At 37.2% G+C, this 288,358-nt stretch overlaps 2 long non-coding RNA genes across 2 annotated transcripts; one reads left to right on the forward strand and one right to left on the reverse strand.

The window, feature by feature from the left end:
* Positions 1–64,852: 64,852 nt before the first annotated feature.
* Positions 64,853–65,791, reverse strand: LOC111772590 (uncharacterized). The gene is made up of 2 exons (XR_002806580.2): positions 65,672–65,791; positions 64,853–64,968 (listed from the first exon to the last, which is right to left on the reverse strand). It is a non-coding gene; the product is annotated as an uncharacterized lncRNA (long non-coding RNA).
* Positions 65,792–65,867: 76 nt separating this feature from the next.
* Positions 65,868–189,812, forward strand: LOC106782866 (uncharacterized). The gene is made up of 7 exons (XR_001380219.3): positions 65,868–66,078; positions 94,693–94,778; positions 109,070–109,131; positions 109,371–109,507; positions 124,763–124,903; positions 187,669–187,911; positions 189,584–189,812. It is a non-coding gene; the product is annotated as an uncharacterized lncRNA (long non-coding RNA).
* Positions 189,813–288,358: the final 98,546 nt, after the last annotated feature.

Here is a 288,358-nt window from a genome sequence, read left to right on the forward strand (position 1 = left end):
ATCAGGGAGGCCTTGAGTCTAACCGACTCTTCCAATAATTACTTTGAGACCATAAACATGATCAATCTGACTCTAAATTTCCTCAAGTTTAAAATGGGAAAATGACATTTTCCACTTTATAACGCTGTTAGAGGATCAAATGAATTTACCTAGAGATTGCCCTGAGTTATTACACATGTATATTTTCACTGCATGTTGATTGATAGATTGTTAGGATTTTCTTCAGCTTTATTGAGATGTAATTGTTGTAAGATTTCAAAGTATACATTGTGATGATTTGATAAATGTATGCATTGTGCACCGATTCCCCCATCTAGTTAATTAACACATCACTTCACATTTTTATCTTTGTGTTTTTTTGGTGAGAACATTTAAGTTCTACTCTCTTGGAAAATTTCCATTATACAGTACAGTGATTTCAGCTGTCACTGTCTTATACATTAGATCCTCAGACCTTATTCATCTGATAGCTGAAACTTTGTAGCTTTTACCAACCTCTCCTTATTTCCTCCACTCTCCAGACCTTGGCAACCACTTTTCTACTCTCTGTTTCTATGAGTTTGACTTTTTTTTAGATTCCACATATAAGTGATACCGTGCAGTATCTATCTTTCTCTGTCTGGCTTATTTCACTTAGCGTAATGCCCTCATAATTCCCTCAAAGCCCATCCATGTTGTTGCAAATGGCAGGATTTGCTTCCTTCTCATGGCTGAATAATATTCCATCATATATATGATTGTTAGGATATTTTGGTAAAGGTTAGGCATTGATTTATGTAGTGCTTATAGATTTTTTGGGAAAATATACAAAAATTAGGCTTATTATAGTGCTATTTAACAAATACATTTCTTTAGGACATACTAAAATGACTCATTATGAAGAAATTCAGTTTTCTAAATTCATTTATATTTTGCATTCATCATTTCCTATCTAGTTTCTTAAGAACTACACTTCTAGAAAGGATGGTGTTTGAAACAAACATCTTAACAAACCTTTGGTATTCTTAGTGTTTAGTCATAATTCCAGAGAAGGTTATTACGCTTTCTTGAGTTATTTCAAAGTTTTCAAACGAAATGAAGAAGACATAAGAATAAGCACTAATTAGTAAAGTTTGCATTTTTTTCTAACTTTTCCATATCCTTAAACCAATATTATTTTTAGTTTGCCTGACACCACAGACCCCTGTCCAAAAGAAAAAATTATTACTAAAATGGTCCAGTATGTAAGATTACCCCCATGTTGTCCCCACCCAGGCTAATTGGCATTATTGAAGGTGGGTAGAAGGAATTCTGGCCACAGGGAGTTGCCCATTTTCTGTGATTCATATCTCGGAGCCAGTGGGGTAAAATTTAGGGGGAATCCACTCCTATTTAAATGCCAGGTTCTCACTCCTAGGCAATTATTTTTCGGTACGCAAGTTCTTTTCTTTAAAGATCTGGCCACACCTCTTGGGAGGACAGAAAACATGTCAAGCCTTCACGGATTGCATCTACAGTCTTATTCATTCACAGTTTTGTTAACCGCAGACACAGTGAAGAAATAAGATGTAGTAATTCAACGCGGTTGTTAGCAGGGTTCTTTAGTTTAGCCTCAGCTCTGGGAATTTTGTAAATAAAAATGCATGCAGTTGAGATAAAGATAATTCCTTTCAAAGAAACAATTTGGAATTTCTAGGACTTCATCCTGCCTCCGCCCCTGCTGCCATCTCCATGTGTTGATGCTTTTGGAAGAAGTAATATTCCAAAATTAATGTAATCTGTGAAAGAATCCTTGGTCTCTATAAAGCTTCTAAACTGACCATTCAAAGCGCATAGGCTACTTTAGCTTCTTTGGTGACCAAAAGATGCAGTTATAAGAACAATCATAGTAGGCCAAACTTTCCGCTAGGATCTAATAAATTAAATTCTTGGACAAAGAACTGAAAGCAGTGAGTATAGGGGCAGAAAATAATTAGACTTAAAAGGTGTGGTTTACATAGATTTTAATGCCCATTGGTTGTTATCTTGATAAGGGAACTTCTCTTTTTGTTTCATTTTTCTGAAGACTGCACCTAAGAAAGTCTTTGAATTATTTCTTATTTTTTTCATAAGCCTTGGATTTGAGTGGAATTTGAAATGAAAATTACCTTAAAGACATATATTTGCATTCTTCCTTTAGAGTCAATATTTAAAATATTTAAAGTTTGCTAACGTAAGAATCTTTGAAAAGTAATACTTTCGTTTTCAAAAGTTGTTTTTTTTCCAGTTAATTCTGTCTCAACGGAGTTCATTGACAGGTTGGTGTCACTTTTTGGTTGGTTTGTTTGTTTTTTAATTAGTCTTTGGCTCTCATATTTTTTCCATTAACTTATTTCAAAGTCAGATTTTCAAATGAGGTTCTTTGACTTCGTGAATTTTACTGGAAATAATCATATGTAATAGCCAAAATCCATTAATTCGGTTGAATTTAATAATTTACAAGGAAACGTGATTTACTAGGAAACGTTTTTTATTTAATTGGAATATTCCCTTGTGAATTGTGGCAAGTGAAGCAAGGAAGGAAAAGCAAGAGGCCTCTTTGTCCCACACCATTATCAAACTGTCTCTGTGACTTGGAGTTCCCTTCTTTTGTTCTGCCTCAACTCAAAATTTATAGGTAAATCCTTTCCTTTCCTTTTTTGACAATGAAAGGACTAATTTAGGTCTTTTGAAGGATGGGAAGCTGAAGGAGTGGGGCAATTCAGGAGTGAATGTGGGTTGTGGTGTTAACATGGATAATAAAGGTGATATGTTTCCACGTGGCGTCTGGAGAGAAGGGTGACAGTTTTTTGGGACCAAACAGGGAAAACGAGATTCCAGAGATTACATGAATCCAGGTCCAGGTATACAAATGAATTGGCAAATTTCAGTCACCTCTCAAAGAAGATTTCAAAAATTTGCTTCTATAAGTGACCCACTGCAGAAAAAATATGAACATTGTTGATTGAGGTCACTGTTATTACACAAATTGTCTCATTTTCACGCAGTTCCAAATAAAGTGATAGGCATAAAAGTGATGCTACAACATTTTGTGTTGTGCTGGCTCATTCTCACTTTTCATGATAGGTGTGTTGTCTGCCCCCATTCTGGGTTCCTACTAATTTTTCCTCTCAAATATCTATAATTCAGGGCCTATAGCCAAGGAGAAAATGGGAGGATAACCCCAATATTAAAGGTAGAAAAGATTAAAACGCAAATGAAAGATAGCGATTTTTTTCAGTCTAGGCTGCAAATCTAGATTATATTTCATAAGATGGAGAAAGAGTTGCAGGAAGGTTTTCCCCTGTTGCTGTGACAGGTCACCATTTCTAATCTGAGGGTCACAGCCAAGTTCCCTGTTTAGTAATTGCTTGATTTGACATCTATCTTGACCTTTATTTACTTTGGCCTTTCTGGCTAGAGGTCACAAAAGCAAAAGAAGATAGAAGTCTTATAAATGCATTGATGATGAAAAATGAGAACAGTATCCCTTGGCCCTATGAATGAATATATGTATAATATGTTGAGATCTTTTAACTCTTTGGTGCAATCCACAGTGGAAACATTTGTAATTTTTATCTCATTCTAGAGAGGTATTTTGTAATGACTTTGGGGTGAAGATAATAGATATTAAAAAATGGCAAAATCTTGTTCAATCTAAATCTTGACCATAGGAAGTAGAGGCAGATTGTCCTGGATTAATTATTTTTTTTATCTGATCAGAGTTCGCAAGCACATAATTGTGGTGTCACAAAAAGGAAGTGTTACTTTCCAGATCCTCTAAAACAGGAAGGACTGAGCATTTGATAGGTGCTTTTAATTGAATGCTCATCATGGATAGGACATGCATAGGAAACGTGATATCATGAATAGATGTCAATTTTTTCTTTCATATATTTTTAGATGTAGATCAGGCATAAGTCTCATCCCTTCCCAAGAACAAAATATTATTTTTTCCCTAAAATAATGCTAGTAAATAGAATTCAGATTTTTTCTTCCCGTAATCAGCCCAGGAATATGAATTTGAAGGTTAAGTGCTACATTTTCTTTGCCAAATGTTTTGTCCTAATCAGAGAATTTTACTAATAATCTTCAAGGTAAATATTTAGAAAAACTGAATGCCCTTGCTGAGAATCTATTTTAATATGATTTCATGCCTCTTACATGAGATTTTCTTTACAATGTTGATAACAATGGCCTGAGGAGAAAAATTTTGATTTTCAGTATTATTTGAATTTTTCTCTGTCTATATCTTTATAATGATACAGCAGACAAATGTAATCATACAGTAAATAAGCAAAGTGAGTCACTGTAATTGCCAAGGTGCGTGGACATATTGGGAAAAAATATATCAATATGCAGCTGAGTTTTTCCTAAAAATGGATAAGAAAGAATTTCTTAAAAATGACTATAATTGACTCTATGAAACTGTATATCATTACTTTCTTTAATCCTAAGTGTCTAATAAGATTTATGTTTTATTTTATACTATTTAAGTGATCTACAAGGTGAAACATCAAAGATGTTAAGTATCTTTGATTCTCTATCTTTTCTTCATAGCGTTATTCACCATTTGTGATTATACTTTTATTTCAGGCTTATTTAATTAGTGTTTGTATCTCAACTATAAACTCTAAGAACAGGAACTAAGTCTGTTGTTTGGTCATTACTGAATCTCAGCACCCAGCTTAATTTTTGACACAGAGCAGGCCTTCTGTACATATTCTTGGACACATGTGAAAACAGAGTACTTGTATTGAATGAATTACCCTTTGGGACAACTCACTAAGGCAGACGTGAGGTTAGTGGCAGGAGGAGGAAATGGAAAAGCGAAGACTCTTTACTTCTCTCAGCATAGAGAGATGGGCCTTATTGGCCTGTGGCTCTCTTATTGGTTCAAACCTGGGTTTATGGACACAGGAAGGAAAACGGTGAAATTTTGTGCTGGTAAACGGGCTTTCAGAAAAATGAAGCCCTGATTTGTAACTTTTGCTAATTTCTGTGGCACAAATACTTTCACCATGCAATACGAGGACAATTTCAAGATACCAAAATGATGTCCCTGAACGCAGAGTTGGGAAGAGACGTGCATGATCAGCCCTCTCAAGCAGGACTAGCACATCATTGTGAGAACATGTCTTTGAAAATCTATGTTTTCAACTTCTTTTCCTACCACTCTCGCATGGATATTTACAGTCTAATAACACTGGACACCTACCAGATGTACATCTGTGGTGAACATCGAGATGCTCTGCCTAGACCCCTTTCCGGGAAGGACTTGCTACCCAACTGCCTCCAGCTCTCAGCCTCTTCTCTGATTGCCTCAGCTTCAGAGTGCTGCCTTGCCAGAGGTCGCACCCTTCCAGGCATCCTGCGTCTCCTGACAGAGCCAGGCAAGGATGCAGAGGTCTGGTTCCAGAACTTCCCATGGTGCTGGCAGAGGCTTGGGCTGCCTGCATCACACCTCAGTTTCTGCCTCTGCCCAATCCTGCTTCCGCCTGCTCCCTTCCACAGGTTTGATCTTAATAATATCCTGCACTTAGTGTCTACTTCAGAGAAACCAAATTTTGGCCACACTTCTTTATTTCACTTCATTTTGCTCCATTACCTGGGAGAACCTTTCCACCTTCCCTGCTGACCAGACTCTTATCTGTCTGTCCTGATATTAGCTCAGGTCTACATCTTCCAGGAAATCTGTGAACAATTCTTGGACAGGCCAGGAGGTTTCAGAGCAACCTTCTCTTGGCTTCATAGCACACTGGGCAGAATGCTCTCTCTTCTTACCACATTATGTCAAAATTTGTTTATTTATCTGTCTCTGGATTGTAAGTTCCTTAAAAGTTTTCTTCTCTCTGTTACCCCACGCCTAGAAAAACAATGGCAAAATAGTAAGCACTCAATAAATACGTATTTGTTGAACTGAATTAAATCAAATGATTTGCCTACACTTGTCCGGTTTCCACTGTGAGCTGATTATGTAATAATTGGGAGATTCTGAATCTCTCCGATGCTAAGGTGGGGTTCTGTGGGAAAGCAGTGACCAACCTAGTTCTTGAAGAGTTAGAAATACGGTCACCTGGACCACAGTGCTGGTCATCTTCTCTCAGCATGAAGACAGTAACAGTGACATATTTATAACATAGGACAGAAGTAAAAACTTAAAAGGAAGGGGTATGTCTCTTGAAAAAATACAAAGAGTCAACTTCCAAATGATCTTTGGAAGGGTAATAGGCCTCTTTCCTGATTCATATATTTGTACAGGAAAGACAAATTAACACTCAAATGCTATTTCTGTTTGTAAAGGAGTTAATTTCAATGTCTGATTGTCTGATTAAAATACAAATATCTTCTCTAGAGTATACGTGAGACATAAAATAAGTAGTATTTACTAATTTTCAAAGAAGGTAGAAATCACTGGTAGAGATATATTTAAAAGTTTTCAGAGAACTAATTTCACATTGATAGAATCCAGTTGTATGGTTTTATGACGTGTTAAATCGTAAAATGTGAGTTTGATTGTGTTTTGACATTTAGTATGGCAGTAGTCCATTAACAGACAGCTAAATTTGTGGAAATTAGACGAAGTGTTTATCTTTGAAATCACTACTTGAACTAAAAGAAGCCCTTAAGAATATTTAACATATCTGGGTCACTAATTTTTTGCAAGGCTTATTGTGGGGGCCAAATTTCTTATATGAAATTGTACGTAAGATGAAAGGCCAGAGGATTGTATGAACTGGGGAGTGGAGATGAAGGAAATCTTGTTTGGGAACATTTTTATGCTTTTTCAAAATATCATAGTCTATAGGTGGAAATGAAGTTTTTAAATGTGGTAATTCGATAATGATAAAATAGATGAAAAGAAATAGGTGAAGGCCCTAAAGTTCTGTGTCCAATTATATGAAGCTTAATCATAAGAGAACAGTCTGACCTGGCTCTCGATATAGCTGAGTTTTATGGTATTTTGAACTGTCTATATTTTTATGATTTTGTATTCAGTTCATCCTGTGCATGCAGACATTATCTAATTGTTTGTAATGCTATTTTGCTTATTTTTTCTGGATCAAGTTCTAGCAACTGGAAAATTTAAGTAAAGAGATCTAATTTTTGGCATGTGACTTACTCAACTGGATGATTGAGAAAAACTCTCCTTGAGAACAATTGAAGAGCTAGAATTGCATTCGTTTGCAAGAACTGCTTTAACAAATTGCTGCAAACGGGGCGGCTTAAACGACAGAAATTGATTGCTTCAGTTCTGGAGGCAAGAAGTCTGAGACGGAGGTGTCAGCAGAACCGGCTCCCTCCAAAAACACTAGGAAAGAATCTTTTCCAGGAATCTCTCTTGGCTTCTGCTCATTCCTTGGCTTGGGGAAGCATAATTCCAATATTCACATGGCATTCTCCCTGTGTGTGTCTCCAAATTTCCCATTTTTATAGACATTAGTCATATTGATTAGCAGACATTTGGTTCTGTCCAAAATGTTCATAAGACATTTGGTTCATGCCAAAGAGTCCTTGATATTTGGTCCTTTCCAAAATGTCCATGAGCATATTTGGTCCATGCCATAGTGTCATAGACAATGTGCTTTGTAACACAAAAAATGTTTCCACTGTAATTTATTCTAACACTTCTTTGGTGTCCACATTTCCTAGAACAGTTGTCATCCCCTTAAATAGTTTTACCTGGGCAATAGGAATATTCTTCTAGTGCTCCCAGAGCTAAGCTAGTTTCCTGTTAACAATAGTATGAAACAATGTTTGGAATGTAAGCCTAGGAGCCAGGAGACTCAGGCCCAGCCTTACATCACTTGGTGCCCCGGGATGATCACAATCTTCTCAAGGCTTCAGCTCCCTTTTTTTTCAGGTAAGATTTGGACTGGATTAGAGTTTGTACAACTGTGCTATTCATAGCCTTAGACTCTCTAGCGGCCCAGTGAGAGGAGCATAGAGAAGTAGAAGACCAAGACCTTTGTACCCCGGCAGTTCCCATCCCCTGAACTCAGGCCATAGCTGCAGAGTAAATTGTTTATCGTCCGGGGATCTAAGCATGATTTTGATCTAATGTTAAAGAATAGATCGAAAATCACTAGACTAGATTCTATGATTCCTTCATGTCCTGACATTCTATGACTGTATCATTTGAATAGATATTATTATAAATCAAGGCTGCTTATCACGGCTTAAAAGAGGAAAAAACCCTGTAATTTCATTACGTAGGGTATCTCCAGTTCTTAGAGATTTTCAAGTGTGTATTATAAAATTCGTAAGTACATTAAACCTTATATATTGGCTTTCTTCAGCACTATCATTATCATCTTTCATTTAATCCTATTCAATAAACAAATATCCTATTATTAATAGCAATAAAAACCTATTGTATTCTGACTATATGCCAGATCCAGTTCTGAATATTGGAATTAAAAGATGAAAGCTCTACCTCAAAGAGCTTATAGCCTAGTCATTGAGAAAGACAAGTAACCAGAACATTACTCTATCATGTGGTTATGCATTGAGTGTTATGGAGCTCCAAGGAAAAACATCTAGCCCAAACTGAGTGGGAGTTGGGAAATAATCAGGAGTTTGCTTTTTTTAGAGTTTAATTTCAGTTGGGGTGACATTGGAGGCAATGGGAAAAAGGACATGGGAATATTGTGAAAGAAGAGAGGCAGACCTCCCCTGCACTATGCCTCACCCAAGGAGATGACACTTAGGAGATCAGAAAATAGGCAGAACTGGAGCAACTTCAAAGTCCAGCTTGATAATGACAGCATGTCCCTAGAGTGCTTCAGGTCCAGTGTTGTGTTAAGCAAGAGTTTAATCAGGAGATAATCAGAGGAGGAAATGTAAGAACTGCATGCTGAAGGATGCAAAAATTAGGAGGAGCTGGGGAGAGAGGAGGAAAAAGGGAAGCAATCTGTACCAAGGCATAAAAACAAAAGACAATGAGTCTGGCCCTGTGGTGTAGCAGTTAAGTTTGTGTGCTCCACTTCAGCAGCCTGGGGTTTGCAGGTTTGGATCCCAGGAATGGACCTCCACATGGCTCATCAAGCCATGCTGTGGTGGTGTCCCACATACAAAATAGAAGAAGATTGGCACAGATGTTAGCTCAGGGACAATCTTCCTTGCCAAAAACCAACCAAACAAACAAAAATGCAAGAGACAAGCCAGCATATTTTCATAACTAGATCATTCGGTGGAGCAGGATGTAGACTGTGATGGGGAGAGTAGTGAGAGACTAGATAGGGAGGTAAGCAAGAAAAAATGAAGGGCCTTAAGAGTCCTGAGAAGGTTTCGAAGTTTATCCTGAAGGCTGTAAGGAATTATTGAAGGATTTTAAATTGGGATGATTACATGATAAGATGTGTCCTTTTGAAAGATCATATTAATCATGATGTATTGACTGGATTAGAGAGAATTCATATTGTAGGTACAAATATCAGTTGAGAACTTTTATAATAGTCCAGGAAAGAAATTATGAGGGTCAGGACCAAGATAGTGGAAATGTAGCTGGGGAAAAGCTGGATTTGAAAGAGATAAGTAAAAGAGAAGAAAAGACGTGGTGATTTATTGCACACGAGAAAGGAAGAGTTAAGAATTATCTCTGTTTTCTGGCTTTTGCAGTTGAATGAGGGTTATGGCGCCATCCACAGTAGTAAGAGATGTCATAGGGACATATTTTGGGAGATGGTAGAAAAGATATGCACTTAGTTTTACATGTATTGACTTAAAAATAGGGTGACCATATAAACTATTGTCCAACTGGACACTTTTGTGAATGAAGGGGGGTTACAATTAATAATTAAGCCATGTAAAAGTTATATAGGATGGATGTCTGGTCACCCTAGTTTAAGGTAGAACAGTCTAATGGGGAGTTGGATATATGTAGCAGCCTTGTGTAGTGGTAGAGCCTGAGTTTTAGAGTCATATACATCTGAATTTGAAACCTTGTTGAACAAAAGAGAGATTTGAGTCCTGTTTCTGTTCTTAGAGTCTATGTGTTTTGAGAATATAGTTTAACGTCTATGAGCCTCAAATTCTTTGTCTTTAGTATGAGGGTTATAATATCAATCTTATAGGGTTTCTGAAACATCAAATGAAAAAACTTAGATGAGCACATACTTGGCACTCAATAAATGTTAGTTATTGTATAACGTCTCAAGACAGATGAGGACTGGAAACTCTTGAATTGCCAGTGTGTTTACATAGGTTTGAAAGAAATAGAGTTCTTGTCCACAAAGGAAATGGTGTAGGCAATCTCAAGTATGCTTATCATGTTCGTGTTCTAAATCCTATAGAATCCTTGAAAGCCAGGTGTTTGTTTTCTATTCTTGTTGAAAATATTGTTGGATATATTGGTATAACAATGAGGATTACCCAAAATAGACTATACTGCTGTTCAACTTTGAAGTCAAAATTTCAATCATGGAAATGCTGGCAGATTCAAGGAATGATGCAAAATGTACTTCTTCATAAGTAAATTAAAAAGAACTGATTTTGAATGAAATTCTTTAGCTGTAAAATCTACTTCCAAAATTTAATTTCATGTTTCCCTGAAATTGTGTGCAACTGAGACTTGTTCTCTGAAGAAAGACTTGGCACAGAGAAGGGAAATCTTGAGTGCTGCTTAACCACTTCATGGGGTATTTTTCCATCTTTGCTGTGTCATCTTTTAATTTTACTGTCATATAAAGTTAGGCAATTTTAGTAATAATACTGCCTTTCAGTGAATAAGGCTTTCTTCTTCTTTTCGTTTTTTTTAAATCACATCATATAATTAAGAACCATTAACTACTGTTAGGGGATTTGGTTAAGTCATCTTTAAGTTCATGAAAACAAAATGAATGGCCTTCCATAATCTTAAGAAAGAGTCACGGACATTGGCAGGCAGTGAGAAGCTGCTGTCAACAATTCTCCTTGGGTATCACTGCTTTGTGTGATCTTCATCACAGATGTCTTTAAGAACTTAGCAGAGTTTTTATGTAAACTTACTAAAAGGTTTTGGGTTTACAAAGCAACATTAGCTAGTTATAACAAGCTATTCATTGTTAAAAATCACTTTCTAGAGAGATGCTGTGTTTCTAGTAGTGATGATTTGTACGTTCTAAGAATGGAAGCACTGCTAAATAAGCAGAAATTAAAATCTAAACACAACTTCTAATGACAGTATTTAGAACTATGCTTAGTTTTGCTTTTTTTTTTTTTAGAAAAAGGATAAAAGGGGCTTTGTTCTTTCATGAGGCATGGTAGACGTTTTTCCTGCAGTTACAAAAAATGTTTTCGAAGAAAGTTTTCTACTTGCACAGTATAGCTTCCCTAGCCAGCAGTATCTCCTCGGCTTTCTTAAAGGAGAGAATTTCTTTCTCATTGTATCACAGTGTTGTGATAATACGCTTAATTTTAGGTTGCTGAAGATAGTAATTATTGAAATAATGTATTTTGTTTCAGCATGACTTGGTGGGAAGAAGAATTGGTCAAATGTTGAAACGGGCCCAGGGAATATCTATGATGTCAGACCAGTGGGCAAAATTTTGAGGACACTCGATCATTGCTGTCTCCTCTACTGGTCTTTAAAAGTACAAAACAGTTTAAGTTACTTCATAGGTCACAGGCAAGTCTGATCTTGGTGGGAAGCAAAAGTACTGAGAAAACACATGCTCTCAGTAGGAGGGAGGAATCAGGTGCCAAACCAAGAGGGAAATACAATTATTTGTCACTTAAAAGAGTGAAGGCCCTGACCCAAATGCCTACCTAGTTCAAGGCATTAGAGATTTGTGGCAATTTTCCTAAAGGAGCAAACAAATTCTATACATAAGCATTCAAACAGCTTCAAGGTAACATTTGTAAGAAGGTATTTCATCTTGTAAGAAGATGATTCCATTCAAAGTATCTGTTGGCGGAAAAGAAATGTTTAAACAGAGAACTTTTGGATCCTGAAAAGTTCCATCTTCTCTCCAATAGATGCTTGGATGTCCAATAGTCCCCTTCTAAGTAACAAATCCCAAACCGGTCTCATTGGCTTTCCTCCCATGTTCCTAGACTTGAGTCTCTCCTAGGCAGGCTTGACTTTTCTGTCAAACCTCCACATCCAATAGATATCTGAGCCCTGTCAATTCTACCTCTATCTATTGTTTCAGGCTCTTTCTTCACACCCACTGTTCCTACCCTTGTTGGGACCTTTTAGAAAAACCTTTCTCCCCTGGATTTTAAAAATAGTCTCCTGATATTTTTCCTTCAGCCCAATCTCCTCCAATGCATCCTCCATACCCTGGCTAGAATTATTTTTCCAAAATATCAATTTATTATGTGGCTTCTTTCATTAAGACTCTTCACTGATGCTCTGTTGCCCATGGGATAATCTAAAAACCTTAGCAAGCCACGTGAGGCCCTCCAGACATGGTCCCTGCCCATGCCCTTCGATGACCTCACCTCCCACAGCCATTCTCTAGCAATAGCCATCCCTCTGCAATGTACTAACTGCAGCTCCAAGAATTTTCTGTTGTTTTGAGTCTCTATGCTTTTGGCTATGAGGTTTCTTTTGCCTGGAATGCCTTCTCTCTCTTTTTCCACCTTCTTCCTTTCTTGCTAGCTCCCATTGCTCATCTGGCGAACTCATATCCATTCTTTAAAATTAATTTTCTGAAATTCAAACTTCTTTGGGAAGTTTCCTCTTAATTTCTTCTCCTCTGCTTGTCATTCTATCATCAGCATCTACCACAATACCTAACACATGGAAATGCTCAACAATTGTTTGATAATCATGATGGTCACGTCAAGGAATACACACCATTAGATCACACACGATTCTCACACCTCAGTTTGGTTGGTAGATTTGTCTGTTCATTGAGAAGGTTGTTTTATTCCTACTTGTTGCTTTTGTATCAAAATTAAAAGTTTCCTTTCTGGTCGTGCTCAATGAAAGAAGAGCTCTATGTAAATAGCTTGTATTTAATTGAGCCTCGTGTGATATCCTGAGGTAATCCTAGAGTCTGGGCATTGAGAAACTGTGATCCTTGAAGGTCTTTTATTGATTAATTGAGATGTTGGAATTTACAGAGAGATGCAGGAGGACTCCGGATGTTATTTTAGGATATTATTTTATTAAGTTCCTAAAACACATCCTGTTACCTCGAAATTTTTGTGGATTAATTGTAATTTATATCTTTATTAATATACTACTTAATGGAAAACAATAGCTTTGAGAATCACCATTACCATTGGAAGAGAAGTGGAAAGATAAATAAAATATGCTTAAAATACTTTGGGCTTTTTTAATACAATGTGGTTAATGTTCTTTATTTTGTTTTTGAAGAGATCTGCTTTAAGTAAATTACGTTCCTTGAATTGTAATTGTTTTTCTTTTCTATATTCCTCTTTTTCCATGTAAGTTACTTTATATTAAAAAATTTTTATAATGGTATGTGTTTTGCAAAAACTTAAATACACGACATTTAGTTGTAATGTCTAATAATCACAGTCAGTTGTTTTTAGAACAACCAAAATAGCTTCCACAATGGGTTGCTTGATAAATGTTTGTATAGATAGGTTATAGTCTTTGAGAAATTGTCTTTTTGGTGGGTGGGTTATAATATGGTGATTTTCTAATCATGTTATAGAGAGACACTGTGCTAAGTCAAATAAAATCTTGGAATGTCTTTCTCCAGGATCTATAGAAACATTTTAGACGGTTTTTCCTGGAGGTCATGTATAAATTAAATGATTTCTCTCTTTCTCTCTCTCTGTATATATATATACACTCAAATTAACCAGGATTCAACTACCCAGAAGGCAACTGTATTTTGCATCTATCTGTTGGTAGGCGAGAAAATGTTAGGTTCCTGCACCCTGAAGTGATGCCTATTGACCTAACATTATCAAAAAGCACTTGGCTTGCTGCGGGGTGTGGGCCGAAATGCCTGGGCCCCAGCACACTGCCTTGTCCACACATGGTTCAGTAAAAAAGGCAAATCCTTTCCTCAAACACTCTCCTCTGTTTCCTGCCATTATTTCCTGGCCATCTTCATTGATGATATAGTTCTATGAAATTTTAGAGCTTTTTCTCTGCCTTTGCTCTTTAAGACCTTTAACCCACTGTGAAAAATATCCCGGGTTACTATTCTTTGGTTTATGATGTGGTGATGAGCAGTATGCAAAGCTGGTAGGCTGATATGTTCCAGGGCTTTGCTGCTAGGGATCCTGTCTTGCTACTTGACTTCCAAGTGTGGTTCAGAGCAGTCGTTTCTAAAACTGTGTAAGAAACAAAATGTGTCTTCTGTAAATAGTGGCCAGAACCTTAAGGAAATTGGAGAGCATGACCATTGCGTGGAACCTGAACTTGGACTTGCTATCATCTTTCCAGAGGATGTTGCCATTCCTTATTCTGACCTCCGCTTTCTTTGCTGCACTTGTAGGAGTAGCTCTTTATCTTTGAGCATCCTCCCATCCTCTTCTCAGTTTGAAGACGAGTGTCCACAGTGGGAATTATTCTCAAATATTTCCTGTCCTTGAAGTTTAAAAACTTGACAGGTAAGTATCTGTTTGGGGAAATGCTTCTGAAAGGAATCTGTGGTCTGTATGAGTACTAAGTTGGATTTATAAATTTTTAATATATTTTTTCAGGAGTGTTTTCTTTAAATATTGCATGTTTCCCATTGGATTTCCTACTTTTCACAGGTTGAGGCTCCCTGAGTTTTTCTGTTGGGCCCTTACTTTCTCTAAAATTATAATTTGTTAGTGTATTTTAGCTATGATTTCGGTTTGCTATGCTATGATTTCTTCTGAATTGCTGATTCTTAGTTCTGTTGCACTGTTCTCCTTTTTTTCCCCATCTCCATGCATGTTTCCTCTTCAATCTCAATAGTATTCACAAGTACAAGAAACTTCTTTTGCGTTATTACTCACTGTGAGCTGCTGAGCTTTAGCACCCACTTCCGGCACCTATGTTGAGGACATCATTTATTAGTTCCCTGCTTTTCAGTCATTTGTTATTGGCCAGGCATTCAGGACTGTTAGCCCCATTGTGAAACTTATTCAGATTTTTCCAGGCAGATGGCTGTGGTCTTGAGGTCTTACCCTTTTGAAAGTAAGGGTTTTGCAGGGTCTTATACATTTCAAGGCCTAAGTAGTCATTTGTGCAAAATACTGAATATTCAACATAAACCACCTAAAATAAAATCCATGACATAAATTTGATGATCTTTTCCAAAAAGCAGAACATAAATAACAGAGTTTAAATGATAACATTTACTTTAATTTTAATAAAGCTCTTTATGTCATTAAAAATGGTAAAGATTCAGAAGACTTAAGTAGGGAATTAAAAAAAATATTTACGGGGAATTGGCAATTTCTTCTTGCACTCTAACTTCATCATGCCATTTGCCCAGGTTAAAAAATTAGTTATCTGTGGTTTACCATCCCTTAAGATATTTCAGAGGACACCTTTTGGCTTACATGTCCCAGAGTCATCCTGGATTATTTCTAAATTTTGGCAATATCCTGTGAGGACGCTTTTGTCCTTGAGATCTCTGAGGCTTCCAAGAGCCAATGTGAATTCACTAGCCATTTGGCCTTCAAGCAATTTGTGCCATGAAATAACCTTTTTTTTTTATGGTGTTGTCTAGTAAGAAGCAACTCCTTAAAATTACATAGTTTGTTATGATGATTGTCACTCATGAATTTTGGACAGCTCTTTCCCATGAATACATCTGAAAATGCAATCAGTTATCTAGTTTCATTACTCTGCTTTAAAAATTGGATCTGCTATTTTTCTTCTTAATTGCTTATAAGTACTAATATATTCCAACCCTAACACTAATATATTCAAGCAATATATTAAACATACATCTAATTATTGTCCTCATGGAATTATATAAATCTTCCTGATTAATTTGATTATTCTGGTGCTCAGCACAAATATATTTTCAGTGAAAATATAATCAGCAGAGAAGATTTTATTATCACGAAACCAATTCTGTCCCAATCTAGTGACCCTTAGTTTAAGTAAGAAGTAAGAAATGAAGTTAGAGTAAATGACTATTGATTGATATTGGTCTCTAGTTTCTAGGATTCAAAGTTAAAGAATAGGCTGAAAAAAAATCATTACACACTAACACATTTATCCCAAATGGATTTATAAATTAGTGTCTAAATATTTATGGGAAAATGGTACATAGTAAATGGTTGGGTTGTATGAGTATTGGGCAACAAGTTATGTTCCCTTTCTTTCTATTGCAATTCAGCTTAAAAATCTCTTCACTTAAAAAGTGATTGCCTAGAGACCTTTGAAGCCAGGGAGGATGATGCAGGGGCAAGAGGTTTATTCCCAGGGTCACACTTCATTTGCATAAGCTAGTAACCACAGGGCACTGTGGAATGTCTGTAAATAGATTTCATTACAGAAGTTCAGCTTAAAAGGACTAAAATAAATCCTCAAGCAAACATTTTATATTGCTTCAGGTTCTGCTGTAATAAAAATATTTTAGTAACGCAACATTCTATGAAGGCAGGAAATGAAACAGGAGGGTCTCCATATCTTTCTTTTGGTGCACTGTTATGAAATGTTTTAAAGAAGACAAACACAATATTCTTATTATTTTAACAAAATAGTCTTACAAAAACAGGATTATGTCATTCTATATGGCTTTCACAAGGTAGGAAGACAAATACAAATCTGTCTCCCCAGTCCCCTTCCTCTCTGCTGTCTTTCTATCTTGGCATCTCGACTTTGTCTCTTCTGAACTCTTACTCTTCCATCCTGCCAATATTTCAGGTTCATGGCTGCAAGATCTGTCCAAAAACAGCATGCCTGAAAATACTGAATATTGCATTCTGCTCTCCAAAGGAGTTTTGGCCAGAAAACATAATTTAAAACCCAAATATAAGATTTAAACACTGGCATCTCTGAAAAAGGAATGAAGGTGAAATGCATTGCTTTAATTCTGCCACAGCAAAAAGGGAATGTTCCATTGATAAATCATAATTTAATTTGAACTTGAATGAAAATAGTAGAAGACATCAATATACTCAATACCATATATATAAATATATGTGTAAGACTACATATTCTGGTGCTTTAAAATGTGGGTACCATCAGTTCTTCAAATAGAAATATGCTGCCATAAATGTGATTTTAATGAAATTTATACCATTGGTGTATATTTTCACGATTTTGCATGCTGGCTTTAAGAACTGTGATAGTCAGTACATTTCAAACTTGTGGGTCATGTTCTATACTCTACCAACTCTGATATTTTGTTTGTGTATTCACTCATTGAACAGTGACTGAGCACCCACTAGATGTTAGACAGTGCGCTAGGTGTTGAGCATAGAGAATGCTTGGGTTCAAGTCTCAGAATTGGATATCAGGAATGCGGGAGGCCAGGTTGTACCCTGGACTGGTCATCCACTTTAGAATCCGGTCAATCAGGGTTCAAATACTACTTAAAAAACTGGCTAGTTGGGCAGTTTGGGGTAAGACACTCACATCTGTGAGTCTCAGTTTCCTCATCTGGGAAAAGCGTCAGGAGACCTGTCTTGCAGAATGGTTGCGAGATTTTAGGGAAAATTTAGGTAAAATGATTGATACTCTGTATGGCAGATAGATGCTGAAAAGTCATAGCTAATTTCATTATTATGGTTGGCACTGATTTATTCCACTTTTAAGAAAATCAATAACAATTATTTTAAGTAAGCAATTTAAAATATTCATTTATCAGTGACATGGGAACACATTTTGAATGATTTCAAATTGACTGGAATAGGTCTCAAAAAAGTTGTTTTCGTTTGCATTTACATGAACTCCACACAATGAAAATAGTTGAATGGACTTAGCTGTGGTATCAGAATGTGAGGACTGGTGCACTGGACAATCTTGAGGCTTAATCTGGGCTTATCATTCAGGAAGAACGTCTATCAGAGCCGGGAGGCATTTCTGAGCCAAGAACTGTCACAGCAGGCACTAAACATTGGATGTCATAGTACCTCTTTAAATGCACATGCCCCAAATTTTCATTTCTATTTAAAAGATCCCCACATCCTCCATAAATATTTGATTATGAGGAGGTACAAGTTATGATATAGTCCCATGACGACAAAAAGGAGAGGTAAATATAGAGCACATAGATACTTCATTTTTCTACGGAAATACTAGTCTTTTATAGTAATTTAATTGGATAATTTCAATTTATGTTACTTTGTGTTTCATCATGTTTACTTTTATAATAACTACAATTATTCGCAGACTGACATTACATTTTTCCCCTAGAATAGATGTGCTTAAATTGAAAAAATCCAATTGAATAAGAGCATGTAACGAGAAAATGTAATCCATCATTATTAAAAAAGGCAGCTTACCTTTATCTGGGTGTTAAATAGTACAAATCCATGAGAGCCAGTGAATGTTTTGAAGTCAAAACGAAGGGCATTACCATGGCTGAAATGGATTTGTCACAGAATTATAAGTATTACCTCAGAAATAGGCATTATATCTAGGAAGGGTAAGGGAAAATAAGAAGAAATAAAATGAGAGAAAGGCCATTTTATTTTCATATGTCTTCACCTGGGTGAAATACTTCTGATTTAAATTTTTATGCAAAATTTATTTAAGATAAATAAAATCCAAAGCAGTTTAAAAGAGCTTTATATCTAATTTATTAAATAGGATATGTTTTCTAGAAGGAAACTTCAGATGAATATCTCTAATAAGAGCCTTATAACAGCATTGTAAAGAATACCAGCGTAGAGACCAGGCATTATGGGAGATGGCATCTCTTTTGATGGGGAACCCATACGCTTAGCCCACAGGATTCATGTTGGTTCAGTGCTGTTGGTATGTCTTTAAAGTATTTGTGAATCGTGCCTTTCTTGTTAAAAGAGGTGGCCACTTGTGTAGTTTTAAAAAAAATTTACAGTGGTAGTAACAAAGCCAACATTACTTTAAGCACAGATTTTTAAGTAAAGCATTAAAATGTACTGATTCATATGTGGTTGTAGCACTCTTGAATCTATTTACAATGAAAATAACAAAAAGCAGCAAGAAATAGCATTTCACTGGATAATAGCACTTTAATATTATGATAAGCATAGTGATGGTTTGGGGTAAAAATTACCTGATTAATTGAAAGAATTCCATCATACCATGATTTTACCTATATGGTAGACCTTCCAGAGTGGATTTTATGGACCCACTTACAACACTGTGCCAATGTTTAAATTACATGCTTTACAGAATCAAGTTCAAATGTGTTTCTCTGTGTAACTAGGACTGTTGTGGAAGGGGTAACCACCCATGAAATGCAGTTGTAGGTAAACAGTCTCTCGATAAGAAGTGTATATGCCTTCATATGAAATGATCTGGGGAAAGCTTGACTCATCTTAGGAATTCTTCATACTCATTCTCTATCCTACTATCATTTCTTTTTTTATGCTTACAAGAAAGAGGTTCTGTCACCTCCCTGCTCACTCTTCGGCATGTCTCTCTCCTAGTGTTCAGGATAAAAACAAGACCAGCTCATGATCCAATGTTATTTTGATTATAAGGAAATATTTTGCCATCTTTCAGATTCTGGAACACACTGTATATAATGATACTGCTACTGTAGAGCTTGAGCAATGAAGACTGAGTAATGTCGCCCCTGCAGAAAGGATCTGTCATTATTCCCCTTTGATGGAGGTTGGGGTCCACAGAGTTCCTAAAGAGGAGCTATGATTAAATGCTCAGGAACTTTGGAATAAACAAGTTGCAGGGTCCCTGACCCAGGGAAGGAGTGGCTTAATCAGAGAAATAAAGATAATAATAGTAGCTTTTATTTCTTAAGTCCTAAATAGGAGCCCATCACTTTGCTTCACATGCAATACCCTAACAATAATCCTGGAAGGCAGAGATTATCTGCATAACTTCACAGTTGAAGGAACTGGATTACATAGTATTGAACGAACTTGCTCAGTGCCACACAAATAGTGGCAGAGCCAAGATTCAAATGCAGGTTTGACTGCACGGGACAAACAGAGATGGAGGAATGTACAGGTAGAATGAGGAGGGGCAGAGAAGTGCGTAGAAGAGATACCACAGGATGTGAATGACAAATCCAAATAATAAACAAGTTAACTGTGTAGGTTGAGGGTAGTGGGGTGACCTCAAAGGCTACTGACAGGAAATCAGCCATCTCAAATTTGCTGATGACTCACGACTTGCTGGTGCTTTTTTTTTTTTTTTTTTTTTTGCTGAGGAAGATTTACCCCAAACTAACATCTGTTGCCAGTCTTCCTCATTTTGCTTGAGGAAGATTCGCCCACAGAGTTAACTTTTGTGCCAATCTTCTTCTATTTTGTATGTGTGTTGCCACCACAGTGTGGCCACTGATGAGTGGTGTAGGTCCATGCCTGGGAACTGAACCTGGGCTGCTGAAGTGGAACCCACTGAACTTAACTGTTAGGCCACTGGGCCCACCCCTGCTGGTGCATTTTTGAGGGCAGAGTACAGATGGGCTGTACTGCTACCTGGAAAACCATGGTCCCAGGACTTCAGGGGGCACTACCTGCATGTGAATAGGTCAAACAGATCTGACAATTTCTCTGTTTTTCAAGGATATTCAGAGATATATATGTCTCATGTAAGTAACATATGAGTACAATTTCATTATACTAGTTTAAAAAAAGACTTACATAGAATAAAAAGTGAGTCTTTCTTGTCTGCCCCTCACAGTAATACTAAATCATATATCTAAATCACAGTAATACACAAATCATTTGTGCACGTATGTCATGTATACTTATTGCTTTTCTGTTAACGTTATGAAGGTCGAATTCTAAGCAATGTTTGCAGCTTGATTTTTCATTTGGCAGTATGTCTTTGAGATATTGACAAGGAAATATGTCGCATGGTCTTTTGAACTGCTGAGTATAGACCAAATGGGGCCAGCATTTATTTAAACCATTCCCTTGTTGGTGGATATTTGGCGTGTTTCCACATTTTCTCTACTGCAATAAGAAGAATATTATCATAGAAGTCTTTTTTGCACTAGGGTAAATATTTATCTAGAATATATACCTAGAAGGAGTTGCTGGGTTAAAGCGTATCTGCAGGTAAAATTTTGATGGATATTGCCAAATCGAACATCTAAAATTCTTTACTGTATTACCCTATCACATTAAAGTAAATGAGAGTATTTATTTCCCCACACCCTCATTAACACTGAATTTAACTTTTATTAATGTGATAGTAAAAATTATATACCCATACAATTTAGATGTTGAATATTTAATGAACATTGAGAATTGATCAGCAAATAAACACACCTGTACATGTGTCGATTATTTTGTCCTTAACCTGGCTTTCCATACATTTTAAAAATCAGCTCATGGGTTGCCTCCTTAAGTCTGTCAGTGCTAATCCACTTCAGAGAGTAGCTGCTGAACACAGTTCAGTCATTGGTGCAGGTGCTCAAATTTTAGCTTGCCTAGTAGTAGGGACAAGATGATATAATAGTGTGAGGTTTCCTCTTTAGGATGTATTGTAATTTGTCTGTTAAATGAATATGGTTAAGGAAGGGATAACTGCAGAGTGCACTTGTCAGAAGTAATGTGCATTTCTTTTTTTTTCCCTCCCCAAAGCCCCAGTACAAGGTTGTATATCCTAGTTGTAAGTTCTTCTAGTTCTTCTACGTGAGCCACCACCACAGCATAGCAGCTGACAGACGGGAGGTGTGGTTCCGTGACTGTGAAACGAACCCAGGCCACTGAGTGGAGCGTGCCAAACTTTAACCACTAGGCCATCAGGACTGGCCCAGTAATGTGCATTTCTTATTGTGATAGAATAAAAAATAAATATGTGGTCTTTGACCCTGGTTCCTGGCAGAGAGCTCCTAAAACCCTTGGAATTTACTGTCTTTTGCATGCTAATGAGATTGACTCACAGTAGGGGGTTGGCTAGATATCTTCCTGATGGGGGGTGGTCACCAGAAAAATCGATCAGGTGATTAGAGGGTTAGAACTTTCGGCCCTGCCTCCCAATCTCTGGGGAGCAGAGAGGAGTTAGAGATTGAGCTTAATCACCAATGGCCAATGATTTAATCAATTGTGTGTACATAATGAAACCTCCATAAAAATCTCTAAATAATGGGATTTGGAGAGCTTCCATGTCCTGGGAAAGTAGAGAGAAGAAAAGGTAGGTAAAATTGATGAAAATAAGGAGAATTGGTAAGTTAATAGTAAACTTCATGAAGGAACATATTACCCAATAAATTCTATTTATATCTCACAGGTTAAGAGTAATCTGAATAAGATTTTTAACCTTTGAATGCACTTGCAGCTTTAATCAACTTTCTGACTTTTTAAATTACAAACTGCATAACATAAATGTGCAGGTTTGAACATTATCAACATTAATAATATTATTAACCCTTTCATTTGTAAAGCATTGTACAGCTTACAGAGTGTTTGCCATACTCATTTTCCTTGTATCTTTCTCACAACTCTACCAGGCACAGCAGATACTATAGAAAACTGAGACTTATAGAAGTTATGTGGCTTGGCTAGTGTCAAAAAATGTATTTGGTGACCCTAGGGACAGACTTTATCTTTTCATTCCCAATTTAAGGCCTTTTCCACTTCACATTGAAATGGCTATCTTTGCAAAAACATTGATAAACCTATTATGTGTAAGATAATATCAGGTTCTGAGGATGTTTAAAAGTACAAGTTAGCCCACCTTCATGGTGCAACAGGTTAGTAGTAAACCAGTAGTAGAATGTGATAAACCAAGATTCCGCCTATATCCTAGACTGGGGTCCAAAATGCGGTCATTTTTATTAATAATTGACTTTGTTTCACTGGTTTCTGCTCCTGCCTAATAAGATCACCATAGTCACTAGCCAATCTTCCACCATTGGCTATTGCTGAAAATCCCCAAAGTGTATCCTACATGAACTTCAAACAGCCACCCAGAATGACTCCTTCCTTACAGCTCTGAAGTTCTGTTTCTGGACCATGCTCATGTCTATCTTCTTTTCTTTAGGGTGGACTGTTCTTCCTTTGAGGTCTCTAAGCCTCTTATATTACTGTATTTCTGTTGGGACTGCCTAGACACATACAAATGTGTTTCAATCCAAACTGGTGGAAGAGGAAAAAGGTAATAGTGACTTTCACCTGAGGAAAACAAAAAAGATAAAATGGACCAAAAACTGGGATATGGTAAATGCCAATTTAGTGATTATACCTCTCAGGATTATTTCAGTTTCAAGTGATTGGAGGCCAAATTCCAACTAGTAAAAATGAGATTTATTGACTCACATAATTGAAAAGATCAGGGATAGGACTAGCTCCAAGCATCACTGTGTCCAGGGACTCAGTGTCATCATAACCAGTCTTTCTACATCTTTACATTTCTACATTTGCTTTCTATTGGCTCCATGTTCAGGCAGACTACTTTCTCATCATAGCAAGATGACTTCCAGAAGCTTTAGGCTTAAATGCTCTAGACCCCAAGTCAGTTGCACAGGACTGGAATAATAAGATTGGAGTTTTGAAGGGTCTCAAACACACAGCTGGTCTCTCCTTTAAAATATTTGGCAAAATTTAAAGCTAAGCAAGGTGTGAGGCTAAAGAAATAAGACCTCTGAAGCTGAGACTGCTAAAAAGCAAAGCAGAGGCTACAGCAAACTCTTGGAGGAGACAAAGACATGGTCTCAATTAAAAGACCTGGAAGGCCATGCTCTACAAATAGAGATGAACCAGAAGTATACTGCAGCTCAGACTCAACCCACCTCAGTCTCTGATTGGAGCAGGTGATCAGCTTTCCACGCTGCCTCTCACTGTATTTGCCTAGCCAAGGAAAGACTGAACTCAAAAAGATGGAAGATAACACCGTCAAACATACCTTCACTTTTTATACATAATCCCAGGAATTAACTTAAAAATTACTAGGCATATGAAAAGACAGGATCATATGATCAATAGCTTAAAGAAAATAAGTTAATATTAAAAGGAGACCATAGGTGAATCCAGATATTGAAGTTAGCAGATAAGAACTTTACTATACATATATTCATATATACATATATTCATATATACATATATTCAGGTAGGGAGAAGAAAAGGTAGGCAAAATGGATGAAAATAAGGAGAGTTTAAAAGTAAAATTATAGTTTGTAAACAGAAAACAAATGGACATTCTTGAACTGAAAAACACAATATCTGAAATTAAGAAGACAATGCGTGGGTTTGACACCAGATTAGTCATACCAGAAGACAGGATCAACGAACTACAATACAGGTCAACAAAAACTATCCAAACTAAAACACACACAAAAAAACATAGGCAATATAGAACAAAGTGTAACAAACGTGGTACATCATGAAAAGAGCTAACATATGTATAATAAGAGTGACATAAAGAGAAGAGAGAAAATTGGGAAGAAGCATATTTGAAGGGTTAATGGCTGAGTGTGTTCCAAAACTGATAAAAGAAATAAACTCATAGATATGAAAATCTCAGCAAACCCCAAGAAGGATAGATACAAAACCCAAGCCAACAAAACAACATGCACACACACACCCCCCCCCCATAGTCAAACTGCTGAAAACCAAGGACAAAGAGAAAATTTTCATTTAACTTTTTCTTGAGATTATGATAGTTTACAACCTTGTGAAATTTCAATTGTACATTATTGTTTGTCAGTCACATTGTAGGTGCACCACTTCACCCTTTGTGCCCACTCCCTACCCCTCCTTTCCCTTCGTAACCACTAGTCTGTCAAAGAGAAAAATTTTAGAGAAATAACTTTAAGACTGACAGCTGACTCCTCAATAGAAATGATGAAAGCCAGAAGACAATATTGAAAGAGTTAAAAGAAAATGACTGACATCATAGAATTCTATGCCTGGAGAAAATATCCTTTAAACATGAAGAGTGATATAAAGATATTTTAAACAAATAAAAACTGAAAGAATTTGTTATAAGAAGACCTGCATTGAAATAAATACTAAGGACCACTCTTAAAGAAGAGGTAAATGATCCTAGACAAGATAACACAAATATAGGAAGAAAGACAGGGTACTGGAAAAGGTAATTATGTGTGTAAATGTTGATGATACAAGATAATGTGTTATGGAGTTTAAAATATTTGTAGAATATTTGTAAAATTAAAATGTAAAAATAATTTAAAAGGCAGGAAGAGGTAAATGGTGTTAAGGTACTTCAAAAGTTTAGCATTTTCAGGGAAGTAGTAATAATTTACATGGGAATATAGTAAGTTAAGTGTTCTTGTTGTAATATATAGGATAATGGCTAAAAGAATGTGTATCTAAGAAGCTAATGTCAGGAAACGCAATTAAAAAAGGTTTTATTTGTCTACAAGAAGGCAAAGAAGGATAAAAAGCGAATATAAAACAGATAGATCAAATAGAAAATAATAGTAAGATTCTAGAGAGATATAAAGTTCGTTATATCTGTGCTCAAATTAGTGTAACTGGACTAAATATACCAAGAAAAAGGCCAAAACTGTTAGACTTGGGAAAAAGAAATTATGTGATGCTTAAAAGAGACACATCTCAAACATAAGACAAAGATGAAAAGTAAAAAGATGAAAAAAGATGTATCATGTATACAATAACTGACAAAAAATAATGCCAGAGAAATTACACTCTAAGTCAAGAAGCATTATTGGAGATAAACAGGGACATTTTAAACGGCAAATAGTTTACACCCAGGACGATGTCACAATCTTAAATCTATATACATGCAAATAACATAGTTGTATGACATTAAAAAATATAAAGCACAAATTAACTGAAAGAAAAAGAGAGAGACACATCTATAATCAAAGTGAGTAGCTTGAATAAAACTATCCCAATAGCTGAGAGAAAAAGCAGATGAAAATCTTAGTGGAGCTACAGAAGACATAAATAGTACAATTAACAAATTTGACTAATTGACATATTTAGAACGCTGTACCCAACAAAGACAGAATTCACATTCTTTTCAAATGCACGTAGAATATTTATCAAATATTTATCAAATGTCAAACGCCATAAAAAAGTCTCAATAAATTTCAAAGGATTAAAATAATTCAGAATATGTTTTCCTGAAGTTAATGAAATCAGTAATGAAACATAACAAAAATTCCACAATTGTCTTTAAACAAAATACTAATAAAGGTCTGTAGGTCGAGGAAGAAATCATAATAAGCTTTTTAAAAAGCATTTCAAATTAAACAATAATGAAAATCTGGCAGATCAAAATGCATGGAATGCAGCTAAAGCAGAGCTTCGATGGAAAATTATCGCATTCAATGCACACAAGAGAAAAGAGGAAAAGCTGAAAATCAAGACTCTAATGCTTCATCTCAATAAACTAGAAAAAACTGCAACAAATCTAATCGAATAGAAATGTAAGAAGGAAATAAACAATCAAAACAAATAAAGGAGAGAGTAAATGTAAAATGAGAAAATCGGCAGTCAAAATTTAGTTCTTTGAGAAGATTAATACAATTGAAAAACCCCTTTTAAGACTGATGAAGAAAAGGAAAAGTTACCAATATCAGCAATGAAAAAGGCAATATTATTGCAGATATTAAAGACATTAAAAGGTAAGAAGGGGATATTATGAAACACTTTACACCAATAACTTTGACAATTGGATTCAATGGATAAATTCCTCTAAAAACACAACCAAAACTGACAGAAGAAAACATAAAATATAAAATGCTAAAAGCTAGAAGAGTCAATTACCTTTAGTATCGAATGCTGGGTTACTCTATTTATTATTATTATTTTCTTAGCTCATAGTCTTTTGCTAATCCTCAAGCGTTTATCCCCTTTTCTATTTCTGCTCATTCTTCATTGGTTTAGGCTTTTCATGCTTAGATTATTGCAATCGCTTCCTTATTTTTTTCTGCTTTAGAGCCTCTTCTGACTCCAAATAGTTTCTGAATATTTATGGCCTTATTAATTTTTCCAAAGCACTATTTTCATATTGGACTACTTATGGTCCCTAAACAATTCTTGAACTTCTAAGCCTTAAATATTTGCATAAACCATCTTCTGTTTCTTCTTCTACACCGCAGTTCTCAATTTTTGATTCTCAGATCAGCAGCATCAGCATCTCCTGGAAATTAGCTAAGTCAGCTTCTCAAACCCCATCCCAGACTCCCTGAATCAGAAATCCTGAGAGAACTTCTGAGTGAGATCTTTTTAACAAGGTCCCCAGGAGATTCCACGTGATCCTGATATGTCCTGTAAGTTGAGAAACAGTGCCCTATGTATAGAAAAAATCTACTTTTTAAGACTTCCTTAAATGACTTAGATAGGCGTGCCTTCTTTTTTGGTTCTTGCATGTATTTCTTATTTATCGCATTATTTGCTACTGCTTTGACTTAGTAATCATCCGTTCATTTAGTATCTTACCTTGCTAACCAGGTTGTACGTCATGAAAGATAAAATATTTATTCTAGTACAGTCCTTTGCACGGGGCATCTTCTAAATCAATCAAATCAACCAGAATACTCAGGTGTATTTGTTCTATATTGCTGCTGTAACAAAGTACCACATACTTAGCAGCTTTAAATGACACAAATGCGTTATTTCTGTTTCTGTACATCAGAAGTACAGGTGGACTTGGCTGGGTCCCCACTTAGGGTCTTACAAAACCAAAATCAAAGTTTTGACTGGGCTGCATTTCTTACTGGAGTCTCTGGGGAAAAATCAGCTTCCAACCTCATTGAGGTTATTGGCTGAATTCAGTTCCTGTGGTTGCAGGACTGAGGTCCCCATTTCCTCACCAGCTGTCAGCTGGGGCCAGTGTTTGCTGACACTTGGGGGCCAGGGCCTGCCTGCATTCCTTCTCATGCCTTCCATGAGGCCACCTCTGACAATGGTGAGCTGATTTCCTATTATGTTTCGAATCTCTCTGACTTCTTCTGTAGCATCTCCCTAATGACAGCCAGAGAAAGTTTTCTGCATCTAATGACTCATGAGATTAGATTTGGCCCACCTGGAAAATCCATGATAACCTCCCTATTTTAGGGCTCCTGAGTTTCATTACATCTGCAAAATCCCTTTGCCATGCAAGTTAGCCTAGTCACAGGGACCAGGAATTAGGGCATGGACGTCTTTTGGTGGGGGGGCATTCTGCCTACCACTTCAGGCAATTGATTTAATGTCCATATGCAAAGTACTGTGATTTAACTGAAAATGAAAATTCTGTATTGCATTTGTAACCTAGGCACAGACAAAAACAAAGAAAATTGTGGCACTATGAACTTTCCTAGTAGCCAGAAACATTTGCCTATATAAGCATAATTGGGTGATATTGGTAAAAGACAAAACAATTTCAAGAGCCTTTAACATTTGCAGTAGTGAAAAAAAAGCCTTAGCTTGTCCTCTGGTAAGGTAAGCGGAGACTACATCTATGTATCTCAGTGGACACTGCCTAGTGTAGCTTCACACTCTGTTGGTGGTGTCTGGATAATGATGGCTTCTCGTCTTGAGGGCTCCCTGCCAGTGCCCTCCTCACTGGATGTATTGAGCCATTATTACTTTCTATCTCAAGTCAGGCCATCACAAACATGCATGCCAAATGTGGTGAAAAACCGTCTAACCATTTTCAACTGATGCTGTAAGCGCTAGCAGATGGAAACTTTATTTATATAGATTAGGACATAAATGCTCTGTATGCCAATTATGATGCAACAGTCATGCTTGAAAAGCTTTAAAATCTCTAAAACAAACATAAGGTATTATTATCATCAATAACAACAATTACATTTTATGATTTTCATTGTAAGCACTGTCATTTTATTTATGTCTATAAATAAGGAGGGATAAAATGTGTTATCAAATATCTGTTTAATAGGGCTTAATTATTTATTATGGGACTTTATAGCATATTTAATAAAATTAATGAGATTCTGATTACTTGATCCTGCCACTCTCTTCGGCTGGAAACTCTCTTTGATAAGAAGTAAAGCAAGATTGCCAGTTTTCTTATGAGAATTACAGGGTTTGAGGATTAGTCAACTGAGAATTGGTGAAGTCCTCCTCTAATTAATGTCTTCTCGCTGCTGTTTGCCCTAATCTCCCCTTTTATTACATTTATTACAATGCTTCAGCGGGATGTCTGTGTGGTGAGGAAGATGTATTAAATAAGGTTACCTTTCAGTTAGTGAAATAGCAATAAAGGTCCTAATTCTGTATTTGTTACTTTGTTAATTCCTTTTAATTTAAAAAGTCACCTTGAGGGAACCACACTTTTATAATGGAAAGAACAATTGGATCTCTCCACTTCCAGCCTCAGCTTTGCAATTTTGGGCAGGTCATTGAATCTCTTTGGCCCTCCGTTTCCTAAACAATAACATATAGGGTTGGGATAAGATGGTCTGTAAAATCACTTTAGCCCCCCAATTAAACAATTTGCTGATTTAAAGGAAATATCTTTCAGCAATTGATTAGCAGGAAGACTTTCAGACTTTTATTTACTTCCTGTTTAGATTTTTGCCATTCTCTCTTAACTGGCTTTCCTTCTACCATTATTTTAAGGCAGTATCTATTCTGTGGTCCATTGCCAGATTCAGGTTCTTTAATAAAACACTACTTCATCCCCTGTTCAGAAACCTTCCACATCATGTCTGAATTTTAAGGCTTCTTGAATTTTGATCTGCTCTTAGCTTCCTTTTCCCTTATTCTCTACAAAATTTTTCTTCCCAACCCCATGTTTCAGCCAGTTCGCTTGCTATAATTGAATATGTTTGTATTTCATCCTCCACATCTTTAGGTTATCCTGTCTGCCTGATATCCTTCCTTCCCCAGCTCTACCCCTTGCTCCCCAGCGCCCCAGCACACATTTTTAGCCCTGCCTACTGAAGTTCTAACTCGTTCTTCAAGGTCAACTCAAGGGCTAGTTCCTTTACACTGTCTTCTGGAATTACTCCAACTGGAAGCAATCTCTTCCCTTCTGAAATCCTGCAGGGCTTACTATATTTACAACTCAATAATAAACATTTAGCACGTATTTGTTTAATGTGCATGTATTCTAGGCACTGAGGATAAAATAAAGAGGAAAAATAGACATGATCACCTTCCTAATGAACCTTACAGTCTCAGGGGTGAGACACATATTAATCATAACTATGCAAACTGGGATAAATGGTATGAAACAGAGTCTTCACTTCTATCTACCTCTTTACTGTGAATCTCAGCCCCTAATCAAAACTGTTAAGTTGGAAAAAATAGTTTTTATAAATCTCTGACAATATTTATTCATTTCTAAATAAGTATAGAATAAAAGAAATGCTTGAACCTTTAGATGTGGGGTTATGCATTAAAAATGGTCTCTATGATTGTCCTAGACCAGAGAATAATTGGGCATTTTCCTCTACTTCTTGCTGTTTTCAAAGCCCAGGTGCCTAACAACTGTTGCCAATTTTTTGTTTTTCTGCTTTATCTCCCCAACCCCCCCGTATATAGTTGTATATCTTAGCTGCAGGTCCTTCTAGTTGTGGGATGTGGGACGCCGCCTCAACGTGGCCTGAGAGCGGTGCCATGTCTGCGCCCAGGATCTGAACCCTGGGCCGCCGCAGCGGAGTGCGCGAACTTAACCACTCGGCCACGGAGCCGGCCCTTACCACCCTATCTTTTAAGTTCTTGAGTCTTAAAGCCTTAAATTGTTTTTATTGTCCTATTTTGAGTAAGATGTCCTCTTTATTTCATAAAAAGGTCATCAATTTTCTAATATATATTTACTGAATAACATCTGTGTATATAGGTCTGTGAAATGAGTTATGGATACTACAAAGTAGTATGAGTTAATTCCATAAACATTTGTTGAATGCACTCTGAAATCTCACAGTATAGTGGACTTTGAGTGTGAATCAGACACGATTTGTACCATATGAAAGCAGTAGTTTTAAGGAGAGAGGCAGAAAAAGTCTTGATAATATCAAAATTTTGTATCCAAACATGGTTATTTTGTTTAGTGGATATAAGTTTATATAAATTCCAACAGCAATGTTCTTAAGAAGATAGAATTAAGGGCCACACAATGTGAAGATAATAAAAATTCTAAGGAATGCTGTGGCCAGAGAAATTTGAGTCATCCCATTGTGCCAAGTCTCTGGTTTCTAAGATAATTAATTATTCTTCTTATTTTTGTAGAGGAAATGGAAATACTTTAGTGAAATACTTTGATCTACTGAGAATATTTTCAATTTAACTTTTTGGGGTACAATCCATTGATCACTCTAATCACAGGCCTAAACTTCTGGCCTTGTAGATTGATGACAGGTGTCCCATTATTGAAGGAGAAATGTATCAGAGTGGTTAAGCTCTCAACTCTAGATTCGCTCAGCTCCGCGCTAGTACCAAAATCAAGCCTTCACTGCTTACTAATAGTATGATGCTAGAAAAATAACCACGTCTCTCTAACTCTCCATGTTCTTATCTATAAAGTAGAGGGAATAACAGATCCACCTCATAGTGAGCGCTGAAGAGATGTAGCTAATCTTTATCTTCTTTTCAACTAAAATTTAATTGGAAAATGTAGGACTTTTATTGTATTTGTAAAATACTTTCCATCTGATGCTGAAATAAGGACATCTTGATTTGGTAAAGCAGAGATAGTTAAAGTGGGGCTAAGAGCAGGGGATAGTATTTGGCCCAAAGAAATAAAACTACAGGCACCAGTATGGTATACACACACATGGTTAAGTTACACCCAAATTGCTTGTTACTGCTCAAAGGGGCATGAATTTGAAGGAAGGTGTGGGTTCCTTAATGATTTTTTGTTTGTTTGTTTAATTTTGTTTATAGAATCCTCATGTGATGCTTCTTGAACTAGTATGGTATAGGTCTACGGAGCATCTTTTTAAGAAACAGTGATAAAAGCATCACAGTTCCAAAATTGGGAAGGCAAAAGGAAGCTGTTTAATTTAGTCTTATGGAAAATTAGGAAGCCCATTGGGCAAGAGGAAAATAAAGAGAGGTAGATGAAAGAAAAATAAGATAAGCAGCCTTTAGTGCAATAAACTTTCCTTATTATCTTCCGTTAGGTATGCATTTAGGGAGACATCCTACAACCAAGTAGGAATAACATACTCTTTCCACCACTAATACTTTTTAGAATATTAAAATTATAAATTTTGCTTCCAATAGGTTCAGAAATCTGAAAATTAAGTTTAGATAAATCTCCTTGAGGTGAAGCTACATAAATCATAGAAATAAAATTAATTTTGAATAATCGCTATTTTGGTAAAGCTGAATTTATTCCATTTAGGTTTTTTGTCTTGTTCTGCTGAATGAAGGGCAGAATATAAAGGTATAAAAGTGAATTTATTAAGAAAATAAAAAATAAATATTCTGTTAGTTCGTAACTCTCAATAATTTTACTCACTACCTGGAAATATTACCAATGATGTTCAAAATGTCATCTTATACCCCTAAGTTTTATTGTATCCGTCACCTCAGCTTGTGATGATAAGTGACTGTGGGCAAATTTCAGATGGAAACAAATGCCAAATGAAGGTGGGGGGAGGGGGAGAGAGAGAATAAAGAAAAATTGGGATGGACAGCCCTGATAGACCAATCAGGAGGCAGTGTCAGAGCTACAGTAGAACATCTGCCATTTTGAGAAAACTAGGGGACCTGTGTTTCCTAGATAGGCTAGAAGGGATATCTTAGGACCAGTTTCTTCTGTGGGGGGAACATTATTTCCTTTTAAAATATAAACTTAGGTAAATCTCAAGGTGACTCAGAACAACATGAGAAATAAATTCTGAAATGCTTGCAAGATTTTATTTATATGGAGTCTTCAGAGGCATATTAAAATTCAGTTAAATAATATAAAGTTTTCATTGATAGAAACTATAATAATGGTTAGCGTTGCAGTTATTCACGTGTGGGATAACAAATGCATCAGCATTGATTTGTCTTGATCATTCTTAGTCCAGACTTACTTGAGCTAAGTGTAAATAATGTCCTTTGATTGAATTGTGTGGCTTGATTTAGGGCAATTAATAATAATTCAAGGAAATATAGGATTGAAAAGGCTATGATTTTCATGTGCCATTAGTTTCTCTTCTATTGTAGTTTGTGTTGAAAATGGGAAAGTGGACTTTCTTGTGAAGTTTCCAGGTTTCCGGATTAAGGGACTACAGAATAACTTTTGTCAAAATAGATAGTCACAAAGCAACTTGGTTTTGTAATTGTATTCCCCAGCTTCCTATTTCTGGGATGGCCAAATCTATGAAGAATATATTATTTAATACTTATAACACATTTTGAAAACCTGAATCACATTGTTGCCTCTAGGCAACTGTTGAAAAGTAAGTACCAGATTTATTAGCAGCTATTTTCACAAAGATTCCATTTAATAATGTTGGTGTACCCTCTTTAATTTATTTGATTAATAATATTTGATTTGAACCCAAATGATGACTTCTCACATATATGACAGAACTAATGAACTGTGAAAGAAGAAGCGTTCAGATGGTCACCAATAACCACTGCTTAGTTAATCCTTTAAATAAACTGGAGCTCACAATGTGTCCCTTTGAAGTCATAAATAATGTATATTTTTCTTTTGACTTTTAATAAGCCAGTAGGGTTCATCTCACAGTCTCCAAACACATATATTTTATTATGGGCCTCCGCAGTTTACTTTAATTAGTGTGTCTGAGTGCTTTGGGAGACTTAGCCCTACTGAAAACAAACAGAGTCTTACCATCTATAAAACATTAGCTCCCTTTGGTTTATCCTGACACAGCGGGGGAGGCTCAGTGAGAAACACATGGTGTAAGTAAACACTCATAATTGCATTAGCATTCTCTGGTGGATTGGTAATTCAAGCTCTGTTCCATGATATTGTAAGAGCAGTTAGAACAGGTTTACCAGTCTTGTGGTCTGCTGGGGATTTCATCAAATTCCGTGTGAACAGAACTTTAAGTGACAAATGTACTGGAAGCAGAGTACGAGAGGAGGAGGCACGCTGTGAAGTGGAAGCTTAGTATAGGCAATATAATTTCGCTTTATTTCTGATGTAGCTGTGAGAATTTTCAGTTCTATTTGCTATTTCTTTCCCATGTTATTTAATATCAAACTCAGTTTCAGTCTGTTATTTGGATGTGCCCAGTCCATTGACTACGATTGTACGATACTGTATAAGACAGCTGGTCGATTAAAAGTTTCAGCTTTCAAATGTCTATTTTAACATATTTATTACTCAAGTATACTTGCCAATAAAATAACCATGCTACTGATTGTTGATGGAATGAAGGTGTTATTTTTAAATTAACTTTTAATTTTAAATAATTAATTTGTAGTTAAAATTCCAGGTTTTGTAGAGGTATTTTGTAGTACAAGCCTAGTGTACATTATCATTCTTATGCTTTTGAATTTAATATTCTAGCGATTGCTTAGAATAATATGTGATCAATATACATAAGAGGGTAACAGCAACGTAAAATATTACCTAGGTGGATGAATCTGATTGACTTGGATAAAAACATTGAAGCTTCAGCAATAAGCACAAGTGGTTTGGCTAGCAGAATGTCTTGACCAGTGAAACCAATCCGACTGGATTGTTTTCATTGTTTACTTGACCCATTTTTATATAACTTTCCGTGTTTTCTATTTTTCACTGCTTTTGGATTTACTTCACTTTTATTTTTCTTTTGGCTAATTTTGGTCATGTTAGTCAAAATAGGCAAACTGGTTTGCTTAGGATGTCTCTCAGGCACTTCAGAAAAAAAGAAGTCACATCAAAATTTTGATTCAAGTCGCTGACCCTTTAGTGCTGTGTATGTACGGTCTACACTAGTGTTATGCACTCGCAATACAGTGCAAGAAATTAATTTTACATTTTCTAGTGACCATATAAAAAAGTAAAAAGAAATAGGTGAAATAAATTTTAGTAATATATGTTATTTAACCCAGTATATCAAAAATATCATCATTTCAACATGTAATCAATATAAAGAGTTATTAAGGATATATTTTATATGTTTTTGTACCAAATCTTTGAAATTCAGTGTGTATTTTGCATTTAAAGCACATCTCATTTTGGGTTAGCTACATTAGCAATGGTTGCACATGCGGCCAGTGGCTACCATATTGGACAATACAGGTTACACCTTTTCATACAGAAAAAATAAATGGATGGTTTAAAAAAAGAACTATGTTGAAATGTGTTTTTAAAATCCACAAAATCTATGTTCCTTATTATATATACATTCCCTTAAGCATTACTCTTTCTGTGACTGAAATCCCTGGTCTGATTTGTAAATTCTAATTTTCCTATCTTATTCTACCCTCTTTTCTCAGACTCTGATGTTATTTCATCGTTTTCTCTCATTTCGTATTTTGAAAGCTATTTGGATAATATGCATACTTATGAATGTCATTTTTCACATTGATGTCTACGATGACAATTTGCCATGTTATTGATATGAAACTCATTCACTTAAGCAGTGAAAAGAGTTATGAGGAAAAGACTGTTTCAAGTATAGAAAAGAGATTATGTTTTTCAGACATTTTTTGGATTGGTTTCATTGGTGCCGTCCTCAATTTGGGGGCATGTATTGCCTGCTATTGAAATATTGTGAAAGAGAAAATGTTGAAGCTTTAAAATTTGTTAGCAGAGTAAATAGCAGAGTACTATAAATTATTTTTCCTCTGCCACACCCATGTTTTAGAAGTTAATTTACTTTGTAAATAGGACATATTTTAAAAATTTGTTCCATATATTGCAGGCTCTATACTTTTTATGTAATTCTATTTACTTAAGAAACATTTCCTCAAAGCATCATCTTATATTTAAGGGAAAAAAAATCTAAGATTGAATCCTACTGATAGTCAATAAGTAGCTAAAGAAAAAAAACCTTACAAGCTTCTGATCCATAACTTGCTATACATACAAAGATGTTTCCATCTGGACATGCCCAATCAATCCTATACCTATTCTACCTGTGCCTAGTCTATGAGTTCAGCTTATAGAGCACAAACATTTGAATATTTTCAAGTATTTATATTGCTAATGTAAAAAATCATGCAATAGTTGTCTTCAGATGATTAATTTAAAAAATAAAAAATTATCAAAAATACATTTTAAAAATGTTAAAACATTATATGATGGTTTAAATTATTACATTGTTTAATTTTCTGAACCAATGTTGAGTCAAAATGGATCTTTGCATTACCGGGTTTCTGCTGGTCACATTTCCATACAGCTATAATCGATGCTACATTTTTTATATCTCAGTGTTATTAATTCTTTTCTTTTAATTTGATTATACAATGTAAATTCAAATGTATATTAAAAAATTTCATATATAACCAAACCCTAAATAATATATAAATATATTTTACACACATTATATAGACTCTAAACATGTACATAAAATTAAAGTGTCATTTATAAAGTGAAAATATAGACTATATATTTTACTTATCTTCCAGATAAGTTTAAACTATATGTATATAGTTTTCTTGTCAGCAAAGTATTTTGAATATTTTTTACATCAAATCTGATATGGGATTCACTACTGAGATATTTTATTATGTCATTATGAGTATTTAATTGACAAATTCTCTAATTTTATATCGATTCCTGGAAGTTCTTTTTGAATTATCATATTAAGAAATATATTCATATATAGTCTTATTACACATGATTTAATTTCTTAGATCAAAAAGTTGATAACATAATTAATTCAATAGAATAAGGTAACTTAAGCATCTATACTCTTAGGATAGGACATAATTATGGGATTATTTTCATTGAAATTTTCCCATCTCATGAGGCATACTGAAAGATATGTTGGCATACAAAAGATTTTTAAAAACTAGTAGCACAGCCTTTGTTTTGAAAAGATATTTTTCAGTTAAAGATTTAATTTGTAGAACAAGCTACTTTATGTTTTTCTATAATTTTGCAGGCTCTTTGTTTATATATTATGATTACTAAAATCTCATGAAGGAAATCATCAATGTGTCAAAACTTTCAAGATTTTTCCTTTATTTCTAAATGAACAGCACTGCTTCTTTGAATTACCTCTGTAAGCTCGCTGCCAGTGATCTGCTCTAGGAGTAGACGCCAGGTCTGCTTTGAAATTGCCCAACGTTCGCTTGCTGCCAAAGCCGAGCTGCCCGGTGAGCACACCCGCCGGCTTAAGCAAGGTGCCTGACAGACTAGCGTGGTTGGTGAGGAATCAAAAATATGCTTTAATCCAGTGTTCATTCTCATATCACAAAAGGTGCTACAGAATGATTGCCATTCGCAAAAGAAAAAGGCAAGCACAATTAAAAGCCAGGTTTCTAATCCCCTTTGCCTGGGTTTAGAACCAAAGCCAAAAGAAATAGTGTTTTAACAGGTACACATGCCCTCAGGGGAAAGCACACCCCGACCACCTAGCTGGTGAGCTGAAAAGATGTCAGGATCCAGTTATATCACTGGCCAATAAATTGTGCCCCACTGCCGTGGCTGACAAGAGACCACAGAGCCAGTCGGTGGTCAACAGGAGCTCTATTTTGTGACAGTGAGCAGACAAGTGGCCAATCAAATACCATCTTTCCAGCCTGTAGCTTCTGTCTTAGCTGCCAAGACATATATCATCAGTGTGTGAGAAAACCTTAGAGCAAGTGCCTGACATTTGTGTGGAGAGTATTTCCAAATGATTGAAGGGCAGTCTGAGCTGCTAACCACTAATTAGCCTAATTGACACCAATTGAAAGGGATGACTCAGCTGTTGCAGAAACACTGCCTAATGGTAGTGTTGTGTCTCAGCTGCTTGAATGAGAAATGATTATTAATTGTACCCCGTGGAAAGAGAAACTCCTGCATTATGTTAATATTGGGGAAGTAGAGGATTAAACTTCTTATTAATCTGACTGTAAACCTGCCCCACCCTGCTGGCACTCTTGTCGTCAGGAATAGCTGGCACAAGTCCGCTAAAGTGACTTAAGCTGCACTATTGCTCCATTGGGGATTTTGCAGACAGGTTGAATTGCAAGCCAACCAGTTCTGAGCGCACCAATACTACTAAACAATGTCTAAAATTGAAGCCAAAACCCACAAAACCCAATAGTAGGTGCTGAATAAGTGTTTGCTATTGAAGAACACAAGTTTTTGTGGTTAGTATTATTTTTTGAACACAACAAAACAGCATTTTTTTTAATCAGTAGAATTTCGTCTTACAGATATTAATTTTCAATCCCTGGATATGATAGCTGGTCAGTGTCCACTGAAGGAAGGAAGGAAGGAATCTTGAAGGTACTACAAGTTATGGAATCGTATATGACCCAACGCTTGAAAAGTCATTTGACTTTAGTTGGCTTTGTCTTCTTATATTGAGACACTAATTTCTGGAAGCAATACAAAGAAAGACTTTTAAAATGCAACTCCTATTATTTAGGAAGGCTGTAGTTTTCCCTTCCCCTGTAAATTGTTAAGGATTCCATTGCTTCTTAACAAAAATGAGATGGTTCCCGTGTTCGTAGATGTAGGGTTGGAAGGACCTCTACAGGCTATTTGGGGTTTTGGCAAACTTACTATCATAGCTGACTTCTCAGATATGTTTGGAACTTTTAATTCTGAAGGAAGTTACTGAATTAAAATAAGGCACAGTGATAAAAACAGATCTAATCAAGGCAAAATTTACTTTGGAAAGCTTATCAGAGAAGACAAAATTTGATCTTATTATAATGACTATAAACACAAAGTATATAAAAATTTGATCTGGCAGTTGAGAAAAAGCATTATGTTTTCTGGCCCCTAACAAGATGCGGAGTTGAAGGAAATTATATCAAATATAGTCAATTTCCAAGATGGCCAGAGGACGTATTCTAAGTGAGCATTTTTCAATTAGATTGCATATCAAAGTGCATTTAGATCCAGAATGGTAGTTTTGATCTTATAATATCCATTCGTTCATTTATTCATTAATTCAGTAAAACTCCTTTAGCATGTATTCAGGTATCCTATAAATCTCTGGGCTAAAGGTCAGATTAACTAATCAGAGACCATTAACTTGTAATGTAGATTAAATCAGTATATTTCCAAAGAAAATGGTGGAAAATGATAATTGTAATGCTAGTTACAAAATAAAAAGATAGAATTTGGAATCCTTTTGTGCACTTTTAATAAAACACATGAAATTATACAATTTCCCTTTCCTCAAAAATCTTATTTTTGGGGCCGGCTCCGAGGCCGAGTGGTTAACTTTGCGTGCTCCGCTGCAGCGGCCCAGGGTTCGGATCCTGGGCGCGGACATGCCACCGCTCATCAGGCCACGTTGAGGTGGCGTCCCACATCCCACAACTAGAAGGACCTGCAACTAAGATATACAACTGTGTACAGGGGAGTTTGAGGAGATAAAACAGAAAAAAAAAAAAAAGATTGGCAACAGTTGTTAGCTCAGGTGCCAATCTTTTAAAAAAAAATCTTCTGATTTTCCACATCAGCTCAAGAAAAAACAGATTTACCTGTTTGATAAATTTATCAAAACACATGAAAATATGAGGCTGGTTGTTGCCTGGCTCCCTAGGTGGAGAAAGGTTCCTGGGAGATATTATTTATTTCAGTAGTAATGTGATTATAGTGTCGGTGAGGAGAAAAAAGGCAGGGGAAGTATTGGGAGAGCAGAAAGTAAAGAAAAAAAAGTACTATTGAGAGCACTTCTGAGCCAGGTACTTTCATGGATGACCATTTTTCAGATGATCACCTGGCCTCCTGAAGGACAGTCAGGTTCTTCTCAGTGAACCTAGGCCTGGAAGTTTGGAGGAATAGTGACAGTACTGACAGCAATGATTTGGGACAATTTTAGGAATATAGTATTTTTCCTTAGCTATGGTATAGCAACTTAATTCTTTCACTGCTGAATTCAGAAGTACTTTCATAGTCCTCCTTTCCATCAAGGGCTTTCGTGTTACTCATGTTGTTAAATAGCTGAGGATACATTATGGAGGTGCCTCTGTATTATCGATACTTCTTTCTAAGGGACTGTCCATAAAAGGGTATCACAAGATTGAGAGAGGAGATGAATGTCCATTCACTTATTCAACAAACACATAGCCGTGCCTGTCCTGTTGCAGGCACTTGCCTGTTTGCTTCCCATGTGGAACCATTCATGCTGACCCTCCAGGTGAGGGAGTTGGGAAAGAACTTCGGTAGGAGGCTCTGAAATCAGCACAACCTTGCATGTTGAAACGTACCTTAGGGAATAGTTATAGTTACCTACTTTCCTCTTGACTCTAGTCCAAGTGCTAGGAAATAACAGCAGCCACTGCTCTGGCCTAAAGATCAAGCACGGAAGTTGCCTTTTCCTTTCCTTTTCTTTTTCTTCAGACCATGGTGTTGTTGAGATGTGCAAAGTGGAGAGGGAGGATTTGGGTCTTTAACCTTAGGGGTTCAGGGAAAGAGGTTTGAGATCAAAGGCATAGCTGAGAGTTAGACTCAGTTTTTCAGAGAAGAGAGAGACGTGATGGGAAGAGGAAAAGGAAGGGAGATAACTGGGGTGCCTTTAATTTTCCTGGTGATCGTGAGCGTGGCCATTTGGAGTGAAAAGTTGGGATGTCACTGAATCTCAAAGTGAATATTTTCAAGATTGCTATGAAGTGGTGTGGTGTGGTGGAGGTGGGTTGTAGAGCATCTCAAGAGCTGGTTATATACCTCTCTTCCCAACTCTGAAGTCAGGGACCTGTTTCGGTATCTTGAAATTGGCCATGGTGGAAATATTTACTCCATAGAAATTGGCAAATGCTACAAATCAGGGATGGACTTCTCCCCATCCCAGAGAACTGGTTGTTAACCATTTATGGGCTGTAACCAGCACGGGCTGTAAGAGATTTAGAATCTCAGTGATTCATTCAACCACATACAGCCACAAGACGATGAGTTTCAGCGATTAGCACTTAGCTACCGATCAATATAAATCCAATTTAAATCGCTCAAAGACATTGGGAAACCCAGTTCCTGCCGTTGTCACATCAACGATGCATAGACAAGTAATATGGCAATTGTTAATTTGCGTCACATTCAGGTTTTTTGTATAAACAAAAATAAAACCACAAATAGTTTAGAACTTGGAACATTAGCCAAAACACTTCATTGTTTATAATAGCATGAATATTCAAGGCACTTGCTTCAAATTAGAGTGTTGCTGAGATCTTAAATGAGAGGCATTTTCAGAACAAGAAGCAAAAGAAAAAAATCAGCAAAACGTGTGCTGGAATTGATAATGCGCTTTTGTGAGAAGGTGCAAATAGGAGTATTTCTGGCATTGTTTCTGAAAATTTTATGATATAAGCTTATCTGAGTCCTTAGTAGATAGAGATATTAAATACTATATTGTCCTCAATTTTGGTTTTTCTTTCTTTTTAAATTTTCTGGTTGAGTGAACTCCCTAGTTCTTACTGTGATTGTTTGCACTTGGCAAGGTACTCTAATCTCATTCCCACAAAAATTGCCTAGAAGACTAGAGAGCTATATACTGTGTATACAGTTGCCTACCTTGTATAACTTTTGTACACCTTGGTTTGATGCTAACACAAATTTATTTATTTTGGACCAAAACATGTTTAGTCTCTCTGGTGTTGTGGCTATCTTAGAGTTTCTTGAGTAAGTTTTAAAATACTTGAAAGTTAGAGTATATGTGTATTTAATTACATAATGCATATGCAATTAATTTAATTAATTACATTATATTACATTAATTAATTACATTACATTAATCACATTAATGTAATGTATATGTAATTAAATATATGTTGTAAAAGCATAGAAAACAAAAAGGATATATATCAACATTCGGGGGAAGAGGTAGGGAAGAGTGAGACTGTTTTTTTTCCTGTATACATTCGTGTTGTCTAAGTTTGTTACAATAAATACATGCTAATTAAATACTTTTGTTTCATTTTTGCAGCGCTTCCCTCACTGCACCCCGCATGCCAAAAGAAATGCAATGAAAGGACTTAAAATAAGAAGAGAGTGCAGTATATAAGCGGTTTTGTGTTTTTTGCTTTTATCTGTCGAAAGAAACAAACATAAGATTTTTTTATGCTTTCAAAAATCTAAATCATGATCTATTTTCTGTTGCTGTTTCTATTTTTATACCAATAAAAACAAGCATCATGTCTATTTCCCGAAGAAGATTTTGGCAAAAAGTATTTGTTCTGCTCTGCTAATGTTTTGATGTTTATATGGAAATTTTTATTATTCCAGTTTTGAACTGAAATTTATTATTCTGTTGAAGGTTTCTTGTCTTGAAATCTTAATGGCCAATATGCCTAACTGGAATAGTTTACATAGTCACCTGTTTGTTCTGTCAATCAATTGGTTTGTAAAGCAAGGAAAAATACAACTGAAATGGTTTTATTTATTCTAATTCTGGTGGATTAATGTAGTTTTTATGTTGACACAACTTGAATTGGGGAGTAATATTTTTCCATTATTATTAAAAAATTCGAGTAATTCAAGCAACAGTTGAAAAACACAATGGGGACACATCTAACAAAGGAAGGCTCCAGATCCTTACTACACTTTATGGACCTTTTAACGAGATGAAAGTAGCATTTCAAGTTCACAGGCAGTCAGAAAAACAGTTTGAGGTATGCGGTTACCACGTCAGCTCAGCTTCTTTCAGGCAAGAGCTATTTCAGATCTCTGTGCAGGATGTTTGGCAATACACTTAAAAGATTACTACTTAAGCTGCTAATAATCTGGCTTCAAGCAATTGTCTGTCTGTCCATCCAGCTGCCTATTCTTTCTTTGGTTTTCAAAAACTCCAAAATGAACAGCATGAAACACAACAACAACAAAAAGGGAAGAAACCATAATCCTGCTTGGAGTTTCCCCCAGCTCTCAGACAGCTGTGATGTTACTAGAAGGCTCTGGACTCTCTTTCAACACTCATTTTCAAGACATTTTTGGGGGATGGGGAGCAGTGGAGGTAGGGGATGGGATAATGTAAAATGGAATAATTTTGAAATCTCCATGAGCTTTTTTGTGTTTTAACTGTGTGTCTCTTTCAGTGTTTTAATTTAGACTGGGGGCAAAGTCTCTTTAGTGTTTTGAAGTTTGGTTTTTGATGGGTTAATTTGGTGAAACATTGCTCTCATGAGTCCAGCTAAAGGCAAAACTAATTTGAGCTATCTATGGACAGAGGCAATTTACAAAGTGACAAACATCTTGTTGCCTTTGACTTCCTCACTGCTAAAGTCCACATTTTAAAGTAAACATTAAAAATCACAGTAAAGTAAAAAAAATCACAGGCAGCCAGAAAAACAGTTTGAGGTGTGCCGTTACCACACCACCTTCGATTCTTTCACCCAAGAGCTGTTGCAGGTCTTTATCCATGTTTATCTAGCTCATGTTTCTGAGGACTCAGATATATACATATATATATATATATTTATATTATATATATATATAGTCTAGTTGACATTTATTTAAAAATCATTTGATTTTACAAATAAGTATAACATTTGTTTAAATTGTAAAAAAGTGTGAACAAGTAACAGATTATTTAATTCTATCATATCTGAGTTTTGTTTGTGTAGGCAGTCTTGAAAATATTTATATATATATTTTTTTGGTGAGGAAGATTAGACCTGAGCTAACATCTGTGCCAATCTTCCTCTATTTTGTATGTGGGATGCTGCCACAGCATGACTTGATGAGTGGTGTGTAGGTCTGCACCCAGGATCTGAACCCTCGAACCCTGGGCCACCGAACTGGAGTATGTGAACTTAATCACTACACCGCCAGGCTGGCCCCAAAATATTTTTTACTTTTCCTATTAATACTAATGTTAACAATTGCTGAGTACATCAATGCCCTAGAATTCTCTGATGCATGAAAAAAATTCTTATATTGATATTTAATGAAGTTTTCTCATGTATATTTTTGTAGCATTTTCATTTTGTTGCTCTAAAGTAACTCACTACAGGGGCTGGCCCCGTGGCTGAGTGGTTAAGTTGGCGCGCTCCGCTGCAGGCGGCCCAGTGTTTCGTTGGTTCGAATCCTGGGCGCGGACACGGCACTGCTCATCCAGCCACGCTGAGGCAGCGTCCTACGTGCCACAGCTAGAAGAACCCACAACGAAGAATACACAACTATGTACCGGGGGGCTTTGGGGAGAAAAAGGAAAAAATAAAATCTTAAAAAAAAAAAATAAAGTAACTCACTACACTATATATCCTATATGTACAATACATAATACTAGATATATATGTGTGCACATATATATTACATATATGTGGGGAATACATATATATGTTCTATTTGTGCACACATACATATCTAGTGTTTATGTATATTATTAATGGCCCTAAACATTATGTTTTAACCTTATGTGTTAAACATATGAAGCCAGTTCTTCCTATTTTTTCTCCTTCTCTCAATGTCTTAAGCACAGAAGAGATATTCAGTTACATTTGATTACCTGGTTGATTGAACTTTTGTCTCCAACGAGCTCTGTGGTCTTGCATAAGTCAAGTTTCGTCTTTGTAAAATGAAGCCAGGTCTATAGGATTCCTAAGATTCTCTCTTGTTCTTGGATTCTGTGATCAGCCCTCAATTAAATATTCAAGGTAATCCAACCAGTTTCTTGAAAAGTATATAAATGAAATATTTCACCAGGTAAAGATGAGGTACTTTACGATCTCTGGCACATAACCCAAACAGCGAAGATCTTGGAATAGAGACTGTACCATAGAAAGAGACTGTGCAGTGTAGCATTTGCATTTGGTCACTTCCCTTCTCATGGCCATTGTCCCCTGCTAGGTACTCCCTCCTCAGGTGGCTTCTTTTCTCCTGCTCTTCTCTGACTTATGGGAATCGCTCATTTCGCGGCTTTTCTCAGACCTGCGATCTTCGAGAGCGAGAGCTTCTTTCCCTTTGCCACATACCTGGCCATCCACTGGGCTGTTTCATTGTGGACCGATGCTTTGTCAAGAAGCTGGGGACTCCGTAGGTCCAGGTTTCGTAGGGCTGGAGCTCTATACAGTCTGGGAGGCCCTCTTGTAGAAAAACAATACAAAAGTTGGTACAAAGGGAAACATTTATTTAAAATGAGCAAAAGTCTAACAAATTTCAAAAGTTGACAAATATGGCAAACACTACAAAATTTAGAAAAATAGCATACTTATTTTAATTGACTGTCACACATTTGTATCTTTTCCCTACACATTCGGCAGCATGTATTTTGATTGCCTCTTCATATGATAGAGCAATATTGTAATATCAGTTTCTGTAGAGAAAATGAGAAGATTTTGTTTTTTCTCTGGCATAATGTATCAAATTTCTTATTATTGATAGTTTCCACTTCACATCCTATTATTGGTAATGTTATGTAAATGCTTAAAGTTGTTGTTAAATTTGAGAAAAAACTCTATCAAATTTCTTTCATGAGTAGCAGTAAATTTTCAGATGTGTGAAATTTTCTTGAGCAGTGGCCAATCTGAAGTCTCTTTGAACTGATGACATTCTTTATCCACATTGCTAAGGGCCCTGCCAAGGGTGTTGGGAGAGTCTCATGTGGTTAAGGGGCCTTTAAGACGCTTAAACATCATTTTTCATGGTAACTTTATCTCTGGTTATAATGTTGGCAAAGAAAAGCCTTTGCAGTTGGACAGATCCATGCTCCAACTTCAGCTTCGCTACATTTTTGCTGTATGACTTTAGGAAAATCATCTAGCTTCTCTGAGCTTCAGTTTCCTCATTTCTAAAATGAGAATATTAACAATCAACCTCGTTGGATTGTTTTGAGCATTAAAAGTGTGTTCCCTGAAATGGTTAGTTCCCTCCTTCACCCTCGCATCCACAGTATTCTTTAATCTGAATTTCAATGAGACTTTTTTGAAGCCACGTCTTCATACCAGAATTGGATGAGATTTTTTATCGTCATGTCTAGCTGTTTGTGGAAGATATTTGGGGACAAAATTGGGACATTTGTGAAAATAAAATACATTTGCTTTGAGTGAGTAATACGTGCCAAGGCTTTCTCTTGTTTTCTTTCAGTTCACATGTCTTGGGCTTCCTTGTCTACTCATCACAGCTACACACACATGACTCTATCTCCTTTTCTGATTGCCACCAGGGTCTAATGGTATCTAAACATAGTTAGCAATGAATAAATGAGCAAGTTGCCTCATATAATCCTTCAACAGCTCTGATAGAGAGGCTGATCTTGCTTTTATGTGTAAGGCCTTTTATAGGTAAACCCGCCTACGGCAGCACAACTCATAAGACCCCATCAAACCAAGTCTTTCCAAGTTCCTCCTCTTTCCCTTACACCTTGCATCCTCCACAGATTGTGATGCTCTTCAAGTCACTCCGTGTGGGTAGATACCTATCCATACACTTTGGATTGGCCCTCCTGAAATATTTTTTAATCTTTAACCATCTCCATTTGATACATTCCATTCATTACTAGTCATTTATACCATAATAAAATTATGCATTTGTATAGTAAAGATTTATTGAGGTCTTTTAAAAAATCATCTCTACAACTTTTGTTACTAAGAAGTTTTACTAAAATACCTCTCTACACGTATTACTCTCTGCAGGTTTATTTAAATGAGAATTTTAATTTATCACTTACCTACAATGGCTAAGGAATGGGCATTTTTGTTAAATGAATACCTTGTTAATGTAAGAATTATAATTCTACAGCTCAGGGATTGTTACTTTTCTTAAAAGTATAATGCACATTGCAACTACAGTGAATGTAAATTTGCTTTGATAATTCAGAAGACCTCTTGGGCTCTCTTGTGTTACAGAATACTCATGATGAACATCAAATGCTTTTGTTCTTCAAATGTAGAAGGTATAGGAGATAGAGGTGACAGGAACCAAGACTGAGTTTATGATCCAATCTGAATTAAAAAAAAATCTCTCATGTTAGCTTATTTATTTTTCATTTACCTCCTTATCCATCAGAGAGAAAGAAGTATAATTATATTTTTATATATCCCTTTGGATTTTGGAAAAATTTCAATTACATCATTATTTTGTAATTAATCTTGGTATCTCTGTCAGGTGCTGGAGGAAAGCATTAAGAAACTCTCTTACACAGGGAATATGAGCATCCTTATCTCTTAGTTCCCATCTGTCACACTGGCCACTCCTTCTCTGCATCTTTGAGTGTTTCAACTCACTCCCCAACCTCTAAACATTGGAGTGCCTCTGACGTCTGTAACTCCCAAGGTAATCTCTTCTCATATCAGTTTTGCTGACAAAGCCCAACCTTACATCTTTATCTATGCCCTCTACTCTGAAGTGCAAACTTGATATCAAGCTGCCTACTCTATAAATCAATGCTGACATTTCTTAAGTATTTAAAATTTAAACTTAACTCCTGTTTTCTCACCTTCCCTCCCTGACGATGCTTAATCCTCTAGTGGGTTTTTTCTGTTTCTGTAAATGACAACTCTGTCTTTTCAGTTTGCTCAGGTCCCAAACCATCTTCCAGTCCTTTTTTCCTTTCATAGCCCCAAATCCAGTCTACCACATACCCTGTTCCGCCACTTCTGACCACAGGCACCGTTACTACACTGGTCCTTGTAACCAACTTCTTGTGCTGAGATTATTGCAAGTGTTTCCTTTTAAAATGTACATCAGTTCATGCCGCTCTGCTCAAACCCCTCCCATGAGTCCCTACCACTTCTCTCCATCTCTTGTTGCATCCCGGCAATGCCGGCTCCTTGGACTTCTTTCCTTCTGCCAAGCACACTCCCTATGGCCCTTTGTATTTACTACTTCCTCTGTCTGGAACCGTCCTGCCCCAAATAATAATATGCTGTGCTTCCTCTCTCCAGGCCTCTGTTCAAATGTCACTTCATCAAGGAAGCCTTCCTTAATCACCTTAAATGAAACAGGAACTTTCCCCTCTTCCCCTCTCTGGAACTTTCCGTCCCCCTTCCCTGCTTTAGTGTGCTTTGTGGCACCCATTGGCATCTAACACACAATATGTTCTAACTGCTTACTTGTTTATTGTTTGAATGTAAGCAGCATAAGGACACAGACTTTCCCTGTTTCTTTAGTTAATAAACTCTATCTCAAACAGAACCAGCCATGGAGATGACACTCAGTAAACATTTGCTGAATAATGATGTCTCACTGAATGAATGAATAGTAAGTGGCTTTAAATTGTGCATTTATACTGGCATTTTTATGAGTTTTATGTATATGACTCATAGAGGATTCCTAAATTAAAATTAAAAATTAAAGTACAATTTAATAACGTCAGAACTATAAATGCTACAAACTTACAAAAACCATAATTTAAAAATTTAATTAGGGGCCGGCCCCATGGCCTAGTGCTTAATCTTGGATAGTTCTACTTCAGTGGCCTGGGTTCGTGGGTTCTGGCCCCAGCTATGGACCTATACCGCCTGTCAGCTGCCGTGCTGTGGTGGTGTCCCACATACAAAATAGAGGAAGATTGGCACAGATGTTAGCTGAAGGCAAATCTTTCTCAGCAACAACAAAAAAGGTTTATTTAAATCAAAATTATTACCGTTATTTAAAGAGTTTTCTTTAAATAACTCTCTATACATATTTCTTCCTGCAAAGTTGGTTAAATTAAAATTGTAATTTCCTACTTAGCTACGATGACTGTGGATTGGATATTTTTGTTAATTGAATATCTTGTTAATGTAAGAATCATTTAGTGCACCTCATTTAGTACACAGATTACCAGCTTTTTAAGAGTATAATGCTCCTTACAATTATATTAAGTGTAAATTTACTTTGCTAATTTAGAAAACAACTTGGGTCCTCTTATTCCTCACAATATTCATCATGAGCATCTAATGTTGTTATACCTCAGATACAATAACAGATGGTTGAAGTATTAGCATAAGTAAATAATAGTAAAAAGTAAGTCGTTCATTTTAACTTTTTTGTGCCACAGTTTTTGGTAGAAAAAGTCCTTTTCCCTGGCCTCTTCAGTAACTTGATCTCTCTCCCTAGAGTCTTGTGGGGTCACATCAAAACTGTTGTGTATGTATCTATCCCTCATTCTCTGAATGATGTTAAGGCTAGCTTTACAAATGCAGTCCCTGTAATTTTTTTCTTTTTACAAAATTTGAAAATTGGTTACAGTACTGTAGAGTACAAGACAGTGGTCATGTTAAATATTGATAAGAAATGTCAATGTTTTAAAATTTTAAATAAAGTTTCAAATGTTTTTTCTAAGCATGTAACATTATACTTCTGAAGTTATTAAAGCTTAAAACCATACAAAGACTTTTGGAATGCTTTGTGTACCTAAGTCTTTATCTAGGCATGATACTCAGATTGGGTTAATCAACAAAATTACCTGAAGAGTTTATTAAAAACAGAAATTTCTGGGCTTCCTATGCTCTTCTCCCCATCTCCAGCAGAAATTCTGAGTCTGTCAGCCTGGAGGTAGGCATCAATCTAGATGGCACACACATGGGGTCTATATCTATCTATTTATCTATTCTATCTATCTATCTATCTATCTATCTGTCTGTCTGTCTGTCTGTCTATCTATCTATCTGTCTATCTATTTATCTATACCTGGAGATAGACATATATACCCAGAGATATATCTATCTATCTAGCTATATCTAGATATATCTCCAGGTGAATTTGATGATCAACTGGATATGGTAACATTTGACCTAGAGTAGAATTTCTTGGAAGTGTATATGAAAGAACACTAGTCTCCCAAGGTTCTTGTTGACGAATGGTGTCCATAGTGAGATGAAGTCAGCAATGCTAGGTCCTTCACATCTAGAATATTCAGTGCACACTGGCATAGTGTAGGCTCCGACAAGTCCTGTAGTTTATGAAACATGAAACTTTGTTTAACCCATAGTTCATCAAACTATTTGATCGTGGAATTCCATTTTTCCCCACAGCAGCTGTTAACCCCCCATGAAACATAGGAGCTGGCATGCTGCTTTCCAACATTCCGTCTTTGTTGGACAGCTGAAATTCACCAGGCTATTCTTAAATAATCAGGCAGATTATTCTTTCCGGCAGACAGAAGTTTCAAAATATTTCAATTCCACAATGAGATACTACTCTCTACCTGTTAGAATGTGTAAATGAAAAGACTGACGATACCAAGTGTTAGCAAGGACGAAAAGCAAATGAAACTCTCGTACTTTGTTGGCGGAAGAAAAACACGATGCAACATTTGGAAACCAGTTTGACAGTTTCACATGAAGTTGAATTATCAGGACTCACAATTCCACTCCTATTATTTACTCAAGCAAAAGGAGAATATATGACCACATAAAATTTGTACAGGAATGGTCATAGCAGCTTTATTCATAATGGCCTAAAACTAGAAGCAGACAAAATGTCATAAACAGGAGAATGGGTAAACACATTTTAGTTTATCCGTACAATAGAATATCACCTGGTTCTAAAAACGAACAAACCTACTGATACAAACATATGGATGAATCTCAGAAACGTTATCCTGAGCAAAAGAAGCCAGACACAAAAGAGTACGTGCTGTGTAATTCCATTTATGACAAATTACAAAACAGGCTAATCTATAATGATTAAAGTAGATCACTACTTGCAGGTGGCCAGGGTAATTGGCCACAAAGAGGACAAGAGAACTTTTTGAAGGAAGTGGAAATGTTCATATCTTGACTGTGGTGGTCGTTACACGGGTGTACACATTTGTCAAAACTCATCAAAATGTACACTTAAAATGGGCATATTCTATTGTATGTAAATCATACCTCAATAAAGTTGATTAAAAATTAAATAAAACCCAATGACAAAAGGGAAGCCCTCCCCCAAAAAGCCTTAATTAAGGAGTCATAGGGATTTAGGGCAGTTTCCTAAAGATGTCATAAGATAATGTACAGTAAATTTGTCTGTATTGTGACTAAGCATGTTGTCTTTGAAAAGTGGAATCAATGTCAGTCCGTATATGCCTATTTTGTGTTAGGAAATATTCAAGGCACTGAGTGACTATCATCTCATTTAATGATCAAAATATCCCTGTGAAGTGCATATTATTAGTCTCATTTGAAAGATGGTACATTTCAAGAGGAACAGATATTTTGAGGAGGATTTGTTTAGACATAGGCTATAATTAGAGCACAGAAGGCCTGACATTATATGTCCAAACAATAACTAGTACATTCTCCTATTTTTCCATATAAATAGAAAAAAGATTGATGAAGCAGGTTGAATGGACCATTTATATTATTCAGAAACATCCTTTTTATCTGATGATGAGTAATACTATTGCAAAATATTTAGTGTTTTTATTATAATTTCACTAGTATTTTTTGCAGATAGGAATTTAGTACATTCATTATATTTTATAATTTTTTTCTAGTATCATTTTTAAAAAAATATTTATTTTATTACATTTTTTTTACTTATTTACTTATGATTATTATTTAATTATTGTAAGAACAGTTAACCTGAGATTTACTCTCAGCATATTTGTAAGTGCACAAATGTTATTGTTGACTATCGGTACAATGCTGTACAGCAGATCTCTGAAGCTTATTCATCTTGCTTAACCGAAATTTTAAGCCTGTCGATTAGTAACTCTCCATTTCCCCCTCCCCTTAGCCCCTGGCAACCACTATTACACTCTTTTCGAGTCTATGAATTTGACTATTTTAGATGCTTCATGTAAGTAGAATCATGCAGTATGTTTCTTTCTGGAACCAGCTTATTTTACTTAACATAACGTCCTCAAAGTTCATTCATTTTGTTACATGTTGCAGAATTCCCATTTTTTAAAAGGCAGAATAGTATTTTATTATACGTATATATGACATTTTCTTTATTCATTCATCAGTCTATGGACATTTAGGTTGTTTCCATATCTTGACTATTGTGAATAGTGCTGCAATGAACATGGGAGTGCTAATATCTCTTTTGAGATTCTGATTTCAACTCTTTTAGATAAATATCCAGAAGTGGAATAGCTGGATCATATGGTAGTTCTATTTTTAATTCTTGAGGAACCTCCATACTGTTTTCCACAGCAGCTGCACCATTCTGCATTCCCTCCAACCGTGTGCAAGGATTTCAATTTCTCCACGTCCTCATCATCCTTGTCTTTGTGTTTTGATAATAGCCATTCTGCCGATGTTGAGGTGATGTCTCATTGTGGTTTTGACTTGCATTTCCCTGATGATTAGTGACATTGAGCATTTTTTCACATACCTGAGGGCCATTTTATATCATCTTTGGATAAATGTCTATTAACTCCTTTAGGCCATTTTGTAATAGGGTTATTAGTTCTTTTGCTATTGAGTTGTAGGAGTTCCTTTTATAATTTGAAGATAAGCCTTTTGTCAGATGCATGGTTTGCAAATATTTTTGTGCATTCCATAGTCTGCCTGTTCACTCTGTTGATGGTTTCCTTTGCTGTGCAGCAGCTTTTTAGTTTGATGCAGCCCCCCGATCTAATTTTACTTTTGTTGCCTGTGCCTTTGCTGTTGTATCCATGAAAGCATTGCCAACACCAATGTCATGAAGCTTTTTTTGTATATTTTCTTCTAGAAGTTTTACAGTTTCAGGTCTTACATTCAAGTCTTTAAACCATTTTGAGTTGTTTTTCGTGTATGATATAAGGGTCCAATTTCATTCTTTTGCATGTGGATATGTTGTTTTCCCAACACCATTTGTTGAAGAGACTATCCTTTCCCCATTGTATATTCTTGGCACTCTTGTTGAGATCAATTGATCATATACGCATGGATTTATTTCTGGGCTCTCTATACTATCCATTGATCTATCTGTCTCTCTTTATGCCAGTACCGTACTGTTTTGAATACCATAACTTTGTAATATATTTTGAAATCAGGGAGTGTGATGCCTCCAGCTTGCTCTCTCCACTTAAAATTGATTTAGCTGTTCATGGTCTTTTGTGATTCTGTAAATTGTAGAATTGGTTTTTTCTGTTTCTCTAAAAAATGCCATTGTGATTTTGATAGGGACTGCATTAAATCTGTAGGTTGCTTTGTGCAGTATGGACATTTTAACAATATTAAGTCTTCTCATTCATGAACATGGGATGCATTTCCATTTGTTTGTGTCTTCTTTAATTTCTTTCATCAGAGTTTTGTAATTTTCAGTATATATTTTATAATATTAACTAAAACGGCTAAACATATAAGAAATGGAAGCTCAAGGTTAGAGAAGTAATTTCAAAGTTAACTTAAAACAACTTAAGGATTCCTTGCCTTTTGGAAAAAAGGTAAAATTGTATAAAATTGTTATTGTTTCGTCAGACCCATGAAGGCCTTAAGATCTCTTAGCTCAAAAATATCATCTTCTTGGCACAGATTTGTCTTTGTTCTTGAACATAAGTGAACATATTTTTTTTCACCTTTCCATTTCTCAAGTCCTTGTTACAAATTTATTAAAAAAGAGGTTCACTATAACAAGCATCAAGTCAATAGATAACACAGAAGAGGAATTCTCATAGACCCCAATATCATAATATTTTGAATGCTCTTCCTTATACTTGGGGTTGCTGAAGGTACAGGAAATGTCTTTGATCCAGTTTCCCTTCTGGAGTCTCTGGCATCGTCATGGATTCAGTGTTCCGCTTCTCTGGCTGTATATCTCCTGGTCAGCCCTTTTGGGCATCACTGCTAACTCTCTGTTCCCAGACAACCCTCAGGGTTTTTTGCTTAGCTCTTACATCACTCTAATCTTTATTTGTCAACTTGAAAGAGGGAAAGAGGAAAGTTGATCTTTCTCCAACTTTTGACTTTAATTTTTTTTGTGATCCAATATCTCAACTTCTGTGCCTCTTTACTAGAGAGTGTTGAACTCACCTTCAGTTTATGTACTCTTTAAAATCTCCCCCATCTAGTCACAAATTTCTCTCCTCTTTTTTTAATCCCCATAAACCTATATGATAATAATCAGACTTGGTCCAATGACTTGGCAGCTAAATGAGAGACATAGTTGGAAACAGTTATGTAAAAAGCATTCCTAATTTTAGTTTAAGGTAAATTATTTCTAATCTTTTATTTCTCTTGCCTTTAGGTCTCTATTCGTAACAGCAGCAGAAATGAAAAGGATAAGATAAAAGTGCAATATTTCATGAAATATGAGCTAATTATTTGAGTGCCCTCATACAAAGATGAGCAATGGCCTTTCCGTAGTTTCCAAGAGCCCAGCTCATACATCACTATCACTTACCATTTTATTCTGAGATCACTGCGCCAACTGTTTTACTGGATGGATGGGATGAAAGGACCGCCCTACCATCAGAGCAAATGAAAGATTCAAACAAGGACGTTCTAGAAATGTTTGTTTCTGGCACTGTTTCTTTTTGGAGGATAAGATTCGTTAGAAGGGGAATGTAAATCCCTTATTCGACAGTGTGAACTCTTGCTTATCAATTTGTAGGACCTGAGTGGATAGAATTTGTTTTTCTGAAGGAGCACAGCTTGCAAGAGTTTTTACCAGGTTATCAGACTAAAATAAGAATGCACCTCATAGTTAATTCCTGTTTTGCACACCAGGTGCATCTTAGGGCAAACTGCAGCAAGCTGATTGATGCGTCACTCCTGCAGTAAGCAGCATCTGAACAGCAGAACTCCAGGCATCCTGTGGCTTAGAAAGCCTCCCATTGGATATTCCTTCTCTCTATTCTGATGAACTGATTTTGATGTTTAGTGATCTCCTTTGTGGCTAATAGGACCTATATTTTGGGAGATGGAGCTAAAATCATGCTACAAAAAGCACTTATGTATAGTGTCAGCACCTAACACTTTTTCACCAATAAACACTTTAATGTCTGTTTATAACTTGTAATTTCCAAGTTGAAAATCAAGAAAATAAAATATTTTTCTAAAATTACAAAAAAAATTGATGACCATACTACGTGGGACAAAATATATAATGTTGACTATATTAATACGCATTCATGTGAATCAGCACTGGAAAGTTAAAGACAAAAATGAAAAATATCGTTAGGATGTTGAGATGTTAATAATTAAAAATTCTTTAATTTTATTGTTATATCTTCTTTTCACGGAGGTGGTTACCCCTAAAGCTAGATTTACTAGTTTGATCTCTTTTGTTTTCAGAAATTACAATTTGACTTGATATTTGTTAACCACTAGGAAAGGGGCAAGCAGCTGTTTTTATAACTGTTGGTTGTGTTTAGCCATAAGAACACTAGAGGTCACTGTAGCTAGTATTTGTGTCACCATTTCAATCATTTTTTGGTTAAATTACCAGCTGTTTTCTGTTTACTTAAATTATTGAGTGTTTTAAAAGGAACCTCATCTTCCTGATGTGATAGAATAGTTCACATATTTCTAAATCTTTACGCGTTTTTAGATAGCTACATCTATATTTTTCTGCTTCAGAAAGCAAATAATTTTAAAAAGGGAAATATGTGAGACAGGTGAGAAATGCATATTTTGGTCAAAATAGGTAAGTATATGCAGCTTTTTCTTTGTATGTTCTTTGTCCTACCATCAAGTCCCAATTTCAATTTCTCAAATTATTAGCCTGTGACAAAATAAATTTCAGGTGACAGATGCATATGTCACTTAGACTCCTAATTGGTTGGTTAAGGCCTGATAGAATTGCAAACCCTCAGGAGAAGCTGTTTCGAGATGGTGGAGGGCAGGGATGCTGTTCGCCGGTGCCTCCACGTTATCACCTCAGTCAGGAAGGGAAACTGGTACCCGGAAAACAGGTCCCTCAGCCAGCCTCCTCAGTGGCTTTTGGAGAGTCCAGTCCCACTAAAGTCAAAAGCCGGGTTTGCCACTTTAACCTGTGAAGGCGGTGGGAGCAGAGGGCCTGGCTCTAATTGGTATTTAGTGTTGCCGTTGTTTTGGATTCCAGACCTTTGATGAACCTGTCCCAGTGCAGCAAACCCATGGTTACCTCCACAGCAGTGAGGAAGCTATGGAAGCAGAACTGCAATTAACCTTCACGGGCAAAACAAAACATAAAAAACGACCAGGAAGGCTCGCCTTTGCAGATGTAATGTTTAATGACAGCTGGCAGGTGAACAGAATCTACCTTGAAATGAGAACATCTTTGTGTTCATGCACAATAACCAGGGAAGAGACATTTATCAAAAAAGGGCTAATTATTCATATTGAAGTGAAGAAACAAAAAGGAAGAATGTAAAAGACAAAGTAGTTATAATTAGAAAGTAGATTGTTTCTAATACTGGGATTCAGGTATAAGTGTTGTCAGGTGGCTTTTTATTTAAGTGGCAAAGCTCAAAGGGTATGAAAAACCTAACCCTTTCCTCAAAACTTTTTCCATGTTGTTATGTGTAAGAGGTCATGTTGATAATGGGAAATATTCTGTCTTAAGAAGCTGCAAATTCCAGGTAATTGTCAGTGGGCAAGCCACTTACCTGCTTTAAGCCTGAATTTCAGTATCTGAAAAATTCAAAGAGGCACCTTACCAGCCTGAAGCGAAAGGCTCTGTCACATTCTATTTTGAGACCCTTTGGGGCTCTGCGCTCTATGGCTCTGTGACGCTTGGTCTTACGTAGAGTCTCTTCAGTAATTTATCCCTTAACAGACTGCTTCACATGTTAGTAATCACAGGAGGCTGAGGAACATTCATTAGAAGAACATTAAGGGAAATCAAAGTCAAGAGAGAAGAGTCAAGCTCTGAACCTCAAAAAGAACGGTATTTGACGGTGGGGAAAGTGCCCTGGTAGAGGTGGCTGTCTCAGGAGGAAGAGGCCAGGTAGAGGAGAAAAACAGAGGAAGACAGAAATCAGAAAAGAGACACAGGTAAGGACGGGTTTTATGCACGAATTAGTTAGGGAGACCCATTTAAGAGGTGGAATGTGGTATGAGAATTGAGTCAGGCTGTAGGTAGGAGGGGGTCAGCCGAGCCTCCCTCAGCTCTCACCTGAGCAGTTAGCAATGGTTGTGAATTGTCTGTGCATAGTGCTGTGCATGTGGGCTGCCTGTGCTGGAGAATATCATGGCTTGCACATTTGGAAGGCAGATATATCTTCCTATCTTTGTTCCAAAGCATTTTCCCTTCTCAGAAGCTATGCTTTGAATTTAGAGATTGCTATAAAGGTTGAACCCTCAAGAGAACCAAGGCAATGTTGTCTGTGGGACATAGTTGAAACCTGGGCCAAGGCCCAGAAATTCTGATGCTGTGAAGCTCCGAGTGCCTGCCCAGAACCTCTGGGAGTCGCTGGTATTGAAGACTCTCAGCTGGAATATATTCTGTGCATTAAAAGTTTTTATTGTGTCAGTTTCTATTCCAAATGGCTTGTCAGCTTGGGAATATTCTGGCATTAGCTTTCCCCTTGTGTTACAGTTTTTCTTCTACTTTTCTAAATCTGAAACTGTTAGCGAAAAGCCAGGTGGAGTGAAGCCTTGCTCCTATCTTCTCCCTTGCCATCTCATCTCCCTAAAGTTTAGCCGCTTTTTAAGCTTCAGAAGTTCTTGGAAATTTTATCTTGGTACTTTTGTTACTTTAGATTGATTTTCTGTACAAGAGAAGTCCTCCTGGATTTGACCCCTATCCGTTTTTCATCTAGTCTTTACATGCACACCAGCTGTTACCAGGTGGCGAAGAAGATTGGACAATGGGTCTTTGCTGGCGAGAGTTCAAAGCACCACTCTCCCCGCCTTATCTGAGAACTGTGCTGACATCCTCAGTGGCCGCTGGGAGGAGCCACACACCTGCCGTCTCTCAGCCTTAACAGCATCCCTTTTAGGAAGCTGGGATCATATTTAGCTTATGGCCAACATGAAAAGTAAATTGTTTTAAATGCCTTTGGATAGAAAGTAGCAATTCAAGTTGAGAAATTTATGGGTTTAAATTTGAAGCAAAAATTTTATTTGACTTTCTCCAGAGGATGTGGAAACAATTGGAAAGGGGAATGCATCTTTAAGGAGAAATGCCTACTTTCAAGGCATTGCTCCCTGTCTTCCTTTGGCATATGCTTCAGAGGTTAGTAGCTGTGAGGTGGTTAAAACTCCTAACACGCTCATCTTGTTTAGGTTATAAGCACATGTTGTAGAGATTAATGCTCCCATATTCTCCAGGAAGATTAGACAAATAGCATTAAAGGGCATATTTTTAATTTCTTTTTTTTTGTTTGTTTTGCATCTCTCAACCATCTCCAAATTGAATGTATTTTTAACTCCATCATCTAAAAACAATCTTAAATCACAGAGTCAAGAGATTTCCGACACTATGGGAAGCAGAAGATGAAGAGTGGAAGAGAGATCAGGGCCGTACTCCTACGTCGGGGCAGAACAGTGGTTGTTTTGTGTACTGTTTGAACCCAGCGAGAAAAAAACTGAGAAAGAGTGATGAAATAAAATAAAGAACGGTATTCCACCTCCGGAACTGGGATTTATTTTAAGAGTCTTTTTTTGAGGAATGGGGTTAAATGTATATTGAGAAATATTGGATGTGGGATTTAAGAAGGTTGGAAAGCCAGTGACTTGAGACCTTGATTAATGTGATGCAAACAGAAGGACCGGTGCCTGACACCCTTTTGCTTGGCTTTCATGGGAGGAGGAACTCTCATTTCATTCGACTGTAGTGTACTCTCTTCATTTTCCCTCAATGCACTTTCCCGAGTTCCAAATCTTGTTCCTGTTTCCATTTAATTGTGGTGTAATTAGCTATCTCTTTGAGGAATAAAATTATAAAAATTTTTTTTTAAAGATTTTATTTTTTTCTTTTTTCTCCCCAAAGCCCCCCGGTACATAGTTGTATATTCTTCGTTGTGGGTCCTTCTAGTTGTGGCATGTGGGACGCTGCCTCAGCGTGGTCTGACGAGCAGTGCCATGTCCGCGCCCAGGATTCGAACTAACGAAACACTGGGCCGCCTGCAGCGGAGCGCACGAACTTAACCACTTGGCCACGGGGCCAGCCCCAAAATTATAAAATTTTAATCAGATTAATGCTGTACTAGATTTATGTGGACTATATATACATATATATATTTTTTAGAGCTTCAGGGCATATTTGTGTATCCTAGTTATTAGTTTAGTTGTCTATGAAAGCTGCCGTGACATGATAACTGACAGACCAGTGGTGTGTTTCCACGATGGGGAAACGAACCCCGGGCCGCGGCAGTGAGAGCACCGAATCTTAACCACTAGACCACCAGGGCTCGCGCAGCAGGTGAACTATGTATTAATGCTCATTATATCTGAAGACACAGAATCTTCTTTAGAAAAGAATTAAAATTAAACAGAATTAGGATCCTAAGACCTAAAAGATGATCTAAATCAAACCCTTTTGGTTTTTCTTGATTAAAAAAAAGTCATACCCATGTTCCTGACTTAATTGTGGGAGTCAAATTTAGTTATACATGTGATTGGAAAATTGTTCACCACAATTATTAAGATGCTATTTTTCGTAAAGAAAGATATGGTGTTGGTGGATCATTTTGGGGAAGTAGTTTGGTAAAAAACTAGCATTTGTTGAGAGTTTGCTCTATTCCAAGCATTTTATATGCACTTCTTCATTTACTCTTCCCAATAACACAACGAAAATGATACTGTTTTACAGACTGGGGAACTCAAGTGCGCGTTATATAACGTACACGAGTTTGCACAGTTAGCGTCAAAGACATAGTCCAACAGGTCTCTGTGATACCAACATCTACTCTCTTACTTAAATTTTTTTTCTGTTTTTACTTTGTACCATTTAGTTTAAATTGTTATATATGTAAATTTATGTTGTGTTAATTTTTGAGTGATATGACAAAATAGTCTAAAACAAATCCATATTTTCTACTCGTGTCAACTATGTAAAGAAACTTGTACTCTATTCTCTGAAGGCTGTGATGATTAACTGTTTCACTGGTTCCCTTTTCCCAGAACTCAGACTTTTAGATTTATTAAAATTCTCAGAGTGAAGACGTAAATGTAGGCATCTTCCCCAGTATCTAATGCATACTACCTCACTGAGCTTCACATGTATAGGTAAATTTGATTCTAATGAGCCTCTTTTCCCCTTTTCAGTGTTGAGTACTATCTAACAATTTAGAGGTAGATGAGAGGCACACGTGAATATCAGAGAAAGAATGAGGGGCAAAATATGCTATTTATTTCTTAGGCAGCTCAAATATTCAGTTGAAGCAGATGTTTATTGGACAAGAGTGAGAAAAAGGTCATGGTGGAGAAGTTAGGTAGGACAATAAACTCTGCTTTAATCGCAGGTACTGAAGACCTAGCCGTTGGAAGCCGGAGAACGCCAGCAAGTGAAACGGTCTTCTTTTATTCCCTTTGTTTGTTTCTTGGTCCAGTATCACGTTTTTTAACAAAACACCTTAGTTTAACAAATGATGGCTTAGCAATAAGTAGAGAGTAAGGGATACTTTATTAGAGGAATAAACATTACTATAGTTAAGAAAAATACTTTTCAATGACAGTGGATTTTGTCTCAAATTTTGCTGGACTAATGTCACAGCCGAGGCGATCAAATAGCCAATATGCCAACTATGCGTAATAGATAAATTTTAAATTAAACACAAAAAGAGATTCAAAATGACTTGGATAAAATTTCCCCATGAGCACACATTTGCCATGTCCTCATTTCAGTGTTCTAGGAACCAACTTGTCTTGAATAATTTAATCTGGCTTCCAAAGGTCAATTATTTGCAGCCAGCCGTCTAGCCTCTGAGTTTACGTTACTGATTTTTTAAATTAGAAAAGAAGAACTAGAAAGCATGTTTTCACGTGCTTTGTAAATTTACTTCTAATTTACGTAAGAGTTAAGACAATCCTCATTTCCCCCCAACGTTTTATTTTGAAAATTTCGGAACTCCACAGAGGTATAAGCAACAGCACAATGAACGGTTACGTACCAGTCACCTGGATTCTGCAACTGCTAACATTTTGCCACATTTTATTTCTTTGTCTCTGCCTCTCTCTCACCACACACCCACTTTTTCTTTTCTTTTCTTTCTTTTTAAAGATTTTATTTTTTCCTTTTTCTCCCCAAAGCCCCCCGGTACATAGTTGTATATTCTTCGTTGTGGGTCCTTCTAGTTGTGGTATGTGGGACGCTGCCTCAGCGTGGTTTGATGAGCAGTGTCATGTCCGTGCCCAGGATTTGAACCAACGAAACACTGGGCCGCCTGCAGCGGAGCGCGCGAACTTAACCACTCGGCCACGGGGCCAGCCCCCATTTCTTTTTTTTTTTTTTTTAATTCTCTTTGAAAATAAGTTGCAGACATCATGGCATTTTACCTCTGGATACTTCAGCACGCACCTTCTAAGAATAATGGACTTTCTTATGCATAACCACAAAACTGTTATCACACTTAAGAAAAGTTACAGTAATTCAACCATTTTATTTAGTATCCTGTGCATTTTAAAATTTTCCAATTGTCCTCTGATGAGATTCCCCAATGCTCTTGGAGGTTCTCTTCAGTAGCTTAGCAGAGAGCTTCTCAGCAAGTGTAAGTTAGTTCCAGGGACGAGGAGCCTGACACCAGCCACTGGACCCTGGAGGCTCCATATTTCTCGTGAGACCATTTCCTCAAACTGGGAGCTTCCAGCGTTGGATCATTGCATAGATTATTCCTGCCCAAGCTACATCCTATAAACAGGAAGAGCCTTTTCAGTAGAGGAGGGCTTCTCTCTACTGCACATTGGCCAGGCACTTAGAGGTCGTCAACGCCCGGCCTAAACTGTGAGATTATAAGAGTTATGGGAAATATATGCACTCTACTATTTCTCTGCTTTAAACCTTTCACTCAATAAATGCTATTTTATATCCTCATACTATATGTCTGCAACCTCTTTGGATGGCATCCCCCAGAGACTTCAGCAATTTATTTTTTCCTACACACAATCCAATAAGGATATGCACATTGCATTTGGTTTTGATCTCTCTTTAGTCTTATCTAGAACAGGCCTCCATTCTTTTATTTTTACCCCATGACAGTGACTTTTGAGGAGTCCAGGGTAATCTTCTCTTAGATGTCACACATTCTGGATTTGTCTGATTACTTCCTCATGGCGTCATTTAAGTTGTTTCTCTGTCCCTTTTATTTTCTGTAATTTGGATGTTTGGTCTAAAAGCTTGAATAGAGAAAGTTTAAATATTTATGGCAAGAAGATGTTGTAGACACTGATCTATACTTTGTATTACATTATATCAGGAAGCACATAATATATGGTTGTCCCACTGTTAGCGACTGGCTAAGGAGCTGACTGCCAGAATTAGTATTGAAAAAAGCTTACTTTTTCCTCTTTTTAATTAATATTTAATCGATTAGATGATATTTTGCACTAGCTGACTGTTCTGTTAAATAACTATGTTTCACCAAATGGTTTAGCTCCTTTTAATAATCCTTGCCTGAATCATTTATTACATTGGGGGTTACAAAATGGTGATTTTCTAATTCTCTCATTCCTCCTAAATTTATTGGCTGGCATTCATTTATAAATAAGACTGTACTTCCCCTCCACTTCCCACCTTTTCTTTTTTTAGAGATGGACCAAAATCTTTATTGGATCAAATATATGAATAAACTTTCCATGAAAACTGGGTGAATTATAGAATTTTTAAAGAGAATTTGTGAGTTTTCAAAAGAGAAGTCTAGATTGGGTGAATTATAGAATTTTTAAAGAGAATTTGTGAGTTTTCAAAAGAGAAGTCTAGATTTCCCGTTTAAAATGGCAATCTGAATCCAAACAACACATTTTACTCACTTTGAAATTCTTCTTTTCCCCCAGCTTTTCTAATAGCTTTAGACTCATGTTTTTTTTTAAATTCATTGCATCATAATCAATTATCATAGTTATTTTTATTAATGATCAAATCTTTCTAAATAGCCCATTCAATTGGAGCCCATTCAAGCTTGTTCCTCTGATCTCTGACCTGCTCTGTGTGATAGACAGCCACTGCAATGTCTCCCAATGATCCCTGCTTCTTAATATTCATGCCCTTGTACAATCCTTCCCCTTAAGTGTGGGCTGGACCTAGTGACTCACTTCCAGCAAATAGGATAGGGCAAAAGCAGTGCTGCGCCATGTCAGAGATTAGGTTATGAAAAACCTGTGGCTTCTGTCTTGCTAGTTCTCTCTTACTCTCTTGTTTGCTCACACTAATGAAAGCTAGACACAATGTTGTCAGCTTCCCTATGGGGAAGCCCACATGGCTAAAAATTGAGGGAGCCCTCTGATCAATCACCAGCAAGAAACTTGAGCTTTAAGTGTAACAGCCCACGAGGAAACAAATATTGTCAACAGCCACATGAGTGAGTTTAAAATTGAATCCTCTCCCAGATGAGCCTGAGAGGGTGCAGCCTGGCTAATGACTTTCCTGCAGCCTTGGGAGAGATCCTGAGCCAGAGGCCCAGCTAAGCCACCCTCATATTTCTGACCCAGAGAACTGGGACATATAAGTATTTATTATTTTAAGCCTCTAAGTTTGGGAGTAGTTTGTTTTATAGCAATTGCTAACTAATACAACCCCACAAGTCTTTGAGCACTTTTATTTCTTTCTAGTGCAACAAGATTTTTCAGATTTACTTTATATTTCCCCTGACTTAGACCTGGAATAAGCATTTCTCCAAGTTTCTCTGGTTTCTTTCAGTGGAGAATGATGTTTAGAATACAAGGTCTGGACATAAAATGTGCTCATTGTTACAGAGATGTCATTGTTTCTACATCCATCCAGAGAGTAGAGCTGGAAAACATATATAAAAAAATCTCGAGCCCCTACTAATATTTCCAGTTTGCATTTAATATTGCTTAGCTCTTCTTTACCTTCTTTGATCACATATTGCATCTTTTCTCCCTTATAGTGAAACTCTTGATTCCTTAATAGCAGAGCGTTACCATTATGAGAAAGTGCAGTGGTGTGTGTCACAATTTCAGTAATGACAGTAAACTCTCTGGCTTTCTGGAATATATTCCTTTTCTGATGCCTTCATTTCTACCACTTGAGATTTATTTGTTGGCTCTTGAGGCTTTTTGAATGTTAGAGTTTTCTTATCAAATTTTTTTGGAATTATTTTCCAACTTAGAAAAGTGATCCAGAAAGAATAGAATAAAAATTGGAAAGAAATGAAAAAAAATAAGTAAATAATTCTGGGTGGTGAGCTTATGGGTATTTTTTTGTTTGTTTACTTTAATAAAAAAACATATGTTGAGCCTCTGCTATGTGCTGTTCACTGTTTAAGGTGCTGGAATCTCAAAGTGTCTGTTTCTGACAGGAAGAATTTATATTCTGGGGAAGGAGTCACATAAATGTGTCAATATAATTGGTAAGTGATAACATGGAGATACATAGCACTTTCCCATGTTAAATCTTGTCTAAAGGACATACACTATTTTAGTAATAAGAAAACATAATAATTTGTTTTAAAGGGAGCAAGAGATAGATCAGAGGGAGAACCAAACGTGAGGAGAAGATTCTTTCTTAAATTGGGAAAAATGTCAAAGGCAAACTAATTTACTTCGTAATTTTCATTAAGTTCTGATGAATTTAACAAGAGGATTTCTCAAATAAAGCTTTGCCTATTAACCTCCCTGGTTCAAATTAAACTAGATTTTTATTCTGCATTTTGGTCAAGGTTAGCATGCAAATTTATAGTCAACTGTCATGTTGTTAATTAAAGAATATGATGAAAAACATTGAACAATCTGCTAGTTTTATAATTTGCTTAGATGGTTAAGTTCTACTTTTGTTTGTTTATCTGTTTTTCTAGAAATCATTACTATTTTTGATCTTGCATCTCCGCTTTAGCTAAGCTCTCAGATGAAGCCTTTTAAAAATCTGCACAATTGTAATTCGTGCTCAAGATCCCAAGAGCAAGAGTCAGGGCCTTAATGTGTTAATCTGTCCAGTGTAGTTCACAGAAATTCTTGGAGGAATGAGAGGAATAGGGGGAGAAACAGAAAGGGAAGGCAAATCAAGTGGCGTTACATTTTTAACTTGTGTTGTCTTTGGCAATTTTGTTTAAGTTTATCCATATCAGTTTCCTTTTCTTTTCTTTATTTTTTGTCCTTCTTATTGGTTAACTGATGACAATCCTGTTGGGGGCAAAAAACATGCTATAAAACGATTATAATAGAAAATAAATCAAGACTGACATTTTAAACCTGTTTGGTAATAAACGTTCACAACTGCAGAACTTTCATTAATGTCAGAGAAATTAATTTGGAGGAAGCGCAGCGTATTTGCAGATGATAGCATCCCACATTTTATGAAGTTCATGCTGGGCCAGTGGCCCATCAGGCTTTGCAGAGGCTAACTACATATGACTGGAGGAGAGAAGGCCACTGAGGATGGATTCTTATGGGCCATTTGCTTCATAAAGACCTTTACTAAAAATTATAATTTACTAAGCTCTTGGATTTTTTTCTTTTTCATTTCTATTTCTAGCTCGTGGGCATAGTCCCCAGAACGATGCATATTACTCTACTTTCAGAGGAGATATTTCTGATTTGCGAAGCTGAAACAAAAATCAGAAATTGCTTTCTGTTGGTTGTCCTAGGCACTACAGATAGAATTATTAAGACAAAACCCCTGCTTTTAAGCAATTCTCAGTTTAAGCCCATTTGAGTCATCACCATGGACACAGACATCTGTATTAGGAATGTTTTATAGGGCAGTGTCAACCAGTGAGGGCCACGGCATGTCACTGGAAGATACCCATTTAGGAGAATACCTATGGACTGTTTGAGCTCTTCTGCTTTTTATAACACTAGAAACAAAATGAATTTATATACTTACTGTCTTGTCATTGTGTGATACATAACAGTGAAGTAAGGGCCATGAGGAACTAGTCTAGTTCCAAGGCCTTGTAAACAACAATCAATTTGATATAGGTGTCCATGCAAAGTGGGTGTGAGTGATGGTTAAGTGATTGTGACACGCCTGAAAGGCAAACTTATGTCACAGAAAAGAAGAGCTCTCTGGCTGGATGGTTACATACAGTTTTGCACAGACATCTGGAAAGTTTGATCTGGGAGAGACCACATCACAGAAAAATTGTTACTGTCTGAGGGGACACTGGTGATAAAAACCTTAAAACTCATATCTTAACTAAATCTTACATGTGCTCAACCTGCCACCTTTTTTGTCATCACTGGAGTGAATAGTCTAATGTGTGCCTATGAAATATTACACCAGACATAAGGGTAAGTAGATATTCTAGCAGTCCTTGGAAAGTGAATACTTCCTTTCTGATATTTCATGTTTATTTCCAGTATTCACTGAAAGTATGATAATATCAATCAATTTCACTCGGGATTTTCATGTTATAATTCCCTTGTCCTCTTGTAAGACTATAGAAACAGTGGAAGTGAAAAAGAAGGTATTTAAGAAAGTTGAAAGGAAAGATGCTCATTTATTTGACTTAGGGTGCAACATTCTCCATGGCCTAGCTCCTGACTTTCCAGTTTGAATTCTTGCCATCTTCCTATCTTCATTTTTTTCTGCTTTATTCATGCAAACCAATCAGTTGGCAACTGTCCCTTAATGTCCTAATTGCTCCTGACGGCTGTGCTTGCCATCACCCCACTATGACCCTTGTGCGCTTTTTATTAATGCCTGCCACAGACCAGAGGACATTACCAGAAAGAAAATTATACTGCTATTGGCCAACTTCATCTCATGTGAGGCCAAATATTTTTTTCTTCTGGTCCTGTTCCTTTTCTCTTCTTTACCCACACGTTGGGCCTTTTTGACTCATTTCCCGTGTGATGGTTGGGTTCTCTGGGAAGCAGATAAGGAGACTGAGTAGAAGAGCACAAGGAGAAGGAAAGAGGCAGAAACGGACAAGGGGAAGCCTTCAGACTGTGATGTTCACCTGGGGCAACCCAACAGAGAGGTCTGGAGCAACAATTGTCCCTTCCAGGGGCCCCACATTGGGTGGAAGTAGCCAGCCCCTGTATCACTGTCTTATTGACTCATTGCTAGTCTCCTCCACTCTCAGAAAAAGAGTGACTTTGGCTGGAAAGCTGAGACAGACCATGATACAGTTAATGGCTGGCAGCTGGTGGTCTCTTGCTCCACAACTTGCCGCAGAGGAGTAAAAATAACCTTCTCCAGCTGATTTTAAGAATCCTTCATAACATGACTGTATTAAATGATAGAGCCAAATTTAAAGGCTCTATCTCTTTACTGTGTCTCCTCTGTCTCTAATATACTGGGAAAAGAAGAAAAGAGAGATGAGGAAGAATGAGTCAGATCAAAGGTCACCCTCGGAAGTTTTTCTGACACCGTCTTCTAGGCTGAATTCACTGTTTTTCAGCTGTGCTTGTCCTGCAGGCTGTGAATGCCTCAGGTACAGCCCTTAGCACATTGCATTCTCATGGTTGACTTTCTTGTCTCTTCATTAGACTGGACACTTTCCAAGGGCCAGAAAATTTCTTGTCCGTCTGCTGTCTCTAACACCTAGGCTTGCAGTAGATGCTTTGGATTTGAGCTCTGTGCTGTGACAGCAGTGGCAAACCTACTGTGGTATAAAGCTATATTTTAAGTGTTTGCATTAGCGATTTCCAAACCATTGAAAAAATACACTCAGTACTCAAGAAATACTTTATAAAGGTATTTCTAATACACACATATTGCAAAATTTAGAAACAGTAAACAGTTTTTAGGAGAAAATAACTTTTATAATTGTACTACCTAAATACAATCAATATTTCATTTCCTATGCGATTTTTATATGATTTAGAATTTTTCTGAGTTGACATATACGAATACCTATACTATATTTACATGTCATTTAATCTTCTTCAAAGATTAGTTGTTTAATTATTTTTCTATTATTGGAAGTTAGGTTGTTTCCAATATTTGATTTTACGTATGTTCTGTCATAAATTTCCTTCGGTATAAATCTTTATTCTTATCTCTGTTTCTTTTAGGTTAAACAGCAACGCACTCAGTCATCTTTGTTCACGTTGTCTGATTATTTTCCAGAGTGTTTATACCAGTTTATCCTACGAGCTGGGTGTGAAACACCCTACTCACTGCACTCTCGGCAGCACCCTTATCTTAAAAAAAAAGAACAATTAGACAACACAATCAATGTTTTCTCTCTGTTTTAGTTGGTATGTCTATTTATTAGTACCTTGAATACTTTATTACATGTTAAGCATTTATATGCCCTCTTCTGTGAATTTTCTATTCACATGCTTTGTCCGTTTTCAATAAAAGTTTCAGTGTCCTTTTTGTACATTTGAGGGTTTTTAATATAGTAAATATTATTAAATGTCTGTTTGTCATTGTTGATAGAAATAGTTTTCTCCATTTGAATTGTCTTATAATTTTATCAGGTTTTGTCCTTGAGTGGGCTTCAAGTTCTCTGTGGGTAAATTTAACAACGTTTCCTAACAATGTATTTAACTTGTGTCTATGTTTAAAAAGGGCTTATCCATTCTGAGATCAGTTAAATAGACGTATTTCCACCTGTTTTCTGCTTTTACTTTTAAATGAAATTTATTTTAATGGGTGATAGTTTGAAATTGTGATCCAACTTAATCTGGTCCTCAAAAATAGAATTTCCCCGAAAGCTTTGGGTAATTCTTCCATATGCAACGCTTAGTTTCAGTGCTTCTTCTTCATCTGTTAAGATCTTTTAAATTTTAATGATGTTAAGATGGCCTCTAACGTTCCGTTCATTCGTTTACCTGTTCTTGAAACAATATTTACAAATATTTTCTGGATGTTTGAGAAGAAGGCATATTCCCTGTTGGTGGAAGACATACGTACTTGCGTGCATATAGTCAGTGTTGGTCTCAGGTCAGTCCAGACACCTTAGGAAATCACGTAGGTGACACGAATGTGCTCCACAACCAGGTGGAATTCTTTAGGGAGTGGTGCCAATGAGGTGGCGGGGAGGGCACACACCTGGCCTAAAGGCACAAACTCAAATATGTTTAAAAAAGTAATTGTTTAAAAGGTAATTGATACACGTCCTCAGCCTCCTCTATATTTATAGAGTGAATTTAGCTTACTGTCTCTTCATTTGCATACCTTGGTATGCCTGATTATATTGGATGAGGGGATTTTATTTAAAACAAAACAAAACAATTGTAACTGATGTTGCTTTCTGAGAGGAGGCAAGGATGAGGTACATATTTTCTTGGGAAAAGAGATTGGAGTTGGAGGAAAAAGGAAAGACTGAACTTTCAAAGCTTCTTAATTCTTCTCTGTTTAATTCAAACTGTTGGGTCATTTGCTTATCAGAGCACATGATCTGATCTTTGGACTTTTGGAAAGCTCAATCACTGTGCAAATAAATAGTAGTGAGGCTCCAGGGTGGCAACGGGGGTGAGTGAAGGGAGCAATTAGAGACCTGGCCTTTGTTTGAGAAGTAAAATGATGAGATGTAAAGTTTGCAACAGTATATGTTTAAGTTTAAATAATACTTTAAAAATAAGTAGACTATTATCTAAATGGAAAATACTTGCATTAAAATAAAACAAAACCTTCAGGACTCCAAATACAAGGAAAGTGAAATCAGATAAACCAGTTAGCACCAACTTGTGTCTTCATGGCAAATAAGTGTTTGGTTCTTTGCATTGTTTCATTCCTCAGTGTTCAATGCTTTTTGCATAGACTTGGAATCAAATCAGCTAACAGTAACCACAAAGCAATGATTGTGTATGTGCCAGATGAGATAGCCTGCGGAGCCTAACCACTTACTGTAATATAGAGACAGGCCAAACAAAGACCTGGAGGGACAGGCTGGATGTCCCACGCCGGAGAACAGACACAGGAAGGGGGGAACAACTTACACATCACAGATCTCCATGGGGGATCGGCTCTTTCATTGCCTTTCACAGAGGCCACCATCATCAGCCTGATGGGATTAGTCAGAGGAGCAGCAGAAACCAGCACAAACCAACAGGGCATCCTGTCACAGTGAGGGAACACTGAAGGGAATTTGGGTGGAGACAAAAAAGGAAATAAAGGAAGAAGGTTTTGTTTTAGTTTGTTTCTGCTTTGTGTAAATTCAAATAAGAACTGTTTATTAAGGGGTGGATCTCAACGGGGTAGAGTATAAACATGAAAAGCTTTATTTTTCTTTAATCAGTGCTTTTAACATTTATCAAATCCTCCATTTCATTCTTTAAGGATATTATAGACAGATTCATAACATTTGGAAAACTCTCAGATTTAAAAACTCAACCCAGTCAAGTTTAAAATTCCCCTCATACTTGGTCTAAAGCTTTTCCATCCCAAATCACCTCTTATGATTCAAGGTTCTCTAAGTGGGGAGCTTAACACGGTCTGTTCTTGTACCCCCTTACCTTCACCTCCTCATCTAGACTCCAACTCCTGTGTTTGGGGACAAGAGGAAGAAAGGGCTGAAAAGTCAACCTGTTTTTAACTGGGTAGAGTTGTGCTTCTTCCTTTGTTGGTTTATACTGGTTTATGCTGCTCCTCTGGCTTCTCCTGACAGGCTGCCGATGGCGGCTTCTGTGTGTTAAAGGCACTGAAAAAGTTGATCCCTCTTGGAGTGGCAGGTGTGAGTTCTCTGCCCTGTCCTGTGAGATCTCCCAGTGGCTCATTTCTTTGGCATGGGGCATCTTCTCTGGCACAAGCACTTCTAATTCCTTCTACTCAGTTCCCATCCACAGTGGTATATCCCACAACCTCCTCGTGCTGGAGTCCCTTAGCCTGGAGGGTAGCCCTCTTGGTTGAGGTACTGGCAAAAAGATCTCATGATTAGTTCCTTTTCTGGTGTCTCCTGGACCTGTGAGAAATTCACACACCCTTAGCACAGTAAAGGATGAGAGTCTTGGCTGCTCTATTGTCACCTTCTTTCTTAGTCTACCACCATCTCTCTTTAATTCACAGCAACAGCTCAGCAAGTCTTAGCAGATAGCCATTCCCCAAATACATTCTCTAGTTGTTCATCTTGGAAGGGCTAAGAAATTCTATTCAACAGTCTCCGAGAGAATTGTCTCGAGAGCTGGGAGGTACCTTTTTCCATGAATACTACATTCCCCACAAGCACAATGACTTCAACAACCTTCTCTTCTCTCCCTCCAGTCATCTCCTTATGTAATTGGTTGGGGTTGGCTGCGGTGGGAGTGGGGCCTGGCTGGGGGTTGTAGGCCAGATTCTTTTGCTTTTCATTAGATCTTGTGTGAGCTATTGATCCCCAGAGCCTTTCTTTAGAATGTGGGATAAGAGCACTTCTTTGTCCTCAAGTTTGAACTCTCATCAGTTCAGCTTAATTAACAAATTAATCAATTATACAGTTGCATATCCATGTTGTTTGAACTGTTCTATTCAATCTTGTTGCCTGGAGAAAATCATGGACTAGAATAAGGCAGAGTATTATGTTCCCATGGTCTGTGTGGAATCCAAGCAATGGTGTCATCTTGTTGCCTAGCATCCTCTCTGTGTTCTTTTTACTGTCCTTGAGGGTTAGGCTGCTTCATGTGGGAGGAAGTCAAAAGACTTGAATCTTCATTTGCACATTAAATCCAGAGTTTTCTAGAGTGTATGAAGTGTTGCAATGGTAAACTGACCCTCCAAACAAATAAACAAACCCAAAAAACAGAGAACCACAAAACCCCACCCAGCCCCAACCCAAACAAAAGCACTGATATGTGTAGTGTTTGCTGACTTCTGGGGTGTAAATACTTTCACTATGCAGATTTCAGTCTGCTGATGTGAAGGCACTGAGTGGGGAACAGGAAAGGCTCAGGTAATTGGCTCTCGTGAGGCAGTGCGAGCTGGCTGCAGTGCATCACTGGGTCGATGCTTATTTGGTACGACACTATGGAGTCTGACGGAAATTATGGTGATATCGTAACCCTTCTGATGTATTCCACCCTAGCTGTATTTGGAGCTATCTCTAATTTAAAAAAAAAAAAAGTGAAAAAGTTATTTTCTGAGATGAGGCAAAATGGGATAGACCTGAAAACAGAGCAACAGGGATATGTCGGGGCCGTCTTCCTGGGGGAAGCCGAGCTGGGTAACAAGGCAAGAAGCTAAATTTACAGAAAAATGTGTGAAATTCATGGTGGTGGAGTAGCCCAGCACTAGTGACTTCTAAGAACAGGCTGCCTAGTATGTGCAAGTAGTTTGCTTGTCAGGGCAAAATTCTACTTCACTTTCCCAAACTTTCCATTATTTTGACCATAAATAGAAAAGGCCTCTGTGAGCTGTTAGATAAATGAAGAAAGGAGTCATCTGTGTCCCATGTCTGGTCCCATGCATAGTGGATAAAGAAGAATGAGACAGAAGGCAAGAATCTCATGAGGTTCAGAGGGCAGGAACGAGGCTACAGGGAATCTTGAGAAGGAAAGACATGAGAATTCCCAGAAGTCTTAGGGAGGCCATTGAACCTTTGCCTGACATGTAATGGGGGACATCTGCCAATTTCATTTTTGAGAGAAAGATGACCTTAGCTGACATCTGGATGTTATTTATTCTATTGTTAAAAGTATTTTTTATATTTTTTTGTTTGACCTACCAAAGGTTGTTATTTGTTCCTATAATTGTGTTTCTGTTATTTACCCATATATTTAACAGTCTTATTTTATATCTGTTTTTGCTATTTTATTTGAGGCATTAAAATTCATGGCTATTACAACTTATCTGTGGATTATCAAGGAAACATTTCTCTTTGCTTTTCCAAGAATGTGGTGTGCTTTTTCATTTGCTTAGATCTTCTTTTGTATCTCTCAGGCAATTTAAAATTATTTCTTGGTAGATCTTTTTTTTTTTATTGAGTTATTGAGAGGTTACAATCTTGTGAAATTTCAGTTGTACATTAATGTTTGTCAGTCATGTTGTAGGTGCACCACTTCACCCTTTGTGCCCACCCCCAACCCCACCTTTCCCTTGGTATCCACTAAACTGTTCTTAGTCCATAATTTTAAATTCCTCATATGAGTGGAGTCATACACAGATTATCTTTCTCTCGCTGGCTTATTTCACTTAACATAATTCTCTCAAGGTCCATCCATGTTATTGCAAATGGAATGATTTTGTTCTGTTTTGCAGCTGAGTAGTATTCCATTGTATATATATACCACATCTTCTTTATCCATTCGTCTGTTGTTGGACACTTAGGTTGCTTCCACGTCTTGGCTATTGTAAACAGTGCTACAATAAACATTGGGGTGCATAGGACTTTTGGGATTGCTGACTTCAAGCTCTTTGGATAAATACCCAGTAGTGGGATGGCTGGATCATATGGTAGTTCTATTTTTAATTTTTTGAGGAATCTCCATACTGTTTTCCATAGTGGCTGCTCCAGTTTGCATTCCCACCAGAAGTGTATGAGGGTTCCTTTTTCTCTGCAACCTCTCCAACATTTGTTGCTATTAGTTTTAGATATTTTTGTCATTCTAACAGGTGTAAGGTGATATCTTAGTGTAGTTTTGATTTGCATTTCCCTGATGATCAGCGATGATGAGCATCTTTTCATGTGCCTTTTGGCCATCAGTATATCTTCTTTGGAGAAATGTCTGTTCATGTCTCCAGCCCATTTTTTGATTGGGTTGTTTGATGTTTTGTTGTTGAGTTGCGAGAGTTCTTTATATATTATGGATATTAAGCCTTTGTCAGATATATGACTTGCAAATATTTTTTCCCAGTTAGTGGGTTGTTTTTTTGTTTCAATCCTGTTTTCATTTGCCTTGAAGAAGCTCTTTAATCTGATGAAGTCCCATTTGTTTATTCTTTCTAGTGTTTCCCTTCTCTGAGAAGGCATGGTGTCCGAAAAGATCCTTTTAATACTGATGTCAGAAGCCTTATGGTTTCAGGTCTCACCTTTAGGTCTTTAATCCATTTTGAGTTTATTTTGGTGAATGGTGAAAAAGAATGGTCAATTTTCATTCTTTTACATGTGGCTGTCCAGTTTTCCCAGCACCATTTGTTGAAAAGACTTTCTTTTCTCCATTGTATGTCTTCAGCTCCTTTGTCAAAGATAAGCTGTCCATAGATGTGTGGTTTTATTTCTGGGCTTTCAATTCTGTTCCATTGATCTGTGCACCTGTTTTTGTACCAGTACCATGCTGTTTTGATTACTGTAGCTTTGTAGTATGTTTTGAAGTCAGGGATTGTGATGCCTCCCATTTTGTTCTTTTTTCTCAGGATTGCTTTAGCAATTTGGGGTCTTTTGTTGCCCCATATGAATTTTAGGATTCTTTGTTCTAATTCTGTAAAGAATGTCATTGGGATTCTGATTGGGATGGCGTTGAATCTGTAGATTGCTTTAGGTAGAACGGACATTTTAACTATGTTTATTCTTCCAATCCATGTACATGGAATGTCTTTCCATCTCCTTATGTCGTCATCCAATTCTCTCAGAAAGGCCTTGTAATTTTCATTATATAGGTCCTTCACTTCCTTAGTTAAATTTACCCCAAGGTATTTTATTCTTTTTTGTTGCGATTGTGAATGGTATTGTATTCTTGAGTTCTTTTTCTGTTGGTTCATTACTGGAGTATAGAAATGCTACTGATTTATGCAAATTGATTTTATACCCTGCAACTTTGCTATAGTTGTTGATTACTTCTAACAGTTTTCCAATGGATTCTTTGGGGTTTTCTATATATAAGATCATGTCATCTGCAAACAGCGAGAGTTTCACTTCTTCCCTCCCTATTTGGATTCCTTTTATTCCTTTTTCTTGCCTGATTGCTCTGGCCAGGACCTCCAGTACTATGTTAAATAAGAGTGGTGATAGAGGGCATCCTTGTCTAGTTCCTGTTTTCAGGGGGATGGCATTCAGTTTTTGCCCATTGAGTATGATGTTGGCTATGGGTTTGTCATATATGGCCTTAATTATGTTGAGGTAGTTTCCTTCTATGCCCATTTTGTTCAGAGTTTTTATCATAAATGGCTGTTGGATCTTGTCAAATGCCTTCTCTGCATCTATTGAGATGATCATGTGGTTTTTATTCCTCAGTTTGTTGATGTGGTGTATCACATTGATTGATTTGCGGATGTTGAACCATCCCTGTGTCCCTGGTATGAATCCCACCTGATCCTGATGTATGATTCTTTTGATGAATTGCTGAATTCTGGTTGCCAAAATTTTGTTTAGAATTTTTGCATCTATGTTCATCAGTGATATTGGCCTGTGGTTCTCTTTTTTCGTGGTGTCCTTGTCAGGTTTTGGTATCAGCGTGATGTTGGCCTCATAGAATGTGTTAGGAAGTGTTCCATCTTCCCTAATTTTTTGGAATAGCTTGAAAAGGATAGGTATTAAATCCTCTCTGAAAGTTTGGTAGAATTCCCCAGGAAAGCCATCTGGTCCTGGAGTTTTATTCTTTGGGATGTTTTTGATTGCTGTTTCAATCTCTTTCCTTGTGATTGGTCTGTTCAAATTGTCTGCCTCTTCTTGAGTGAGCTTTGGGAGATTGTAGCAGTCCAAGAATTTATCCATTTCCTCTAGGTTATCCATTCTGTTGGCATATAGTTTTTTGTAGTATTCTCTTATAATCTGTTGTATTTCTGCAGACTCTGTTGTTATTTCTCCTCACTCATTTCTGATTTTGTTTATTTAAGCTTTCTCCCTTCTTTTCTTTGTAAGTCTGGCTAGTGGTTTGCCAATTTTATTTATCTTCTCAAAAAACCAGCTCTTTGTCTCATTGATCCTTTCTACTGCCTTTTTCGTTTCAATTGTATTTATTTCTGCTCTGATTTTTATTATTTCTCTCCTTCTGCTGACTTTGGGCTTCACTTGTTCTTTTTTCTCTAGTTCAGTTAGGTGTGCTTTAAGGTTGCTTATTTGGGATTTTTCTTGTTTGTTAAGATGTGCCTGTATTGCGATAAATTTTCCTCTTAATACAGCTTTTGCTGTATCCTGTATGAGTTGGTATGGCATGCTATCATTTTCATTTGTTTCCAGGTATCTTTTTATTTCTTCTTTAATTTCTTCAATGATCCATTGCTTGTTCAATAGCATATTGTTTAGTCTCCACATCTTTGTGCCTTTCTCAGCTTTTTTCTTGTAAATAATTTCTAGCCTTATAGCACTATGATCTGAGAAGATGCTTGTTATTATTTCATTTTTTTTTAAATTTGTAGAGGCTTGCCTTGTTTCCCAACATATGGTCTATCCTAGAGAATGTTCCATGTGCACTTGAGAAGAATGTGTATTCAGCTCCTTCAGGGTGGAGTGATCTATATATGTCTATTAAGTCCAATTGTTTTAGTTTTTCATTCAGCTCCACTATTTCCTTGTTGATTTTCTGTCTGGATGATCTGTCCATTGATGTGAGTGGGGTGTTGAGGTCCCCTACTATTATTGTGTTGTTATTAACATCTTCCTTCAGGTCTGTTAATAGTTGCTTTATAAATCTTGGTGCTCCTGTGTTGGGTGCATAGATAGTTATAAGCGTTATTTCTTCTTGATGAAGTGTCCCTTTGATCATTATATATTGTCCCTCTGTGTCTCTCTTTACCTGTTTTATTTTGAAATCCATTTTGTCTGATATAAGTTTTCTGACACCTGCTTTCTTTTGTTTGCTATTTGCTTGAAGTATTGTCCTCCACCCCTTCACCCTGAGTCTGTGTTTGTCCTTGGGGCTGAGGTGTGTTTCCTGGAGGCAACAAATTGTTGGATCTTGTTCTTTAATCCATTTTGCCACTCTGTGTCTTTTTATTGGAGAGTTCAATCCATTCACATTGAGAGTGATTATTGATGCATGTGGACTTAATGCTGTTAATCTGTCGCTCATTATCTTGTTTTCCTGTGTTTCTTTTCCTGTGTGCTTCAGACTACCCATTTAATACTGCAATTTCTTATGCTGGGTTTCTTAGATTTTTCCTTATTTATGATTTGTGACTCTGTTCTGTACTTTATTTTAGTGTCTACCTTGAAGTTTGTATTTAGAATCTCGTGTATAATATAGTCTATTCTCTGGTGGTCTCTTACCTACTTGACCAATACTGATTTAGACCCTTTGCTCTTCCCCTCCTAAATAATTATTTTCATTTTTTATTCCAACTCGTCTTATTAATTTGTAGTTAGAGTGCTAAGATCGTCCTTGTTTTGGTAGTTTCCTTACCTTTACCCTAATGCTACAATTGAATATTTGCTATCCTGTTCTGGTTCTATCCATCTGTCTCCCTAGTCTGTGGATTGTGTCCCCTTTCTCCCTTTTTTCTTTTTTCAAGTATGAGAGCCTTCTTGAGGATTTCTTGTAAAGGAGGGCTTTTAGTTACAAATTCCCTTAACTTTTGTTTGTCTGGAAAAGATTTAATTTCTCCCTCATATCTGAAGGAAATTCTTGCTGGATAGAGTATTCTTGGCTGAAGGTTTTTATCCTTTAAAGCTTTGAATATATCACTCCATTCTCTCCTAGCTTGTAGGGTTTCTGTAGAGAAATCCGCTGACAGTCTGATAGGGGCTCCTTTAGAGGTTATTCTCTTTTTTTTCCTTACTTCCCTGAGTATTCTCTCCTTATCATTCCTATTTGCCAACTTTACTACTATGTGCCTTGCAGTAGGTCTTTTTACATTGACAAATCTAGGAGATCTAAAACCCTCCTCTACACACATTTCTCCATTGAGCCCTAGATTTGGGAAGTTCTCTTCAATAATTTCATTAAGCACACTTTTTGCTCCATTTTCCTTTTCCATATTCTTGGGAATTCCTATGATCCTTATCTTCTTACTCCTCATTGAATCCATTATCTCTCAGAGATTTTCCTCATTTTTTTTAATTCTTAGTTCTCTTTCTTCCTCTGTCTGGCGCCATTCAGCCTGTCTGTCCTCGATTATGCTAATTTTCTCCTCTGTGTTGTCTACATGGGCATTCAGGGAATCCATATTCTGTTTTATCTGGTCCATTGTGTTTTTCATCTCAAGTAATTCTGTTTGATTCTTCTTTATGATTTCAATCTCTTTTGTGAGGTAACTCCAGAACTTGGCTTGTTTCTCTATCTTTCTCTCTACCTCATTGAGTTTTTTGATTATAGCTGCTCTGAATTCATTATCACTTAGTTTACCTAATTCCAAGTCCTCAGGACTTAATTCTGTATTTTTATTGTTTTCCTTCTGGTCTGGGGCTTTTATAAATTGCTGGATGGTAGAGGAGCGGTTTTTTCTCATGGTGGTAGAATTCAGTTGCAGTTACAGCCTGTCGCCACTAGATGGGGGTCGAGAGCGGCATGTTAGCTCTCCGCGTTGGGGCAAGATGGCTGCGCCCACTGGCTTTGCTGGGGGGTGGGGGAGGGGCTGTTACTCACACGCACTGGTCTGGGTTCAGATCAGTTCTGTTCTCTGGTCTCCCAAGGCCCTTGATTCATGGGGTCCCCGCGGACAGAAGCTTTCCCCCCGTCAGCGGGTCTCCACTGAATCACTGGCAGGAGTCATGGATGATCCCCTGGTCGTGCGGCCCCTCCCCCGCTCCTTCCCGACCCGCCGCAGCGATCGCAGACTCTAGGGGAGGGAGCGATGTTCTCTCCTACCGTTCTAGCGCCTCTGAAGGTGTAAAGCTAGGTTTATGATCTCTGCCTTCTTGGTATTGTAGGTCTCTAACGAGCTGGCATTATGTTTATTCTCTGAAATTCAGTTCTTCCAATCTTTTGTTGTATTTTGGAGGGGAGAGAATCCCGGGTGAGCTCACCCCGCCATTTTGCTCTGCCCCCCTAGTATCTCTTGGTAGATCTTACATATTTCTTCTTAAACATTCCTAGGTTTGACAGAGACTGCTAGTTGCCCACTAATATCATTCCTCCTCTTTCTCTGCAGTAGAAGCCCTGAATTTTAGCTGGCATGTGGCCATCCAGAATAAGGGTTTCATTTCACAGTCTCCCTTGCAGGTAAGCCTGGCCATGTGACTAGGTTTTGGACAATGGGATATAAGTGGAAGTAGTATGTGCAATTTTAAGGAGTGTTCTTTAGGGAGAAGGCATGTTCTTCTCTTTCCTTTTTCTTGTGGTGAGAGTGGGACACTATGGCTGGAACAGAAAGCTGGAGGGAGCCTGGGACCCTGAGGGATCCGTGGAACTGCTGTTTTCGTCTTGAACTCCTGACCACTGGACTTTTCACATGAAACAATAACCACTTGTGTGTCTAAGCCACTGTTTATTTGGGTTTTATGTTGCATTTACCTGGGCCTAATGCTAGTTTGTATGCTAAGCATTTTAAAAATTATCTCTTATTGGTATTATAAATGAAATATTTTTCTCGTTATATCTTCTAATTGGTTATTATTTCTGTGTATAAAATCTATTGATATACTCACTTTGTGCCTTACTACATGACTGAATTTTCATATTGTCTGTAGTAGTTAGGGAACAAGGATAAGATGCAGAAGAGAGGGGAAGCACTATTTGTGTGAAAGCTTTCGCGCTTGAAAGATATGGACGACAATGTTTATCATAACAATAGTGGAGATGATTTGCATTTGTTAACTGCTGCAGAAGTTTCATAGGAGAAGAATGACAGGCTCAGGTCAGCCAACTACCAATGTAGGGCACATCATGAAAGCCGGAAATCTTCCAGAGCAGCATTTTAAAGCGAGCCTCATCTCCTGCAGCTAGAGAGCCACCTGTGCAGAAACAAGGCCTGAAATTTGATGCTAAGACTGGCAGAGTTCCACGAGACTGAATTCATGCTGAAGTCAAAGATCTGGAATGGGGACATTTCAGTAGATGCTCTTGAAAACCTGAAATCCCCCAGGCCGGCTAAACCACCTCCCCACCCGCCTCGCTGGAGGACAGCAGCCTCCCATTGCGTGGAGGCAAAGGCCTTATCTGAAGTAGAGTTTTTGAAAAAGATGTTTATTCTCTTCAAGACCTTTCACTACTGACCCTTATTTTTTCTAAGTCAGTAGAGCCAGTCCTCAGCATGGTCTTTCCAGGAACATAAAGCTGGGCAGACAGGACTTTGCTTTTCATCTTTTTTCTCCTCTTTCCATCAAACTTTTTGTTACATAAGTTATTTGGTTTTACTTTTGGAATCTAGATTTTAGGTTTTGGAGTCAGGTGTCTAAGGTCTTTGGGATATGGCAAGAGTGTTATACTTGGAGATTGGGAAAGTAAAGAAAGGAGATTACTCGTGTTGGAAGAGCTGTGAGAGATACATCCACAGGCTGGTTGTCTAATGAGGCCCAAAGCACTGTTTGCGGGGAGAAGTTGAGCAAGGATGGTGGAAGGAGAAACAGCTGTGGTGAGAAAGCAGGATACTCGAATGAGTGTTTTTGAAGGTGGAGCAATTGTGGATGGTGACAAGAACTGGGGTACAAATCTGGTTGTGGGTGCCTGAGTTGGAAGTGGAAGAGAAGATTACTTGGAACCAGTAGGCCAGGCAACTGAAGGGCTGGGTTTTGATGGACACTGGGGTCCTTCAGTCAGATGGCAGGATTTTACATGGAGAGGAAGACGGGGCAGGACGACAAAGGCCTTCATTTCATTTGATTATAGTAACAAAACAGCAGCGGAGAGTGTAATAAAATTTCATGAGTCTCAAAGGGTGGGTTTTATATGATGGGGGTGGATGCAGTAACGGTCTAGAAGCAAAGGTACATTTTGTTGAGTTCTGAATCTAGGAGGACAATGGAAGAGAAAATACTTTCTTCCTGTATTCTTTGGGTAGGAAAATATTTTTCTCTCCATCCAGTTAGATAAATCTTATTGATTGAAGAAATTCCTCCAAAATTCTGGCATTATCATCTGTGTCAGTATGAATACATTTCAAATGCGAAGTTGTGAGAGGTCAATTCACCAGGCTGCCAACCTACTGCCATTGTAAATGGAAGTGTAGATAAAATCTTTATTACAAATGTCAGTGCATTATATATCTACATCAGTGGGAAGCTATTTTCAGTTTATATAAATTTTATGATTTTATAATATCCTTCTTCAGCTATTAATGGCTTGAGACAAAGTGATGCCAATGCAACCAGACAATTTAATAAAAAATTTTATAACTATTTTTTTAAACAAATCTGGTTACTCAAAATGACTGATCTGTTAGTTTCAATACTAGTTTTAAAGCAAAATTTTAGGCCTTTCAATGTGTTCCATGACAGCTGTTTTCTTTTATTTGTTTCTATTTTTGCCTGTTATTCCATAGAGAACAATAAACAGAAAATTCTAAAACAGATGGCTACTATTGTATTTTGTCATTTATTTAAAAAATGTGCAACCCAAAACATCTGCCATGATCTGGAACAAGTTCTCAGAAAATGATTTTGACTTGATGTTTGCTGTAGACCCAGTTGGCAATGATAATGGTATACACAGTGACTAGACAACATGAAGGAGAGCATTGTGCTTCTGCAGAAGCATTTGAAGAAATTCCTAAGGTTTTATTTTATTTTTAAATTAAATTCTGCCCTGGGATCAACAGTCTATTACATTTCAATTTAGTCTTTGTGTTTGCATTTGTTTTCTGCCCATCAAATCTCTAAATTTGCCCCCATTTTCCCACCGGATCATCCTTTATTTTACGGGTCTGGTCAGGCTATGAGGCTAAGTTCCCTGTTCTTTCTAAATAGGCCCCAATGTCCTAAAATCTGACATATGACCCTCAGAGAATCAGTAAGTATGTTTAAATATACCTGCATCAAAGTTTACCTAGTAATAAAATGCATGTCTTTTCCTAGGATTTTCATGAGGAATGTTGATATATTCAGACATTTCGTAGGCCATCATTTTATCATTTTGAAGTTTAGAGTTCTCTATTAGTGTTCTAGAAAACATGGAAAGCCTGCGAATCAAGAAGGGTTGACTTGCTCATTCTTCTTAGAAAAAATAAAAATGCTAAAAAGAAGCTATTTAGTTAGGATTTTAGCAAATATGCACCTGTGTCAAATTAATGCAATTCATCTAGCAAATATACATATCATATCATATATGTGCATGTTTTAATATGTTAAATTAATTGATTCTTTTAGCAAATATTTATTGAATTCTTACTGTTTCAGCCACTGCATAGGTGTTAGACGTGAACAAACGAGACAAAATTACATCGAAATGGGAACACAGAGAATAAACAAATAAATTAATATACAAATAGTATAATGTTAGGAAATCCAAATGCTGAGGAGAGAAACATCAGAGTAAGGGAAGAGAGAATAACTAATGGAGAGAGATGGGGGGTATTAGATACACTATTTCTTCATTTCAAAAATATATCTCAAATCTGTGATATTCTCCATATGAAAATTTATATAGATTTTAAAGATCTTTTATCTCTGGCTCTGTGATTGATATAAAAATACTAACACCTTTCCTTTTTTCCCCTCTAATCATTATTATTTGCAATCCTTACCTAGAATTTTACATTTGAAAGTTATGCACTATTTTTTCTTTATGAAACCATCGTGGGTAGGTTAGTAAGGGGAAGAGAAACAATTTCATCTAGTGCATGAGAGGGCATAATGAAAATAGAAATGAAGTTGAATGTTCAGATATTTTGTAAAGGTGTGGCACATAGGTCTGTATGAGACCTGGATTTTAAATTCCATTTTTTATTTATTAATTTTTATTTAAAACATTTGGGTCTCTCTCATTTGCTTCATCTGCAAATGAAGACAACATTTTTAAATTTGAAGACTGATGGTTATATAATAAAACAACTTCAGGAAACTTTCAGTTCTAATAATTTTGATTCTATGAAAAAAATTTATAATTATGTTTTAATAATAATGACATGTTTTGAGACTTGTAAATTTCAAATTTTTCAAATACTACTGTAGCAAATGCTATCTTTGAGCAAATTTCATTCTTTTTGTTTATTTGTTTTATCTGGAACACTTACTGAATTGCTTTAATGGAATTTTCTTCTCATTCCTTTTTAGAGCACATAGTGGACATTTAGAGCACATGTCCTGTATCTGAAATACAATCAAATTTGTCTTGTTACTCTTGATAATTCTAAGTTTCCATGTTCTGGCAAAGAACCATCACCTTTAACATTCTTTACTTCTTTAATTAGCATTAGTCTTTGGATTTTTGGGGGGATGCTTTCCCAGAGAAATAAACTGCTATTATAACCCTAAAACAAAAGAAAGGGGAGCAGGACAACATGTCTTCCTCTTTTTGAACCCCTTGTCTTCTAGTGACTGCTTCCTTCACAGTGCTCACAAACCACCCGCTGATGGTCGGTTTCAAACATACAACCAGGATCCATACAAAGCTTGCCAGTCTTCTATTCATATTTCCTATTTTCTTCTGTTTTTTAAAATTGAGACAAGGCATATCTCAATCTCTAGTGTTCAGTGATAGACCTGTGACAGTCACGTGTTGCTTAACAGTGAGAAATGCACAGTTAGGTGATTTCCTCATTGTGCGAGCATCATAGAGTGTCCTTACATAAACCTAGATGGTGTAGCCTACTATACACCTAGGCTAAATGGAACTAATCTTATGGGATTACCATCGTATATGCGGTCCATGGTTGACTGAAATGTTGTTATGTGATCCGTGATTGTACAATCTTATTTGCAAGCTATTTCAGTATCCTGGGTTGTAATATATGGGAGTCAAAAGTTGAGAAAACAATTAGGCCTGGCCAAGAATTCCCTGTTGTCTGCTCATCTGCATTGTTGAAAGGGGGCATATTCTAGAGAAGAGGGATATGTTTATACCCTGAGTATTGGAGTTTTCCCAAAGACAAATAATCCATCACTCTCTTTGACCTACATCCCTTACATGTGTTCAATATAATTGCAAATAGCTCTTCTATCTTGCAAGATTGGGGAATGTGTGCACAATAGTATTTTAGCCATTACTTAGGCTTGTCTTTGCTAATGTCAATTGTCAATGGGCCCAAAGGCCAGGAAACCAAGAATACAGAGATGATATATACTAATTCTACATTCATGAAGCTTCTTTTGTTTACTTCCTTAAGGAGTACACATGAAAGATAGTTCCCAGCTGAGGCAGTTCTGAACTATAAATGTGGTCTCTTGAAGAACCTCCCACAGCCCTATCCTACCTTAAATTCATGGTCTAATTGAGTTTCTGCACATTCAGTATCAATGCCCTGCTTTGTAAGGTAGTATTGTGGAAAATTTGGTACAAATTTCTTGTTTGTTGATTTATTTTATTACCACATAGGACAGAATATATTTGTTTGTATACCACCTTTGTTAGAGTTAAAATTTCTCTAATTTTCCTGTAAAGTTAATGATTCAATGTTGTCACACTAATACAAATCAATAATCTGCCTAGCACCAATGGAATGCTTTAACAAATTATTTATGATTAGAATAAGCATCAGCATAGTAAAGTTGTCATCTCTCATTTTACCAGAATGCCTTCATTTCAGTCTGTTTTTGAGGTAACGCAGTGGCCTTTTGCAGTGATTAATTTGGGCCATTAATGACAAGTCCAAGTAGGCTTACTTCATCCATCTTCCCTTCCTCCAGGCAAAAAAGCCATTGCAAATAAACATCACGTCTGAGTGATTTTTGGCAGAAGGAACTCCGAGGAGGCTCCTGACCTGTTATATACTTGTCCCTTCGTCTACATGACAGGAATGACTCAGCTCCAAGTGGGGCCTCTGGGACACTGAATTTAGCATGTCCAAAAACCTAACTGCGAGATAACCTTTTTGGGGCAACGACTTGACACTTTGAAATTTTGGTACGGTTTCAGAGGTCCCTAAGGCCATCTGGGGAGAGTGAAGAATGCCATATAGAAACGTGAAGACTTCCTATAAAACCACACACGGATACTTGCAGGGGTGTATTTCTGCATGATGTCTCTATATCTTGACCTGCAACTGACAAAAATGGCAGGAGAAATTGCGCTGATAGGATCCCATTTTTCTGATGACAGTGTTGTTTTCAAGTCTTCCTTTTCCTGGCTGTGACAAAAAATGATTTTTTTTTAAGTTTCTATTTCAAAGCGGATGTGGATATAAGTGGCAGCTGGGTTGGCATCACGTTGGCAGGCAGCTTCTCCAGTGCACTGAATGCTCACTGTCCTTGCTTTTCATTTGATTCTCTTGGGGATTCTGTTCTTGTCTCCGCACGAGGGTATTAATTATCCTCCGCCAGTACCTCCTGGGCTTCTCAAAGCAAAAATACCCAAAGCAAGGTTTTGAGTAATTTAAGCAACTCCCTCAAGGATTGGAAATCCAGTGACTTTATTAGCATGAGTCAAATCATTGGAACAATTCTGTGCATGTCTGCTGTACTTTGGAGGGGTAAACTTTTTTCCCCTAAGCCTTCTGGCAATTGTCATTATTATATAAAAGAATAAATTTTTTTTCTTTTTTAATTCAATCAGCTTGTTCTTAGATATTCACGCAAGGTTGGGACCAAACTTGAAATTTGGGCTAGAAGTTGTGAGATGAAGTTAACCTGTGAAAAGTTGATGGTGACATTCTTGCTGCATTTAAATGTGATGAAACAACTACAAAGGAAGGCAAGGTTCTGGATTGACTTTGGTGCAACATTTCTGAAGCTCTCCCTCTGTCTCCTTCATTTTCTGAAATCCAAAAAAGATCACTCCCAAGCAGCTTCTAAATGGCTCACTACCTTAAATTCACACTTCAATCTCTGCCATCCATTTTGCCAGTCTCTCTCTAAAGTGACGCTTTGACCAGGTCACTCAGCTGTTGAGTGTCCACTACCTGGAGAATCGAATGCACAGCCTGACGCTCAGGGCTGTCTATAATCTGGGCCTATCAAACTGTGATATCTGGTTAATTGCCTTTTCAAGTCTAGTGGGAACTCTTCAGCAATAATTTTATCACTTGCCTCCACAGCATAGGATTTTATTAGATCAGTTATATCACTGTGGGATATATACCTATAAATGTAAAAAACATAAAACTCAATATTTAACTTTTTTAAGTATACCAAAGTCTTGTTCATGAAACTGCATCAACTAGATCCTGGCTCAGTGAAGCCCTATGGCCAAGAATTCCACTCCTTAGGTGTGTGTCCAATGAAGTTGAATGCATATGCCTCCAAAAGGAATGTATAAGAATATTCAAAGCAGCATTATTTGTAATGGTGCAAAGCCAAGGTAGTCTCTTATAGCTGTAGATAGAATTTATAGACTATAAGTTGCTCATAAAAGCAATTGTCCTCAATTGTAAATGTCCATTAATAGCAAAGTGGATATAAATATACCTTAGAATATTTATAAAATGGATTATTACACAGCAATAAAAATAATTAAGTTACTGCTACATGCAAGAACATGAACACATTTTACAAACATAACATTGAGTAAAAGAAGACAGAAATTTAAAAAAAAACCCTACTATATGATTTAATTTGTATAAAGCTAAAAAATGGGGAATGATGTAAGTCAAGATAGCGGGTACCTTTGAGTAAGGAGGAGAAGTGACTGGAAGGTAGTGAGATGGAGACTTCTGGGTTGCTGGTGGTGTAGATCTAGTTTATTGCCCTGGATAATGGTTGCATGGTATGTTCATTTTTTAGTGTCACCAAACTATTCATTTATGTACATCTTTCTGAATCTAGGCTATTTTTTAAATGAAAAGTTTATTAACAAAAACTACTTACAAAAAACTCTTGATTTCTATTTTTGGGAATCAGGTTTTGGTCAGGATATCAAAGATGAACTAGAGTGATTTAAAAAACATGTTTCAGTCTTAGTCATAACAAGAGCAGAGGGAGACTATAAAAGCGGAAAATAAGGAAATAAGACCGACTAAATTAAAAGAACAGAGGTATTTCCGTAGGAGAAAGCCATGATTCTCAAAGACACATGGGACAGAAAAGAAGGGAAAATAGGATATTAAAATCCACTATAAAGTGAAAAAGAGAGAGAGAATAGAAGAAATATATCCAGGATTAAGCTCTCTAAAAGAGGGCCCTGGAAAAGTCAGAGAATGGGCAAATTTTAGTTGTTACTGATTAGAAAGTATGAATTTGTCCCAAGGAAATTTATCAGAAGAATAGGACGAAGATCGTGGAGAGCAGACTGGGATGACTTTCCAGCAGAAAGATGAAGGAGAGTAATAAAAGGTGATCTCTTAAATTTGCACACACCCTTCCTACACTCTGTATTCTCCATAAACGTAGTTACGTTATGTTCAACTCAGAGAGATCACTATACCACGTGATCCGAGATTTGAAAGAAGGTAACTTGAAGGATCAATGTAAAATTCTCAAAGAATATCCAGATGAGTTTCAAGATAATGGCAGGTGACTGCAGGGACAAGGCTGTGCCCTGTGGGAACATGCCTGAAAATTGTGGACTCTACGGGGAGGCAGAGCATGATGAGGTTTTTCTGCCAGCAGCCTGGTAGGATAAGAATAGATTCAAGTTGAGTTAGATCTTGCTTGGACGGGAGAATAAGCCTGAGTGGAATTATCTGGCTCCAAAGTGATGATGGATAAAAATGAAGTGAACAGATACTTTGGGAAGACAGAAAATTCATTGATTACATAACTGTCCACAGGATGAAATCTAAAGTACTGTATTAGAAAAACAATGCATTCACCATGATGCAAAGGGAGTTAGGAGAAAAAGCTCTCAAGACCAACAGACAGCATTTCCTTATATGAGGAAGGTCAGGAAAGACTCTTAGCAAAGAAGATGGAATTGCTGCAAACTCAGCTGAAAGGTACAATAGTGGTTTTCAGTGGTGGCTGCGTATTAGAGTCACTGGAGGAATTAAAAGATACCGAGGCCTTGACCTCACCACAAACCAGTTTAACCAGAGTGTCTGGTGGCAGAGTCTTGGCAATGGGCCATTTGCGATGCTGATTGTAATGTGCACCAGGTGGAGAACCGCTAGAGCAGATCAGGAGAGGATAATGCCTAATTAAGACTCAACTTAGGGGCAAATGGGAATTGTTTCCTTCCTCATTAGGCACTAGGGGTCCCAGACTTCAGAGACATCAGTAGAAGTTTCAGATAAGGATTCTACTGAATGGCTATTTTCCAGGCAGAAAACAAAAAGGATATAGGGGAGGAACTTTCCCTAGGAGGGAGGTTTCATAAGCAGAAGAAATTTCACAGCAAGAGGTGGTGGCACCAGCACGCAAGAGCATGTGACAGCTCTATCGTGAGACATAGGCCATGCTCAATTGCAACAGTAGGAAGATGACAACACAGGCTCAGAGGGAAATTAGGAAGTTCTCAGTAAGCTAGATGTGGGGGAAAGGTAGACACTCTTCAAATAAGGCTTGCTGCCTGGGTCCACTACCACTGCATGTTTCTGTGTGAGAAGACAAGACTTTCTCAAATGCCAGGATCTGAGAGAGGCGACAATATGCACAGGTGAATTTTCTCATAGAAATAAACATACTTCGCCTGTAAAAGGGAAGTTTCTTTCAATGGAAGTTCATAGGTCATGGCTTTTTATAGTGGACAGCACAGACTGATGTCTGGGTGAGGCTGAAACCAAGGAGCTTGGGGTTTAGGAGCTACAACAGCTTCCGCTTGAGAAGAGTCCCTCCGTGGGTAGCCAGCCCAGCTGCTCTTAGAGCAAGAAGGTAAAACGAATGTTCAGAGATGAGGTTGAGGACAGAGAAGATGTTGCTGATGAAAAACAGGAGTTTTAGGGGACACTTATGAAAATTTAGCATTGGCGCTAAATGACTGGCAATTTAAAGGAGCTAATTCTTATAGTGTAGAAGTGTCCAGTGCATGGCAGGACTTCTAGCATCTCTGGATCCTGTGCTGAATGCCAGTGGCACCTCAGCTGAGACCCACTGGGAAGTCAGTTAGGACTAAGAGCTTGAGTCAGATTAGGGAATCTGTACAGCTGTAAGGGGGTAGGTCTTGGAATACAGACTGCCTAAAGAATGTACATTGGCTTGGGCTTTCAGTGATGGCACTAAATTAACCAGGGGTATAGGACATGATGGCATTAGTCTTAAAGGTCTCTCAGGAAGAGGTAGATGGTTAGTTCTAATTATATTCTCCTTTGGGGATGGTTTCTTAAGCAATTTGCGTTGGTGATGCAGTGAGCTTTATGGGATGGGAGAGTACGGGGTGGGACCATGTGGAGCTCTGAGTACCTTATAATTGTGTTGGTAGTGCTGAGGCAAGGAATCAATGTCCCTTGCGGAACACTTGGAGCTCTGTGGTTCCTCCTCCCAACCGAGTCTTATGTAGACAATTTCACGGCTAGGAATGTGCCTTAGATCCTGTGAGAGGGAGTTGTGGCCAGTGGAGGCCCCTTGTTACCAGGAGGAAATCTAAGTCTAATTCCTTATATCAACCACATAAGTAGAAAACTATGTGAGTACAGCAATGAATGTCAAAAAAGACATTTAATAAAACCAAGCAAGTATTTCTTATCTAAAACTCTAAGTAAAAGAAGAGGAGGGCAGGTTAATTTGTACCCAACAGTAAATGACAAAATAAATGGTACAATATTAAGCTATTTCCATAAAAATCAGAAAGAATATTGGGATACCTACTTTCATCCCTATGTAGACATTTTTGAGAGACTTTAACTAACGTAATAAGAAAAGAAAACATCAATGCAGATATTAGATTTATCTCTATTTCAGATGACAAAACCCAAAGGATTTTCTTAAAACTATGAAAATTAACAAGAAAATTTGGCAGATAGATTAAAAAAAAGATCAATATACAAAAACCCATAGAAATTCTTTGAATTGGAAAGAATGCTTTAAAACAGAAACAGAAAAATATCTCATTTGAAGTAGTGATCAAATAAGTTTAACAAGCAAGGTATTTCCTACACAAAAAAATTATAAAACGTTACTGGAGGACACCATAGAAAGTCTAAACAAATATGGAGGCACAATACGTTTCCCAGGGGAAAGAGCTAATATTTAAAAAATGTTAACTTTTGTAAATATTTCAATCAGAATTCCGGGGGAGTGGAATTCTCATTTACTGGGATGAGATAAAATTAAGTCAAATTTCATGTGAAAGTATTATTGAGAATAGCTATGTCAATTTGAAAAAGAAAAGCCTAGAGTACTTGATTTACCAAGTATTAATTGCTACCACAATTCTGTCATTTGACTATTTGCTCAAAGTAGTTTAATTACTTTAAGTAGCAGCCCCAAATTTTAGTGGCTGAACACGATTAGTTCATACTCTTGTAACAGGCTGTGGGGGCCAGAGGCTCCTTTCCAGCGGTCAGGTCAGTCAGGGATATGCTGTATCAATCAGGAGACAGAAATTACATCAGTAATTTGAAGATGGAAAATTTAGTGTGGAGATTTATTAACTTGGGTGATTAATTACTAAGGCATAGAGAGAACTCTAAAGAATACAGGAATGGGGGTACAGGGAACAGTCTCTACCTCTGGGGCTGGGGCAGAGCACCGAGAGAGGAATAGAGGTGGAAGCGCATCCCCGCCCCCACCCAAGGCTGCGAGTCAGAGCTCTCTGGAGAGGGTGTGGCTGTGGCCCTCTGGAAGGTGGGAGGGTTTGCTGAGGTGCCACAGCTGGGGCTGGCAAGCAAGAAACTGCCAGCTGTGCTGGTGAGACTCACTTAGATGCTGCCCGCTGGAGAGCCAGGGAAACTTGCTGGAGGATGAGTGCCTCTAGGAGTCCGGGCTGCTGTTTGCTGCCACATTCTGCTAGAATCAATAGGAAAAATGGCCCCAGAACTAGGATGAGAAGCCCCTTCCTCTAGGAGTCTCCCTCTAAGACCTTCTGCTGAGTAGCCTGACCTTGTGCCACCTGGAACGGGAGACGTGTTTGTTTATAGGATCTGGCTCCAGCGTAACAAAGCAGGGCAAGGAAGAGTGGGTTTGGCACTGAGAGGCAATACACTGATAAACCAGCACACCTGTGTTCCTCCTATCTTGCGGTCTTTCCTTCCTTCGGAAAGTCTTCATTCATCCAGCAATTGGCAAAAAGATGGAGAAGTCTCACTTTTCCTAAACTTCCTTGGTGAGTAGTCACTAACAGTGTGGCCTCACCAAATGCAAGAGGAATGAGAAATGTCTTCTAGTTGTGCACCAGGAAGACGAGAAAAACAGATAGTGATGAGAAGTTGTCATCTCTACCACAGCCTGTAATCAAAACGACGTGTTACTGGCCTAGGAAAAGATAACTAAACCAGGCAAGTAGAATAAAGAATAGATCAATGCATATTAGATAGATCAATTTCAAAATTAAAAATAAATATATTCATTGGCTCTTTGAAAATCTAGTTTGTAATAAGAAATAAAAGCTCCATTATGTAAAGATCTCTATACAAGTCTATTTATTGCAGAATGTTTTTGTAGTGGTTTGCAAACCCATATAGAAGTGAAAAAAAGCCCATGAATGTCCAGGTGGAATCAATTATGGTCTATCAGAGAATATAATTCTATAATTTAAAATGAATTAGATCAACATTTATGAACTGGAGGAACGTCTATAATATGTTAAGTGAGAAATACAACCAGTTTGGTATAATGCCATTTTTGTAAAAACAAACATTTAAGAATTCTATGTAATGGTAACATTGATTACCTGGGTGGGGGCTGGAAGGAGAAAGGGAAATCGTAAACTCTTTCTTCATGCATCTTAGCTTGTTTCATTGGATACCATTAGCATGAATTTCTTTTCTAAGATGAAATAATAAAATGTGAAGTGAATGAGTCAACTTTTATCAACGTTACAAATTCAAATAAACAAATGTCTTAGGGGGGAAATCCCGTGAACAACCAGCTGCCTCTTCTGAAATGTTGACAGCCACAAAATTGAACCAGTTGCTTGGCTTGGCTATACTTTGTCTTACAACACCTCTCCACCTGCCTATCTTTGAACACTTGCAAGAGAGAACTGCTCTTAACAGTTGGATGGCATTGCAGACATAGTACCATTCGGGTGATAACTGTTTTTAGCTGAAAGAATGTGTCGGTATATTTATACCAAAGGTGTGGGAAAGCAGTTTGGGTGTAATGATAGTGTAAGTTTCTATGTATCTAGTGTGTAATATTCATATTATGCTAATATTTAGTAATTATATATACATATATAGTCTATATATGCTTATATATATAACATAAAATATTTGACACACAAAAAGAAGTAGAAAGATTCATTAAAAATACAAAAGGTAGTATGTTTGCCTGGAATGATCCAGTGCTTCTGATACCTTTCCTCTGATATAATCCTAAACAGAATCAACACGGAAACATAGGCATGGAGAGAAACTCAGCATAAAGGACCCCCTTCCTGTATGAAATTTCTTTGAAATTTCATGTTTTCTCTATTTAAATATTTATGTAAATTTTGCATTCTACTTCATATTATATTCGAGTTCACTTTATAAATTTAAAGTTTTAAATTATATGCAAGCTAAATTACTTAACTCATCTCTGACTCCACCCATACCCCTCTCCCCTAACCGATTAGATGTTCCAGGAAAATGCACAATGTTTATCTTGTGGCTTTAAATAGCCTGGAAGAAAAATTGGGTACCTCTGAGGGCAAATGAATCTCACCTATAAAGAGAGAAATACCTGATGCGAGGAGCCAGCAAATGATCAAAGAAAGGATGGGATAGTCTGCAGCCTCACTCTCACTGTATTCCTGGAGATGTGCCTTAAGAGACACGAGCCAACTTTCTCCTGGGTCAGTTGGGCCGGATGCTTACCAATCTCCTTTCCTCTTGCAGGCAAACAGGACTGTGTTAGCAGCTTCCCTTGCATGTAGATTGGAACCGGGGGGATCAGGTTCTGGCCAGTGAAATGTTTATGGAAGTGTTGAATTCCGTTTCCAAGCCTGCCCACAAGACGTACTGCAGGATTTTCCTCACTCTCAACATTTTTGCTGGTTAAATGCAGAGCAGCCAGTGAACAGCGGTGCAATGAGATAAAGGAACCAGAATTCTGAATAACCATGTAGGAGGATGCCAAGTGAACACCTTGTCTTGTGTTAAGCCACTGAGATTACCCTGACTAATACACATAGACATATTACCTTATAGCAATCTTTATAGCAGTCCTAAAAGGATAGACTTTTATAGGTGAAGAAACTAAGAGTTAAGGACTTGTTCAATTTTCCAGCGCTAAGTGGTAGAACTAGAATTTGAACTTAGTTCTTTCTGATCCTTAGTAACCACCACACTAAAATGGGCTACCTGTGGCCTTTCAAGTGAGCAAGGACTCTTTTTAGTTTTAAATTTGTGATTAGTAACACTCATTGGGGAACTTGGTTAGTGTACTGGAATCACCTGTTAAAAGTGTGGTGCTAACCTACAGGAGTAAACGAATTTTCTTATCCTACTCCCATATGTTGATTAAAACTATCTTCTGGGTAAAATAAGTTAGATTTTTAAAATTGATTTTGTTTTATTGTGGTAAAATATACATAGCATAGAATTTACCATTTTACCCTTTTTAAGTGTACAATGCAGTGGCATTAAGTACATTCACATTGTGTTTGCCACCACCACCCCCATCCATCTGCAGAATATTTTTCATCTTCCCAAACTGAAACTCCCTCCCCATTAAACAATAACTCTCCATTGCCCCTCCCTCCCACCTGCTGGCAACAATCATTCTGCTTTCTGTCTCTATAAATTTGACTATTCTAGGTACTTCATCTATGTAGTATCATAAAATATGTGTCCTTTTTGGCTGGTTTATTTCACTTATAATGTTTTCAAGGTTTATCCATATTGTAGCGTATGTCAGAATTTCCTTCCTTTTCAAGGTTGAATAATATTCCATTGTATGCATATGTCACATTTTGTTTATCCATTCATCCATCAATTGACACTTGTGTTGTTTTCAACCATTTGGCGATTGTGAATACTGCTGCTATGAACATGGGTATACAAATACCTGTTCAAGTAGCTGCTTTCAATTCTTTTGAGTATATACCCGGAAGTGGAATTGCTGGATCATATGGTAGTTCTATTTTTAATTTTTTGAGGAACCACCATACTGTTTTCCATAGCAGCTGCACCATTTTATATTCCCACCAGCAGTGCACAAGGGTTTCAATTTCTCTACTTCCTTGCCAACACTTGCTACTTTTTTGTTTTTGGATAATAGCCATCCTAAGGAGGGAAATGGTGTCTCATTGTGGTTTTGATTTGGATTTTCCTAATGAGTAGTGATGTTGAACAAATTTTCTTGTGCTTATCGATTATTTGCGTATCATCTTTGGAGAAATGTCTGTTCAAGTTCTTTGCCCATATTTAAAGTGGGTTTTGTTTTTTGTTGTTAAGTTATAAGAGTTCATTATAAATTCTAGATATTAACTTCTTATCAGATATATGATTTGTGAATATTTTCTTCCATTCAGCATGATGTCTTTTCACTCTGTTGAAAGTGTCTTTTTATGAACAAAAGTTTTTAATTTTGATGAAGTCCAGTTTATCTTTGTTGCCTGTGCTTGGCGTCATATTCAAGAAATCATTGCCAGATCCAATATCATGAAACTTTTCCCCTGTTTTCTTTAAGAGTTTTATGGTTTCATGTTTTATGTTAAGGTCTTTGATCCATTTTGAGTTAAATTTTATATGTAGTGTAAGGTAAGGGTCCAACCTCATTCTTTTGCCTATGGGTATCCTATTTTCCCAGCACCGTTTGTTGAAAATTGTCCTTTCCCCATTGAATGGTCTTGACATCCTTGTCAAAAATCATTTGACCATATATGCAAGGGTTTATTTCTGGGCTCTCTATTCTATTCATTAATCTATACGTTTGTCTTTACGCCAGCACCACACTGTTTTGATTACTGTAGGTTTGTAGTGAGTTTTGAAATCAAGAAGTGTGAGACTTTCAATTTAGTTCTTCTTTTCCAAGATTGTTTTGGCTATTTGGGGTCCCTTGAGATTTCACATGAATAAGTTCAATTTTAACAGCTGTAAATTTGGATCTAATCTAGATGTTCTAAACATTAGAACTGACTGAGAAAAAAATCTTGATTTTTTTGTTTGATTTTCAGTTATTAAGCTGCGGGAAAACACCTGCAGGTGTAAACCATGTCAAGTGTTTAGAACAGTGCCTGCACACAAGCCATGACCGAAAAATGTGAGTTGTTGTTGCTATTACTCTTATATACTGTTTGTTGTGTAGCTAACTGCTTTTGCTTTTTTTAATGGGCCTCTGTTTCACTGCCAATTGATAGTGATTTCTAAAGGATAGGAGCTGGCATGCCTTCCCTAACAGGTCAGGGCTTAAGGAGCCAATTACTCTCACTTTAATCCCTCCTTGAAGGAATGACTTTTACATTAATTGCTTAATATGAAATGTTAATTTGCTTCTTGTATTGGTTTTCTCTTGTACTGTTTCTGTGTAACAAATTACGACAAACTCAGCGCTGAAAGCAACACATATATGTTACCTCACAGTTTCTGTGGATTAGGAGTCTGGGTTAGGAGCTTGGGTCCTCTGCTCAGGGTCTTACAAGGCTGCACTCAGGGTTTTGGCCAGGCTGTATTCTCCTCTGGAGGTCAGGGTGCTCTTCCAAGACCATATGGTTGTTGGAATAATTTAGCCTCACGGTTGCAAGACTGATGTCTCCATTTTCTTGCTAACTGTCAGCAGGAGCTGGTCTCAGCTCCTAAGAGGCCACTCTAACACCTGCCACGTGGCCCCCTATCAATACAGGCAGCTTACTTCTTCAAGGTCAAGGACAACAGGGGAATCTCTTTTCTCTAGTCTGCTAAGACATAACATAACACACCAGGAAGTGACTATCCCATCACCTTGCTCAGAAGACATAACCTAATCAAGGGAGCAATTATTCCATCACATTTGCAGGTTCTGACTACACCTGAGGAGATTACACAGGAGCCAGGAATCTTGGGACCATCTTAAAATTCTCTTGCTCACCGTATCTGATTTAGCTTATGAATGAAACAATGTCAGCCAATACAGAAAAAAATAAAATCAAAAGGAATAGTACTAAATCATCAAAAATCAAGTCATAGTTATGAGGGGTTATAAACACTACAAATTTACATTGATCGTATAAAAAATGTTTTTTTAATTCTAATATTTTATGGCTGGTAATGAAGAAGTAAGAAATAATATTTTTTTAATCACATGTCGCATTCCAGATACTTATGTACACTGTATCATTATATCCTAAGAAACTTATGTATGAGTGATCAGGACAGAATTTGAACCCAGGTCTCACTCCAAAATTTTCTTCTTCCCACTATAGTGTGAGAGCAATTATTTTATACATATATATATATATAGATCTCAAGAAAACAGACCATTAAACTGATTTTAAATATGAAGTATATGTCTAAAATAGTACAAATCAATTCAGTTTTGGGAAGGTAGTTATATTATTAGTGGACAGATTTGGGGATTTCTGTGTTAAAGTTATTTTTTCCAAATGGCTGCAATATTTGGAATGTAGAGTCTTGCTTTTTCCCCTGTCTCAGATTACCTGTGACCCTCTTTCTGTTTCGATACATCATTGATAACAGCACCGAGCTGAACTAATGGGAGAAAGGGAAGCTGAAATTGCAGAGTTCTGAGCTGAAGGTGGATAAACACAGGCCTTCTCCTTGAAGGAGCTGATGGAGCTTCAGAAGTACAGTCTTCAAACCTGACTGCGAAGCGATCACTCTGAGCATGTCCCTCAGTTTATCTTCTGTTCTTCAGGCACGAGGCAGTATTAATGGGCAAATCAAAACAAAATGAGTGTCCTTGATTTTTCAAGTATGGATACATTTAGATGATTCTTTGAAATTTGTTCTTATCGGTTTCTATTGATAAAATTTTTTAAGAGAAAAAGCAACTTGAGTAAAGACTTGGTATCAGTCTTTTTCTGAATGTAGCATTTATGTCCATCTAAAGGGAAGAAATTGCTCGGAGGCTTGTCTTAAAAGGCTAGATAGAACCCTGTGCCATTTGGTGCTGGGCCCCACTGACAGATTTACTGCCTGCTGGGAGCTGGGGCTGCAGCTTGATGGAAGTGGCAGGTGAGGGCTGCAGCGGAGAGGGTTCCCATGCTCTGTGAGTGTGTGTGACTGGCAGCATCCAGGGTCATGGGGGGCAGGCGTGTGTTTACAGTCAGGATTTCTGGGGAAAAAAAGTTATTTTTCTCTTATCCATCATGGGAAAGAACTCTTCTCCTTGCTTGGTTAGGAGACATTCCCAAATGACCAAACCAAAGACAAGCATTGAAGCTTTAGAAATAGTGCAATGATTACGCCTTACAGAAGTTCTGTAGTCTGAAAAAACAAATCACAAATGCCAAATATTAAATGTCGTGCTTGCCCACCATGTTCCATACAAAGCACTCACTGTAAGCTCACGACAATTAGGGCATGGACGTACTGAAAATTTGTGAGTACTTTTTGTCTCCTTTCTGTACGTTGCACTGATAATAACATATAACATGCAGAATTTCAAACTTACTTCATAATGAATTAACCTTCAAATTAAAACCTGTATTGGGTATTTACTAGAGACCTATTGCTGAAATGCAATAATGCCACCTGAATTTATTAGAAACTGTAAATGCATCCAGTCTAGAGGAAAAACGGACTGTTTCAGGAAGTGGAACTAGAGATTTGAGGGACCTCTTAGACAGAGGGATTGTGTGTAAGAGGAGAGAGACCAAAATCAGAGGAGCTAATATGCTAGCGTAGAGACTTCTGCCCAAACAGTGCTGGAAAGCACTTCCTGAAGCACGTGTTGACCTTCTGTGATGTTCCCCACACTACTGACCTTCCTTAAGAAAGAAAATTTCAACCCTACTAATTAAGGAGCATCTTTACCCCCACTCACTATTAAATCACATCTTCAATATTGAAAATTGGTAATTAAAGTTGGTAACTAATTTTTGGTAATTAATTTTTGGAAGTTAAAACTCTCTTCAACATTTTAAATTGGTAGCTAATGAGGGAGAAAGTTTTTATGGAAATATATTGTGTAGTCTGATTTGCTAACAATTATTCATTCTGTTACAAATACAAGATGTCTTGGTCCCAGTTTCTTTGTTTGAGTATCAAGTGTTAGACTACGCGATCCTCTACTGCAGCCATCAGTACCCAGCCCGGAGCCTGGAGCCTGTGCTTAGTGGGTGTGTATCAAATCAGTGTTTAAGAGGAAAGTCCTTAGGCCTTGGTGCCAACACTTTTGTTCTTTTGAGTCCTGGATTCCTAATGCCATTCTCACTTTGTGACCCACTTAAAATGTTTATGTTTGCTTTGATGTGCCCGGGAGGAACAGCAGAACGGATTTTGCTCACTGATAGGTGGGTGTGTTTGTGGTGGGGACAGGTGTGAAACCACCTGACAATGATAACGAACTGCTGCCAGCGATGGGAGTTTGCAGATCGGCTGTTAAGCTCCAAGTAACTTTCATATTTAACACTTGGAGTGTGTGGTTGGTGTGGTAGATGGGGATGGTGTTACAAACTGGTGAGTTATGAGGAAAAAGACCTAGACACAGAGCTTTTAGGGAAACTCAATTGATCTACTTGTTTAGCGTCTATAGTAAAATGCAAAAAACACTAATATAGCACTTTTCACGTTATATTATAATATCTGTTCATGAGTCTGCTCTCTTTTTTTTAAAAATAAATAAGTAAAACTTGTTATATATATATATATATATATTTGAGTCTCTCTTAGCAAGTGTGAGGTTCACAACGTTGGATAGTGTGTTCTAATTTATCTTTATTCAGTAATTAGTGTCCAACATTACCAGATCCTCAATAATTATTAATTAAACCAATAAAACAAAGGAGTGAAAACAGAACCTTTTTATATTGTGTATTGGAAAACCATATACATGTATGTGTGTGTGTGGCTTTACTTATATATATATATATATAATTTTATACAATTATATATTTTTGTATAATATACGTATATGATATTTGTGGGTTTTTTTTGCTTTGGTGCATAACAATAAATAACTTTCAGTATGATGGGTAACTTGAAAACTTAAATGAAGATAAATTCAAGGTGAACTGTCCAAGAGTTTTGCGAGTTTACAAGACTGACGTATAGTAATGTGCCAGAAAGCTTTGCATCCCACTGTTTTTAGTTGTTCTTGGAATATTTATTCTCTATGGACCTATAGTTGTTCCCATATTTTGAAAAAAGAGTGGAAAAAAATCTAAACATTCTTCCCGGAGAATGACTTCAGTATTCATGATGGGAGAATGAGGCTTAAAGCCATTTGTATACCTTAATGTGAGAAGAAAGCTTGAACCATCATATATTTTGTTTCTCATGGAAGCTAACAGTACGTGGCATCACTGTGTCAGCCCCCCCACCACACACATGCAAAAAGAACTCAAGATTTAGGGCACGCTAAGAGAGTGTAGAGAATCTGACCAGGATATACCTGCTCCTTAACAGGCTGCCTGTTCTTAAACGGTTAAACTGGTTTGAGCATATTTATTTCAGAACCTGAGAAAATATGATGGAAGAAAGCCAGGGACCTTGGCCTTGCTCTCTTGTCCTGGACCTGGAGGACACAGACCCCCCCTTTTTTATGGCACTGTGTCTATTATTCAGCTGCCTCGATGCTTTGACCCTAAGTCCTGAGCAAGCTTTTCATATATTCCCTAAGATGTCTTTTTCTTATCATATCACATTAGATCATTTTTCATTATCAAATAGTTTATTTGAGATTTCTTCAGAGTTACAAGTTGCTTATTTTACTCATGTTAAGGGTAAGTTGAATGGAATGTTCATAATGTATACAGTTGGAGTCACAATATATCCTTTTTGCTGGAATTGTAAATTATTTCTGCATTTGAGCAATAAAATGTAAATGTTTTATAATAAGCACGGGTGCATGTTAAGTTTTGGAATTTGGAACTATAGAGAGTTCAGTTGTCTGCAGTTCGACTCCCCCAACCCCCTTCGCCATGGAAGAAGTAGTTCTAAAGTCAATTTATTGTCCTTCATTATGTCAATGGTTGATATCAATTTTCCAGTAAGACTCAAACAAAGGTAAACGACGACTCTTCTCTATGTCTTTTTATTCAAAAGCTTTTGAGAGAGCTGTTGCAGGGCTTGTTGGAAAAGGCCTTGAGGAATTTTGCCTGTAATTTAAGACATTTATTTCAGCAAGCTCATATGCACCCATATTGTCAGCACAATGACATAAAGTGTCACTTTTCTTCTCAATTCTTTCTGATTTATACTTTACTAGGCACAAATCTCCTATAGCATTTTTTAAATAATACAGAAAAGTAATAAGAAAGTTGACTTAGGAGCTGATACCGGGTTGTGGACTGGAGCATGTCCTGGCTGCTGGGTTTTCACAGGTGGAACTCAGTAGAAATAGATTGATACGGCGCTGAGTCTTAATGGAGGGAAAAAGAAACTTTGGTCTGTTAACAAATGCCTTATGATTTTCATGTTGCAGGATAATAATTTATAGTAAAATTGAGCAAAGTAAAGCAATTCTTCTTGATGCAGACTGGAGCCCTGGGGGTATTTTAAAGGGACACAGGACACTGTCGTGTGTAGACCACTCTCCCAGAACCTCTTTGTCCAGGATGCATTTAGGAAGGCAAACTGTATTCCTTGGAGGGGTTCTTGAAGAAAATAGTAACTTTAACATTACCATGGAAGTCTGTGTGTAAATACTGCAAATAATAAATACTGCTCTATTTTTTAAAGCACTGTATTTTCTGGCTTTCTTTAAAATAAGTGAGTTTCACAGAGAAAAACATTTCCACAGAGTCCTTGAAAGTTTTAAATTAAATTTTTGAATTTTGTCCAAAAAGCAGCCTTGAGACTATCATTTGGTGTTGTTTGTCTTTCGTACTAGTGAACTAGATGTGAGGGAGCAGAATTACAATTCGCCACCACTATCAAAGCTTGACGTCCCTCAATTTGTTTCGTAGAAAATGATACCACTATTTACCAAATATTTCCATTAAACACCGAGTCCAGATTGTTCTTGGTCAAAACTTCATTAAAAAAACAAGTTGATTGGTAGGATTTTAAAAGCAAAAACAAGAATAAAGTCAAATTTCCAAACAGAGGAATTGATCTCTACTAGAAAGACAGCCTTTTGAGACTTTAATAAGAATTGGGTGTCAGAGGCCCTCCCCTCCCGTCGCTCAGTTTGTTGAGTACAGTGGTGTCTGGTCGGAGAATACAACCCCAGCATGTCCACGCCTCGTGTGGTAAACCCTGTAGTGATCTGAGAAGTTTCTGCATGCAGTGGCAACATGCTGTATCCAGCCCTTATGCAATGGGTTGTATTTTATTTCAGAAGACTTGTTTCTCCAATGAACGATTAATAGCTACTTTGGCACCTACTACTAGGCTAATGTCATTCACTTATACTTGCATAGTATTTTAGAGCACTTTCCTCCAAGTGTGGTTCCTGGTCCAGCAGCAGCAGCGTCACCTGGGAACTTGTTGGAAATGCAGATTTCCAGGCCCCGCCCAAGACCTACTGAGTCAGAAGCTCTGTGAGTGGGGCCCAGGAATCTGCATTTTAGCAAGCGCTCCAGGTGATGCTGATGCATATTAGAGTTTGACAACCACCACCTCAGAGTTTCTGAAGTGTTTTCACTTTGGCATTAGGTGGTAGGGTGCTGATTTTGTTTTTAGGAACCTCAGTTTTAGGGAAGTTGATGTGCTCAAGTTCACTCAAATCTCAGTGACAGAATTTGGGCTTGAATCACATTCTTTTTGCTCCAAGTCTTGCCATTCTTTCCATGCTTGCTGCCTGGCTTGTTAAAGTGACTCAGATTATGAGAACTGGGGCTTGGGGAACAGACCCAGGCTTTTGCTACACAACTTCATGATGTGAATGCTGCCTGATTTTAGGAGTAACTGGCTTAAAAGGGCAAGATTATTTTACTTCCCTTCAGTGGGTAGGCAGGAAACGTGAATCTTGGCATAGCTGGGATTCCTGTCAAATTCAGGGCACCAAGTCAGGGTCCTGGAGACGCCAGACTGGGATGCTAGTTCTCTGGTGAGATGCCCGCCACACTGGCCATGTTATTTACCACGTCCAGGATTTTCTCACTGCAGTGACCATTGGGTGTGAGGGGCATTTATGGCTCTGTACTGACAGTGTGACCTCAAACTGGACAAGAGGGCACACAGTGTGGAGTAGTTAAAGCAGGGCAATTTAATTCATGACATACAATGTTTATTTGGAAGAACTGATCGCGATTTGTTTTTGGTGCTGATGCCACTCCAAAAACGATGCTGAGAAATTCTAATTATAGCTAAGTTTCCCCAACTCTTCTTTCCTTTGGATTTATTTTAAGGAAGGAAAACTTAAAATACTAAGGTGAAAGAGGACCAAGTTTCTCTCCTTGTAAAACATCAGTTAGTATGAAAGTGCTTCAAAAAAATCTACATTCTGTTTGTGCACTGTTACCTCACTATTTGCCCCGGTAATATGTATCTTGAAATGTAAAATACCAGAGTTTCTGAAAAATATTATTTTGGAATAAAAGCAGAGGACTAATTTTACTAAATTTTAAGGATAAGTCATAAGAGACTTAAAAAGTGGGTTTTGGTTCGCATTTTAACAGGTAGGTTTCTCCCATCTCTTATTTTGTAACTTCAAAACTAATTTTGGAAAAGATGTATAATAAATCTGAAAAATAAGATAATTTCTTATTTTCTCATTTTTTGCAACGTTATATTCAAAATGACAAACATAATTAATATCGTATAATTTAGTATAGTACTTTTTAACTTTTAAATTCCATCTACACGTTTTTGCTTAATTCTCAAAATAAACACGTGATTTAATTTTTATTATGTCTTAGATAAGGATACTGGGGTTTAGGGGAGTGATGGGAATTTTCAAAACTGAGTAGTAAGTTGGGCCCTCCTGCCTTGAGATCCCATTCACTTTCCACCACGTGAGCCTACCAGAAGGGGCACAATGAGCTGTGTGTATGGGGTCTCACTGATGGGAAATTTTACTGGTAAATATATAGGGAATTTCTTTATATCCATGATAAAATTTTTTATATCTTCGTATTTTATTTCTCTACATCTATTGTAAAATTTTACTTATTAAACTGAAATAATCTCAGTTTTAAAAAACTATAGTATCTTGTTCCATTTTGTCTTTGAAGTAGAGTAACTATTTTGCGGATAACCTTATTAACATTCAAAGTCCTTGTAGTTTGAAAATTTTGATCATTTACTCAAAGGAAATTTCTTCTAATGTGAGTTCATATTTAAAAAATATCACCGTGAAGCAAATCACACTCAAAATTTGTTTCTTCCCCAATATGTTTCCTTCTGTCTTTTTTCCATCCTTCCCATGTTCCTATCTTCCTTACACATCCCACAGTTTAGCATCCTGAATTGTGGAGACAATTGTGAAAAAGTTTAAAACTCTAAGGTTTGTTTCATCTTTAATATTTTTGACATTCTGTTTTGTGGTTCTCATATAACTGGCAAAGAGGAAGAAATACCACTGTTTCATTAGAGAGATGTACTGGTATCCAAGATTGTAAGCCTCTCTCCATATTGGTAGAATCTTCAATTACTGAGTTTTAGGAAAACTTGTAAAAGTCTAGAAATTAATCAAAGGGATAACTGGCTTATGGAGGAAAACTTGAAAAACCGTATAAGATGATTTTGCATTTTATTTAATTAATTAATTAATTAATTAATTTTTTAATATCCCAGGATCTGGCTTCAGCCCTTTACGTACATTGTCTCATTGACTCCTCACAATAACTTTATTAGGTAGGTTTTATCATCCACATTTTACAAGAACGAGATTTTACAACTTCTGGCATATTGTAAGCACTTGTTGAATGGTAGCTATTGTTTTATTTATTTTTATTTTTTTCTCAATTATTTTTTTATTGAGTTCATAATAGTTTACATCAACGTGAGATTTCAGTTGCACATTATTTCTTGACTGTCAACACATAAGTGCTCCCCTTCACCCCCTGTGCCCACCTCCCACCCCGCTTCCCCTGGTAACCAGTGCACTGTTTTCTTTGTCCATGTGTTTATATTCCACATATGTGTGAAATCATCTGGTGTTTGTCTTTCTCAGTCTGGCTTATTTCACTTAGCATAATTCCCTCTAGGTCCTTCCATGTTATTGCAAATGGAATGAATTTGTCTTTTTTTCTGGCTGAGTAGTATTCCAGATTTTGCATTTTATTGACTACAGTGAATCCTTGATCTTAGGCCAGGGTTAGATATTAAAACAGCTTTCAAAATTATCGTCAGGGAAAAACTGTGTATTATCAGTTGATTTAAGCTGCTATTTAAGGAAGCCACGGCTTTGGAAGCTGCTGCTCCTGGAACACCTGACCAAGGAAAGTGGGTTAGCAATATTGGAACTGGCAAGTTAGATATTGCCAACGATTCATTTAGTCTGATGTCTTGTGTCTATCAGAATTCTCTTTTGACTACTGCTAAAAGAGCTCTTTCCAAAACCCAAAAAAGGACCATTTTTAGCAATATATCACATGGAATATCTCACTTTTTTGTTAAGGCATTTAAACATAGATAATTTATTCCTTGAAATGTTATTTCACAAAAGGTTAGCATGAATTAGGAGAGGAAGGAGCCGTTCCTTGTTTATTGGCCTGATTCTTTCAGGACTAAAGCGCTTAGAAGAATTTTGCTCGTATTCGGGCCCTGAGTATTACCCAGATCATTTGAATACCAACCGGCCAAGAAGAGAACAGAGAAAAGTTTGGCACTTCAGTCATCAAGAATATAAAAGCTTGGCAACTTTAATTTGAAGTTCTTAATGTATGTGTATGCTGTTATCTTGTGAAATAGAATGAAAGTATGATGCTAGAGTTTCTTTTTTCCTTACGGAAAAATGAACAGAGGTCGCTAGTTTTCTCTTCTTATTGGGAGTTGCTGTGGTAGATGATATTGTCCCAAAATGGCACAATCATTATTGTTGGTCCCACATGCTCTTCCACAACCTCACTACCCCCCATCAAGAAGTGAGGTCTATTTCTCCTTCTCTTGAAACTAGACAGGCTTTTGTGAGACTCTCCACAAACCAAATGCAGGCAAGTGATAATATTTCAGAGTGCATGGCTTCTGAAGTTGGGTTATAAGAATGATAAGGCTTCTTTCTGGCTTTCTCTCATTTGGGACTCTTGTCCTTGGAACCTAAACACCATGCTGTGAAAAAAACAAGCATCCACATGGAACAGCCACATCTAGGTGTTCAGGCCACAGCCGAGCTTTCAGCTGTGCTGTCAGCCAACTCTCAACGTGAACCACCAAACATGTGAATGATGGAGTCTTCAGACAATTTCTAGTCCTCAGCCTTCGTGCCACTCCATTTGATGCTAAGTGGATTAAAGATGACATGTCCCCACTGGGTCCTGCCTACATTGCAGATTCACGAGAAAATGAGTATTTGGGGTGGTTTTTTATGGAGCAATAGATAAATGGAAGAGTGCATGCTCCAGAAAAAAAAAAAAAAATCACAACAGCGTTTCATATAATTACAATAAGAGAAAAGAAAAAATCTATTGCACATGTACAAAATAGTTCTGAGAGCTAGACCTCATAAATGTCTAAAATTCATCAGAAACTTTTCTGTTAGACAAGATAAGGAAAAATTGCCATCTTTGAACATACTTTTTTTGCTTTTCACAAGTGCCCAGTAGCATCTTAGAGGATCTTCACAACTTCCACTTACCAAAGTCCTAATTCTGTCAAGCCTTTTTGGATTTCCTGTAAGTCCTTGTTTGTAACCAGGATAAGAAATAGTATTTCCAAGAAGATTATTGATTTTTGATGCCCTTTCTGGAAGATCAGCACTGAAAGTTCCCGATGGAGATCCAAGCTAAAACAGGCTAAGAAGAAAACCTAATTGAAACAAAGTGGCCTTTTCAAATGCCACTGAATTATTTAAACCAAACAACTAAAAATTTATTTGATTGGATGGCCTTATTTTTCTTTTTAATGTAAAAAGTTTATCAGTGGGTGAATGTCAATCATAGCAGGGATTAGTGATTGTGAGGATTGAGAATTAATTTATTTAAAGCACTCAGAATAGCCCCTGCAGAGAGTAAAGACTATTTGAATATGCATGTATTATGATTATGATTATGATTGTCAAATCTGTTATTATTTATTTAAATATTACAGTAATGCTCAATTACGAGTCCCTCGTATAGAGAATTAAAAAAATAAAGTAGTGCATCTACTCTCCATAAGGCAATTAGAGGATTACTACAGAAGCTTTAAAAATAAATGAAACACAGTCTAGAAAGATGGTGTTTTCTAAAGCTGTGAAGCCCTGGTTTGCTGTTGCCACCAGAGATGCTGCTGACAGTGAGCCAGGACTTCTGGAGCACCACGCAGTGTTTGTAGCCCAGGACAGGATACACAGAAACCTTCTGATTTCAGGCAGTTCTGTTGCTCATTTAATTCCTATGTTGCAGTGGCCTGAGAGTCTGTGAATATCAAGAAAAGAAAATCAGAGAGGCTCTGTACAAAGTTAGAGAACAGTCCATAAGATGACTCTCTTCTGACACCAACTGCAGAATCTGGGAGTTCCAAAGACTGCCCTCAGGTTTGCTAGTTCCCTAGAAGGATTCACAGAACTCATGGAAAGCTGTTATACTCACGGTTACAGTTTATTACAGTGAAAAGATACAGATTAAAAATCAGCCAAGGGCAGAGACTCATGGGGCAGAATCCAAGAAAGTTCGAAACAAGGAGCTTCCAGTTGTCCTTTCCTCACAGAGTCATGAACAGTGTTACTTTTCTGGTGACGATGCGTGAAAATACACATGGAGTACTGTCACCTAGGGAAGTTCACCTAAGGCTTGTTTCCATGGTTTTTCTTGGGGTTCAGTTATGGAGTTGACTGCCCAAGTGGCTGACCTTGAGTCTCCAGTCCCTATGGAGGTAGAGCTGACACCTTTCATCTCCAGCCCCCCTTGAGATAGTGGATACCATATGGCACAAAACCCCCATCATGTCACATCCTTAGAATGTCTGGTGTGGTCCAAAGCCCCCAGGTTAATAAACACATTCTTTCTCGAATGTCTGGTAAGGAGAAGAGTTGGTCCTGATCCCTCAAGAGATGTCACGAAATACGTGTTTTATTGCCTCCTCTTAAGTAGTTATCACGTTTTGATGATAACTCCCAATGTTTTATCAGTAGAGAAACGATGGAAGTGTGTGGCTTCAGCTTTTTAGCATGTATTCAAAGTTTAATATTTTGGTTCTCATGCAGGAACCTGAGAACCAACACAGCCTTTGAACCGTGTTTGTCTTTTATATATTACCCTTGCCCTTATGCATCAATATTGCCTGTTTTCTTCCCCTAAACAGCATCACCTTCTTCTCTGCTCTCCCCACCACTGGTTTAGAGGGTACAAATGTTAATTAGAAAATAATACATCAAAATAAAATAATTTTTTTTTTACCAAAAACAGGCTTGATGAATGACTTGACTCAAAATTGTTAGCACTGAATTATTCGAGCTGAAAGTTTCTGCTTTACCTTGTTCCACTCACTTATTCACCCAGAGTGTATTAATCTCCTGTGAAGTGCCAGGTACTGAGAGGTGCACGAATATAACGGCAATATATCTCCTCCCTACAGTGGGGAACTTTGTAAAAATACACATGACCTCTCTTCTTTCTTCTTTCCTCCTTACTTTCCTGTGTTCTGTTAGTCTTTAGGATGGGGCAGGAAGTGCCGGGAAGGTGAATCTGTATATACAAAGAGGTTTCTAAATGATCCACTCACCTCCTCTCCAACCACCATTAAGAACTGCTCTCAGTGGTTTACAATATGAAGGAGGCAGACGAGATAAATAAATGATTACACCCTCCAGGTGAAATACTAATCGGGTACGTTCAAAATATTACTAAATATGTTAGAGTGTTTGGCTCACATTGTCAGAGTGAAGAGGCAAAGTAGAGGAATGGATTCTCTATTAGACAGATTTCCCAGGAGATAACAGATATTCTGGAAAAATAATTTCAAAGAGAACTGAAAGGAGAAAAAGATGTATTCAGTTGCTTTTTAAGGTAGCAAGTTTTTTTTCTTCTTCCTTTTTTTGGTCCTATGAGTTGATGCTTGTCAGGCACTTGGCATGGGTCATGCCATGATTAAATTGAACGGTGAATTATTGATAGTGATGGGTGTTCTGACTATGGACTGACATAGGTTTAGAGGAGAATAAAATTAATAGAAACACAATGGTAGAAAATTTGAAAATACAATCATTAATTGTATAACAACATTCATAGGCATTTTACTGTAAGCAGAAAAATAAGCCTTTTTTCTTTTTCATTAAAAAGAAATCTATATAGATGTGGCCTGGAGAGGATGAAAGTGTCGGTTTTTACATTTAAGGATTTGTGCTTTATGAGCCTTGATACATTAATGCTTCCTCTGGGGCTCTTCTGGACGAGCACATTGCACAGGTGGCCCATTGAATTTATAGACACAATAACTGAACGGGAGAAATAAGAGGCCAGAGCATTTGTGGCACATGGGATGCAGCTGGCTTGGCCACTTAACAGCCGACATAAGTTTTATGTGACACAGCTACTTACTGAAACACAGGAGACACTCTTTTTCCTGGGACCACAACCTACTGTTTTTTTCCCTCTTCCCTTCCCCCAGCACAGACCTGGGAAGGCCCTGAGAGCTGCTTTGTCAAACTCTGAAACAAGCAAATTAATTTACAATAATTTATAACATTCTAGAACTCCTTGAAACGAACATCTGTTAAATGCAACTTCATTTTGTAACATTCTAAAACTCGGATGAGTTAAACAGTTAACTTGTTTAACTTGGGCTCAGAAACCTGGAAAAAGTAAAGCGCTTGTGTCTGAGGAAAGTTTGAAAAAGCCAGAGAACTAGCTTTTACAAATTAAAGTGGTTGTTTTATCGTCTAAATTATAAACACCACTTGGGAGTGGGGGATAGCGTGCTTTGACGAGAATATCCTCAAGACCACGGGGATGTCTATTGCCAAACATGCTGGAGAATAAAAAGGAAAATGATAAATACAGACACACACACAGTCTAAAACGTAAAAGATATAGAATTAGTTATTGGCAAATACTTCTAAAGATTCCTCGTCAGTTTAATTTAACTGGTGCCGTACTCAACGCTCAGGCCCTTTCACGCCCCACTATTTCCTATCTGCTCTGAGAGATATGGGTCCTGGAAAGAGAGAAGAAATATGAAAACAGGAGAGAAACGAAAAAAGTTAGAGAAAAAGTGAGATATGAAGCAAGTGTAAATGAGAAGTAGGGAATGGTAGAGAGGAAAGAGGCAAAAATATTATTTTCCTTACCTTTGCATATTATTTGTGGGCAAGAAAATTTATTAAGATAGTAATTTATTTTTTGCTTTTTCTCTGTTATTTTTCCCCAGGTTCAACTTATAGCCACGCTCTGGTGCCCTCAAGAAGTTTGTTTAGAGGGCAAAAGTAGAAGGTATCTATAAAAAACCTGTGTCTTTGGATTTTGTTTGCTAGAAGCTTGAGTTCTTTGAGGAGAAGGAGGTGGGAACGTGGACGTTCCTTGAGGCTGGGGTGGGCCTGGAACCCATCTGCTTCCCAACTGGGAGGGGGAAAGTCCTCAGAGGGCAAGGCCCTCAAGATAGGCCCCAGAGGTGAGCTGGTGGCCTCTGGTTTCCAGCCTCAGGCAAGATTTTCTTCTGTTACCTGTGGCAGAAGAGCAGCAGCTGCGGGGGCCTCATGTGAACTTGGACAAGGGACATCTCTGCACCACGCTATTCAGAAAGAAGCCCAGAGGAGTCTTCCAGATGTGCTGACCCTGGGCTTCTGCACCACTGCAACACCTGTATGGAGTAAGGAACCCCCCAGCTATAACGAGGGAAGAGCTCTGCCCTCCGAGGGGAGGAGAGTTCAGACAGGGCGTGCGCTTCACCTCCCTCTCTGCTACGTTTGGTTTGTGGGCTTGGAATTTCCTTTTTCAATAACTCCCAAGTCTATCTGACCCACTTCTGTTGTTTCATTCATAGCAGAGAGAGACATCCACAGGTATTTTTCTCTCTCTCTATATGCATGCATTCAGTTATTTTAACCTGCCTTTTCCCACAGAGGGTTTTAGACAATGTAGACAATTTGCTTGGGAATATTATCATTTCAATGATAATCTCCTTTCCACACTGAACAATAAAATATAGCTCCAACAATATTGTGGACCAACTGATTTGAGACAAGAGCTAAATTTAAGTTTATCCATTGTTAAAGACAAATAGTCTATTTAAAAATTAAGAATATAACAGATGTGGATTGGATATTTGATATTTTCATGAGCCAACGTGATGCAGCAGATAATGAACTTGAGCTCTGAAGCATACCTGAGATTCAGCCCTAGCTTTTCGTAATGCTATCTGCATAATATTGGGCAGGTTGCGTAGTTTACTTTCACCTCTGCTGCGTAGGGTTGTTGTGAGGATTGACTATAAATGTGGGGTGAAGCACTTGAACAGGGCCTGGCACAGACTTGCTGTTTAATGTTTAATAACACTAGCTGGTTTGCTTGCAACTAAGCAGTCCTGCTTTCAAAAACTTAGAATAGACCCAGGTGAGGCAAACAATTGATATGTTCATAGCAAGTCATGATCTTTGGTTCATTTGACTCCTAAGAATCCCTAACAGAATGCATCTTAGTGTTGTTGCTACGTGTATCCAGAGAAATAAACCTATAATTCCTTGGGATGTTTTATGATTCAAATGATTTACTACTTCAAATTGGTATTTCTTTAGACCTACAATGAAAAAGGACATGTTTTCATTCAATGAAAATACGCTGGCATGATATGTGTTGGCTTGCTTTGTCCAAAAGTAGTAAGGGATTGCACTAAATGATTAACATAGTTTTTCCTGTAACTTTCATGTATTTGTGTGTGTGTGTTTGCCTGTATGCACGTGCACATGTGCCCACATTCATACACCTAAAGACCCTAAAGTTACTTAATCTCAGTACTTTAATGGATGTTGATGTTATCGCATTGGCCTCGTAAGCACTGTTTGCCAATTTAAAAACTACCCAGTTTGGACTACAGAGAGTCCATGACAGGATTGGGTAATGCAATTTTAGAGCATTTTAATGTAACACATGACACAGGCTTATAGAAATCATTTTTCTTAAGGTGCATCCTATAAGGGACATTGCTTACTTGTTTATGGGTTTTTTTAAAGTATAATCTTGAATTGAATAATAATATAACTTTTACCTCATTCAAGATATTTATTAGAAAGAGATATTTTTACTTGGAAGTTTATTATAGCTCATAAAAATGATTAGCTAAGAATAACTGAACATGTACAATGAAGTGAGCAATGTACACTGTTAATTAACAGTTAAATTAATGGGACCATATAGTTCACAAAATACAGATAACCAACAGGGTGGTTAAGATGGTCCTTGCTCACTAAAAATGGGTGGATGCCTTGGCCAGATGGCGATGGCAGTGTGGGCTCCTCACTGACTGGTCTGCGTCAGAATCTTGGTTTCCTCACATAAGAATTAAACATAGATTGTGGAGAATTCTGTTTCTCCTGCAAGTGTTCCAAGTTCTATCTTTAACATTCTCTCTTTGCTTCCTGTAATCCTGCAGATCCAGGCAAAGGCTGGACCATCAGAGGGGCTCTGATGTTGCATGCTGTGTGTGAAGCATCTTCTGTTTCACCCTGGCAGTCATGATTCTCTTTGAGCCGCAGTTTGTTTTCTGTCTCTGGAAGTTCATGGCAGAGGTGGGCGGGACTCAGCAGGTTCTAGGTCAGGTTTTTACTGAAAAAGTGTTTTACTTTCTCTTGAAAAAGTCATGGAGGGCAAACAGGGGTTGAGATGCAAGATCACAAAGTAAATTGTTTCAGTTGCACACATTGCCCCAAATGTGTCCTTAAGTCTCATAGAGGAGGCTTAGTTTGTGGCAGCAGAAGGAATGACTCAAAAAGGTCAATGTCCAAAAGATTTTTTTATAGAGATTTACTAATCTAGAAAATACATTATTCCAACAGCGGGAATATTTGATTGCAAAGAATAATTCATTGATTAGCCCTACTTAAAAAAGAGAACTTAGTTATCGAGCAGAGTCAAATAACAGGTTTTTCTGACTTCTAAGAACTTATCCCCAAACAATTAAGAGCATATGCAAGGACTTGACCATATCAACTTGATTACTGTAGCTTTATATTATTTTTCACCAGCTGATAGAACAAATTTCCAAACATCATTCTTTTTTTTTTTTGAGGAAGATTAGCCCTGAGCCATCATCTGCCGCCAATCCTCCTCTTTTTTGCTGAGGAAGACTGCACCTGAGCTAACATCTGTGCCCATCTTCCTCTACTTTACATGTGGGACGCCTACCACAGCATGGTTTACCAAGCGGTGCCATGTCCACACCCGGGATCTGAACCAGCGAACCCTGGGCCGCCAAAGCAGAATGTGTGCACTTAACTGCTGAGCCACTGGAACGGCCCCCAAACATCATTCTTTTTAAAAAATGTCAATTATTATGTATTTATTCATTCAGAAAATCTATAACTTTGTCAGATCCCCTCACCTTCATCCCAAACTATATTTTTATTTGAATAACGTTAAATATACAAATACATGTCAGAGAACTAAATCAGTACAATTTTTAGTTTTCATCTAAGAATATTGAATTATTCTTTAACTTTAAGGAAGGACATTATATCTAGGGATGTTCAATTTCATATTTGAAGTTTGGGCTCATTTTTATGTCTATCAAGATAATGTTTAATCTTATTTTAACCATCCACCTATTTTATATTAGGTGTGTAACCCAATCTGCTTAGCTTCAACAGTTTTGACGAGGATGTCTTTACGTGTTCTGCAAAATAATTGTTAAAAGTGTTAGCAGGACAGAGCCATGGATACAAAGTCATATGATGTATGAAATTTAGTGGCAAAGATTTGGGATCTATTTAAGAGGTTCAAGTAATCTCTAACTCTGTTTAACGTAAAAACTATATTTTTAACAAAGAATTTAATTAAAAAATTATTTAAAATCATTCATGACACATTTGAAGATCTTTATTGTCTCTATATATCATTTATATGCTAATGATTTTTATACCATTCATGTATTAAAGTGTTGATTATTGAGGTTAATGGTTGGCAGAATGCACAATAAACAGGTTTTACTTCCTAAATACAGCGTGAAATATCACTCCTCCCCCACAAACAATCCCCACATTCCTCTGCTCCCTTTCCAAAATCTCATTCTCACTCAAAGACCCTAACCAAATCTCTCTGTGTGTCTGTTCCTGCTTGTCCAGTTTGTCCGATATTTGGCACAGTTGCTGAGGCAATGAAAATCGACTTTGACTAATTATTAAGGATCCTAAGTCTTGCCATGAAGAAGGGATAAGGAACCACTCTGTTGCCCTCAACCTTGAACCTGGTGTTCAGTAGCTGAGCCCTAATAGCCCACCAGCTTGCCTCTTCCCAGCCACTCCATGTGGATCTGTGACTACTAGTTTATAGTCCAAATATCCAAAAGGAAATCTTGCCCTGAACACCGGGCTGATTTGTGCTACCCTCACTGCCCCTTTATTTCTGAGAAGTTGCGGTCAAATGTAACACCCAGCCACGCCCACTGAGACATTGCCTCATCCCATCTTCTGCTTCTACCCCTGGTGCAAGATACTTCTTGCCACAGATAGGTACTGCCACTTTCCAGATTCACTTCATTAGGACCCTGCCTTCTAGAGGGCACTTTGCATGTTGTGAGCTTGAGTGGAACCCCAGTTCATGAGCCCCCTGTCAGGCATTTAGTTTGGATTGTTGGTAATTCTGCTTGGGTCCAGCTCCAAAGTCATTTCGCTTTTCACAGATTGCCAATGATCTCAGTTCCAAACATTTGCTTTTTCCTGCCAGCCTGGTGTTCAGGTGGCCGTAGACATTTTATCTGAGGCTATGAAGATCAAGAAATTATCATGTGTTCCTGGACAATTCTTACTTACTTATTAATTTTTTTTTCATGCAGTTGGCAATTTAATTCCAAACTTCTGAATGGCAGGAATTATGCATTATTATATCTCTCACTGTAGTACTAACCATATTTTTTGGGAAAAGATCCAGATACATTATTTGATAAATTCTAGTATTTGTATAGGGTCAGATACATTATTTAATAAATTCTAGTATTTGTATAGGGTCAGAGCATGGATTATTTGAAATAGGACCTGATATTGTATTCTGAGTACTATGTTTATCTTATTTTTAGCATCGTTTTTTGCACATAGTATTCAAAATTTGTTTCTTGGTTAATATATATGAACGGTATATGAAATGCATTGTTGGAGGAAGCATTTTTTAAAGAAGATTGTTTAAAATCATTATTATTCTCAGGGAACTTTTGAATGAATTACTCCATTGAAATTTTTCTGAAAATTCTTAGCTTTCATATGCTGTGTCAGGGCAACCTTTCCCACTCTGTGCATAGAATAGTCTTTTCAATACAGCACCTGAAGGGGTCACTCAAGCACAGGACAAATACTCTTGGTGGCATAGGCTCTTGATTTCAATAGCAAAATGTCTTTAAGTGGTGGTAGAAACATTTTGTCACTTCTGAGGGACAGAGCAGTTGAATTCTTTCTGGAAATAAAGGTTGTTTTCCTAATGAGTGCATTCAAACTTAAGAATTTAAGGGATGTTCTTCTTGCCAATTCTGAAAAGTTTTTATTTCCCTGATGTTTTCCTAGAAGCTTGTTTTAAGGATAGGAATGAAACCCAGAACACAGAAGTCTTAGAGAGATTAGACTTCAAAAGGGTTTGAAGGAAATGAGGGCAGGGTCTTTTCAGACTTCTACCCTCTATTTTTCTCATGGTGAAAGGATTTTTTAGAAGCAGGGGTGGGAAGGGTTGTAATTGCATAGCATATTTTTTGCCAAATTTCATTGTATTTTTGTTATCCAAAATATAGCTCAGGAAAGTATCCTGTTGCTTCATAGTTTATTAGTACTGATTTCATTCTAGGCAAGAATATATGAAAACAAGAAGCTCTTAGTAATTAGATTTTGCTATGAAAAGATTTTTCATAATACTGATTGTTTTCCCATTAAAAAAACGAGATTGATTAATTTCACACAAAAGGAGATTACCTTGAGAATTCTGTCACTTGTATGGTTATCATATATTTAATTTACCCTATTTTTTAAAAAATGTGTATGCCTAAAAATCCTAGCACAATGAATATATGATAAAAATCTCTCATTGCTTTGAAATACTCTAAGTTCATCTGTGACTGAAAATTAGGTAGAAATTCATTTTTTCATACCTTCTCTGAGCAGTTTCTTTATTTCTAAATTTAACTTAAGGTTGACATTTTAAAGTTGTTTTATGGAGAAAAGTGTGGTCGCATTTCTACGCTCCTTATGTTTGACACTTGCATTTTTTAAAGCCAGCAATACTCATTGATTACCTAGAAAGTTTCTTTATGCTTTGTTAATTTGATAGACCAGGCAATTTATTAGGTGTTTCCTGTTTTTAACTGTAGTCTGATTCTGAAGGAAATGAGCGGTGTCTGTGGCACAGCAGATGAGTCTGTGTCTGATGAGAGCCATGTGGGCCAAACTCTCATTTTTCATAAGTGCTGTCATTTTACAGATGTATGACCTTTTTCTTCTTTCTTCAGAGGAGGAGGGGCTGGGGAAAGAAGATAATGCACAGGGTTCATTTGAGAAACTCTCGTAGGCAGAGACACAAATCATGTCATGTAAACCAGAACAGGCTAAGGAAACCTCACATCTCTTTTCCGAAGACAATAACAGATAGGACAGAGAACGATGGAGTCAAAGATGATTAGGAAAACAGGAATGGTTAATGGGTAACAGCAACGTGGCGCCAAGCTGTTCACTCCATGTCATAAAGATATGAAGCCACACAAACAGAGGCCAGGTAAAAGGTCTCTGGATGCATATCCAGTCAATGTAGATGTAGATTTGTGCTTTAAGACTATTTGATGGGGAATAATATGAAGTATGGGGAAGTTACTCGTAGCAAATTAAGCTATTCCTCACTTACACGTTGCAGCACCCCCAGGGCTCGTTTCATGGATGTGTGGTGTGACCTGTGCACTCACACAGGACTTGGAGTTCATTTAATGCTCTGCTCTTCCCCCACATTTTCATTTTGCACTGGGTCCCGCAAATTATGTAGGCAGTCTGAGCCCGCCTAGTAAATTTTGGACCTGTATTTCTTGTGTTTTAGTACATGACACTTTGACTTTTCAGTTCTGAAACCGTGGATTCACATGGTCCTTCAAACCAAGGATGGTTTAAACATCATGGGGGTCAGCAAGGAGAGATAGTTTAGCCTCTTTTTGGACCTGACATCTGACCCACCTTTACTTCCTCTAGGCCCAGGAGGTTTATTTAAGCAAGGCCAAATTTGATGAGAAGTTGAGATCATATTTCATAATCTCATATCACAACTCATGTTTAAGACAGAATGAAATAAAAAATTAATTCTTAGATTGTGTTACTAAGTAGAAACTATTATATTCTCTAACCTTGATCAACTAACACATGCATGCACACACAGATGTACACACACACACACACATCTAGGAAAAAGTTTAGTGATAAAAATTACATATTATTTTAAAATCACAATTTTATTTTACAATATAAAAACAAACTGGATCAAGCCTAGAATTTTCATACATATGAAGAGATATAACCTCATAACATCTCCTTAAGAAAATAAATCTCCACTATGTCGAGTCTTCCTTTGGAATAAACTTTCTTAATATTGTCATCACACCATTAAAAGGTGTTCATGGAGAACACTATTTGTTTTTACTTTATTCTTGCTAAACTATTTTATAATATTGAGCTGTTCCTTTTCGTAAGCATTTAAACTAGGTCTGGTCTGACAGCAAGCCCTGTTGCTATATTATGAAGTCAGTTTCTCATTTTATTTTGGAGAACTTTGTTGTTCAATTCATTTACTTTGTCCTGTGATAAAATGAGATATTAGTGTAACTGATGAAAGCCCAGTGAATTATCTCATCTGGGGTTTATGTGACTTCAGTATTAAAGGGAATTCTCTAATCTGAGCTTCTTAGGAGCAGCCTGCATGTCACGTACGCTACAAACTGCACTGGGAGCCTGTCCTCATCCTCCTGTCTCTGATGCAGGAGTTAATGTTTATTTTGGGGGGAACTACAAAGGGAGAATCTCTTTCACTTTAGTTGATCTTTTTCAAAAAGAAGATAAGGTACTATGCAGCTACACATGTTGTATCTAGCAATAAATGTGAGGAGACTCTGATATCAAATAAATCAACTTTATACATTCTTTTTAAAAAACAATCAATGTAAATGCTTTCCGGCAGTGTCCAAGCAGACCATTAAATGACAGTTGCCAAGCAATTTCTATTTTACAAATCAATTCCATACTAACTTGAGGTATATGGTAAAAACATCTACTCTATTACATAGTTTTTTTTAAAAGACCCTTCCCCCAACCCAAACTGTTAATTATTGCACAGTCAAGGCTGCAATTAAAGGCCGGAGAGATTTGTCTAGTGAGATAACAGAGGGAGGAAAACAAGAACACAATCTCTCTATGGGGCAGTTACATCACACTTGATAGCTCTTTCATGGATGCTATTGTGTTTGTTCCTTAGCAGAATGCCCTAGTCAATAGATATGCAGAAATAAAGAGCAATTGAGATGTACATCTGCCTGATTATTGGAAAGGAATACACCCTATGAAAAGCCTGAGAGATTCTGCTCTATCCAAACATCTCAAGCTCAACTCTTTGTCTTCACTTAATTTCCCAGGAAAATGTCATTGACTGGAGTATAACTCTCCAATCACTTATTTATTCTAAGATAAGGGACTGTAAACTCACTTAAGATAGACATAGCAATTCTTTTAAGAAACGAGATTTCCTCATAAGATTTAATTTATTCAACAGAATAGAGCTAAGACTATAGAAAGACACTTAAGAGCAAAGATAAGTGTCTTATAAGATATCCTTTTATTTCCACTACAAAATTTGAAGGTTCTAAACTCACAGCTCTGTGACTGGTTTGTCTGAGGCATTATTTTGAAATCTTTTCCATTGCTTAGAAAAGATTTGTTCCTTTAATTTTCATCATCTCTACTTCAATTTTAAAAAGCTTCTATTTCTGAAGATAAATTTTTCTTTCCTTTCTTTTTAAAAATGATAGTCGACTTCTTGTCATAACCTTCTGAAGCCAAGGCATTTGAAATTGAATAAATCAATCCTCTAATTCATATTTTACTTTTCTTTTGAATCGTCCCTCATTTATCTAATCTCTCTTAAGATTCTCCTTTGTATATTTAGCTTAGGTACATTTACCTGTATCTTTCAGCAACATCGTCCATCTTGATACAGGGGGCATTGATTAAAATCTATCTAGAAATTAAGTTCTTTCTCCTTTTAATACTTACTGTATTATAATATAGTTTTTATGCTTGACATTAAAAATAATATATTTTCATCTATTTGTTGAATTCTCCATGAAATATATAAAGAATTACAATGATAGATATATCATGGTGATGTTTTGAATTGAGTCTCAAGTTAGGTCAAAAATATATTTAACAGACTTTTTTGATAAATATAACTATCATAACAACGTACTTATATAGTCTTATAACTTGAGGGGAACATTTTTCCTTGCCATGAAGATTGAAGATAGTCTAAGAAAAGTATGACCTAGCCACAAAATAAAGTGTTGAGGGGGCACAGGGTAGGAGAGGTTGGGGCTTATGCTTAACTTTCTGCTTGCAATATTTTACTATGATTTAGTTACACTGAGACTTACATAATATTTTCCCTTTTTATAGTTCATAATAACATAAATAATTTTAAAAAACCCTGCCACGGAATTTGAATGAAAGGGTATTATGTGAATCTAAAAACTCTCTCTGTGAGCATTACAGTAGAATTGATCCTTCCTAAGATTTTAAACTTTTCAATTAGATCTGACATGCATATATATGGGTTTCTATGAAACCTGAAAACACTGGGCTCTCCTTCTAGTGTGGAATCTTCTTGAGCCATTTTAACATGATTCACTTAATCTTTCATTTGTATTGAATCTTCAGAAAGGCCTGCAGATCCCAATTTAAGGCTTAAATTGCTACCCACACAGATTCTGAGTATTAGGAAGCTCAATATTATCATCGTGATAGAGCATATTCCAGCTCTTCCTTCTTAGCAAACACTATGACATAATCTAATCAGATGTTGAGAGTTGAGTCCCCATTTTGTGTAATATCTACTGGGTGGCAATTCTGGGTTGAAATAATGTAGCAAGCTTTCTTCACTGAACAGCATTATTTATAAACTATAATTTTTAGTCTCTTTCTGCCGGAAATTGAAAACAAAATACAAAATAGTATGTCTGTTTTGCTTAACCATAGGGTTGTAAAATTTAATATTTAAGCAACATGCAAATTAGAAAATAACATCCTAGGAACTGGTCAATTAAAAAATCCTATGATTAAACAATTTGTTTGATAAGCATTCAGAGACCCCCATATTCTTTCTCTTTTTGGCACAGTTGTTTTCCTTCTTATTTTCTCAGGCCTAAGGCATTTCATTTGTATTTTATTTGCATTTTGTTCTTAATGGGAAAAAAGAGAAACCAAGGAGATAAGAGAAAGAAAGAAAAAACAGTTCCAGATATTGAGCAGTAACCATTCCTTGGTGTTAGCCTGTGCTTTTGAATATTTTATAATTTATAAACTGAAAACACATTATGCTCTGCTTTTCAAACAGGCTTTGTCACATGCCTTTCCTAAACCTTTTAAGACATAAGGCTTGTGACTGGGATAAAAAATATGCATTCTTTATTTCTGCATATCTCCTGCGGTACTCACTGTGGGACTGGAAGAATAGAGTAGGTTAGAAGGAGTTCTGGAGAGGCTGCTAATCATTTACAGAGGCAAAACTGATTTTTAGCTTTTTACTTTTATTGAAAAAATATATATATTGGTACTTTAAAAATATCAAGAGAGTGGATGCTAGCTAAAAAGTCCTCTTTCTGACTTCATCATCATCTGGACACATATTAGGAGAGATGCTACTGAGATTTGTTGAACCTCATTGAATTAAGGTCAACTCATCAATTCTTAACAGGAATATAAGTTGAAGTTGATTCCTAATAGCTTCTGGAATGTAAAAGAAATGCTGACCTTTAGTCTAGAGGTCAATGGAAGCAAAGTCAAGAGCCAGAGAGTTTTGGTAAGAAATTTACACATTGCTGATAAGAGGTGGAAATTGTCTCTGTTTCACATGCTGGAATCCAGAGATGGTGTTTCTAGTTCTGCTCTTGTAAGACCAAGACCAGTCACTTAACCTGCCTGTCTTGTATTTGCTTTGCATGCATGAGAATTTATGTTGGCAAGTTGCTTTTCTGGAGACAAAATGAAAGCTTTGTTAATGTAGCATATTAACCACTTGCTGCATGTATAATATAAAGGATTTCAATTTGCTAAGAGAAAAATCCCAAGTTAGCTGATGATCAGATCTGGAAACAGAGAGAACATTGAAGAGAAGGGCAGAGCCTGGCTGTTCTTTGAAAAGGGCGGCCATGTGCCATGCAGCTTCCAGACAGCTGCCCAAGAGCCAGGCAGTGCAGGGATCCTGTAAAACTTCAGCCCTTGAATTCTGCGGCGATAAGGCACGCTCTCTGGATTAACAGCCCTGTCAAGGGGAACCCTCTGAAGTGCTTATTTGTTTAGAAGAAGATCCTCGTTCATCATCAGGGAGTGATAGAAATGGGGCTCTCTGACGCTGTATCTGAAGGCTACCTGGATGTATGGGCTCGTTTGGCACCATGGAAAGGAAGAGAAGGAGAAAAGACACTGATGCTATTCAGTTTCAGCAGAGTGTTAAAGTGAAACATATTATATGTGTTCCAAAACACCATTTTTTTTAATGCCAATTTTATCCCTTTTCATTGTAAACCTCTTTGGGGAAAATTTTATCTTAAATGAAAATCAGAGACGAAAAACATAGTTAGGCTGTTAACTAACAAACAGACATCCAAAAAGAAAAAAGCAACACTTTTGTAAAATTTGAAATTAGAATTGCAGTTCCCTTTAATTACTTTATTATTGTAGCCTCTGAAATCCATTTTATCAATCAATTCCTCTAGTCAAGCATGTGGATCTGGTATTTATTTGCTATAATAAGTAGATTATAAGCTAAAATAAGTTTTCCTTTTAAAAGTGCCATAGCTGAAAGAGTGATTAAAAAAATGTTTCGGGATAATGAACGATTTTTTTGATAATCTGGAATTTATGGTATTATGAAAATGGAAAATGCTCAAAAGCAAATATTATCTGTAGAAATGAATGAGAATAATTAATATAAAAATTGAATGCCTTGCGTATAAATAAGAATAGGATTACTTGCTAGGTAGGTGAAATTTTAGGTACTGTGATCAGTTATAATTGAGAATTAAAGCTAAATTCTGTGATTTTGAGCGTACGTATAATTAATAAGGAATTAGTTTTACCTAAAACAAATGGCATATATTTCAATTACTAATTTGTGCTTATATAATACATAATTCACGACTACTATATAGTGGTATATGTCACAAGAGTGCATAGATAGACATAAGCTATAAAATACAAAGCGCATCTGCGCCTTCTCATATAACTATAATTTACTGAGAACTGTTTGCTAATAATTACCTCTTTCTAACATCCCTGCAAGTAGATCTTGTGGTCTTAGCTTATAGATGAGGAAAGGGAAGTTGAGGGAGGTTAAACTACATGTCCAAGGCCACCTAGCCAGTACGTGGCAGAGACGGGATGTGAAGGCAGATCTGAAGCCCTTGCTGTTCACTTGTAGTTGCATCGCCTCCCTGACTAGATCTACACGTAGCTATCTGCAAATGTCACTCCTATTTCTGAGAATGCTGCGTACGATGGATGTCTGTCTCAAAGGATCTGTCAGATATCCTAACGGCTACATAGGAAAAACAAAGTGAAACAAATAAAAGGGCTGAAGCTTGTTGCCATCTAAGAACCAAACCAATGTAATGATTAAATGTTGGAACAAAGCAGGCTGAGGTTAGGAAAAACACTGTGCCACCGGCAGTGTGTTTCTCTTATCCTCTCACTTCCCCTTCTGTCTACTCTACTCCTTCTGTCTACTCAACCCCTTCTGTCTACTCCATTCCTTTTGTTTATTCTCCCCCTGCTGTCTATCCCACCCCTTCTATCTCCTCTACTCCTTCTGTCTCCACTACTCCTTCTGTCTCCACTACTCCTTCTGTCTACTCTCCCCCTTTGGTCTGCTCTCTTTCTTCTGTCTGCTCTGCTACTTCTGTCTACTCGGCCCCTCCTGTCTACTCGACTCCTTCTGTCTCCTCTACTCCTTCTGTCGACTCTACTCTTTCTGTCTACTCTCCCTGTTCTGTCTACTCTACTTCTTCTGTCTCCACTCCCTCTTCTGTCTCCTCTCCTTCTGTCTGCTCTACTCCTTCTGTCGACTCCATTCCTTCTGTGTCCTCTCCTCCTTCTGTCTACTCTACATCTTCTGTCTACTTGACCCTTTATGTTTACTCTACCCCTTTTGTCTATTCTACTCCTTCCCAGCCCCCTCGGAGTCCTCCACAGTCTACTTTATCAGATCTGACTTCCCAGGAACATCCCTCTATTTTGTCGGATTTCTCAAGGCCTTAATGTTTCCTGGGTGACTGTGTAAAAATAGTTTATCCTACTAATCTATTTAATGTGGTAGTGAGCTAATTTGTACCTATTCTAAGAAATGTAACAATAATAATACTAAGGAGAAGAATAAACAGTAATAATCACCTCCAAAACCATCTACCCACATACACAGGTTGACACTGAGGACTGCAGCTTCCTACTACCCACTTCTACATCTCCCTCTATCCTTGCCCAAATCCCACAGAAACAACAAAAAAGTTAGTATCTACATTAACATGATCACTATTTCAGGAGACCCTGTCCAGGCAAAAGGTTTGATTATTCATACAAGAACTTCCCTAAAGACCCACCAAATATTCAATGGAAAGTATCAAAACACAGGACTGGACAACTGTGTCCTAATCTTTACCTAATTCTAATCAAACCCCTAACTGAAAGACCCACCATAAATCAAGGTTTCACTTCTCAACAAATTTGTCCTTGCTTCCTTCCCCCTTCAAGACACTGTCAAATCTCTGCCGAGGTGGTCTTCTCTCTTACCGAGGTAAACAATAAACTCAGCTCTGTCTTGATGACAGGTTGTGTTACTAATATTGGGGGAGCCGGCATTTCAGAGTACTAACAACTAATCCACACAGCACTTACTATGTGCCAGGTACTGTGTGTGCATGCACACACAAGCACACACATCATTTAATCCTCATAGCAACTCTATGAAGTAGGCATGAGTATTATCCCCATATTACACATGAGGGAACTGGGGCCCAAGGAGGCGTCAAGCAGCTTGCTCAGATGACACAGCTTCTTAGGTGGCCTTCTAGACTGCCTCTTGTAGTGTACCGCCAGCAAAGAAATGGATCTTCACGAGGCTCTACAGTGATGACTATTAATATGAAGCTTATGGAACTGATAGCAAACTCAGAGATGGTTGTTAGCTGGGCACGTGCTTCAAGTTAGATGAGCTATCATTGACCACAGGTGGTACCAGCCTTGCATGAGTAAGTCAGGTTGAAGGAATTAGTGTGGTGTATGAGTTGAGGCAGGAAAATTGTTCTACGCAGTGGCTGAGTGAGGTATGATTAGCATAGGTAACAGTCCTCAATAGTTGGTTTCCCACACCAATTCTATCCACAACTACAGAAGATTCCGGTATGGTCGCCTCTAACTAAGAGAGGACTTATTCATGTGAAAAGGACTAAAGGCACAGAGGAAAAGAAGCTACAGATAAAAAGCTCACAACTTCATACTCGAGTTCTGGATCATACTGCTGTAACAATAAATCATTATCATGATCCATAAATAGGAAGGATGGCTGGGGTAAATCTTATCTTGACATTCTATCTATTCTCTGTCAGTGAACTTCTAGGTAAACGGCACTGGTTACGTTCCCTCCACCATTGCCTCTCTCTTACCCAGAGTTCTGTGACAGTGCAAGCATCCCCTGCTATCAGAATTCATCAAGTTCCTGAATTTGGATAGCAGGGGACACATGTACGATTTCTGGTCTTCTCTTTCTCACACCCAAATTTCCCTCCAACCTTTCTGTGGTGCTTCTTGCTTTTCATGATGTTATCACAGTTTTGCGATAGGTTCTTTTAGGGGCTGACTAGGTTGACGTGTATTTTGTGTCCTCATCTAGGGAGTGAGGCTCTGTCGAATTGCTGTTTGATAAAACGGTGCCTGAGAATGACATTCCGGGGACTATTTAGCTTCCTGGAAACTAGGGGCAAGGATTCCTGTTACTCTTTAGGAATTAGTATAAAAGAAAATATAGGATAAAGCATGATACATTTAAATACTTCTTAAATTATTTATCCTACGTGGCTGTCAAATGAATGAGCTCGATAGGATTCTAATTCTTTTTATGTTATCTAATATGCATATAACATATATTTCTAAATACTAAGATGCAATAGCATATTACTCTTTCTAAAATAACTCCCCTACTCAAACTCTTCCTTTACCTTCCTTCCTCTAGAAATGTAATCTGAAATATTTTCAGGAGCTCGAGGCCCATATCCCTACTTGTCCTGCTCTCTGCTGTCATTTCTAGAGCAGAGCACCTCAAAGTTTAACATGCACGTGATCCACCTGGGCATCTAGTTACAATACACGGTCTGCTTCAGTAGGTCTAGGGCGAGGCCCACGATGCTGCAGCTCTCACAAGGCGACGGGTGATGCTGATGATGCTGACCCTCGCACCACACTGTGAGCAGAGACTCTCCATTCTAGAGCCTATTACATTAGCAATCAGCCATTTGTTCTACTCATTACCCCACTGAACAATCTTTGCCTGCCCTGCCCCCTTGTCTTTTTCCATGCCCTGTCACGTATACCTCTTTTCTCAGATTTATCTACAGAAATGTAAGTGAACGTGATAATTTTTTTTACAGGCACGGTATACCTCCGCATCCTTGAAGGAAAATCCCTTGCTCTCTTATTTCTCTGAACCACGCCCTCGTACTGTCAAGAATCCAGGGGTCACGGAAAGACTCCAGGCCTCGCTGAGTGTGGTCACGTGACATAGTAACACTGTAAGTCACCGAAGGGGCGGGCACAGATTGAGAATACAGTTTTTGGCTGAAATAAGACTTTCTATAAAAATATTGAGAAATGCATCGTAAGTGCCCCTTCTCTTTTTCTACTAAGGAAAACACTCAGTCTCAGGCTGGACAAATCAAGTAATTCTGGCATTTAAGAAACAAGGCCCAAGAGGGAGCCTCCTGGCTGGTTCTGTAGGTTACAAACCAGCCTGATTTCTGCCATGACTCTTCTCAACGCGTACACGTCCTCAACGTGATTTTGGAGTGATTGTTTTTATATTCAAAGACAAGCTCCCCCAGAAAGCGCGAATTAATACACAGGAGGGTCGTGCAATATTGCGTTTCAGGTGTCGTCTTTGCTTCTTGGCGGCTCCCAGCGCGGGGCAGCGTGGACGTGTTAATCCCCGCATCCTCCCAAACGCGCCCCTCTGGGGCCAGTAAAGCCCTTCGGCCTCCTAGTACGGACTTCCTGGCAGAGCAGCGGCTTTCCTTCCAAGTGAAACCGTAGGATCGCCTGGTTAAACGCGCTAAACCTAAATTGGCTTTTAGGTTGTCATTTAACAGCCCTGAGGCCCTCCAGAAGGATCCTGTGCAAATCCCGAGGTAAATGAGGCCTAAGCTAAGTGAAAATGACCCAAGAAAAGATTTCAAAATGGACAGCAAATTCTTTACCCAAGTTGTATTTTTATTTCTTTTATCTGAGAATTAAGGTCATATGTCATCTTCAAACAATGATGTCTGGCCCTCAGACTTTGCACAAAGCTACATGGCTGTATTTAAAAATCAGGCAATGAATCCAAAGCTGCGTTTTCTATTGTTCTTTCTTTTTTAAATTTACTGAGGACACGTTGCATATAGCGCTTAAAATTTTGACTTTGGCTTGAGGCTGGGTATTCTTGCTTCTCATTTATCCATTCAGCAATACAAACTTCTGAAATAGTTGGGTTTTGTTATGAAAAGAACTGTATCTTTTTGATCGTATTTTCCTAACTCTCCTAATGACATAATAACATCAGTGCCCCTATAAGAAGTTCTCAAATTTAAACTGCAAATCCCTACATACCCATCGATAGTCTGATTCCAAAGTTCTAGAATGAAGCCAGAAATCTGTATTTTTATCGAGCCCTCCAGGTGATTTGGATGCACGCTTAAAACACTCTCTGTATTTCTTATTGAAGAAAGTTTCCTTTTTAATTAAAAAATTTCTTATCTGAAATAAAAAGAGTAAAAGACAGATAGGTAAAGCTCAGTGTTTGGGAGGGCGTTGTAGTGTGATGAGAGGAGTCCCCCAGATGGCTGGTGGACCGCCACCCCCAGTGGCTTCACCGGCACAGAGCTGGGGCTTGGCGGGAGCAGATCAGCGCAGACAGATGCAAGGGAGCAGGGCAATTGGGAGTTCTGACGAGTGATTTTGAAGGGAAGGAATGATTTGAGTGGAGGCCACATGGTTTAACTTACAATGAACCTGCAGGTTTTGAAAATTGCATGCTGGATTTCCTCATAAACCTACATCAATCTCAGGGAACAAGAGGCGATGCTGTTTGGTATGCAATCTTTGGGGAGTTTTTTCTCATTCGATGCAAATACATGGAAAATATACATTGGAGTTGAGAATTAAAAAATGCAGAGAAAAAAAAAGGCTTTCAATAATTTAATAAAAAGCATGTGGGCAAATGTGAGCTACAGTCACTTTCTATTTAAATTATGATACCTTTGAATTTGCTTTTAGGAGGATAAGCGCAGTGTCCCTTGGCATTCTCTCTCTCTCTCTTTTTATTCTACTTTTTCAAACAACCTGCATGTCATTTCAGAAAGAAGGGGTAGCAATTGTTCTCAGGGACCTCAATAAGCAGTAGCAGTTAATAGGAAGAATCGTGCAGGGTAGCGAGTAAAATTGGAGTTGCCGCCTGAAGCTGAGTCTTAAACACTTGTCTTCTCCTCTACACAATGACACAGGGGAAAAAAAGAAATACGAACACACAGAGATGTAAAAGTATTATTTTGCTGGTTTTTTGGAATTAATAAAAAACACAAAATCTCTGGTTGTCTTGTAGGAAGTTTAGCAAGTTTCTGGGATTAAATGGCTTTCCTCTTCTGTGAACGGTCTGATGTAAACCCTTGTACCAAGGCTTAAAGTCTTAAGGCTGTTAGAAGTTTCCATCAGTCAGTCTGTATGTCAGTGGATAAAGTCAGTGGCTGATCTCGCCTATTCATTGCTCTCTGGAAAAATGCATCAAACTACAGAAGTATTTTTTAGTGATGAATGAGAGCTGGGGAAATGAGGACCCATCCGATGATAAAATGTGTTTCTAACTGGCAACATTTTGGAGCAACAAACTACCACAGTGCTTTTCTAAGTAATTTTAAGTGCTATATTTGATGAATGGTGAAAAAAAGAGATCAGTTGTCCTTGGTAATCTGTCTTTAGTTACTTCTATAAACTGAAAGTCTCTCATTTCCATGGTTAGAAAAGTTTGTGTTCTATGTATATTTTTCCTGAAAAAGTTGATTTTGCACATTCAAGACCAGAAAAGTTAAGTGAAAGGACATAAAATTCATTTCACTCTTTCTCACTTGTTCTCTTTTATCTTAAGTTGATGTACATTTTTATACTTGGAATATCTGCAGTTCATGCTATTATGTATAGAGGGATGTGTGCACTCTGTGAGTCAACAATTATTTGACCCTGCGTGCTGAACTGTGTACTGCGTTCAGTGAGATGTTAGCAAAGGGCCAGACAAAAGTAGAGTACAGATAAAATACCACATCTGGCCTTGGCCTTGGCCCTCCAGGGGTTTGTGTAGTGTATTTGAAAACATATGATGGTAGATCTTAATAAGCTTGGTTAAAGGCATTCAATTATGCATATGCTTTACATGCCAGTGAATCTTAATAGGCTGCTCTATGGTTCATGTCAGCAGTTCACCAAAGGAATTTGCTAATGATTTAACAATGTTGTGGAAATTACTGGGTTGCTTTTCAGTCTAGTTAGGCTGGCAAACTTCCTATGAAGCGTTTTAATCAACATTATCACATTCTGTTCCAATAATGGGGTTCTCAAAAGACTCGTCAGCTTCTCTTTTGTTATTCTGTTTTTACCATTGTTTCCAAAGTTATGGTGCATTTATCAGATATTCTCAGGAGCCAGTTATGACCATAGGATATTAGTTGATTGGTAGGTATCCAAGGTGAATTTTGACATTTTCCTTCAGTTTGAATGACTATATCCCAGAACTGATTTAGGCTGAGTTTGCATGGCCAGGCAGATAAATGCTAATATTATTCACATTTCTGACTGTTATAACTAAGTTTGTGACTTGAAAGCATATTGAAGTAAAGTCTTGTTGTGAGCTTTAGAAGATTACAAGTTTTCCTATATGAGCAAAAGGGAGCAATAGAAAAATGACAAACTTGGCTTTTCAAATGGAATGTATTGATTAGAAGAAATTCCGTCACTTTTGACAAATACAAAGCAGAACGATGGTGGTTTTTGCAAGTCTAGAATTTTCTTGAGCCAAATCCTGAGAATAAGTCAGTGACCGTGAATTTCAGTCAGGAACTTTAGGAAGGGCGTCAACCCTGATGGGACCACTTGGCTATTGGAAAAGTAGCCAGCACTTAGGAGAGAGGCTCATTCATATGTAGCATCTGGCTGAACATTTGCTTCAGTACATTAGCATTTTTTTCTTTCAAAACCTGCTATTAATTTCCTGCTGCTACTTTCTATCGCAGTTTAGATGATTTTTAGAGTTGGCATATTGTCTCTACTTTCTTCCCTCTCTCCTCTCAAACCCATAACCCAGATGTTGAAAAAAAATTTTATTTAAATATAGAAAAGCTCATTTACTTTTTCTTTAAAAGGAGCATTGGTCATGATGAAAGTACTGTGGAAAAAATAAGACCTTTTTCACACTTACAAAAACGTTTTAAGTTTTAGATGACTCTAAAAATTGCCTTAACAAAGCTTTCAAAAAACCTAAGCACTAAATGTTAGCCCAGATTTTAAGCAGTAGGAAAACTCACTATCCTATCATAGTAGGTGAGAGACATTTCCTCATTTAGTTTTTAAACAATTCTTTGACAACAGATCTTTCCAAAGATGCCAATCATTCCGGTCATATGACTTGACTTGATAGTCCAGGGGGTCAGGGGTGCATCTCATCTCATCATGTTTGTAGTCCAAGAAAACAAGCCAATAAAAGTTAGCTTGGTTAATTTTTTGTAGCTGATACTATTAGTAGAATGCAGAGTCTGTCGTTCGGGAGGAGCGCAAAATCATGATAGGTAGAAAACAAACAGGAGACTCATGGAGCACACAAACAAGCAAAACAAAACGTTGGTTAATCCCGTAAGAAAATAACTTGCATGAAAAAGCCCTGGGCAAGGACGACTTTGGTTTGGAAAAGGCTGGACCACCTTGTTTATGGTGGTATGTCGTTGTTAACTTAACTTTCGCCCTAACATTTTCCTAATACTTTTTATTTTAATCAGCAATATTTAAGTGAAAGATATTTTTGGGGTAGAATAACTACTGAAGGTTTAAAATGTATTTGGTTTATGCTAAACTCCATAAATATGTGGGAAGGCATCAGATCTCTACTAACAGCAAAACCTGAGTGCCTTATCACTGAGAAGGTTGGTCCGAAGATTTTATTCTAACACTAACCCAACAAATATTTTACAGACCAAACTAGAACTTCATCTGTTTATTGTTATTTACCATAAAATTGGCTTTTGGTCAAAGCGTCTGAGTTATAACAAAGAATATTACAAAAGGAAAACTTTAAAATGTATGAACTGTTGCCAAAATATGTTCTTGTGCACTTTGGCTGTCTGCATGAGGAAAGATGCCTCGATTTGAAATTTCGTTAATCTTTGTCCCCAATAAAATTTTGTTATTGTAATGCTAAGTAGAAGCAACAAGTGTTATAATTTTCCTACCTAAATGCCATTGATATAATTTTAATGATCATAACCTGCCAATGATGAAATGTTCTGTAGATGGTTTCCTTTTTCTACTTCCAACATATCAAGATTTTGTAGAGAAGTAGGATCTGGTCTCACTTCTTACCATATGTATAACTTGGCTGAGCAAAGTATCAAGTTTTTAGCCTCAGTTTCCTTAATTTTAAACAGGAGACTAATAATAATACATAGTATTTATTATCTGTTTATTCTTTGCCCAATACTATTTTAAGTCTTTTATTACTTTTCACAACAATACATTGAAGTCACTGTATTATTATTCCCATTTTCCAGATGAGGTAACTGAGGCAAGAAAAGGCGTGTAGCTTATCCAAGGTCACACAACTAAGAAATGGCAGAGCCAGGATTTGAACCCAGGAAATGCTACTTGAGTACATGTACTCTTAATCATTTAACCCTCTGCATTAGAGTTATTCTAAGCATTAGGATTAGGATAAATGCTCCCATAGGTAGTAGATGCTTCATATTTGTATGTAAGTTCAGAAAAATCTATCCTCTTCCACAACTTTCTTTAGCTCTTTAGACTTAGATTAAAAAATAATGAATATGATGTTAATTCTGGTGAATTTTAAAGATGTATAACAATTGAGATTCTTCCCAATTAAACTGAAATGCAAGTTTATTTTCATTTGGCATAATTTATTGTAGGCTTTCAGATTCTGGATTGACATTAATATGTGTAGAAATAGTCAAAGGAAAAAATGGATGTTGAAAAAGAAAATATGAATTTAGTTGTGAATTGTATATAAGTATATTAACATTTAATTGATGTCACTCTTCCTTGGTTTGTATAAAACCAGGCATATGTTATTAGTGGGCACGCATGATGGCCAATTAAGTGCCAGATATTAAGATGTTGATTTAATAGCTTTTTATTGAGCACCACATGGACATATAATTTTTGAATTCTTTGACATGAGTACTTCATAATATTTTGCATTTTTGTAGTTACTTTTATAGGGAATACCAATACACATCACCTCAAATTATTAAACTTCTTCTAGTACAAAATCATTTTTGGAGGAAATTGCTTGGTACACATTGATCTCTGTGTTAAATTCCTAAGATGAGATGGAAAATACAAAAATTCTTATTGGTTCTGTCAGTTTTAGAATACACACACACACACACGAGTGAGAGAGAATCTGTATCTCAATGTGAGATGGAGAAAATAAGAAAGCAAGAAAATGAACAAGATAAAAAAGCCCTTAATACTTCCTTTTTAGGGGAGGTAATACACCATTTAATACACCATTTTTCCACATGATAATCTTTTTTGAGGAAGATTAGCCCTGAGCTAATGTCTGCTGCCAATTCTCTTTTTGCTGAGGAAGACTGGCCCTGAGCCAACATCTGTGCCCATCTTCCTCTATTTTATATGTGGGACACCTGCCACAGCGTGGCTTGATAAGCAGTGCGTAACGTAAGGTCCTCACCCAGGATCCGAACCAGTGAACCCTGGGGCACCGAAGGGGAACATGCGAACTTAGCTGCTGTGCCACCGGGCCGGCCCCTCACAGGATGATCTTTCAAGAAAGTTAACCAGTGTTGCAGTCTTCAAATAAATACTCAGAGAATAGTATCCTAATATAAACCTTCACCCCAAATGCATTCTGGTTGACCTTGTCTGACTTTTGCTGCCAAAAGTGGATATATTTTTTCTGAATCTATGGATGATAAATTATAGTAGGGATAAGAGATTTATTCTAAACCATGTATTAAGGGAAACACCTTATTAAATTTTGAAATAGGCAAACACTTATTTGCTTCTTTATTCAAAAACAGTGTTAAGAGAGACACCGTATTATATTTTCATCCTCCTTTTCTTATTGCTTGCTTGCCCTTTCTGGTCCCCAGTGATTTGGGGATGTATAGAACTCTGTTACTGCCTTCGAAGGGTTTAAAAAAAAATTTTTGATAAAATATGCATAGCATAAAATTGACCATTTTAAGCATACACGTTGGTGGCGTTAGGACTTTTACATTGTTGTGTAACCATCACCACTATTTCCAGAACTTTTTCATCATCCCAAACAGAAACTCTATGTGAGCAATAAACACCCCTACTCCTTTCTTCGCTGAGATCCCAGTAACGTCTATTCTATTTTCTGTCTCTATGAAGTTGCCTATTTGTAGTATCTCATGTAAGTGGAATCATACAATATTTTCCCTTTTATATCTGGCTTGTTTCACTTAACATAATGTTTTCAAGGTTCATCCGTGTTGTGGCATGTATTGGAATTTCATTCCTTTTTAAGGGTGAATAATATTCCATGGTATATCTATAGCACATTTTTGTTTATCCATTGATCTGTTGATGGACACTTGGGTTGTTTCCATCTTTGGAAATCATGAATGATGCTGCTATGAACATTGGTGTAAAAGTATCTATTTGAGTCCCTGCTTTCATTTCTTTTGGGTATATACCTAGGAGTTGAATTGCTGGATCTTGTGATAATTCTAAATAACTTTTTGAGAAATCATCAAACTGTTTTCCACAGAAGCTGCACCATTTTGCGTTCCCACCAGCAATTCACAAGTCTTCCCTTTTCTCCACTTCCTCATCAACACTTATTTATTTTTTTAATACTAGCCGTTCTAATGGGTGTGAGTTGGTGGCTCATTGTGTTTCTGTATTTCTCTGATGACTAGAGATGTTGCTGGTGAAGGATTTGAGTGTTTTGACCAAACTATAAGAAAGTTTCCAGGAGCCACACTGATATTCATCTGTCACAGCTTCTCAAATTATTGAAAATCAAAACATTTTTCTTAAAGCTTCCATCAGAGCAGGGAGGGGTAACTATGTGGGAGGCAACATAACGTGACATAAAAAATATGATTCGTAAGTAAGCAGAGGTTGAATTCAAATCTAACCCGTCACTTGCAGGTGGTAAGATCTTGGTGCAAGTTTCTGTAAAATGGGGAACAACTACTGCTTATGGCCTATTAGGAGGCTTCCACGGCGCTGTGCACCAATATTCGTTCTCCATGGCATCCCCAGCACTTATAACAGTGCCCGGCATATTGTAGGTCCTTAATGTGTATTTGCTGAATGAATGAATAATGCTGATAACATTGCTCAACTAATTATGACTCTTCTTATTGTTAGATAAGCAGAAGCATGAGCTTTTCTAGGTAAGCAAATTTAAGTGGCAGATCTCAATTTGTTCATTTTTAGAATCTTAAATATATCAAGTGTATGTATAATATACTTATATATGTGTATATATCAATTTATTATCAAAATATACCTCAGGTAAATATATAGCTCAGAAAAATTAGAAATTTACAATGTAATGTTAAATTTCAAAACTTCTCACAGAGTCAAATACTGAGCAGCTGAAAAAGAGAACTGTAGAACCTCCTTCAGTTCACACTGCTTAGATTTTAAAATGACTTGGGATATTTCTTAAAGAAGAATTTGATTGTTTTCTAGGAATCTAGACAATGTGTACTCAAATAAGAGTTACTAGATGTGTTTGGGGCGTATCTAAGTGAACTGATTTTGGTGTTGCCATCTCAGCATGCACCATTCTTTCTTAGAAGGTGAATTGTTTAAATGTCTGCACAGGTAATATATAGAGACGAGCTAGATCCCTGCCTTTTCCCTTGGTTTTTCAGGCATTTCTAGCGATTCCTTTGTGTTTGTCTGTTTGAATTTTACAATTCACGTTCTTCTAAAGCCACTCACAGAGTAAGCAGAGTGTGTTTGTACGGTGTCATGGAAACGACGTAAGCTGACCAATATACTACAGAGAATCCGGCCTTCTTCTGACTTTTTTCATTTGTTTAAACAAGATAAATTAGAAACAAAGCTATATGCTCATTTACTTTTTAGACAGTAAAACAATGAGCTCTCATGCAGTTATTTTGTACAGCTGTAGGAAAATCATCTTTAAAGCTTCCTGCTTATAACAATAATAACAAAATCTCTCGATAGGTTCCTTGTTATACAAAATCATTAACAGAATAACCTTTCATCTCAAGTTAAGTGAATTCTTAATGGCTCCTTTTTATGAAATGCTGATTTCTTCTAAGGGATGATCTCTTTTTTCTAAAGGCATTAAAATTTATTGCTTAATAGCAAGGGAGCCTTGAAAAAATTGCGTAATAAGAGCACAAATGGTATACAGTATTAAATTTTGAAATTCTATAATTGAGTTTTAGAATGGTGCTTTCCAAACTATCTGTGACAAAGAACCAATTTTTAAAAAATTTCCAGTCCTTCACAAAACACTTTCGTGAAGTACAGTGAAAGTAAGTTAAAAGAAAAATGAAACAGACAAAAAAGATATACAAAATTCAAGCCTGCATTCTTTCTCACTAGCTTTCATGGACACAAAATTACATTTTAATAAATATAATTAGAGAAATCATAACAGAGGAAAAATAAAAGAATTGCAATAATTGTACAAGTTGCTCTTTGAAACTGTGCATATAAGAGACCAATACACAGAAATGCTATTAGACACCTAACTTTTTGTCATTCTGCAATTACAACTCAAGAAGAAATTATGATTGAAATGTCTCCTTATATTAAACACCTATATGCATACTTTCAATGAGCAGCATGTAGATCAAGATTTAAAGTTTTTAACGTGACAGTTGATACTGCATCTTGATTGTTAATTCATCTAATCTACATTGGACTGACAGCAATGCTACTTGCAGGAGATAATACGTCTAAACTGTTTCTTTTTTTATTAGTATAAAAACACAGTAGAGAAACCAGAGTACAAATGTGTCGATGGGAATGGAAGAAGAGATTTTTTAAAAATTTCAACAAGCTCAAGTTATTATTTTTTAACTTTTATCTAAAATCAAGCAAGCGATCCTGTATTTTCAAATTTCATACTTAATCCTTCATGGGTAACCAGTTCTGACAATTTGTCTTATAAAGTTATAGTTAAATTTGTTATATAATTTTATGAAAGAAGTGAATTTCCTAAGCAAGATCTTCTTGTGATGGAAAATAAAATTCAAAGCATTCCGTCAAATTCATGAAGTATTTGGTGATAAACTTTTGTGGATGTACAGTACAAGATTGTCACCTGCTTCCTGGATAATTATTGCTTAAATCGTGGAACATGTTATAGAATCTACCGAAACTCTCTCTTCTAAACATCTAACTTTAAATTTTGTCCTTCAGTCTTTTCTGCCACTAACAATGTGTTGCATCCCTTCATTGTGTGGTTGCAATAAGATCATTAAAAATTCCAAAAATATCAGATAAATAAGCAAGTCTAGTGCCCAGTTTTAAAACCTGAGACCAAACTGTTTCTTGCAGAAACACATTCTCGACAGAATTTTACCCTCAGTTGCAATCATACCTCCACATGCAATAGAAGTTCTATATAATCAGTTTCTCTATTATCATACAATAGGGAATATTCTCGAATTTAACATCTGTATAAAACTGGTATGAAATCTATTAGTCATCTTTTCTCCGAAATCACTTCCAACACCATCATCACCACTTTGTTTATACTACTATCCCATTCCAAGAAGGCGTGTCTTTTCAAGTATAAGCATAAGGCTTATTTTGCCATTGGTAAATTAGGATCAAAAATAAATAATACACTCTAAGAACCCAAACAACCCAGATAAGATATAGAAGTATAGCTGTTTTTGAAATCCATTAAAGAACTGAGTACAAAAAGAAACCTAAATGAACCAAATTCCAGAAAATGACAAGTCCTCAAAAGACAAAAACAGTCCACAGCAGCTGTCCTCTCTGAACCACAGAGCGGGAGCAGTCCGCCGTGACACAGGCAATGAGTACCCAGCCCAACTGTTCACAAACATTTTAGGGCTGCGTGTGAGCTGGCCTGATGGGTTAGTGTCCCGAGGAGCCCGAGACACAAAGGAAGGCTGCACCGCCCCTCCAACTCTTTACCCCACATCTTTACTGGGGGTGGTACCCTAACATTGGGGTAGGAAAGAGGAGTGGAGAGAAATTACCGTTGGCCCTTCAGGTTTTCTGTTTAAGGAAGACTGGGGGAGGGGCAGGACAGCTGAAAGAACACTCCCCGGGGGAAATCTCTGTTGGCACAGAGTGTGGGCTAGCCACAGCCACCCTCCAAAGGCAAGAGGGGTGCCCCAGGGCCGAAAAAGACCGCTCAGGACCCGGAAAGCAGGGGACAGGCCTAGAGAGCAAAGAGAACTCCCCAAACCAGCCAGCATGCTGCCATCCAGAACGCAAAGCTGGCGGAGAGCTCCTCTTGCAGTTCAGAGGCTGTGCTGTGAATGCTGGCATCTCAGGCCCTGCTGGAGGGAAAGGCTTGATCTGTTTTAGATCCCATGATCCATTGCTATCCTTGTTTATCCACCCAGTAATCATTTAGATTTACCCATGTTTACTCTTTCCATGGCCATACATTTCTTCCCAAATCTCTGAATTTCCTTTTGGAATCATTTTCCTCTTTTTAAAGGACACCCTTTAATACTTCCTTTCAAATAAGTAGACTGTTAGCAAAATGTCTTTATTGTCTCTGTTTTTGGAGAATATTTTTGCTGGGTAAAGAGATTTTTCATGTAATCAGTACTACCAGTTTAAATGCTCCTTGTGAGGCCTATTCCTTGAAATTCCACAGGATTTCCATCTTCATAATGAGGTCATAGCTGATTCGGACACTGTCTTTTGGGGAAGCATATGTTTAAAGCAGACATAACTGGCAGATCTTGGCAAAGTTCCAGACTCCTCATGGTCCAAAAATTTTACCAAAATTGGCAGGATTTTTGTAACTGAACCCATGAAAATTCAGACTTACCTAACCAACCCTTTTACCTAAGCTTGTACAATACCATTTTTTTTAACTCAAAGTATAGTTGACATTCAATATTATGCTATATTATGCTAGTTTCAAGTGTACAACATAGTGATCTGATATTTATATATATTATGAAATAATTACCATGATAAGTCTCGTAACAATCTGTCACCATACAAAGTTATTACAATATTATTGACTATATTCCCTAAGTTGTATATTATATCCCCATGACTTATTTATTTCAAAAGTGGAATTTTGTACCTCTTAATCCCTTTCAGCTATTTTGCCAACCCCCCACCCTCCTCCCTTCTGGCAACCACTAGTTTGTTCTCTGTATCTATAAGTCTGTTTCTGTTTTGTTTTGTTTTTTAGATTCTGCATGTGAGTGAGATCATATGGCATTTGTCTTTCTATGTCTGACATTTCACTTAGCATAATACCCTTAAGGTCCATCCATGTTGTTGCAAATGGCAAGCCTTCGTTATTTTTTATGGCTGAGTAATATTCCGTTGTATATACCATATCTTCTTTATCCATTCATCTATCGATGGACACTTAGGTTGCTTCTGTATCTTGGCTACTGTAAATGCAATGCTGCAGTGAACATAGGCGTGCATATATCTTTTTGAATTGGTGTTTTTGTTTTCCTTGGGTAAATACCCAGAAGTGAGCCTCCATCCTGTTTTCCATGGTGGCTGCACCAATTTACATTCTCACCAGTAGTGCAAAAGGGTTTCCTTTTCTCCACATCCTCACCAACACTTGTCATTTGTTGTCTTTTTGATGACAGTCATTCTGAGAGGTAAGAGATGACATTGCATCATAGTTTTGATTTGCATTTCCCTGATGATTAATAATGTCAAGCATCTTTTCGTGTGCCTGTTGGCCACCTTTATGTCTTCTTTGGAAAAATGTTTATGCAGATCCTCTGCCTATTTTTTAAATGGATTTTTTTTGATAGTGAGTTATATGAGTTCTTTATATATTTTGGACATTAAATCCTTATCAGATATATCCTTGGAAATATCTTCTCCCATTCACTAGGTCGCCTTTTCATTATGTTGATGGTTTCCTTCACCATGCAAAAGCTTTTAGTTTGATGTAGTTCCATTTCTTTATTCTTGCTTTTGTTGCCCTTGCCGGAGGACACAGACCCAAAAATATATCTCTAAGACTAATGTCAAAGAGTTTACTGCCTCTGTGTTTTTCCAGGGGATGATCTCTTCTTGGAAAATTTTCACATTCACTGTCTGAGGCTTTTCATTTTTGTTTGAATTATATTTGGAAAATTATCACTGTCACTGTGTTCTTTTCTCTCTCTCTCTGGAGGGCAGCATTTGCCTTACAGACTCTCTCCCCTTTTCCTTTCCTGTGGAATAAAAATGCTGACTCATGACTACCGGACTGAGTGACTAAGTAAATGACTGCGTGGCATGGGTGAAAGTTGAGGTGATTATTCTGCAAATCCTAATTGTGTCTTCTCAACAAAGAACTTGTATTTTTCCTAAATAAACTCGTGTAAACTTAGGGGAAGCATTCCAAATGAAGTGAGTAAATTCCAGATCTGAAGGCTTTACCTTTCCCCACCCCCAGTATGTTCACATGAGATACTGGAACTCTTCCACCTTAGAGTAAGATTACTGAGATTTTTACCAAACTGGATGAAACCCAACAGCTCATGAAATGTAATACAATCTTAGTTTCTTAACCAAAGTAATCTGTGGAAACATATAGCTACTTGATGTGTGGAAATAGAAATAAAAGCTCCAAACTTTTTGAGGTTTGCACATCACTAGTGCAGATTGGTGGTAGGAAATGTGATTATAGAGCAAAGGATTTAGAAGTAACTAAAATATGCCACGGTTACGGCTGCCTCCATAGGCTTTTGAACTGTGCAGCTGCATAGGGTCCCAAACTTAGAAGGGCCCTGAACTTGGTTTAATGTTCTACTATAACCATCTAGAAATTCTTAATACTTTTTGTACAAGAGGCCTTGCATTTTTATTTTGCACTGGGCCTTACAAATGTTGTAGCCATTCCTGCTGCATTTTTACTAAGAACAAGTATCTCAAATTGACAATACCTGCATAATGGATGATAAGAGATAATTCCTATTTGGTCAATGAAGTGTGAAGTGGACCAAATGTTATATGATAACTAAGACCTCTAGGTATAATTGATAGCACTCACTTAGGTTTTTTGAATATTTACAATCACAATTTTGCAAAATTATTAGCAAGATTTTCTAAATTCATGTTAATAGAAGAAAAATAATGATTTGATGGAAATAGTGTTTTTTCCTTTTAAAAAACTAAATATATTTCAACACCTCTGTTTCTGTGGTTTCAATTGGAATCCACTAGCACAAATGAAAGAAGGAAGACAGAAAGAACCAAACGTACTTCATGTATGTTCTTTTGGATAATGCATCTCATAAACTGTTAATATGGCTGGAGAAATGCACTGAGGATATGGTGCTTCTATGGAAATAAAGACAATAGGCAGTCAGTTTTCAACTGTAAGAAAGTGAACAAGGAAAAGAAATCAGGAGGCTGAGATCATTTTTTTCCCCGTAAACTTCTTGAAAAAAAAAAAGCATTAATTTATGGCTACTCTGGAAAAAAGTCCCATACTCATTTTCATCTTGAAGTAGTAATGTCACACTACAGAACATGCACCGATATATTACTGCTTGAACAAAATCATGTCTAAACCATTGAAAAAATCTAAGGCAGAAGGGACCACTGTTAGAATTGCTAATTTAAATTTATGGCTGTGTGAATTCAGCTTACTTCGTTGACATCTAATTAAATATGTCTTTTAATAGTAGTTGACTTTTTGGATGTTGCATAAGTAAAGAGCATGTAAGCAGCCCAATCACCCCCCCCAATGGAGGAAGAATGCAAATAATGTCCAGCCTCCTGTTTATCCCGTCACTATGTTCCTAGACCACGGCATAAGCCAGCGTGGCCCTAGAAAGTCACATGATCTCTACAGAAGTTTGTGTGCACAAGAACTTGATAAAAATGAGAAGAAAAGAGGGAAGGAAGGGAGGGAAGAACAGAAAGGAGGGAAGGAAAGGGGGGTAAAAAGAAATTTTCTGTCTATACATAGACCATGGAATTAATAGGGGTAAGAAGATTAGATTTACAGCATTATAGAAAGGGATTTTTAAATTGTACTCTTAATTCCTAGAGCTGCATATGGTCTGCTCCAAACTCGTAGATTGCGTGGTTAAAAAAGAATATAGAGGAAAGTTCCATACAAATGTTGAGCAGGGGGAATTAAGATTTGTGCAGTCTTCCTCTGGTCTTAAACCTAAAGACAGACACAGTCCTCTGTGTCAGGGACTGGAGTACAATATTCCCATTTTATGTTGTTGAGTGTCTTCGGCTTGGTTTTGAAAGGTAAAAATTTTCATTCAGCAAATCAGTGGCAAACTCTGAACTTAAAACTAAAAATAAGGAGCAATACAGTGCTTCTCACATCAGTAGGATATGCATACATGATTTATCCAGTGAAAAAATATTGTGTCCTAAGGTTTTTAAAGACTCTCAAAATATGAAGTGACTACGAAATTAGGAGATTGTAAAGAAGATGTAAAAGGGAGAAAATAGTATTTTGTGCTAAATAAACAAGAAAAAGCTACTTTCCTAAGAGTCTTTCCTGACTCCTTGTTTGGAGAGAGAGTGGATGAGTCTCTGTCAGCATTGGAATAACTCAAGGAGATAAACAAAAGTTATCTAAACAAACAAGTTATAATTCTATTCCATGATGACATTTATAGGAACAGTCATTTTTTTCCCCAAGCTGATAGAATATCAAGCAATACATAAACATTGAAATAAATTGCATATTCTAGATATAAGTGAAAAGGAAGGGGCTCGTAGTGTAATCAGGCACATATGCACCACACATAGTTTCTTTCTGAGGCATAACCCTGTCTTTTTTTCCTCATTTGGGAAGATACATCTGTTTCTTCTCCCTCGTTTATGATCCAGTAAAATCCAAGCTTTGGAGACGCTTACCTAGAACATCAATGATAACTTGATTTCTCAGCACGTAAATCTAACTGCGATCCTTGTTGGGCAGATATTAGTAATGAGATTCCTCAGCCTCTGGCATCATCCGCTCTTTGCTTCTCTCCATCAGGAGACTGTTTGTAACCTGCGCCTCCAACACTGTTGAGACTGATGCCACGTGTTTTCCCAGATCGGCTTAGTGGAGAAATATACACTGTCCAAAGGAAAACAGAAATGGCTGTGGAGGCTCGTAGTATTTTCGAATATGAGCAACATCAACACTGAATTCAAAACTTGAAGTGAAATTCCAAAATGTGAGGCCATGAAAGACACATCTGGAACCAGGAAGCCAGGCCTCTGTCAGAGTTCCTCCACTGATACCTAAGTGGACCCCTTCCACGCACACACCGCTTTTTTTTACTTACCATGTCTTCCTTTTTAAAAAAGTTTTATTCGCTAATGACTTTTTCTCTTTAACAGACTAAAATACATGCATAGTTATATTTTACAAACTTTATTTTAGTTTTAGACCATTCGCTGGCCTTGCCAGCAGGGCATGAGCACCAGTTATCTGAGGATGAGTTCTCTTGTTTTAAGATACTGTTTTTTTGGCTGATTTGGTGGAAGTGAAGATGTTTTTGTTTGTTTTGCTGAACTGACTAGGCAGGAGTGGATTAACAGGCTATCTGGATATGGGAAAAACTACCTATGTAACAGTGCTATTGAGCGTATATATAGAATATGTATATATATATATATGTAATTGCATTTCCCATATTGTGTTTTAGACTTCCAGAGGGGCCAGCTTCAAGGGCAGGATATGTATGCGGTTCCACAGGACTCTGCATGCAGTGGGGCCTTCCATTTGGTTTATGCATTGCTGTTGTTGCCTTAAAATCCTTAATACTTTTTGAAGAAGGCCCTAGGAATTTCATGTCACCCTGGGTCCCCCAAATTATATAGCTGGCCTTGACTTCCACTGATAATTTCCTTCAGATTCTAGGCCTCCAGGTACATTGCTACCGGAAGGGAGGGCTGGTTTGTTGTCCATGAGAACATACTGGGGACTCAATAAATTCTTGGTTTAGGTAGAGCCCTGATCTTGAAAGAGGAACACAGGTGCCTGATGATTGTGAGAGATTGTCTATAAAGAATAACCATATAGATTTTTCCATTGACTTTCATTGTGAAAACAAGGATTTGTACTTATGGACCCTTCTCTCAGTAGACAAATTGAAATCCTTTGGTGAGGAGGAGTTTAAATTAAGGAGCTTGCCTTGTTCTGCATCGATGCTCGAGGATCTGCCTGTAGTTTTCCTCACTTACTTCCCTTTGAGAACTTTAAATAAAGCAATTTATTCTGTCTTCATAAAAAATCAAAATTTAACATAGATTTGAAGCTCCAGCTGCCTTGCCTTCTGGCAATTTAAAATTGAGTTAATATTTTTTTTAAGCATGAGCACTGAAGGTTTGTTTAACCTCACCTCATAGCTTTCTATAAAACACAGTTTCCAGTTGAGGTCTTCTCTCACCTGTGTTTCTACAGTGGATTTTTATGTAATGTTTGTGAACTCTATAACTTTCTTTCTGGACTTTCTACCTGAAACCATCACCTCTTCTGATGGTTGCCTATCCATTTGTCATGACTTTGCCTGGGATGGTGGTAGTGAGGGCCAGCCAGTTGAAGGCCAGGGCAAGACCCCACCACACCTGGTGACACTGCAGGAATCTGAATGTGGGGCTGGAAAAATGTCAGTTGTTTTCAGGCCGACACTGTTGGTCTAGCAATCTGTAACTAGTCATCTAAAAATTAGAGATGGTCAACACGAGGAAGGAAGAGGTGAGAGGCAAAAATACCACTGGCAAAATAATCAAGTTTAGTCTGAGACTCAGATTGTCTATTCAAGAAAGTTCAAGATAGGTAATTGATGGAGTTTTGAGTAGATAGGCAGAAAGTATGAGTGAGGACCACCAGTCCTAAGCCAATGAGTTGGTTTAGGACCAACTCATGGAAACGCAGGATTAGGGGCAAGAAATTCTGTTCTGGAAGGGGTTGAGATAATCAGGAGAAAATTCCACTACTACAAGAGATGGAGAAAGCAGAGTGGGAACCAATTATTGAGGAATGAACAAAGGATCTAGTTAATAGGGTGCTGTAGCGCCCACCTAGGCTGTGGGCCCACCTAGGCCTATTTCACTACTGAAATAGGAAGTTACTAATGTAGGAATCATGAAAAAGTAAAACTTCCTGTGCCTTTTAAAGTGTTGCTGATGTTTGTAAAACCTCTCTGGAGCCTCTTGAGCAGGTGTGGATGCTGGGGCGGCATCATCTGGAGGCACAGAAGTTTATCATCCAGTTGGTATGGACTAGCCATTTGTTCTTTGATAAAATGTAGTACTATTTTAAAAAAAACAAGATGATAGGCTATTCAAGAAAGTAAGAGAATGTGTTTACGTCATTATGACGATGGCTTCCTCCTCTGTTCAGTGAATACTTTTTGGGGAAGTTATGTTTATTGTTATAATGGTCCTTTGGGCAAGGATTGTAAAGTCTTTTAGAACAACAGAGATCATCTTTAAACCCTGACTGTGGGCACAGGGATGGATTTAATCGCTGACTACAACAAAGCTGGGCATTTTATCGTGGTAGTGGGAGAATTTGGCTTGGTTTGCTGCAGGTTGGCACCGTGCCATTCCTTTATATCCCCCGAAATAGCACTTCTAATAGCCGTGCCTCCTTCCAGTGCTCTTGCACTGGTTCAAGGCTGAGAAACAGTGGCCCAGTGCCAGCTCTAATTAAGCAATAAGACACTCCAGGCAGCACATTTCTGGGGATTACTGAATGCCTGCCTTAAGTGCGTCACTACTCAAAAGGGGCAATCATCCTTTAGAAAACGTGTTTTCTGAAGTGACTTATTGCCTTTTAGAAGGTGAACTTTTATAAGCTAGGAAGAAGAAAGAGAGGAGGAGAGGTATTTCCCATGCACTGGATGGCATTCTCTGTGTGTGGCTTTCTTACTCCTTTGAAAGGGAGAAGCAATATTCACCAGAGAACATCACAGTCAGAGATGAGACGTTCTGTCTAGAGTTGATCCGACCGCGGACATGTGCTGGTCCAATTGACTTCTCCCTACAGCTCAGCACACACAGTGGATATTTTTAATCTCAGGTGCTTTTGCCTGTTGTATGAAAGTTTCCTCACCAGAGAATTTTAAAGTAACACCAAGCCTCCCTTTTTTAATTTTAGAAGATAAGAGTTACAAAATGGATTTTGATAAATTGAAGACAGTCAAATGCTTTAGTTTTTGTGTCTGAGAGGCATGTGGTGTAGAGTACTGGTTGTGAAGCCAACCTCTCAAGCCAGAATGCCAATCTTGACACTTTTCAGCTGTATGACCTTGAGAAAGTTACTTTAATTCTCTATTCCTCATTTTTCTCATCTATAAAATGTGTGCGATAAGCCTACCTACCTTATAGTGTTGTTTTCTGGATTAAATGTGATGACATATGTAAAGCAAAAAAGCATCTGGCATATAGCAAGGCAAAATCTATTTCTTGACTTCTTGAAAATAATTATTATATTTAAATTTGTCTGTGATTGTCAAAGGATGCTAAGCAAGGAATCAGAGTTTTTCTTCGTTTTAACCGTGCAAATTGGGAAGAGTTGTTATCTCTACGTTTCCACTTCCATCTGTAAAATGGCCAAACACTTCGGCAGCCTATAAAATGGTCCAAGGACCACTGTCTCTGGTGTTCACACCCGTGTAATCCCTGCCCCATGACTATGGGCTGGACTGAGACGTTACTTCTAAGATTAGGTCATAAGAGATGGCTTCTGTCTTGGAGGTCCTTGCTAGCTCTTTCTCAGAGCACTAGCTCCCACGTCACAAGGACACACTCAGGCAGCTATGGCAAGGCCTACATAGTGAGGATCCAAGACCAGCCAGCAATGACGTGAATGGACCTGAAAGTGATGCCCAGCTCTTGACAGGCCTGAGGTGACGGGAGACCCAGCTGACTGGTTGACTGTGATGTGAGGAGAGATGCGGGACTGGGGGCACCAGCTCAGCTTCACCCACATTCCTCATTACAGTGACTGAGACGATAAACATTTCTTGTTTTTAGCTACTAAGTTTTGAGGAATTTGTTACGCAGCAACAGATAACATACATCAATAAGCTAATATTTGTGGAAGGTACTGGAAATGCACAAGATGCTTGTAAAATTGAGGCATTAATATTGTTAATAGCTGCCTTAAAGATACTAAGTAATATATGCAAAATACTACTAAATTATATTACTTTATTGTTTGCTTCATATGTATTTATCATTCATTAACAACAATAACAACAACATATCTAGAGAGTACCTTCTTTGTGGCAGGCACCGCTGTAGGGCTGGTAATATAGCAGCAAAGAAAAGCGATAAATATCCTTGTCCTTTTGAAGCTTACATGTGGGTAAATAAATAAAAGATAGAGTATATCAGATTTCGGTAAGTGCTAATGATAAAATTTAACCAAGAAAGGGAGTAGGGCGTCCTTGCAGACAGGTTGTGTGTTGTTGATTTTTTATAGTTTTAAAAAGGTTGGATAGGAAGGAGAAAGTAATATTTATTCTTCTCCACAAGAAGGTAGTATTTAAATCAAGACCTAAAAGGGCAGAAGGAGAAAGCCATGAGGATGTTGAGGAAAGAATGTTCTAGGCAGAGGCAGTGGCAGGTGCTGAGGCCCTGAGGCTGGGGCTTTCCTGGTCCTTTGGGAACATTAGGAGATGTGGTGAAAGGGGTCCAGGGAGCCAGTGCAGGTTCCCGTAGGCCATTCAAGAGCATCGGCTTCACTCTAAGATGGGAAATCCTGGAGGTTTCTGAGCAGACAATGACATGACCTGGTTCTAGTTCTGCAGGATCTTTGGCTGCTGAGTGAATAGATCTGAAGGCCGGGGAGACAAGAGTGGCCTCTGGGAGGCCAGTTCTGGACATTAGTTTAAATGACACAATAAAGTGTAATTTAACTCTGTGGTAATTGGGAAAAAGATGAACTAAGATTTCCTTTCATTTATGAGTATATTGTATTAACGTGGTTAAATTCTCATGAGAAAGGTAATACATTTATTAAGACAGAAGTAAAAAATGTCATTTTACTCACGCCACTTGATAAGACCTAGCTTTAGGGATAAGATAATGAATGTACGTCTAACTCACTCCTAAATGATTCAGCTACATAGATATCTACATATGTGTGTGCATAAATATGTGCATATGTATAACACATGTGAATGGGTGTGCACACACTCGCACACACGCGTGATGAGAGCGTGCAAACCTAACAAAATGTCTGCAACTGGTAAATCCTGGTAAAGGTGAATGGGTGCTTGTTTACTATGACTCTTGCAACCTTTCTATAGGTCTGAAATTTTTCAAAGTAAAATGTTAGAGGAAAAATGCATGAGAATTGCATATTCTTTTAAAATTTGTTTTCTACTAAATGCATAGCTATACAATGGTAAAAATAAAAAAGAAATGGGATTATGACCTCGAATTCCTCACTTGAGTGTTTATACATTAATTAGGCTAATCTAGACACAATACAGTTAAATCAAATTATGGATGCTGGGGGCTCTGGTTATCTTCTAGCTGATTATTTTGTAACTTAACGCTCATAAACAGTTGCAAGAAACTTCATTTACTTGCCAAAATAATTAAATACTTTAGAAAACTTTCTAATTAAAATGAACAGTGTGGCATTGTAGAGAAATGACTCACTTGTCTAACATATGCACTGCTTAGAGAAGCGATCCCATACATGTGTCAGACAAGATACATCAATTGTTCCAGAAATACATAGCCAACTAAACAATGTGGACAAAGATGCTTCAGAAGTTTAATGCATGAAAATTGTTATTGGTCTTCTATCACAAGTTCTATCACAATTCTATCTATTTTTGTCTTTGTCTATCAAATATCATTTTGAAGCATTTATAAAAATAGCATTTCAGTTTTATTGAAAAAAGTCAAAGCAAATGGAATAAATAGAAGGTAAAAAGGACAAAACAAAAAAAATAGTTATTTTAGGTCACAAAAAGACAGAATTTTCATCACAAAATAAATTAAAACAACGTAGTTTTTGCTATGATAAACCAAAATTTATAGTAGGAGCATTCTTTTTATTATCTTATAATATTTTATTTTCTCTAACAGGACTACCAAAAAAAACTAAGTCAAATTTCTACAGACTATATTAGAATACTTTAGATTTACTTCCCAAGATGTTTTTGGCAATAGCCACGTCTGATACGTATCTAAAGCAAATCAAGTGGTTAGTCTTTAAGAAAAAAAGAAAAAAGAGCAGGCTATTCGTAAATATATATATAGCCTCTAAAGTTTTATGAAATTTATAAAGAAGCAGCCAATTCTATTTTAACTCAATTTATTTCTGCCTTTACTGTGTTAAGAGAATTAAATTATGGTGCATTTCTTTCTATATCTGGTTCTCCATAGAACTGAGATATGGAGATGGTTTATGTTCTTGGCATAGATCTTACTAACAATAATCACGGAGAGCAAATGGAAAATTGTTTTTCCATTTCCCAAGAAAGCACACAGAGTCCAGCTGAAACTTTTGGGCCAATACAGGTGAAACAATTTTACTTTTCTAAGAACTACATGTGAGAACTAATATACAGTACAGTCAAGTTCAAATGTTGCAGTTTTAATGTTAGACGGCGAATGATAAAAATGGCCACTAAAGTGTCTAAGAGAGGAATTCAAGGTTATAACCTTGTTTTGCTAATGATCTCATTGAGTGACCTTTGGGAGAGGGAGAATGTATTCTTTTTATTTCAGACTTAACGGACATATTATTAAGTTCTCCTATGATAAGATTAATAACTATAATATATCTTCTATTTGAACTGATTTATCTTTATGAAAGAACTTTTCCTTATGTTTCTAATGTTGCAAATGGACATTTTTTGAGAGCTCACCACCAGGTTTGGCCCCCTCAATAACGCTGCTGACTGAAGAGTGTTTTCCCACCTGGCGCTGCTCATCTTCAGGTGCTCACCGTCTCCCAAGGCAGCCCATGAGGTGGTGAGTAGCACGCGAAGGAGAAACTGTCAGTGCTGATTTTAGAACCAGGATCCTTGGTCACATGTGAACAGCATATGCCAATTTTCACACCAAGTAGCAAGGATCTCCAGGACTCAGGTAGAGTAAGTGGCTTCTCTTAACACCAGAGTAGCCATATTTGGATTCTCTTTGAGCTCAAATAGGCCAAATAATTGGGATACATACTTTTAGGTACCTATACATGTGTATTCCCGAATAGATGACATTCCTCATATGTAAGAACTACAAATCTATTTCAGTATAGTCGTCATCTAATTACTCCTATACTTTCTGCCTCTAATATTCTCTTTAACAATAGATTCTCTTTTTACAAAGGTCTTTACCTTATTTATCATTGAAAGTCTGAAATTTGAATCTGCCGATTTTCCCTAGCCTCTTGATGAACTTATTTATACATAACACTAGGAATAGTGATATATGCTTCTGAATGAAATAAATTTATGAAGTGCAGTTTTTCGAGTTACGTCTTTTTCAAAATAGGGAGCAGGTATTTTGTGGGCTGGTTATCTATTTAATGTAATGTCAGGGCCCTGGAAAAGCTCAAAGGTAAATGATTGGAACTCGTATTAGAATTCTCTTGCTGCGGAACACATTACCATCAACTTAGCAAACTTAAAACCACACCCATTTATTAGCTCACATATATATAGGTTGGATATCTGGGCATGGAGTGGCTGGATTCTTTGCTCAGGGTCTCACCAGGCCAAAATCAACTTTTGGCTGAGGCTACTGTTCTCATCTGGGACTCAGGGTCATCTTCCAAGCTCAGGGGCTGTTGGAAGAATTCAGTTCCTCACATTTGTAGGACTGAGGTCCCCGTTTTCTTGTTGTCTGTCAGCTGGGGCCTGCTTTCAGCTCCAAGAGGCTGCCAACACTCCCTACCAGACCAGCAATGGTGCGTGGGATCCTTCTTGTGCTTCGGATCTTTGATCTCCTCTTCTGGGATCAGCAGGAGAAGATTTTCTGCTTTTAAAAGGCTCATTTGATTCAGATAGGCCCACCTAGAAAATCTCCCTGTTTTAAGGTCAGTTGATTTGGGACCTTAATTACATCTGCAAAATGCCTTCACAGCAGTGCCTTGATTAGTGTTTCAATAATCAGGAGAAGGTGTGTGCATACCGGGGCGGGCAGGATCTTGGGGAATGGTTTTTCTTAGGATTTTGCTGACCGCAGAGCTTGATTCTTAAGCTGTCTTGAGTAGGAAACATGTCGACTTCCTGTGAATTCATTTTAATACACTTATTAATCTGGAATCAATAGCTGGGCCTTTGCAAGCTTATTTCGTGATTTTGAGTCATCTCCTAAAATGCCACTTCTCTTTCTGTGGGAAAAAAGTAATAATTTGCTTCAAGACATCTTCCTACTTATGAATAGTCATATAACTGACATGCCCATTCAGAGGGGAAAAAAATTGAAATAAAATTCTGTAGGAATTAAGATTCTCCAATGATCACATATTTTTCAATGTCACCTTCATTTAGATGCCAGATGGAGATGGAGATGTTGGATGGAGATGAACCAGTCTCCATCTCTGGTGTGAGGGGCAGTGGTGAGTTGTGGGGATGTGGATAAAGTACAGAAAAATAGCAGTGTCATAGCTTTATGTGACTTCCTGGTGTTCCTGCTTACTTTGTATTAAGACAAGAAGTTATAGAAGATAATGTTTAGTTACATAAGATTGAGCTGTATTGAAGAGTGGCTGACTTTTCCATCTCATGATTTGGGCATCCTTTTGGATTTGTTCTTTCCTTTTCCATCCTGCTCCCACTGTGCTCACGGAGGCCTTGTCACCTCCTGATTGGATTACGACTACAGCCTCTGTCCTCCCCCAGCCCCCCAGCTTTCCTTCTTTAATTCAATCTACACAAGGCTCTAAATCGATCTTCCTAAAACGTTGCTGTCATCACATTAGTCCCTTGATACGGCAGGCCAAATGGAGCAGAGGGAGATAAACCAGGAGACAGGAGGCCTAGATTCCAGTCTTGACTCGGCCACGGCCAGCTGAGTGGCTTTGGACGTGTCCTTCTAGTCTCCATTTCCTTCTAGGCAAAATGAAACTAGTGGAATCATAAAGTTCTCTCCGGCTGTGAAATCCCATATACCTGTCATCAAAAATCTATAATCTCACTGATGAATTTATGCAAAATCTGACCTGTATGTTCCTACCTCCATCCTTGCATTTCTTCTCAGCTGAGTGGCCCGCACGTTGGCAGCCCTCCCCCCTTACGGTGAGCCTAGAACTGTGGGCAGGGGGAGGTTAATCCTCTGGGATTTTGCTCACATGTGCCTAGTTGGATCCACCTCAGGCTCATCTTGTGACACTTCCCCTGAGTCTTCAGTTTACACACTAGAGTTCATACCTTTGGAACTCTCCCCTCTCTCACAACTTAGCTCTTTCTCATGAATCACCTAAATAACGGTGACAAAAATATTAGCTAAAATTTATCAAAAACTTTCAAGTGTCAGGCACTACACTGAGTGCTTTGTTTTCCTTGTCTCGTGTATTCATTCAACAAGCTATCCTGCTTTACGGATAAGGAAACTGAGGCATAGAGAGGATAAGGGAATTTCCAGAGGTTACCCTGCTGGCAGGTCGTGGAGTCCTGGTTCTTAACCAGGTCAGCCCAGCTCCTGAATCCGTGTTCTTAACCACCAGACTGCACCACACCACTGAGGACGGTGTGGTTTCTGTTTTGTCTTTTTCCCTCTTATAAATTAAAGTATATTGTCAGGAACTCTATCTTGTCCTTCTTGTTGAATACCACAAAAACATGATATGTGACAGGTACACATAATATAAGTTCACAGTAAAAATTAACGAGGAATTTAGTAGAGATGAGGCAGTGTTTTCTCAGGACCGGGTGGTTTCTATTTGGGTTGTTACAAATAGTGGATTAGGTCTACAGTCTTGATGAGGAAAGGAGTTTATAAGAAGTTGTTAGTTAAAAATATACAGAATATTGTGATAAAAGCAGTGTATATTTATATATTTCTAAAATTTGAAAACAATGAGTTTTTATATTTGTACATTTTAAAATTAGAAATTAAAAGAAGCCTATAAATGAATGTGTATATACATATAAAATTATATTTAAATTAACACGGGAAGAAGTGAGAAGGCTATACACTAAAAGTTTGGTACTGGGTGCTTCTGATGGTGAGATCAGAGGGAAGGAAGAAGCTTAACTTGTCCTGATAATTGTTGTTGTTTGAATTGACACAAGGGACATGTAAGATTTTTAGAATTTGAGAACAAAGTAGAAAAAATAAAAATTGAAACTTGGACCTTAAATTCTTTTTTTGGTTTCATTTGGGATTTTTTTATAGTACCCTTTCCTGAAAATATTGGTTATCATTTTATGTTTATTGTGCACTTGGCTGATTTTTAGCAAGTTGAATGTGGATTTTTCTTAATATTTATTATGGGAAGATTATTATATTGTAGTAAATGAAAAACAGAATGTTTTGGCATGTGTCTTCAGCCTAGCTTGTCTGAACTTCATGATAACTCTGTGGTTGACATTCAGGATTGTGAACTTTGCTTCCCAATTCAAGCATCCTCTTCTTAGAGGATGCAACACTGAGATTGCTGTTGATTTATTCTTCATGTGAAAGGCTTGATATTAATCTGTTAATTCAAAAGGCTAGTCATGTGAAAGTATTTCCGAATCCTTTTACCTCTTATTTTTCATTAACAAAGAATGCCAGAAAACCAATATTTGAAGACAAGAGCTAAAATTTTGAGATGCACTCTTCTCAAACATTGGTTGTGAAATTCCTATAATTAGCATGACCCTTGGGGAATGCCATTGGATATTTGGTGAAACAGGGCATGAACTCTGGCTTGCCATCCAAGGGGGCCTGTAATACAACCCGGAATGACGCCTGGGAATTTTAAACTACCAGACAGTTCTTATCTAAGAAACTCAGGAGAAAGGCATCTGTCTACTCTGGTGGCTTCTGTTAGCAGATTTATGCCACTTAGATCAATATATTTCCACCTTCCTACCCCCTAAACTCTACTTCTTAGATTAAAAAAAGAAAAAAGAAGAAAAAAAAGGAAGATGTGCCCGATCCTAACTTTCATAAGTGAAAAAAACATGATAATAATTTGTGTAAAACCACTCTAATTCATATTCTCTGTTACAATATTTTTAAACATGCCTAGAGATACAAAGATGCAAATGCACGGAAAACTATAGGCTTTCTTTGCAAGACTAATCACACATTTTAAGAAAACAAGTAGAATTAAATTGAAATGAGGCCAAATAAGGAGCTACTTTATTAAAAACATTTCAATCAGAAGTCATTATTTCTTCATAAATAGCTTTTCTAAATGGTCATTGTTTTAGTAATTATAAGACCACTATCCTTTCTCTTACATCAGTCTTAACTAAGGATCAATGAAAAGAATAAATGTCTCTTTTATAAAGATAAATACTGTTGGAGAAAGGATGATTTTAAAAAATCGCCTATTGTAACCAAGGGTTTGCTCTTTGATTAAAAATATCTCTAAAACAAATAACCTGCATGCGTGTATGTGTGTGTAACTAATGCAATTAATCTTCATGCTAGATTAACTTGATAAAATATTGACCTAATTTGGGATTAAAAGATTACGAGTAACATTTTGCGCTGAAGGCTGCAACATGCCTCATGTCAACGCGGTAATGACAGAATTAACCTCCCGGCCCTCCTCAATTGGGGCATTTCTGAGCTGCTACTTGAGCAGTGTTTAGATGACCCACAATGACTGGTGCACAAAAGGCCCAGTGACGCTGTTTTCTCAGCCAGCTGAGCTGCCTCTGTGGTTCAGGACAGCGCAAGGGGACAACATGTGCAGAAGACATTCGAGAAACGTCCAGCTTCTGCTCGTCAAATAAATGTTTTAATTTACTAATAAAACAAGTTGCTGGAAGTACTTAAAACTTTTTTATTTTAAGTACAAAAATGCCCATTTACAAACATTGTAATAATTGCTTACAAGTGTCAGACGTTTTGCTTTTAAATGTTAAGACTTGAAGGTAGAAAAAATTTCCCTTGTTATTTAATTCTCTTTCTGTGATTTTGGTTATAGCTTTCTGACAAAGTATTCATATTGACTGGTTGGTGTGGGTAAACATATTGGTGTCTGATTCCTTTTTCTCGTTTGGCTGACTGTATAATGAATAAAATTCCAATCTGTAGTTAACCCTCAATTACCCCTGGCAATTAGGGACGAGTTTGCATGACAAATGAAATACATAGATGATTAAAGCAATGTTTTTTAAAATAAAAAAGGAATTGTGAGAGAGAAAGAAAAGCAACGTTAGTGTAATCTGTAATTATTGGGTGGAATAGAATAAAAACTGGCTAATAAGCCTTACATTCTGGAATTGATCGTATCTTCCTTTAATACAGTTCTTGATTATCTGGATCCTGAGTTTCCTTATCTGCGTAAGTACACCAAATATTTGCATGGAAGAGGGATGGGAGAAGCCCCGTTCTATCTACTTATAAATTAGTAAACGCTACATATATGTGAGTGTGAAAGAAGACTATCTCAGTCTTTCATGAAGTCATAATAATGATGTTCACAGTGGGCTCTGAAGGGCTCTAGGTCAAGGCTTTATGAGATCAAATGTGAATCAATCCCTAATCTTTCTACCATTGGAGCTTCCTTCTGAGTTTCAGCAGTCAGAAACCTCCTGTAGGGCACACATATATATGATTTTTCTTGAGTTCCATAACACACTGTGGATTTTCATTGTAGGAGTGATTTCCAGAGAATTTTGACTCATGTTATGACCAAGCTAAGAAAACCATTGTTAATACTTCTTAGAAGGATATTTTAAGAAGAAATAAATATCCTAATGCATTTGATGAGTTTTCTATGGAAAGCAATATGTTAATTTGGAATATGAGAAGCAGTAAGATACGCGAACCCAATCATGTGCTCATTCTTTACCGCTTTTCCCTAGAAGTGGAAAATTCCAACCATCAATTAAGCCTATATTTATTAGGCAACATATATTAAGGTTTATGTTGGTGATTCAATGTAAGTGTGTATATGTACCTGAAAATGCTTGGACCGTCTTGATTCCCAGGAGTTGGGTGTGCTGCGGATGGGAGCTTGCAGAGACTGCTCTTTCAGCAATTTCTTGCTTGCTGTTTTTTCTGTGTCATTACTCATTTCCTCTGCTTGTTCAGTGCTGTTTTCATTCGTGAGTAACTCAAAACTTTTTTGGAGGCTACGTGGCTCTGCCATTTTATCTCTGCAAATATTTAGTACATTGAACCAGTCCTCATTGTTTTTCCAATATAGAGCCTCAGAATGAAAAGAAAAAATAACATAAGAAATTGCTATTTTGTCAGAGATTCCATTAGTTCAAGCCATTGAATGTGGCATATATGGCAGCTTATACTTCAGATGTTTTTGTAGATAAAAAGACTCTTAGCTGCTCTTGCCTTTCAGCAGGTCAAAAACAAATTATTGGGTAAAAGAGATTGCAATCTTTCTGTCAATGTGTGTAATTGTTCCGACAAAATGATTAGTGCTTACAGTAAAAAAAAGAGTAGACAGGCACCGAGTTGTAATTTGTACTTGTAAAAGTTCTACTCTTGTACAAAGCACAAAATTACTAGTGTGTGCCAAAGAAAAGAATAGAAAATTTCTGTTTTTCCTGACAGAGCTTGTTTCTTATACTATTACTATTATTCAAATTAGCTGAATTTATTGAATAAGTATTCATGACATTTGTACTAGTTACATACCACCAAGACCGAGAACTGCATTAAAAGCAAACTGACTTTTCCTGTCCGCATTCCCTTGACCTCTTTGTGAAGTTGAGATTCTAGACTTGCATGTCCTTCTTAAAACTCTTTTCCTTCGGTTTCCTGGTATGTCATTATTCCAATTCTCTCATATTTTGACTAGTTTTTCTACTTTCCTTTCCTGAATCTTACTTATTTTTTTTTTTTTTACATTTCCCTACTTATTCTGTTTTAGGTCCATTTTTACCTCTCCTTTGCTGAGCTCATTTATTCTCTTGATGGCTATCAAATTTAGGCCAATAGAATCAATAGTTAACCTTGGTTATTTCCGAGGAGTGGGATTATTGGGAGACTTTTTCTAATCTGTAAAATATTTGAATTTTTGGCAAACCGTATTACTTTTAAAATTAAAACTAATGATGACGTTTGTATGTCAGCTTTGAATGGCTTACACAGGTAGCTCAGGTCTTAGATCTTTTTCAGTAGAAGTTGGCAGTTCCACTTCTTTTTTTTCTTCCCCCGCCCTCCCCGGTTCAAAGTGTATTTCAAGCTACCTGCTTATTATGATAGCCCAAGGGCCTTTGAAGTGGGTCCCAGGGTATTCCCATCAATTTAACATCACCAATGAGAATCTCATCATTTTCTGCATGATTTCTGCATTTCTAGACTCCCCAGCTGCCTAACGACATCTCACTTGGTGATATGTTGCTTTATACGCTTTCGGGTATTTCACTGTTATTTAAGAAAAATTTTTTATTTGATTTGTAAATTCCCTAAAATTTGCAAACTATAGTGAGAGTAATAATGGTAAAACATAAGTCAGATTATTTCTGTCTGCTCAAGCACCTCAATGTCTTACCAGTTCACTTGAGTGAAAAACAAGATCATTGGGGGCTGGCCCTGTAGCACAGTGATTAAGTCCATGTGCTCCCCCTTCAGCAGCCCGGGGTTCTCCGGTTTGGATCCTGGGTGTGGACCTATGCACCGTTTATCAAGCCGTGCTGTGACAGGCATCCCACATATAAAACAGAGGAAGATGGGCACAGATGTTAGTTCAGGGCCAATCTTCCTCAGCAAAAAGAGGAGGATTGGCAGTGGATGTTAGCTCAGGGCTAAGCTTCCTCAAAAAAAAAAAAAAAAAACAAAAAACAGACCACAAGATCACTGGGACAGGCCCTGTGGCATAGTGGTTAAGTTGGTGTGCTCTGCCTTGGTTGCCCAGGTTCGCAAGTTTGGATCCAAGGTGCGGACCTAGCACCACTCGTCAAGCCACTCCGTGATGGCATCCCACATAAAATAGACGAAGATTGGCACAGGCTTTAGGTAAGGGCCAATATTCCTCACCAAAACAAAACAGAACAAAAACCAAGATCATTTACAAGGATACAATCTTTAATCCACTTTTAGGTGTATATCCCAAAAAATTGAAAGCAGGGGGCTCAAACAGATACTTGTATACCAATGTTCATAGCAGCATCATTCACAATAGTCAAAGGATGGAATCAAGCCAAATGCCAATCAGCACATACACAAAATATAGTATATACATGCAATGGAATATCGTTCCACCTTATAAAGGAATGAAATTCTCATATATGCTGCAACATGAATGACCTTGAAAACAGTATGCTAAATGAAATATGCCAGACACAAACAATGAATATTGTATGATTCTATTTATCTGAGATACCTGGAATAGTCAAATTCGCAGAGACAGGAAGAGAGGTTCCCAAGGGCTTGGGGAGGGAGGGAGCTGGGAGCTATAGTTTAATGGGGACTGAGTTTCAGTCTGGGAAGATGAGACAGTTCTGGAGATAGATACTGGTAATGGTTGCACAGCAGTTCAATGTACTTAGTACCACTGAATTGTACACTTAAAAATGGTTAAAATGGCAAATTTTGTTATATATATTTTACCACAATAGAAAATGCCCTGGAAAAAATATTTTTAAAAATATAGCAAAAATCACATAAGTAGCTACTTGTCATGTGTCTACATAGGACTCTCAAGTTATGTCTTCAGGTGTGAATTATGATTTGTCAATTCTTGCATTCTGCTCTATCTTCTGGAAATGTAAGTTCTAAAACCTGCTTGTAGGAGGAGGTAGGAACAAAAGGAAAACAAAGTTACGGATAAAAAAATTCAAGAGTAGCCATGCCAGAATTGAAATTCAAAATGTTTGTGGGTCGTGTCTGGGGAGCACTGGGCTGGGTGGTTTCATTCATTCGGCTGCTCAATTCAATGTACCAGTCCTGTTTTAGGTTCTGAGGGTCCAGCCATAAATGAGACAGAAAAGATCGCTAACCTAATGGATCATTTCAGGTGCTAATAAGTGCTGTGAAGAAAGATAAGGCAGGAGAAGGTGATGGAGTGTGTGTGTGTATGTGCGTGTGTGTGTGCACTTGTTGTGTTAAGATGGGATGGTGACAGAGAAAGAGAGGTGGAATAAAAGGAATAATGATTGTGTAACTTTTCTCTGTACTACCTATTGCTGCTATAGTTTCTGATGATGATGGTGATCATCCTTAAAACCCATCAGGACTATGTTATTAAGAGGAATCACACACACACACACACACACACTCACAGAGTTCTTTCTTTACTTGGGTCTTTGAAAACATGGCGTTGATTATGTGCCTTTGCAAGAGTGGGAAAACTTGCATATCAGTTGTTGTATAAGCATTACATTGTTTCAACTTCCTACACCTGTTACTGTGTTGCTCTGCCAAGCCTCTTTTAGGAATATTGGCAAAAAAGATGATATTTCTTCACATCTGTGTGTATGTTTTCCTAAGTAGGTCCTCTTCTTTTGTGATCCATTCCCTGAGATATTTATTGCCCTTGCCGTTTGTTGTACATTAGAGCCTGAGTTTATTGTGGTTAAAGTATATTCTTCTTTGTTTTCTCACCCCCCCGAACACTTTCTTCAGTGTCTAAAACACAGTGTTTTCTCAGTAAATATTTCTCAAATCAAACTGAATCTGTAATTTTAAGGTTTAGTTTTGCCTATTAGAAGTGGTTGGAATTTCGTGGTTGTGCTTTTACTGTTAAGAGAGCTGAATAATATTTTTCTTCCTTTGGAATTATTATAATTGCACAAGGTAGTACTTTTGGAATGTGCCAGCCTACAGAGGTTTAGAAGCTGAAAGAAATGTCCTGTGGAAAGCCTGTTGACTTCCTGCTCATTGATTATTGTGAGCGAACAGAGCTGTCCTTAGCCCTGTGTGTGTGTGAGGTGCCCACGCTCTCTCTGGAGGTTTCCAGGGGCGTCTCATTCTTCTTTGGTGGAATCACGAGGCAAAGATGCTGCAGGGGTGGATTTGGATGTTGGGTGCTCACATTTTTATTTCTTGTGTTTTGGGAGAAGTTCCCAAGGAAGCTCTGAAAACACTCTGGTCAAAGAATCAGTCCGTTTACCTCAAGGGCAAGTCTTGCCGGTGACTTCTCCATGCAGTCGTGTCCCCTTAAAACTTTGTTCAGGGACTGAATAGTTTTATTTATAGAATTGGACACAAAACGGTTTTGAGGGTACTCAGATTCCTTCATGTAATTGTTTCAAAATCTCTACAGCAAAAATTTTGGAAGGTATTTCTGGATGCATTCATCAGACTTCGTTTTATGACTATTTTGAAAATTTAAAATTTTTCCTCTAATACCACCAATTAGAACAAAAAACATGCTTACCTATTCCTTAAATGTCAACATTTCCCAGTATTTTGTCCTTAGCCTTCCTACACGTGGGCTATCTCACATACTACCTGACTTTAAAAAAATTCCTACTATTTGTGCAAATGGTGCTCATTTTCTTGATCAATGTGGCTTTTCCCAGTCCCTGGGTCCCTGCTGCCCTGTTTCTTTTCCCAGGCTGGACTCTTGACTGGTTTTCCAAGTTATCTCTCACCAACATCCTTGATTCTTGTATATTCCTATTCATTTACCTCCTACAAAATCCTCATCCACTTTCTCTGCTTTCATATCCAGGCAGCTGAACCTACTAAAGGATAATCACATAAACTTGGACATTAACCATTATGAAAATATGATCCCCGATTTGACCAGTCATTGTAAAATGCCCCCTTCTTTTAATGTCTTTCCCAATCTTTTCAGTTTAACATTCTATTTAAACATTTGTCACATTTCTCATGTGACCTGTTCAACCTTTTCCTCCTGTCAGCTAATGACCTCTTGATCTATTGAGAAAATTGTGCCCATCACAACTATGTTGCAAACTCTTCTTATAATTCATCCTTCTGCCTATAAGCTATCTACGTCCATACCAATCTTAAAAGTCTTTTCCCTAAAGTCAGAAGATGTATCCATCCACCCTATCCTTTGGTTCCATAATCTCCCCATTTTGCTGGACTTTACTCCACTTTTCAGGGCCCCAACCAACCTTCAAACTCACCCTTTCTAGAGGGTCCTTCTCATAAGCCCATAGGGATGCTCAGCTCTCTCCCATTGTAGTAAAATGTCTCTTAGCCCTGGGGTCTCTCGGATGATTCATTTTATTCTTCTCCTTTTCTCATCCAAACTTTACAAAAGAGTAATCATTACTTTAATTTAAATTTTCACTTCTCTGAAATGTGATTTTATCCCTAACCACTATACTGAAACTTCTTTCATTAAGGTAACACATACATATTTTAATTTTCCAAACCCAATAATCGTTTTTCATTCTGATAATACTGGAGTGGACACTGGACATAAAAAGACATATATTACATGATCATTGAATTGCCCAGATGTTTAGTTGAATTTTATTTTATGCTAGAAAATTCAAAACAATGTAAATATCTCTACAATTTGATGTTCTTATTCAGGTTTCAAAGATACAAAGGAAGGTTTGCAAAGATACAAAACAATAACGTCATCTAAAACAAAAACTACAAAACTCCTTAGTCCAGGAAAACTGCCATAACATGGACTCTGCGGGATTTCAGGATGAGCTGTTGTCATTTTTGAAAAGAAGGGTAATGAAGCGACGCAAGGCCTCCACTCCATTAGGAAACAGTCATCTGGCTCAAGGAGCTCAGAGACTCTTTAAATGTGTCCTGATTTCGCTTCCTCTTCCCACCCCTTCACCTTTGGTCATTGAATGCTTATAACTTATCCAGGCCTATAGCATATATGGGTTGTCATAGTCATGGACGAGACAATTCTTTGGCCTAGAATATGTGGTATTTTTCTTACCTTTGAAGGGAAAGTTTAGAGACTTGGATGAAATTCTACACTGTAGGTGGCTTCATGGAATGACTTAATAATTGCCACCCGAGTAATATCTGTAAAACCTTTCCTTCCTCTGCCAATCTTTTAACATATTTAAAATTGTAAATATTTGGAGTTTTTATATAACTTTAAACCATAGCCCATTTGTTTGTTTTTACGCTGACTCGTCTATGTACATAACATGAATGGCAGTTAAATAGAGTTCTCTTATTCTATAAACATCCTTTGAGGATAACGTTTTTCATAAGCTTTTATATTTCAAAATGTCTTCTAAGTTCTATTATTCATGGAGTTATTTTTACTACTATTTCACTGTTTAAAATGAAGAAATATATTTTATCCTCTATTATTGCTTATTGCTTATATTTCTTCAGAAACAAAGATAAACCAGTCTCTGCTTTTACAACTAAATTCATCACATGCTTGTCCTGAGGTTTAAAAAAAAAAATCCAGTACTCTGGAACTTTCTACCCAGGGTGCTGTGGCACAGAGGCCTATTGCCCGTGGTTTAAACGTGTGAAGAGAAATTGATGTCTTCAGCCCTGGGGAAACAAAGCAGCCTCTCAGCCAATGGTGCTTTCTCTGTTAAACCAACGCCCAAAGAAATATGATCATTTCCTTTGTATACCACAATGCAAAAATAATCAGGAAGCACTACTTCACAGTAAAGCAGAACTTATCTTGAGACAATTATGGAGAAAACCAAAATCTTGATATTCCTTGATGCAGCTGTTTATGTTACTACACAATAATTAAATAAATAAAGATTATTTTTTAGTAGAAACCAAGAGATTAAAATTGTTTTAGTGGTCATCAACTGGTAATATAAAACTGTATATTTACATGTGCAAGTAGTTTGATGCTCATTGTTAAAAGTGAGAATAATTATTATCAGCACTTGCTTTTTGCATAATACCTTGTATAATGATAGTCTATGGATGAACTGGCTTATGAGTCAACACAGGTTTGAAAGCGTGTTTATACATATAGACTGTCTTAATTGACTCTAATTTAAAAAAAAAGTCACATAGCCAGGCCAACAAACAGCTTTTTTATTACAATGCAAAATAACCATTTTGAGTCTATGTTTTTTAGTCATTATTATTCTTTTATCCTTTATGTATTAACATTATCCAATAGAGCAATATTATGCAAAATAAAATTTCTAATAGGCATTTTTTGCTTTGTGTGGATCAAAGTGAATTTAATATTTTTGCATCAAATATGTTTTTATTGGTTTATTTATCTCTTCATCATCTATTTATTGACTGCCTACTATGGGCTAGAAGTGGTGATATATCAGAGCAATGGAAATTCAGGGTGGAATTCTTCTTGAGCTCAAAATATTAAATTGGGGCTGTGGATTCCTTCTTTTTGTAATGATATATGCGAAAGTACCCAGCCTGAGTTTATCCTGAGGAACTGGGACTTAATTTGTACTGTTTCCTGTGGAGAAGAAAATAAAATTTTCTACTTAGGAAAGGAGCAAATTTGTTGCTGAAATCCTGGAGGAGAGCATAAGAATCCTGCGTGTTACTGTTAGAGTCTACGAATCAGAGCGCCTAAAGCCCAAAAAGCTCTATTTTTGAGGTTATTGTGAAGTAATAATAATTCAGCTATAAGCCAAAATATCCAAGCATTCAAATTTTTGATATTTGAGAAACACTTAAAAGTATTTCTTAGTTTCAACTGAGTCTAAACATCTTTTGATAAGGTAATTCTCACTTTAAGAAATACTAAAGTAGATTATGAAACTTGTAAGAAAAAAGACATTTTAGAATGTTAGATTTGTTTGTAAACAGAAATTGTGCCACCATAATTATTTCATAACTACTCATTAAGAGTTTTAGTAACTCTGATATTGGAAAAATGTAAACCCTTTCTATAGAGACCTAAATTTGTTTTTATTAAACCTACTTGAGTCTGCATATCTATTAACTATTATCTCAGATGGTTCCTGGAACTGATGCTCCAGTCCTTTTGTGAGGAAAAAAAAAAAAAAGAAATCCCATACCACATTTTATCATCATAATAAATATATTAATACTATCATGATTATTTACTTCTTTCTGGCTTTAAATTTCATTAAGTAATACCATCATCTTAAAAATGTATTACAGAGGGAAGAAAGCAAGCACACATTTGGTCCTCTCGCTGATGTCAGTTTCCTTTCATCCTGGGGGGTGTAGAGGAGGGCACCGGGGAGACACAGTGTAAGGAGAATGAAGGCTCTGTCTTTCTTGGAGGTGGGGGTATTATTTTATGAATCCAATTTCATATCTATTTTGCCATCTGTCACTAGACAGGAGAGATATAGGACAGTGGCAAACTCATGTTAAAAAGGCTGTCTTGGGATAACAAAGAGAAAAGTTAATGGACATGGATTTACAAATTATTAATGATTTTTCTTGTCATTTCTTGAAAAATGAAAGCTATGCACGCTGCCTCACTCCCCAAACAGATTGCAGTTTATTCCTCTGCAGTTTGTCCATCAGCCTTCACTCTGACAACATAATCCAGAACTAATCCAGAGCATTCCGCTTTCCTTGTTGGCTCTCAGGCAGCCTGCTTAGACAAATCCTGCTACCTGTCAGCCCTCCTGTGGGTGCCAAACCGGCTGCCAGGTTAACCTCTGGGGAGGCAGGAAGACCTGCTGATTTAACCCCAACTTCCCTTCCCATAATCCACAGTAAATAGGGAGGATGTGAACAGGCTAACTGTTTTAATCAGGCCTGGATCCCTTAAAATCTGTTTCATACACAGCTTTAAGAACTCAGGTTATGAACATCCCTACGTAAAATCACATGACAGCTCCTCCAAAATGTGGGCCCTAAAGAAGCAGATGGATCATATACAGTGAAAGGTCTTAATCTTCTAAAGTAGTCTGAAAATATATACATCACTTCCAGGAGCCAACTCATTGCTTATAAATACTTCCTAATTGTCAGGATGAGGTCAAAACTGATTTAGGGGAGAAAAGAAGAGAAAGAAAAAGACCTCGATTTGGTTACTATAAAGACTCACACTTTGCTAATTTCTAATACGCTTGCCAATAATTTACCTTCTCTTTATCCCTTGCCTCCCCCAATAGATGTATATGCACACTCGTTAATTCTTGTTGCATGATAGTGAATTTGAATATTGTTTACAGATTGGTCTCAGATGATTCCAATATGAGCAAATAACTAGACAAAGTTTTCAAATGAGTAAATATAAATTAATTTTGCATGGCATTTAAATGACTCACACTGAATTGATCAAGAATAAAAATGGAGCACATTAAAGTAAGAAGCCTTTTAAAAATACTCACTCTTTATTCAAAAAGAACGACACATCACCTTCTCCTGCTGGAATTCGAGGCACGTCAGTCCATCTGCTCGTGCAGCATCAACATTCCACAGCAGAAAAAAACTTGTGTGAACACGGTGTCCCCAGGCGAGCTTAAAAGTTCCACTAAGTTTAGCCTTCTGAGAAATGTAGCAAAATGTCACTCAGCTCTTTCAATATTGGGAAGGTAAGAGATCCAGGTGAATAGGGAGGAGGGAAGCATACACCCATCCCTCGGGAGAGAAGCAGAATCACTGTGATTCTAACGAGGGTCTTTAGTTTTCTCCATTTAATTGCAGGCTTTTCTTTAAGGGAGAGAAGGACAAATTTGCCCCCTCCCCACTTACTCCCTCTCACAGAGCCGAAGATGACAGATGAGGAAGGTTCCTTATGCGAAACAAACACCCAGAAGTGGTTCAATGAAGTGTGAGTGTACTTGTACACATATAAACACACACACCCCGCTCACTTGATGATTTCTGACCTAGCCGGTTTTGAAATTAAAAATTTTATTCTGGTTTATTTACTGTGATGATGGATGTATTTTTGTCAAATAATTATATTTTAAAACTTATGCAGGAGAAATGAGAATAAGCATTTTGGTGTTTGAATACTCAATAGTTTTTTTTATATAAAGCTTTTGCTTTTTTCTATTCAACAGGCAATAACTGTTGGTATTTCTTTGAAAATAGACTTTTCTTTTTCTCACGCTTTTTTTGGTTTGTTTTTGTTAACATCCTTTTCACCTCTCTCTTTCCCTTGTCCTTGTTCTTTCTTTTCTTTCACTCCTTTAAATTCCTATTTGTTTTGTTGGTGGTAAAGTTTACTAGGGTGTCAGACTAATTTATCATGAAGCAGCTGACTTCCGTAGTCAAGGTGAGAACAGGGATTAATTGTCAAACTCCACCATATAAGATAAAGCCTGTTTTAAAGCAGAGCAATTCTTTTATATTCTGATTGACACCTAGACAGTTATTAAACTGAAATTTGGAAATAAAATTTGAAATGAGAAAGACAAGATGCAATTGAAAAATTTGGCCGCTAGTGTAAAAGTCTTCAGTCTTCCATAAGATTATATTGATCACTGTTAAAATGTGTTTGAAAGACAACTTTATTACAGCACTGCCTCTAAGTTCTGTGATGAGATGCAGCAGGCTTTAATTTTAGGATTGTTGAAGAATGATAATTGAATCACTCACTTGGGGCGGAACCAGAGACCAAGAAATAAGCATTTGGGTAAAGGGAGGTGGGGGGATGGGGTGGGCTTAGAGAAAAGCCATTTTAAAGACATATATACCTTAACATATATGTGCAAAATACAAGAAAGATCCCTGAATGGTTACACCAAGGCACCGAGTTTAAGAGTAGGAACTAGAGAGTGCGACTGGCATGATTTGAAACTCAGCTCCACCACCCACTAGCTGGGTAGGCAGGGAAGTACTTAATTTATTTTTCTTTTGCTGGGGAAGATTAGCCCTGAGTTAACATCCATTGCCAATCTTCCTCTTTTTTTGCTTGAGGAAGATTAGCCCTGAGCTAACATCTGTGCCACTCTTCCTCTATTTTGTATGTGGGTTGCTTCCACAGCATGGCTGACGAGTGGTATAGGTCTGTGCTTGGGATCCAAACCTGCCAACCCGGGATGCTGAAGAGGAGTGTGCTGAACTTAATCACTAGGCCATGGGGTTGGTCCTGGGAGAAACTTATTTTCTATGCTTTATTCTCCTCTTGTCTAAAATGGGGAATCCTGTCCCACAATGTTGCTGTTCAGGTTATTCGAAATAGTATACATGTAGTACTTCAGATGGAGCCTGGCATAGAGAATGTGCTTGGTGCAGTTTAGCAATTACTCCTGAGTACAAATGCACATAAGTCTCATTTACACTTGCAGTGTTAGGACTTTTTAGTCAGGAATCCAAGGCTGGCATTTTGTTAATGAAAATATCAAGTGGTTTAAGGTTCATATTAGATGGAATATGTAGACTCGCTCTATCAGAATTTTATCCGGAGCTTTAGAGCTTTAGAAAAGAGCTCTGATCCTTTGGGATACTGAGTAAATTGATTTTAAAACACTCATATACTCCTTTAACCTGAGATTTTTCAGGGCTTAAGTTGACCTACTTTTTGTTTGTATTTGACTTATTTACTCAGTGAAGAACACACTGTTTTGAGAACAGTTGTAAGAAATGTGCCAGGATGCATCATTAAGGCTATATATTAGATAGAAATACAAAAAATCTATAGCCACACTGAGAAATGCAGGTTCATGGATTTCTATCTGGTTTTTATGACATACGGCACCCTCAGCTGGAGCAGTCATGCTGGTTAAAATGCATTGACTGCTATACAATTGATCAATACCTTGTAAACAAATGCTGAACATGTTAGGTCATTTTTGATCATCTTTCCTTCCTAAAGTACCAGCTGTAAGATGCTATCTGGTTATTGATCATGTTTCTTATCAGCTCCGCACATTATGGTATGTTTGTAGTTGGAACATAATCTAAACAATACTGGCCTAATTCATTGACCTTTGAGATCGGGGTCTAAACGGCAGTGAAACAAGAAGACTGATCGCGCTTAAAGAACTTTTAACTCTGTCTCACTCTCTGGTGAAATTTGAAATGACCACAGCCCAGAAGGTAAACTAGATAGTACAATTTACCTGAGGGTAAAACAATGTTCACATCGATGGATGAGAATACAATTTGAACTTTGAATTTTTAAGTCAATTATTTTTTTCAGAAAAGAGGACCTGTACTCATTTATTAGAACTGACATGAGGAGACCAATCTCTGTCAGAATTTTGCCTCTTCTTTCAGCCAGTGGATAATGGGATGACCCTAGAATGGTCTGAATAAAATGTGGCTGATTTTAATTTGGGATGAAATATCTCAAAAACTTAAGTTTTTGTGGTTTGGGGCTTTTAGAATAAAAATTTGTCTAATACTTGGAACACACATTATTCAACGAATACATGTAAATTTTTTCACTAAATGAATTCTAAGTTGATATTTAGAAATATAAAAATAATCGCAAATTAAAAACAGGAGATGGGGCCGGCCCGGTGGCGCAGCGGTTAAGTTTGCACGTTCCGCTTCTCGGCGGCCCGGGGTTTGCTGGTTCGGATCCCTGGTGCGGACATGGCACTGCTTGGCAGCCATGCTGTGGTAGGCGTCCCACGTATAAACTAGAGGAAGATGGGCACGGATGTTAGCTCAGAGCCAGGCTTCCTCAGCAAAAAGAGGAGGACTGGCAGTAGTTAGCTGAGGGCTAATCTTCCTCCAAAAACAAAAAAAACAAAACAAACAAACAAACAATAAAACAGGAGAGAGAAAAGTCTAAAGTACGTAGAGCCAATGAACTAACGGAAACCTTTAATGAACAGATTTCTACATCCTTCACCTCCCCCAGCTATTTGACACATACCCAATCTGGCTTCTTTAAGTGGAGATCATACGTATATGTAACAGTCTTAAAATTCATCTTAACTTCATTACTTTTATTACCTAAGAGTATTCTTTTGTATAAATGTACCGACGGATATTTAAGCAGTTCCCTTTTGAAGGGTAAGATTGTTCTCAAGTGTTCATTATTTTGACCATTCAGGTGCATACTCTCTTTGCATTGGTTCACACTTATTTCCTTAGGATAAAGTCTTAGGGGTGAAATGAATAGGTTAGATAGTATCCAAGTTTAAAACTTCAATATATATTACTGTATGACCTTTTGAAAAGAGTATTACTTTATGCTTTAACTTCCTTTGCACATGATTATTAGCGTCAATATTCCATCATATTAATTATTTTCATTCCTTTTATTGTTTTCTAATCCGACAGATAAAAAAGAGATATTTTATTTATTTTTTCCCCAAATAATTTTATTGGGATTATAATGGTTCATAATATTGTGTAATTTTGAGTGTACATTATTGTTTATCAATTCCTGAATTCACTTCATCATGTTCACCCCCAGTAGTCCAATTTTTATCTGACATATATATGTGCCCCTTTAGCCCTTTCACCCAGCCTCCCAAACCTCTTCCCTTCTGGTAACCCCTAATCTGTTCTCTTTATCTATATACTTGTTGCCTTCCACATATGAGTGAAGTCATACAGTATTTGTCTTTCTCTGTCTGGCTTATTTCACTTAATGTAATACCCTCAAGGTCCATCCATGTTGCTGCAAATGGGACGATTTTGTCTTTTTTATGGCTGAGTAGTATTCCATTGTGTATATATATATATATATATATATATATATATATACACCACATCTTTATCCATACATCTATAGATGGGCACTTGGGTTGCTTCCATATCTTGGCTATTGTGAATAATGCTGCAATGAACATAAGGGTGCATAAAATCTCTTTGGATCATTAATTTCAAGGATAAATATTTCCAAGGATAATTTCTTTGGATGAATACTCAGTAGTGGGATAGCTGGATTGTATGGTATTTCTATTTTTAATTTTTTGAGAAATCTCCATACTGTTTTCCATAGTGGCTGCACCAGTTTGCATTCCCAGCAGCAGTGTATGAGGGGTCCCTTTTCTCCACATCCTCTCCAACATTTGTTGTTCTTTGTCTTGGAATTACAGCCATTCTGACTGGTGTAAGGTGATATCTCATTGTAGTTTTGATTTGCATTTCCCTAATAACTAGTGATGCTGAGCATCATTTCATGTGTCTATTGGCCATCTGTATATCTCCCTTGGAAAAATGTCTGTTCAGAGATATTTTATTTCTAATTTGCTCTTGTTTGACTATGAGAGTGACAACTTTTCAGGTCTATTGGCCATTTTATTACTTTTTCTGACTTCTCTATTTTATTTTCTGTTGCCCACTTTTTCCAATGAGTTGTGAAACTTTTTGTTATTTATTTGTGAGAATTTTTTATATAGTAAATATATTTCTACTTTACTTAAATATGAAATAAATATATATGTTTAGATAGTAAATGTAGTTTCATTATATATTGCAAGTATTTATCCTTTTTTCAATTGTCACTGTGTTTTTCGATTCCTGGGTTTACTGCATTATGATTAGAGAATACGGCCTGTGAAATTTCTGCTTTTTGGATTCTCTTGCAGTTTTCTTTGTGATGTAATGCACAATCATTTTTTAATAAATATTAAATACTCAGAAAAGAAAATATGTCCTCTGTTAGTTATAGATTGAATTCAATACATTAATCTTAAGTTATTTAGATATCCTATATTTTATCCCTCTTTATTTACTTAATAAGACAGAGATTAAGCAGTAAAGTAAATCCTCTCCATAATTATATATCTAAAAATTTCCAAAGACTAAACAGTTTCTGGCTAGGTTGTGATCACAGAAACATATAGAGGACACTTTCAATGGGAAGAAGAAAGTGAGTAGATTTGGAAAATTAGACATCGGGTATGTTCAGAGAATGGGGAATAATTCAGTCTGTTCAGACCATAAAGACAATGTAGAGGAGTTGTAAAAAATAATGTTGAATGTGCATGAATGAAAAGACTTAACATGTTTCTAAAGGTTGCATTAATTACCAACTAATATATAGTAATATGCTCCTTACCAGATTGCCAGGTATATAGGGGTAACACTTATGAAAACCTAGGGTTTGTTTTACTAACAAAAGTGTTCTAAAACTTATCTAGAATAATAAACCTGTGAACATATATTCAGGAAAAAGTGAAATGATAAGACACAAGATATAAATGAATGATTTAAACATTTTAGTAGTGATGTTGAGAACAGGCAGATCAATGCGCTAGGATTCCTTGAAATAGACGAATTGGGCTCCAGAAGACATTAGAGCTAAATTGTAAAGGGAAGCATTATTCAATAAATAGTATTAACTGGCCATTTGAAAAAAAATAATCTAAGCCCTAACATTTCACATCTTATATAAAAATATCAAGTCAAATCAAACAGTTCAAAAATATAGAAACACCTAAAAATAAATAAAATACGATAACTATCTAACTTTTATTTTGGGGCGAAAGAGTAAGCATATGACTGGCAAGTTTTGGAAGCAACTGAAGTCATCATAGATTTGAATGTATACTTGATAGGAATAGGATTGATAGAGACAAATAAGGTGTAAAGAAATAGGATATAATTAAATAGGAATGTGGAAGAAGGAGAGTCCATTTTGGACGGCAGCAGTTGAGGGAAACACACCAGGACCAGAACTGGTCCTTAAGGGAAGGAAAGGATGTTTTTAGCAGAGGGGAGGTGGTCAGGAGGGGGCTGTGGAGTGGCCTGGAGCTACTGAAGATGTTCGCGTGGCAGAGTGATCCCCCTGGGCTGTTGGGAGCAGACTGAGCTGTTGGAAGAGCTGAGAGCTCTGGATAAGAAGGGCCTTGGGAGTCGGCCCCCGGAGTGTGCACTGATGCTATGAAATCATTTGGAATGGGTTGTAGGAAATTGGGCATGAAATAAAGATGGGAAGAAACTTGGAGTATTTTTGTTTTCAATTATTTTTTCTATTTGCTTACCCCATGTTTGCCTTTTCAATATAAATCTCCTGAGAGGAAAAGCCAAAACTTCCTCTCCATGAAAATCTCTTTGCGGCCCCTTGTTCTGAGTGGGAGAGGTGGGATCTACTCACAGCAGTTGAGCCAACGTTAGAGACAAACGACAGGAGATGAACAAGTGCTTGGCATAATTGCTTTGTGCCGGTCAGCACTGCCTATGTCTGATTGAATGCATTTCCAACCAATGAGTCCAACATTGTACAAGATAAGGTTTGTCTTGCCACAGCTTGTAACTTCTAGAATAGCAAGACCTTCTCCATGTAATGAAACAGAGGGTGACACTTCTTGGCATTCACTACTTTTGTTGACTACACTGCTCTCTCTCCTCTCCTTCGCCCTTTCATTGATGATTCTGGCTCTACGTCTGATAACTCAACTGGCTCATGGCAGCTGCCCTGCAACAAAATGGTGGGGACAGGTGAGATCTGGGATCCACTTTTACAGGAGGCCTTGCTAAATTCTAGAAATGATCAGTAAAATGGCTAATATCATAGCTGTGTGTATAAATATAATAGCTAAACTAGTAACTTATGTGCATCTTATCATTTAATCTTTAAAACAACCCACTGAGGTAAGTACCCATGCTACATATGAGGAAACTGAGGCTTATAGAGGTTAAGTAACTTGCCAGGATTGCAGCACGGGCCACGGCAGAGTGAGCATTTGAACCCAGGCAGGTTTTTAGCCACTGCATCATATTGCATCCAACACTCACTATGTGTGGAATCCTCCGTATTTGTCAAGATTCAGTTAAATCTTGCCTTTTCTCTGAAGATTTCACCAATCCCTCACCCGGATTTACTCACTACTCTTCAGGCTCTTGGTAAATTTTACTTGTACTTTTACTATAACACGTATCCTACCACAGTTTAATCTCTCTTATAGTTTTAAAACAAGGATTGTAAATCGTAGGCTGAATTGAGCTGGTAGACCATTTTGATTTACTGGCACAATGTTTTAAAGATAAATTATTTTGAATGCCTCTGCATGGGGCATGCACTCCACAGTTCTTTAGAAGTCCTACCACTCCCTAATGCCTTACCCTTAGGTAGTTCCTGAATTTGTACTTCCTGCCTGTCGTCTGGAAGGCTTTTGAAGCTGAACTCTATGGCTTGTGAATTGTTGACCCTCTGCATATTCTCCCTTGCATTCTTTCTCCTTCACCCCTCCTGAAACCTCACAGCTAGATTTAAAGCTCTCTGAAGTCAGACCCTAAGTTTATTCATCTTTTTGCTTCATCACCATATGCCACAGTTCCTGGCACATAGTTAGCATTAAATAAAAGATGGCTTTTTAAATCTCTTGGTTTGTTTTTCTTAATGCTTAGGATTATACAAAACCTCTATAAAAATAGAAGTGCTCTAATTAAATGTTTCCAAGAGATTTTTGAAAGAACATGATCATTAACCTTGACACAAACCGTTTTAAAATAGCTTAGATGGCACTCGTAACTCATTTCCTTAGAACTTGCTTTTGTTTAAAAACACATAAAAAATTTAAGGAAAATCTTTCCCCTCAGCAAAAATGTTCACATTTAGTCAAATGTCTAACAGTAATCTCTCCAAATAGCTGTTTGAGGAACATTATTTTTTCAGAGCGCTTTATGAGTCTAGATCATAATGGTCACTAGTCATTATTTCCTATCTGACAGCATATTTTCCTAATCGATAGTGACACTCAACTCAGAAAAGAACCTACCCTAATACCACGTTATCTGTAGATTACAAATCAAATCAAATCTTTTAAAAGATCGTGCAACAATCTTGCATTTTTTTTCCTTATTGAAGTCAAAACCAACATTTTAAATTTGAAAATCGTTAACATCACCCCAACTCCCTTGTTTTCATATGAGAGGCAGAATCAGATAGGATCATAAGGTTAAATTGCTTATAATCATTTTTTTGAAGGAAACTCATTAGACCTGGCATCAATTTTTACAAGATTCTAGCCACAATTCTGTTCTGAAGTAGAGTTACTAAGTAGATTATGTTCATGATCCAGCTATGCTGGAAGATAAAGCTACCTCAGTTAAACTAAATATGTTTTTAATGTGTTACTTCTAATAATTATTATATAGCTCAAATTATTATTTAGCTATTGGACAAAAAATGAATTTTTCAAGATATGATTAGGACAAAACACTGAAGTAGAAGAAACAGAAAAAGTTACATGTACTACAGTTGAATATGGACTAGTGTTTAATCAAATCTTATTACATATAATGTGGAATCAAGAATTTTTTTGTGTTGCTCCACGACATCCTTTTGCAGTTTCTGGTACCACCAGCTTCATTCGCTGTAAACATTTCACAAGATACTCCTCAAAAGATGACCTCACTTCTATGGGATGTAGCAAAGGTTTTTAGTTCTAAAGGGAAGAATGCAAATTCATAAGGCCTATACCTTGGACATACTTTTAATGGTTTGAGTCTAAATGAGACCTATTTCATTGGTCTTATCGATAGAAACGAATCCTAGTTTTTCTTTAAATCTTGGGGCAAACCATTTAAAAAATATGAAATTAAAGCCACACAGTGATTGTCATGCATGGCTGGAAGCAGGAACCACTTCAGCCTTTGAAATACCCTGCTATTGGTGTTCATGTGGATTACATTTTAATATTATGCTGGAAGCTTAATTATAAAGGATTATTAGCAGATCATAAGAGGACTACAGTGAAATAGGGTCGTGCAGAGTGGAATATTATTAGCTGTCTAATCTTCAAGTCATATCATCCTCTCAGGTTGACACTTTTTTCTGTGTGAACTGTGGACTAGGTTTATAAGGGCTAGCAGTATTTTTCCCTGATATTTTTAGTAAAAAGTCTGTCTCTGCATCGTTGTTGGTTTGAATTTGTTCTTGTCTGATTGTCTGGTTGGTTGGGTTTCTCCTAGTAGTGTTCTGCAATGCTTAGAAGCTGGGCTTCCTAATGTGATCCCTCAAAGGCAGCCTGTGGATTTACCGTGTTGGCTAACAGATGTCAGTTGATGAAAGAGGAGCAGGTATAGCATAAGCAGATCTCTATTTTATTTCTTTGGTAAAGATAAAAAATAAAATAAATGAATTTTTTAAAGCACTTGGGATCCCCATTTAGAATCTTGCAAATATCACAGAAAAACTGCAATTAGGCAAAGAATCAGTGCTGCCTGTTACACTTTTCAACAGATGATAGGAGCAGCCAGGCATGAGCAACTCTGTCTTTTATAATGCAAGTGCAGCATTGTCTTAAAATAGCACTCATGTTGACTTTTGTCATGTTAACTGTGGGAACTTGGGGGGAAATACATTTAGGTACTTGAAGACTATAAGTTAAAAGATAAGGCCAACTGATATTGTGAACAGCGTGCCTGAGAGGTAAATTGCATGGAGAAACTAAACATGACAGGCTTAGATAAAACACTTATTATGATTAATACCAGAAGTAGTAACAAGCTCATTTCTTTCTGCAGCCCCAGGAAACCTCACTTTTACCTGATAATGTTTATGGCTTCAGCTCACTCACCCAATGCCCCACACTTTCTTAATGGCAGACTACTAATCTGTGAAACATCATGACTTCAGGAATTCTTGCTTCTCTGATTTTCACCTTTCTTTAGAAGATTTACAAATCATTACTGTCAAATTCCCACATCAAGAACTTAAAGGAGGTAGGCCAGAGGTCCAATATTCACAGAAACAAACTGCGATTTAATATCATTTGTTTCCTTAAGCGTAGCTGGATGTCATCTGCTCTTGGTTCTTGAAGTGTGTAGATGAATACAGTAAAGTGGCTTCACCTGAGTCATTGCCAAAGGGAACAATTGAGGTAGACTACCCAAATCAATTCTTGGGGACTGATTTTGTGCAGATCAGAGAGGCAGCAAGAGATGCAAATTCTTGGTACTATTAACATCCACAGAAGGCAAATTCATTGGCTTTTATTTATATCAAATACAATGACATCTACGTCTTCTTAGAACTACAGAATTCTGAAGCTGGGAGAAAATGCAAAGGTGTTGGAATGTGACCCACTATAAATCTATTACGTCTCTGACATTTTTACCACGAGAAGCTTATTATCACTTGAGGAAGCACTTTGATTTTCCAAATAGCTTTGTTTTTATCCTGTTCTAACTAGTACTGATCTGGCATCCGTTGCTATATAAATTTGGCCTGCTTGTTCTAGTTTGGTGTCTTGGCGCTGTCCAGAAAAAGCAGAATTCTTTTTTGACAAGGCAATTCTTCAAAACCTCTCAGAGTTTCTCTAAGGCATGTCTTCTAGTTGCAGAAAATTTCTAGTTCCTTCAACCACTCCTCAAATGAAATGGTCTTTGAAAATATGTTTAAGAACGTGCACCACTGTTTTAGTATCCCCCTTAAAATATAGCATTCAAAGTGCAGTGGAAACTGTACTTTACCTAATAAACTCTAAATTGTACATTACCTTTTTGTGTAATCATTTCTTGTTGACTCATATTCATTCAAGTAGAGATCCATCGAAGACACCCTATGGCTTTTTTTTTTTTAATATATATTAAGATTGGCTCCTGTTAAAACAGGCTTCCATTTGAGTTTTGCTCTTTAAAAAAATTACACATAGGACTTTAAAATTAATTTCATTAGTATTGTCCAAATGTTCCAATCTATTGGGATCTTATTTAAAGTCTTCCCTCCAAGTTCATATTAATGCATTAATTAACAGTCTTTGGTCTTAATTGTATCTCTATATAATCTAATCAAGTACATATTATACTTCTTGGCACATAGCAGGCATTTGGTAAACGTTGCACACAAGCTGCCTGAGAATAAGAAAACCTTGTTGGTCTTTTTATATCTTTAGCTCTTAGAAAAGGGCTGGTACATTGACACAGAGTGAGCACTCAATAAATACTTGTTAAATAAATGAACAGATGCATGAAAACGTGTAATATCATTAATGTCTGAATGTGGGAATGGGAAGTCATAAATAGTGCTATAGGTAGAAAGAGCTAAGACCAAGTAGTAGATGTGCCCATGTGGGTGTGATCTCTCCCATTTCCAACGATATCAAATTCACTTGAAAGACGGCAGTCCAGAGAGACGGTTACATCCGAGAAGTCAAAGAGGAGGTTGTTGGTGTTTTTCTCTGTTGGTTTCCCTTCACTCAGTCATAGCATGGAAGAGGCCAAACGGTCTTAACTGTTTTCACAATTTCCCTTGGCTCAGGAGAAGTAGGAAAATTCCCACGTCGCCAGCAGGGGATGGAAGTTTCAGGGAATGCTGACAGACACTAGACCACTTTATTTGGATTTCACCAGCTTTCCATTTATACCCTCTTTCTGTTCCAGAATCCAGTCCAGGACACCACACTGAATTTAGTCATTATATCCCCTCAGTTGCCTCTGATCTGTGATTGTTTCGCAGTCTCTCCTTATTTGTCATGACTCCGACATACCTGAGGAGGACTGGTCAGCTATTTTGTAGAATGTCTTTCAGTGTCTTTCAGTCTGATGTTTTCTTCGTGATTACACTGGGATTTCATTCCATTTTAATCTAAACATTTGTATACATTTCTTGACAGTTTGATATGTATATGATTCTATGTAAATATCACTACCTTCCCCACACAGTGGATCTACCCTTTCTCCCTATATATTTTTTCTTTTCTTAGTTGAAATATGTCAAGTAATACTCAATTAATCAACCAAATAAAACCACCTAACAACAAAACAACATGTAACTCCCTACTCCCCATTCTACAATTGTTTTTTCGTTCTCAACATTTTTCAGAATACTCAGTTCTATTTGGGTTTCAGCCGTTCTGTTGTTTGGTTTCAAGAGTCTTGGATCATGAGATTTCCCTTCCAACTGATGTTCACAATAACTCCTGTGCATGTGGATTTATTTCTTTAGCTTTGTCTGGTATAGTTAAAATTTACTTTTATGCTCATATTTATTTTTTTTATGAACTTTCATCTTCCTTGGTCACTTAACTGTTTTGGAATTTCCAGTTTTATCTACCTTTTAGTCAACATAAGAATGTGCCATTTTAGAGAGCAAGACACATTATTTACTATAGCTAGCATTTATTTTTTCAGTTAGATGAGTTCTGAGATGAGAATCCCTTTTTGCCAACATTCTTACCAATTTCGTTTTTTTCTCCTGTTCTTAATTATACTCATTTCTTCATTTGCCAAACACACTCGGCTAGCTGCTGTGGGTACAGCAGCTATGCTAAGAGCTATCATGTTAGAAAAATGAATCAACTATGTATCATACCCAAAAACCTCACAGTCTACAAAGGGAGATTAGACATATGCAAAAATAAATATGATAAATTGCACAACTTGATGGTTATTTGCATCATCAGTGTATATAAAGCAATGTAAAAATTGTAATGGGTGTAGCAATCATTGAGGACAGTGATGAAGATCATGTTTGAGGTGGACTGTGAAGTGCTTGGATGCAGAAGAAAGAAACCACATTCCAGTTCAAAGTAGTGGCAAAAGATAATAATGAGAGTGTGAAAAATGTGCCCTTTATTCAGAGAACAACAAATTGCTCATTTTGGCTGGATCATAGACTGGATAAAAAGAAGCAGAAAGAAAACAAACAGTTTGCAATGATGTGCTGGGGTCAGATGAAAGGTGTGTCCTAATGTTTAGGCTAAGAATTTTGGGTTTCGCATTGATGATATTGGAGAAACACTGATGACTTTGACCTGGAGAGTGTAACAATCAGAGGCCAAGATGAGTTAGAAAATGGAGACTCTAGAGTCTGGAAAAGAATTGGAATGCTTTTGAGGAGATGGAATCCCTGAGGCTGACAGTTTAGTTTAGGGAGCAGTGAGACTCAGAAACAAAGAAGTGGTCCTGGCTTGTAGAGTCGGGATGGATTCAAGAGATAAGGGGGCGGGATTATCAGCAAAGCTGATATGCAGCAGATGTGTAACAATATGAGTATAGTGTTGTAGTATTGAATACTGCTTGATAAATACCACTTCCCTGAGACACTCATGTGTCCCCAACTCACTGGGTTCCTGACCCCCTCCAGGTCCAGGACACCCACAATCCAACAGCTAATGGAGTATCTGCTGGAGCATAGAGGGCCACTAGGACCTGATGGTTGGTGCCTGTTCAGTACTACTTATGAAATAGTTTGAATATCACCCTTGATATGTAGGATTTAGTAAAATTCAGTTCAAAATACAGTTTCCCAACTCTTGCCTCCTTAGCTTTTGGAGAAATGAAATTATCGGCAAAGCAAAGCAAAGCAAGACAAGGCCGGGATTTATCAGATGCGTGGCTTTTAGCAGCGTGAGACTTCCAGATGTCATCGAGAGGTTGACATTTTCAATCATAAATAAATCATGCTTATGTGTCAGTTTTGTAATTGCAATTAGGAAAATATCAATCCTGTTTTCTATCCAATCAGATCTGTTGATAACAGTAGTGGTTTAGTCATCATAATACTTAACATACTTAACATTTTTGTACTAGCTTTTGTCTTGGAATAGGACATTTTAGGAAAAAAATTATATATCAAAATTATAATAATTACATAGATTTCAAAATTCAATTAGCTACATTATTTGTTGCCAGTTTAGTTGTTATAATTATCAGGAGATCGTCCAAACTAGATGAACTAAAAATGAAACACTGCAATTCGTTTCCTGCTTTTTGAAAAATCTTAAACATATTTGTTATTCTCTTTGGGTTCCAGTTTTCCTGTGAAATATGAGAAGTTATGACCTTTAGACCAATGCAGAAAGTACTAATTGAACAAGAGAGGAAAGGGGGAAGTTATAATAATTCAATAGGGTCTTGGTTCTACTGTTTCAATCCATTGGGAAGTTTCTGTGTTCTGAAATATCATGCATTAAATTTGCATGTCTATGATTAAGTATGGAACCTCTGATTCTACTTCACTCTTTCATGAAGCTCAAGTGTGACACATTTAAAAGCAGTAACATACGATAGATACTTACTTTTGAAGTGGTGAATACAAGAGCGGGCCATAGTTGTTGAGTTAATTTATCATTCATGTTTTATGAAAACAATATTTAAAAAGATTTTAAATGTAATTTTATTTATTTACAAGAAGCAAGTGAAATTATTTTTTACTTTAGAGGAATCTAGTGCAGACGTATGATTAAGTGTGTCCTGTTTTAGTTTAATTCAATTTTAAAAAATATATTAAAGTCTTAACATGTTCAAGACACAATTCTGGGCACTTCAGAGATGAAGTGGATAAGATTTCCTATATGAGGGTCATACAGTAAAAAGATAAACATACAAAGAACTTTAGTACTAGATAGATGTGAAAATATCTTGAGATACACACACACAAAATACATTGGGGGCTCAAGAGGAAAGAACTTCCATGCATTTGGGGGAATGATACGAACAACATCTAATGTATTTTGAGCAATAATTTTGTGCCAGGCATTGTGCTAACTACTTCACAGGGACTTACTTTTGACCACATTTTCATGAGATAGGTACAAGAATATTGCTATTTTATAAATGAGGAAACTGAATCTTGGCGAAATAAAGTAACTTCCCTAAGGTTACCAGTAGAGTAAGCATAAGAATCAAGATTCAAACTTAGATAATATGATTTCAAAGTCCAAGCTGTTTACCAATTTATTCTCTTTTCTTTATTCAAGTTTAAGGAAAAGTTATAGTTGAGAAAAGTCAGGGTACATGACTCTATATGTATTAAGGACCTTCAAATTCCAGGCCTGTCACTTAGGCAAACCATCTGAATAAGATAAAGCATATTAGACAAATGAAATCTTTATTTGTTTGTTTATCAATTTATTTTTCTATCAGAAACAAACTTCAGAGATATTGACAATCAACTGGTAGATGTAGAATGAAAATAAGATTTCCTAGTACTTATCTCTATATCCAGAATTTTGAATAACAGAATGACTGAAAATCGTCTCCATGATATTGGGCTGGACAGTCGAATGCAGGACTTTCTATGTTTCGATAAAGGTGTTATTGACAATTGCCACATGTATAAAATAGTAAGGAGGAAGCTTGAATTTAATTTTCCTCTCTAAAAGCATTATAAATTATATTATTGCTAAAAATAATATAGAACCAACTTATGCGAAAGAAGTATAAATATAGCAATTCTTCAAATCTTTGAGTTGCTTTCCAATAAAAAGTAAAAAGGAAGTAATTTAATTAGAAGAAACCAACATTGCTAGAGGAATAATAATAAAAAAACACTCATAAGTATCAAAAACTCTCTAGAGTGAATTAACTAGAGAGAAGAAAAATAGTTTAATTTACAGTGTTAAACTCTTAATAAAGTCACGCAGGGGTAATCAGTTGGGTATCTATACGCCAGGAGCTAGTTTAGGCACTGGAGGTAGAAGAGCAAACAAGAGAAAGTCTCCACCCTCCTGGAGTTTATATACAAAAGGAAATATGAATGAATATAGATAAATAAATAACAGTCACACCAGGTGGTGATCGTGCTGTGGATAAAACTAAAGCAGAGGTGAGAGGAATGGAGAGTGACTTTCAAATATATGGAGGGGGTGGAACTTGAAATTCTAAGCTGACACGTGACCATGCTATTTTTTGCTTCCATGTCTTCACACATTCCATGATAAGATATGTGACTAAGGAACCATCAGGATCAGAGGACATAAAGAGCCATTTGCCTTTGGGGCATGGGATTGTGTGATTTCACAGTAATTATGTCACTGACACTGTCAGATTTGGTCGTGTCTAGATCAACTGAGCATTAAAACCATCCATTTTCTTGTAGTGGAGATATTTAGAAATTTATTAGTCCATTAGTTCTTAGGTGAGGGGCTAAAATGTTACTATCCAGAGAAAGCACTTTATTTTAAGTGACAGCAGGAGAGAGTGAGATTAATATGTAGAGTCATCAGTCAGAAAGAAATGTGGGGAAAAAGTAAGCAGAGACATAGGATAATTATTAGTAACGTTAAAAATAACGTTTGTGTCTCCCTAGGACTGACTTCATGTTTCCGATGGTAAGAGATTTCCCATGACCGTTGTCTTCTAAATAGATTGATTTAATATTTCTCTTTGAAAGATATTACTACTGGAATCCTTGAAATCTATAGACTATGGATATATCATTGTATATGTACATAGATAGTGAAATGCTTTATATAATGGACATATTGCAGGTAGAAAAGAGCGCGAGAAAGATAAGATGGGATTCTTATTTGGAGTGGGCATAGTGCCAAGTGGGTGGAAAGATAGAATAGCTAACAATTTTCTATGGCAGGAATATTTTAGAAGTTATTTGTTTAAGGAATGGAATATACCATTTCTGATTTCCCTCTTGTTTCTCATAATGAAGTGCGTCAATTAATTAAGGTGAAAAAAAAGTAAAACATAGTAGAATTATGAAGGCGTAGTGCTTTATAGCAGGTTGTTGACCAGATGCTGGGCATCAAAGTGGGCATGATTAGTAATAATTCGGTGACCTGAAGCCTCGCAGAGGTCTGGGTTCTCTCCTCATGGGTGGTCCCTCCCAAGAGCTCTTAGCTGATTCGTGGGCAAGCTACATGGACAAGAACCAATGCAGGAAGAATAAACTATTTCAGGTTGATTTTTTCAAATAAATTTTTCCTAAAATACAATATCTGCAACTATGTGAGTTTTATTATTAATATCTTGATATCTTTTAATAAAGTTTCAGAAATCACAAAACATTAGATTATAGTAATGCACTTTTAGAAAAAAATTCTGTAATTTGCTTGGAAAGCTGGATTCTTCTGTCTTTCGTTATTTGATTTTCTAAGTTATTTGCTTGCAAAAAGTCTTATTTCATGATATCTCTCATCAGTACTCTTTAAAATAAGAAAGATTTCTAGTAAAAATGAAACAAAAATTGTTTAACACAAAAATTTAATCAAAATAGAGTTTTCATCAGCTCTTCTTGTCTTCTGGGCAATAGCTGCAGGGTATACATTTTATTTAGAAAGTCAATTCATCTCAAAATTGGTTGCATAGTTGAGCCAATATCAAGATCAGTAAGAGCTTGGTTACGCTTACACCTGGGTGACGGGTAAATCTATGTCCAGCATCCCTCCGCCTCACCTGACGAGCCCAGTGGAACAGTGGTCTCCAAAGTGGGGGTGCCTCCCCTGGGAGTGTATAGGAGGATCCACTGGGGTGGGAGAGGGCAAGATGATAAATTCCACTTATGTTGATTTTCATCTAAATGGGAAAAGAATGAAATTTAATAACATTTAGTGTGTGTTCTGACACTTTGGCCCACCCTGTGTCTGGTCTTCACACATGCTGCTTGCAAAGTCTTCAAGGGAGGGTGGGTGCTTTGACAGCAGCGCGCTCCCATGCTCCTTCACTCCCGGCTTATTGTGAGGCTCCGTAGTTTGTGTGACAAGGTGTCATTGATTCTGTTATGATGAAACCGAGACTTTCAAACTTGAGTATCTTTAGTATTATGTGGAATGATATGAAAATCTTTTGTACCACACAGAAATTCATTACTTATCTCAAGAATTGTCAAAGATGAGTTACACACATTCTTTTTTAAAATTAAAGTGATCCAATTTTCCTGACATTTTTTGTAGAATCAAGTAGATGATGATACTATGCTGCCTGATAGGTGTTATCAAAATAATACACAAGACAAAGTTAACAGTTGGAGTAGTGCTTAAGAGAATATGTGCTGTTCAAAATAAATTTGTGATTTTGGAGAAAGTATTTTAAAAATTTGATTTTGAAATTTAATCGTGTAATTTTCTTCTTAAAAATATGCTTATCACCTATAAAAACCTTCATAATTGCACACTTTTTAATTTTTTAAGTTTGGAAGTAGAAATTTCAAACTTCCTTAAGAGTTTTCAAAATGAGGAGTTTTAATAGGTTTTGAATCATGTATGTGTTAAGGATATAAAAAGGCAATATCTTCCACATGGTTTATAAGAATAATTGATTGATTTGAGAGAGACAGAATTTCCAAGTTAAATTTAAATAAGGTTTTTTCTGAATTATATGTAACTATATATAATATCATATATATATGTTATAGATTATCTAATAATATACGGTAGTCATCACACATATTATGTGTTATGTAATATATAATACTGTCTACTTTATTGTACTAGAGATGATATTAAGGGGTTATGGAAATAGGCATCATGACTTGGTAAACTTAGGCAATGTCCTTTGGGACATTTGGATCTACTTTTCTTTTCGAGGTAACACTTTTAGCTATAACTACCATTAAAATAAAATATCTTTTAAACTTAATTAAAAAGAAACATATTCAGTGATATGTTTCTACTTAAAAATATTATCATTAATCAAGATTTTTGTGAGAGCAAAAGCCTTTAGTGCTGTTAATAAATATATAAAATATTGTTTATTTCACCTATAGCTCATTATTTTAGTTTCTATTTTGCTTATGTTTAAATTTGCATATTATATTTGTATAATTTAAATTTTTAATAATTTATTGAGGTGACATTCACATAACATAAAATTAACCATTGTAAAGTGAACAGTACAGTGGCATTGAATACATTTGCAGTGTTGTGCAAACACTGCCTCCATCTAGTTGTAAAACGTTTCAGTCAAGCCAACGTAAAACCCCTCACCCAGTAAACAGTTCGTCTCCATTCCTTCCTCCCCTTGGCCCCTAGCAACCACCAATATGCATTCTGTCTCTACAGAGCTGTCTATTCTGGATATTTCCTATAAATGGAATCATGTAATATGTGACTTTTTGTGTCTGGCTCTTTTTACTCAGCATAGTGTTTTGGAGGTTTATTCACATTGCGGTACATATCAGTACCTTGTTCCTTTTTATGGCCAAATAATATTCCATGGAATGTGTATATTGTAATTTGTCTATCCAGTCACCATTGGTGGACATTTGGGCTGTTTCTGCCTTTTGGCTCTCGAGCACGCTCCTGCTGTGGGTAGTCGTGGTGAGTATCTGTTTGAGTCCCTATTTTCCATTCTTTTGGGGATACGCCTAGGAGTGGAATCGCAGGATCGTATGGTAACTCTATGTGAACTTTTTGAAGAACTGCCAAACTGTTTTCCAGAGTGACCGCATCATCTTACGTTCCCATCGCCAATGTATGAGGACTCCAATTTCAATGAGAATACCTTAAAAATAAACAAATATGGTTGTGTTAGTGGTGCCTGCCCATAGGTTCTTTACCGACTCGGAATGAAAATCTGAAATGTCTGGAGCCCACTCTGGGAGAGCGCTTTGGCCCTATGGGAGGTGAGTGTATGGTTGTGGTTTGCTTGGAGGATGGGATGGGGCTGGAACACTGTGGTAGTGGGAAGCCGGTCGGACCCCGTTTGGCTTCAGCATCTCCATCAGTGAGTGAGAAGTTTCTGCAGTGAGATTGAAGGCGGTCCCTAGGAGCTCCGTAGGCTGCTGGTGGTTCGTTATCCCTCAGGCTCTGTTCTGATGAGCATTTGTGTTTTACAGCTGAGAAGAATGGAAACAAGTCACAGTCTGACTTGGAAGCTGTGAACAAATTATACATACTGTTTACTCCTCTCCCTCTCAGCGCACTGGTCTGAGCTGCAGTGACCTTACTGTAGGTGACTTTGTTGCTACTGCAGCCTCTTTTTTTTAGGGCACCATGGAATCACAACAAGCACAATAATACAGAGAAGCTACCTTGTATAAAGCACGCAATGCATTGTTTAGAAACATAATCCTACTGACGTCTCATTAGACCCCTGAGTAGGTAGGCCTTACAATCTCTCCCTTACAAAGAAATGATCTGAAAACAACAGAGTTAACATTCTTGCTTACAGAACAAAGTGAGAGAGCTTGGAAGGGAACTCAGATTCCTCCGATGGCAAGGTAACTTCTCTTTCCGTGGCACTTTTGCTGGAGAGAAAAGTTGTTTTCACGTTTCTTCTGAATATTTCACCCAATCGCTTTACCCAGCAACTCCCTGACCTTGGCTTGATTTAGATTTATTACATATGGGGCACTGTCGAACTGTAAAACATCACTAGCCCTGTGAATAGGAGATTCTCTTCTAAAAATCATTGATAATAATGCCTGAGATGATCTCAGGCAAGCTAAGGAGACTTAGTCCCTCTCGCTCCTCCCCGAGGCACGGAGGTGAGGGTTTGTTTATTGTTGCTTATTTAAACCCATTCTTCTGTAAGTCTGTACATTTACCTCCAGTCCAGAAAAACGAAGATGCTGTAAGCCAGTAAGACTCGGGAACCTAAGCTCAAATCCCAGGAATAATCATTCTGTGTTATAAAGAGCCGTGTTCCTGTTATATAACCATCCTACATCCCCACGCTGCTTTCAGCAAAGACTTTACAAACATCAGGAAGCCCTGTGGGGAGCTCTAGAAGTACAAATTGAAGAAAAGAACAGTAAACCCTGCTGCAAAATCATCTTGACGAAGAAAGGCTTTAGAATGCTGAGCACCAAGTTTTAATCTTATGGCCATATAGAGCAAGTGTTCATTGTTATTTACCACAAATTCCACTATCCAAGCCTTGTGTTCATTGCTTATAAGATTCAACTCCAGCAGAAGTAAGGAGAAAAGTACTTTTCAGGAATGTAGTAAGTCAGGCAATGGGCCCCCAACACCACTGAAGTCACTTAGCAAGTCACCACGTAATTTAACTCTTTAGCTATTTTCTTCTATTGAATGTGAGTTTCTGAAAACAAAGAGCATGTATTGCTTGTCTTGTCGCGTCTGATGCCCAGCACCTGGCAGCACCTGGCAGATAGGAAATAATAAAAGTATGAAGAAGTAAGGATGAAAGAAGCAAAGATAAAACTGCCTCTTAGGGTGAATGGTTTTTATTATGCATGTTTGAATGACTGCTTTAGATTCAGATTTTTAATATGTAAGGGGATTTTCCAGAATGGTACAAATATAACTATATATTTTTAACTCGGAAGGAGAAGGCGGCTTTAGAAACGTAGAAGACATGCACAGATTGACACTTCTGCTGGCTCTCTTCCTTCTGTTGGCCTCTCGGGTCCAAGTGTCCCCTCCAGCCTGCTCTCCACCTACATTATGGGCCTGCAGTAGACTGCTTTTGGGGGTTCCCTTGCCTCTGGCTTCTGGTCGGATTAGACCAAGGCAGTCATAAGCGAGAGCCCAGAGGGCAAAGAGAAACGTGAGCCAGGTTCTTCATTCTCTTTACTTTCTCCCCACTGGGCCACTGGGGGCTGACTGTGGGCCTTTCTCAGGTGGACTTTGCCAGGCCCATCTGTCTCCAGGTTCCAATAACTACTCCTTCCGTTCACACCGTTAGGCCTCTGGGTTTTATGTGCTGCAGAGAAATAATCAATGGTATTTAGGCTTGTTTTCTCAATTTTCATTAATGTATTTATTATTTTTGAATTGTAATAATGTAATTCACTAGGTACTCTTTAAATTTCTCCATTATTCACATTTCTTAAGGAAAAATAGCATAGTTACCTCTTGTCTGAAACTCTCAAATACACATTTCACCTTCTTGTTTTTACATGTCTTTACAAGGCAATGTTTCAATGTAAGATTTCTTTGGAAGATGATAATCTGTCAGTAGGACAGACTGCATTATTTCTTAACTTATTCTATTGTCCAAATGAAGTGGAACATAATATAATTACTATGAAGCCAAAGTTATTCATTTTAGTTAGAGATTTAGAATCATGGGTTCTGTAGTCAAACTGCCTGGGTTCTAAATCCTGACTCAACCACTTAGTTGAAATTTTTAGACATTCACTTAACTCCCTCAGTTTTCTCACCCATAATATGTAAATTACAATAACACATTTACTGTGCTTTGGGAAGGGGGAGTGTAAGGCATTTAGCCCAGTGCCTGGCAAGGGAAGAACACCTAGCTTTTGTTCACTGCTATTAGTATTTGCAGCAGCATTCTTGTCATCATCAGGGAGCATCAGTTATCTGTAATTGCTAAGAACACTAATTTGTAAATATTTTAATTATTTCTATGGAAATCTTTCTAAAATGCATCCCATTCTTTTCTGAATTCTTTTAGATAAAGACTACTTTGTCTTGGTACCGTACTCATTTTAATAGACATTATTATTGATTTATGATACAATTAGTAGATGTCAAAGTGTTTTGCTTTGTTCAGTTCTTTACTAAATATCGAAAAGAGAGGGAAATTGCTCTATGACCAAGAAAGTGTTAAATATCAATTCTAAAAACATTTCCAGGTTTTCTGTGAATTATACAGATAATAAGTGCCATGGGATTGCTGTGGATTTGAGTGATCAAAGAAGGCTTCTTAGTTGGGATTTAAGCTGGACCTGGAAAAATAGACCTATTTTTACTAATCCTCAGATGACATGAGTCCATACACTGGAGGCTCTGGAAGTTTCAGGTGAATTCTCCCCAAAGTCACCTGGGGATAAGCCTATCACACCAGAGAGACGGAGGCAGGGAGAGCTTCCTAACCATATCAAGCACAAATTGTATGGCCCCAGGCCCTGTATTTGGGATTTGGATAAAGTACTTTAAGTACATGTTCCTGGCATCAAACTTCCCCTCCAAAGAAAGTGAATGTTTTCCTTTTCTCCCATCTTAGAGGGCAGTACTACAATGTACTGGGGAAGGAAAGGAGGGACTAACACAAGAAACATTAACTTATGTTTCAGGCATGTCAAACAAGCCTTTGGATTATTTCTTCACTAGATGATGTCTCAGTCCTCTGCTTTGTCAGCATATACTTGGAATGGAACATGTGTAAGAGTGAAGGGATGTTGAGACGACTCTGCCTTGTTAAAAATTTCTTTTTAGCCAGAAGCAGAAGCAGAGGAGTTGAGCTAAAAATCCGCATATGAAATGAGTTTCACAAATAATTCAGTGACTATTGTTGGGGAGTAGAGTCCGAAATAAAAGAAGGAGAGGAGAAGGGCAGAGGAAGAGCAGAGCAGGAGAAGCAGAGCTCGGAGAGCAAGTCTGCCCTTCGGTCGTCGGCACGTGCAGCCAAACAGCTTGGCACTTTGCTGATGACCATGGGGGATTATAAACCTCCCGTGGTGTTTTTGGAGAAACTCTAAAGACTGTTTTTTCTAAATTCACATTAGGTTGACTATAAGAGGATTTGACATGTCTGTATCAAAAAGGCTTTCAGGCATATGAGGATTCTGGAACACTTGAAATAATCCCTGCAGAGCAGGCGAGAAAATAATATCTTTAGTAGGTCTTAATCAAATAAGAGAGATTATTAAGGAATCAAATACAATAGACATAGTTCAATTTATTACATTTATACTGAAATTGTTTGTTTAGCAAAATTATACAATACTCCACGAAGGCAGCCTTATTTATGTAAACTTCTTTCAAGTGTTTGATGTACCATTTGTCTCAGCATATCTATTGCTTACATTTTAAAAAAATTGTCGTTTTATATTTTAAATCTCTCTCTCTCTGTCTGTCTCTCTCAGTCTCATTTTTTCCCCTTCTGTCTGTGTAGAAATGCAGAATAAGGTAAGAGTAAGAGCTTGGTTGTGGAGTCAGGTAGATTTGGATTCACAGTGAACCTCGGGCTACTTATTCCACGTGTGTCTTCTGAAAAGTTACTTAGCTTCTCTGAGTCTCAACTTCCTGATTAGTAAGCTGAGGATGCTAGCACATACCTCACTGTTTTGGGGACAATTCAACATGGTAATATATGTAAGGTGCTCAGCACAGTCTATGGCATGTAGATACTGTGGACTATGGGAAATCCAGCACTTTTTTATTCTCCAAATTAGATTTTTAAGATGACAATATTGACTACGTTTATTGTACAAGCAATTTTATATTTATTTCCTCTTTTTCCAGTTTTCAGTTTGATAGTAATAACAATTATTTTGTGTACAGATAAGAAAAGGGAGCCTGAGAGATTTTAAGTTATTTGCAGCTACTCAATAGAAGAATTGGAGATATGAAATTAGGTTATCTAATTCCAAGTATCTGAGGCTGTTTCTCTCTCAAGTGCTGTATAGAGTGATCAGTATGGGAAATGAGGAAGAAGAGAGTGATTTTTTGTTTTAAAATGATGTCCTCTTTCGTAGCTCATTTCCCGGATTCTGTTGTCCTGTGGCTGCATCCTGTCCTCACCTTGAAGCGCTCATGGACCGTGGCAGGGAGAAATATTAATGCGTCGAGCATGTTGGAAGGCACAAAGGGAAATGAGCCGGCATCTTCATTGCACCACTTTAAGGAATGAGACTTTGTGCTGCTGCTTAGAGGGTTTTTAAAACGCGAGGACATACCATATACAACATAATTTAAAGGCGCTATCCAGTCCCCCTGAGGTAAGCAAATGGCTATAGGGATTTTAGCCAGCTTAGCAGGCAAAGCCAGGACACTTGTGGTCTCATTTATATCCTTGAAGGGAACTGTGGAATAGGGTATTTTATTTGGCTTCATTTCTACCGGCAGGAGAGAAAAAAAAAAAAGAAACATTATCAGCTCAAAAGGACTTTTCAGGTCTTAAGGATTAACCACTGGAAAGAAGACAATTTTATTAAAACTTCTTCACTTTAACCGTCTATGAAGAATTGATCTCAACTATAGATTCCAAGAGGTTTTGAATTAGGTAGCAGAATCATTTGTCTTTACAAAATCAACCAGTCAGGGCATCAGACTCTAAACTCCTTGTAAAAATAACACTGTGTTTCTTTTGGTTCAGTAATATTCCTGTACTGAGAACAAGATTAGAAGTTATGCCGTTGGTTGTGGAAAAAAGGTGCCATTTTTCACTTCAAGTGCACAATGTCACCTATCCTATCTGCCTTGAGTATTTTTATTTTATTATTTTTAGGAAAGGTGAGATAAATTCTGCATTCTTTCTTTTATTTAGCAGTTTTAAAAATGTTAGTTTCCTAGTATCCTCAAAAAGTGACCGCTGCATCTGATCACTTTTTAAACAGGCAGTCTGTTGCAGTTACGATCCTCATGGATGCCCGCATGGTCCCATTCTTGGTCAGTGGAAGCCTCTTTTGACTCCTGAGACCTTTGGACCTGCCCTCAGTAGTTTTTGACAGCTTTCTCACCCTTGCACCATGCTCATCCTATGCATTTCCCAGAGCAGGACTGCAATCAGCCATTTCTTCAAAAAGCCCTGCTTCCTTCCAGTGGGCTGTGGTTTTTAGAGACCACAGTCGAGTATTAGAGAAACCAAACATTTTCTGTAAGATCTATTAGCGTAGCTTATATCAAAAATCTTTCAATTATTGCAATTAATTATGCTTCAGTACCAAACCAGAGTAAATTAGATCAATAGTTTTCAATTATTTTTTATTATATCTACCCGTAAGTGAAATATTCTTGTGATATGCTCTCATTATGGGTACATTTATTCATTTTTTTTTTTGAGGAAGATTAGTTCTGAGCTAACTGCTGCCAATCCTCCTCTTTTTTGCTGAGGAAGACTGGCCCTGAGCTAACATCCATGCCCATCTTCCTCTACTTTATATGTGGGATGCCTACCATAGCATGGCTTGACAAGTGGTGCCGTGTCCGCACCCGGGATCCAAACTGGCAAACCCCAGGCCTCCGAAGCGGAACGTGTGAACTTAACCGCTGCACCACCCGGCCGGCCCCAGTACATTTATTCATTTATGACTATATAAAAGTATTATTATACTAATGTACATCATAAAAAGTTAACCAAAAAGGGAAATAAGACTTTTATAATGTTTTCTTCTCACACTCCAGTGTGTTGTGTTGTGGGGGTGGAGGAGGTGTGGGCATCCTCCAGTCTAGGAAGCACTGTAAACTATGAAGGGAAAACATTACATTTTATATTTATGTAATAGTTCATACTTTTATCTGATTGGTGGACAATTTACTCTTGTCAGTTTCAAAAATTAAATCAAGGTTTAGTGATGATTTATTATTTGTTTGATAAAATTGTAAAGTGCTTGAGATTTAAAAGAGGCAAATTCTGAATGTTCCTGTTCAATATTCTCTTTTGACTCGTAGGTCCATTGGAGCGGAACTCCTTGGTCTGGCTGGTGTTTTAACTGTTCTGCTCAAGTAACTGCCAGCAAATAATAAATAAGAAGGCCTTATCTGTTAGTCTCTGTTTAATTGGCACTGTTAAATACATAAACAGAATCCTCCCACTCCTTCAAATGCTAGCACTTCCCTTCGGGTCAAATCAGTGGTTTTTGTAGTCCTGGCAGCTTAATAAAGTACTGCTTGATCAGAATTAAAGTTTGATTTGGAGGAATGCTGAATTTTCATTTATGATAATAGATGGAAGTCCTGTGGAAAATAGTGTTTGGGGCTTTCTCTTAAGCTGACATCTATCCCATTATAGTAATAATATCTAATCACATTGACTGGATGTGTGCTACAACTATTAGGTGGATAAAAACTATTTGTTTTTCTTTACTAGGTTTGGAAGCACAACACGAGTCGTTGTTCAGAAATAGGTTATGTAGTTCATGTTGACAGATGCACACTCTTTATATCAAGTATCAAATATACTAATTATGGTTAAGAATCATCCTTGCTATATTTAAAAATAACTATATTGGGTTTATTATGGAGCTAATAAGCATCATCCACATTTTGTCCCTGAGTTTCTTTTTCCTGTGTAGTCTGGGATTGGCAAACAATAATGAACCAAATAATAAATATTTACTTTTAGGCTTTGCAGGCTGTGTGGTCTCTATTGTAACAGCTAAACTCTGCTATTGTAGCATGAAATCACCCACAGACAATAGATTAATGAAAAACCTACACTGTGTTCAAATTAAACTTTATTTATGACACTGAAATTTGAATTTCATATAATTTTCATTGTCACAAAACATTCCTTCTTTTAATTTTCACCCTTACCATTTAGAAATATAAAAACCATTCTTAGGTCACAGGTCATAGATAAATAGGTGGTGGGCCATAATGTGCCAATGCCTCATGTGGTCTACAGAACATACTCCACAGACTGGACTTTCTATATGGTCGTTAATTTAAGGGAGCCAAGAGGAGCTGGAATTTTAAGTCCTTCAGAGTATGGGAGCTTCTCAGTAGCAATCACTTGATGGTCAAGTTCAAATGTCTAAAGATTTTAGGAAGTAAGTACAGAATTTGATATCCTTCTAACCTCAACTATATTATTAATCTTTTCTCTATAATTTCCTTGTCTTAAAGGGGCTCTTTTTCTCTACTTACATGCATTAAGTGAATTGTAAGATTAGAGTCATGCATGGAAATCAATTGAAATGGTCAAGGAGGCCTATTTTATTTTTTTTACAAGCATGAAATACACTTAAACAGATCATCCCCTGAAATCTATGGTCATAATGAACAATTTAATAGCACTTTGATTTTGCTTACTTTGTCTAATTTGTCCCTCAAAACAGCTTGTGAGGCAAGTGTGATTATTTTTCCATTTTGCAGTGGAGGAAACTTTAGAAGAAATTCTAAAAATCACACAGTAGAAAAGAGATCAGAACCAGGACTTGAACTTACTTCTCTTTGGATTCGAAAGCCTGGGCTCCTGCCATAGTAAGCGTGGCGTGCGCGCGTGCGCGCGCGCACACACACACACACACACACACAAACACACCTATGTATACATAACCAATATATTTACCAATTTAAAATTTTACCTACCTTTTATTTATTTGAAAAGAAATCAGAAAACATTGTCAAGAATTTATTATATAAACTTGAAATAGGCTATTTAAAATAAGTTATTCCTTTAGTACTTTTAAGAACATCTGCTGAGAAGTTCACACATATAGTTCAGAATCTTAGTCCAGCTTTCAGTCATCATCGATGCTAAAACTAGGCTCCTCAAAGTTTCCTTTAAAAAAAGCACTTTTATTTATCTTCTCTTTCCCATTCTTCTTCCGGTTTAGAAGAAATATATCTGGAGAAAAATCACGGAGGGTAGAGATAGAGCCACTTAGATGAGATGAAGGGAAACTGAGAAAGCTGAGATAAAAATATTTGCTTCTTTCCTTCAGGAATTCAAAGGCAACACACTAGAAAATGATTTGATAAGGCTGTTTCTAATTTTATATTGATTTAATGTAAATTTTGAACTTTATATTGCTATACAATTCAATAGCCACCTTACGACATATGCTTTATGGCAACAATTTTCAAGCTGTAAGCCACGACACTTTAGTGGATCATGAAATCAATATGGCAACGTGGTCAGCTTAAAAAATGATAGAATAAAACATGTCAGAGTGCATTGCACTAAAAAAGAATAAGCATTGTTTTATGAGACTTTAACTTGAGTTGCATATGTTTGGTTGTGTCTTTGTGAATGTGCGTTCTGAGCGCTGGTGTGATGAATTTCTTACTGTGAATGGTGGTCCCAAATCCTCGGAAGCCCTGTTTTATGGTGGTGGTCACTCATTTCCAGTTTCAGGGCATGCTGTTTGTCTCAGTTCAAACTCAGCTCTAATTACTAGCGAGTGATCAAGAAGTTGATTTAGAGTGTATTTGATTTAAAACATGTTTGCCTTCTTTTGTCATCAGTACATTTAACTGTAGTAAGCAAGAAAATTCCAGATTCAGAAGTTTGGACAAAGTTCTTATACTGATGGTCTGTGAAAATGTGGGTAGGTGCTTGGAGGAGTCATGGGGAGAAAGAGAAAGACAGACAAAAACACATGTGGATGCAGAGTCAGAAACCATATCATGAAAAACCCAGTTTAGGGCTTTACATTACTAGAAAGATATATATATATATTCGGGGCAGATAAAAGCTATATTTACTAAAAAACAATAGTGTGATTAAATATATTGGTCAACAGGCAACACATTTATTTCCATGTGAAACTCTGCACAAGTTATTTCAAGACTCTTGGCTTTTAGAGATGAGTAAAAATAAAATAAAGCTGGAGGGTAACACTGCATAGTTTTGACATTTTTATTTTATCAAGACAAAGAACAAAATCAAACAGCTACTATCCTTTATTAAAATCTTTTGATTATATAAAGGGCATTGTAACAATGAAAAAGCACAAATTACAAAAAATGAATAAATTTTATTTTATTTAAAATTCACTATTTTGCCCTTTTTTCTTCTTTTTCTTTTCACCACTGAGGGAAACTTAGAGTTTCATTTGGTCACCACTGTAGTAAAGTTCTTTCCGGTACTGTGGAAAGGGTATGTCTGCCGGTCTGTCTATCTAGGTTTCTATTCAGAAGAGGAAACACAAGACCTTGGGAACCCGTGGAAAGGCTGAATTAGAACTGTGTGTGAGCTGGCTTCCAGCCTCTGAGGGAGGGCGGTTCTCCAGTAGATGAGTATTTGAAGAGAGAAGCGGGCAGTTAGTCAAACATAGAGTGATGGATGGCTGGGTGATTCTCTATTAGCTACAGCGCTCTATCCTTTTTTTCAAGTGAATACCTAGTTATTTCCCTGTATCTCTCTGGCTTTTGAACATGGTTTCATTGCAATGTTAGACTCTTAAAATGACATAAATCACAGAGTGTAGCTAAAAAATTTCATTGATGATATATATTGTGTCTTATTAACTCACCTATAAATTTACTTGTCATCATCTCAAGATAGCTGACATAATTAGGATTATGGTCTAATGCTTTGAAAACTATTTTTTTGCTAAATCACTTTTATAATCTTGATTATTACTTTCACATATACCGAAAGAAATAGTTCCAGAATTAGGTAATTTAGATTATTATTTGCTTTGGTATATTAAATCATTCAAAACGTTTGCTCTCGTCTGCCTTCTTTCTTCACCCAATTATCTGTGGAATTAATAACTCTCACAAAGTTTTACGTCTTTTTCTTTCAACCTTTAGCTTGGAAGACATTATTCTGTGAAAAACGTATCAAAGTGCATTTCACCTGCAGTTCTTATTGTTAGAAACAGTACATAAAACATTCAGCAACCACATGTGAGCAGTAGCACCATATTCTTCAAAAGCTTTCCTTTACGTCTTTGGTTTCTTTGGAAAATCAATGAGGGGGCTTATTTGACTAATATTATCCTGGTTTTCAGCAAAATCATATGTGTATTCTCTCTAAAGATTGCAGGCCCAACCATACGGATCCCATGAACCTGCACAGCTGCCCAGGTAAGACCGCCCTGTCCTTGCCAGGCCCCCTCAGAAGTATTGACGGATGCACACTGAGCTCTGCTAGTGTACTCAAATGTCTTTGTTCCAGCACTTGCTGCCTCGGCGAGACTGTCCCTGAGCTGATGAGCATCTCTTCCTAGATCCTTCGGAGAACTGTCCACATCTTCTCTCTGTAACTGAAGGAGTTGGGGGTGGAGTATCGGGAAAGTGTGTGCTACAGATATCTCAATGTGACTGTCATTCTGAGAAAAATCTGGCACTGGATTTTCCACAATTGTTCAAAACCTAGCTTAGTCATTGGCAAGCGTCACTGTCACACTGTTCTTACACTGGCTTCGCTTCAGTGATAAATTAGGAAGAAAGACCTGGGAGGCAAGCCACAAGTTCATTTATCCCTTAAGCTTTAAAAGTTACTTTTAGCACATAGTGTATCTTAATTTAAATCCAAATGGAATCAGTTGCAGATCACGTTTCTTTCTGTTTCACATTCATCCTATGAAGCTGTTCATAGAGGGAAAATGATTAGGTCTGGATCTCCACACTGGCCATCTCAACAGTATTTCAGGTTGAAAAGTCACTCAGTGATCATGGATGAAGGAGAGTCTGACAGTTTATGCAACTGCAAGGAAAGAGTAATTTACTTTATTATTATTTTCCTCTCTTTTTTAATTGCGATAACATTGTTTTATAATATTATATAAATTTTGGGTGTACATCACTATACGTCAATTCCTGTGTAGATTACATCACGTTCACCACCCAAAGACTAACTATAATCCATCACCATACACAGGTGCCTAATCACCCCTTTCACCTTCCCCCCTTCCCCCTTCCTCTCTGGTAACCACCAATCAGATCTCTGTATCTATGTGTTTGTTGTTTTTGTCTTCTACTTATGAGTAAGATCATACGGTATTTGACTTTCTCCCTCTGACTTATTTCGCTTAGCATTAATACCCTCAAGGTCCATCCATGTTGTCACCAATAGCCAGATTTCATCATTTTTTATGGCTGAATGGTACTCCCTTGTGTATGTATACCACATCTGCTTTATCCATTCATCCTTGATGGGCACCTAGGTTGCCACCAAGTCTTGGCTGTTGTGCATAATGCTGCCATGAACATAGGGGTGCATGTATCTTTACACATTCGTGTTTCCATGTTCTTTGGATAAATAGGTGTGGAATAACAGGATTGAATTTTATGGTAGTTCTATTCTTAATTTCTTGAGGAATCTCCCTACTGTTTTTCATAGTGGCTGCATCAGGTTGCACTCCCACCAGCAGTGGATGAGGGTTCCCTGCTCTCCACATCCTCTTCAACATTTGTTATTTCCTATCTTGTTAATTATGGCCAATCCAACACGTGTGAGGTGATAGCTCATTGTAGTTTTGATTTGCGTTTCTCTGATAGTTAGTGATGTTGACATCTTTTCATGTGCCTATTGGCCATCTGTATATCTTCCTTGGAGAAATGTCTGTTTGGATCTTTTGCCCATTTGTAAATTGGGTTGTTAGTTTTTTGTTGTTGAGATGTATGAGTTCTTTATATATTTTTGATATTAACCCCCTATTAGATATATGGTTTGCAAATATCTTCCTCCAATTGTTAGGTTCCCTTTTCATTTTCTTGATGATTTCCTTTGCTGTGCAGAAGCTTTTTAGTTTGATGTAGTCCCAGTTGTTTATTTTTTCTATTGTTTCCCTTGCCCAGTCAGACATGGTACAAGAAAACACACTGCTAAGATCAATGTTAAAGAATGTACTGCCTATGTTTTCTTCTAGAAGCTCAATGGTTTCAGGTCTTACATTCAAGTCTTTAATCTGTTTTGAGTTATTTTTTGTGTATGGTGTAAGGTAATGGTCTATTTTCATTCTTTTTCATGTGGCTGTCCAGTATTCCCAACACCGTTTGTTGAGGAGACTTTCCTTTCTCCATTGTATGTTGTTGGCTCCCTTGTTGAGAATTAGCTGTTCATAGATGTGTGGGTTTATTTCTGGGCTCTTGATTCTGTTCCATTGATCTGTGTATAAGTTTTTGTGCCAGTACCCTGCTATTTTGGTTACTATAGGTTTGTAGTATATTTTGAAATCAGAGAGTGTGATAGCTCCAGCTTTGTTCTTTTTTCTCAGGATTCCTTTGGCTATTTGAGGTCTTTTGTTCTTCCATATAAATTTTAGTATTCTTTGTTCTATTTCTGTGGAAAATGTCATTGGAACTTTGATAAAGATTGCATTGAATCTGTAGATTGCTTTAGGCAGTATGGGCATTTTAACTATGTTAATTCTTCCAATCCGAGAGCACCAAATATCTTTCCATTTCTTTGTATCTTTTTAAATTTCTTTCAATAATGTTTTATAGTTTTCAGTGTATAGATCTTTCACCTCTTTGGTTAAGTTTATTTCTAGGTATTTTATTCTTTTTGTTGCAATTGAAAATGGGATTGTATTCTTAATTTCTCTTTCTGCTGCTTTGTTGTTAGTGTATAGAAATGCAACTGATTTTTGTATGTTTATTTTGTATTCTGCAACTTTACTGCATTCATTTATTATTTCTAAAAGATTTTTGATGGATTCTTTAAGGTTTTTTATATAAAATGTCATGTCATCTGCATATAGTGACAGTTTCACTTCTTCCTTCCCAATATGGATCTCTTTTATTTCTTTTTTTTTTTTTTTGCCTGATTACTCTGGCTAGAACTTGCAATACTATATTAAACGAGAGTGGTGAATGTGGGCAGCCTTGTCTGGTTCCTGTTCTTAGAGGGATAGCTTTCAGTTTTTCTCCATTGAGAATGATGTCAGCTGTGGGGTTGTCATATATGGCCTTTATTGTGTTGAGGTACTTTCCTTCTATACACATTTAATTCAGAGTTTTTATCATATATGGAAGCTATATCTTGTCAAATGCTTTCTCTGAATCTATTGAGATGATCATGTGATTTTTATTTTTCATTTTGTTGATGTGGTTGTATCACGTTGATTGATTTATGAATCTTGAAACTTCCCAGCATCCCTGGAATAAATCCCACTAGATCATGGTGTATGATCTTTGTAATGTATTGTTGTATTCAATTTGCTAGTATTTTGATGAGGATTTTTACATCGATGTTCATCAGTGATATTGGCCTGTAATTTTCTTTTTTGTGTAATCCTTGTCTAGTTTTGGTATTAGAGTAATGCTGGCTTGACAGAATGAGTTGGGAAGCTTCCCTTCCACTTCAATTTTTTGGAAGAGTTTGAGAACAATACGTATTAAATCTTCTTTGAATGTTTGGTAGAATTCACCAGGGAAGCCATCTGGTCTGGGACTTTTATTTTTTGGGAGGTTTTTGATTATTGTTTCGATCTCCTTACTGGTGATTGATCTATTCAAATTCTCTGTTTCTTCTTGAATCAGTTTTGGAAGGTTGTATGATTCTAAGAATTTATCCATTTCTTCTAGATTATCCAGTTTGTTGACATATAGCTTTTTGTAGTACACTCTTATAATCTTTTGTATTTCTGAGGTGTCTGTTGTAATCTCTCCTCTTTTATTTCCTGTTTTATTTATTTGAGCTTTCTCTCTTTATTTCTTGGTGAGTCTAGCTAAAGTTTGTCAATTTTCTTTGTCTTTCCAAAGAACCAGCTCTTAGTTTCATTGATTTTTTCCTATTTTTTTTCAGTCTCTATCTCGTTTATTTCTGCTCTGATTTTTATTATTTCCTTCCTTCTACTGATTTGGGGCTTTGTTTATTTTTCTTTTTCCAGTTTCTTTAGGTACTCTGTTAGATTGTTTATTTGAGATTTTTCTTGTTTGTTGAGGTAGGCCCGATTGCTATAAACTTCCCTCTTAGAACCACTTTTGTGGTTACACCATAAATTTTGGCATGTCGTATTTTCATTTTCATTTGTCTCCAGGTATTTTTTTATTTCTCCTTTGATTTCTTCATTGACCCAATCATTCTTCAGTAGCATTTTATTTAATGTCCACATATGTGTGGCTTTTCTGATTTTCTTCCTGTAGTTGATTTCTAGTGTCATGCCTTTGTGGTCAGAAAAGATGCTTGATATTATTTCAATCTTCTTAAATTTATTAAGATTTGTTTTGTGGACTAATACGTGATCTATCCTGGAGAATGTTCCATGTGAATTTGAAAAGAATGTGTATTCTGTGGTTTTTGGATGGAATAGTCTGTGTAAATCTACTAGGTCCATCTGGTCTAATGTGTCATTTAAGGCAAATATTTCCTTATTGTTCTTCTGTTTGGATGATCTATCCATCGGTGTAAGTGAAGTGTTAAAGTCCCCTATTATTATTGTACTACTGTCTATTTCTTATTTTATGTCTGTTAATAATTGCTTTATATATTTAGATGCTCCTATGTTAGGTGCATAGATATTTACAAGTGTTATATCTTCTTGTTGGATTGTTCCCTTTATCATTATGTAGTGCCCTTCTTTGTCTCTTGTTAGTTTTTATTTTAAAGTCTATTTTCTCTGATATAAGTGTTGCTACCCCAACTTTCTTTTCATTGCCATTTACATGGTGTATCTTTTTTCCTCCCTTCATTTTCAGTTTGTGAGTGTCTTTAGGTCTGAAGTGTGTCTCTTGTATGCAGCATATATATGAGTCTTTCTTTTTTTATCCAATCAGCCACCCTATGGCTTTTGGTTGGAGCATTTAGTCCATTGACATTTAAAGTAGCTATTGAGAAGTAGCTACTTATAATGGCAATATACTTATTGCCATTGTGTTACTTATTCCTGGGTGTTTTAGTAGTTCTCTGTTTCTTTCTTCTTCTCTTGCTTTCTTCCTTTGTGGTTTGATGGCTTTTTTTAGTAGTATGTTTGGGTTCCTTTCTCTTAATTTTTTTGTGCGTTTATTATAGGTTTCTGGTTTTTGATTACCATGAGGTTCATATATAATAACCTACATGTATATCAATCTATATTAAGTTCATGATCTTTTTAGTTTGACCTCTTACTGAAAGCTCTACTCTTTTACTTCCCTCCTCCCACATTTTATGTTTTTGATATCATATGTAACCTCTTTTTTTGTGTGCGTGTATCCATTACCCGCTTATCATGGAGACAGATAATTTTAGTACTTTTGCCTTTTGACCTTCATATTAGCTTCATTGGTGGTTGATCTGCTACCTTTACTGTTTATTTACCTTTACCAGTGATTTTATTGCTCTTATTTTTTTTGTGAAAATTCCTATTTGTGGTCTTCTCTTTTTCACTTAAATAAGTCCCTTTAGCATTTCTTGTAAAGCCAGTTTCTTGGTGATAAACTCCTTTGGTTTTTGCTTTTCTGGGAAACTCTGTATCTCTCCTTCCATTCTGAATGATAAGAAAGGGTGATTTATAAGAACTTATGGTCGTATGCTCTTTATTCTTCCATCCCAACTGGATAATCAGTAATTTAAAAATTTTTGTCTCATATACAATCACAGATATCCTAATTTCTGTTTTTTAAGGAATCACTATGATCTCAATGTAGTACAGGAATTTTGGGATACTTCAAAAAAAAAGAGAAGACTTACAGTAAAAAAACTTATTTAAAAATCATTGTAAACACTTTGTAAAAATAATTTTTATTTAGATTATTTTGGAAACATGGTGGTGAAGAATGGTAAGATGTCATGTGTTTACCTTAGGCAACTAAATTAAGTCTCATCAGTGTTTTGTTGAGGTTGGTTAATGTCTCTAACTGAAGATTTTTTATTATTTAAAAATATTAAAAGCAAAAACTGTACAGTTAATTTATTGATTCATCCACATAAAATTTACTGAGTGTCTGTTATTGCCAGACTTTAAGATGGTCTAGCAGATACACGGGTGAATAAACCTCTCCCTCAGGGCCAGTAACTTCAGTGATAGAAACATGTATAAGACATTACGGAAGCATTTGCTATGAGAGCACAACCCAATCAAGGAGTTTCAAAAATCGGGGAAGTTTATTTTACTTTTGGAATCTCCTAAAGCTGCTTCCCTTTGCCAATAGCTGCTCTTTGACCCTACTTCTTTTCAAAGTAGATCAAATTGTCTGCATTAAATGTGATGCTGTACTGGTCTCAACACTAGCAGAAATCTCAGCCTGTGCAAAATGCAGTGAAATTAAGGCTGGCCTAGTAGCCTGTCACTTTATCATACTATGACAAGTTACTCATCCAAAAGACAGAGATAATATTTTCCTAATTTATGGAGTTTTTTATAGGTCAAATGAGATATTATGTAAAAACAATACAATGTTAATTATCATACAAAAAGAGGTTTTAATTTAAGACATTTAAGCAAGATGGTGAAATCTTAGAAAATATAAAATTTGGTTTTTGAAACTTTATCAGTGAAGGAAATAGTTCTGAATGTCATTGTGATCTTCCTTTTACATGAAAAATAAACCCAGAATGTTTATAGTATGAATTTTAGGATTTTAGCATCGATGTCACTGTTCAAAACTCTCTGTGCTATACATTTTACCATTTTGTTCTATATGGAAAAATTCTCTAATTTTTCTGCACATGTACAGTTTACATTTAAGTGAAAGGAACTGTTGGTCCACTATATCAATTTTTATCATTGCAAAGGCTTTATGATATCGTGGAAGGAACACTGGACTAAGAATTAAAAATCTGGTTTCGAGTTCTTAATCTACAATTATTTGTGTTATCCTGCCTGAGTTCTAGTTTACTCCTCTGGAGAAAATGACAGAATAATTACTGTTGTATGTACTTTATTAAGTAGTTGGGAAGAATAATTGAGTAAAGCTTGAAGAGCCATACAGATATCAGGGGTTGTGTGGAATTGCAATAACAGGGCGTATGTTTCACTGAGAGTTAAAACTGTGTTAAATGCAACTTTTATAAAATGTGGAATTACTTCTAATAATAGAAGCTTCCCTGGCATTTACTTTATGTGAGATGTTTGTGCAGAAATAATAGCCATGATTTTCACTGCCTTTTCATGAGTCCTGGGAGCCAAGAGCCGTTGTGAGAAGCCCATAGATACCTCTACCTGAGGACAGAATTACTGCCCTAGAAGCTAGTATTTACCTGGGACTGCTCAAGCTACACAGTACTCCATTTTTTTAAAGGTCATTTGTTTTAAATGAATTAAATGTGAATGTGACATATGCACATGCTTTGATCAGAGACAAATGGACTTTTTCCATAGCATCAGAAATTGTAGAATCTTGATATTCAGGAACATATTTGAATGACAATATTTTATGAGGGATAAGAAAAAGATGAAACTAGAATTGATCCTGTATACCTATGGCTACATTCCTTGGTGTAAAATAATTGCATGATGTATGTTAAGAGAAGCATTATAGTCTATGTGACAACAATACCATAAATGCGATTTCACAGAAAGAATAGGGCTTTGAATGGCTGATTCCTGTGAAACATAAACCAAAATAATCTCTCTTCTCAAAGCAGGTAATGGAGCCTCACCAGTTCCATAGATTTCCATCATAGGACACTAAACTACCTTCTACTCCTATCTCTTACTAGAACCCTGTCTTAAATTAGTAATTGCACTTATTATTTGGATAATCATGTGAGGTTATTAATTTTTTCATTATTGGTCTTGTTGCCTCTATCCACCATACCCAGAAGAGTGTCAGGTACTTAGGAGGAGTTCCTTTATTACTTGTTGAATTATTGAATGAAAAAATGAATTATAATACAATATCGATCTCACCTATGGCAAGTTTAACAGACTCCATGTTAAAATATTTACTTGTGTGTACAGCTCTCCTATTTACTGTAAAGATTTTGAGGAAAGAGATGGTAGTTTATTCACTCAAATTGCTGGGCAATCCTTAGCATAGTGTTTCATATTTGGTAAAACCTTGATAAATAGTTGTTGAATATGTGAATATAAATACATCTGGTGAAATATAATTTGGGCATTCCTCTTGGTATATAAACATATAAAAGAGTGATGAACTGTTAATTAAATACATTTAATCATTATTCCTTTTTAAAAGACTCCTTCTCCAAGCAAAATTCAACTGAAAATGACTTGTATTATCATTTACGATATTTTGAAACTTTAGGTATCATTTTTCATAAATTTAATGCTTTTTATAAATACTTCAGTTCCAAACACTTAGGGTTAATTTATTTACTAAGTTTATTAGTTTCTAAGAAAAAGCACAATTTAGGATAATCTGAGAAGAAGCTATCAGGTGACTGATAATGAAAACGAGAGTCTAGACTTAGTAGGGGCTGTGCATGGCATGCTCTGACTCTCCATGTCTCTTCTCAGATTTCTCCAACAGCCTAATTTCAATTTCACATGTTCCCACACTGTCATTTGGAACTGAGTGAGCATAACAGACCTTGTGGAAATGAATAATACCAAAGAACATCCAAACATTTCTTTCACTCTATAGAACTACCAGCTTAAATCTAAATTGTCTTCTTTTTATAGACATGTTGTTCAACAAACAATTTCATGGTCACATTTTTCCTATGGTATATTTTCCAGTTGATAATATAAGATAGTTTAAAGAGCATATAATTCTTGGTTTTATGGTGGTGTTTTACTATCATGATGCTGTGGCGTAGGAGAGTTGAGGCGAAGATCACCAATCCCAAATTATATTAAACGACTACATAAAGGAAGAAGTTACATTTTCCTTCTTAATAAGGCCCCCGTAAGGAAATCGTGAAATAGCAAGAGAGTGAGGATAATAGCTCTCATGAGTAACAGGGAAGCTTTATGTAGATGGTAGGAAAAAAAGCACTTTTAGAATCAGAAAATTAAAGAATTTGTAGTGTGTGAATGTGTGTGTATATGCCCTTATGGGGGACAAAAAAAAAGCAAACAAAAAGGTGGTTAAGAAATTTTCTTAATTGCTTTAAAATTTTAAAAAACTGTGTTGTAAATCTAATCTAAGCTCAGCCCACACAGCTTCTTAGAAGGAAGGGAAAAGAAGTGGGATGAGAGGTTTCAAAATTAGAAAAATGTGGTAAAGTAGATCCAAGTCCTTTAGGGGCCAAACTGAAGAAAACCCTGTGCCAGTCTTTAACATACAGCCACGCAGTTTAACACAGGGTATTTTCTCTTTTATCATTCTTTGGCCACTTCCTTATTCATTTTATTTTTTATCTAGAAGATCGTAGATTTTAGTGTTTCTTTAGAGAACTTGGAATATGAGCAGTATACATGGTAAAAGATGATAAATTATGTTGCTAAATGACCTTCTTTTTGATAAATTAACTCATGTTGGTAAGTAAACAGTGAGTCATTTTTTCTTTTGAAGCCATTGTGATATTTAAAACCCCAATATCACACGGCAATCAATTTCAAAGACTGTGAAAGAGAGGGTGGTCGGAGAAACTACCAGGCAGTCTGACTCATCAGGGCTGCCACAATGGTGTGGTTTCTGGGCTTTATTCCAACTTTCTTAAATTTGTTTTTCTTAAAACTGGAAAATAGTTCAGAAAACCTGCATACATTGCCTTCCTAATCATGCATTAACTCTGGAGCAGGGCTATAATTTTCTTCTACATAGAACTAGTGTTTCTATGTAATGGATATTTCTATGTAATTTCTATGAAGCGAACATTTCATCCGTGATTAGTTTTTCCACTGTTTTTTTGCATTAATTTTGTGTCTGGATTCTTTAACCTTCCATCCATCAAGAAATCTGTTTTCTTTGCTTTCATCTTTGACCCTTCCTCAATCCTACAATTTCTTTTCAATAGAGCAGTCACAATGACCCTTAAAACTTAAAAGAGATACATCACTCTTCTGGTAAAAGCCCCCAATGGCTTCCCTTAAAAGAGTCTGCAAGGCTCTATTATTCTCAATAGGATTTCGATATTGATATTTAGAATTAATTGAGACCTCCTTTTTGGTTGCTATATGATCAGTTTCTGAAATAACTCTTATGTGTATAAAGGAATATGTGTTCTCTATCTGTTGGGTGCGTGGTTCTACATATATATGTTAGATCAAGGTTGTAATTGTGTTAAATGTACATCCTTGCTAATATTCTATGTGTTTGATCTATCAATTTCAGAGAGAAGCATGTGAAAATCTCCTAAGGTATTATGGGTGTTTTTCCCGAATTTTTATTGACTGTTGTTGTTTGCATCTCTCTTTGTTTTTGTGAATTGGTCTCCTCCACCCAGTGCATATAATTTTGAAGTTTAAACAATCTACATCAATATATTCTGTAAGCACTTATACGTGTGAGTGAACAATGTCTAAAATTAATATCTTAATCGTCCTACTGATTTTATTACCTTGTTTGTTCAATTAAACATTTTAACAATACTTATTTTAACATGATTTTCAGATTGCCCTACACTTTTGAGTGTGAGATTTCTTTTTTGAACCTATTGACTCTCTCATGGTTTTGCCTTCTTATTATTTAAAAACTTTAATTGTGTATTCTTCAGTGAAAATTGTCAACACGTGAGAGTCCTGTGCTTGACCTAGGTTGTAGAGGCAGCAATTTTTTACCCAAGTTTATTTCTGTCATATTCCTACGGGTTTAATTGGTTCTGGTTATTCCTTTGTTTGCTTCTTGACACAGGTTTCTTTACCTTAGGAGTAAGTGTGAGTTTGGGTTCCACACTTTTTGTACAGGGTGGATATTCTTTTTCATCTCATGGCCCAGAGCATGTGGCCTGTATCTGTGTTACATTTCCATGCCAGAGGGCAGATTTTGTTTTTCTATTTCACTAACTCTAGCTCTCTTTTCATGGAAGAGACAACTCCTTTGTTTTTTTTTTTTTTAAAGATTTTATTTTTTCCTTTTTCTCCCCAAAGCCCCCCAGTACATAGTTGTATATTTCTCGTTGTGGGTTCTTCTAGTTGTGGTATGTGGGACGCCGCCTCAGCGTGGTCTGACGAGCAGTGCCATGTCCGCGCCCAGGATTCGAACCAACGAAACACTGGGACGCCTGCAGCGGAGCGCGCGAACTTAACCACTCGGCCACGGGGCCAGCCCCGAGACAACTCCTTTCTGGTTCCTGGATTTGTGGATAAACTCTGGCTTCTAAGTTCTCGCTTCTTCCCTTGTACAAGGTCTGTAGTGTTGGCTCTTATCCTTACTTATTCATGAAAAACCCAGCTTCTGCCCATATGTGAGGTCCTGGAATCCTGCGTACTTAACCTTATGTAGTTTTGAAGGCACATGAGTCTTTCTTTCTATCTATCTATCTATCTATCTATCTGTCATCACTGTCTAACTATCATCTGTGGGTATTGATAATTGTTAGAATTTTGTCCTTATATATATCAAAAGATCTTTTGGTCTTTTATGGTGTTTTGTCAGCACAACTACAAATCCTGATTTCCTTATTCTTGTCTCATATAATTACATTTTGTTTTTCATTATTTACATTTAAACATTTTTTTCTATGTCTCATTTAATATTTTTTTAAAGCAAAATATTATAACTTTTGTTTTTGAATTTTAAGACTCTTCTACTTAGTTACAGGAGATGTCAATATTTATTAATATAATTGGTTTTTAAATTTCTAGCCACAAGAATTCTGGTGAGTTCCAGGTGATTAGGAAGAGACCACAGAAAACACGTGTATGTGTGTGCAAACACACGCAAACACATATAGTATGAGTAAATGAAGTTTCCGGCTTAACTAGGTAAAGATGTAAATTCGTATTGGAAGTACTAAGTTCACATAGAGCAGGAATTCATGGGACAAATCTCATTTGAGCTTCCCTTGATTTACAGAGCAAAGACAGTGACTTGTACCTGCCAGATCTGAGGTGCTCAGTTCTCATCACTTTATGCTCACCATTTGGAGTGCTTTATACCAACACACTAGGTATGTCTATTTCAGGGAGAGTTTAAAAACACTGGATTTTCCTTGTTTTTGCACCAAGCTCAGTGTTAGCAAGGCCACATGCTCACTTGAGGAGATATAAGAATCTGCACACAGATGTTTTGAATAATTTCTCAGCCTTCAGCTTGCTGCTGTCCTGGACAGCCTGTTTCTCCACAGGTCACCTTTTATTCTGATTTTATTCTGATTTATCTGGATAACTCTGATAATTAATCTGATCTAAATCCATTATTCTAAAGTAGAATTCAAACGGCAAGCATTTATTGAGCATTGACTATCTCCCAGCCAGAATGTAGCTGCTGCGGAAGTAGTGGACTCAGACATCGTCCTTGTCTCAGGTGGAGTTCACGGCCTGGTGAGTTTGCATGATTTTGTTTTTCTCCCTTCTGTTTATTATCATTATTGCTGTTGTTTGTCTTATACATATAGTTACCATGATATCTGCTTTGATTAAAAAATTGTCTAGATAAAGGCTCATATAATACCCACTATTCTGCAATGGTCAGATCATGCTCAACTCATGTTGCTCGGTTTGGGGTATTATACTTTAAGAGAGACATAGAGCACCATTTATTCAGAAATGACCAGGATGTTGGGGAGATGTGAAACCATGCAGTGTGAAAATGTGGTGAAATGATTGGAGAAATAGAATTTCTCATAATAAAGTTGGGAAGACTGGTATTCACCAATCCCTTCATCCCTTTTTCACGTAACATGATGACATTCACAGTAAGAGTCTGTCATCTTCTATTTCTGTCAATGTGAATGTCATATTAACTATTTAACCAGAGCCCAGCACATGGCTTTAGTACGTGGACTAGACTGTCACAGGCTCCCAATGGCTAACAGGAGGGATAAGGCCCTCCACTCTTTATTACTCATCTAATACCAATGCCAATGGCTGGCTCAAGTCTTGTTTACATAAAAGGATGCGAAAGCTACCATTGTATACTAAAGAAGGCCCTTCACATTTGTTTCTGGTCAAATCCAAATGCGAATGGTCTTTAATTTATTTATTTACCAAAGAATAAATTATAGCTTTTCACACTGAGAGTAAACTCTTTCCATCTGTCTCTTCCCAAAATCGTGTTGTGCCACGCATGAGGCTTGGTGAGCCACAGAGAGAGTCACGTTTCTTTCTACTAACTGAAACAAGCTTGGAGAAAGTTAGCCCTCAGAACGTTAAATATTTGTTATGGGTTCTACGAATGGAAAATATGAACATGAAATTAGTTTTTCTTTTTCTTGCAAATACGATCTATCCATAAAATGGTAGGACACCAACACAAAAATGATTTTCCTGCATGATAAATTCATTGCTCTCTACATCAATTTGGGGGAAGAGGGGATAGAAAAATTGGAACTCTGGCTTGCTATCAAATTTAAATCGTTACCAGACAAGAGCATGCTAAAGCCCAAATACTGTGGTTTGGAAGTATCTGAATCTACTCCAAATTGCCGTTGGACAACATCACACAGGTTTAAATTCATTGAGCTTATATAAGAAATTACTCTTTGCTTGTACTGGTTCCATCTGTTCTAAACTGCAGTGAACATGTCCCACTTGTGTCTGCAGCCCCAGGAAAGGTGGCCCAAGGTGCACACGGGGCCATGTGCTAGTAAAGGGTTACTTTCCAGCTCTAGTTTTAGATTTAACCCCTTTCTTAGAGAATTGAAGAGAGAAGCAGAGTGGAAAGGAAAGAATGCTTTATTCCTCAAAGAAAATTGTATTCATATTCTTTCCTCCCATTTTCCCCTGAAGTCTTTAAACTTGCACAGACCATTTTATTCTCTAGTTTAAGGTTAACTTCAAAACATCTCCGGACACATCTTGCTTTGTGTCCTCTTGGGTATGTTATTTCGATAAGCTCATGTTTATCTCAGTTCTAGGGAAGGAGATGAAGAGATGGTTTTGCACACGAACTGTGATATGTAAAGTATGACACTCCAGCACTTTTTGGAATCATCTCTTTCAATGAAAACTATTCAATTTCATCCTTTCACTTTTTACTGCCCTTTCTCCTCTTCCCATCAGCACCTTCCAAGAGAAATTTGCACAGTTGACATATTGCAGAAATACACATTTTTAATCTGATACATTCAGAAGTCCTTGGTTTGCAAATAGTACCTGGCATGTATTGAGCACTTAGGCCACAATAGAACATAATTGACATATTGGAAACTTTTTTAAAGAATGTGCATTCTCCCTCATAATGGTTGTCTTTGATTTTGCAAATGCACCTTTATATTACCGTAAACTAGGAGTGTCTTAAAAAATTTTTCTCTTATTAAGAGATACACAAATACGTGTTTTCTGTTTACTGTGTGGTTGTATATTTCACACGAAAGTTTTGCTTTCCAGGAAGTCTTTATGTTGATGTATATTCTAAGCAAAATACGACAAAACTTTCTCAGTTTTGAAATCTCGTTTCTTTTGTTCTCCTCCTCACAATGATGGCTTTGCTTTCTTTTCATTTCTTCCTTTGCTCCCACTTCTCTCTCCCTGCAGTGACCCAGGGCTTGCAGGCACACAAAATGCAGTGCAGCTCCCCTTCCAGATGTGTGTGGCATGTGGCGGTCACATGCTTTGTCCAATGTGCTGCGGGCAGACATGTTCTATGGCAGCATCTAGCACATATTTTTTGAGAGATGAGCATAGCCTTTGCCCTCTTCTTCTTTTTTTTTTTCTCTTTTTGCTGCCTGGAGCGTGAGTAGAAGCCATCTTGTACCATAAGCAGGAGGCCACCTCCAAGAGTATTAGAGCAGTGACTCCAGAAGCTCCAGAAGCTGTTGCACAACTCCAGGGGGCACCACTTCACATCGTGGCCTCTATGAATAGTGCCCCTTTGAGCTGGTTGATGTAGCAGATTTCAGAGCTAGGTCCCTGAGGACATTGTGGGGCAGTCATTAGACCAGTCCCCCACCCCCAGAATTCACATACTAAGAAACAAACTTCTTGTTATGGACATTGTGAATTTATATTTTAGTATTAATTGTAGTTGAGTCTAATACGGTTTTATACACTATCTGAAATAAGTTTATAGTCCAGTTGGAAAATGAATGTGTGTACAGAAGATGATATAAAACAGTTGCCAGGTTATGTAACAACAGGTATAAATGTAAAAGTAAATTATCGCATAGTGGTGGAGGCTATCAAATCTTCCACATCTTAGGAAATACACACAAGGTGAGAATTCCATGACAAATGACTTAAAGGCGACAACTAAAACATGTTGGTGATGGAAAGCAGATGAAGAGGCTAGAATAAAGGAAAAGAATTGGACAATAATGAGACACGAAGTAGGTGACACACGAAAAATTGAGAGACAGATACCAGAGGGGGTACTGATTGCAATGAGGACATATGTGGGCTGACATTTTGCATGGTGAAACCATGAGTTGATTTTTGACTTATATTTCAAAAGTTTTTAATGTGTATGTGTCTTCTAATTATATAAGTTAAAACCACTGTCTTATGGATGATAATGTTGTCATTTATTATTTTATAATTTTCCAAAGTGGTCTTGTATTATTTTTATAGTAAGAAAAAATGCATGAATGCCCTTAAGGTAAGTCATCATTTTTTTTTCGTGAAATTTCAGACTAACTTAGATCACAAAGAATTTGAACCATTTACTTTGAATCTTCAGAGAGATGTAATTTCAAGAGAGTATATGATAGCCTGATGATTTCCCATAGTAATTCATGGACACATTTAAAAATTTTCTCTATTGGGAAAGTCATCCATATACTTAAGTTAAATCATGTGGTTTGGGCCAGTTTTTCTTGATTGTCCCTTAATATAGATGCAGTTTCATGTCCTGTGCAAACAAGAATAATCATCATATTAAAAGGGAATTCGATTGCATGATAGTAAAAGTAACATCTTTACATTATAGAGCTTTATAAATTGCAATACACTACAATATGTGCATGTCATTTAATTTTTACGACAATCTGTGACAGAGGTATTCTTATTATCCTAAATAATAGCTTAATATCACCTCTCCTGGAAATTGCTGGACTGAGGATTGAACTCAGCTCTTATAAGGTCAAATAATATAATATACAGGTAAATATATAAGGGGTCTGGGTATGAATCTAAGTTTTATGGCATGTGAAACCTAAATTATGCAATTTTAGGAGCCCTCCATAAATAATACAACACTAAAAATACAAATTTAAATTCAGAAGTAATCATTTAGAATAAGGAAAGATATAACGAGAAGTAAAACTTTTAAAAAGCCAACAAATATAACAAACATTTCAAAGTCCATAAAAGTTCAGCATTTTTATTAATTAGCTGCCTGACACATCTCTATAATTCTTTTTATCCTGAATTTTTTGTAGGAAATACTCTACATACTCTTTGTCTCTTTATATAACAATGATTTTGTAATTTCTTTAAATGAACAATAATTCAATCTATCTTCTGGAATAGTTGATGGAAATTTCTGTTTTTTAAATTGATGGATCAGAAAACTTTCAGCTTCACAAGTTATTTTAGTAATGTCAAGTAAATTTTTAGGCTTAGTCTCAAATTTGGGAAAACTATCAACTTTCTTACATGTGTGAGCTCTAAGATTTCACGGCATTTCAAGGTTACTTATGCAACAAGTTATCTTAAATACTGTTTGCATTAACCAGTTTTTTTTCTACTATGTTCTTGTAAAGGCTTATTGTGGGTTTTGTCTTATTTTGTTCATGTCAATATTTTCTGTCAAATCAGCAAAAATTGTGAGTCTTTGCCAAAGTATTTATAAGATTTATTCTTCTTCGTTAGACTTTCAAATAATCTAAGAGTCTATTCATTACTCCTTTTCAAAATTTCAAAATTAGTGCTTTTAGCATGGTCTAATTTTTTGTTATAATTAACTTCTCAATGTCAGAATAAGATCTATTGCTTTCCTTGCTCATTTTATCATTTTGTTTCACATTCTACTAATTTTTAATCAGAATTTTCTTGGTTGTTTTCATAAATAAATTTAAGGATAACTAAAAAAGTTACCCTTCATTTGTGTCCAAGTTTGGAGTCTGCAGTTACACAATAATGTAAGCAAACACTTGCTGCTACGGTCATTGCTTGATTGATGAATATGTGAGGACTTTTGTCACTGAGACTTGTCTCTTCACATCTGCTTACAGCATCTGCAGCAAGTTTGCATGCTTTTTCCTCTGGAACCTCCAGGCTTCATCAGGCCATGATGAGTCAGATGCATTTAGACGTGATCCGGTGTGTTGGCATGCAGAAAGTGGGTGATTGGGCCGACAGACGTATCCGTTGAAGCAGTACTAAGGAGCTTCTATGCTACAAACACAGGACTTCTGATAAAATTCTGATGTAATTTTCATAAAGAAATAAAGTATGTGACACATTTATGGTTTACATGCTGCATTATTGAGTACATTCTTTACCTGATCAGAGAGAACTCACATTTTGTCTTGGCATTGATGAGAAGCGAATCTTTCACCTATAACTTTACATGTTTGGGGATTGGAAAACTATCTAAAAGCTAGTTTCTGGTCATTCACTTCTTTCTCTCTTTTTCCTGCTCTGCTACCCACATACTTCTGGTCCTAGGCCTTCAAAAACATGTTCATGTCATGGTACCACCTCTGGATCTGTCAGTAGTTGGTAGGAGGACTTCTGGGAGCCATCGTACGGATTGCAATAACTTAACCGTACACAGAAATCATGACAAATCCGAAAACTGTGCTCCAGTAAATCTAAACTAAATGTGTCTCCAAATAATTTCCCCTTGGCTGGATCTCAAAAATATCTTTGGCTACTCTCTTGTCATCCAAAATCAGAGGATAGAAATGGAGTAGAAGGAGACAGATTTCTTAACAAAATTCAGCTAAAATATTTAATTTTACAAGATTTTGCAAAACCACATAACCTTCAGGGTCATGGAAGGGGCGGATAAAAGTGAGGTATGCTGAAGTTTCAATAGTTTTACAGCAGACCTGACTCTAGGCAGTGCTAAAATTTTAAAGATGTAGATTTTGCATCTGGAGTTGAAATCCTTGACTCTCCCTTGTTGGATAAAAGTGTAAAAGCAGACGAATGACTGAGGTTATTTTCAAGTGTAAAATTTCCCTGTAATTTGTCAGCCGGTTGGCCATTCTTTATGGGTCTCATTTATGTGTACAGTGCTGTGTTGTTTTGTCACAGTCTACAGGACACCCCTAGTTTGCTATGTGTCGGTTGCTAACACTTTCCAATAGTTAATGGCCATGCTATACTACTTTAATTTACTTAAAGGTTTAGTAACTTCCTTCTGCTCACCTTATTAAGTGTGCTGAGAAGGAACCCTATGATTATTTGTTTTTCTTCTATTTCTTCTCAGTTCTTCTGATGTTTCATTTTTCTGTAGTGGGCAAGCAAAAATGTTGGAGGACGGCCTGCTGGCAGTGCAGATTTCTATTGGTGAGTCTGTAATATTGAAACCATAGTATTTTCATATTAGTGTTCGATAAGTTGAGTGTGTTACATGTTGCAAGTCCATACATGCCCCCACTGTATTCATATTTTCCTTTGTTTAAAACAGTGCCACGTATTTTGTTAGCTAACTTCCGAAAGAGCCAATATCGCGTTCTTGATATAGTGTCTCGCGTCTTTGTTTATTGGGGATGTCAGCTGTATTACTTTTCTTAGACAGTGCAGTATATGATTAAAAATATATTCTCTTGATTGAACTTTCCATCTCAATATTTATTGCAAGCTGTGCTTGACAAGAGTGCCACTAGGTTAAAAATTCTCCGCATCAGGGTGGTACCATGACCTCAAATTTTGCACATTTTTTATGCTGGAAAAAAAAACCCTGGTTCTCCTGGGGATAGTTTATAATACTTGGTGATGATATATGATAAGGGCTGGGTGTTTATATTACCTGTGTCAGGATTCTTTTAGGTCTGTAATTAACATGTTCGCCAAACACTATAGAATTCCTTGATGAATGTACTCAGCCTTTTAACTGAGTGACCCGAGGGTATGCTGTATTTTAATCTCCACCTGACTGCTACATTCACTTTTTCCAAACATTTTATTTGGCATTTATCACATTCAGTACCCTTCCATTCTTTTCATCCTTCTTGTTTTATTGATGAATAATGAGAATGTTAACACTGCTTATCTTGACTCGGGCAAATGAAGAGTGACTTGCTAAGAGCCTCTAGCCTGAATCAACTGGATGATTTCTGTGTGTTTGCTTCCAGTTTTAAGCTATGATTGCTTACACCTAACAGTAGCTATAAAATACACATTTATGGGGGAGACTCTAATCTCACAGTCAACGAAAGTAATCTTATTCTGTGATATGACTATAAATGAAATCACACTTTACGATGGCTAGTCTGATGCCCATGTAAAACCAAAAGGGTTTGAGACACGAGAAAATTCAGAAGAGAGAGCTCAACAGGCGTCTGATCTCTGTGAGCCAATTTTTTTGCAATTTAGTCTTTGCTACGGTGAATATTCCTAAAATACATTCATTCTCACAATTTTAATAGGTTAGTCACTTTTGTAAAAGAATTTTTTTTCCTAGATAGACGGATTATGTGACTATGATGGAGCCTGAAACACTAAACTTATGATAAACCATCGCAGCATGGGGACAGGAGAGGAAGGAAGGACTTCCAAACGTCATTCATTTGAGGATGCTGAGTGCTGACAACATGTAGGTGTCACAAGGAGTTGTCTTATACAGAAGTACCTGAGTTACATAAAGAATTATGGTAAATACATCATTCTCTCTCTCTCTATGCATATATATATATATATATATACACACACACACACATATAAATATACATATATATGTACATACATGTACACATATATAAATATCAGAATAGCATACATTATTCTAAAATAATTTTGTAGGAAATATGCAGCCAATACTGGTTCTTTAATTTGAAGCAAGCACTATTATATCTTAATATTCATATATATATGAGTATATAAAATGTATACATATGTATGTATCATATAATACATATACATATATAAATATTCTTCCTGCATCAGCAAAAGCCACACTTTTGTAACGTATTTGGCTGACCACGGCTCAGCTCTGACAACCTCAGCACTTAAACACTTTTTAAGTTCAACACGTTCCTGAAATTGTTGAATTCATCTCTTACAAGAAAATGAGATTGTTTTTGCATCTTATCTTTTAAATTTTCATGCTGCATTCGTTCTTCCTGAATCCGATTTTGACTGAGAGACATATTTTTAAGTTTTGTCTCCTATTTACAACCCCAAGACTCTGTCAGTCAGCTTCGTCACACTGCATTGAGGTTTTGTTATCATCAAAGGTTTTACTGCGGCAGATTCACTTACGCATTCTTCTGTTTCCCCTTATTGCTTACAGCATTGCTCCGAGTGGAAAGTACCAATCAAAATGAGAAGGGAATTTTGTGAATTAGCTTTCTCTTATCTTTGATATTATGTATCTTTAACTCTGCAAATAGTTCATGTGGCTTTTGTTGTCTTAACATAACATTGTACTGCCTTTCTGAGATACAATAAAAATGTATGTAAAATATATAAAGTGAAGAAATATATGTTAAGAATAAAGAACTGAGTAACTGAGAAAACTCTTCACATTTACTAAGAGATAATAACAATCCTGCTTATTGTATGCCATTTTTATTTTTGTTTCTTGGTAAGGAAGATTGGCCCTAAGCTAATATCTGTTGCCAATCTTCCTCTTTCTACTTGAGGAAGATTGTCCCTAAACTAACGTCTGTGCCCATCTTCCTCTATTTTGTACGTGAGATGCTGCCACAGTGTGGCTGATGAGCAGTGTGTAGGTCTGTGCCCTGGGATACAGGCTGGCAAATTCTGGGCCTCCGAAGTGGAGCACACAAACTTAACCACTATACCACTGGGTCAGCCCCCTGTGTGCCCTCTTTAAAATAAGATATTTGCTCCTTGCATAGTCCTGAGATTTTTTAAGGTACAGCATTAAAAGTAAGTAGGTGTGAATACAACATAACTGGGGCACGATTTTTATTGGGAAAGTGATATGCTGTGTTTGGGGAGAAGATTAGTCCTTGTCTATAAGGGAAAACTTTCTTATCAACTCTGAAAGCTCTGGCCCTATCCTATGAGATTAATTTTCATCAAAGAATCTGTGCTATATTTGTACTTACATGAGGATATCTGTAAGTGTATGAGGCCTTCTTCAAAATGGAAATTCTCAAAATGCTTTGTTCTTGCTTTCAGGTCCAGTAAAAACAAATGCTTTGAGTTTAAAACAATAGAAAGGCCATTTCATAAAACTTTTGTGATTCTTTTAAAAAACTTCTAGTTCTTCAAAATTCCATTCCAATTCATCCTTTTGCAAACTTACAGAGAAATTTTGGTACTTCTGTAGAGGCCATTGAAATGCTACGTGAATCCTTTAAACAGCTAAATTTAACAGTTTTCAAATACCTCTTCTGATTCTCTTGGTTAATGTTATGAACTGAGCTTGGGCTGAACTTTAGGGCATTGGATGGTGGGAATGTGTGTAATCGACAGGCCTGGGTGGAGTCTTGGCTTTGCTATTTCTCAGTTGTTTGACTTGAGGCAGGTGGATTTGGCCCACAGATCTTTAGTTTTCTTACTTCAAAAATAGATGTAATAGTGTCTCATTCAAAGGATGGTTGAGAGAATGAAACAATTCATGTAGATTATATACATAATTTTGTGATTTTATACAGTAATCAATTTAAGACGTCATCATTATTACTGTCAATAACTAGGTAATAACCCAATTCTGGCTTCTCTCTCATGTCTCTAAAAAGAGTGAATGTAAGTGATTATGTGAGCAAATGTCCAGCTGGACGCTGTGACACAGGGACGGAGAACACAGTGGGGAGATATGATTATTATAGTCAAAGGAGAACCTCGCATATCTTAGTGCTCACAGCTGGTGAAGCACTAGATGCTGAAGTTTGGACTTTTGTTTTAAAGGATTAAACTGGAAAAAGAGAAATTGCATTCAGGTAAGAAAAGACATTCCTGCTAGAGAGGTCATAATGACAGCAAATCTGTTTCTATTATCAATTCACGTTGAAAATTATTATTAGTGCTAATAGTCTCATAAAAACTGTTCCAAATGTTTCAAGGTGACCAAGTGCAGCTGTTTGGCACATCGTAGGTATTGATAATAAATATGCTTGATAGTTACTGATATAAAACAGCAGCACTGCACTGAGCTTACGCAGTCCTCTCCAGTATGTCAAAACTATAAATCCTTCTCGGGAGTCGTGTTATGTAACATCACGTGAAATCAAACACTAGCAATTTTTAAAAGTAATAAGCTTAAAGGGTAAGTAGGTTACTTTTATTGCCTTTCCAAGCTCTCAGCCTAGAGCTTGGGTGATAACTGAAAATACAGAGAGACTCTTTGCAGAGTCTTTAAAATCAATTTGTAATTTCAGCACTGTATTATGCAATTAATCCTAAAACCAGTTCAGCCTCTTGAATGACTTTGAAATATCTTTCACTTCAAAAAAAAAGAAAGAAAAGAGAAAAAAATAACAAAAGAAAGGAAATGAAAAACACAGCAGAGAAGGGAAAAGAATGGTTTTGTTTATTTACATAATTTTGTATGGATGACAAAATATTTTAGTGAATGTTATTATGCAGCTGAGGTGAGATATATAGATTTAATACATGAAAATTTTCCTGAGATATGTTTATAAAAATGAGAAAATCTTTTTAAAATGTCAAGTTAATTCTATCATACAGTGATTTAAACCTATTTATGAATTTGCAAAATTCTCTATTAAGTTTTGCCTCTTGCTTTTGACACCCTTTGCAGATGCTTATCAGTTATCAGATAATTTCACAAAGGGGTTTTGGCTCTGTTGCTTCTTTAGCAGGGGCAGTATTTACTTTTTCTTCCTTTAATACAGCATGACATTTTTAGAACTTGTCAGTCATTTCTTTCCTTTGAGTAACATTAATGGTTGGTGCTTATCTAAAGATAAGTACCTCAGAAGAAAAATAAACAAAAGTAATTTACAAAACCCCTTTTTTTGTAGATATTCATTTACATCAATAATGGCATTATTAAGCAAAATTTCTGTACAAATCATTGTCTTTGGAGCTACAAGAAATATAAACGTGAACAATCAGCTTTATCTAGTGGGTGGATATAACAAATAATAACAAGGACAACTCCCATCTTCTGGATGCTGGTAGATGGAAGATAAATTGTGAGATTCAGGCAGGAAAGGCTTTAATATCTTCTATTTGTCTGCATGTTTTAGCTTGAGTCAAACAGAAATTCCCTGTGTGTGAGAATATTCTTCAAAGGCTTTCGTGTGACAAATGGCAAAAGAAAGGCACAAAGCTGATGAGAGCTTGGAGAATCCAAAGATCTCGCCTTGTTGGCAGTGGAGAGACTCAGAAACACTTCAGAGAGCCAGACCCTGGGCTCCAGACTTCCGTGTCTTACCTAGTTGGTATCTGTGATTGGATACTGGTTAAGAATTTCTAATTCATGTCCAAAATAGAAGTCTTGGAGTTCTCTCTCATAAAGTCAGTCTTTCACATCATGACAAATGGTACCAGCATCTTCTTAGTTGTTTAAGTATCAAACCTGGGAGATATCCTTTTTATTCTTCCTCTTTCCCCCAACACCCTGCTCCAGCATCACCCATCCAATTCCTGACTGAATCTCTCTGGTTCTTGTCATCACTGCTACCACCCCCTCTATACCAACACAACCTCACTTCCAGAGCTCCAAAAGCCATTCTCCTGCTTATGACCTTTTAATGGCTTCCTTTCCTCTTAGAATGCCCTAATCTGGGCTATTTGCACAGATAGTCCCTTCTCATGCTTCAGATTTCAGCTAAAATGCCATTTGACCAGAGAATTCTCTTCCCAAGTTACTCTCTCTTACCCACCTCTATATTTCTGTTTATAGCATTCTCTGAAATCTGTATTTATCTTGTATGATTCATCTAGTCTTTGACACTAGGCTATAAAGCTGGACTGAGGATGAAGAACTTGCCTGTCTTTTTCACCATTGTATGTCTATTGTCTACCGAGGGCTGAGCATATGATAGGTAGTCATAAATAATTATTGAGTGATAAAATACACATATGTGTGTTTGGGGGTTATGGTACTTGCTGGGGAGCCAGAACACAGATGACATCAGGAACATATGAAAAGAGAGATTTAGGTATGGAAAACTGAGAATAATCCCATTTCCCCTGACTGCAATTAAAGTTCCTGCAGTAGAGTAATAAGAAACGGAGCAGGCATAGGAGGTCAGGCACAGCTTGTTAGGTCTTAAATGCAAGACGCAGTAGCTTGTACTTACTTTGTACCTCCACAGGGAGACTGCAGATCCCTTCGGTTTGTGAAGTACGTGAAGAGACAGAGGGGCTTAATGGCCAAATTTACCCTCGGAAGACACAGAGACCCTGGGCTTAAACCCCAGCTCTTCTGCTTCCTGGTTGTGTGGCCTTGCGAAAGTTACTTCACCTTTCTGGGCCTCATTTTCTTCGATGTAAAATGGGGGAAATAATTTTAATATCTCAAAGTTTTATGATGTTTAAATAAATTAATACGTATAAAAAGTGCTTAGAATGATACCTCATTTATATTAAATATTGTCTATCCTTATTTCTCATTTAGCACAGGCAAAAGTTCATGATTTGCCTAAGCGCTCATAAAATATCCAAACTTACAGAATGAGATGGTTGGGGAAAAAATTAACCTCAGCAGGTATGCTATCTTCCAGTTTTAAGACTCTCTCAGTAGGAAATAGCCTTCTGGGTAAACTTTGTGGTTGTAATTTGTTGTTGTTTGATAAGTGACCAGTTTTTCAGGGTTTGCCTCTCATCCTTCCCGCTGCCCCACTAAGGAGGAGATGCAGGTCTGATACTTGTGATGGGAGAGAAGGAAGTGAGGATGATTGGATGGGAAGGGTCTCCAACTTGCCAGGCCACAAAGAGTCGAGCCAAAGATGCCCATTGAAAGCATCCTGCATTTCATGGCAACAGGCCTGCTTTGGTACCTGCACCATTGTTAGTCATGGGCTATGGAGCAGCCTGTGGGAAGTGTAGCCTCCATGCAAACAAGGTGGCGACGCTGGAGGTAGATCCAGCGGTAAAGGCTGTCCACACCATGGAGGCTGTGCACTCTGAGTGGTGCGCTTTCATGACTGCCACTCAGGCTGAATGCACATCTTTGACTTTTTTCCTTGTCGCTACACTCTCACTACCACTCGAGAGTAGGGCAGAAGCTGGGCTAGGGCTGGGCAATGAGTACAAAACTTTGTTCTATGCCGGAACCGAGAGGTGAGAGTACGCACAGGGCTTTGCTTCCCTCTAAGCTGCACCAAATTTTGATGACTTGAGGTGGTAGAAGGGCTTGAGAGAAGAGGAGAACCTGGTGCTTTTGCATAGAGCGTGGTCCATGGGGCGTGAACTGTTACTGGAAGGATGGTCCCTACGCTAGTAGGACCCCTGCGAGCCTTCTGCCTATAAAAGAAGGGCGGGCAATTGTGTACAAATTGGCTGAGATTCTTCCTACCCAGGGGCCAGGAGAGCACTAATAAGAGCCCATGGAGAAGAGAGGTTTCTTCTTGGTGTTTTAGCAGAGAAGTGATGGCAAGTCATCGGACTGCTGGCTGACGAGAGCAGAAACAGCAGCACTTCCCATTAGTAGTGAGTTTGCTGTGTCTCAAAGTACAGTAACAGCATACTCTTGGCTTCCCTTGGAATAGATTTGTGAACAGATGGCTCTTAGAGAAGGCTGGATAGGGGTGTCCTGCAGCATAGAGGGGCATAGAGAAACCTCTCAATTCTTTCCAGCCTGTATGAGAGTCAAGGAAAGTTAAAGGTGACTCAGGCCTGCTCTCTGCCTAACCACATGGTGCAGCCGTTTTAACTTTGCTGCAATTTCCAAACAGATGAGGCTGTTCACCTGGAAGAACACTTAAGGGCTCTCAGCACCCAGAGAGAGAAAGCACAAGCAAAACTTCTGGGCCTTTGGAGGTCCGGCCTGGTAGTGTAGTGGTTAAGTTCACGCTTTCTGCTTCACTGGTCCCAGGTTTGCAGGTTCGGATCCCAGGCATGGACCTAGTCCTGCTCGTAAAGCCATGCTGTGCTGGTGTCCCACATAAAATAGAGGAGGATTGGCACAGTTGTTAGCTCAGGGCCAATCTTCCTCACACACAAAAGGAAAGAAGGCCTTTGATTTCTCTATAGTAACCTTCTATAGACATAGATGGCAATTTTAACGGCAACAATAAAGAAAACAAGAGAATCTAAGGAGATTTAAATGCAGCATTAAAAAAGACCAGGAATTAAAATGTACAATTTGTTTTTAAATTCTTAGTTTAAATGGATAAAGTCAGGAATGATTGCTCTTGACGTTCGTCTCTTAAATAATTGGGTTTCGCTGTTGAAACGTTTTCTCTTTGATCAATAATGACTTATGGCTGCTGCATTTCCTGAATTTTTTCATGTGTAAAAATATCTGTCTCTTGCTTTTTTACTTGAATAACTTCTTGGCTGGGTATTATGTTCTTGCGTCACACTTGTCCAGATTGTGCAACTGTTCTCTGGCGCCGCATATTTCTGTGGAGAAATCTGCTTGATTTTTCCAGCCATGTAGGTGAATTGCTTTCTCTATCTGGATGTTTGACTAATTCTTTCCTAATCCTTGAAATTCTAGGGGTAAACTAAGACTGAACGTTCTGTCTCAAATTTTTCTCTGTGCTCTTCAAACGGCAGATTCGGTTTTTTTCTTTCTTTCGGGTTCATGTAAACAACATCAAACACATCTTCTGGTCCATTTGTTTAGTTTTCTACTTCATCTTGTTCCTCTTTCATGCCTATTATCTTCTTGTTAGTTTCTTTGAGATTTTGGTCTTGCCAATCCTGCATTCATGTCGGTCATCTGAAGTCTTTTATCTATGCCAATTAACTTTTGAAACACGCATATTTTGGTCATTCTTCTTCTAATTTATTATTAATTCTTTAATAAAGTTGTTTCATCCTCAATTTGTTTCCTCAATATTAAATACCTTTCTAGCCTATTCTGGATATTAACATCTCAACTCTGATATGTCTTTAATTCACATTCTTACTGTGTATTTTACAATATGAATGACTTAGTCCATTTGGACTGCTATAACAGATAACACAGACTGGGTGCCTTATAAACAATAGAAATTTATTTCTCAGAGTTCTGGAGGCTAGGAAGTCCAGGATCAAGTCCCCAGCAGATTCAGTGTCTGATGGGGGTCTCTTCTCTAAAGGCACTAATCCCCTTCCAGAGAGCCCACCTCCAAATACTATTGCGTGGGATTAGGTTCCAACATATGAATTTTGGGGGGACACCAACATTCAGTCTATAGCAAAGAAGAAGTTGTGAGGAATCATCTGTCCACTGATTTATATTTTCCTCTGCATTGGGTTCTTTGCCTTTGAGTGAATTGATCTTTTCCTTGTACTGAGGAGAAGTGGAAAAGACTGTTGGAGGGGAAGTGAAGAGTAAACCATAGGGCTGACCCTATCTGATTGAAATGAAGCCTCTGGAGCTATATACTTAATTAAATAAGTATTAGGAGACCCAAGCCTATCCCCCATGGGACTAAAGTGCATCTCCTATGGAGAAGAAGAGTCAGCACTATGGCTCATTTTCCAAAAAACTTTTCCACTTCTCAGTGGTCAAAAGAAAAAATAAAAAACTTATTTGAGTTTTTAAAGTCCATATTTATGAGTATTAATAAAGAATCTCGGGATTTATTGACTCATCAACAAGGCTCTTGAGGATTAGAAATTGATCTGTGATTTTTATATGTTAGAATTTTCTGTTTTCTTACTTGGTCACCAATTTTTGAAATATTATTCCATTTTCTTTGATTTATTGCAACTGAAAATTTTTGGCCTATTTTGTTATCATTATTATTTTTTTGCATGCAACTTGTTTAGTATTTGAGGAGTGAAATTCTTCAGTGTACTGTCAATCAACCAGGAAAAGAAAGTTAAATTATTAACATTTATGTAGAGATTGAATTATTTATGCATCTTATATATGCACATATAACTTGATTACTTAATATTTAGAAAAATTCTAATAGCATCTCATAAAAAATATTAAACTTATTAAAAAACTTTGGTGAATAAAAATAAACACATACAGTGTAATAGGTTTCCTCTATACTAGCAACAATTAACTCCAATGAAATTATAAAAACACCATGCATATTATTGACAAAACCTTTTTTAAGTCTTTTGAAATTAACCACAAAACTACGAATAAAGGTGCATATGTTTTAAAATAATAATATAGGAACTGAACAAGTGAAAGAACACGCTGTGTTGTTGGACAAAAGACAATATCATAAACAATTATTACTTCTATAATTAACATATACTTTAAATGAAATTAAATTATAATCCTAATGATTATTTTGTTCAGATTTGGCTAAAACAAGATAAAGTTTACAGAGATGATTAGATATATGAGGTTAACTGAAAGTTATTTAAAAATTTAAAATAAGGGAACTTATTTTAAAGATATTAAAATAAAGCAGAGCTACTATGATCATACCAGCATGATGTTAGATACTACACCAGTATGGCATAGACTAAAGAAATAGATCTGTGGAACAAAGAAGAATTCAGATATCAATCTCACTATATATAGAAACTTAAATTATGATAAATGCATTTTTTCAACACAGTGGGAAATATAAGGTTTATTTAAGTAATAATGTCGATACAACTGGTTCTCTATCTGGAAGAAAATAAAATGGAGAATCTGCCTCATATCAGGCACAAAAATAAATTCCTAATAGATTAAAATATTTATGTACAAATAAAACAGGAAGTAAAGTGACTATTTGTATTACCTAGTGGTTCAAAAGGCTGTTTTAACTAAGGCAGGCAATCTAGAAATTAGTAAGGAAATATTTGCACCCATTTTTCTTTAAATTTGTGGAAAAAATATAATTTCAAAGGATATTCTGTAGATTGAAAAAATAACTGTTTCTAGTGCATGATAGATAAAGGCTTAATGCCTACATTTGCAAAAGCTTCTACAACTTGAAAATAAGCAGACTCATAACTTTATAGTAATATGGGTAAAAAATGTGATTGAATTATAAGTTGATGGCTAACAAATACATGAAAATATGCTCAGCTTCAGAGAAATTTATTTTGAATTCTTCTGATAAAGTTTCTTATGATACCCATAATTTCCAACATTGCCCATAAAATATCTACAAACTAAGATCCTTGTTTTCTATTAACACTGTGATACTTTGACGGAACAAAAATCCAAATGCCGGCATTCGATTTTTGTTTTTGTTTTTACAAATTCTCCACATTGACTAATTTGCTAAACTTTTATTAATCATTTTAAGACACAGAGAATGCATTTCTAATGATATTCTCCATACTACGTCAAACAATCATATCCTGGGTGACTAGTCTTTTGTGGTGAAGCTTTTTTTCTCTAATCTCATTATCCTTAGGGTTTTGTTTCCTTCTGAAATTTTATTTGCCTATCCCATTTCTTCCCATAGGTTTTATACTTTACCTTTTACCTAATTAATGGAGTGATCCTAAGAAATAGTTCAAAAGCATATGGAAAAGGGAAGAAGAATGTAGAACGAAGGGAACTTGCTCTCTGGCCTGTTGAATTACACTTTGGTCTGAAGAAGTGCTCTCCGTGCCTGCCTACTGCTGAGCCGTGGTGTGATGAAAGGCTCCTGTGAGGTCCCCTGTTGTACCCCAGTCATCTTCCAGTGAACCCTTGATTCCCTGATGGGTGAAACGTGGTGCTGAGCCAGTTTGAGAACTTGGATTTCCTAATATCAGCTCAGTGATCTTTCTTCTATACTAGCAATTTCGAAATATATATATATATTTTTTCTCCTAGCAATCCATTTTATCCCTATAGATAATCTTTAAAAATCACTAGGAACTTTGAAAAACTTCTTTTTCTCATACTTGATAAGAAATGGTTTTAAATAAATAAAAATCTTTTATGAGTACGTTATTAAAGGTTTTATTCTACAGCATTTTTATTCAATCCTTAATAGTATAATATGAAACATGTTTTCATTTAATAAATTAAAAAATCAGTTACATTTACTTTAAATAAATTATATAAGAAAAATAATATTGCTAACCAATAAATTTGAAAATAACCTAACATTTCACGTTTGATTTGGGAACATTTAAAATAAAATCTAAGTACAGTTTACAGAATCAAAATAAACAACTGCTTACATGAAAAATGTTAGTTTTGTTTTCTCTTTTTCTTCAACAAAATAATGAAATTATTTCTGTAATCTTTAGTCAATTTTTTTCTTATTGAGGAGACAAAATGTTTTAGGCTGTCATTTCGTTGGAAAGCTTTTCTGCATAGATATGACATTGCCAACATGGGTATTCCTCATAAGCAAAAAGCCAAATTGGAAATAATTGTCACAATTTTTTTAAACAACGGATTTATTTTATAAAAGGGGCATCTTGATGTATAAGATAAGATTACTTATTATAGGGAACTAGTGAATATTAACTTGAAGTGCATTTGTAGGGTCATTACTCGGGCTCTGTGGCAAAGACAGTAATGTGCAGATTTTTCCATTGGTTTCCCTATATTTCTTAGCCTCCTTGCAAGTAGGCAAGGCATGTGACTAGTTTTTGCCAATGGGCATTTTGTGATGATAAAATGGCATATGTATCTGGGCCAAGGATGTGAAAAGCCTATGTATGATGCTCTAGCCTTTTCTCTTCTTTTGCCATGGTGATCAAGAAGGCCACATCTCCAGATGATACAGCTACAAGGTGGTGACACCTCCGTCATCTCCATCATCCTGGTGCTTGAGTGACTGCATTTAACAGAGTACCTCTGTCTCCCCCAAACCCACCATCCCATGCTGGATATATTCTTTTTTTCGGATGTACATCATAATATATTTCGAATTCTGTGTAGATTACATCATGTTCATCACCCAAAAACTAATTATAGTCCATCCCCTCACACATGAGCCTAATCACTCCTTTTGCCCTCTCCCCTCCCCGCTTCCCCTGTGGTAACCACCAATCCAGTCTTCAATGCTATGTGTTTGTTTGTCATTGTTTTTATCTTCTACTTATGAATGAGATCATACAATATTTGACTTTCTCCCTCTGACTTATTTCACTCAGCAAAATACCCTCAAGGTCCCTCCATGTTGTCACAAATGGTCGGATTTCATCATTTCTTATAGCTGAGTAGTATTCCATCGTGTATAAATATCACATCTTCTTTATCCATTCGTCCCTTGATGGGCACCTAGGTTGCTTCCAAGTCTTGGCTATTGTTATAATGCCGCAATGAACATAGGGGTGCAAGTATCTTTATGCCTTTGCATTTTCAAATTCTTTGGATAAATATCCAGCAGTGGGATAGCTGGATCATATGGTAGATCTATTCTAAATTTTCTGAGGATACTCCATACTGCTTTCCGTACGGCTGCACCAGTTTGCACTGCCACCAGCAGTGTACAAGGGTTTCCTTCTCTCCACATGTGCTCCAACACTTGTTGTTTCCTGTCTTGTTAATTATAGCCATTCTGACTAGAGTGAGGTGTACTTATTGTAGTTTTGATTTGCATTTCCCTGATAGCTAATGATGGTAAGCATCTTTTCATATGCCTGTTGGCCATCCGTAGATCTTGTTTGGAGAAATCTCTGTTCAGATCCTTTGCCCAGTTTTTAATTGGATTGTTGGTTTTTTTGTTGTTGAGCTATAAGAGTTCTTTGTATATTTTGGCTATTAACCCCTTATGTGATATATGGTTTGCAAATATCTTCTCCCAATTGTTAGGCTGTCTTTTCATTTTGTTGACAGTTTCCTTTGATGTGCAGAAGATTTTTAGTTTGATGTAGTCCCATTTGTTCATTTTTTCTTTTGTTTCCCTTGCCCAGTCAGACATGGTACTTGAAAATATGCTGCTCAGACCGATGTCAAAGAGTGTACTGCCTATGTTTTCTTCTAGAAGTTTCATGGTTTCGGGTCTTACATTCAAGTCTTTAATCCATTTTGAGTTGATTTTTGTGCATGGTGTAAGGGAATGGTCTACTTTCATTCTTTTGCCTGTGGCTGTCCAGTTTTCCCAACACCATTTATTGAAGAGACTCTCCTTTCTCCATCATATGCTCTTGGCTCCCTTGTCAAATATTAGCTGTCCATAAACGTGTGGGTTTACTTCTGGGCTCTCACTTCAGTTCCATTGATCTATGTGTCTGTTTTTGTGCCAGTACCATGCGGTTTTGGTTATTATGGCTTTGTAGTATATTTTGAAATCAGGGACTGTGATACCTCCAGCTTTGTTCTTTTTCCTCAGGATTCCTTTGGCTATTCGGGGTCTTTTGTTGTTCCATATAAATTTGAGGATTCTTTGTTCTATTTCTGTGAAAAATGTTGTTGGAACTTTGATAGGGACTGCGTTGAGTCTGTAGATTGCTTTAGGAAGTGTGGACATTTTAATGATGTTAATTCTTCCAATCCAAGAGCACGGAATATCTTTCCATTTCTTTGTGTCTTCTTCGATTTCTTTCAACAATGTTTTATAGTTTTTGGTGTAGAGATCTTTCACCTCTTTGGTTAAGTTTATTCCTAGATATTTTATTCTTTTTGTTGCAATTGTCAATGGGATTGTATTCTTAATTTCTCTTTCTGCTATTTCGTTGTTAGTGTATAGAAACACAACCGATTTTTGTACGTTGATTTTGTATCCCGTGACTTGACTGTATTCTTTTTTTGTTTCTAAAAGTTTTTTAGTGGATTCTTTGGGGTTTTCTAGATATAAAATCATGTCGTCTGCAAAGAGTGACAGTTTCACTTCTTCTTTTCCAATGTGGATCCCTTTTATTTCTTTTTCTTGCCTGAATGCTCTGGCTAGGACTTCCAATACTATGTTAAATAAGAGTGGTGACAGCAGGCATCCTTGTCTGTTTCCTGTTCTTAGAGGGACAGCTTTCAGTTTTTCTCCATTGAGAATGATATTTGCTGTGGGTTTGTCATATATGGCCTTTATTATGTTGAGGTATTTTCCTTCTATATCCATTTTATTCAGTTTTTATCATAAATGGGTGCTGTATCTTGTCAAATGCTTTCTCTGCATCTATTGAGGTGATCATGTGAGTTTTATTCTTCATTTTGTTAATGTGGTGTATCACATTGATAGATTTGCGGATGTTGAACCATCCCTGCATCCCCGGAATGAAACCCACTTGATCATAATGTATGATCTATTTAATGTATTGTTGTATTTGATTTGCTAATATTTTGTTGAGGATTTTTGTATCAATGTTCATCAGTGATATTGGCCTGTAATTTTATTTTTTTTTGTTATCCTTCTCTGGTTTTGGTATCAGGATAACATTGGCTTTGTAGAATGAATTAGGAAGCCTCCCCTCATCTTCAGTTTTTTGGAAGAGTCTGAGAAGGATAGGTATTAAGTCTTCTTTGAATGTTTGGTGGAATTCACCAGGGAAGCCATCTGGTCCTAGACTTTTATTTCTTGGGAGGTTTTTGATTGCTGTTTCAATCTCCTTACTGGTGATCGGTCTATTCAAATTTTCTACTTCTTCTTGGTCCAGTTTTGGAAGGTTGTGTGTTTCTAAGAATTTATCCATTTCTTCTAGATTATCCAATTTGTTGGCATATAGCTTTTCATAGTATTCTCTTATTATCTTTTGTATTTCTGAGGTGTCCGTTGTAATCTCTCCTCTTTCATTTCTGATTTTATTTATTTGAGCCTTCTCTCTTTTTTTGTTGGTGAGTCTAGCTAAGGGTTTGTCAATTTTGTTTATCTTTTCAAAGAACCAGCTCTTGGTTTCATTAATTTTTTCTATTTTTTTTTAGTCTGTATTTCGTTTATTTCTTCTCTGATGTTTATTATTTCCTTCCTTGTGCTGATTTTGGGCTTTGTTTGTTGTTCTTTCTCCAGTGCCTTTAGATGCACTTTTAGATTGTCTATTTGGGATTTTTCTTGTTTGTTGAGGTAGGCGTGAATTGCTATAAACTTCCCTCTTAGAACTGCTTTTGCTGTATCCCACAGATTTTGGCATGTTGTATTTTCATTTTCATTTGTCTCCAGGTATTTTTTATTTCTCTTTTGATTTCTTCATTGACCCAATTGTTGTTCAATATTTTGTTTACTCTCCACATTTTTGTGGCTTTTCTGGTTTTCTTCCTGTAATTGATTTCTAGTTTCATACCTTTGTGGTCAGAAAAGATGCATGGTATTATTTCGATCTTCTTAAATTTATTGAGGCTTGTTTTGTGGCCTAATATGTGATCAATCCCGGAGAATGTTCCATGGGCATTTGAAAAGAATGTGTATTCTGTGGTTTTTGGATGGAATGTTCTGTATATATCTACTAAGTCCATCTGGTCTAATGTGTCCTTTAAGGCCAATGTTTCCTTATTGATCTTCTGTTTGGATGATCTATCCATTGCTGTAAGTGGAGTGTTAAAATCCCCTCCTATTATTGTGTTACTGCCTATTTCTCCATTTACGTCTGTTAATAATTGCTTTATATATTTTGGTGCTCCTATGTTGGGTGCATAGATATTTACAAGTGTTATATTTTCTTGTTGGATTGTTCCCTTTATCATTATGTAGTGCCCATCTTTGTCTCTTGTTACAGTTTTTGTTTTAAAGTCTATTTTGTCTGACGTAAATATCGCTACCCCCGCTTTCTTTTCTTTGCCATTTCCATGGAATGTCTTTTTCTATCCTTTCACTTTCAGTTTGTGAGTGTCTTTAGGTCTGAAGTGTGTCTCTTGTATGCGGCATATACCTGAGTCTTGTTTTTTATCCAGTTGGCCACCCTATGGCGTTTGATTGGAGCATTTAGTCCATTGACGTTTAAAGTAGCTATTGATAACTATGTATTTATTGCCATTTTGTTACTTTTTTTTCTGGGTGTTTCAGTACTTCTTCTCTGTTTCTTTCTTCTTCTCTTGCTCTTTCCCCTTGTGGTTTGATGGATATCTTTAGTAATACGTTTGGTTTCTCTTGTCTTACTTTTTTTCTTGCTTGTTATAGGTTTCTGATTTGTGATTACCATGAGGATCCTATTTAATAGTCTATGTATATAGCAGTCTATATCGAGTTGATAGACTCTTTAGCTTGACCTCTTTCTAAAAGCTCTACTTTTTCATTCCCCTCCTCCCACATTTTATGTTTTTCAAATCATATATAGTCTCTTGTTTAGTGCATGTCTACCCATTACCCTCTTATCATTGAAATAGGTGATTTTAGTACATTTGTCTTTTAACCTTCATATTATCTTCACAGGTAGTTAATCTGCTACCTTTACTATATTTTTACCTTTACAAGTGATTTTATTGACTGTTTTTTGTTGTTGTTTTCTTTTTTGATAACTATTTTTTTATCTCTATTGTTGGTCATTGCTTTCCCACTTAAATAAGTCTCTTCAGCATTTCTTGTAGAACTGGTTTCTTTGTGATAAACTCCTTTAGTTTTTGCTTGTATGGGAAGCTCTTCATCTCTCCTTCCATTCTGAATGACAACCTTGATGGATAGTGTATTCTTGGCTGTAGGTTTTTTCCTTTTAGCACTTTAAATGCATCGTGCCATTCTTTTCTTGCCTGTAGGGACTCAGCTGAGAAGTCCACTGATAGCCTGATGGGCTTTCCTTTGTATGTCGCTTGTGGCCTTTCTCTTGCTGCTTTTAAGATTCTCTCTTTATCTTTAATTTTGGACGTTTTAATTATAATATGTCTTGGTGTGGGCCTCTTTGGGCTTATCTTATTTGGAGCTCTCTGTGCTTCCTGAACTTGGATGTCTGCTTCCTTCCTCAGCTTAGGAAAATTTTCGTCTATTATTTCTTCAAATAAATTTTCTGCCCCTTTGTCTCTCTCTTCTCCTGGGACACCTATAATCCAAATGTTAGCAGGCTTGATGTTGTCCCAGAGTTCCCTTAGACTGTTCTCATTCTGTCTAATTCTTTTTTCTGTTCTGCTTGGGTGTTTTCCTCTAGTGTTTCTTCTAGCTCGCTGATCCATTCTTCTGCATCCTCTACTCTGCTATTGAGTCCCTCTAGTGAATTTCTCATTTCCAGTATTGTATTCTTCATTTCTGAACTTTCTTTTATATCTTCCAGTTCTTTGCTGATGTGCTCACTGTATTCATACAGTCTTCTCCCCAATATCTGTGAGCATCCTCATGATATTTTGTTTGAACTCTTTGTCAAATAGGTTGCTTGTTTCTGTTTCATTTAGTCCTTTTTCTGGGGTTTTGTCCTGTCCCCTTGCTTGGAAAGTATTCCTTTGTCTCCTCATTATGCCTCTTTCTCTGTGCTTATTTCTATGAATTAGGTGAGTTGGCTATGTCTCTTGATCTTGGAGAAGTGGCCTTATGTATGAGATGCCTTGTGAGGCCCAGCAGTGTGCTTCCTTCTCGTCACCAGTCCAGAAGATCCAGGACTGACCCCTTTGTGGGCTACTTGTGTCCTTCTGCTGTGGCAGAGTTGCTCCCACTGCAGGTATCCAGGGAGTCTAGTCTTTCCTTCCCTGGCCAGCTGTTTGTAAATCTGGTTTGGGGAGCCTCAGCACTGTTGGTTACAAAGTCTACCAGCACACTCCTATTGCAATTTTCCTCTAATTGAATTGGTACCCAGTGTAGCTGGTTGCTAGGCTCAGGGGCTTACAGTTGTGATAGGCCTCAGACCTACAAGGCTGTTGTCAGTTCTCTTAGGAGTGCAGCTGAGTGGGGCTGGCCCTAGGCACGGGGGCACTCAACTGTTTCAGGCTTTGGAAGGTGGGGCTGATCCTTTTTATGGCTATTTGTGAAGCACAGGTCTTCTGCCAAGCTGATAAGCCTCACCCCCTACAGGACCACACACACCATCAACATAGTCCTGGTCCATGCAAACTTCTCAACCCTCTGGAGTGTACCCTGACGCTGCACTGCAGAGGCTCCCACCTCTCCACCAATGCTCCCCACAGTTCACCTGGTCCTCACACAGGCCCTGCCCCACAGAGGCAGACACCCTTGCCTGCCTGTAGAGGATCAAGGCACCCAGTCAATGCAGGCTGAAAAGTAGCCTGAGGGCTTGCTGTTAGGTGAGGCCAGTCCCTAGGGCGGGCTGCCTGCCCTGGCTGAACTGAGTTAAATCTGTGCTCTAGTGGGCATGGCAGGCCCCTAGGCTAACAGGCCAAGGGATGAACCTCAATGGCACACACCAGGGTCTGTGTCAGCTCGCCTGGACCAGTTCAGAACAATGGTCCTCACCAATGTCTCAGTCTCCCGAGAGGTCCCTCCTCTCACCAAGATGCCCCCAGAGCCCAGCAGGTGAGTGTCATTTCACCAAAGGACTGTCAGCCTTCTCTCTGGTGATTTTAGTTTGCTTCAATGAGTGAGTTTGTGCGTGGGCCCTTTAAGACCCAAGTCTTTTCGGCTTTCAGCCCACAGCTTTTCTGGGGGTATCCTCGCTGCAGTTAATAGCCAGCAAAGCCAGACAGTAAGACCCCCGTCTCAGTTGGGCTGAGTCTGAAGGATGCTTATAGCAGTATCAGCCCCCTTTCCAGACCTCACTCCTCCAGGGAGGGCTGAGTACATGAGGGTGTCTCCTGCCTGGCCAGCTGAGAAGCTCCTCTGCTCCCAAAGGTGGGTTTTTCCTCTCCAGCAGGAATTTCTGCCTCTTCTGCCTTAGTCAAGACTGTCCCTTATTGTGGGGGTTCTTTTTATCCAGTTTTCAGTTTTCAATCTGGGGTAATTTTTCCAAAAATAGTTGTAACCTGGTTGTGTTCGTGGGAGCAGATGAGTTCAGAGTCTGCTTACGCTGCCATCTTGATGAGATCCTGGATATATTCTGTGAATGAACACAAAAAACACTTCTGAGAATTTGGGACCATTGCCAAATATCCCACAGCATAACCTAGCTTATCTAAACAAGTGTAAATTCTTTATTACTTTATAATTATATTTAAATAAGGGTCCAATATGGATTCAAAATAAATCATCATGTTATGACTAAGGACAAAAATAATTTACAACATTATGGTCAAACCCTCATAGTCGGTGCTGGCCTGGTGGCATAGTGATTGGGTTTGCGTGCTCCGCTTTGGCAGCCTGGGGTTTGCAGGTATGGATCTTAGGTGTGGACCTACATACCGCTCAGCAAGCTGTGCTGTGGAGGCATCCCACATACAAAATAGAGGAAGATTGGCACAGATGTTAGCTCAAGGACAATCTTTCTCACCAAGAAAAGAAAAAGCACATCATAGTGGCTTTTGACACTCAGTGGTGAGATTAAGATGTTGAGTGATTGAGGCTAAATATGCTCATTTACTCTTAATTCTCCCATCTGTACTCAGTGTACTCAGGAAGATATCACATTCTGACTAATTAACTGACTAATTTATAAAAGTGGAAATTGAAGTAATATGGTATTTACCACCTTCACTGACATGAATCTTTAGAAACAGTGTAATACTATCTATAAAATATTCAGAAGACTATTCCAAAAACTCAGTCCTAAAGCCATCTTTGAAAACAGCAGTACTATTGGAATATCTGTATAGCATCTTAGTAGTGTAAAGGGGAAAATATAGGTTAAATAAGTAAATTCAGGGTGATTTTTTTTTTGACTTGTCACTTCTAACATTTACGCTTGAAGAATTAGTTAATTTTGGTGCATTATCACAAAAATGTATAATGTCTTCTTGGATAATATATAAAGACAATGCATTTTTTAGGAATTACCTCAAACTAACTCTTTAAAGAAAGGAACTTAGTACAATTATATGAGCATGTCAAGCTACTGACAAAGCATTGATATATTTGGGCCTCAGAAACAGCTAAAACAAATATAATTTAGATGCTGATAAAACTTTCTGTCTCTCATTTCTGCTTCTCTTTGGGTGCTCCTTTCTCCTTCTTTCTTACTGTAGATTAGCTTTCTCCATGTAGCGAAAAAGCATAGGTAGCAAAAGCTATGGATTTTGCATCTCTCAGTCTTAAATGGTTGTAGATAGACTATGCTAACTTTCTTGGCCCCATATCCAAAAATCCCCGGAAAGGAACTCATTTGCCCATCTTTGGGACAGAAGTCTGTACTTTCTCCTACCTACTATAGATTTTCAAGTTGATTTTGCCTATATGTCTTGAAGTCTTTTGTTGCTCACTCATGTTTGAGAATGAAATTTTAAAAAGTGATAATTTCAGATAGCTTGTGATGAGTTTTCTTTCCTTTTTTCAGGTAGGCATGGTTCCAGGTCGTCCACAGGTTCCAGGGACTCTCCCACCAATGAGAAGCTTGGGAATTCTGGGTACATGGGTGGAATTGGCTGGCGGACAGGCCTCACTTTGTGGTGTAGGGTGAGGAAAACAATAGTTTACTGAGGGTTCTGTAAAAAGGCAGATTTATCAAGGTCTTTTTGAGTCCCAAACATGCACACTTGATGTTCCTAGGCAGATAGCTCAGTTTTTCAATTGAGAAGACCACTTGTTCTTGTTTGTCAATAGGAGCTATCTGGGCGAGAGCGGCATAAACAAGGCAACTGTGGCATAAACAGATCTTCATTTAAGTCCCATAGTCCAGCTCCGATTCTTACACATGTTTTTCTTTCATTAATTCTTTTTCTTTTTCTTTTTTTTTATTGCCAAGATGGAGTCACGGGCCTCTCCAAGATTATTCTTGAAAGAATAACTTCTTCTTCCACTGCAAGCCCCTCATGCAAGTGCTCTGGGCTGAAGTTTCCTCTAGTCTGTTTGTCCTTCAACGTAATTCCGTCTGCTTTTCATTTTTTAGACATTTATTGATACCTTAATTCCTAGTTAATGACCATGAATTTGATCTAAGGTTCATATTCGAAATATTTAAGACCCATGTAGCATAGGAAAAATGAGACAGGGAACTGACACCAGTGTAAACAACTGTGACAATAGACTGAATGACAACGGACTTTTTGTTCTATGTTGTCACTATTATGAAGGAGTCTTGGGAGAGAGGAAGTGTGGTAAAGGCATGCCAATTTAGATTTCTCAAGTTTTATTCCAATATTAGTAATTCTACTCATCCCCTCCTCCCAAAAATAATACATATCATGCCAACAAACCAAACACAGATGACACACTCAATGATGTGCAATAAATACAGAGACACCTAAATATTCTACAAATATTTATTGTGTGCCTCTACGTTCCAGGCATTTCTTAAGCTCTATGAATAAAGTAGCAAATGAAACAGATGTACATACCTACCCTCATGGAGCTGATAATCTAGTGAGGGGAGATGGGCAATAAACATCATAGATAATAAATGGATAATAGATTGTGAAAAGTTCTAAGAAGAAAAATGAAAATGGAGAAAGGGGATACAGAGGGATGTGGGCTTAAAAATTTAAATATCTAGATGAAGAAGGCATCACAGAGATGTTTGAGTAGACACCTAAAAGAGACAAAGGGGTGACCCATGTGGACATTCAGGATGCCAGCAAACATGGCGTGCAAACACCCTGCAGGGGAGATTGACCACTGTTGAAACAAAGTGACCTTTGTTGCTGGAGTAAAGTTGGAAAGGTGGAGAGTAGTAGGAGATGATGACCACCTTTGTTTTTTGAAGACTGGCACCTGAGCTAACAACTGTTGCCAATCTTTTTTTTTTTTCTCTTCTTCCTCTCCCCAAAGACCCCAGTAAACAGTTGTATATTCTAGTTGTAGGTCCTTCTGGTTGTGCTATGTGGGATGCTGCCTCAGCATGGCCTGATGAGCAGTGCCATGCCTGTGACCAGGAACCAAACTGGTGAAACCCTGGGTCACCAAAGCAGAGTGTGCAAACTTAACCACTCAGCTATGGGGCCAGCCCTGATGACCAGCTTTTGCAGAGCCTTGTAGACCATTACAATGGATTTCGAGGTTTGTTGTTCCTTTGTCAGGGAAGGGACACTGTCGAGTATAAGATTGCTGCAATCTGAAGTGCTGTAAAAAGAATCTCTCTGGAGGAGTGATGTCACATGGTGGAGTGAGTTGTTCCCTTTGTCTCTCCACTTTAAGTTACAACTAAATGGATATTCATTAACCAACAGAGGATTCCCTACATGACGTAATAGGACACCTAATAGATCCGTGCAGCCATCCATCTGAAGGTGGGTGGACTGGATCCCCGGGAAACAGTGGAACTGGGTGAGCAGACACCACCCCCTCCCCAGTAGCAGTGATCCAGGTCACAGGTCCTCACACAGTGCCTGGTGCAATTATAGGAGGAGGCAAGGGCAGCCTGGCCTATGCATGAACATTTCCCAGCTTGGTGCACAAGAACACCCATTGTGCCACAGAGGCCCTGTCTGTGGGATCACTCCCCACCAACTGGCAGCAGCTCAGCCCCTGAGAAGGAGCCCTGCTGACCAAGCACAGTAGCTCAGTCAAGCTGTGCTTGAGTGCAGAGCTGGCCCACTTGAGAAAGAAAGAAACCCTTCTCTCTTGCCTAGCCCAGCAGCTCAGCCAAGCACAATGGTCCAGCCCACACGAGAGCAACCTGCCAGCAGAGGACTGAAGCCCTACTTGTGCAGGCATGTGTGACCTGCCAAGTGGCTGCATCCAGCATGCAAAGGCAGAACAGCCCTATTGGCACAACTTGAGCAGATGGAGTGGGATCAGAAAACATAGCTCCTACCCCCCCAAGTGGTAGTAGGTGGAATTTGTGACCTGAAACTACCACAAATGTGCTGGCAAAGGATCTATTCATCAAACACCATGAAGAACTACCGTAACACTTCAGAGCAGAAGGAAAAAGACAAGTCTCCAGAAATCAAACCTGATGTTACAGAAATTTACAATCTAAATGACAGAGTATTCAAAATAGTTGTCGTGAAGCAACTCAATGAGTTACAAGAAGACTCAGGAAGACAGTTCAATGAGCTCAGGAATAAAATTAATGAACAGAAGGAATACTTCACCAAAGAAATTGAAGCTCTAAAAAGAAACCAAACAGAAATTCTGGATATGAAGACCACGATTAATGAGATTAAAAAACAATTTAGAAATCATAGAAAATAGAGTTGATTCTATGGAGGATAGAATTAGTGATTAAGAGGATAGAAATATAGAAATGCTTCAAGTGGAGGAGGAAAGAAAACTAAGATTTACAAAAAATGAAGAAATTCTTCAAGAACTATCCAACCCAATTAGAAAAAGAAATGTAAGCATCTCATAGATATTCCAGAGGGAGAAGAGAGAGAGAAAAGAGCAAAGAGCTTGTTCAAAGAAATAATTGAGAGCTTCCCAAACTTGGGGGAAGAACTGGACTTACAAGTACATTAAGCCAATAGAACTCCTAATTACATCAATGCAAAAAGACCTTCTCCAAGGCATATAGTAGTAAGACTGGCAAAAGTCAAGGAAGAAAAAAATTATTAAGGGAAGCAAGGCAGAAAAAAATAACCTACAAAGGAACACCTATCAGGCTTTCAGTGGATTTTGCAGCAGAAACCTCAAAGACTAGGAGAAAATGGAATAATATGTTCAAAACACTGAAAGACAAAAACTTTCAGCCAAGAATACTTTATCTAGAGAAAGTAACTTTCAGATATAATGTAGAAAAAAAAGCCTTCCTAGATAAACAAATGTTGAGGGAGTTCATTGCCCTAGGCCTGCCTTACAAGAAACATTGAAAGGAGCCCTCCCATCTGAAACTAAAAAGCGAAAGTTTACAAAACCTTGAACAAGGAATAGTAGACAGATAGAATCAGAAAATTGCAGCTCTATATCAGAATATGTTAGTAAACACTTAATTATAACATAAAAGATAAAGAGAAGGAAAGCATCAAAAATAATTATAAACACATCAATTTAGTCACAAACTCACACCACAAAAAAGAACAATTTGTGACAACAATAACTCAGAAGGGGAAGAGGAAAAAGATGGAACCTACTTAGGTTAATGGAGATAAGAGGCAATCAGAAAATGGACTATCTCATCAATGAGATCTTTATACAAACCTCATGGTAATCACAAAACAAAAAATCAGAGCAAAGCCACAAATCATAAATAAAGAGAAAACTGAGAAAACTATCACAGAAAACCACCCAACTGAAATGGCAGTCAGAAATATAGGGGAAAAGAAACAGTGGAAATATAGAACAACTGGAAAACAAAAGATAAAATGGTGGTATTAAGCTCTCATATATCAATAATCACTCTATATGTAAATGGATTGAATTCTCCAATCAAAAGACACAGAGTGGCTGGATGGATTAAAAAAAAAAAGACCAACAATATGCTGCCTCCAGGAAAAACATCTTAGTTCTAAAGACAAATAGTGGCTCAGAGAAGGGACAGAAAATGATACACCAAGCAAATGGCAAGCAAAAGAAAGCAAGTGTTGCCATCTGTATATCAGACAAAGCAGACTTCAAGATAAAAGAGACAATGAGAGACAAAGAAGGACAGTATATAATGATAAAATGGACACTCCACCAAGAGGACATAACACTTATGAATATATATGCACCTAACACAGGAGCACCAAAGTATATAAAGCAACTATTAACACACCTCAAGGGAGAAATTGACAGCAATACAGTAATAATAGGGGACATCAACACCCCACTTTCATCAATGGATGGATCATTCAGACAGAAAGTCAACAAGGAAATAGCGGATTTAAATGAAACTCTAAATCAGATGGACTTAATAGATATATAGAGAACATTCCATCCCAAACAGCAAATTACACATTCTTTTCCAGTACACATGGAACATTCTCAAAGATAGACCATGTGTTGCAAAACAAGGCAAGCCTCAATAAATTTAAGAAGATTGAAACAATATCAAGGATCTTTCTGACCACAATGCTATGAAACTAGAAATCAACTACAAGAAAAAGGCTGGGATAGTCACACATATGTGGAGACTAAACAACATGCTACTGAACAACTGTTGGATCAATGAAGACATCAAAGGAGAAATAAAAAAATACTTGGAGACAAATGAAAATGAAAGCACAACATATCAACTCTCATGGGATGCAGCAAAAGCAGTTCTAACAGTGAAATTTATAGCAATACAGGGGCTGGCCCCGTGGCCGAGTGGTTAAGTTCGCGCGCTCCGCTGCAGGCGGCCCAGTGTTTCGTTGGTTCGAATCCTGGGCGCGGACATGGCGCTGCTCATCCGACCACGCTGAGGCAGCGTCCCACATGCCACAACTAGAAGAACCCACAACGAAGAATACACAACTATGTACCGGGGGGCTTTGGGGAGAAAAAGGAAAAAATAAAATCTTTATAAAAAAAAAAAAAAAAAAAAAAAATTTATAGCAATACAGCCCTACCTCACAAACAAGAAAAATCTTAAATAAGTAATCTTAAAGTACACCTAACAGAACTAGAAAAAGCAAAAGAAACAAAGCCCAAAGTCAGCAGAAGGAGGGCAATAATAAAAATTAGAGAAGAAATAAATTAACTAGAGACTATAAAAACAATAGAAAGGATCAATGAAATTAAAAACTAGTTCTTTGAGAAGATAAAATTGACAAACCCTTAGCCAGACTCACTAAGGTAAAAAAGAGAGAAGACTCAGATAAATAAAATTAAAAACAAAAGAGGAGAAATTACAGTGGATGTCACAGAAATACAAAGAATTATAAGAGAATACTATGAAAAACTATATGCCAACAAATTGGATAACCTAGAAGAAATGGATAAATTCTTAGACTCATAGAAACTCCCAAAACTGAATCAAGAAGAAATAGAGAATCTGAATAGACCAGTCACAAGTAAAGTGATTGAACAGTAATCAAAAACCTCCCAAAAGACAAAGGTCCAGCAGCAGATGGCTTCTCTGGAGAATTCTACAGGTCAAAGAAGATTTAATACCTATCTTTCTCAAACTAGTCCAAAAAATTGAAGAAGACGGAATGCTTCTTAACTCACTCTATGAGGTCAACATTATACTGCTATCAAAACTAGACAAGGACAAAATGAAGAAGGAAAATTACAGGCCAATATCACTGATGAACATAGATGCAAAAATCCTCGACAAAATATTGGCAAATGAAATACCTTAAAAGGATCATACACCATGATCAAGTCGTATTTAGACCAGGGTTGCAGGGATGGCTCAACATCTGCAAATTAAACAATGTGATACACCACATTAACAAAATGAGGGATAAAAATCACAATGATCATCTCAATAGATGCAGAGAAAGCATTTGACAAGATCCAACATCCATTTATGATTGAAAAGTCTCATTAAAATGAGTATATAGAAACAAAGTACCTCAACATAACAGAGGCCATATATGACAGACCCACAGCCAACATCATAATTAATGGTGAAAAACTGAAAGCTATCCCTCTGAGAATAGGAACAAGTTAAGGATGCCTACTCTTGCCACTCCTATTTAACATAGTACTGGAGGTTTTGGCCAGAGCAATTAGGCAAGAGAAAGAAATAAAAGGGATCCAAATTGGGAAGGAAGAAGTGAAACTCTCACTGTTTAGGGATGACATGATTCTCTATATAGAAACCCTAAATAATCCACTGGAAAACTGTTAGACATAATCAACTACAGCAAAGTTGCAAGGTACTAAATCAACTTACAAAAATCAGTTGCATTTCTATAGACTAATACCAAACTAAAAGAAAGAGAAGTCAAGAATACAGTCCCATTTACACTAGCAACAAAAAGAATAAAATATCCAGGAATAAACTTAACCAAGGAGGTGAACAACCTATAAAATGAAAACCATAAGACATTATTGAAGGAAATCAAAGAAGACATAAAGAAATGGAAAAGTAATCCATGCTCATGGATTGGAGGAATAAACATAGTTAAAAATGTCTGTACTGGGGCCAGCCCCGGGGCTGAGTGGTTAAGTTCGCGTGCTCTGCTTTGGTGGTCCAGGGTTTCACCCTTTTGGATCCTGGGCATGGACATGGCACTGCTCATCAGGACATGTTGAAGTGGCATCCCACATGCCACAACTAGAAGGACTCACAACTAAAATATACAACTATGTACTGGGGGGATTTGGGAAGAAAAACCGAAAGATAAAAAAAAACAAAACAGAAGATTGGCAACAGTTGTTAGCTCAGGTGCCAATCTTTAAAAAAAAAAGTTTGTATTACCTAGAGCAATCTACAGATTCAATGCAATCCCAATCAGAATCCCAATGACATTCTTCACTGAAATAGAACAAAGAATCTTAAAATTTTTATGGAACAATGAAAAACCCTGAATAGCCAAAGCAATCCTGAGAAAAAAGAACAAAGCTGGAGGCATCACAATCCCTGACTTCAAAATATACCACAAAGCTATAGTAATCAAAACAGCATGGTACTAGCACAAAAACAGACACACAGATCAATGGAACAGAATTGAAAGCCCAGAAATAAAACCACACATCTATGGACAGGTAATCTTTGACAAAGGATCCAAGAACATACAATGGAGAAAGGAAAGTCTCTTCAATAAATAGTGTTGGGAAAAGTGGACAGCCACATGCAAAAGAATGAAAGTACACCATTATCTTATACCACACACAAAAATCAACTCAAAATGATTAAAGTCTTCATGTAAGACCTGAAAGCATAAAACTCCCAGAAGAAAATATAGGCATTAAATTCTTTGGCATTGGTCTTAGCAGCATCTTTTCCAATACCAGGTCTACTAAGACAAGGGAAACAAAAGAAAAAATAAACAAATGGGACTACATCAGACTAAAAATTTCCTTCAAGGCAACAGAAACCATGAACAAAATGAAAAGACAACCCAGCAACTGGGAGAAAATATTTGCAAATCATATATCTGACAAGGAGTTAATTTCCAAATATATAAAGAACTCAACAACTCAACAACAACAACAAAAAACAACTCGATCAAAAAATGGGCAGAGGATATGAACATACTTTTCCAAAGAAGATATACAGATGGCCAAAAGCACATGAAAAGATGTTCAACATTGCTAATTATTAGGGAAATGCAGATCAAAGCTACAACGAGATATCACCTTACACCTGTCAGAATGGCTATAATTACCAAGACAAAAGATAACAAACATTGGAGAGGATGTGGAGAAAAAGGAACCCTCACAAACTGCTGGTAGGCGTGCAAACTGGTGCAGCCACTATAGAAAACAGTATGGAGATTTCTCAAAAAATTAAAAATAGAAATACCATATGATCCAACTATCCCACCAATGGGTATTTATCCAAAGAACATGAAATCAACAATTCAAAGAGATTTGTGCTCCCTCATGTTCACGGCAACATAATTCACAATAGCCAAGATGTGGAAGCAACTCAAGTGCCCAGCAACTGATGAATGGATAAAGAAGATGTGATATATATATGCAATGGAATACTACTCAGCCATAAAAAAGAGACAAAATTGTCCCATTTGCAACAACATGGATGGACTTTTAGGGTATTCTGTTAAGTGAAATAAGCCAGACATAGAAAGGCAAACACCACATGATTTCACTCACATGTGCAAGATAAACAAACACATGCATAAAGAGAATAGATTAGTGGTTACCAGAGGGGAAGGAGATAAGGTGGTGGGCAAAAGAGATAAAGGTGCACAAATGTATGGTGACGGATAAAAACTAGACTATTGGTGGTGAGCACAGTGCAGTCTATACAGAAACTGAAATATAATGATGTACACCTGAAATCACACAATGTTATAAACCAATATGACCTCAATAAAATAGTAAAATAAAGCAAAAACAAGAATCACTCTGGCTGCTCTGTTAAGGAAAGATTTGAAAGGAGGGAGAGTGAAAGGCTAAAGACTAATCAAGACGTGAATGCAAAAATTCATGTAAGAACATGTAGTGGCTTAGACCCGAGAAGTAGTGGTGGGTAGTGGTTGGATTTGAGTGGTAAGCCCATAGGATTTGTTGAATGACTGGATGGAGGGTGAAAAAAAATCAGAGAAGATGCTGGGATTATGCCCTAAACAACAAGGAGCATGCCGCTGCTAGAAACTAGGGTGGGGAATATTGTCGACGGTGGATTTGCTGGGACGATCTGAAGTTCACTTTTGCTCCTTTTGAGTGTGAGATGCCTTACACTTTACCTTCACGTAGACGTGCAAGTGGAGAAGCCAAGCAGATTCAGCATTACCCAGTGGTTTATGATGGGGATTTTTAGGCTGCTTAATTTTAAAACAGTTTATGATGAGGATTTTTAGGCTGGTTACTTTTAAAACTACAGATGAGATTCAGGCTCCAAGGAGTGGAATTTGTTTGCCCCTTTGTTGGGAAACATTTACATTTCTAAGGGAAACCTCTATCTGTGAAGATGCCTCCCTCTCTGTGCCAGGAAGAAGGGGGGATGGTCTTATCTCTAGAAACTCTTGGTCAATGCCAGAGGCAAGAACTTAAGTTGGTTACTGTCTGGCAACCTCATGTAACTGACCCTCCCCCCCCACAGATCCTCCTTTGTCTTTAGCCAAGGATAAAATTCAAGCGGTGACTTCTGCCATTTACTCAATCCGGTTTGATTCTTATCTACCATTTTAACTTTTTTACATATTCTTTGTCTTGTAAAGAGATAACTCACATACCTATGCCTTAAATTTAGTCCTAACCCTCAACTCGGGGCAGCAGCAGCAGGAGCTCTGACTGCCCGTGGGTCCTGTCCCCACGCACCAGCTCTGCCTGCCCATGGGTCCTGTCCCCATGCCAGCGGGGGCAGCAGAAGCGGCGGCAGCACCAGCTCTGCCTGCCCATGGGTCCTGTCCCCATGCCAGCGGGGGCAGCAGAAGCGGCGGCAGCAGAAGCTCTGACTGCCCATGGGTCCTGTCCCCATGCTATTCCACACTATTTTCTAAATAAAAGAGCACTACTGCCAGATCTTGAGAGTCTAAGAAATCTTTCTTTCGACTCCTCGGCTCACCGACCCCGCATCATTTCGTATGTATACAATTGTATATTCATAAAACTCCAATGATCCCCAAAACTTGGAAAGTCTTGTTTTCAGTAGAAAAGACAGGTTTTCACCTCAGATATCTCCAGCTGTTTTGCTACCTTCACTGTCTACTATAGCGAGGTCACTGGCATCTACTTGCTTACCTAAAGTGCTTGAGTCACCATTCATACTAAAGAGATGCACCTAAGTCATCTTCTATGGGGGGAAAAGAAAGGCCATGGATGACAACAAATAGTTCCTGGTATGTTCATATGGTTTTCAGGAGGTCAATAAAAAATCCAAGGAGAGAAAGAGACAGGAATTTGAAATTAACACAGGTCCAAAAAAAATCAGAGCAGACTGATCTTTTCACTTTAAAAAGTAACTTTGAGAGTGGGGCCAGCCTGTGGTGCAGTGGTTAAGTTCATGCCCAGGGTCATAGGTTGGGATCCCGGGTGAGGACCTGGCACAGCTCATCAAGCCATGCTGTGGAGGCATCCCACATAAAGTAGAGGAAGTCTGGCACAGATGTTAGCTCAGTGGCAGTCTTCCTCAAAAAAAAAAAAAAAGATGACTTTGGGTAAATAAATGGTTATGACTATCAAGGGCCATTTGTATTAAGGGGAATGAAAATAGGCTGGTTGCCTCTGGTGGTATTATTAGCAGGACACTTCCTCTGAGAGAGACTTGCTGGTTAAGGCTGTAAAAGGAGGCACAGATAAGCTGGAGTGCTCACAACTTAGCAACAGCTTGGGAAGTATTGTCAATAAATGCTCCAGTTTGAACCAGGGCCAGGTGATAGGATGTGATAATATTGTACAATTGAAGCAGCACTTCAGTATCTAATCTCTAGATTAGAGACGATCTGGGGTTCACGCCACTGACACCGTGTCAGAGGGGAATTTATAGCTCTTCTCCCTTGATATTAATAACAGCCACAGATTAATGGAGGCAAACTTTGGTACAGTTTTCTGCAACATGTTGATGATAAAGTGTGGAAACTAACTCTTTATACCAGGACAAAAAAGAAAAAGACCTTCCTCCCAAAAGTGTGGTAATAGAAGCTAAAGCATCTGGTTCCCACTATCACCATGTTTTGTATAAATGTTTCCAAAGATCTAGTGTCTTGATAATGGCGTTCGGTAAAATCATTTAAGAAAAATTTGGCCCCACACCAACATTTCCCTACACAACAACAGCTTTACATGTGAGAGAGTCGTTGGCTAACCCAGGCTTCCCTGGTTAGCATAATATTGAGACAATTTGTATTTAGCTCATAACAGGCAAAGAAGAAATCCCATGGAAGTGTGTGACCACTCCACAAATAGCCAAGAGGTCGGGAGGGAAGGCAGGGAGGTGACCAAGGGAGCTAAAAGAGGGCTAGTGAAGAAGGGGAGAGAGGAGAGGAGTGGAGTGTGAGAGAGAATACAAATTGGAAACAGAAGCTTGTATGGGAAAAAAAGCCATTTTAGAAAGCAATCTTTTGAATTCTGTTTTTAAAGTCGTGCCTAGAAGCTGTCCAAACTACAGCCAAATAATGAGATTATGTCTGCCTCCCGCCCCTGCGCTGTCAGGCGTGGTTAGTGTGATGCCTTTAATGCATCTGGGCTGGCTTGTAGCGGCAGCAGGAATCCCCTGCATCAGGCCTATATTGTTTACAGGTCTTTTTTCATTGCCGAATTTGCATGGAAATTTCAAGTGAGCATTTTTACTTTATAATATGGTTCTTTTTTTTCAGCCCAACTGACAGATACCATTATTCCAGCAGAAATGAAAATCACTACACACAACCAATAATTCTTTTTCATGAGAGTGACAGGAGATTTTCATGTTTTATATGACAGAAACTTTGCTTATTTTTCTGTTAAAAGTATATTACTGTGTTGTTCTAATAATATTCATAATTAATAATAATAAAGCCAACATCAATGAGAGAATATGGTTACACTTGTGAAGCTTAATTTGATGCTTTCCTTGTTTTTACAACTATTTTCTGTCCTCTTCATCTTATCTCAAGAAATGTTTATTCATAGATTCAACATACATAGGAACTAGAAGAGGAAAACAGATTCCTGGCTGGGCATACAACACTGACATTAATTTTTGAGCTGAAGATTTCACTAACTCTTTGTTATTCTTTTCCATTGGGGAAAAAAAATCTTTTTATCCTTTTATTTCCTAAGAATGCTTACAGGACTACTTTGTAAATGTTGGTGATTTCCAAATGGTCTACACTTCAAAATGTTCCTGCTATTAATAATTCTAATAGTCGATGGTTTGATGGGTCCATAAAGGAATGATTTACTCATTTTATGGGCCTTAGTCTTAGGAATGGAACTTAAGACTAGGTCCTGTGTTCAACACAGTTGGAGAATATAAAGTTCACACTCCTGATAGAAATGGAGTTTTAAGATATATGATTTGATTTCTATTCTAGATCCTTAAGCAATTTTTCTTTAAAAAATTTTCTCTAAAAATTGCACTGCCACGTGGGTGAGCACTCACAATCTGAAATAGCTTGCACTGCCTACCATGAGATGAGCTACCGAGTACTAATATTTCCACTTATCTTTGTTGTTATTCTTACTGTTGTACAGAACACATGTTGATAAAAAGCAGTGAGAAAAATACAAGAATCCAGAGATAAAATCTTCCTTGGATTATCGTACTTGGTCACTCTCTTCAATACAAATTCTAATTATCATCTGGAATGCTCTGGAGGGATTTTGTAATGAATAGCTTCGAACATCTCACTCTTCTCAAACAAAGACTTATGAAACTTCAGTGCTGTAGCCCTGTAAATCGGCAGTGATTCTTTTTTTGTCAATAGGCACGCCGAAAGCCTTAAAGAGACACATTTATTTCATTTATGAGAAATTAAATCCAGATTTAAAACTCTTCTCTCACCCACAACTGCTGGCTCTCTTTAGAACGATCCTGTGGTGGTGCTGGGCCCCAGGAAGCATTGTAACATGTGTTGGCAATCTTGCAAACCAAATTTAGAGCCCCTTAGATTCAGTATCAGGATATTTATTAGGAGTAATGCTTGCCTTGAGCTCTCTTCTGCGGGTTGACGTTAAGCCACTGGCAGTGCTCCTCGGTGAGTTTTTCTTGTTTATCCCTAATGATGTTTAATGCAAAGCTAATCCACTTCCTAGGACATCCCGCTGAGGACAAGTCACTCTATTAATAGCTAGCAGTCTTGACTGTGATTTCCAACTGGGGTATGGAATTAGGGTCCCTATCTTCTCAGTAGCTTTCATTTATACAAACCAAAATTATCTCAAGACAATAGGAAAAAGATGAAATGGAAGAGTAGAAGTTTTCTCTTGTTATTTATGACGTCTTGCTCCACATTACTTAAATGTACTTAATTTGTTCTGAATTACCCTTGGAAACAGTTTCTATTTCTACTGTGGAGCTAATCATAATTCAAAAACTGTGAAGTAGAAGATCTTTGTTGTTTAACAGTATTGATTTACTTAACTCACTTAATGTGCTTAATGTGCTGATGAATGTTTAACAACTGGTTCTCCAGTTTAAAAAAAAAAAGTATGCTTTGTAGCATTTGCAAATGTCCAGAGTATAAATGCTCCCACCACAATCAATTCCAACCTAACAGCCTGATGTCAAACTGCCTTTTAATATTCCTAAAAATTTAATAATAGGCTCTAGCAATGGCTGGCTTCTGTACACCTCAGGAAAAATACTGTTACATCTATATCTTCTACGTTATTATGTGCAATCCTTCCTTAATTAAATGACTCAAAATTACGACAACCATCAAGAGAACATAATAATGCTCTCTACAAGAGTAGATTGCTTGGAATGACCAACATTTGGAGTCATAACATTCTGGAATTTGAGAGCTGAGTGGACTTTTGAGCACCTCTGTTTCCACATCTTCATGTTGAAGAAAGAGACCCGAAAAGACAAGGTAATTTTTTTGCAAGGTTACAATGGCAGCAATAGGACCCGATACATTTATTGGGCCTCAGCTCAGCGCTCTTTCCATGAACTTCTTCCTGTTTCTTAATGAGTGCCTCAAGAGATGATTTTGACTTGCCTGGGTTTTCCTTAGTCTTGACAAAGGTAGTTTGCTGCTCAGTTGTTATAATCAACTATTAAATCTTGGGAGGACTAAGTAATGAGTCATTAAATGATTTCTCATTTCCTTAGTGAATATAGATAATGATTGTGAAATATAAGGTGAATCATGCCAAAGGTTCTGTGCCCTTGTAACTATGTTGTTTCTGTTTTACCACTTCAGAGCTCAGCCAACATACAAATGAATGACATACCTTTTAATTCAGAGTTTTGATCTTTCATAGCTTTTAACTAGAAAGTAATTCTAATATTTCTGCTACAAAACCCCCAGCTGGTATCTGCCGTGAGCTGTAGTCACCCTGTATGAATCTTCCACCACCTGATTACTAGATTATTTGCCTCCAAGTTACTTTCATTATGACACTTCTCTGTTTAAAACCAGCAACAAGAAATGTTGCTGCCTTTCATTTGATCCATTAAATGCAAGCTCCTCACCCTAGACCCTGTATGATGGGGATCAGATGTGTTTTGCTCACCTCTATCCTCAGGGCCTCCACAGGGCCTGGCCCAGGCTGGTCCTGGTAATCACCCTATATGTGATATCCATCTACCCACGCTTACTCTGTAAGTGGAAACTACTAGGATCCTCTCTTGATACCCGGTGAAAGTAACTTCCCCACGAACTCACAACCAGCTGGAAGCAATGCCTGGATTTGGACTCAATTTTTCAGATGGTACTTTAACCACCACACCATATCATCTGGTTGAATATTTTTGACAGACTGACCTACTATGGAATGTTCTCTGTAGTTTGGTACAAGCCCATCTGCCTAGGTTTTCCCTAAGCCTCAGGTTGAAGTCTTGATTTCAGGCACCCTCGTCCTCTCATTATGATCCAAATGGGCTCCAGAATTCCTCTATGTCTCTGCTAAAACTGTTTCCCTCACCCCGTCATTGGAATTTCCCTTCTTTGTCTTCAACAACATCGTAACCTTCCTTTGAAGCTGTCTATTAGCCATCTCAGGCTCTTCTTCTTAGCGGGCTCTCTTCTCCCAAACTCCATACACTGTTTTGTTTTTCTGGTCGTCTTTTCTGGATGTCAGGCCTCTCCAGACAGTTTAGATCACCTTGAGCGGGGACAATGCATTATGCGTCTTTATGTTATCCACTGTGATCCATACAATACCATAACCGTTTCATGATGTTTATTCAGCATATGCTGAAGATAATTTCACTTGTCAGTTATGCAGATATTTGCAGGCATTTTGACTGCACCTAGAAAGTGAGATCCTGGGAAAGAGTATTGCCTGCCTTTGACAAGTTGGATGATGTCTGATAGAGACAATAAAGAAGAACTCACCTGTGAAGAGAAAGCTCTCCTAAGGACACAGACTAAACATTTCAGAGTGAAGCAAGAGTAGCAGAAAAATACTGGGATTAGAATGGATAACAAACTAAATGGGAATCAGCAGTGCGCCTTTGTGAACTACTCGTAAATAAAGGTGCAACGGGCAAGAAGTCCGTGCTAATCCTCTTACTAGATTTTGCATAGGTCGGGCTTTCTTAGGAATAACTCACCCTTCTGAGTTGTTCTGAATTGTTCCCTTTCCACTGAAGTGAGGAGGAAGGGACTGTAGTGGTAGGGATTTAGATGATGTATTAGAAAGATAATAGAAAAGAAAGGAGCATAAAACTCATTCAGCTTTCTGTCCTTTGAAAATCATTTAACCCATAGCCAGGATTTTGCAAAGCGCTGCTTTCAAACCAAACCAGAATGGGTGTTAGCCTTGTCCACAGCATCTTTGTAGTTCACAAGCTCCTTTGTCAACACTGTTTTGGCTGTACAAACCTGATGGTCAGGAACTTTCGCATGAGACTGAATCTCAAGCTGTACTGCCTACTCTATTCTCCCTCCAAAGGATGGGTTCGTTCGAGAGAGCAGAGGCAGCCCTGGGGGCCGAGGGAGCTCCTGGCTTAAATCCATATTTACACCTTACATTAAGGAAACCCTTGTACCTTTGCTTTTGAATTGCTAACTCAGAGTGTTTTTATCCCGCTGAAGCTAGTGCACTTAATAAAAAGATTTAGTGTGGAATGGGACTCTGCTAGTCCTATGAGAAAGTCTGGTTGGATTGCGTGATAGTGGTGATTAATATTAAGTATTTTGGATGCTTAGAAATTTCTTCAGTTTCACTCTTTCTAGTGTGACTTGTTTTTTCATATAATTCTATAGTAAATGTGTAACTAACCTTCATGGATTTGACAACATTAGAGTCATTTCACACTCATTCTATCTGATAACAACCTTTTGAAGTGATATTATTACACTCATTCTAGTAGATGAGGAAACAGGAGCTAAGTACCTATCCAATGAGAAACAGCTAATAAATGCCTGACTTTACGCTCTTTCTACTGTATTACTGAGCTATACATAACTTTCTCTTTAACTAGTTTGCTGAATTTGATCATAAATGCTCTGATTTTTTCACAAGACTTGTAGTAAAAACTTTCAGCCAAGAAATTTGTGTCACATTCTTGCATTGATAAGTAGAAAGAGTCTAAATGAGACAAAAATAAGAACCGCTACAATGTGTCTTGTACTTTTATAAAATAGAAAATGTGAGGTGTTAATAAAAACATGCTGAGAAGGTATCTCTGTTACAAAAGAACTTAGGGAAAAGCAGCACAAAGTTATAGTGAGCAATCTTTTCAGCAATCACATCTAGTAACTCAAATTGGTAAACCTCTGTGTTGCCTAGACGCTATTTTCATTATTAGCGTTGTTACTAACGTAGGTTGTATTTTTACCATTTGCCTTGTTGTCATCATTACCTTTTTCCACTAATGATCTGGAGCCTCCATAAAGTGCTGGTCATTTCACTCCAATAGTCCTAATGGTGGAGTAACTTTACACTAACCCTCCTTAAATGGCTATCCATTGACGTACTAATTTTTCACAGGCTAAAACTGTAGCCTGTTAAAAGTAAATGCATTCCTTCCAGGCTCCAATGGTGGACTCAAGCTCAGATGACCCTTTGACATTTTACAGGCATTGACAAGGTGCTGTCCGCTCTCTGGAAATAATCTAAACATTGATCCCAATGAACAGAGAGGAGCCCTAGATAAGCAGGGAAAATGTGTTTATAGACATTTTCAGATCCTTCAAGCTGTATTACTGAACGCAAAAATGCTTAGACTTTTAGAGAGTAGTAGGCAGGGTGGGACAGATTTTTATGAAATTGAGTTAAATATTTTTAAAATCCTTGCATATAAAGGATCCCCTGGATAACTTATTACGTTAGTAAAATGCAGATCATGTTTGTTTCCTGTTAGGGAATGATGAAGCTCATACTGACAGAAGTGAGATAACGTTAGATTGTACTAAAGAAAATTCTCCTTTTACTTTCGAGATATTTTGGTAAAATTTTAAGAAATAAGCATTAGTTTAAAACATATGTCAGAGAACATGGACTGCACTAGACGCTTGCTCTGGATTTGTCTAAACATTCTAAATCATTTTTTGAAATAAAAGGCTATAATGATACTTAAGTTAATACAAAGATTGAATGCTTTACAACTCACACACTAGAAAGTGTGGCTGAATATTTGCACGTCTGGCAAACTGCAGTTCTTAATCTCAGCCTCAGCAGGATGTTTGCTTATTTTGGTGGTATTACAGCTTCCAAATTCCAGGTAAAATGCAAATTTTCTAGTATAGAAACACCGTAACTATATACACGTGAACACGTTTGTCCTTTTAGACTTTATTTTAGGGAGATTAGCAGTAAGCCAGAAACTTTTCCTGGAATGTAACTTCCACTAGGAGGAGGATTTTTGTCCTAGGTCATTGCTTTATCCCTAATGCCTGACATTTGGTTGATGCTTAGTAAATATTTTTGAATAAATGAAAATTCAGTTGAAGAGTGTTTATTTAACACAGTCTAGGAAAGACTATGCCTGGCCTGAGGCTTTGCTCGGCTAGGCAATGGGCATAACTCTATTGTGCATAAGACTCTCTTAGACAGATGCCATAATACACGCAAATCATAGAGGTAACATTCCACCCTCACCAAGAAAACTTTTGATTATAATTTGGCTTCCCATATTGATTGCCTGTATGTTAAAAATGCCGTAATGTGAGGAAACCATTGTCTACGGTGCATTTACCTTGGAAATCAGTCTTCTTCTTATAAATTAATGAACTAACATTAGTTTCATACTCAGCTATTTCTAGAGCTTGTTTCTGTTCCTCCGTCCCTGGGAGACAGTCTGTATACGGAGTAGTGCAATATCCTAAATACCGCATAGGCATAGAAAACAAATATACTGCTGTTCTTCAAAGAGGAGATCAGACTGAGGCACAAATGAGATAGTCCTAAATAAACTATATACTATAACTACCTGTCAGTGCATTTATGTGGTACAAAATGTGTCTATGTGAGCAAAGGAAGAATGGAAGTAAAGTTAAAGAAGGGTTCCTTGAAGAAGAAAATGAAAATTGGCTTCTCAGAAAGAGAGGAATATCACAAGTAATGAAAATGCTATAGATAACAGATACAAAAACGGAAAGAAAGAGGTTACATGAAGAACAGGTCAAGTACATCTGCTTAAAACATAAAGAGTCTGTGTTAGGAAAAATTGGATATGAGGTAGATGTGACAGATATAATAAACAAAAACTTATCATCAAAAGTAGAAAGCAATGTGTAGAGAACCTTAAACAGCATCTCTGGTTACAATGATTCTGATGATTAATATGTAGTTTTGTAACTAATATTAGGTGTTTTGGTTGTTTGTTGTTGTTTGTTAACCACTTCGCCACCAAGTGGCTTAAAACAGTAACAATTATTTCTCATGTTTCTGCTGATTGACTAATGCTGAGCTGAATAGCTCTTCTGCTGGTCTCACTTGAGGTCACTCACCTGGCTGTAGCCAAATGAGAGATAGGACTGGAACATCCAGGATGGTTTCTGGTGCCTTGGGAGGGATGACTGGAAAGTTGGGTTCAGCTGGGACGATAGGATGCCTAGGCCTCCTTATTTCTTTATGCGGGCTCCAAGGCCTCACTCTCTCCTTGTGGTCTTTCCACCTGGTTTCTCTATATGGTCTCTATCAGGTTACCTGCATTTCTTACATGGTGGCTCAAAGAGTCCCAAAAGTAGAGGAGAAGAAGATGTCAGGACTTTTTAAGGTTTAGGCCTAAAACTAGAATGGTGTCACTTCTACTACATTCTATTGGTTGAACCCGTGACAGAGTCAGCCCAGGATCCAATGTGGAAACAGATTACACAAAGGCAGGAATGCTGGGAGGCCCGTTGCTCATTGGGTACCATCTTTGGAAACTAATTATTACAGTAGGTGATTTTAAATCATTATCATTCTCATCAATGTCATCACAACTGTAGCAACAACAACAACACAATATTTATCAGGCTGTTATTAAGTGCTAGATGCTATTTTTTTTTTAACTTTTTATTGAGATTATGATAGTTTACAACCTTGTGAAATTTCAGTTGTACATTATTGTTTGTCAGTCGTGTTGTAGGTGCACCACTTCACCCTTTGTGCCCCTCTCCCACCCTCCCCTTGGCCCTGGTAACCACTAATCTGTTCTCTTTGTCTATGTGTTTAACTTTCACATATGAAGGAGTCATACAAAGATTGTCTTTCTCTGACTGGCTTATTTCACTTAAGATAATATCCTGAAGTTCCATCCATGTTGTTGTGAATGAGACGGTTTTATCCTTTTTTATGGGTGAGTAGTATTCCATTGTATATATATACCATATCTTCTTTAACCAATCAGCAGTTGATGGACACTTAGGTTACTTCCATGTCTTGGCTATTGTAAATAACACTTCAATGAACATAGGGGTGCGTGGGACTTTTGGAATTGCTGATTTCAAGTTCTTTGGGTAGATACCCATTAGTGGGATGGCTGGATCATATGGTGTTTCTATTTTTAATTTTTTGAGAAATCTCCATACTGTTTTCCATAGTGGCTGCACCAGTTTGCATTCCCACCAGTAGTGTATGAGGGTTCCTTTTTCTCCACAACCTCTCCAACATTTGTTACTTTTTGTTTTGGTTATTTTTGCCATTCTAATGGGTGTGGGGTGATATCTTAGTGTAGTTTTGATTTGCATTTCCCTGATGATCAATGATGATGAGCATCTTTTCACATGCCTATTGGCCAACCGTATACCTTCTTTGGAGAAATGTCTGTTCATGTCCCCTGCCCATTTTTTTGATTGGGTTGTTTGATTTTTTGTTGTTGAGTTGTGTGAGTTCTTTATATAGTATGGAGGTTAACCCTTTGTCAGATATATGATCTGTAAATATTTTTTCCCAATTGCTGGGTTGTTTTTTGTTTCAATCCCATTTTCCCTTGCCTTGAAGAAGCTCTTTAGTCTGACAAAGTCCCATTTGTTTATTCTTTCTATTGTTTCCCTTGGCTAGATGCTATTCTTAGTATTTAACTTGTGTTAATTTATTTAAATCTAGAGAAAACTGAGGCCTGGACAGATTAAGTAATTTGCTCAAGATTACCTCTCTTGAAATTTGAACCCAAGCAGTCTTCTGTCAGAGCCTGTGCTAGTGAGCACAATGCTGCATTGTTTCCCTCATAGAAATGTAAAATTCCATCTCTCTCTCTATATCTATAGCACCTGAAAGCCTCTGCTAAGTAAAGTGTCAGAAAATATTTTAAAATGATATGATATCCCTGAATATTTTTACCACTATTCCCAAAATGCTTCAGTATAGATCTACAGTTCAGCCCCATTTGATGTGCAAAGGATATGTTACCAAATGTTAAGGTTGACTTTGCCAAATTTGGATTGTGATATTTCCCAACTTCAGGAAGTGATGCACATTGTGGTCTATGTGAGTGAAATCCCCTGGAGATGTGAAGTGTATAACTGTCCACATGGCCACAATATGAATGCGTTACCTGGCGTTGTGCGATGTGACCAATGGATAGTGTCAAATTTACAGGCCATTACTTCAGATGTGGCATTTTAGGCTAAAATTTACAAATTCAGCATCTAGGCATCTATTTTTTCTAGTAACTTTTCAGTTAATATCTTTATTTATACTAATAAATGATATAATAACTATAAAGATATGTGTTCATCTAAGCACACACATTATCCTTTGATTGATCTGCCGAGGAGGTACATAGTTTAGTGTCAAGAGCTCTGGACTGTAAGCCAGAAGAATGGGATTAAGTCCCGGATGCATTCTGTTCTTACTGTGCTACTGTAAACAAACACTTAATTCCTCTAAATCTGAATATAGCTGTGTAACCTGAAAAAGTCATTTGGTGCCATCAACATGTTTCACTATCTGTAAAACAGAGATGATAATTCTTAGTGCTCAGAGTTCTCTGAATCCAAAATAAATATCCAAAGTTATCTATGCTAAATAGTTCCATATAATTAAATTTCTACAAATACAAGGTAGTATTAATGATAATTGAGAAAGAATATAGCTGAATTGATGTTTTTATGGTAATTGTTAGAAATCAGTTTAATTATATCAACTGATCAGCATAATGATCTTTCTGGCATAGTGTACATATATTAAGATATCCACAAAAGTTGAAGATTGATTTAAGCAAATTTTGAGTATCTATGAAAGCAGAAAAAGGAAATTTATTTCCTTTGGAAACAAACTTTACTCAATTAATTTTAGCTATTCCAAATGTCTTCATTTGTTTATCATTTTTTTTTCCTTTAATTTTCTTCAGGCTCCTATTATATGCCAGGCATTAAACCGGGCCAGCACTGGGCAATAGAGCTTTCTATGATGACGGAAATGGTTTACATCTGCACTGTCCAGTACAGACGAGGTCATCTGCCACATGTGGCTACTGAGTGCTCAAGATGTGGCTCTTGCAACTGATGAACAAATTTTTAATTTAATTTAATTTAAACTTAAGTACTTAAATTTAAATAGCCAGTTGTGGCTGGCAGCTCCTGTATTGAATGACACAGCCCCAGACACTGTACCATTGTACCCTACCATTCTTCATACCTTGATTGTCCTCTGGGAAAGGGGTGCACTTGGAGTCGTTCATCTGTTGATGCTGATAGATCTGATGCATCCATCCTCTTTGACCTTGTCCTTCTGTAGTGAAGGGCACACATTTTCAAGGCTGCTGACAAATGTTAGGGAGACCATCTCACCAAAAGGAGTGCTGGAAATAACTGCTCTCTCTAGGCGTGTGGATCTCATGAGTTTGAGTCTGATTTTCTTCTAACACTAGCCAGTATAAAATTTAAAAAACTGACTGAATGCTCAGTGCTCTAATCATAGTTTAAGAAAAAGAAATAGCATAGACTGGAGAGCAAAGGAGCCGTTCCAGCTAACAGGGACCCAGCAGCAGAGTGGGAAGAGCCCAGCGGCTTCTTGAATCCACAGAGTATCTTAAGTGATTTAATTTTTTAGCTTTGGCAAGATTCAAAATTCATTTTGTTGTGCTCATTTCATTTAAGTTTTAAACCTTAGGAAAATTCAATCCATGTGTTTCTGATCAGTGTAGACATAACTCATCAAAATGTGTTTGGTAGGAGTTGTTTTGAAGAGGTTCCAGAAATCCTGTGAGTCTTTTGAATAAGAAGAAAGACTGCATCAGTTTTACATAAAACTCCCATCTGGCCAGAGGTGCTTTAGCAGAAAGTCCGGCTGTCCACCAGGCCAGTTGAGTGCCGAGGCCATTCCTACTTCCATAGCTAATATATTAACATATTAGTGTTCAGGAATATGTTATCTCTGTACATACCATATAGGACTCAAAAGGGTCAAAAAAATCACCAGCTCTTTCCTGTCGATGTTAAAAATGAGGAAACTATGGCTCAAAGAGCAAAATTAACTTGTGCAAGGTCTTTCACATGGCTTATGACAGATCTGGAATTCACTCAGGGCACCTGGTTGCCGATCATGGACTTTTCAACGCAGCACACAGTTCCATCTTTATTCTTTAAAAGTCAGTGTAGTGGTAGAATAGAAAACCACTTTGGTGTTATTAAGAACACACAAAGACATCTGTAATTTTATATAACTTTTCCTCTAAGGATACATGATTTATTAACACTTCTATTAAATAAATATGTCCAAGTTGTTGTCAAAAGAAAAAAAATTATATTTTTTTGACATAAAAATAAAGACACTTCTTAAGGTGAACATCTAATGGGAAATTCCTCTTGGCAGCCAGCTGTTTTTCAATCAAACGTAAATGAAAAGAAGATAAAAAGTTTTGCCTAATCACTTTGCAGAGCGGAGCCATGAAAGCAGTGGAGCCATATTCTATATGATTTGTTAACATAGAGGCTTACAGGGTGATCTGATCTAATCCAAGGGATGAATTGCGTTTCAGTTCACACCTGATGCTGTGAGATCTGATGGCTTTTTTTAGGTTTTGTTCTAGGGATTTTAGAGAAGAGGTGTCACTTAAACTCTTAAGTGCTATCTGTTTGTCTGGGGAATGTCTGTCTGAAGGAATCTCCTGTCTCTAAATTCATGTCTGTTGCTGTCATCAATTCAATAGCATTATAACTCTCCTCTAAAAATTTATAAGCTGGCAAAAGGCTGAAGCTGGGAGGATAAAAAATGTCCATTGTTTTATCTATCATTTGCCTGTTGCAGAGATGTTTGCACACGAAGCCTTTTTGTACAGCGGCTATTTGAGCTTCTAACAATTTGCAAATGCCCTCCTAGATAGGTTAAAACATTAACCTTAAGGAGACTGAGGGTTTGGGGGACGGAGGCAGGAGGTTTGTGTACAGCCGTCGCTGGGGGTTTGCTTCATGAGTGTTGGGAGATCTTGGCTCTAGCCCACAATCTTTCACTTGCTCTGTGACTCTGAATGTCATTTAATCTCCTGTGCTCATTCCCGTTTCTCAGTTCTTAAGGAGGAGAGAACAATTCCGGAAAAATTAAAGTACTATTGATAGTTATCAACATAATACATTGGAAACTCTCTACAACATCGTTCATTAAAGATCAGACGCTGTTACAAGGAAAAGTGTGAATTTAATCTTATCCAAAAAGCTTAGTTGTTGAAAATGAAAAGATGAGGCTTCTAAATATTTTCATCATACCAAAATAGAAGGAACCAAAGACGCTACAGTTAGAATTAAAATTAAAAAATATATCAAAAAGAAGAGATGCAATAGGAATGTCTGCTGACGGGGGGGGGGGGGAAATGCTTTAAAATAGTAATAAAAGCAGCACATTTCCTAGAATTTAAATTAAAAAGATGTTGTGTTTAAGGAAAGAAGAAAAGATCAGTATAACAGAAATATTATATTCAGAACTGTGTAAATTATCATCAATATACTGTTCTAAGGAAAATTTCTCTGGATGTTTACAATATAAAAGTTTTAAAAGAAGTGTACTATATTTACTAACGTTAATGACATAATCAAGTACATGTAGATTATATATGTAGTTTTGTGGTTGTTACATGTCATGTTAAAATGGATCAATTTATAGATTATTTCAGGATTTTAAATTGTTCATGATAGATGCGGGCTAGTTGGCCAGCTTTAATTCAACTATGTCTCCTTGTTTATGCATCTTGCTGAATATTCACATTTTTTCAAATACCAGAGAACTGCTTTTCACTTCTGGTAATTTTATTACCGTGATTGGATTTGCTATAACCTCAACTCTGAGCAAGAGAATAAAGACTTCAATAATGTCGAATAAAAGAGCATGCGTGTGTAAGTGGCCTTGTAACATACTCTTATTGTTTCATAGTCACATTTAACGATAATTGTTCTTTGGAGAACTTTGCATTACGTGGTTTCTGTGGAGCTCCATGTGATTTAGTGACAATGGCTTTCCTTTTAGTTATTACAGATTTAAAGGATTACTGAACTCTTCAGATTTTAAAACAACAGAATATCCAAGAGGATTTCATTTTCAACTCTTGTTTACTTCCTAAATCATGCATTAATATGCTGTTTGGAAAATGAACTAAATATTCCAGTGCTGAACCAGAGCCTTCTAGAATGTGAATTAGAAAAGTGGAAACAAATTGCCCATGTGTCCTGGAAATGACGTGTTATATACAAATGTATTCACAAATAAAGCACATTAAAAGTGGGAGTGTGCTGTGAGTGTACAACTGCTTAAGAAATAAACCTATTTTTTGCACGCATGACATGACCTTACATAGATTAAAGGGGTCAATATATGTAAAGTATGTAGAACAGTACCAAGCACACAGTAAGAGCCACAAGTGTTTGCCCCACCACTACCACCACCACCGTCTTCATCGTTAGTCTGGTCTCCCTCTTTCTGGTCTCTCTGACCTGTATACAGTAGTCTCCCTTATCCATGGTTTTGCTTTCCTTGGTTTCAGAACTGATGGTCAACCACCGCTGGAAAACAATGCTAAGTCATAATGCCTATGTCACTCACCTCACTTCATCTCATCACAGAGGCATGGTATCATCTCACACCGTCAGAAGAAGGGTGAGTTCAGAACAATAAGATACTTTGACAGAGAGAGACCACATTCACATAACTTATTACAGAATATTATTATAATTATTCTATCATTAGTTATTGTTATCTGTTACTGTGCCTAATTTATAAGTTGAACTTTATCATGGGGATGTACATATAGGAAAAAACATGGTATAATATGATTTGGTACTATCTGTGGTTTCAGGCATCCACTGAGAGTCTTGGAACGTATCCCGCCGCCTGAGGAAAGCAGGGAGTGGGGCGGGGATGGGGGGGTGGGGAGGATGGTGGGGACGGTGGGGGGGGGGGGGCTATGGTACTAAACTTAGATTCCTGGCTCAACTATTTTAAGAACTGTCTTAAACCATTCTTAGTTCTTTTGTCCTTTTGCTATTCCACCCCGGGCATGAGACAATGCCCATCGCTGAGACAACTGAATCCTTCTCTTCCACCATAATTAGAAGGTGTTGATGGAGAAAAATAGTCACCTCTGCTATTTGGAATGCCTGCATGTGACACTGGCCTTAGAACTGTTCAGCAATCCTCTTACATATCTCCAGTCCACCAAATTTCTGTCATTCGAAGGGAGATTTCAAATCTTATTTCCTCCTTGAAACCTCTACACCAACGTAATTTTCTCTCTCTCTTTTAGCAAATGACCTCATCTCAGTCTTTGCTATAAAAGAAGCAAAATGATTAAACTTATCCTGCACATGTGTGCACGAGTGCCCAGAGACACACAGACACACATGCACTGTTAAAATCCCTCAACTTCTCTCTCCTATGGCTCAAAATAACCTCTGTCTTGGCCCAGTTTTCCCCTTTCTTTTTGGCCCCAGGTAAAGGCGTGCTTGTGTTGTTTCCTGAGCTCTCTCTTGCTGTGCCCTTGATCAAAGCCAGTTTCATTTTCCCCCAAATTGTTGGCTCCTTCTCCATTCTTTCCTGCTTCTCTCTCTGTGGTATTTAGCACCCATGGCTGCTGCAGCTTTCTTGAAGTCAGTCTCCTGTGGATCCTGTTTTTCTTCCTCACTGTGTCTCCTCCCCTCTTCTTGGCTTCCTTGTTTTACGATCCTTACCCGGTTTAGTACTTCCTTTTCTTGTGTTGTCCCTTGTGTGGAGCCAATTTCCCGAAGGTCCTTCTTTAGCTTTCTCTTGTTACTTCATATTCTCTCCCCATGAGGGATCTTGTTTCCTTCATTTACTCTTGTGGCTTGAACCTTCACACATTTTCATATAGGAGAAATACATAGCACTTTCATCTTACTTCAATGCATTTTGTACACTTACAATACACATCATAAATATATGAGGAAAGTACTATGCACTCTAGGCTATCAGCGATCTATTGTCTCTCTATCCTCTATCAGTGTTTCCAGCTCTGTTCTCTCTCTGGACCTACAGGCACATTTCTAAATACTTACTGGCCATATTACTGAATATTTTGAAGGCCTCTCTCATATCATTACTTTTGGTATCCAATTTAGTCACAAATTCTGTCAATTCTATTTCTAGAGGGCCTCTTATCTCCACCTCTCCTAGATCCATTCGTACTCACGGTTTAACAGTTCAAACTTCTTCCATTTCTTGCTTTAACTATTTGAGTAATTTGCTCTGTTTTTGTTTTTAATTCATTTTTGTTTTTGTTTATTCAGGAGCCACCAACTCCAATCCATCTTTTACCTTTCTATATTATTTTTCTAAAAATTCAGATCTGATTATATGACTCCTTTGCTAAAAAACTAAGCTGACTCTCTTTTTCTTCCACTAGGATAAAGCCTAAATTTCTTAGGATGACATACAGAGAGGTCTCCAAAACCTGGCCTTAACCTGTGTTTCTGCTTTTATGACCGTCATCTCCCCAGTGTACACAATCATTGGGTATACAGGACTCTGAAGCCTCTTCTATCTGCTCTCTTGACTCAGGGTAAAGTCTGATCTTTCTGCCAAAATACATTCTCTCCCCTATATCTATAAAATGCATAGATTAAACATTAGAATCGTGTACATAGTAATGATTGAATACTTTATTATTAATTACTGTTTCCCTTATATTTTAATAAACTCAGTGCCACCTCTTCTACTTTGCCTGATCTTATCCTGCCCATTTGGAATTCATTCCTCTCTCCTCAGTGTCCCGTAGTACTTCACACCCTCCGCATTGCCTTGTGGAGAGGTGCTCATTGGTCTGCCTTTCCTGTTCAAGAACACAGGCTGGAGTCAGGAGAACTTGAGTTCAGATCCGAGCTTTACTACTCGCCAGCTTGGTGACTTTTCAATCTACTTAGCTAAGACATAATGTTTAAAATACTGAGCATAATTCCTGGCTCCTATTTAACATTTAATGATGTTAATTCTAGTCTTTTTCCCTTTCTCTCTCTCCTTTGATTGCCTATCACCTATCATGGTGCAAACAATAAATGCTCAATTGTTGTGTTGTTGAACTGAATTAAAGGAAATTTATAGGAGAGCCAACTCAGATATTGCCTCTGGTAAAGCGTCAGGATTTAAGAAATCAAAGCACTTACCTGGTAGAATTTTGGAATTATTATTAGCTCCATCCTTAGTATCACATGACAACTTTGTCTTATTAATTATAACTACAGCATTTATTGACATTGTCAGGCAGAGTATCCAGCACTTTTTAAACATTGTTTATTTCATCCACACATTAACCTTAGGAAGTAGGTGCTTTTATCACATCCAGGGCCCCAGAGATAGCAAGTAATGAAATTGGAATGTAAAACTAGGTAGTCTGACTTGAGTTAAAACGACTATAATCTTAATCACTATATTACGTTAGCATCATCTCCATTTCTGGCTCTATTCTCTCACTTTCTGAATATCAACTGATTAATTATAAATGAAAATATTAGAGAGCTAAGACTGGCTGTTGTGCAGGACTGGAAATACAGATCCACAGAGATGAAATTTGAACATCAGAATATGCGGCTGGTGGTAGGATTTGAAGGGATAATGGGACGAGAGTATAATAATTGAGAAAGACTTGGGCCAGTAGAATGTTAGACCAAAGAGCAAGGAAAACTATCCCAATTACCTATATAAGCACTGCTCAACCAGTCCAGTCGAAAGTCTCATCATATAGCTTGTGAAGAAGATATGAGTGAGTGGAGCCATTTACTGCTGCATGTCTGTATGACTTGATTCTGGTCCATTGGGGTAGACAACCACGTATAATGATTCTAGTCTACAAGAAATGTGTGCTCTGTGTGCTATGCTTTGGGAAGACAGATATATGTTCCCTTTATTTAAGTGTAGTTAAATTGATATAAAAATAATTCCTTATTTTAGGGATAGAATCTTCTTCTTGCTATAAAAAATTAAATTTCAGAATATCGAAGTTATTAGAAGAAAGTTGAGCATGATATGGGAATGTGCAAACATTTCTTTGCTGAGTCCAAAGAAAATGAGATTTCAGAAGCAGTATTTCTTTTTTATGTAAACTATTTGCAATGATGATTACACGTGCCATTTTGAAAAATAGACTGTGCATTTAAAACAATTTCCACTCAGTTAAGTTCTTGATTGTTGTATAATTTCCCCCTAAATGAGATGTTGAACTTAATCTACCAATTGAGTAGGTCTTTCATGCTCCAAAGCCCATCTCTAGATAGCAAAGTGGAATACCTCTTTAAGCACTAAAAGCACAGCTCATGGAGGATGATAGGGCAAAGAAAAGATTATGAAGGCTTTAAAATGTTTGCAGGAAGAAAATAGAGGACAAAGCTCATCTCAGAATTTCAGAAAACCAGGAAGATGTTGCTACATTAAAAGCTTCTACACATAGGGGATTTTTCTTTCTTGGCTTAGATATGAGATAATTTACTTTTGGATTTTAAGCATTACTAGAACCTTAGAATCTTTTAGTTTACTTTTCTTAAATAGCATTTTCCTGTCCTCTGTAGTTATAAGCTGCCAGCTGTAACTCCAAGCTGTAAACCCTCTTTACTGACTTTTCAAGATTTTTTTCTCTTCTAACAAAGATGCTGCTAATGGCTGTGTGCTGTTGTTGGAAGACATGCTAACGTGACTTTCTTCCAGAGGTAAATTGGTTTATATGTGAAAGTTTTCATTGTCTAGTATATATCTCCTACCCAAAAAGACAAACGTGGCACGAGCTGGCATTTCACCACAGAGAAATAGCCTTAGGATGACAATCATGTTATACTAGAGAAATTAGCAAGAGGCATGACCATCTACCAAGATATCTGTAAGTGACAACTGTCTTCCATCCCGTTCTCTATCATAACCTTTTCCTATTTGGGGGAAGCTTTCAAGGAGCTCTTTATGTTATTGGGCTTCTCTAAACTGGAGAGAAGTGCAGTTGAGGTTTTGTTTAAAAATATGCGACCAACTTTGCTTTAGTTTGTGAAGTGTGCGAAGTGAGGCCACTTCTACACCAACATTTATGTGGATGCTGCAGCGACTACATTGATATCTAAAGATACCCTCAGATGCTCTGACCACAAGAGAAATGAAAGTGGCCATGGGATTTAATGTTTCTGATAACACATCTCCCAGAGAGGGAGTAATTGAATATGGACTCACTTTTATATGATAGTATTGTTCTATCTAATTTCCAAAATACCCTGCTCTTGAAGAAGTTATTCTTTAAAAGAGCCAACTCAAAAACTAGCAATGTTTTCTGTCATGTGCTCATTGTGTGAGGAAAACATGCATATTGTATCAGTCAGGAAATATTGGTATATGAATTATTTATTGAAATAAAATTTTAGAGCTAATTTTAGCTCTAACAGTTAGTCTGACGGTTGGTCCAGGTTTTATAACCTGAATGAGGAAAGCTGCACAATCATTATAACCTTTTGAAAAGATAGGGTCTCATTTGGAGTTCAAAGTGATTGCAGTGTTGTAAGTCTGGAATTAAGAGAAATATTTCCCCAGTTTTTTTGATGAAATGTGTCTACTCTCCTCTACAAATCCGTAGGAAGAGTTTGGAAAATACCACAGTGAGGGCAAGTGTGGACACTGAGGCCTCTTAGGAGACGGCCAGAGAACCCACCTGGCCATCATAACCTTCTGACCATGATGGCCGAGGGCACCATTCTCCCTGTTGGGCTTTGTGCAGTCAAATAATTAAAAGTTTGTTGTGGCTGTTTTTCACTTAAGCAAATTAAAGTTAACAGACTTTCACAATAACATTTTGGTAAAAACTAACCAGAAGAAGATATCTGACCATACGTAACACAGTCCAGTAGATCTTTACATGAAACTGTATTGATGTCTCATTTACCCAGCAGCAAAGGAAGAGGTATTTCATGCACTGACGTCACTCAAGCTTACCCATTTGTGTGCCAAGCCATTCTATTTATTTATTTTCTACTGTTCTGGATTAAATTTTTATAAAATCTATTATGCATTTTTGTGCTGTCTAGCACACAGACTATAGAGCTATATTTAACCTTTTCGTGATCACTCATGTTCCTCATTTCGAACGAACATCCATTCCTATGTAGCAATAGATCTCAGTGTGCCTTTTCCTGTCGCCTTTCTCCATGTCAGCCTGTCAATTGTCACTTCATTGCTGTCAGAGTAACTGCCTCTAAACTTCTCTTCCCACCTCCCAAACCTTCACTCTGTTTGTTATAATCTCTTGAGTGCTGAGAAGCCATGTAACAAAGCTTTAAAAGATTTCTGATTATAAAATAAATGTGTTCGTAACAGAAATAAGAATAATAGTGGTAGAAATAAGAAATATCAATAATTTTATGATCAGCATTTGATCTACTATCCTTTGATCTTTTTGCTATGCACATAAAATCTGTGTAAAAATCACCAAGTTAAGAAATCTCTGAATGAAGGTTGGAACAGCACAGTTTGGTGAGACTGTCTCTTTGACTTGGGCCAAGTTGTCCGGAAGTTGGGGGTGATCTGCAGAGCGGGAAGGACCAAATCAAAAGAACCTTCAGTCCCCTCCATGAGCAAGAGCATCTTTGAACATCAGTCAGGAATCCATAAGAACAGGATCTGGTAGAGGGAAAGAAACGCACTGAATGTGGTGGTCAGGCAAGACTGGAGAGTGGGTCTGTTTCCTTCAGAGTGGAGCCAGAGATAAACATATAATCAGTTCTGTATAAAAACTTTTTTCTCTTAATTTAAAATACTCTATGACATAAGTCTTAGGATCTTTCAGTTTTGAGAAGGAAAAAGTGGATTCTTTATCTGCCTCATTCTGCACTGTCATCTTTCATTGCATCCAGATTCCTTTTTCCTTCTCCTCCGGCGTCTCTACTCTTTGAAACTCCCTCCATACTCATTCTTGGGACATCTCACCCACTCACAGCTTCATATATTACCTCTCCATCTTGTCTCCTCCACGTCCAGCTCTAGCCCTACCTTCCCACCAAAGAAAGGGTCACTTCAGAATCTCCTGGCACCTGTTGAATTTACTCACCTGTATATCTTACCTTTACTTCTAACTCAGCATGTCTAAAACCAAACTCATCTTCCTTTCAAACTTCTCTCTTACTGGCAACAAAATTCTCTCAATCTTGAAGATCTTTCTTGCAGTGAATTTAGAAGTATTTATGTCTTTTATTATTTAGATCCAGTCAAATCCTAATTCCTCAAAATATATTTTTCTTAAAGATCATCCTAATTTACCTTCTGTTCTCTTTTCTCCATTATAGATTTTCATTTATAGCTATAATACTCTAATTTCCATAGTTTTTCTCTCTTAGCACTAGTCTCTTTCCTTTTTGTCATAATTTACATATGACGCCCAGGTTATTCACTCAAAAGCAAGTTTCATCTTATTACTTCTATGCCCAAGAACTTTTAATAGGTTAACATTTCCTGATGTTTTTGTCTATTTTCAAGCCTCCATAACCTACCCTCAGGCCATCTGGCCAATAGACATGACTTCAGGCTCTACGTTCAAGAGATACTATGCTGTCAGCAGGTCCATTGCACTCTCTGGTGATGGAGCATGAACTATCAACAGGAATGGGGCTGGTGAGAGGCTGACGTGCTGATACCTGGACACCTGGACTTGATTCAAGTAGGGGATTGCATCCTCGGAGTTTCATTTGATATGCTGTCATCATAGTTTCTGAGCAACGAAAAATGGGCAAATTAATGGAGTGTCGTTTATTCCCTTTCCCTCATAGCTATGCTCCACAAATGCAGCAAAAGTGATGAAGGGGAGACTACTGAGTTACTGAATTCCTTACAGCCTGCTGAAGGACAGCAAGAAGGAACGGGGAAAATAAAGGGAGGATATATTATAGTTATGATTTCTTTTGGGTAAGCATAAGAGGACAGAGTCTGTTCAATTGACACAAAGAGGAGTTCTAGGTGAGGCTATGGTGAGGACTAAAATCATGGCTGGATCTCCATGGGTGTGCTCTCTCATGATGCTCTTTCAAAGGCCACTTCTACCCCAAAGGACATTATAGTCATTCCCTTATGTTACGTCTTATCCAAGTCTAAGAAGGAGTAAAACATCTACTTCATATCTTCTGCTAAAGCGGGGAGTGCTGCCCAAGGAGGCTGTTACCTTCCACAGCTTGACCCAGGATCTCTCTCACAGGGGCCTAGATTCCTCTCCATGTCTGCTGGGAACCCTGGAACCCTGGTTCCAGAACCTCTTCTCATTTGATTTGTCATGATAGGATGTTCTTTAGAATTTTCTTAGATATATAAAGCAGTTTCACATGCTAATTCAACAAAGTACCAAATGATAGAAGAATGATTGAAAACATTGTATGCAACAACAAGGTGTGAATATATGAAAAGGGACCACAGACCTATCAATATGTGAAAGAGATGTAGAAAACTAGCATGCATTCTTTGCGTTGGCTCAGAAATTCAAGAGACTCTTAGAGATCCTGTTCTGAAATTTGTCAGTTAGTCCTGCTAGTTTTTTTGAGCTGTGAGAACAGATGATTACACTCTTTCAACCTCTTAGGTTTGGCTGTTTGGTTCAGTGTGGCAAGTTGCTTAATTTTTCTACATAGAGATGATTTTTTCACTTAAAGAGTTATCTCAGTTTATATATGTTGAATGCTATACTATGATATTTTCAAAAAAGTCAATGAGTGGTTGATAAAAAACAGATTTCTTTTTTACATAGTCGAGACAGAAAAAAAAAAGCATAAACATCACTCCCTTGCTGGTACAGATAACAAAAATTGATGGTGGGAGTAGAGAAGAGACCATTTGACTCCATTTTGTGGATTTTCTGAAAGAAGCACTTTTAAATAAATCATTTTATGGGGATTTGAGCAAAATTGTCAGTCCCTAGGCTTCAAGAATGAGAAAAGAGCACTTGAGAAGTTATTTACTAACAGAACCTTAGGTAAAGGCCGCTGAGCTCTCAGCATTTTAGCCTCAGTGCCCGCCTCCAGGAGCTCTCCTCTCCCTCCCCCTGCAGGCCCCCCTCCCTCTCCCCTCCCCATTTCCCTGCGGTTCTTCCTCACATATGCATTTAATAGATATTAGCTTTTGTTTTTTATATTTAGTGTTTCATGTTTGCAGAACTATTTGGGGAAAGTGAAAAACTACTCTCTACAGATTGGCTCCTATGCCCGCAGCGCACACTCCCCACCCAGCACCCCCCCAAAAAGATAAACACCCATCCCACAAATCCTGTTGATGGCAGTTGACACTCAAATTCACAGTTCATTAAATAAAATTGTTGTGTCGAGAAAAAAGTAAACTGCCTTTTGACAACAGTCATAAAAGAAAGCTGGATGCTGGTACAAACATTGTATGTATATTGAAAACAACCTGTGTACATAAAGAAAGAAGATGGTGCTATCGTGCCCCACCTGAAGGTGCAATTACATGGGAAAGCAAATTACCCATGTAAGGTAGTAGTTGCTGTGAGAGCAGGAGGGGCTGCTTGCCCGTGGGGAACAGTGTGAGATCTTCTCTTGTGATAACTGCTTCTATTTTTGGCCACCAAGTGTAGGTAGGAAGGAAGCAGTTTATATTGGCTTGTATGCATTTAGATGGTTGGTGACACCAAATCCAATTATCCTCAGCTGCAAGACCACCGGCACTGTTTCACCTGTGAAGGGTTCCTCACGGCCAGGAAAGGGGCAACACTAAAACTCCTTTCTATAAGGCAAGAGGGGCGGCGGTGGTGCTAGTGGAGGAGACAGAGACCATAACAAGAGGGTGAACATATTGAAGCAAATGAGACAGAACAGGAGGGAAGAGAGCAAGGCTGGTGGTGAGCTAGCATTGAATGAGAGGATTTCCAAGCCGCATCGATTACAAATAGCTTTACAGCAGGCCCTGCCGCGGCCTGCTGGGCGGGTCAGAAGCCTCTAGTTATAACTAAACATTGTCATTGGTCTCAAAATGGATTCCACAAAAATAGTGTTTCCTAAACTTATTCAATTAAAGAAATATTTTGCAAGGAGAGAGAGAGAGTGTCTATCTAGTTTTGTGTTCCTCAAAATACACTTTGGAGATTATCTGTTTAGTCTTCACAATCCCACCCTTACCACCCTCCCTCCTGCATTCCTGTCCTATAGCTTCTGACATTGACAGGCAAGAGTTAAGCTGGTTCTGATTATGATTCTGAGCATCAGTACAACATTGCCACTGCAGAGCTTTATGTAAATAGATATCCTTCACAGTTCCTAAATGGGTGTAGTCTGTCCAGGGGCTATTGATAGCTTTCTAAAGCCATAGGATACACACCTTGTTTTTTTAATATTCAGTCCTCAATAGTCACTAATTTGGGACACTGCTGGCTCTTTAGTGGGAGTCAATATTCCTATTTACAGTAACGTTTTGGGGTGTTAAAAGTTTCCCGTCGGTATGCTGTTCTTCCCTGGTTTCTGTTGAGAGAGTCTGCAATGCCTCGCACCCATTCCACAGATGACAACCTTGAGACCTGAGACCCGGGAAAAGTATACGTGAGCTCTCAGACCCTTTTCCACTCACTCTTTTCTTAGGTGAAGTAAACTATAGCAAAGGGTTAGGAGAATGTTCCGTTATGTACAGGGAGGTCAAAATTGCTGGCTGTGGTAGTGCTTAAATTCTATGGTGACAAATACCAATACGAGAGATATCACTCACTCAGGCTATTTTCTGTCTCCTTTCTTTCCTCAGGTCCTTACCAACTATTCCCCCATTTCTCTTTTTCTTTGATTACTCCCCTTTACTCTTCTTCTTCTTGTTTTTTTTTCCTTATAGTTTCCACGTCATCCTCTTTTGCATTTAGATCTTTATGATTTAGTTCCATTTCATGACCTAACAAGTTCTATAGGCTTAACGGCCTATTGATTTATCAGCCCTATTCACTGAGAAAGGTTTTCTGGAACAAAACTGTAGGGGTTTAAAGTTAATTGAGTGCAAATATACTGTGTATAAAAGCCATCTTGTTTTTACAAAGCAACTTAGGAACTTTAGTACGTTGTAATTATATTTTAATTAATTATTTGGACTTTTGTGGTTATTTTAACGCAGAAGAAATCTGTAAAAATATTGACATCGTAATTCTGAATTGATTTTTCTCAAGTAAAAGAGTAGGGAGATAGCAAAAAACAGTAGAGTTTAAAAAAAATCTATGTAGACATTTTCCTTGGACACTGTTTAGGGTTTTCTTTGAGACTACAGATACTTTGCCAGCTACCAAGCCCGATAAGACAGCCTCTTGAGGCCCCCAAAAATGGATAAGTTTTATTACCCTTCAGGCTCCTTTCATCCTTTCATCTTCATAAGGTGAATAAATTGTTTTCTATTCGGCATTCAGTCTGTAGATCTTTTCTCTAGAGACTCAAATCTTCCTTTGCTCTTTGTTGCCGTATATTAAAAACCCTATGATATTTTCCAGAAGAGTAGGCTTTGAATACAACCTCAATGGACTCAAATGTTAGGAATCTAAATGAAAATCAGGAAAGTCAAGATCTTTGCTTATCTCATTGGTGAACTGTTTGGGGAATATTTCCTTAATATATTTCCTTGAATTTATAAAGTCCTTTATATTCTTAAAAGGAATTTTAGGTCAATCATCTCATGAGATCTTTCCTTGTGGCCAGGACATAACTGCTTCTGGCAGCCATTATTTACAAAGAAGGCAAACAGTTGTGTTTATGAGGGTTACCTTCATTCGCACAAAGGATCATGAAGAATTACAACCAAAATCCATGTCTTGAATACTTCTTTTTTGTATTCAGACACATAGTCGCCCTCCTGACTAGCCTAAGGGACAATAAAGAGAAAGAACAAGGAAGGATTAGCAGAAGTTAGGAAGGAAAGGAGAGGGGTAAAGCATCCTCATTTCTTAGCCTTACGGTGAATAAAATGGTTTTTGAAAATGGAAATGAAATGGTCTTGTTAATAAGTCAAAAGACATAAGAAACAAAATAATATAAAGGAGCTCATCATGAACTATTGCTCAGAGGTGCTCTCATAGACAAGTTGCCTCAGATCTATAATTTCATGTTTTCTTTCCCTCTTTCCTTTCTCTTCCTTTACCTCCCTCACACCCTTCCCCTCCTCCTTTCCTTCTTATGTTTTCATAATATTTATGATGTAAAGTTGGTCAAGACAGAAAATTTAAAATTGCTATGTCTATCAAGAATTAATAGTATTTTTAAGCTAAAATGAGAAACATCAGATTGCTACTACCTTAACGCTAATCTTGTCAAGAAACGGATCAGGAAAACTATTTTTTTCCCTCTTATATGTAATGTTCCACAATATCAGCAACAAGTCCAGTAAGCAATAGCTATTGTCAGAAAATAATTCAAGAAGAAATTGACTAGTGCCTAATAGTTTTCCTGGATCACAAATCCCATCTTCCCATTTTGCCCTCTGGGCTGAAATGAAAGATTTTTCAAGTTCCAGAGCAAGCAAAGTAAGGAGAAAATGCCTTCATTTCATTCTCGTAGACTGTAGCATGCACTATGGCACTTTGTGTCTGATTACACTTTGTAAAGTGTTTTGAATCAAAGATGTAACCACATTGGCTATCAGGTGTTTAGAAAATTGTGATCAGAATCCCAGGGAATTTTCCTTCCACTCTGACCTACTATTCTGACCTTCTTTCTTTTTCCCCATTTTGGCCATTAACTTTAGTAATCAGAGAGGCTGTATTAATCCATATATGTACATTTTCTCATGATACCCAAAAGTCCTTGGATTAATTTGATTATGTGAGAAAAATGTATTTCCATAAAGCGAGTTGTTTTGTTGCTATTCGTGTGTCTGCTGATTTTCACTGCAATGATGAGACAGGCTTGAGTACTTCATTTGCATGAACACATTAGCAGGGATAGATTCAACAAGGTGATGAGCACAGTATTTGACAAATACGGTATCCGGGATAACCTCTTTACCTCTCTCAGCAGAAAGTACTAAGTGGTTTTTCAAAATTTACTGGCCACAGCTGGATGATTCTATTTATCATGTGTAGGGTAGAGATTTTGACTTACACAAGGTAGGCATACATTTTATGTTTAGAGAGAAACTTGTATGTCAGGATTCAAAGATTCATAGACTTAAAGAATCTCGTGTTTAGGATGTTTAAAGGCCCCTACTTCAACTTGTTATTTAATGCTTAAATCAACTCAAATTCCAATAGCTACCATCTGCCAGGCTCGATAATAAGTGCTTTAGACACATACTCACATTTAATCTTCCTATCAGAAATGGGTTGTTGAAAAAGAAATTGCAGCTCAAGGAAGTAAAATAATTTGCCTAAAGGAACCCAGCTACCAAGTAAGTGGTGGATTCTGGATTTGAATTTCTACCTATATGGCTCCATAGGTGGTGTTCTTTACATTGCCACCAGGTTATTTGAGCCTATAACACAACTGACATTGAAGAATCTGAGAAGACTATGATTTTTGGTCAGCCAAATTCAGATACTATATTAATATGTCCCTGACTGTAGCTATGAGTAAATTCTCTCTTAGTATCTCAAACTGTCAAGCCCAAGCCTCTATAAGTATTCTCTTCTACAGAGAGTTGACACTGATGATGCCAGGACTTATATTTGTAGATCCAAACCCATTTTTCTCCTCTCCCGCTACAGAAGGGGAACCATCTCTACAGAAGATAATCTTACCCGACTGAGGAGAGATATCAGATTGTCTTCAAAATAAGGACAACTTGAGATACATTTATCTTTCATCAAAGGAAGAAAAAAAATAGTACTTTGGAAACAACCCACAATTGTCCTGGGCCTGTTCTGAGTAGTTTATGGGACTCTATTTTCATAGTGCCCAAAGTGCTGTGTCCTGACAATGAACTGCTCTGAGCCTCCGTTTCTGCACTGAGTATAACGGAGCAAGATCATATCCCACATATCCGAAAAAGTGCTTTGCAATGTTTAGTATTAGTCTACAAGGGTTTTCTGCTACTGCGAATCTTGTCTCTTTCGATTTTACAGCATTTATTAAATATTGATTGATCATTTGCTAAATGCTGGAAACTGTTCTGAGCTTCTTAGACACCTCAGCTCACTGTCTGGTACGTATTGTTTTTACCTTTATCGTATGGTTGAGGAATCTGTTACAGAGAGGAATTAAATACTCTGCTTGTGCTCACAGAGCTAGTAAGAGGGAGAGCCAGGCTTCAAACCTGAGCAGTCCGAACCCAGACTGAAACTGAGAGGTAAGCAGGAAGTGGAATGTGAGCTGTGCAGGAGATGCCATTTGCATAGGTGTTAGAGGTCCTTCCACTTGCCGCTAGCCTGGGGGCAGGATCTCAAAGCAGAAATATTATCCAAGCTCAAGAGTAGTTTTGGAAAGAGTTAGCATGAATGCAGTCCTCCAGGCCTTTCCCCTAAAGGCATGTCTCTCCCAAGTAGACTGTGGAGTTTTCCTCCTTGTCCTACCGCCAAGTTCCAACCGAAAAACCTATATGACTAACGACAGTGCAAGAGGCAAAGAGCAGCCTTCTTTTCAGATTCCAGATGGAGTTCATGATGTTGTCAGATAGAAAGTCATTTGATTTACAGCCTCAGTAGACTCAGTATGGATGTATTTCTGAGGCATAATATATGTGGAATGCTACAGCATAATTTAGGTTTTTAAATATATTGCTGTGTTTTAAATATAGCAGAACTTTTGAGATGGAAAACTTCAGTATTAAACAGGTCTTAATCATAATTACAATGATGAAATCATAATGATAAGAGCAGGAAGCTCTAGAGTCAGGCCTGGCCTTAAATCCTGGTTTATTTAGGCTCTTGGACTTGGGCATTTCTGTTTTGTACTTCAGTTGCCTTATCTGGGAAAGGGGCATCAAAATCTTCCGGGTCATTTGGGATTAAATGAATTAATAGAAGTGAGGCCTTTAAACCAGTGCTCAGCACACAGGAAGCAATTCAATCAAGTTAGCTCTTATAAATTCCACTTCAATTTCTCGTGGACAGTGTCAGATTGGATGAAGATAAAAAAAATGACTCTTGACCTACCTTCTCCTTTTTTTTTTGTAATTTGTGGTGCTTATGTTTTTTTTCCTATTAACTTGTCTAATACCTGTTACATTTAGTTATACATGTGTGTTCTCTATGCCACTTCTTCATGCTTCATATCATATTCATTCATGAGGTGGTTCCTTTTGTTGCATAAAGTAATTCAACAGGCAGAACTTAGTCACAAATAATATATTCAAAATACCAAATTGAGTATTTTCTGCCAGGGTTAACTTTAATGGACATTTCTGTAAAACAAATCCTTTCCCCATTCCTTTCAAGAGTAATGTTTGGATGTGGGAGGTGTATAAGGCAAAGTCCAGGGTCACAGTGACTGAGTCTTATCCTTGCTCATGCACAATTAACTTGTCCTTGGGAAAATTATGTAATCATGGTTACCAAATCTTAATTCCCCATCTGTATAATCGGTACCTACTTTATATATACATCAAATGTAAACCTTCAATTAAAGTTGATTGTGATAATTATTACGTAGTTTCATGTATTTTTGTATTAATTCTTAATCAATTGGTATTTTAACTGATGGAAAGAGCTAAGAGTAATAAGAAGGCTGTAGTAGTGAGATTAAATTTCTGCTCTACAATTTATAACATAGTAAGAACCATGAAGTTTGAAAAGTATTGTAAAATATATAGAATTTTTCATATAAATTTCAAAAAGCACAGTCACAAGTGCTCAGACAGGCACAGATGTGTCTCTCTGTCTTCTTACCTCCATGAACAAGAAAAATATAAGTGGTCTGCATCAAATAGCATGAGTTTATGATAGTGTGGATAACAAATATGAGATCACACCATTTGCTCCCAGGAAGACATGCAGACAGATGGCTGCGCACAACGCAAGGATTATGTTAAATATAAGGAACTCTTTACAGCCTTCTGCCATTTTCTCCCTACCTTCAGACTTTAAGTTTTCTTTTGATGACGTGCCATTGTCTCAAAGAGGAGAGAATGTACCAAAGCCAAGACTATGTAAGAACAAGGGCTTCGGTGTCAGAAAGAAATTTCCAGTCTCAGCCCTTTGACTGACAGCTGTGTGACCTCGGTCAGTTCTCTTACTTTTCTACGTGTAAATTTTCTCATCTGTAAGTCAGGATTACTAGTAATATTCATTTCATTGGCTTTTTCTGAGAACTACATGAGACAATGCTTTTAAAAGCATGTAACACGTGACTAACATTTATTAAGCTTACAAAATTCTTCAATATTATCATTTGAATCTTTGCCTATTAAACAATCCTTGTGTATAAAACACAAATAAGATATTCTGTGTAGCATGTGGTTCATCCAGTGGGATCAGGCCGGTCTGAGGCATGGTTTTGTAGGATGCTGAAAACGGCTCAAAGACTTAGGGCCCTAGACAGCCAGCGTAGGGCCCAATTTCCCCACCGCCTTTCAGCTCAAACAAAGTAGAAAGAACAAGTCTGGCAGCCTTTCAGGGAGCCTTTCAGGTAATCACCTCAGGCACAGAAAAGAGGCTTTTCAGATTCAATGCTCTTCCACGGGGTAAACTAGAGCAGCGGCTTCTAGGGGGAAGCTGCTGGTGGGAGTTGGAGGGGATAGCGCTGACTCTAGGTGGAGGTCAGCAGGTGTGGATATATGAGGAGAAGGATGTTGAGAATTGCCACAGGCTGGAGCCTGTGGTTGCTGGGACTTTCCCAAAATTTCTGAGCAGCCAAAATGCCCTTCCTGGAAAATTGTAGAATGGATTCGACTCAGATATGCAGTGCACTCTATCTTGCCTAGCTTAAATAAAGAAGACTCGGTGTAATCTTGGGACAGGGTGGCTCAGGTGGGACTTCTTACTCATCCTTGTATCATGAAGATAATGCCTGGCATTAGGAGAGTTTCTGACACAGAATAGTCAGAAATTGTAGCCTTGTTTGGAATGGATTAATTTTTGCCCCAGTTCTGCTGCTACTGGCAACATAGATTTAAAGGTATCATTTTAACTCTCAGCTTCTTTATGGCAAAAGTAGGACTGACAGTAGTTTCTACCTTGAAATCTTCCTTTGATGATAAAATGAGATAATACATGTGAAATCTCTTTGCAAACTCTAAGTTGCTACCAAATATTAGAATGAAAGATAAGAGCTTTTTTCGTACTGTTATTGTTCAAATAATTCCAGGCACTAAGATTTTAATGTTAATCTTCTCAATTTTCTCAGTGATACTTTTCTAATAAATGTAATGTAACTTTCCAAGATAAGCATTTTCCCCATGTAACTAAGCAAATATAATATCTTTGTGAAAAATAATGTGGCTCATGAACATTTTTTTTTCTTACTGAACTAAAACTCATGCAAAGGAGTTGGTTCATTATGCTCTAAGGTTCACTGCCTCTTGGTTGGCCTAATCCAGATTTATAAATTTAATACTTTTATGCACACTTCTATGTGGGCTATGTCTGCAGATCACAAGGAAAATAGTATGACTTACTGATGTGTCTATGTTGGGTTGGCCAATTGTAACAAACAATACCAAAATTTTAGTGGCTTCACATAATAAGACATTTTTTTTCTCTAGTGTAACAGTCCAAGATAGATGGTCTCAGTCAGAAAGTTTTCCTAGGGACTGTCCTCCAAGTGGTGATTCAGGGACCAAGTCTTCTTCCATGGCTCTGCTGTCCCCTAAGGACTTGGAGTCATCTCCAAGGAGACAGAGCATGGAAGATTGCTGGTGAGAGGGTTCATTGGCTAGGCCTGGAAGCGACACGCATCACTTCCATCCATATTCCATTGGTCAAAACTTGGTCATGTGGTCCCACCTAGCATGAAAATGAGGCTTGGAAATGTGGCGTGCACTTTCAAGAGAAAAAGCGAAAGGGATGTATTTATCTCTGCCAAAGGGCTATTATTAAATTTCTGTATGTACATTTTAATGAATATTACGATTGCATCTCTGTGTAATGTTAGTTCAACAAGTGTGGCAATGAAGTAAGTGATCACACACTCTCTGAAATTCCTTTTCGTGTGAATGTGTGACATAAAAACCTGGCCAGTGTTTTAATACACAAAAATTACTTCCAGGAAAACTTTTCTTAGCAACATTTCGTTGGATTTTACTTTTCATAAAATGTACTTATATTCAGTTTTAGCTGTTGTTTTTCAATTGAGAAAGCTTTTTTGGATGTGAAGATAAATATTACTCTTTCACATAATTGAAACAAAACTGAATCATTTTCCTTCAAATTTCCTCAGACATATTTTCCCAATGCAAAACATAATCTTAAAAACTGTCACTCCTTAAAAAAGTGATTTGCAGGAAAGATACTTTTCAATTTCAATTCAAGTGTTAAGTCTAAATACCACAATTCATCATTTGATAAGCTAACTTTGTACAGCATCTTGGAAGCCAAAATAGCCCAAGGCATGGGATATCATATGTTCCTTAAAGGGGCACTAGACCCCAGGGGATCTTACTAAGAAGTGCTTTGAATGAAAATAATCAGGTTATAAATTATGATTATTTGTGTAAATATTTTTTTCAAAAAACTCCGTCATGTTCGTCACACCCAGAGATGCATCAATTCTCAAAGGGCTGTCTGTTAGAGCATCTAACATGTACCAGAGACATGTACCAAAAAAGAAACTAGATATAAATATGATAAATATACTAAGTTCTGAAAGAGATTTAGAAAAAGTATTACGTGAGTTTAAGGAAAGTACACAACTTGCTCCTGATTGTGAAGGAAATCAGAAACTGCTTCAAAGACGAAATGGCATTTCAATTAGTTCTTGAAGGTACAAGTTGATGACAAAAATGAGGAAAGATCATTTTTGCCAGAGGAATGATTTACGTACAAAATTAGAGAGGAAAAACACTGAGAATCAACGCTGTGCAAGGAACGATGCTTTTAAATATGTCCACACACATAGAGGGCATAGAGGAGATTCTGGGCTAATAGGGCTGTCAAGGGAGATGGGACTGGAGGAGGCTGAGATCTATGGCACAATCAGTGTAGGCTTAATTCAGAGAGAAAAATGCTGTGTTCTCCCCACGCAGCATTTTAAGAGAGTGAGAGAGAGAGGATATTGAACACATTTGGGTTGAGTTTGAACTTTCTAGTCTTCACCTGTATTATCTAATATTTGTTACACTCTTGGTCCCTTTAGTATCTAAAGTTAGTGATCCCTACTTTATAGCACGCTACTCCAAAAAAGAGCGAGAATGTTATTTGAAAATATGACCCATACCCCAATCTCAAACTGAGAAGCTGGAAAGGAAGATGAGGGAAAGCTTCAGAAAGCTTTGACAGTAGGAAAAATGAAATTAAGTGAGATTTAAAATCCATAAGCCTTTAACAGTGAATTATTCACAATAAACAATTTCAACATTTTCTATACAATCTTGTTCTGCCTTGGAGAGATTAACTGTATTTTAGTTTTACATATTTGTGTATTCCATTAGCATTTTAGAAAGGAATATGATAAATGGAGTAACAATGTTATCTACTGTGAAACTACAGTGTAAGTTTAAGGAGGGCAGTGCCCTGCTTCGTCCCCAGGACATGGGACCACAACCAACTTGTAAAAACTGCTGAGTATTTGTTTGTCTGATGAGCAGATGAATGTTTAATCTGAATCAAAAGTACATACAGTTTAGGGGCTGGCCCTGTGGCATAGCGGTTAAATTCAGCGTGCTCCACTTCGGTGGCCCAGGTTTCAGGTTTGGATCCCGGGCGTGGACCTACACCACTCATCAGCCATGCTGATGGGTGTGACCCACATACAAAATGGAGGAAGATTAGTACAGATGTTAGCTCAAGGCCAATCTTCCTTGAGCAAAAAATAAAAATAAAAAAGGAAGATTGGCTACAGATGTTAGTTCAGGGCTACTCTTCCCCAACAACAACAACAACAACAAAGTACATACAGTTTAATTCTTCTTCTTCATTCTAGAACTATGAATAAATATTTATGAAATTGAACTTTTCTGAACATTTGGAGTTTCAGTATTACTCTTCTTGAATGGTTGAAATGGCTTTTAAAAGACATATAGATTTTTATAGATTTCAAGCTAAAAGTTTAGATTTCCTGGCTATTATCCTTTACTTGCCTTTATTCTTTAAAATTTTCCTGGCTTTAAAAGAAGTAAATGTACACAAGACAGTAGATTCCTAAAAGATGAACAGCAACATGTACGTAAAGAATACTCGCTCGTCATCAGCCTGTGTTTGCCTCTTCCCCGCGCAGCCCTCAGCTCCCAACACAGACGCGTAGCACTCATGCTCAAAGTTAGACTAATGCTCCATATTTTTCATAGTCTATATAAATACAAATACAAATACAAGGAAACCACTCAAGAAACTTTCCTCTTTTTTTTTTTTTTAAAGATTTTATTTTTTCCTTTTTTCTCCCCAAAGCCCCCCGGTACATAGTTGTGTATTCTTCGTTGTGGGTTCTTCTAGTTGTGGCATGTGGGACGCTGCCTCAGCGTGGTCTGATGAGCAGTGCCATGTCCGCGCCCAGGATTCGAACTAACGAAACACTGGGCCGCCTGCAGCGGAGTGCGTGAACTTAACCACTCGGCCACGGGGCCAGCCCGAAACTTTCCTCTTTTTTGTTGTATCATTCCTGATGGGCTTGTTCAACACGTATAATAATTTTTCTGAATATCTTGGTTCCAGAGCAGACAAGAAGGAAAAGTTGCTTATTTTCACTTGAGTAAGTTTTTCTTTCTTGCTGTGAAGAACATTAATATCTTCCTAACTTTTTTTTAATAAAATGTATAATTTTTGAAAGTTGATGCTGTGGGTACATCTACAACATTTATATTTCACCATTATAGTTCACCATTCTAAGTATCTTTTAAGTATAATTTGAAAGTAACGTCGTAAATATAGACTCAAAATGCTTAATAGCAAAATGACTAGGGCGTTCAGTCTAAACAGGAAGCAAAACATCAAATAAACTCTTTGGTCTTAAATATCCTGTTTATTTCCTATACTTGGACGCTTTCAATTGTCATAAGATCATGAGAAAATATTAATGAAGGAAATATTTTCCAGTGTTATTATACTTTTAAGCTACAGTGCAGTAGCACTTTTCTATGTGGAACTTAAATATACTGGGCAGAGTTAAATGGCAAGTGGTTTGCAAAGTGGACTTCATAAACGTCTTATTTGAAAGTGATTTCATCTAGCACAGTATTATATGGAATAGCTAGAGATATGTTGGTTTACAGTAGAAATTATAATGGATAATTTCTTATTTATAATTAAGATTACATATTTACAATAAAATTGAAAGTAATTTTATCACCAATCACTCTAAAATGAAAGATATCTTCAAAGAAATTGAAAAGCAAGCAGAAATTGAAATGGTTTTCAGTAACTGGGATTATTGCTGAACTATTACAAGGAAAATATATTTATTTACTCCATCATTCAGTCAGGACTAACCTTGATTCAAACCACTTTTGAGTAGATTCTTTCACCCACGTCAAACCAGTTTACATTAAAATGATGTACCTGTATTATTGTCGTATGAATGTCATAGTTTATATATTGCATAGTAAGAGTCTGGAACGTGTACGAGGTACAGCGTTATGGAGAAAATATGGTGACATTCAGTGAGGATACAAATTTTAGAGGAGTGGGAGTTTCAACAGAAATTTGTTTATGAAACTCAAACTTCATGAAAAGAATGTACGGCATATATTTACTTTTTAAATTGAAAGAAATTAAAATTCGTTTTATTTTGAAAATTCTGCTACCCTCTTTATGATGACTGGTGATAGTGCATGCTAAAATCAAGTTCGGAATTTATTGCTTGCAAATCTCTTTTTGACTCCAGCAGAGGGCACCAAGCATGATTTCACACCCTGAAAAGTCTTCTTCAGCGGCCTGCCTGCCTTTGGTTTCCTTAAGTCATGCAGGGGCTCCCTCTGCTGTCCTTTCAGACCAGAGACAAGATAGATGTCAATGCATTGACCCCAAACCTCACAAATATTGTGCAGTAATATTCTAAAGAGTATTGCATAATGTCGAGCAGAACTATTCAACCTCACTACCCACAGGATTACCAGGAAAGATAGCACACAAGTTGAGTAAGGCTTAGTTAAATACTTCTGTAAATAAATGCTGACAAATGTTATCTCTTCTAAGACGACTAGGTAGGCAAATAAAAAATTCAGATGATACTTGCATTTATGTGGTAAGAGGGAAGAATGGCACATAGACATTACATTTTGATTAAATTGTGATTAATTAAAGTATCAAAATATCTGGGTAAATGTCTCTGTGAGCGCATAAGTGTGTGTATGTGCAACGCGTCTGTGCGTGTATGTCTGTGTGTGTGTGTGTGTGTGTGTTGGGTGGAGAAGGAGGGGGAAGGGCAGGGATGCTACCTGCTTGACCCCTGCAACTGCTATCAGTCCAAGTTATTTTTCATTATAGTTTTCTGATTCGTATTTTCATTTTAAATGAAGCCAAAGAATAGGTTTAGGCGCGTTCTTCGTTTGTCCCCTTATCCAGCAGAATAAAAATAAATGAGGTCATGTGTTTCTGCACATGCAAAAAGGATACATATTGAGGAGACTGTCTTTTTCTAAAATCATTTTTCAACGACATAGCAGGGTAATTTCTCAAAAAAGTCTTTCTTAGCTTGCTACCTACAGAATCCTGTCCAATTGCTGTAGCAAAGCAATTAACAAATGAGTGAAATAACATTAATTTTAATTTCAAATAAGTATTATAATTCTTTACTTTCCTACTGAGATTTGCCTAATTTTATGTATTAATAGATGAAATGGTGTTGGGCTTTTATACCTCAGGCCAAACACAAGGCACAATTTCAAACACAATCATGGAAATTCTTGGAATGTTAACATCAGCTCCTTTTTTAATAATGCATTTTAATCAATGGAATATTCGAGCTTTAATATCACAATAATGATAGAGCTGCTTCTACTAAGTGGCCAAATGAGTGTTCTATTTGTTAATAATAGATAATCATTATCTATGGTATGTTAGTTAAATGGATAAGTGATGAGGCAGAAAAGAGAAATGATCTTATGCAAAAAGAAACAGATACACAGTCAGATCTGTTGGGTTACTCCAAACTCTACCAACAGTGGGGTTCTTGTGGGAGAAGACCCACGTTTTCGAACATTTTGTAATATTTCTCCCTGGGTTTGGAATAACACGTGTGACCTATTTGGCTACATGAAGCTGCCATCTTGAGCACCAGCATGCTCTGCACCACTGCCGCTACTATGTTTCTGCAGTGGTTCTGGGACCAAAATTTGGGAAAAATTGCAAAACTGTTATCATTAGAATGTTTTTGTTTCCTTTGTACAATCACGCAAAGTGTTACCCCATAGTCAAAGAACATTTCCAAACAAACCCAATGAGAATGTAATGTAGCAGGAAACGGAGCTTACAATTTTGGGGAGTTAATCTTTCTTGTTAAGTTAGTGCATTTGCCTCATGATTGTTCCAGGTCTGGGGACTAGTTGAAGTGCAGAAGGTAAGATGCTAAACTTTGACCAGTGAGACAATTTCCGGTGTAGCAGAAACAACTCCTTAATGACATTTTAGAATAGATCTTTGCTTGTGGTATATTTCAAAGGGTGGCTTTTATTCTTCTAATTTGGAATCATTTTAGCTAGGAAATTATTTTTTTGAGAATTAATTTTCCTTATTCCACACATACTTTATCTCCAAAGCATTGTGGAAAATGTAGACCACTATCTCACCTTTAACACCCCCCAGTTGTTCTGGAAATTGATTGGAAGGCTCCTTCTCTGTTGTGCAATGCCTAGCTCTGATCTTACCAATTCTTGTCCCTACAAGCAATTGATGATGCCACACTGAGGAAGTACAAGGCCCATCCAAACTAAATATTTTATTAATGTTATGACTAAAATCACATTCCAATTAGGTACAAATGATGTTTAGGTGATTTTACATTAAAATGACCGAGTATACTTGTCATAGTGGTAAGACTTGGCGTCTTTACATGTATGTGGATTTTTCTTTAGAATTGCTACCATAAAAAAAAAAAAAATGACTCAGATTCACACAACAGCCTTCTCTGCTGTAACTAATCCCCCCAGATCTGGCTGTGCTTCCTGCCTGAACCCGCCTGTGGGAACTGAAGGCAGAACGAAAACAAAATAAAAACTCAGCATAGATCCTTTTCATGATTTTTTAGGAATTCCCAAACTTGTTGTCAAATTATGTGAACTTCAAAGTGTCTCCTTTGTCATTCTATCATTGTGTGAGTGTAAAATCCTATTCATTTACTGTCTTCATAAAAGAGGGCCCAGGTTTCTTCAGGGAGCTTTGCAGTGATGCCTGCATATTCCAGCAATGAGAAGGCGCTGCGGGTTTGTGAAACTAGAGCAAATCAAACTCTCTCTCCCTGTAAGAAGCATCACCTACAGAAATATCATGACATCTCAGGAGATCCCTTTTTTTTTTTTTTAGGAAAGCTTATAAAATAATCTGCTTAAAATATGAGAACTTTTTCTTCTCTCTTTTTTTTAAAGATAAGAGGAATTAGAACTATAGATAATTCATATGGATCAAAGTAGGTTGGTTTAGTTATCTGTTGTAAGGTTTTATTTGAATTTTTTACAAAAAGATTTTAGGTTAAGTCTTGCTGGCTCTCTGTTTTGCAACTCTAAGCTCTGTGTTATTTATAATATTTTAACAGGGATTAGTAGAAGGGAGGTAAAGTGATAAACATCCACATTTAAATAGTTTTTCTGACAAATTTTAGTTAAAATATCACAGACTATATTTGCGCAAACAGAGAGCACTGATAGAGCGTCAGTCTGCCAGTGACTCACAAGTCCCGGTCTCTCTTGTGGACATTAGTCCATGGATGACATTTCACAATAGGAAACCTAGATGATGGACCCATCTGGTCTAACTGTTAATATTCCTGGTCTCACCAACACCACAATGATTTCACTACTGGTATGATGAGAATTTTTAGAAAGTTGGACTAAAAAATGTTCAAGGATTACGTGACTCCACCACTTTATAATTCTAAATCCTCTGGAAGATACCATCGGCCAATACATTCTTCAGAGCAACACATCACCTTTGAAGACTATCTTTCTGGAGAGATGGACTACAGAACTTACCTCCTTACTATCACATGATTTTCAGTTCTAAAATAAACATGTATATTTTGCACAAAAGAAATTCACTCTACACACATTTTTCTCCCTCTAACTCCCTCTCTAAAGAAAGTTTCTGAGTCATTGAGTTTTTTCTTTAATTTTCCACTCTAGCTACATTTAGGTGGTGCCCAAATCAGCTAATTTCTAGTGGAAATTTAAGTCTTATTTTCCCTATCTTAGGAAGCTGAATTTGTGTAGGAATTCTTTCTGTGGGTAGTTGAGCCTGGGTGGTTTTGTTTCCTATGGAAGAATGCAGTCTGTTGCTCAACTGGTAGACTCTGATTTATGAGAATAGCATAGCTCTGTAGTTTTTGCCTAGAGCTGGAATCATATAATCGCACAGGACTCTTCATACTATCCACTGGCCGTCTATATATCTATATATCTATATATATGTCTTGTAGAATATCTGTCAACTGTGTCTCATCCAGACACCAACCCAATCATCTTTATACTATTTATATTTGACCTTGCGCCACAAATAATTTGGTATAGTTGACAACAAATATGGACATCTTGAAAATATATATGAATATAAATCAATGCTTCAGGAACTAAAAGAAAATAAGAATATAATATCCTGGAGATGAAGGGCTACATATTGGCTTAGCATACAAAATGTGTTCAAGGATTATTTGTTGAAGAAATGAATGAATAGGAAAATTATAAATGTAAGGGCAAGATCAAAAGGCCAAAATGCACAGTGAGTAGCCAACATATACACAAAATGATAAACCTAATAAAATCGGACTTATTTTTCAAAGTTTTCTCTCTAGCTGAGAAGTGTGTTAACTGAGGGGAGAGTATGAGGTAAGTTGTTTGGCCTTGTGCCAGGGGCATATTTTCTCTTCATTCCTAAGAAGCTGCATGGATAGAACTCTGTAGAATTCAAATGAAACAATATAGCTATTATGGGCAATGGAAAAAATACCATTTCTTATCAGTTTGCTAATGACTCAGTTTTTCAAATAATGTGCCAGTTCTTAATAATAACTTCTTAAAATTAAACATTTAGAACCTGGAAGATATTTATTTTCTGGCTAGAAAAAGGAAATAGAAAATCCTTGATTTATATGTCACTTTCGGTCGAAGTGAGGATTGTCATAGGAAGTCTCCTAGCCCAATATTCTTCTAGTGAACGTTTTGCTCTGTAGAGCAAAGAGCTGTTTATCTTCCTTGATATCAACCTCAAAATTTAGAGATGGAAAAAGACATCTTAGTTTCTGTGACTAACCTTTTGTTAGTTATTTATGAATTCATATAAACATCTCATTTTCAGGAAAGATATTTTCAAACACATTCATCTTTTCAAGGCCTGGAATGTGATGGGGCTCTTCCCATTTATGCACGTGTACTCACACCTGCATATGCACGTAACACAATGCAGATGAAGTGTGTCTCTGGGTGTTTATATAACCATATATTATTATCCCTCTTTATGTATCCAGGTTAAGTCGACATATTTCTGCATGTATGTGCATGAATTCACAGGCCTACACTCTCGCAGACACACCCACACACTTTCCCAATAGCCATCTTCAGCCTTGCACATTACTATTTCCCAATCTTCATGTCCTCAAGCATAAACATACCTTTCGTCCCATTTACTGATTTACTAATCACCAGATAAACACAATCTTGTGACCATGACCTGCCCTGTCATCTTCTACCAACCGAAGGAACTGTGACTCTCTGAGATCCTATCGGCAGAATAGCTCATTTATCAGTGGTGAAATTGGGGACTTGCACAGGGGAAGCTGACATTTCTGAGCAGTCCAGTGACTATCTGGAGCCAGCAGATGTTACTCTGCATGTTTTAAGCTTAATGACCTCTCCCACCATGTAAAGATTATAATGTTTCATTTCTCAGTAAACTTAAATGAAAACCTACTATTTGAGAAAGAATATCATTTCTCCTGGGAGAACAAATCAATTCCAGTTCTCTAGTTTCAATACTTATAGTAAGTGCATGTTTCTCATGCTTTATTCACAAAGGGATCCCTTTATACAAATAAGTTTCGATGCTTGCTAAAATTCAACAGGGGCAGACTGAGTCTGTAAGAACATTAAGAAGTCAAGGTTTTCACACAGAGATCATGTGCACATTTTGCTTGCATTATATTAAGTTAATAATAATTGAGAATATGGTTGGAAATATATATACCATTGGCAACCACAAATGTCTATATTACAGATTATGCGGTTGGCCTGAAAGCTATTGCATGCAAAGAATGCCCAGTACCAACTTGCTTTTCCGAAAGCCATGACAGTGTGAATTATCATCTGTTTACAGCAAAAAATAAAACTGTCAAATCAAAAGGGATCAATTTAACCCTTGAGTCTAAGAAAGGTCTGACATATGACTTTCACACTGTTAACTAGAAAAAATACCTTAACTATTGGCATTAGCTATATTTCAAACCTCACTCACCAGCAAGTCTTTTTTCTTAGTTGGAGTTAATTGTTCAGTATACCACTTTATACTCCTTTCTTTGAATCTCTCTATTTTTGGTATGAATTCCTAGAAGGGAAACCTCACTGCTTCCCAAAGTTTCTGGCTGTTATACCAAAATGTTTTCCATGCTATAAATTTTTGTAATTACAAAAATAGGAAAAATATTTCAATATCAATTTCTTTAGCACCAGAGTCTCAAAATGAGTTAGATGCTTCATTTTTATAGATTGGATCACAAAGAGTGGCAAACCAAGGAAAGGTCACAGGAGTTGCTTTTACATGGTAGATTCATTTGTTGTCCATGTTATTAGTTTCTAGTATTACTTAGTAAAGCACCCCAAGTGGATTCCAAACGTGCACAAATTTGTACAAACTTCCCGAGTTTTTTTTCCCCAGGCTGTGCTCACCACTTCTTCCCCTTCCTGCCTGACAATATGTTGCCATGCTATAAAAGCCCTAATGCCCATTTTCAACGATTAGCTGTACATCAGCATTACCACCGCAAATCCACAAGTTTCACATCAAGCATTAAATGGGATGAATATTGATCTGCTAAAGAGGATTTATTTATTTCTAGCTCTATCCAAAGATCAACTGCTAGCAGCTTTTGGGGGATCTGTGAGGCTCTCACAGCACAAAGCTACTGCATACATGACACTGGACTTGACATTTCAGTTCTGGAAGAAAACCAAACAGTAAATTCAGTGCAATAATCCTAGATAAATGAGATGATCACTGGAAAAGCTGAGATAGTTAAGCGGTCTATCAGAGAAGTCCAACGGACGCTATTGAACAGTTGCTACCTAGAATCCTCACTCATGTCAATATGGTCCAAAGCACCATCATATCAGATGCCAATATAACCACATTAAAACAAGCTCTACCTGCTGCTTTGATTTCTCTGCGTGTGTATTTTGCTGGATTTACAAGTGATTGTAAGTAATGCACAATGTGACAAAAACTGTAGCCTAAAGGGTATGCACAACAATTGTTTCGAGTATGTGTAAGCTGCACTATAATGTAGCATGACGTGTATGAAACGCACTAAATCGAATTATGTTATGTATAGCATGCGGGATGCAGCTTTGTGTTCTTACTGGTAGCACAAGAGATGAAGGGGGCAAATCTGAGTAACTTAAAGCCTGTCATTTTTTAAAAAACAAGAAAGGTCAACTTCTGTCATAGATATCCTAAGACTTGTGGAGTTCTGCCCTTCCCTACAATCTGGTACCTGTTCTCCTCTAAACCACTGAAGTGCTATAACCACCTTCAACCCACACCTGGACATTGGCTGAACCAAATAAATATTCGGTTTTTGCATGAATTCAGAGTTCCTGACAGAGGTGTCCTTTAACTTTAACACAACCAAAAATTTACTTCTTCCCATACAGGTATTAAAAAGATGGTTATTTCCCCCTAAATCTTTGATTATCAGAAAATGTGAAAATTTGCATTCATTCCTTTTATTTAATAGAGTTAGGCTAAACAACCATTTCTTTAAATTTTTCCCCATCATCAAAAATATAAAAAATAACATAAATCAAAACAAATTTTTTGTGTGCCTATAAACATGAAAAATGCTGACATTAATTAATTATCTTGATCCAGCTCATCACGTAAATTCAGCAAGTTTGGTGCTATACACACAAAAGTAACTTACAATTTAAACTGATGCAGTAAGGATGGTCACTTCTGTGTCATTTTATACCACTTTGTTCAAATTAAAGCACATCTGCTGGAAAACTGTCCATTTCACTTTGCTTGTAGAGACACCACCTTAAAGGAAGTGTTTCCTAAATCCATAGAGGTCGAGGGAAAAAAAAGGAAAAACTATCTTAGTTTTTCTTCTAGACTCTACTGCATTATGATGTCTTGCTGTCTGATTGTTTACACTTGTTTTTATTATGAAACTTGCCAAACTGGAGTGCGTCTAACAGCTGAAGAAACAAAAAGAAAGGAAAGAGGTGGAGGAAGTCAGGGCTGCAGTTCTAAACGCTGGAGCAGTCTCTCAATTTGTAACTTTACCCTTTTGGAAAAAAATACTCCTATATAATCATAATGTTTCTGAAAGCTGAAAATCATGCTTTGTTGTGGATATTTGAAACTTTTGGTAGCAGATGTCCTTGGAAAAGGTACCACTTAGCTTAATTAGGGTTTGTCTACAGACCTGAGGGTCTAGATCGCCAAGGCCAAATGATGTTTATCAGTTTAAACAGTGTCGTTGGAAGAAAGAGAAACTGGAATAAACACTGCACCCTCCTTCCCGTCACCCTCTGACTGTGCGGTTCCTGATCACTCATGCCAGTCCCCAGAAAATAGGGAGCATATCCACTGATTTTAAAGAAGATTTAAAAATATCTGCAAACTGCATGGGAGAGTAGATTGGGGCTAGTTTCTGAGATTTTTCAGCTGCTCATTCTGAAGATATTTTAAAAATTGGAAATTCCATGCTTTTAGTTTTTTTGTTTTAAAAGGCAAACAAAGCATATGGTAACAGTATTATATACCAGTTAACAGTTTCTTTTCAGGAGGTGAATTTCTTGCATTTCTGAATCATATACCTTTTGGGAAGGAAAACAACAAGCATTCCTCCCATAAAGGAAAATTGGGGGAGGGGTTATGAGACAAAATTGTGATCTTGTATATAGGGCATTTCTCAGACTGTTGATCCTAAATGCTGGAAAAGTCTTGAGAGTTCCAAGGCGTCCATGACCTCATGGGCTATGGATCTATATTGTTAGTACAACCTGTAATTGATACTTTTCAACGTTCCCCAGGCATGAGAACAGCTTATTGTCTTGGGTCATTTTACTTGTTCTCCTCAATGTCTTATCTTCCTTTTGAGCATCTTCTCTTTGGCAGTTTTTATGGGATAATGCTTGATATACATGAAAAATATCTATAAAGATCAGAGACTTGAAGAGATTAAGAATCTCTAAGGTCAACTAACTAGCCATTTGTGTCTGTTATACTTAAAGGTTATCAGTAGACACATAGTGGGCATCGAATGAATGCTTTTTTTAATTAAACTAAATTGAAAACTCTTTTTTTCACCCAGATTTTTTAAAATATGACTCCAGTTGAACCTGTTTTATAAGTATTATTACCCAATTAATTAAAAAGAAATCAAGCTATTTAAAAAAATTAGGAAATGTATTCATGGATGCCTCAAACAAAAATTTTTAAAAAACCCAAATCATACATTTAATAATCCACACACTTGAGATTCTAAAATCCTTTCACATATGTCTCAGTAGATAGAATTCTATTCATGCCAAAGCGAAGACTGCAGAAGATTTGCCTCATTCTTCTCGGACATAATGCTGTTACTGAACAATAAGTCCTTTCTTCAGAAACACTTCATAACATATGCCACACTGGAGTGGACCGCAGTGCT

The sequence above is a fragment of the Equus caballus genome, chromosome 2 (genome assembly GCF_041296265.1).
Source record: "Equus caballus isolate H_3958 breed thoroughbred chromosome 2, TB-T2T, whole genome shotgun sequence".
NCBI lineage: Eukaryota > Metazoa > Chordata > Mammalia > Perissodactyla > Equidae > Equus > Equus caballus.